This window comes from Bradysia coprophila, assembly GCF_014529535.1.
Source record: "Bradysia coprophila strain Holo2 chromosome X unlocalized genomic scaffold, BU_Bcop_v1 contig_38, whole genome shotgun sequence".
NCBI lineage: Eukaryota > Metazoa > Arthropoda > Insecta > Diptera > Sciaridae > Bradysia > Bradysia coprophila.
This window is the reverse complement of record NW_023503327.1, coordinates 650,910-878,179: the sequence shown is the minus strand read 5'-3', so window position 1 is coordinate 878,179 and position 227,270 is coordinate 650,910. Positions and strand designations below refer to the sequence as shown.

The 227,270-nt window shown below is 35.1% G+C and overlaps 7 protein-coding genes and 2 long non-coding RNA genes across 18 annotated transcripts; 5 read left to right on the top strand and 4 right to left on the bottom strand.

Annotated features, from left to right (window-relative positions):
• Positions 1-29,790: 29,790 nt before the first annotated feature.
• On the top strand, positions 29,791-30,752 carry LOC119069649 (enhancer of rudimentary homolog). The gene is made up of 3 exons (XM_037173772.1): positions 29,791-29,966; positions 30,128-30,319; positions 30,401-30,752. The coding sequence occupies exons 2-3, from the start codon at positions 30,131-30,133 to the stop codon at positions 30,521-30,523; spliced, it is 312 nt and encodes a 103-aa protein (XP_037029667.1). The 5' UTR covers positions 29,791-29,966; positions 30,128-30,130; the 3' UTR covers positions 30,524-30,752.
• Positions 30,753-34,518: 3,766 nt separating this feature from the next.
• On the bottom strand, positions 34,519-41,090 carry LOC119069642 (protein MAK16 homolog A). Its single transcript, XM_037173758.1, has 4 exons — positions 40,927-41,090; positions 40,809-40,855; positions 39,977-40,724; positions 34,519-34,782 (listed from the first exon to the last, which is right to left on the bottom strand). Exons 1-4 carry the CDS (start codon positions 40,939-40,941, stop codon positions 34,642-34,644), a joined length of 951 nt encoding a protein of 316 aa, XP_037029653.1. The 5' UTR covers positions 40,942-41,090; the 3' UTR covers positions 34,519-34,641.
• On the top strand, positions 38,480-40,748 carry LOC119069652. Its single transcript, XR_005086367.1, has 3 exons — positions 38,480-38,606; positions 39,475-39,478; positions 40,735-40,748. It is a non-coding gene; the product is annotated as an uncharacterized LOC119069652 (long non-coding RNA).
• A 4,181-nt stretch (positions 41,091-45,271) lies between the features above and the next one.
• LOC119069639 (protein scalloped) lies at positions 45,272-182,117 on the bottom strand. Of its 8 annotated transcripts, none has more exons than XM_037173752.1 (10): positions 181,923-182,117; positions 82,540-82,815; positions 60,325-60,455; positions 59,608-59,742; positions 53,558-53,598; positions 53,309-53,492; positions 53,157-53,219; positions 52,918-53,084; positions 52,601-52,835; positions 45,272-51,805 (listed from the first exon to the last, which is right to left on the bottom strand). In XM_037173752.1, the coding sequence occupies exons 2-10, from the start codon at positions 82,685-82,687 to the stop codon at positions 51,692-51,694; spliced, it is 1,218 nt and encodes a 405-aa protein (XP_037029647.1). In that variant the 5' UTR covers positions 82,688-82,815; positions 181,923-182,117; the 3' UTR covers positions 45,272-51,691. The 8 variants fall into 8 exon arrangements, with proteins under 8 accessions (XP_037029647.1, XP_037029641.1, XP_037029643.1 ...); XM_037173746.1 differs by lacking the exon at positions 181,923-182,117 and adding an exon at positions 171,126-172,519; XM_037173748.1 differs by lacking the exon at positions 181,923-182,117 and adding an exon at positions 171,126-172,519 and having other exon boundaries at positions 53,309-53,483.
• On the top strand, positions 105,956-110,196 carry LOC119069654. Its single transcript, XR_005086369.1, has 3 exons — positions 105,956-106,097; positions 106,173-106,222; positions 110,099-110,196. It is a non-coding gene; the product is annotated as an uncharacterized LOC119069654 (long non-coding RNA).
• Positions 182,118-191,612: 9,495 nt separating the features above from the next.
• LOC119069644 (post-GPI attachment to proteins factor 2-like) lies at positions 191,613-198,737 on the bottom strand. Of its 2 annotated transcripts, none has more exons than XM_037173767.1 (5): positions 198,693-198,737; positions 195,455-195,557; positions 193,822-193,870; positions 192,606-192,956; positions 191,613-192,135 (listed from the first exon to the last, which is right to left on the bottom strand). In XM_037173767.1, coding segments are annotated over exons 1-5 (858 nt in total). In that variant the 5' UTR covers positions 198,695-198,737; the 3' UTR covers positions 191,613-191,782. The 2 variants fall into 2 exon arrangements, with proteins under 2 accessions (XP_037029662.1, XP_037029660.1); XM_037173765.1 differs by lacking the exon at positions 198,693-198,737 and adding an exon at positions 195,936-196,232.
• Positions 198,738-202,137: 3,400 nt separating this feature from the next.
• LOC119069647 (39S ribosomal protein L22, mitochondrial) lies at positions 202,138-203,244 on the top strand. Its single transcript, XM_037173770.1, has 3 exons — positions 202,138-202,404; positions 202,472-202,685; positions 202,978-203,244. Exons 1-3 carry the CDS (start codon positions 202,207-202,209, stop codon positions 203,193-203,195), a joined length of 630 nt encoding a protein of 209 aa, XP_037029665.1. The 5' UTR covers positions 202,138-202,206; the 3' UTR covers positions 203,196-203,244.
• Positions 203,245-206,800: 3,556 nt separating this feature from the next.
• Positions 206,801-211,835, bottom strand: LOC119069636 (transmembrane protein 181). Its single transcript, XM_037173742.1, has 9 exons — positions 210,767-211,835; positions 209,623-209,776; positions 209,457-209,537; positions 209,289-209,388; positions 209,115-209,219; positions 208,414-208,586; positions 208,225-208,327; positions 207,721-207,945; positions 206,801-207,637 (listed from the first exon to the last, which is right to left on the bottom strand). The coding sequence occupies exons 1-9, from the start codon at positions 211,315-211,317 to the stop codon at positions 207,498-207,500; spliced, it is 1,632 nt and encodes a 543-aa protein (XP_037029637.1). The 5' UTR covers positions 211,318-211,835; the 3' UTR covers positions 206,801-207,497.
• Positions 211,836-214,442: 2,607 nt separating this feature from the next.
• Positions 214,443-224,190, top strand: LOC119069633 (histone-lysine N-methyltransferase Suv4-20). 2 transcript variants are annotated; one of them, XM_037173738.1, is made up of 5 exons: positions 214,443-214,836; positions 219,361-219,771; positions 219,865-220,332; positions 220,436-221,843; positions 221,934-224,190. In XM_037173738.1, the coding sequence occupies exons 2-5, from the start codon at positions 219,445-219,447 to the stop codon at positions 222,143-222,145; spliced, it is 2,415 nt and encodes an 804-aa protein (XP_037029633.1). In that variant the 5' UTR covers positions 214,443-214,836; positions 219,361-219,444; the 3' UTR covers positions 222,146-224,190. The 2 variants fall into 2 exon arrangements, with proteins under 2 accessions (XP_037029633.1, XP_037029632.1); XM_037173737.1 differs by having other exon boundaries at positions 214,444-214,836; positions 220,436-224,190.
• The last annotated feature ends 3,080 nt before the right edge of the window (positions 224,191-227,270 follow it).

The following is a 227,270-nucleotide window of genomic DNA, read 5'->3' as shown; positions in this document are numbered from 1 at the left end:
GTGTTTTCCCTACCCTATGACATGTGCCTGCATTTTACCAATTTACACCAAAAGTACACAATTAATAGCAAAAAGGAAAAGATACGTATTGTCTAGAATTGAAAGACGAATCCAACGCGCTATAGCTCGCCCGGATCGCCGAACCCTTGTTTTCAAATTGGTTCAAGTTTTGGCGATATCACTCTTAAGTGACTTAGTGAATTTTTTCGAATAAAATATAGCGTTGCACAAATTTCAGTAAAAAATTATTTTCTAAATATTATCGATACTTATCGTCAAATAAAATATTTCATTCATGAAGAGATCATTTTAGAATCATGAGTTTTTGCTGTCTGAAAATCCTGAATTTTGCCTGCAAGTTCTTCTCAGTAGAATTTTACTAGAATTTTCTTTTCGACTGGAATGAAATATTAAATAGAATTGTTACGAATTTGTACAATTGCAATTTAAGCTTCACAAAAAACAGGTTTGCTCAATGTGTCAATTGCAGCAAAAGTTCATCAGAACACTTCGTCAGAACAGACTTTTTATTGCGATCATTTCGGAGATATAAGTTACGGCAATTCGGAGGCGATTTCTAAACTATTAATAGTGTGTCACGTAAAAAATCTTTCAAGCTGTGTTGAGTGTAATATTGCATTTACAAAATTAATTGAAAAAGCATTATCTATCTTGGCTTTTTAGAAGGGGCTCTTCATAGCTCAGGGGGGGCTCATCCCACCTTGCACCCCCCCTAGATACGGGCCTGACAAAGTGTACTTTTCATCTTTTTATCTTTTAACCTTTTAATCTCCGGAGGTGAGTCCTGGAATCGAAAACTTCATTATCTCTTCTAAGTTAAAAAAAAAAACAGAAAATAGTTAGAGGTAAGCTATAGATGAGGTCGCAGGCCGTGTGTCATAATACACATCGTGAGCCTAATAAAGTACTTTGCATCGAGTTGCGTACAACTTTTTATGCCACAGAAGCATCAAATGTTTGCAAATTTTGCATATTATGCTGCTGAGTGGCATAAAGAGATTTATTGGCGTTACATGGGGACAGTGCATTGTCTACACGAGATTTGTAAATCAACTACATCACAACCGTACAAATTACCATAGGACGCTTGCAGCATACAGGTATCATGTACTACCAACGGTCACGTTGTACATTGGTATTGTCCCGTTTTTTCTCCGTGAGAGGGTACGTGATGCTATAAGTACGAGTGATATGTTTATATTGTATGCACAACATAAAACGTTGTGCGTATATCGCTGTTGTACAACTGGGACAAGTGTCACTTTTTCGCTGTACGTTTGAAAAGTTCGTGTCTTTTTATTAGTTAATGTCGAAATAACTATTCGATTGAATTCCCTATACTTCAATCGTTCAATCTTCAGCATAATATGTTACCACGTCAGCCTTGTGTTCGTGCGTAGGACGACAGTTAGGTCACTTCGGGTAGCCATTATATTACTACAGGGGAGTTGAGGTAACTTGTTGGCAAAAGACACTGAAATTCCTTAACATTGGGGATTCTCAAATCATTAGTTTTTCGTAGGTGGGTATTGGGAGAGTTGTGCTGGTCTACGAATAATTTAGGAACGCAATTGCGCATCGTTACCCAATTCTACTGCCAACATATTAAGGTGGTGTGTGTATAATGGCATATTGTTGATTGAACCGAAACGTGCAGAAACTTATAAGCATTTTGGTCATTCCAAGGAAGAAAAAAAATATTTCTCGTGTAATCCAAAGTTAAGCCCGAACATATTTTATTTTCCTTAACGATGTTCTAATTCTCTTCCAATTAATGTTGCATTTACAGAATAATAACAACCGAAAGTCATTACGAGCCCTGACCGTGCTATACACAGTCAATTTAAAAGTGCTTAAGGGAATAGAACGTTCAATTCCACGGAGACGAGAAACCCTTATCGAAGTTAATTTTGTAAATGCCTTGGAAAGCCACTTACCCAGCACCAGCATCATCATCATCATCGCTTTCTTCATAGTCTTCCACTTCCACTGTGGGCACTTTCAAAGTTTGATTGTTCTCATCAGCACCCGCACTATTCTGATCATATTCTTCAGTCATTTTTCTTTTTCCGTTTTCTTCGTCTCACGTACTTTGATTTAATTTATTTACAATGCACCGTCAGCACAGATAAATGAATTGTTTGCTTGTCTCAAATTAGAAAACTCAATTTCTCAAATAGTACAACAAATTATCACAAATTAAAATGTTTGTGTCTATAACTTCAAATAAACCGTTAACACTGTCGATGATGCGAACTGTAGCTACTTCAGCGACAATTTTTTTTTTATGTAACAACCGAGCTCAATTCAATTGGAACGGATTGGACTGTTAATCGATTCATCAAACGTAAACATAAGAAGCAAAAGAATTTATTTTTTTCGCAAACGAAAACTTAATATGGAAAATAAACGCGCCCGACACTAGTTGTAAATTGGGGAAACAACTCCACACGTATGCCAGTGAATGAACATTTTTTATTCAACGATACCTCGGTTCTAGGGCGCTCGTATGGCTTCAGGGAAATCTGATTAGCTTTTAACAATGAAAACGGCGAGGGTCAAGTCGCCAGTGTTGCGCTATGTGTGTAACTCGTGTCATTCGCGCGGTATGGCCGTTACAAAAATAGACAATTTTTTATCTGTTTTCGGATGAACTTCGATGAGTATTGTTCAGGGAAAATCAAATTATACGAATATGACGACCTTAATATTATATCAGGTTTGTATTGAACAGGGCGAATTAGCCGTACAAGTACATGGCCTATGCGTTAATTAAATAAGCAGAAAAGAAAATAAAACGTTTTTTTGTACGAACCGAAATTGCGTACAGTAATTCCTGAAAATTTCGACAATTCACCTACCGGATTATAAATTACCATCAATGTCAACGGCCCTGAGAACGACATGTGTGTAAAAATTAGTAATTCATATATTATGCTTTTACGCCAGATTTTAATCAATACATCGTTTATGTTACATATCGCTAATTGGTACATTTTATATGAGCCTACGATCAACCGCTGTAATTTTGTTATAAGACGAAAACCTCATAAGCAACAACAACGCTAATGTAAAAGCACCACAAACAAAAAAAAATTGGTACACAATTTACACCCGCAGAGCATGTTCATCGTCTCAATCGACAGCTGAAGTCGAGTGGGAAAGGAGCGAAATCCAAACCGGAGATAAGTTGAATAGGAAATTCGTCGAAGCATTGTGATAAAAACCGATAATGTGCGGTTAAAACGAACGAAGAAAATCTTTTGTGTTATGAACAACATATGCGGCAACTCTTTAAGTTTTTGAAACATAACTCTGCGACCTGCAAAAACTCGTGTCACTTGTCAATTAGCGAATTCAAACGTACGGCGATGGTGATGGTTAATCAGTTATCAACCAGTGGTTAATCAGTAAGTAACCCAACACGCATTAAAACTGGAATATCAATCAATCCGCATCATCATTTCGTCTTCGAGTTATTTTAACATTCCGTCTGATAATTTAAAATTGTTATTTTCATAGTATGAATCATACATATAGCCTGATATCGTTCGTCGGTCTATGCTTTTCAACTGACTTGGGAACTAACGTAACCGCAAGAGTCAGGTGTTTTTTAAAGCCTTACAGACGAAAGCAGTGGACATTGTTAAGGCTTGCTCATCGAATTTTTGAGCGAGCTAATGAGTGGAACCGCTTATTCGAATGTTTTCGCGCCTAATAAGTTGTAGAAATACTCGTCCTTTTAATCAAAACGTATCACCTATAGGCAAATATTCCAAAAAATAAGTTGAAGATTTTGAGTTTTCCATTACTTAAAAATTTGGATTAATAAGTTGACTTTATGAGGGTTGTAATCCATTTGCGCAATATGTCTACTATCTGACAGCGTAATATAACACGGTGAGCTTGAACAAACTTTTACTAGAAATCATGGGTACACTTGATTTTTCATGCAAAAATTAAAATCGCTGAACTGGGTGTCTTTCAATTTCGTCGATTTTTTTAATTTTTTGATCTTGGTGAACTTCGAGCACTGTTGTAACCTATCGTAACTATTTATTCCAGTGAAGTATCGCCAAAAAAAAAATAATCACCAAAAAAAATCGCCAAAGTGTGAAGAAACGCCAATGATCTGTCTTTTTTTGTTTTGGCGTTTCTTCACACTTTGGCGATTTTTCTTGGCGTTACTTCACACTTTGGCGATTTTTCTTGGCGTTTCTTCACACTTTGGCGATTTTTTATGGCGATTAAAATAATTGTCAAAAACTGAGTAATTGTCAAAAAAATTCACCAAAGCGTGAAGAAACGCCAATGATCTGTCTTTTTTGGTTTTGGCGTTTCTTCATACTTTGGCAATTTTTCTTGGCGTTACTTCACACTTTGGCGATTTTTCTTGGTGTTACTTCACACTTTGGTGATTTTTTATGGCGATTAAAATAATTGTCAAAAACTGAGGAATTGTCAAAAAAATTCACCAAAGTGTGAAGAAACGCCAAGAAAAATCGCCAAAGTGTGAAGAAACGACAAAATGTGAAGAAACGCCAAATTTTTTTTTGGCGATTTGACTTTGGCGATATTTCACGGGAATTAACTATTTTGCAATAAAATTTTATTAGTCATCTACGAAATATACGAAAGTTAATTTTTTCTCAAGAAAAATTAAATATTTATGTGTACGGACTCTTTATAGGTTGATTGCTAGGATGAATTAGATAAGTCAACACTGATCTGATTCAAACATATAACAACCACTAGTTCCGCTAAGAATGACGGAGAATATGTCAGGTATCGTGGAAATCGCATTTATTTCAGCATAAATAGCTCAAATAGCTTCATAATTTAAAGAAACAAAATGTTAAGTATTTTTGACCGGTTTGCACTTATGGGACGCGATTTATGATTATTGTTGTCACAATGTCTACGGAACCAGTCAAAAATACTTTAAAAAACTTAAAATTTGGTTATGACCGACCATCACGAAGCAATTTTGAAAGTATTTTTTCATTAAATTACATGAATTTCGAACGTAAGCTAAGCCGCCATTTTCCGTTGATCTTTTTAACGTTATTGAAGTCATAATGAAGATTTTGAGCACTCGTTCCAAAGTTCACTTGACCCATAAAATGTGTGTAGACACAAAGCTAAGCGACTAAGAAAATTCTATTCCGAAAAAGTTGTGCTGATAGATTATGGCAGTGCCACGACAGAGTAAAGGTTTATTTTACTCTGCCGTGGCAGTGCCCGAAGTTTACCGAGGTCGAAACATCAAAAAAAACGAGCCATCAGAACAGTCGGAGCGTTTGCTGCGACTGAGCCCCGTACAAACCCGTATATCTATTGCGTACGTGACCCTAGTGCGTCTGTCACCCTACTTTGACCGTAAGCCTATTGCGCCGGTTAATGTAGTTAAAGTAAAATTGTTATGTAATGTTTGCATCTTACAAATTGCGCATAGCGCAATTACGAAGCCCCGTACGACGTTCCTTTCAAATGAAACAAAAATTTCAAATCGCCCTAAAATTTTATTTTTTTGAAGGGCCTCAGTCCGAGGACCCAAATTTAAAATTTTTTTCAACTACATTCTATTCGGCCTTTGATTACCTTCCAAATGAAAAAAAAAATTACGAAAAACGGATGAAATTTACTCGAGTTATATGTGAAATACACATAGGGCCCTAGTAGCGGCCTTAGGCCAAGGACCCAAATTTAATTTTTTTCAACAACATTCAATTCGGCCTTCGATTACCTTCCAAATCAAACAAAAATTACGAAAAACGAATGAAATTTACTCGAGTTCTATGTAAAATACACATAGGGCCCTAGTAGCATTTCACTTCTAAGGCCCTAACTCACGGTCCACTCACCCGATTTAAAAAAACTTTTTTTCCTGGATTGGTATTGACAATACGTATCATTTGCCGTGTCATTTACATTTCCATCGCTTATTTTGCCATAAATATCACCAAAAGACCTTAAATCACTTAGGTGGCCCTAACTCACGAAGGGCCGACCCGAATATGCCCATCTTCGAACTTAGCCTCACTATTTCGACTATCTTTCAGGGATTTTTTTTTTTGAAATCGGTTTTGATTTACTCAAGATATCGACGTGACAGACGGACAGATGGACAGACGGACAGACAAAATTTTTATTGCAGATTCGTCATCTTTGAACATAGGCAAACACTTTGCCCTTACCGTCTGCTTCGAATTCCATCAATTAAACACGGCATCGTAATCCTATAAGCCCCTTTGTACTTCGTACGGGGCTAAAAATCAACGAAGTGGAAGTGACCGGTTCGACTCGGTTCGACTACTTTAATTTTTGCATGAAAACACTGCTGAGAGTCCCCCTGACAAGTTTCAAGCTGAAAATCCCGTGATTGCGACTCAAGGTTCTTTCAAGCTCACCGTGATAATCGTGAGACTATCGTTTTGCACTACGAATTGGTCTCCTGTAACATGTACTAAGAGCTAAGCAGGCCTATGACATGCTGCAATGGACAGTATTTGTGTCAATTATTCTTACCAACATATAAACCATTTAAACTGACAGTACCCTACCAGTCCATTTAAAGCATTTTTGAACCTACTGCGCATCAAGTTCAGTGTGTTTCGGCGTAATCTATCGAATTAGTACTTATCCGAAGTTATTTGTTTTGTTCCGAAGAGTACTGATTAACTAGTGATTAACCATGATTAACAATGATTAACCATGATTAACATGACTAACCAGTGATTAACCAGCGGTTAATCAGAGTGAGCAGCCCCTCGTTGATTTCATCTTCAAATTTATGTTCTGATGAACTGCTGAGGGTTATCTAAGCAAGCTGTCATCAACGGTTAATGTGGTCTTATAATAGTCAATTTATGACTAAACAAATGAAGGAAAAGATTTTGTGTTAAATACTACGATATAATTTGAACAAAAGAAGTAAAAGATTTAATGGTTATATTGTGATACTTTTGCCTTATATATTGGATATGCTACTAATTATATGAGTTTACGTTGTTAATAGTTAGTATCGTAAATCCATGAGCTTTTAAATGTGATTAGGGAACCCAATAGCGACTTCGCTACAAGATTCAACATATGAAAGTGATAGAATCCTCGGTCAAACATCCTGTGACTGACTTCGAGTCCCAAGTAAAAATGAGGTTTAAAGAATAAAACTCATCCATAAACTATTTCAATACAACCTAGCTCTCTCCTCTGCGTATCTTAAATAAGAATATCACCGATATTCGATAACAGGCATTTTAGCCTATCAACACTGTAGATTTATTCAACACTATGTTCGACATGGAAACCGAATCACTTTAGAATGATTATATGCACACACCCACTAAAAACTGATTTAAATAATATGCACACACATGACAATGAAAATCACATTATGCGTCTTTTAAAATGGCCGTCTCGGCGACGGGGTGTATAAGCTAAAATATATTTCAGTAGCAATTTATTGAATCAGTGTTCAGTCGAGTGTACAAATTTAAATATTTGGAAGGAACTGAAATTGTGATAAAACTTTTTTTTTTGTGTGCATGTTCAACGGATAACTTTTGGTCGTGTCATAGTCGACACACATTTTTTATAATTTAATTTTACATTTTTGAGCTGAAACAGTTATATGATGCTTGAACGGTCAAAGGATAGATTTTAACTCTGGTTTGTTGGATGGAATTAAGGATTCAGTCCGACGTCTATTCAATTACCGTGGACGAAATTATTTCAACCGAACCCAGTCGATAAATAAGTTTCGATAAATTTCAGTAAAATTTAGGTAAAAGTAAAATTTTCGTTAAATTTGAGTTAAACTTCCGGTAAGTTTCAGTAAACTTTCCGTAAATTTCAGTAAAACTTTCTGTAATATTTACTGAATTTTTGGTAAAACAAAAAAAAAGTCCTGGATGTAAAGATCAGTTTATAATTTCGATCCCTGATGGTTTTTTGTACCTTGGTCCATCTAGAACGATTTTAGACGACAACTATGAAAATGCAATATTTTTTGAAAAAGAAGAAGAAGTTCTGGAAAGTATGGCTCATTACTGATATTTCATGGAAGAACCGTTTTTTTGGAGGAGTCGGAATTAGAGTTCCACCAAAAAGTGCCTTGGAAAATGCATCCAACTTTGAAGCCATTTGCCCTGGCCATTTCCAAGTTATTATTCATAAAAACGATGTCAATCGAAAGCAGGGCCTATTTTTGGCAAATTGAATTTTCCAAATTTCCTAAAATTTGCCAAAAATTTGCTAGAATTTGCTAATATTTTCCAGAATTTGCCAAATTTTCTGATAGCAAATTCTAGCAAATTTCGGCAAATGTTGAAAATTTTTAGCAAATTTTGGCAAATTGGGAAATTCAATTTTAAATATAGGCCCTGATCGAAAGCTACATTCAAGTGCTACATTCAGCCGATCGGCCACAATTTAAATTCAGGAGCCTGAGATATGGCCTAGGAAAGACACACAAAGGGTTTTCTAGATCAATACAAGACACGTAGCTTTAATTTGGGATACTAGTTCCAGTGTTTCTTGCACTTGTTTCTTGATTTATGTGCATGGATTATGGAAAGTACCATATTTGGGATGTTATTGACGATTTTCCCTATGAAAATTATAGTTTACTTTTACGAATGCTTTTTCTTTGGGAAGTTACCATTTTATTGGTTCCGTTTCCCCGATGGAAATATTTTTGTGAATGTTTATGAAGTAACTCACCCAAAATAATGTCGAATCCTGACGTTTCTACTACTTCTTCGTTCTAGACATTTCCCACGGTTTCGGTAATTTTTTCGGCTAACATTTGGACTTTAAAAAAGTTTGAAATCACCAGAGGTCAGTTCATAAAAATAAGTGACGTCTTGATGGTCCATTGTCTTCTCTATCCTAGAACTATAGGACTGCAGTGAATTTCGACGGTTTTTCTAGTTCCTATCTGAATTCTGTTGATGGATAAGAGGTAATAGAAGGCCGGTTCATAAGAAACAACTTGGAACAAACGTGGAACAAAAAAAAATCTTAAGGGCACATAGAGCATTTTTCGACACAAGAACCTGGACTAATTCTTCTTCTTCTTCTTTGGCCTGTTTGTATCCACTGCTGGATGTAGGCCTCCCCTAAATTTTTCCATGTTGTACGATCCATTGCCACTTGTTGCCAGTTCGTGTGTCCATATGTACCTTTGATGTATTTCTTTATTCCGTTTGTCCATCTCTCTGGTGGTCTTCCGACAGGTCTTGTTGTGGGGGGTCTCCAGTCCATGATGGCTTTGGTCCAACGGTCATCTGTCCTTCTTGCAATATGTCCTGCCCAACTCCACTTTAGAGACGCAATTCTTTCCATGACATCAACGACTTTTGTTTGTTGGCGAATCCATTGGTTTGTCATTTTGTCTCTGAGTGTAATTCCAAGCATACTTCGTTCCATGGCTCTTTGTGCCACTCTCAACTTATTTTCAGATGCTTTGGTTAATGTTAACGTTTCTGCTCCATATGTCAACACTGGAAGGACACACCTATCGAAAACTTTCCGTTTTAGACTATTATTCATTTTGCTTTTGAAAATCAGGCTGAGTTTCCCGAAAGCTGCCCATCCAAGACCAATTCTACGCTTGATTTCTGCAGTTTGGTTGTCTAGACCTAATTTCAGTTTGTGACCAAGGTATACATAGCTGTCGACTCTTTCAATAACTGTATCTCCAATTTTTATTTGTCTGTCGTCGTCAATGTTTGTCATGATTTTCGTTTTAGATAAGTTCTACTTGAGACCAACTTTGTTAGCCTCTTCATTTAACTCTTCTAACATGACTTGTGCTTGGTATAGATTTAGTGCGACTAGGACAATGTCATCTGCGAAACGGAGATGACTAAGGAATTCTCCTTTTATGTCAATTCCCTTTTTGCTCCAGTCTAATTTCTTGAAAACACTCTCCAGGACTGATGTGAACAGTTTCGGTGAGATGGTGTCACCCTGTCTTACACCTCGACCTAGCCTGAATTTCGTCGTGTTCTCATGAAGTTTAATACATGACGTAGCATTTTCGTACACATATTGGAGCACCTTGGAGTACCTTGAGTCCACTCTACATTCGTCCAATGAGTCCCATATCGACCATGTTTCAACTGAATCAAAAGCTTTTTCGAAGTCAATGAATATCAAGACTATGCTAATCTTGTATTCGTTGCATTTTTCAATCAACGTTCTCATCACTTGTAAATGATCGTTCGTGCTGAAACCTGATCTAAATCCACCTTGTTCGACTGGTTGGTAGAAGTCGAACTTTTTCGTGTTCCTTTTTGTGATGATTTTCATGAATAGCTTGTACACTGTACAGTGTTGATAAAAGACTTATGGGCCGGTAATTTTCTAGCTTTGTTATGTCCCCTTTTTTGTGCAGTAATGTGATCTCTGCATTTTCCCATGCTTCCGGGATTTTTTCAAATTGGAGGCACCTGGACTAATGACCAAATGTTTCTTGCTTGGCGAAGTAATTCTTACCCGATAAAATCAATACGACGAAATGAAATTTAGTGATTGAAAGCTGGTGTCTATTTCCCGTATGAATAATGTTAATCCGAGTCGAACCCATGGTCAACAATAAAATGCGACTTTTAATTTTTGTCACAGTTTTGATGTTATATGGTGTACGTTAGTCTATGAAAACGAAGTATCGCATGCCATTATGTTGTGAGTATACTTTCTATTATCATCAAAATGCAAAGTTTGTACAGGTCCATTCATGTCTCAAAAGCGGACGTCTTTATTAACGAAGCCTTACAGTTTTTATATGAAAGTTCCGCGATGATTATTATAGTTTTTGAATTGGTTTTCGCTTTTCTTTTTTTTTATGAAAAGCTGGATGGAAGCACCTTAAAACATTTCGCTGAAGTAAATACTTAAACCTACAGTATGTATAACAATGGTTATGGAAAAACTTAGGAAAGTAATTAACGTTGTTTTATGATTTTTAAGTGAAAATTTATCTCCTAACTGCATACAATGAAAGTCAATTGTTTTGTAAGCTTAAGATCTCTTGGAAATTTTATTGCATTTGTTCGCATTAAATTTGCTATAAAAACAATTCCGTCGTTTTATGTTATAGCTGAACATTATGTTTATGTATAGTACAGACGCTACGTCTGTTTATTTAGTTATAACGAGTCGAAAAAAGGCAAACTTTTACTTTGTATGACGTATAAACTGAACATGAGTTTGAATTGAGTTGATGGTTGTAAAATGAATTTATACATTTGCCCCGCCGACGTGTTCCTCTTCTTATATAGCAGCTTTTTTAAAACAATTATTTATTACACTGCAATAAGGATGGACTATAAAATCCGAATGATATAAAATGTTGAATGAGAGTTTCGACTTAAAAAAAAGAAGCATTTTGTGTCGATTTTTTTATTACATTTTTACAGTTTTTACGATATAATATTTGTGTACACGTTCCACCCCATCCATCGTTACAATAGTAAACAATTTATGATCACTACATTCACTACTTTATTTTAGTGTTGCTGCTTCCACGGCCAAATAAATCCTTCAAATGCATCGGTGAGCAAAGCCTCTACTTCAATATTATTCAATTATACATAACTACCATAAGAAATAAGGCCACCATTATCGACATTATATCAATGTGCATTCAAGAGTGTTTAACTTTCGTAAGGTTGACTATTACACTGAGAGGGGTATATTTTCTAGTGAGCGTGCATCTAAAACTTGGATAATTCAGAGAGTGAAACATCCTCTTGGCGATAGAGCTCTCGACTCATAATCGAGAGGTACAGTGTTCAGATCCGCGACAAGTTGATTTTTCCTTTAATCGCTTTCTATGTGACACTTACTCGTAGATATTCTAATAGTCCGTTGCCAATTCGCAACGTTAAAAATATCGAATGTCCTCTTGTGAATAAGATCTCAGCTTGACAAGAAAGTTCAAAACACAGATGTAGCCTCTTTGACCTGTGCTCGCATTCTTCACGTCAAACTAGAATATACAGGAAAGTGCAATCAAATTTCCACTTAAGTTTGCTTCAGCTGTTTTTCAGCTGGTTCACTCATATCAGCAAAACTAGTTACGGATTCAACAGTACAAGCATGCGAGGTAGTTGTAGAACCGTATAAACATAGTCAGTTTTTTTTTGTTGAGTGAATCAGCTGTAGCAAGTTACGTCTGAAATATAATTGCCCTTACCTGTACGAATTGAGCTGAAACAAATGGTATTAGTTTGACAGTGGAAAAGAAAGAGCTGAGTAAAGTCTTTCTAAAACTGTAGAGAGAAATTGTAAATGTTTAAAGTAATTTCTCTGACAAGAATTGAAAGTTGAACCCATTCCCTTCTATACTCCAGTTGAAAATCATTACGTTGTTAATCTTGTCAGCTCATTTTTAGGACCGTTTCTATTAGTAACAAAGTCATAATTTTATGCAATTCAGTGAGGGTGTATATGCAACTTACGCAGCCTGTGTGTAATTTCGTACGAACGCATTTTATCGCACTAGTGCAATAAAGGATTTGCAATGATCTTATCGCAATAGTGCGAAAAAAACCACGTATTACTGACGTACGTCCAACTGCGATTATCTTCGATATTTATTCGATTTTCTTCATTGTATAAAATGTTGTTATGTAAACCGAATCGTACGATGGATTATTATCGCACTAGATGTCAGATTGCCAATATTTAACTAATATTGCCTGCCAAAAAAAGTTGGAAAAAACCCATATCTTCGGAGCTGGAGCTCCCCAAAGTCTCCATACAAATGCCATATAAAAGCCAATTTGTACATATGAGTGTGTGTATATTTTGTTGCATGATATGGATGGTAATGTGGTGAATGGTGTGTGTTGTTTTGGGATGTGTTTCTTATTGGCACTGATTCCTCTGGCACTACCTAACTTCCATCGGATTTTTCGATGGATTTGAGTTATTTTCGACATGAGTGAGGTGTTTCAAGGTTGGTTCCTAAATTTTGGGATGACAGATGATTCCTCTGGCACTTCCTAACTTCCATCGGATTTTTCGATGGATTTGGGTTATTTTCGACATGAGGGAGATGTTTCATGGTCGGTTCCTAAATGTTGGGATGACAGATGATTCCTATGGCACTACCTAACTTCCATCGGATTTTTCCATGGATTTGGGTTATTTTCGACATGAGTGAGGTGTTTCAAGGTTGGTTCCTAAATTTTGGGATGACAGATGATTCCTCTGGCACTTCCTAACTTCCATCGGATTTTTCGATGGATTTGGGTTATTTTCGACATGAGGGAGATGTTTCAAGGTCGGTTCCTAAATGTTGGGATGACAGATGATTCCTCTGGCATTTCCTAACTTCCATCGGATTTTTCGATGGATTTGGGTTATTTTCGACATGAGTGAGGTGTTTCAATGTTGGTTCCTAAATTTTGGGATGACAGATGATTCCTCTAGCACTTCCTAACTTCCATCGGATTTTTCGATGGATTTGGGTTATTTTCGACATGAGGGAGATGTTTCAAGGTCGGTTCCTAAATGTTGGGATGACAGATGATTCCTCTGGCACTACCTAACTTCCATCGGATTTTTTGATGGATTTGGGTTATTTTCGACATGAGTGAGGTGTTTCAAGGTTGGTTCCTAAATTTTGGGATGACAGATGATTCCTCTGGCACTTCCTAACTTCCATCGGATTTTTCGATGGATTTGGGTTATTTTCGACATGAGTGAGGTGTTTCAAGGTTGGTTCCTAAATTTTGGGATGACAGATGATTCCTCTGGCACTTCCTAACTTCCATCGGATTTTTCGATGGATTTGGGTTATTTTCGACATGAGTGAGGTGTTTCAAGGTTGGTTCCTAAATGTTGGGATGACAGATGATTCCTCTGGCACTACCTAACTTCCATCGGATTTTTTGATGGATTTGGGTTATTTTCGACATGAGTGAGGTGTTTCAAGGTTGGTTCCTAAATTTTGGGATGACAGATGATTCCTCTGGCACTTCCTAACTTCCATCGGATTTTTCGATGGATTTGGGTTATTTTCGACATGAGGGAGATGTTTCAAGGTCGGTTCCTAAATGTTGGGATGACAAATGATTCCTCTGGCATTTCCTAACTTCCATCGGATTTTTCGATGGATTTGGGTTATTTTCGACATAAGTGAGGTGTTTCAAGGTCGGTTCCTAAATTTTGGGATGACAGATGATTCCTTCCTAATTTTTAAATTTCTTGTTGTAAAATTTTCTTTCACAATTTTTTTGAGTCAATTTTTTGTTGATAAAACTTTTGCGTACGACGCACAATGCGTCACCCTCAGCGATATCAGTTGTTTTGCAAGTAAGATAAAGGACTTGCGTCACATTTACCCTTTAAGGGTTTTTTACTGATCTACTACAACTTTGACATATCTAATTCTAAGACAATTAACATCGTCTCGTACTGAAAAGAGTTATGGACAGTCTCTGAAAAGATGGTGGTACACACACACATCGCAATTTTAAATTTACAACGCAGCAGTCGGAATCAGGACGTGTTCTCAGCTGCAACTCTTAATTTTATTGTTCAGAAACTGAATATTCCTTCCACGTATATATAGAGAGTCTATTCCATGCTTCAGTTATATATCTGAAATTTCTGTTAATTAAAAATGTAACAAAAATAAAATGACCTACCACCACCCGTCATTCGAAGCTTTTCATGGGATTTTCTATGCGACATTCATCTTACTGCATCTGTACTAACATCATCGTCAAAAAAGTAAATGAACGAAATGTGTAAAGAGGTGGAATTTTTAAATGTGTGTCCCATGTGACGACCTTATTTCTGAACGGGCGATTTTGTGAAAGTCGTCCAATGAACATGACTTTATAAATTTACATTGAATTTAATATGCTGAATAGCGGAATATGGTAGCAATAGTCGCAGTGAATTAGTGGAAACACACAAAAAGAGCTGGTTGAATATAGCAAAACACCTAATCTTCTCATATCTTTGTTGTAAAAACAGACAGTCGTGCAAGCATGTATATTGCATGCACCACATGCACATGAGATCTAAAAATAGTTTTTTTTTCTACAATGAAAAAGCTGAATGCATAGTAGAAACTATAACCCTTGCATGGAAACCTATTTAATTCAGGGTGTACCTTTTTCCACATTCGTATGTATATATGCATTTGTGCGAGTTTTATTTCGCTGAAAATTTTCCAGCTCATTCAGATGGTCGAATATTCTTGCTGAATGCAATAGTCGACAAGAGCTTATATAACGCAAATTAAGCACACCCTTGCCTCTATAAATAGATGGTAAATAAATAAACTGAATAAACGATGTGAAAACTTAATTTGTTTCTTTTTCAGTCTCGGATATTTAAATGAAAATGAATGAATATGAGCTATATATATGAAATAAGGTATACGGTTCACGTGAAACGGTGTGGTAGAAGAAGACGAAAAAAAAGTTCCGCTTTTTTCTACTACGTATACATTGTTTGTTTTTGTTATTCTTTACCCATGGCTTTTCTTCCGTCATTGAAAATGCATCATCTGGAGCAAAGTATATTTGTGAATGGAAATGGATTTAGGAAAATCTTTCCTTTTTTTGCAGATTTCTTAAAGATGTGCTTTTCCTGTCATCGAATTTTCTTGATAAAAGATATCAATAATGTTTACGGATTTTATATTTTTCTTCTATAAATATGGATTCCGGTTGCTCTGACTTTCAATGGAAAAAAAACTACTTCCGATCTGCACGGTAAAATGATAAGTTTTCCAAAAAAAAACAGATTTTTACAAAAGAGAATATGTGTTTTTAAGTTCTATACGAATTCATGCGGGCCTCTTAGATTTGGTAGCAGTTTGTAACATTGATTTGCGACACAAAGTAACGGGACAACTTTTGTACTTGGCTACACAACAGTCTCTAACACAAACTAGTGAGTCGGCAATAGTTATTTGTTTACCGAGTGGAGAAAATAGGAAACTCCAATCTGCGTCCGAATTTCCTATATCTCCCAGAGGTGAACACAACGTTTTTCATGCGTGCATGTTGTCTCCATGAAACAAATACATCGATTCTGCATACCATTTTATAAAACATAAACAAATTGACTTTTCGAATGAGAAAAGTTCTATTTTCTCATCACGGGAGAGAAAGGGCTGCACTTTTCTCAATCAAAAAGTCATTCGATCAGTCGCCAAGAAAACACAATTTACTATGCTGGTGCATGTAATAAGGCTGTTACATGTATAGGCAATAACCTTTACATCACTCGCATAGTAAAACGTCGTACTACACACGGAAAATAAAGTTATATCTCGTATCACGATGAGTAAAAGTACCTCGGGCTGCCGCCCTCGGATACTTTTTCTCATCTGGATACGAGATATCACTTTACTTCCCTTGCATAGTAATGTACTATTTCTGATGGCCTATTGAGCGGAGAAAAGAAGGCAAAACACAACGCGAGCGAGAACGCGAGCATGAAATAGTTATTTGTGTATTTGTTTTTGACTAGGCTAGGCAATTCCTTCCACCTGGGAGAGATCGCCAGCGTACCTCAGGCGGAGCTTTATGGGAGCACATGAAACTCTGCATATAGGGACGCAAGGCGGAGAGGTCCTTATATGTCTTGACAATATAGGAATGATCAAGGCACTCGTATCGCCCGTAGTCACCTCCAAGCTGGTGAAGGAATGTAAGAAATACCTGAACCTTCTTGGTATGAGCAATCGGATCAATTTGGTCTGGGTACCAGGACATTCCGGCGTGGAGGGAAACGAGGAAGCGGATAAGCTGGCCAAAAAAGGCTCGGCGACTCAGGCAAACGGGCCAGAACCGTACCTTCCGATTCCCCAGTCGGAGTGTAAAAGAGCACTGGAAGACTGGGTCAAGCGTAAACACGCAGAATGCTGGGAAGCGTATAATGAAGGCGTTCATTACATCAATATTTACGAACGGCCCATAATAATGAGGACTTCTTGGACTGAATTGTTCGAAAGGTTTTTCTGTTCTATTTGTAAAATTGCAATGTAATGAGTGGCAGATACATCCTTTCAATTATCTTATTCTGAAGCTAAGAAAGCGTAGGGGCTTCGTGTAGCCGCCTGTCTTCATTTTTGTGTGCATACATTTTCCAAAGTTTGAAGTTATTGATCAATCATTTGGAAGAATGGAATATATTCGACGGTATATATAGTAAGAACAGCAACTTCATAAAACCGTTTCAACATACTGCTTGTTTGAAACATAATGCATTCATTATACTTTCATTGATCGATATTGAAGTTTTCTTTTCTCATTTTTTTTTATTTGTGAAAATTTATTCAATTTTACCTTAGAGCTTCGTTTCATTTAAATACAATTTGGATGATGTGCAGTCTTTCACATTTATCTACCTACAATAATACGTACAAAAAAATGTATTTTATTTTCACTGTCATAGTCGATGCTGAGAAGAAATCCAAATGTTACCGATCGTATCCGAAAATCAGAACGGCATTTTCATTAAGCAATTTGTAGTCAACTCAAAACAATATCTCTTGATAGAGAGCCACCCATATTTAAGGACACAAGGGAAAGCTGAAACAAATTCGGGTGTAAATTTCACTGACGTCCCTAATTATTTTATAAGATTGCAGACCGTGGTGCAACACGACAGAGTAATATTTTCAAGGCTTTTCGTAGTGGCATCAATAAAGCACGTCCTCATGATTTTCAACATTATTGTCTTCGTCCGCATTTTTTCAATGCCTGTAATACGGCCTGAACTCCTTCGTCTTATGAATGATTTCATCACTGTCTGAACCAAAAATCTAGTAAGCTTTCGGTCTATTAATTCTTTCGAAAAGCATAAACACTAAGTAATTCAAACAATAAGCTTGTAAATTCCTCTGCTGTGGATAATGGTTGCGGATAACGAGGGTTTGCAGCATTTTAATTCAGCTCAGCATTCCTTTTTTTTTTTTCAAGGGAAAACATTGTTGTGAAACGTCTATGATTTTCCATGCGAACAAACAGTTCAAAATCAGTGAAAGAAAAATTGCACCTATAACAAACAGTGCGCTACCTTCGTTTGGTGCCTCCCCATACCACATGGAAAATAAAATAAATTTTATGGACATGACCGCAGAAAAAAAAGTGTTCCAAACCACTACAAACTATTATATCTGACTGGTGGATATATATTATTTATGGACTGACCTCTTGTGCTCTGCGAAAACTTATAACAAACATAGCTTGCACTGACGACTGTTTCATATTTCACTAAATGCATTTGCTAGATTGTTTTTCTTCTTTCAGTTTTCTCTTTTTTTTAACTGTAGAGATTTTAGAAAAGAACACGAACGATACACTTGGATGCTCTACAAACGGCCACAAATGATCGTTTAATCTCATCGCCACTCCCACTTCATATGATGTGGAAATTTTCTGCATAGCATGGGATTTTTTATTTCAGTTTATACCAAACGATATGCAATAAAATAATGCACAAGCACATAGCTTTAGGTTAATCTCGGAAAATTGCACATCAATAAAAACTAATGCATGCTCGTTCCATTAGTCATTAGAGTACGATTCTCCTCTATTTTCCAAATTAAAACATTCCAAATCGGATTAAATCCTCAAACTAGAAAAAATATGAATAATTTTCGTTTTGTTTGCATTTTTATATTGTTGTTTGATTGGGATGTTGCATATAAAAAGTCATTTTTTGAATGCAGTTCGTGCAGTGAAAGTGCAGTTTTTACTTCCCACACAACAGGGCTAGACAATTCGTCCTATTATGCATGTTTTATGCAAGCTAGGCCCGCCTACCCTTTTACGTTTAAAACTTTTAGAATTTACAATCATTAAGTGGGTAGATTAATGGTTGCAGTTTTAAGACATGACTTCTGGTGTGGTATTATATCGAAATCGGAGTCTTAGCGGAACTGTTTCGAGATACTCCAATAAACGGATTCACTTGAGAAGAAATTGCTACTCATAAATCTTCGACATCGGAAGAGTCTTCGACATCGGTGGCTGTGTATCTGGTGTCGATTAGTCACTCCGCATTCGTACAACATTACAACAATTTAAAATAATTTTTTTTTGAGTTATTGTCGAAAAACTGTTACCCTCTGACATGTGCTCACTTTTGAACCCTTTTCACAGAAAACAATTTTTAGCCCCGTACGAAGTACTGGGGGCTCATAAGATTAATATGCCGTTTGTAACACGTCGAATTGAAAGCAGACAGTAAGGGCAAAGCATTTGGTTATGTTAATAGATGACGAATCCGCAATAAAAAATGTCCGTCCGTCCGTCCGTCCGTCCGTCCGTCTGTGACCCCTCTAGCTTGAGTAAATCACAACCTTTTTTGAAAATTCTTTTTTTTCCCGATTGGTATCGACAAAAGTAAGGTCAAGTTCGAAAATGGGCATGGTAGGGTCGGCCCTTCCAGAGCTAGGGCCCTATAGGTGTTTTTCAGTCTTTCGACGATATCTACCGAAATACGCACGCAATAGCTGGTTATGATATATCAAATGAAAGGTATTGACGAGTAGAACAAAGTTGCTGAACATTGTTTTTGGGTAAGATGCAACGTGGGCTTGTTGGGAGGGCTCAAAGGCCGCTACTCGGCCCTAAGTGTTTTTTGCACATAAATCGAATAAATCTCATCCGATTTTGCTAGAGTTTGTTTCATTTGAGAGATAATTGAATGCCGAATAGAATGATGGCAAAAAAGTTTCAAATTTGGGCCCTTGGACTAAGGCCGCTACTCGGCCCTAAGTGCTTTTTGCACATAAATCGAGTAAATCTCATCCGATTTTGCTAGTTTTTGTTTCATTTGAGAGATAATTGAATACCCAATAGAAAGTTGTCAAAAAATTTTGGGTTTCTAAAATAATGTCGTAAATTGTTGGTTTTATTTGAGAGGTACTTCGTACGGGCTGTCGTAATTGCGCTATGCGCAATTTTAAAAATGAACACTTTCAGTAAATTTGACCATGCCCAACTTGACTTGCATTTTGGTAACAGACGCATTAGAGGGTTGTAGACGTATTAGGGTTCTGGGCGTATTACGGCTACGGACGTATTATGGTTACGGACGAAATAGGATTACGGGTCGTACGGGGCTAAGTCGCAGCAAACGCTCCGACTGTTCTGATGCCTTGTTTTTTTAGAAAAAGTGAAAGAAAGGTGTTTGTTTTTAATTGAAAGACGAATCCAACGACCTATCACTCATTAAAATCGGAGACCGCTTGTTCCCCAATCGCCTGAAGTCAAATCGTCGAATCACATTCATTTAATGGAAAAATTTGAACTCACTCAGTGGCTGGTTTTAGAATGTTAGCCGCTCCACGACATTTCGAGGCAAAAATTCAGTTTGATGTCGTTTTGATTAAAATATCTTTAAGTTTTTGATTTAAGTGTGACACAGCTGGAATATGTATTGGGTGAAAGAGATTTGCTATTAGAAAAACGGGGGATCCAAGGCGAGACTACGGCTTTGCGATTTCCTACTGTTTTTCAATTGAATTGATGTTGAACTGAAACATTGTAAAATAAAACCGTATCGGATCCGCTTACTAATTCTTTGTTCCAATGGAACATCCAAAAATTCTCTTCATATGATAATTTTAACCTTAATGGCAATAACCATCCACTGGGTAGCACAAAAAGATTAAAACTGCATCAGGATGTACAAATCTACATTCAAGTTGAGTGTAATTGCATTACTCTTTCATCCAACTCTGTAGGTCAGTCCAATTGCTTAATCCAATGCAATCAAGTTCGACCAAAGCATACAACAAAATTTCACGGTTCAGATGATTTTAACAAAACTAGCTACGTTGAAGCCCATAAGAAGTTTTGGCTACTTAATGGAAGTCTCAATTTTCAGCCCCGTTCGAAGTATTGGATGGAATTCAAAGCAGATGAAGGACAAAGCATTAGTCGTAGATAACGAATCCACAAAACAAATTTATCTGTTAATTTTGGGTTTAAGGTTGAAGATGCGCATGTTTGACGTCGATTCTTCCTGACAGAGGACCTCCTATTAAGTTTGTTCAGGTTTTTCGAGTATATCTACGGCAAAATAAACGTTAAGTATGTAAATGTGTAAATGAAACGGCAAATGTAAACAATGTCGATAGGACAAAATCTAGTGGATCGTGAGTTGGTGACACCTTCAGAAAGGAAAGGATACTCACTCAGCCCTACGTGATTTTCACATATAAATCGAGCAAATTTTATCCAATTTTCCTAATTTTTGTTTCATTTGAAAGGAATGCCCAACAGAATTTTGTTAAAAATATTTTACCCTTGGGGTCTTTTGTCTGAGGCCACTACTCAGTACTACCTATTTTTTGCACATATATCGCGTAATTTTGGCAAACTTTGCGAATTTTTCCGTTTAGTCCGTTTAGTCCATTTAGTCCGTTGCGAGTTTGTAACGTTAAACATAGCTAACGCCGACCCGTACGAAACACCTATTCGTATCAAAAGCCTTTAATGTGAAACTCTTCATTTCTCTTACTTCATTTTCTTCTCTGCTGAAAAACTATTCTCCCTTTAAAATCACTTACATTATCCACTCTTTGCCTTGTTATCATATACAACTAAATTGCCGGAGGCAATATAGACAGCCCCGTACGAAGACAAATTTCATAAATTCCTATTTAAACAGCTGTATACCGCTATATTTACCTATATTTTCCTATAAATAAACATTTCACAGATAAATATATGCTATTATATAGCTCTATATGCCTGTATATAGCTCAATATAGCTGTATATAGGTATATATAGATGTCCGTATATGGAATCCCTGAAACCCCACACACATAACAAATTTTTTCCATGTTAACAGAAACTCTCTAAGTATCATTTTTCCCAAGATATTTCTATTTTACTAAAATCCAATATGGCCGCCGGCAACCATTTTGTTAGGAGACCGGAAATAGTACCGACGCTTAACATTCGTTAATACCTTTCAAACAAAAAAAAATTCATGAAATTCGGTCAAAATTTACTCGAGATATTGTCAAAATACACCACGTTCACTGTACTTCCGAGTAGCCAGATAAGAGCTCACTCCAAGAGACCTAGCTCACGCTCCGGAGAACATAATTTCATAAATTTTTTTTTCCCTGATTGGTACGGTCAATACCTATCTAATAAAGCTAAAACAGACGAAATATGTTCAAATGTGGCCGACCTACAAGCAAAAACTGCTTGCCGCCCTGTGCCTGTTCCACACCAAGGGGTCTAACTCACGAGTCGGTCATCCGATTTCCATAAACTTTTTTTTTGTCGATCGGTATTGTAAATACCTTTTATTTGACGTATCACTTACAAGTTTAACGTTTAAATGTCCGGAGATATCTTCGAAAAACCGTAAAGCACTTATTGGGCCACAGCTCGGGAGGGGTCGATCCAAAATAACTCATCTTCGAACTTAGCCTGTCTTTTGACATTACCAAACGGGAAAAAAAAGAATTTTCAAAATCGGATGCGTTTTACTCAAGTTATCGTGCAGACAGACGGACAGACGGACAGACGGACAGACGGACATTTTTTTTTTCGCGGATTTGGCATCTCTAGACAACCACAATAGGTTTCCCCTTACTCAGGGAGTCCAATTCGACGTGTTACAAACGTATGCGTAAACCCATAAGACCCCAGTACTTCGTACGGGTCTAAAAATCCAACGCTGATTTAGTTAGCGGTGTCCTGAATGTACTCTAGGGATAACGTTACTTGAAAGACTTATTTACGTCGTCGTTTTATCGCGTATTTGACTGTGACAAAGAATTGACCCTTATTGTCGTCTTCTAAAGTTTATTTTCAGCTGAGTTAATAGTGGGTGAGTTCTACTGTTGCATTTAGGCCGTTGCCAAATTGTAACGTTAAAAAGCCAATCTACATGTGTCAGATTCACGGACACTTGCAAGAAGATATGTCAGCTTTTGTCCCTAATATGGTGTTTCTGTTCATGGTGTATTTTTCGAATTACAGGGATTCCACGGAGAATTTAAAGTGAAAAAGTGGAAAAGTGAGCAAAAATCACGAAAATAGTTGCTAGAAAAAGTTGATTTTCTGATCAAAAAGTTGGTAAAAAAGTGAGTTTTTGGGAACTTTTGTACCCTATTTTTACGCAAAGCCAAAAGTTATACCGCGAGTAAGTTTCTAAAAATTGAAACCCAACTAGAAATGGCTCTAAATTCAGAAAGAATCGAGGCTTCGGCATGTTGTCGTAAACTTATATGTGGAAGATGTTGAGAATTTAATTCAGGCTAAGAAAACAGAAAGAGCTGGAGAAATCCGTTACCTTTTTTTACATTTCCTGTGACTCAGTCGGTAAGACTTCAGAAAAATTTGTAACGTTCAAGAGAAATCGGCAGATAGAATTGACTGAAAAGCCGAACCTCATTTTTGCGCCGATTTCTGTGGACGATATGCACAGAAGATAAACGTTTCTGTTGGAAACTGATACAACAATTACGGCGCTGCAGAACTTTAAAAGAGGTTGCGTCAAACCAACTTTCATCCTCCTTCATCAGCATTTCAATAAACTAACAATTTTAGAGCTTAACATAGTTTTAAACTCTTGTTCCTGTTGTTGCTGTGTCTGCCGTTTTCATTTGATATTTTTTTCATTGAGATCTAAGCCATACCTGATCTGAAACATGGAACGTTTGTATGAAAGTTGCAGGTTACCTGACAGGCTTGAAACTCTGATCAGATCCCTCCATCATAATAAGAGTGCATTCTGTTTAAACGATTCAAGCAATGGTACAAGCTCGTGGTGGGGATCAAAAAGAAGTTGGGAATCGACGCTAAGTTTCTGCGTATACTAACTCTGGAGGTAACATGCTAAACGCTAATGTACAAGACTAGTAAAATGGAAGAGTTTCGAGCGCCGCAGGCGAAATTTCACAAATCTAACATGGTTTCCAACCTGTTTTAAGTGGTTTTGAAAAAAGTGAGTGAAGGCACTGAAAATAGTTGAAAAAAGTGAGAAATCGAGCAAATAGTTGCTCACTTTTTCACATGTTGAAATTAGTTGAAAAAAGTGAGAAAAGTGAGTGCGTGGAATCCCTGGAATTAGACAATTCATTAAATGATACCCGAATAGAATGTTGGATGTTGTGGTAAAGAAGTTTCAAATTTGAGTCCTTGAACTGAGGCCGTTACTCTGTCCTAAATGAGTTTTGCATTTAAATCGAGTAAATTTTGGCCGAATTTGCTAATTTTTGCTTTATTTGCGGACCAAACATTATTTTCAAAATAAAAATTGAACTGGCTCCTCAGACTGACGCCGTTACTATATGACCCTGGGTTTAATTTCATATACTTTTCGCACTCTTCTTTAGAGTCGAGAGTCGAGTCAAATTGTGAAGGAGCGAGGCAGACGTTCTCTATACCAGAATCCTCACTGAATAGGCAATTTTTCTTAAAAAAAAAACAGTTTTACTGTAGATTTCCATCATTACTTCTCATTGTCTGCGTTAATAACTGTTGCTGAATTTAAAGAAAACTTTCTTCAAAAGAAATCACCCATATCCATCAAATGATCGATTTTCTCACCTTCGCTATTGGATCTACAGTTTCGATTCGAATACGCTTTCCGGTAACGAAAGGAATCTGATAAATTTTATCGGTGGACGAATGGACAAAGTGTTCGTTTTATTGTGCACACTTCGTATACACTTTGCCATAATGAAATGAATGACAACGATAACGTTGTATACGTAGCCACCACCAATAGTTTCCCCTTGCTCCCTTGTGTGTCGCAATGATATCACAAACCGCATTTATAATTCTACCATCCATACAAATCCATACACTCTGTAGTTCGCACGAGGTCGAAAAGCTTGCAAAACAACGAAAATCATTCGTTTGACAAAATTGTATGTTTAACTTGACCGTCGAATACAAAATGAAATGGGCATAATATGCCCGGCGCATATATATATGGGCACACTCGTTGACTGTTATTGTAATCAATTAGCATAGCCTCTGACTGGATAACATTTCCATTTCTACCTAAATTCCCTCTATATTGACAATAATAAATGTTTCAAACTCATTTAGCGAATTGCAACACATTACCTGTGGGAGCATTTGCGATATGCTAGAGGTGTAATTGGTACGGCAGCCTCATGACCAGGTACGTAAATTGAATCAGCAACGCGTTCCGTGTCCTGATTACTTCGAAGTGCTGGGGGAATTAGACATCGAAATGGGTGCTCCGTTGGCATCTGTTAAATAGCAAAAAAAAAAATCTTTCAAAACCGTCCAATAGGGGATGAGTGTACTACAACGTTAATCCGTGTAGACAAGCGAATTTCAGATGTAAACGTACCTTCCACCACATACACGATGTGTCAGTTCCTCGGAACTTAATGTGATAATTAAAAAGAAAGGAAAACAAAAACCCGGAGAGAGATCTCGTCTCGTTGAGATTGTCATATACAAAAAAAAATTAATATTCAATCATCAAAACGGCAATACAAAAATTCAACGAAAGTGGAAATTGAAAGACGCGAAATTACAACAACAACAAGATAACACTATATAGCCACACAAGAAAAACGGGAAAAATCGACGCCGACGCGGAAAGCTACAGTTGATTATTATGAAAGTTCGTCTTTATAGTCTCCCGTTTGTAAACAAAACATAAACAAACACAAAAGAAAAGCAAAAAAAAAACCGAACAATCTGAACGACCTGGGTCAATGATATTTAATTATTTTAATAATTATCTTATCGCACGTTCGAATGTTGTGAATGATGTCGTAAATTTATCAATGGGGAAATAGGCATGTATATATAGGATTCGTACTACCGTAACAAAATGAATGAAATTTTAAGATAAGCGGACGTAATAAATTGCTGTGCATTTCGTGTTCAACAACAACAAAACAAAATCAAATTTTTATTTATGAAAAGTGAGGTTATAAGCAAAATGTATAATGAAACCGACGTAAACATCAGCTGATGATCCGTTTATTTATAATGTTTATTTTTAGGTGTGATGAACGCACCAGAAAGTGTGTGTTGTGTGTATTTTTTTTTAAAGCTGATGATGGTTACAAAAAACAGTGCTGACAGTCATCTGCTATTTTATATTTATAAGCAATAATTTACTCTTGATTTGGTAGGTAATGAAATGCCTAATTCGATTTTATTTATCAATAATTAAGTATTATGCAAATATTTAAAACAAAAATATTCATGAGGAAGTGATTTTGATCGGTTTATTTCGTTGTTGTTGGGGTATAGCATAGCACTGCTCCTAGCATTAACCTAGATAATATTTGAAAACGCGAGGCTCTTTGTTTATTTCGCAAAGATAGATCATTTCATTTAAAATAGATCCATAGAGTTACACTCGAGAGGTGGCATAGTGGCGCTGATGCTAATCGGCATCCAAAAAATTACATGGGCACCCAGGCGAGTGTAACTCTATGAATAGCAAGGTTCTGAAAGAACAGGTTAAGACACCCACGAGGGCGGCTGACACACAAATTTTGACAAATAGATGCTATTTATTGAACATACTCATTACAGATTGTTTGAAATGTCAACTTGAAGAAAAAAAATAGTTTTTATCAGGTTGACATTTCAAACATTCTGTATTGAGCATGTTCAATAAATAGCATCTATTTGTCAAAATTTGTGTGTCACTGCCTTCGTGATCAACTCAGATGTGTCTTAACCTGTTCTTTCAGAACCTTGATGAATAGATCTATTCAGTTGGCGAAACTAATGACAGTACCCAGTTCACTTTGACTATTTTGTGTGCTAACTAATAACCAAGGTTCTGAAAGAACAGGTTAAGACACTTTCGAGTTGATCACGAAGGCGGTGTGATCAAAATTTTCCTGTAGCGCTAACTATGTTTGGAAAATTTTATATGACGATTTCAACTTAACAAAAAAAAATTGTTTTCAAGTTGACTTTTCAAACAATATACCTGTCTGAATTGTCAAGATTTGTGTTTCACCCGCCTTCGTAAGTGTCTTAACCTATACTTTCAGAACCTTTCTAATTGCTAATAACAGCCAATCTCACTAAAGCGGAATATTTTTTCAATTTCTGAGAAATTCAACAACAAATTTTAGCATTTTTCGGATCAATTTAGCGATTTTATTTTGCTTAATTTGAAATATAAACGTTTCCCGGTTACTTCAAGTTGTTCAATACACTTTTTAGTAAGAATTTTCAGTTTATTCGTTTTTACTTAAAAAAGAATTCAAAAATTACTCCGTTTCGTGAAGTTTTGAAGTTTGCTGTCAGGTAGTAAGCACACAAAATTTGGCATGCGATCGCAATGCCAATAGGTTTCTTCCAAGGCCGTTCAAAATGTTAATCGTCATCCACAGAGAAGCCAACACAACCTCACTTTGAAGTTTTCACGAACAAATTCGTTGCGGTTATGTTTGCTTCTGTGGATGTGGATGTCAAAATTCGTTTTTACCGTACGATGAAAGAAACCTATAGTCAGAATTTTGGTCTATAATCTCCATTTGAAGTTGTAGCTCTTATCACCAAAGCCGCCAAATTTGACGATTTGTAATTCAGAGTTAATGCTTTAGGATCACATTTATGGGCACCTGAATCGCAAATGCAGATTTAACCTAATGAAGTTTAACAAGTGTACCTACTACACGAGGCTTCCAAAGTATAAACAAAGAGGAGGTAATGCGAATCCTCAGCGGTTCACACACAATATGATTTGACTTGTGTCCAACATTAACATTACATTCTACTGAAAGTGGGTGCCGTGTGCTTTTGCGGATTTGCATTACCTTCTTCATATTTATATACGTTTCATGTATTCAATTCACGCACTTCAATGCATGTGAGATGTTTGTCTTTAGTATAGAGACATCGAAATGTTTCTATAGCGTTATAGCACTCCAGCTCCAAGCATAACGCTCAAATGTTAATATCAAATTTGAAGTCTATAGTATAGGTATGGTCTAATGTCAAAATTTGTATGGAGCGGAGGAAATAGCGATTTCATATAAACAAAGGTGAATTTGAAAATCATTGAAAGGTGAGTTTTTATTATATGAAATTGCTATTTCCTCCGGCTTCTATGGACAGACCATACCTGGTTTGTACTTTTATTGGTTTGCATGTAACTGCTCACACAAAGAAAATATACCTCCGCAGAGTCTACTATTTCTTTGACAAAATAACTTGTAACAAAAGATTATGAAATAGATCCACTTAGAGGACGTTAAGGAATGAATGAACGAAACATTTAACGAAACTTAAGTGAGGCTTATGCCAACAGAGACTACGGGCTTCGAATATTTACAGGGAAAGAAAAGTGAAATTCTTATTGTTATAGGAATGTTATTTATAAATTCATTAAAAATTCTTAAATGCTGAAAACAAACGAGGCATTGAAAACGTGTTTTGGTCCTAGTTTTCATTGACAGGTGCAGCAGTCGCAATTTTGAATGGAAAAAGTTCTAACTTCATTTGACAGTTTCGAAAATTTCGTCATGAAAAACGAGACCAAAACACGTTTTCAATGCCTCGTTTGTTTTGAGCATAATGCTGAAAACAAACGAGACATTGAAAACGTGTTTTGGTCCTAGTTTTCATTGACAACTGCAGCAATCGTAATTTTCTATAGAGAAATTTCTAACTTTATTTGACAGTTGCGACAATTTCGTCATGAAAACAAGGACCAAAACATGTTTTGAATGCCTCGTTTGTATTCAGCATTACAAATTTCGAACAATTTTTGAAAGTTTCTTTTTAATTCTTAGAGGGTTATCAACAAATTTTTTGGAAATCTCATCAGACTTCCTAATGTTTCGTTGGAAAATTGACGGAAAAAAGCTTGACTGAGCCAAAACACATGCACGATTGTCGAACCAAGTAATATGAGTGTGACCGAGCGTATGAACCGTGACTGGCCCGAAATGCGTAGAAAATTGTCGACCCGAGTGTATTGAGCCATTGAGCGTAACCGAGCTAAAATACAAAACTAGAAGGAAGGAACGCTAGAATGTTGGTTATTTTTACCAAGGCTGTATACTTTGGGGAGGTCACGCAGATCGCCATTTTATTAGATACGCGGGAACATACCTTTTCCATACAAACAAATTCACCAAAATTGAATTTGTATGGAGTGGTGAATTTTTTGTATGAAACGTGGTGTGTAACCCGCGTATCTGCATCTGCGTGACCTCCCCAAAGTATACAGCCTTGATTTTTACAGTATGTGTCTTGTGCTTGGTGAAACCTACCACAGATGTTCTTAGCAAAAAAGTCGTTGTGCCATATGACCAAAATGAGAATCAGCGCGATTGATTTTTTTATGACAAAAAAAAGCCTCAGACCTTCGGGCGGGTACAATATCTTACATTAGCCAAAACAACAAATTTCTAAGCAATGAAATACGTAATATATGTACTCATTGCACTCATTTGGAGTAAAAATGACTCGAAATTGGAAAAATGATTTTGTGTTGAAGCAACGCACTTCAAGCGAAAGTGACACCTGCCAAAATTTGTCTAGTACTCTAACTCTATTTAGAGAGCCAATCATGCTTGAAGTGTGTCGGCAAATGGTTTTTTTTTTCGAAATAAATTTGTGTAGAAAGAAACCTCATATAATCCATTTACTGAAAAAACACCACAAATCTCTGAAATATTCCCCCTCAATTTTGAAAACGAACACATGTCAATGTCAATAGAATAAAACGTTTCACTTAAAGATGGCACCAGCAGTCGTAGTATCGAAATTAGCACCAACTTCATAACAGATGTGATTGTACCACAAAATAAGAGGGGCATTCAGTTCATTTGCAATACAATAGCCTTTTTTTATGTTTTGATCCATCGCAGGAGTGTCGAAAAACGTAAATAAAGGCGCACACTGAAGTTACCAAAAGCTGAGGACAGTTTCCACTCACTTCACTGTTAACCAGATCGGTAAGACGGCTGAAAAGACAATTACAACATAGTTCGGTACGCTGTCAAGCGGACAAACAAAATTTGGTATTTCCATTGAACCATTTCCACGAAACATAACCAAACAAAAGGTCTGTTGAAATTGATTTTTATTAATTCGCTCCTTCCACCCCACCGAACAGATCATGTCGCACACAATTCTCCTGGTCCAGCCGAGTGGACGGCCGGAAAGCCGCACATACAGTGACTATGAAAGTGTAAACGAATGTATGGAAGGAGTGTGTAAAATCTACGAGGAACATCTGAAGCGCAGAAATCCAAACACACCGACAATTACGTACGACATCAGCCAGTTGTTTGACTTTGTCGATTCGGTTGGTTGGAAATTTGACACGAACCTACGGAATTGGATCTGATTTTAATTCAAAAATTATTTTTTTCCCTTACTGTTGCAGCTAACCGACCTCAGCTGTCTTGTCTATCAAAAGTCAACGAATACCTACGCTCCGTACAATAAAGAATGGATTAAGGAAAAGATTTATGTTTTGTTGCGACAGGCAGCCGGTAATACCGAATAGACGTCAAGAATCCGTAACGAAAAATGAGATGAATTTTTAAAGTCCAAATGAAGCGATTAATACGCGAACGCGAAATGTTTGCTGAGATTTTTTTTTTTTTTGACCAGACGTTGAATGTGAATTTTGATTTATTTTAAGTTAAGAACAATTGTACGGCAGATTCAGTCACAGCGAGGGTATATCAAATATCCTGTTCAATAAATAAAATGAATTTATAACTACACCTTCATCGCAGAGCGTTTTATTTTCACTGGCACTGGAAACGACACGAAATGCTGCGTCTAGCATTATCATTTATGTGACAGTAGAGCTGAATCAGAACGAATATTTTGACGGCATCAAACTGAGTTGCGGGCAATATTCCGAAGTAGAGAGAAATCATTCGTGGTTGGCCCTGTTTAATTTTGGCTAGACCGTTCTCGGCCACTGTCAGGGCCGCATTGACCAGAAGGCGAAATCGGGCAAGCCCTATTGCGCCTCTCGCTGCCATCTATTGATATTCGTATATTGGTGCCTATCTCACATAATTTTGCACCTTTAGAGTAATTATGTGTGTCCGTAGACTGAACGCCCGATGCTCTCAGTTAGCCAGGGCAGTCCTAGCCACAGGTTCATGAAATTTCGTTCAAAGGTTATGCCTATGCGACAAAAAGTATTAATCTAATCGAATATCTCTACAGCTCAAACTGGCTTCATCGTCTTCTGTAATTTCCGGTGACAACTTGTTGTAGGTATATTCAACTCAACAAGGTCCTCAATAGTTTTGTAGCCAACCTGTTATGGCCTGTTATGGACTGTTCTCAACTCAGCAATGAATGAATAGTAAGATTTTCACAACCCCTTGTTCGGAAAAATGTTGTGTGCAGCCTGTGATAGCGAGAGCCTAAATAAGTATTTATCAATTGGTGGTATCAATAACTATTTGGGCATCAAATGCGGAGCCTATTTCAGGTAAACTTAGAGAAATTAGAGGAATTTAGTGAAATTTAGTCTGTCTAAAAAAGCTCTGATTCAACGCATTTCAAGCAAAAATGATCATAGTCGAGTTGACTACAACTGTAAAACACTAAAAAATCGTTTCATACAAAATAGTACTTTATCTGACGGACTTTTGCTTGTACCACTCATGCTCGAAGTGCATTGGTACCACTCATGCTTGAAGTGCATTGGTACTACTTGAAGTGCGTTTTCTGATCAGATGGTTGCTGATTGTCATTCTGGGTCTTAGACCGAGTGTAACAATATAGATCGTGTGCTAGAATAACGGCAGTGAAATATTTCGCAACGTTACGCTATGCAAGAGAAATAGGAACATTACAGTACTATATTCCGGTTCCAGTCGTCTTGTGAGTGCTAACCTATTCTTTCAGTGCCTCAACATATAGTCATTATTTCGTCATTGAACCCGCAAGAGAACACTTAAAAGACGTTACGATAACAAACCGAAGGTTTGTGGTGTACTTGCGGTCTGAATTTTAATGTGACGAGCGACATTTTTTCAATAGAGGGTTGCCACAACATTCTACAGTCTTTTATGCAAGGTAAACCACAGTTACTCAGTAACAGTAACTCATTAACCATTTGTGATTTGTAAAGAACAACTCGTTCTCCTAAGAGAAAACTACTCAATTTTTTGTCGGAATAAAAACGTAAGAACGAGCAAAGACATCACCACATCAGTTAGAACTGCCTGAATCATAGTCTATCTAGTGCATGAAATAATTGAATCTTGAGATCCAGTTACGGGATCACGAAAACGTTCCAACTGGAAGTATTTCCAAAGCTTTCTTGTATTTTACAACCAGGACCTCAGAGGCATACTCGGGTTAAAGATCTCATCATTACAAAGTGGAGACCACAGAATCTCGATAGTTTTGAAAATTAGTGTCAGGGACGATGTTCGGGACTGGATCCTTCTTTAACTACATCAGTTTGGTTTTATTTGTTAAAAATGTAAGATCCAGGTAGCTAACTGGTGTCAAGGTACCCAGAATTTGATTGACTTGATGTAATGTGATTCTTCCTGCAAATTAGCGTCATTCAAAAAGGACGTCACGCTCATAACGACGGACCCACCTTTCGAAAAACGTGACGTCTTGTGACATGGGACGAACCCACATTCTCTAAAATCGGACGTACTTTTTTGGTACTACATTTAAAAGTTACTTGGTATCAAGACGTTGGTAGTGTTTGATTTACCACACGAAAAAAGCGATGTCAATTTAAATACAGAATCAAATACATGGAAAAGTAAACTCATTTCTTCTGTGTGTGGTACTGTACTGGTACACTATATGATTTATGTTGCATTATCTTCTTGCAACAATTAAAAATGATTCATATTCTGTTATGTGATCCATATAAACGTGTTCGACTACTGAAAAAAGGGAAAAATACAAACTGTATGACAAATGATTAAAATCGTATCGTAAGGCATATCCCCTAAAATCAATAGATAAGTTCCTATTAATTTCTGAGAGGAACACAACGAACAGTACAGAGACGAAGTAACCACAGTCTGGAAGAATATAAAAAATCACAAAAAAATGTTGACGAATTAGTGAGCCAAAAATGTATTGAGTCTAAACACGTCGAATTGAAATCGAAATAACATTTTTTCTCAACGTGGACAAAGCACACAAAGCCATCAAAGTCCTAAGAAGTCGATTCTTCTACGGCAGTCATCGCCCCATGACTTTCGTTGTGTTTTTTTGATTTTAGAATATATTTTTGATGTTTTACTTCAATTTGTTTTTCCCTTATACGGACTTCCGCTTTATGGGATGGACCCCGAAAATCAGAAAGCGGACATGGTGTGACATAGGATGGACCCACCTCATAAAAATCAAAAAAAAAGCGTGACGTCCTTTTTGGACGACGCCCAAATAGAAATATCGAACACACGATGGGCCCGAATAACTTGTTTTTTTCTCTCAGTTCAGACATCAATCAAGTTTCGTTCACTCTGAACTATATTTTAGGGTAGGAGTAGAGGGTAATCGCTCTAAAAAGTCAGTTACTGTCACAGTTTTATCAATCCTAAAACCAAGAAACAAAAGCAAGCATTCTTACCAATTTATCCTGTGGAGATCTAACACGTTCTATTATTTGAAATAGAACTTCAAATGTTTTCGGCCAGACATAATAGTGAAAACAAAGGAATGTTTTGTTATCTACGGCGATAATTAATGAACATAATTTCACCGAATGCAAGCGATCATATATGTCCCATGCGATCGATAGAATGCACCTTGAATTTGCATTCAAAATTTAATTCTTATTTTTTTGTTGCTTGTATTTTGTATTGCATTCATCGCGACATTAAGTTCAAGGCTGAGGTTAAATTTATCTCATTGCATCGCAACGAATATGGCATTTCCATTTTGTTGTAAATTCTATTTATTGTGCATAGTTCACACCTTAATTGACTGGGGAAAACCGAAACAGAGTGTAAATATTAGAAAAGAATTTATTTAGAATCCAAAGCAAACGAGAATTCTCCATCCGAAACCGAAAACCCTAATTACTTTTCATGAAAAATAAAAATGTAAACAGAACATTATTGATGATACGATTCCTTTGCAAGCAGTGGAGACCTTCGACAGAGTTATTATAATTGCACAGTTTCATTGAATTTTATAAAAATTTGTTTTCAAAAATAAAAACTCAAGAAAAACCGGATCTCGAATTGTGTAATGAGACACCGCACCAAGAATTATATATCTGAACAACAGAATTGAAGTCAATGCATTCGCAAAGGTTTTCGGTGCAATTTTATTTTCATTAGGGAGGGAAGGGGTAAATCAATAGTAGAATTGTTCGTACATTTTGGTCAGTTCTCCGAAAATCTTTGATGCAATTCACAGTTCCAATTTCGAATAAGTGAAATTTTGGGAAATTGTCGATAAAAATTCTCAGTAGTGATTTACCCCTCGTATTTCACTAACTATACTGCAGAGATGGAGATGGGAAGAATGGGAGAGTTAGAGGCGCACTTTATTTTAAAATATTGAAATATTTTTCCATTTATTTATCTCTTTTCCTTTTCTTTTCAATTTTAATATAATGCAAAATGTGTTAACAACAAAATGTGTGAAACATCAATAAAAATCGTTACCTCACTGATGTATCCTTTGTCGTGATGTCGGTACAGTTTCCACTTCATATTCGATTTCGACTCGCGGTTTCTTAAGTTTCTTACGTTTGCTGGCAGGTTCTTTTGGTGTTTTAGCTTTAGATGTAGACGGTGCTTGAATGTCCTGGATCGAATTAATTTCGTAAACAATAAGTTTTTGCACACAACTTCAAAATGTTCACTTCGACTTTAGACTACGATTTCATCGGTTTCTTTTTAACATTGAACTATATCAGTTTTTAAAATTCTTTTCGTCACTCAGAAGAACAGTAATCTTCGAAAAACTCATCGTTAAAACGAAATGATCATTTACATGCTACATGCGTCGAAAACCGTACTTTTCATGTTTGAAGCACGTCTTTCGACGTCCTCAGCATGTAAAATCCATTACATAACTCGGGATAAAAATAAAAGTCTCGTTTTCGTGTGTTTATTGACCTCGGCTTCGTCTCGGATCAACAAAATTCACACGAGAACTACTTTTCATCTTTTTATCCCTAGTCATGTAAAATACTGTTTCATGCTTCGGGGTTTAAAACGAGGGTTTTTCCACAGCCTTTTTGATTTTTCGACCTTATTGCATTTTTTTAAAGTGAAAATGGTTATGCAGCAGTCCGTTTCGCAGGATATTTCGGATTACGTGCATTGAAATATTGAATAGCAATTGTTTTTAAAGGTTACGTTGCTCAAAATAAAAATGGTTCTTGTTACGGACGAATCTCGTGATCACACACTTAACCTGTCACATACGGCTATTCATCTGTTATCGATAACGACGACAAAAAAAGACAAGCTCTGGGTAATGTAATAAAATGTTTGAAAAAATTGAAGTACAAGATTTGAAATCAACAGATTGAAACTACTTTGATTGATTGAAGTAACAGACTTAACCTGTCACATACGGCTATTCATCTGTTATCGATAACGACGATAAAAAAGACAAGCTCTGGGTAATGTAATAAAATGTTTAAAAAAATTGAAGTACAAGATTTGAAATCAACAGATTGAAACTACTTTGATTGATTGAAGTAACAGACCCGATAAAAATCCTGGTCATATTCTTGTCGTCTGTAACAGGTTAAATCGCCTTGTCGATTATCATTATTTTATCTTTAAAGATATCGTCTTATTTAGACACACTGAGGAAATAATATCGTCAGGCTATGGGAGGAAGTGTAAATGGAATCAAAATTTGTAGTTCTATTCTTTGCAATATAAGTTTTTGAGGGTTCATTGACACTTATGGCACTTAATGATTGCTGTTTTTGGGAATTTTTTGAATCTTTTTTCAATTTTTTTTTAATTTTTAATTTTTAAAATTTTAAATTTAATTCCCAAAAATAGGCTATGCATGCCTCAGTCGTAAAAATGTTGTAAATCCTTTTTATGTAGCATAAATCTTTGAATCCCTGCACTGACGAAAAAGAGTTCAAAAACTCACCTGTAGCTGGTCACTTTGGCTCCAGGTAATCTACAATAGCTGCAACAGCTGTAGCACCGCATACAAAAAATACAGCTGTCGCAGCTATTATAGATTACCTGAAGCCAAAGTTACCAGCTACAGGTGAGATTTTCAACTCTTTTTCGTCAGTGCAGGGATTCAAAGATTTATGCTACATAAAAAGGATTTACAACATTTTTACGACTGAGCATAGCCTATTTTTGGGAATTAAATTTAAAATTTTAAAAATTAAAAATTAAAAAAAAAATTGAAAAAAGATTCAAAAAATTCCCAAAAAGAGCAATCATTAAGTGCCATACGTGTCAATGAACCCTCAAAAACTTATATTGCAAAGAATAGAACTAAAAATTTTGATTCCATTTACACTTCCTCCCATAACCTGACGATATTATTCAAGTCTTGGCTTGAGCAGGAACGAACCACTATATAACAAGCGGACGAACATCGACGAATTGCCTAAATTCATCTGAGAGATTTCTGATTGCTCGTGTTATACAGAATTAAAAGAAAAATGAGAAACATTTTAACGCTCAAAAACCTTATCAAAAAATGAATTTTTGTTATCGGTATTTGATCTTGTTAACCAGAAGACTAACTAGTATGCGGCACACATTTTCTATCTTTTTTCGGGACATCTTCTGATTCGAACATTTTTCTATCTTTGATACAAGAAGAACCTTTTTTCTTCACATTTCCACGTAGACGTTTCGTATTATGATACATCAATCAAAGAAACAATAATTCACGTTTACTCATTCATCCGCATAATTTGAGCTACGGCATCAAATGAATGAATTAAAAACAACGAAAAAAAAAATCAAAACAAACGTGAAACTAAAGAAACGGAGAGGAAAACAAAATTGCTATGTTGTGATTGTGTCGTTGGGTCGAAATGCGATAAATAAGATAAATAAATTCACGCCTTCGTTTAGCCGATTAGCACCAGTTATAATTCAATTCACAAACAATGATTTAAAACATTTTTTCCACGGAAGACATCACTTTGGTTGATAATTCTTAGTATGTCCAGGAATGACGAAGGACGCCAGAAATGATAAATTGGCCGGTCAACAACAACACTGATCACACATCAAAATGTTTCTTTTTCGTTTTTAATTTTAAAATTCCAGCAATTCGGATATATTTTGTTGATTATATCAACTACGCGCGATGTGTCACGGTTAGAAGCACATGTATAAGCAAATTATACAGCGCGCGATTACGTACTACGATATAATCCGCGCACCTATGGTGTCATTTGTTAACGATAAACTGATCAGTTTACATCCGAATTAAAAATGAATATCCAACAATATGAATAAAATCTGAAACAAAAACGTAACAGAAACCAGAACTACCTACTGCTATAAAATTAGCATTGAGAAATAAGTATAAAATGTTGACGATATATCACAAGCACATTTTAATTCGAAATAATATCTCTCTGGTAGGATCAGCTCTTTTTTATCGTTCGTTCGTTACTACATGAAAAAACAAGCAAATAATCGAAAATTGCAGCATTTACGGAACACCTGTATGACGGTACAGGTACACTAAATTCGTACAGTTGGCTGGTGACATAAAAAAAAACGGCACAGCCTTGAACTCTCCAAAATCAACAGAGATACCACATATTTTTAGACGTACCACGCCGTATCTAAGTTATCTAAATTTAAAATTAAGATACCATGTTGGTTCGGTTAGTATTACTTGAAATTAGTAATTTAGGTCGAATTAGTACGATTCCACAATGGAAGTGATCGGGCTTAAGGGGTTAGGCTTGACGTCTGACCTGAACCTAGAAATTTTTCAGAACAGCTTCAGGTTTCTTCTTCGCAAAACTTTTTTAGAAGCGTGATCGCGTTACTCGAACCTAACTGACGAATTTCAGACTCCAGAATAGTACTAGATCAAAATCGGGACATGGTCTGAATTTAAAGAGGTCAGATCTGATTATTCCGAGAATTCGTCGGGCTAAACTACATCCACTACAACAATTAAGGAAAGAGATCGATTTCGGTACTTTTGGAGATGTTTGTAGATGTTATGGTATACATATCAGTCTCTAAAATAAGTTTTTCCTCTCCTGTCTTAGCTGCTAACTCATACTCTATTCTCGCGCATTAATTGTAAAACCAGAAGGTATAGCCCAGTGATTTTTGGGAATTTTAGTTTTGAAAAATACGAAAATTCCGGAATATTGTGAAAAAGTTCCGGAAAAATTTTCAAATTCTTAATTTTTTTCGGAATTCGCCTAGTCGGTTGGCCTGTAGAGGCGTCACATTTTTTTATAGTACTTCAATCTCACTGAACTATTTTTTTGTGTAACAACTTCACATTGATTCATTTCCATGAAATGTCACAGCAGTGAAGTTTGTTCATGAAAAAGTAATTCAGTGACAGCGGACTTTTGATGAAGAAAAGTACTAAATTGTAATAGATTTTACCCTTAGTTTTCTAAACTACATTCTCCTATAGCTATTAACGTTTGATAGTCGCCAAGGATATCACTAGTTTTATCATCGAATCTATTACTTCACTTGATCTAACCATTTTCATTAGACTATAATTATAAGCACGCAATAGTCGGAGCTTGCCGTTTATTTTTGACTTCGTTTTATCGATAACAGACTGCAGTCGTCCGTAACAGGTTAAATTGGATCCAGAATTAGGAATGTAGAGCAATTTGACCTTCCATTATCACAGTTCTTCTCGATATACGAGTCAATCTTAAGTACAGCAGACATCAGTGTTTAGACATGAATTTGATTCAGCTGTGTTCCAGATGATCGATGCTCGATTCATACAAGCTTACGTCTTTACACAGTTCTACCTCGACCATGCGCGTAGAATGTAAGCTTTCTATATGTCAATAAATCGATTTTAAATTATGAAGAAAAATAACAAGTTTTTCGTCAGTATGAGTGGATCAGCTGAGAAACAGCTGAAACAAATGCATGTCTAAACTTTACGGACCACAACTGTAAATGCGAAAAAAATCTTTCCAAAATCTTTTCTTGGAAAGGTCGAAAAACCTTAGTATTATCCCACCCAATAGTGATAATGTTCTTCAATTGAAGTTATGTGTCCTTTTCCCCCTTTGTCCTCAAACTGAAAATGAAACTTTCTGTTTGGAAGAGCAATTTTGGAAACATTTTCTTTGAGTTTAGTTTGAAGACCATGTTCTAAGGTCATAGTCGGACATACATGATCGACGCAGGTTAGAATTCTCGAATAGTGTAAAAGACAGGCCTAATGATCAAATTTATATGCCTTAACTCATTCCTAAGGGCGATAATTGACAATTTGTCAAATGCAGAAATCAAATTTGACTGGAAAGAGATGCAACTAAAGGCACGTCTGTCAAGTCATTTTGAATTTGCATTAGAAGGCCGACAACAGAAAGGTTTTTTAGCGGCAAAGTTGCAGTTTTACTGAAATTTTTGTCTATTCTGGTGGATCAATTATCTTTAAAAGATGCTTTTGAAATGTTGACTAGCGCTACAGTTACACAGTTACTGCGCTCTTTTATCCACAGATAAATAGGGACAATTTTTCTGAGCCTGATCTGGACTAGTTAAGTCTAGTCAGAAAACGTACAGAGCACCCTATTGGTTAAAAATTTCTTTCGTTGGTCCTACCATTCCTTTGAACTGGAATTTAGTAATTAAGAGACTGCTGGCTCTTTGACAGAGCCGCTCGAAATAATACGACGATAAAGTACTTGTGACCTCAACGGACTAGTCAAGAGTAGCAGTTTAAAGCTAAATTTGAATTTTTTACTGAAATGTTCAATGTTCCGACTAATCGACCAAATCTCGTGATTCCTAACAGAAATGAAAATCGGAAAACTTACCTCAATGTCTGATCCATCATCACTCGATTCGAAGTCACTGTCAACATCAACTTCTTCCCGTTCGCCAGACTCGCTTTCCACATCCGACATATCTTCATCTTCGCTATCATCATCACCTTCAACAAATTCATCGTCCATATCCAATTCCTTTTGTACGTCCGCTTCGTACTCCATTTCCTTTTCCATTTCCTCCTCATCTTCCTGCTCTTCATCATCGACATCCTCTTCCACCTCTTCGCTCTCCAACGCTTTGTTAAAGGCCATTTCCGGGAAATTGTAGATATCTTGGTATGCGCCCTTCTTCAATCGATCCAACAACTGTTTCTCAATGGCTGTGTCCAATTTCGCGGCCACCAATGCCTTTTTCTCTCGTCTCGTTTCTCGTCGTTCGATTTTGCGTTGCACCGGCACCAGCAACTTTTCCCGGCGCAATTTCAATTTTCGCATTTTGATCAGATACTGCGTTATCTTGACGAAACGCTGTTTGCATTTCTGTCGAATGAAATTGTGCCAGAACAGCAAATTCTCGTTGATTTGATGGATGGCCTTTTCGAAGTTACGCGACAGCTTCACCTTCTCCCATTGTCGACCGGGAAAATGAGATCGTTCCGCTGTCTTCATATACAAATACAAGATACCTTTCTCCTCGCGAACGGTAGCATATTGACTGTTGGCTAGTGGACATGATGCACGGGAGCATAGACCAGTTAAATTATACTCATGACGACAGAAATTTTGTGTATCAGTTCTGGAAATAGACAGTGTTTTATGTAATAAAGCCGACCAGTCGTGTGCACCGTTATGTGTCAATCAGAAAACGGACGCTACTTACTTGACTTTGTGAGAACAAAACGATTTGTTGATTATGCTCCAAACAACCTGCACGGAATTATTTTGAGGTTATACTACGGTTTTACGTTGTTAAAACGAAATGAAAGCATGAAACTTACGTCGTCGTGTTGCATTTCGTGCTTGGTGTTTCTTCAATTCTTTCCAACGAAGCGGTAAATTAGTCTGATTCTCCAGTAAATTTATTTTCAGTGTTTTCTGGAAGCTATACACGTTCTGCGTTCCTAAAAATATATCGCGATGACAGTATCTCTCTGACAGTATTGGAAAAATGACAGCTAGAGGTCGCCGTGACGAGTATCATTGACATTGACGTTTCGATTGTCAACGCTGTCATCGTCAATAATAATTGAAATTGAGCGGAAATTTTGAATACACATCCGCTAGGTCCTTCGATGGATTGTCGGGAGCAACATTCTGTTATTGAATCTTTTCATTATTTCATCAATATTTTGCTGAGACATAGGACAATTTTGGTATAACTACTGCGGTTTGCAAGTTATGGCAGATAGATGGTATTTTGAATAATTTAAATGTAGCAAAGATGTTAGGAAATAACAAGTCGGAAGTATACATTGTTTCTGTAAAGGCCTTATTACGCTTCAATCAACTAGGTATGGGCGATAATGAAAATGATTATCGATAATTATCGATTATCGATAATCGATAATTATCGACTTTTTTTATCGAAAATTATCAAAAAAAATATCGATAATCGATAATTATTGATATTTTGATAATTATCAAGATATCGATAATTCGATATTTCGGTCCGAAAATCCGATATTTATCGATATATTCCGATATATCGGTATATTATCATGAATTTTCAGATAAATATCAAAATATCGATATTGATAATTATCGATAATTATTAAATTATCGATAACGATATGATTAATCGATTATCGATAATTTCTTTCGATTGATATTATCGATAATTTTGAACGCCTCCCATCCCTACAATCAACATTTATCCAATTATTTAAAGTCTCTTCAGAAATATTATCTCATTTGATCTGAGTATTTTTAATTAATTTCTTTGACCGTGTGTCTTGCTATACGACCGCACAGGCATTGAGAGAGAGAGAGAGAGAGAGAGAGAGAGAGACCAGAATGCAGGAATTTCCGGGAATTTAAGGATTTTTTGGGAATTTAATTCAACTGAATTTGTAAAACACCTCGACACTTTTCGTTTCTACTCAAAGACTCTAAACCTCAATTGCAATAGTTTTTTGTAGAAATCTGCGCTCTATTTTTTTGTGAACCAACTTCACCGCCTAGTATGACATTTGACCAGAGTGCAGTTCTTTCACCAAAAAATAGAGCTCAAAGTACTGAAGAAAAAGTTGTAGTGTCTTTACATTCCAACGGAGGTTTCCTACCGAAGGATTTATTTGGTATTTCATAGAAATGATGCCAAGTGGCACTGAGGTGACCAGAAAGGTCTTCACGGCAAATAACATTTAACATTCATGAACACATCCATAATGTCAAATGCTGTATTATATTGGTTTCTTCCATCGTACGGTAAAAACGAATTTTGACAGGCCGAAAACAACCGACTGTCATCCACTGAAGCAAACATAACCGCAACTTAAGCAAATTTGTTCGTTAAAATTCAAAGTGAGGTTGTGTTGGCTTCTCTGTGGATGACGATTGACATTTTGAACGGCCTTGGAAGAAACCTATGTGACGCTGAACGGCTGAACGACATTTGACAACATCATTTAACCGTTGAGTCAACTCAACGCTGAGTCAACTCAACCTGTTAACAAGTTATTATTTCTCTGGATTTTGTCGTGGCATAGCACTGCTCCCAGCATTAACCCTTCGTATGTCAGACGTCAAAAAGCATACATACTTGCATAGACTTGCATGTATTTTGTGTCTAAACGAAAGAAATACATAGCCCGTTGGCAATTTATAACAATGAGCGGAAAAATATTCTTACTAAGAAGTACAAATCATACGTGGAAGGCAATGGCATCTGTTTATTGTAAGAAGAACCCATTTTGATCTACCATCAGTCTCCAAAAAATTTCTTTGTTAATGCTATGAGCATTTCTATGGCATAATATTTCTTGTTCTTCTTCTTCTTCTTCTTCTTCTTCTTTTTCAGCCAGTTTCTATCCACTGCTGGACGTAGGCCTCCAAAATTCTCTTTCAATCCGAACGGTTCTTTTGACACTTGTTGTCCAATTTGTGCCTGCCATTCTCTTTATACCATTATTCCATCTCTCTGGTGGTCAGTGTTTTCGGTGGTTTCCCTTTCATGGACCAAAAACAACGTTAGTCCGTCCTTCTTAATATGTCCCGCCCAGCTCCACTTTAAAGATGCTGTTCTTTCCATGACATCAACGACTTTCTTTTGCTGTCGAATTTGTCATTATATCTCTGAGAGTAATTCCAAGCATATAATATTTGCTAAACTCTTAAAACACTAAAAAAATGTCCTCAATTTAACAGATTCTATAAAGGCGATAAGAAATGAATTTGCAAATATTTCATTAATGTTTCTGTCAAAAGCCAGAAAGCCAGAACTTTTGGTGGGAATTACGATTGATTGTCGCATAAATGAAAACAATTTCGATTTTTTTTTAATTTTTGACACTTTTTATTTATATAAATTTTTCAGAGTGATTGTTAATATTAGAGCAGATCCATTCTGCACCGTCTGCACTTATATTTCCTTAAATAAAAAAAAAATTAAGTATTTACATGAGTTTTAGTGATTGCTCAATTCTGTCTCTTCTTGACTCGTGAAATGTTTTTTGTTTGCGAATTTTATATCGTTCCATATAGAAGTCAATATTTTCATTTTCCATAAATTTTTCACTTCATTGAGTCAATGGCCATTTTTCTTTTTAATTCTTGTATTTTTGTTGTTGCAGTTTTGTTATTGTTAGATAAAAACATTTTTTTTTATTTGTTTAAATTGTGCTTTGTCATCACTATCACTCTGTCATCATTTTTTTTATAATAATATCTTCGATCTTTCTATTTCAATAATAAAATCCATCAATCAATAAAATCATTTAAATTTTGTGTTTCATTTTTTCATCATTGTTTTTTCTCTCTGTTTAAGTTTATTCATTTCTTGTAAAATATATTTTTGTTTTTAAATTTTTATTTTTTTTTGTTTGTTTTTTTTCACACACTTTTTTATATATATGAATTATACATTTTTTATCATTTTTTTTTGTTGTTGTTTATTTTCCATTTTTTTTTATACTTGTATTATCATTAAAAATTATATTTAAAATAAAATGAAAATTGCTTTTTTGTTGTTGATTTTTTCTTTATTTGTTTGATGCTAGCTGAATGCAAGAAAAAAAAATTATTTATTTTTATTAAAAATAATATTACAACGCAGTTGCCGTTTCAATTAAAAATACAAAAATAATAATCAATAAAAAATAACTATAAAATAAAAAATATTTTTTCGTTTTCATTTTTAATTGTAAAAAAAAGAGACTGCCGAGAATTCATTTTTAAATAATATACTTCATCCACTTTTTGTATTTTTATTTATCAAAAAATAATAAATTGTAAATTAAATTTAAACAAAAAAATTGTTTCTTTATCCATGTAAAATTATAGAAATCAATTTTTTTCTTTCTCTTCTCTTTCTCTCATTTATGTGCATTTTTATTTAATTCATTTAAAAATTCTTACAAGAACTATCAGAATTTATTTTTATACTTTTTTAGTTCGTTTTTTTCTTCTTAAAAAAAAAAACTTTTTTCTTTTCAATATTTTCTGAAAATGATAGCGAAAAAAAAAACATTTAATAACACAAAATTACGCTCATTTTGACTAATTAAGAGATCAAAATATTTTCTATAAGTATAATCATAAAGTAATAATATTTATTGTAATTGTAATATCAAAATAATTTAAATCAATTTAAAGTTGCACTTATTCAAAAGAAAAAAAAAACTAAATCGTTAAATAGTAAAAACGTTCACATCTTTAAAAGATTATATCTATTTTTAAGCTGTCGCGACTGAAGCAGAATATATATTTAATAATCAAAGAAAAAAAAAATATTTACGAGAAAGAAAACAAAAAAAGTAAGAAAAATTTGTATATTTAGTGCATAATATATTTTGTGTTGATGGTTGTGTGCCGTTTTATATTCTCTGGAAGGATAATGTAGAAAAGTTCAATGAAACCTTTTTTTGTTTGAATTTTCATTTTTATTCAGAAAGAGTTTTATGTGAAAGAAATATGAACCAAAAAAAACGAAAGGAAAATTGAATTTACAAACTTTTTTAAAAGATTTTTTTTTTGTTTTCTGTATTGAAATTGGTATATCTCGGTTCGTTTTCTTTCCTATCGGTTTGGCAGCATAACACAGTTGAGTAGGTGGGCTATTACTAGACAACCCGATCGTTTTTTTGAGTATATATAATCAACTTCATATCTCCCTCCATATTTTACTTTGTTCACAACAAATACACGGAGCTTATACAATTATATGCTATTGCAGAGTGCAGTTTGAAAGGAATTCCGAAGATTTGTCGAATACGCAGTTCTATGATCGTTTCAAAATTTAATCAGATACATGGATATTGTAAGTGAAAAATTAAAAGAAAATCGTTGGGAAAAATCAACAATATTTCGACAGAATAGTCTCTTGAAAGACGGGTCTAGGATTTACTTCTTGAATTATGACTTTTCTGGAAAGACAAATTTAGTGAAAGCGATTAGAGGTACACAATGATGAGCATACATTGGATTCTATTGCATTCATTTGTTAATCAATTGTACAATGTACAATGTACAATGTACATCCTTCTCATTTGGAAGCGATGCTCATTAATAATTATTTGGTGGGTTATTGTCTCCTGAGTAGAGAAAATCATCTGCCTTCTGCCATAATAATGTCTGAGTAAGTTTTTAAGGGAAGGTCTTCCCGTAATTTCGCCCCGAAACGTAGTTCATTTCAATTTATTTAGCGCAGGTACTATAATGCAAACACTTGGCTTGAGTAACTTTTGACGCACACAATAATTATGTCCACTGAGGACATTCAAATGTTCATTCGTTAAACACACTAGTGCTCGAAAATTACTTTCACACACTGGTGCCTAAAAGATACAAAAGCATTGTTATAATTGGCAGAAGAAAAAAAGTTGTGAACACAGGCGAATGGGTCAATTTCTACAAAACATTTGAATGCTTTACGATCTTGTAAAAGGTAGGTACTGTAAGATGTTTCTATTTCTGCGTCAGACGACAAACTGTTGCCAAAGAAATGTGGATAAATGTAACAAAAATCATCGTGACCATACCAAATAAATTCCACTACTCGCCGTTCCTTTCCAAAGATTTTGGTGCTGAAATCAAATATTTTTCATATTTTATCGGAAATCATTTTTTATTTTTTGTTGGCCATCAAATTTATCTAATTTATGCTTTGTGAACATTTTTCGTTTTTTTTAAATCAAGTTCAAGGTACTTGAAAATCAAACACTTTCTATTCAATAGATCGCGTAGGACTCATAAATAATATTAATAATTACGCATGATGAACCGATAACTGAATGCATAACAGCCCATCTCTCATCTCCATGAACAATGAGATTTGTTTTTCTATCGATTCGATTTTAATCGCACAATTTCGCCTTTGATTGACCAGTTTAATTGTTTTACGTAATCAAAATATCGCCTAGACCTTCCACGCCGTGCAGAGGTGTTTGATACAGTGAGAAAAACCATTAAAAACGGCTCGTAACTGTTGCGGTCGACATTGCAATTTTCTGTTAAAACAATTAAATTCGTGAATCAATTGTATTTGATTGATTGAATCGATCGATCGACAAAAAATTAGTGATTACTGGGCTGGGGTTTTTTTTTAGTGAGATTTGACTCCATGTTTAGAACAATATATCGACAAGCCAATGAACTCAATGCTCTTAATTGAGTACGTCCTATTATCTTTTAGGCAGACGTTATGTGGACGTTAAATTCGGTGAGGCATAAATATGACACAAGTGTCTCAGTTTCCATAAATAATGAAGCATCCAATTCATTGCATCGGGCATTTTGCGTAGACAACATGAAGCCAAGGCACCCGAAACGAAATCCCAATCATATTATAGCGTTTGTTACGGAAAAATCGTAAACTAACCAAATGTTAAGTACATGGAACAAAATGGTAATAAAATGTTAAGTTAAAAATTACAGAAAAAATGGAATCTAATGGACGTTACTCTGATGGATGGCCCAGAATTATTCTGAAGAAACACATTTAGATATCGTCGAATCAAATGGGATCTCATTCTCAATTATAATTTTAACTCTAACGGCGGATCTACGATGAGAAAAAATTCCATTGATACTTTATATTCAAATGATGTGGACGTTGCTGCACTAATTTCGATTTAATTGCTACAGTACAACGTTGATTTACATACAACATAGAATGGTCGAAGTGGAATACATTTTTGCTATACACATGTAAGACAGAGTCTATTCGTCGGAATGAGAATCGTTCCAAAAATATCCTTGAAATTGTTAAAAATTTTCGGGGATTGTAATTTCTATGATTTTTATTTTCGATTTCGTAGACCCGGCTCAAAGTTCCGAATCGGACTTTGATAATATTGGAAGTGATTGTGAGAATAGGGACACAGTGATCAACTGGTTAACTAGCAATTAACTGATTCCGAACCGATGAGTCAAAATGAAGCACAAGCAGGAGTGACTGATTTGACCAGTAATTCGTTGGCCTAACCGTTGGCTATGAAATTCAAAAAACTGCCAAAATCTTGCTCTGAAACACTTAGGTATGTAGTTTGACTTTCGGAAAATGAAACACTCTTGCATGCAGGCCATGATTTCTGATACATTGATTTACTGAATTCAGTGAAATTTACCAAAATTTACCGAGAATTACTGAAAATTTACGGATTTACGAATTTCAGCAATTTTCGGTCAATTTCAGTAAATTTCGATTAATTTTGGTAAATTTCGGTAAATGAATTTATCAATCATAAGCCCTGCTTGTCTTTCTCCATGTCGCGTTTAAATTGCTTGTTATGACAGTTGTCAAGTCTAGTTTATTGCTAGTAGCGCGTTGCCTTCGGATAATAATTTTTTATGTAAAGACGTGTAGCAATTTTTGTCGTCGTAATTAATATAAGAATTCTATTGATTTTTGATCAGAAAGCATGAATTAGCCGGATTGTAGCAATTGGTCGTATGAAAAAAAAAACTGTTTCTGCTGAAATGATCGCGAAAATGAATACCCTAAAAAAGTGTTTGTCTGATTCTGATTTGATTTTTGTTTGTTTTTTTTTTATCTTTCCATATTCTTCTTTTAGTAATTATTAAAAACTAATAATACTAAACGCTAGTATTGTGATTTTTAGGCACTATTCAATTTTTTAAAAAAGATTTTTCTTTACTCATGGTTTTCTTTTAGTAGGTAGTTTTAGTATTGTTTTTTTCTTTCTTTAAGAGATGATCGATTTTTTTTTCTTTTCTTTTTTTCTTCTATTTTATTATTCAAGATTTACATTTTATTTCAATCGAATTTTATCACCACAAAATGATTTTTTTTAACTTCACTTTTATTATTTTACACTTCAGTAAATTTAGTTTTTTTTTTGTTTTTTTTTTCTTCTTCTTAATTTTGCTTTTTATTGGATCGATTTAATTAACCTCCGACAATAAAAATATTTTTTCATTCATTACAATTGCTATTCAACACAGAGTATAATAATACGAATAGAAATTAATTTCAAATGGGAAAACTTACTCATTTTAAAAATTAGTTGGACTCTAGTACGAACAATTCTGTTTCTTCTTCTTATCATTTGCTTTTTTTTTCTTTTTTCATGGAGATATATTGTTTGTGGTCAATTAAATTCGATCGGTTTCGGATGAAAAAAAAGGAATTCGTTTTTTTCCGAACATGTGCCTGAACAGAAATTTCGCCCAAAAGTCGTGAAAATTGTCAATCGGAGTCTGTCAACTAGGGGGGTCCAGAATCGTATGGGAAAATAAAAGTTTCGAGAAAGTCGGCGGACCCCGGGGAAAACGAACCTATATGACCCACTGATAAAAAATATATATGGGGCCGATGTGATCCGAGTTGATTTATGGGTCAAGGACGAAATATGTGAAAAACCACGAAAATGAGGGTTAAAGAAAAATTGAACGTAACTAACAGATGCTGAGGTCACTTCTTAAGGTGAGTTGGATTATTTCACTTCAGAATAATCCAAAGAGACCGATTTAATGATTTGTAAGTGCATTCGCAGCTCCCAAGTCAGTCATAGATTCGTAATCTGTTCACTCAGTCTTTGGGTTCTTCCAAAACATTTATGGGATGTGCATCGGATATATTCATGTCTAACGAGAGCTTATGGCATAAGCTTTCATCGCAAAAAGAAATTTTTTCGAAAACAATTTTTTGAAACTATATAGAAATCGATTTTGGTGCAAAAATGTCACGGTCGTGAACTCAGACGATTTTCAAATGACTGTTACGTCAAGACACCAACTTGAAACTTATTGTGTGTGGGCTCGTTAGAAAGCCACTGTCATTACCTTTGCAACGACACCTAACACTTAATTTAAAGAGTGACTTCGCCTGACTTTTTATTACTTGGAAATTATCTGTCGATTTTTGTATATATCAATATTGTAAGGTGTGCCCAGACGATATAAAAATTCCAAAAAACCAACGCATTTTTGTTGCTCTTGCATATAATCTAAGTTGTCTGGACCAAGAAAGTTTAATATTGTCGCTAAAAAAAATTTTCCATAGAAAGTAATGGAAAAAATGTATGGAAAATCACAGCGTTTTTTCACATATTTCGTCCTTGAGCTACCCATAAACCAACCATCGGCATCGGCCCCTTATACAGTTTTTATCAGGAGGCCATAAAGGTTTGTTTTCCTCGGGGTCCGCCAACTTCCTCGACACTTTAATTTTTTGGACCCCCCTAGTCAACACATCGCATGCGTAAAATTTCAGTTCGGGCACAAGTTGGGAACAAGACTTTATGTATAGGGCAGTGGGATCGTCATTTTTCGCAAAACGTCACTTTTACGCACTAGTCAAAATCTGTTTGCAGTGCGTGAACTTTGTTCACACTGCGGTACATTAAGATTTATTTTTTTTGTACTTTGATTTCAGAATGTCAATATCTTGATATCGAAATGAATGTCTTTTTGGCACTAGTGCGATCAATAATTTCCACATTTTTTAAGGCACTAGTGCTTTAAAGTAAAATATGTCAACCTTCCAAACTGTACTGTCTGACTGATTTTTTTTGCATCTAGTCAAACTTCAGACTGTACAATTTCAAAGACAAAAACATTTTTTAGTACACAAAATTCATTGGTTCGACAAAAAGTACAAAGTATCAAAGTACAAAAAAAAAATCTTGTTCGATAGTTGCATCGAAATGGTATTTTACGCAGACGATTTGATGTCAAACTAACCTGTGGCGTTTATCGGCAATCTTACATTTAGTGTGTAAAACAACATTATATCGAAACTATTTAATGAAAGGAAATGTACGCAAGTCTGATATTTGTTTGGGTTTGTTTTGTTTTAAGTAAAAATAGATTTTCTTCTCTTGATTTATTTCGACTAAAAATGAGCACATTTCAATCGTTCCGACAAATATTCCACTCACGTTGCCGCTTCCAATTTTCACAACTTAAATATCGATCAACGAAGAAGTTGGAGGTCAAAATTGGTAATTTTTTTATCTGTGAGTATGTCAGTCCTCTACCAACGCAGACAATATTTTGTTATCAAAAATTTATGGAGGCTGATAAATCTAACTCGTCGCTGAACTGCCAAAGATCGTGGCTCTCAAAATTAGATTTATCAGCGCCGATAAATACTGATGGGAAACGAGCTATTGCTTTGCTATTTAGACGCTGAGAATATCACTTGTTACGGTGAAGAATGACCATTTTTACCAGTACATTGTTGGACCTTTTAAAGACTGAGACTTTAAGCCGAAAAAATTAGTCGATGTCGGTCGAGAGGTTCATTTTCTCACAAGTTTTGAAAAAAATGTCTCGTCTATCCAGACTATGCTCGATTCCGTTGAACTTGTAGTGTATAAACAACACTTTTATTGAAGGTAAAATGCATACTGAATAACATAAATGTTTGGACCTCAGTTCGGTACAAATAAAGCATAGGTGTTTTCAGAGACTGGTGGCCAGTTCAGTCCTGATTTTCCAAAAAAAAAAAGATTTCTCAGACGGTCGAAGTAGCAACACATATTGAGCCCAAACGACTGATACCCGCTTGAACGACGGCTGGATTAGTTACAAATACTGCAAAAAGTCAGACATACTCTAGACGGCGGCTCGCGGTTATGCATTTTGTGCTTCAAATTAGTTTGCATTGGGTATTGAAAGATTTATATCCGCCGAAGTTAGTATGGAACTCATTGCCTGCTTACTCGGAATTAATTATTGACAAGAACAATGGAGTAAATAATGTTTTTGTTCCATTTTTTCTGCCAATAATTATTTCTGGTAACACGTTTGCTGAATACCCCAAGTCTGACTTCAACGGTAATACTGATGGATTAGACTTCCGTTTTTTTGAAAATCGGATGTGAAACGTATTGCCCATTTTTAGTCGACTTCATTGCGAATTTCCTTGGCCGGAAACTGTTTCTCTTCAATTATTTCATCAAACCGATCGCCGAAAACTTTCTTTTTCGTTTTTAGTTCACTTAGACACAGGCTGCTTGTTGCACTCGATTGCTGCATGATTACGTTGTGTTGAAAATTACTTCCGGTGGTATTGTTGGTGGTCGGATTTTGACTGCCGGATGGAGTGAGTTTGTCGTAGAGTTCGATAGTTGTACACTGCTAATCTTTTATCAAACGATAAATGTGATGTTGTGCACCACAATTCGAGGCAGCTACTTCAAATACGTATGCTATGCATAATAGAGTTTCCTGGGTTTCCTTGTTGGATACAACCTTTAATTGAACATGGAGAGAAGAAAAGAGTTTGATCAAACATTTAGGTTTCGAGAAAATGTAAAATTTGACGATTGTCGGAGGACCTGCATAATTCGAGACAAAAATAAGATTTAGCCAACAAATTGAGGACTGTGGGATTAGTTCAAAGTTGCCGCATTTTAGTACGTTTTAGTACAGCGCTGCCGGTCAAATATAGGTTTGTATATACTGGGCTTTTGGCATACAAAATGTCATATGAGTCTGCGTAACTCGGTCTATCGGAAAGACAATGTTAAATATTACTGATCAGTTCGAATGATAGAGCTGGTGCGGTTCAGAGAAATAAGAACCATGAGACATTGAAGGCGACATAACTTAAGAATTCACAAATATGGAAATTGAAAGATACCGGTGCCTATGTCATCTATTACAGACATATATGCCAAAAATTAGCAATGACATCTGGTTAATGCTGTCTTGTATAGCAAAATTCACGTTAAAACTACTTGAACAAAAGAAGTAATAGATTTGATAAATTATGGTAAACTGCGAACGTTAAAGAAGGCTATGTTGACATTGGAGACTGGTGTCGGACCTAGAATTTCAAGTCTACTGTCAACGACCTGTTGATAAACATCAAATCAACACATTAAGTTGTCCACGGAAAGTAGTTTTGGAAGCTAGAGGATGAGTGACATTTGTATGGGAAGACATGGGAATGTCTCGAATCGTGGGTAGCAAGTCGCTGCGATTATTTTCTAACAATGTTTAACTAAAAAAAAAATATCAGCCATGGTGGTAGCCACTGCTTACCTGTAATATTGTAAAATTTTCTAACACACTGTTCATCATGTATCGTTCTGGCAAATGTTTTAGTTTCTGTATGAAATTTATCATATATTCACACATGGGCGATCGATTGATACGATAAACAAAACGTGAGTTTTCCAGTCTAGAATACTCTGTTTCAACCTTTTCCACCACTTGTTTACCAAAGGAACACACTTTCGTTGAACACGTTATAACTACATTGTCATTGCTTTCATACCTATGCGGCGGAGAGAGGGAGAGAGATTAAATTAATTATCAGTTTCAAGCAACATTAAAATTTGTCACAAAATCGAACTCACTGGCTGGTAACACCATAAAAGGCACCCGATTCATCGGGTATATTTGTGTTTAGATCTGCCCAGCATTTGACTAAATAGAATGCATTTTGTGGTCCTCTGTCAAACATATCTTTTAAGCCACCGGATTTCTCTGGAAATTTATCACTGATTTGGCTAATATTAACAGACTGAAATTGGACAAAATTATTCATTCAAATGTTGTGCTTGCTGTGTGTGTTTATAGACATCAATATTATTACCTCTAGAAGGGGATCTGAGTACGTTGGCTTCCCACCTATGTGCACAAACAGATGGTACTGCGACTGAAGAAAAATAAACAAAAATTAGAAACACGTTTCTGACGATACAGAGACAGCGCGTCTCCACCTCCATGCGCTGATTAAAGTCTTACTTCATCTCTTTGAATATCCATGTACGCTGAGAATTCCAGCAACCGAAATTTGTGAGTGGCTATTGCTCGTCCCTCCCATGGAGCTTGAGCGGGCGGATGACCAGCTTCAATGTCTCCCGATACAGCTGTAGCTGGTTTGCCGGCAGGATATGGTGGTTGAGCGAATGGTTTGATGCTGTACAATCAACAGAACAATAATTAAAAATTAATGAAATTGGTCGCCTCGAATCGAATCGGTAAATAACTTACTCTTGTGAGGTACTCGGCTGAAGACCAGGCTGCCAGAATTGCTGCGAAATAGAAAGAAATTATTTAGCTAAATGTCTCAGACACAGAATACGAGAATGTGACCACAAAGCACGATCATTAGTAAGTCTCATACTGTGAGTATTATGGTAAGGCTGGAAGGTGTAGGAGAAGTTAGTACACTGGCTGAATTCAGCCATAATGATTGAAAGCCAAAGAAAATAATGATAAGAAAATAAAGTGAATAGATGAATGGATCGAATCAGATTAAATCTACATTTCCGGGTATAAGAAACTAGCCTATAAAATTGAAACAAAATAAAAACAGCGCCCACTCATTCAGTTAGCCTACATAATATATTATTTTTGCCCAAATTAATTTTAATTGAATAATCGAGTTTAAAACTTTTACGATTTCGCCAATAAAATATTATAATTTAAACGAGAATTCTGACGAATAATGAATAAATCAAACCAAAACGTGTCGATGCAAGGTACATAGCATAAAAGTAGAATATTGAATAAATCTCAAAAGAGCATATTTCTCAGTCTACCGTTGGTTCATTCTAAAAAAAACAACAACACACATTTGACAGTTTTTTAAGAGTTTTAAAAGTCATCGATGTTCCCAGTCAATCAGGTGTTTCCAGTCAATCAGGTGTTTCCAGTCAATCAGGTGTTTCCAGTCAATCAGGTGTTTCCAGTCAATCATGTGTTTCCAGTCAATCAGGTGTTTCCAGTCAATCAGGTGTTTCCAGTCAATCAGGTGTTTCCAGTCAATCAGGTGTTTCCAGTCAATCAGGTGTTTCCAGTCAATCAGGTGTTTCCAGTCAATCAGGTGTTTCCAGTCAATCAGGTGTTTCTAGTCCATGATATTTTGGCGCAAAACTTCATAGACTTGGCACTTAAGTGACTGGGAACAATGACATCTTAAACTTGGATAACTCTAAAATTGTGTTTTCTGAAGACTTCATCTTAAAACAATGTAAAAATGTTAAATTACATGGTACACTGTCGTTTTTTCCTACTCTATTTTATTTTGCTATGGCCTACGCCAATATATTTCTCACAACAACGTGAGTTTTGATGATTAATTCGTATAGTGGCCCCAAAAAGTTTTTTTGTTGGAATATTAAGGAATCTCTTATTCTTAAAATTCAGGACAATTGGCGAATTTGTCTTCCCATGAAAGATCCCTAGTAAGAGCCTTATAGAGTTTATAATATAGACCTAGTTGAGAAAGTAAATGCTAGGTTTGAAAACCGGCTAAGACACATCTGAAATGATCTAACAAACTGTGCTACCCAAAATTTTCTAGTGGTCACACGAACTTAGAACGTACTAACAGCTTATGTCGAAAACATCCACCGAACCGATAATTTTGGGTGCCAGCTGTCTTCTTTAGGTGTACCAGGGCCGTAGCCAGACTTCAAAATCTGAGTGCGCTAGGGGGGGCGCAAGGTCCAAAAAAATTATTTTGTATGGGAAAAATTAAAAAAAAATGAAAAAATGACTTCGCTAGGAGGTGCGCCGCCACCCTGCGCCCCATCTAGATACGGCCCTGAGGTGTACTAACCCAATCATTTAATTGCCATAAGCACACGTGAGACAACTATATTTCGAAGTCGTTAGAGTGAAGATGGTACGTTTCAGGTTTCACCCACAGCACTGCTCCTAGCATGAGCACTGAATTGACGAGTGTAAAATTTGGAGGCTTTAGTAGTAAGAGCTACCGCCTAGTATTCCTTGTTTGTTTTAACTACATTAACTACATTAAACGCAGTGCTGTAATTTCATCAACCTCCAAACATGTTCTATGTGCATGCTAGGAGCAGTGCTGTGACTGGCCCTGTTATTACAAACCTAAAGTTAAATTACAATGGAAGAAATGGTGGAAATGACTTCTAGTGTGATTATTCACCTCGCTTCGACTCGGATCAATAAATTTCACACAACAAGCCCCACTCTTCTTGTAATGAACATTGGGTTACATAAAGAAAAGAGCTTCAGTAACCGAATGCATTGAGCTTGTTTTCGTGAATTGAAAAATATTTCCTCAGGATGATAGTTTACGTACGTCATTATATTATACGAATCGAGCCTATTTTGTATGCAGTACGCATATGATGATCGGTGGTGGGGAAGCATTGAAATATGACAACAACAACAACAAAACTTCGCAGCAAGTATTGAAGCATGTCAATTGATAAATAAATAGTTCATATTTACCATACACGTTACAAGAAAATATAAAAATAAAAATAAAAAAATTCTTTTCCAGTCTGGCATTTATATATCACGAATTCCGATTCATACAATTGGAGATACATACACAAGGAAAACGTGTTTTTTTTCTGTACTTTATTTCGCTTAGCTGAAAAAAAAGTACATTTTCTGCATACATATCTAACATGGTATTACAGATAATGTTACATTTCGTAAAATCCTTCGACTAAACTATTCATATTTGGTGAATTATTTAGGTTTCGTTGAAATATTTCTTTTGAATTTTATGATCTACAACAATTCCATTCATATAACCGTCGGAATGTACACCGAGTGATAATAACACACGTTGCAATATTAATGAATCATTTTAATGATGTTAGCGAAATATTCGTTTTTTTTTATTTTAATTTTAATTTCTTGAGCATGAACATAATCATAATGGCGTAATAGTCTTACAATGGGAGCCGATGTGCCTCAGTGATGTGGAAGCTCGTTAGGGGACGGTCATTAGCGTAAAAAGTAAATAAATCATCCCTGCACATATGGCTGTTTTATCGTAGAGTAAAGAGATTTTCTTTACTTGATGACAAAACCGGATATAAAAGTTTATTTAATCCCTTGACATTTTAAAATCCACAAAGAAATTCCACTTGCTTCAATAGGAACGAGCAAATATAAAAACAATCTCGATTAAAGTTAAAGTAAACCAAATTTACGATGTCTTCAAGAGAAAATTCTATTTAAAAAAAAGAAGAAGAAATGGGTCCGAAACATGCAAAAATTAGGCGTAAGAAGCTCGTCCGTCACTACTATAAATTCAGTAAGAATCTCAATTTTGAAAGTTAATTTTTTCTGAAAGAGATAAATTGTGCGTTCGAGTTCAATCAATGGCATATTTGGGCTCAGTCCTCACTGAGACGCTTAAGTATAGTTTCTATTTAAAAAGAGCACTCCGTTTAACCTCCGTCTACATGACAGTTGTAAAATAGAACGAAAGAACTGTCACGCAAACGGAGTGGAAATTGAATTTATTTCAATTTTTTACTCCGTTTACGGAGTGCTCTTTTTAAGTGGAAACTATACTTTAAGTATTTTAGAGTTTTTTCGCGAGTTTTTCGAGTATGTCTACAGATACAGAGATTCTATTAGTGTATACGAAACGTAACATGGCATTGAGAGACAAGGATGCTTAGGTAACAAGCCACATTAGTGACTTTCGTGTGAGGGATTCTTTTGAAAAACAGCCTACCGAAATCGGACGCATTTTCCAGTGGACTTTTTTATATGTGCCTAGAAAGGACTTCGACCCTAGAACCCAAAACCACTTTCAAAAAAATTCTTCGAAGCTTTTGTGACTGGTGAAAGGTGATCAAAAACCGAAAACTTGTCCTTTTCTTACCAAAATTTCTCCGGGTACACGAGCCGTACGTACATGGTCGTGTGGGGTGTCGTTAGAAAGGTAATCACATGTACTATTGAGCCAAATAGAGACTCATTGGTTTTAAAATTACTCCACACTGAAATATGTGCAGTTGAAGTTTTCAACCGAAAACTTGCACTTTTCTTACCAATATTTCTCCAGTTACACGAGCCGTATTTTGGGCCAAATAGGGTCTTATGGGGTTTGGATGCATATGCGATGAAATATGTACACTTAAACATTTCAACTTCTCATATTTCATCGTAGATGCTTTCAAACCCCCATAAGACCCTATTTGGCCCAAAAGCACATAAAATTACCTTTCAAATGATACCCCACACCACCATGTACGGCTCGTGTAACTGGAGAAATATTGGTAAGAAAAGTGCAAGTTTTCGGTTGAAAACTTCAACTGCACATATTTCAGTGTGGAGTAATTTTAAAACCAATGAGTCTCTATTTGGCTCAATAGTACATGTGATTACCTTTCTAACGACACCCCACACGACCATGTACGGCTCGTGTACCCGGAGAAATTTTGGTAAGAAAAGTGCAAGTTTTCGGTTTTTGATCACCTTTCACCAGTCACAAAAGCTTCGAAGAATTTTTTTGAAAGTGGTTTTGGGTTCTAGAGTCGAAGTCCTTTCTAGGCACTTATAAAAAAGTCCACTGGAAAATGCGTCCGATTTCGGTAGGCTGTTTTTCAAAAGAATCCCTCATTTTTAAAGGATACCGTTTTATCAGAATGATTTTTGAAAAACGTAAAATCGCAATAACGATTACGAATGTGTTTGCTCTTAGTCAAAAATATTCGATATTCGTACGTTAAGGTTAGCTCGCTTAGTATGTGTTTATTACGTAGGTGGAAGCAATGGTTTTAGGAAAGTACATAAACACTGAAGGCACCGGAGACCATCATGGAATAGCAAGAAATACGGATCCCGACTTTGAATATAAAGATTTGCAATGTTGCAACTGTGATGTTTGGCGTAATAATGTTGTCAGAATTGCGTTTTTTCAGTATAAAATTTTCTGTGTTGAGTATTGAACTGTGAATTGAGATGCAACCTGACAAAGTGAATTTTACTCGATTTTCCTTTTGTGTCCAACGTTATGAAAATTATATTCTGCGGTACCTTCAGTGTCTATATACTTTGGGTTTCAGGTGGTATAATGTACCAATGCATGATTGCCAACTTGTAAAAATAAAAAATCAAAACCCACTGCTGACCAGTGGCGACTCGCTTGGCGAACGAATAATGCGAAAACAAATTCGTTACCCTATTGGATTGTTGACGAAAAAAAATTCGGGGATTTTTTAGTTGAATGATGATAAAATCAAATTCAGCTAAACCCAATTGGCTACGATCGCCACTGGTCACTGTTTTCATTTAATTTTCTCAGGAAATCTATTTTCGGTGACATTTTGTTCATTTTTCAGTCATGTGAGACAATTATGCGATACTTTTCGACTATCATTAAATTTCGACTCTTAATTTCAACGAAATAAAAACTGAAAGAAATTCCTTGCCAACATTCCCTATAAAATGGATTCCAATTTTACGAACATTTTTTACGTCTCGCTCAATCAAATTACCTAAACATTAGTTTATTTCGCCATATCTTCAAGCACCACCATTTCCATTTTATTATTTACTATAAAAATTACTCCTACGTTGTCTGAATAACGTTTTTGATTCAACAAGTTGACGATACTTATTTGTATGTACACAGCAAATTTAACATTGCTGTGATTTTGGGGGTATATAGCAGAGCCTCGTATAAATTCACATTTCATGCAGACGATGATTGCAATATATTTGGTGCTGTTCACAGGTCGCGCGCGCACAGTCTGTAGATTGTTAGAAAAAATATGCAACGTTTAGTTGTCTGGTCATAGAATTTTATTGCAATGTCATTGCTTCATTCAACGTTTTATTTTCGAGTCAATTTTTTAGTTTTAACCGGAAGACGAATTCACATTCGAGAAAAATCGCTCGCTAAAACTTTTGATGAATTGCTGGAATGTACACCGAACAAGCTAATGAATGATTAATCCAACGGAATTGGCTTTTTGTACATGAATGTTAGCTCAATGAATGTGGTTAACACGGTTAGTCTCTACACAAAACTCCAACAAAGACAAAATTAAAGAGCAATCAACAGCGGATGTGTAACCGTTACTATAATGTTCTCGGAAACAATGTTCACGAATTCCTTTCATCAATGAGAAATCGAAAATCTTCGATGCAGAGATAGTGTCTCAAGCTGTCAAAAAAGGATTCACTTCAATTCTACAAGCAAAAATAAAATCGAACTATCGGAGACGGCATATTGAGCGAAAATTTCCACACGAAAACTAACAAAAAGCTGATTTTAGGATTTTGTTTTGTTTGTATCTTACAGGCGGGTACGGTAGTGTTGGCGGTGGATGAGTAAATGCAACGATATTCTTCGAAGCCGCAACAGCTGACACTACAAATTGAGCATTTGACATGCTCGACATTGGATGGTATGTTTTATCTTTGTAATTATGATCCTTTGGAATACACAGAATTGTCGTTAATTATAATATTCATTTGGGCGGAAAGAAATAGCGAACATTTAAATACAACAACAAAAAATATATTTTGAATTGACGAAGAAAATGTCGGGAAAGCAATTTCCTTTTCCACCCATACTTATCCACAAAGGTTGTTCACACAGTTTAATGAATTCATTTCATTTAATTTATACGTAATTTAACAATGAGAAACTACGACAAGTATTTTAAGTTGAGTTCAAAAAGTGAAACTTTTTAAATCTCTTCCTCACGCACTATTGCATGACTTGGTATTTAAGTACACACAAAAATTCGCAATAAACAAGTGAAATAAAAATTCTTTTGCTAAAACTTTTTCGAGAAAAAAAAACTATAAATTTTCAATTAGGAATGCCTCGAGTAGAAAGTAGGAACGAGAAATGAAGAAGAAAGAAGTACAGAAAAAAAAAGTAAACGGAAAAAATATAAACTTTTCGTGCTTGATAAAGGGTAACGACTGTATAGAAAAATAAAATAAAACTTCCAGGTATACAACAAAGAAAATAAAATAAAATAAAAAAAAAATCGAAAAATACTTACAACTTTAAGTTTCGCTTGAATTTCTCTTAATTTTCTCCTAGCGAGTACTTGTATGTGAGAGCTAACTTGTTTTCTAGTCCTTGTTTTGCCCGTTCGTAATTTTATATATCGTGCTATGAGTTCATTTCGCCCTGGAAATAGAGTAAAAGAAATTTTTTTCAAAAAAAAGAAATAAACAAAATGAAATGCGACATTCGATGGAAAATGGTTTTTAAAAAAGAAAAATTTTCGTGATTTTTTTTGTTCCCCTTTTTCGTTCTCAGTCTATGTGTGGTAGAGACGTTGTATAGTTTTGTTGTAATTCTTTTTCGTCTTTATTTATTTCAAATATTGTGCTGTTTGAGAAGCTTTGATTGAATAAAAATTTAATTTATTGTTGCAGCAGACAGTGGGACAATATTCCCATTTCGTTTGTAAACGTTTCTGTGTCGTTCTGATGACGTTTTTTTTTACACACACAAAAAGTGGAAACAGTGATGATGCAGGTGAAGTACAGCAAAGCGTATTAAATTGATATTTTTCGACTGTAATTTAAAATTATTATATTTTCTTGTGCACAAATAATTCAGTGCCAATTATGATGCATGTCATTCAATCCTTTCTTTAGGAGGGTCTATTTTTTAGGAAGAGACTATTGGCACCGGGTGCCAATAGCCTCTTTATAATACTGTGGCTAATGGCACCGGGTGCCAATAGTCTCTTTATTATACTGCAGATTGTTCGATCCTGAGGAATTCATCGTTTTACGAAATGTAACGTAAAGGTATCGAACAATCCGCCTTTACGTTACGTATCTCAATAGGATGAATTCCCTAAGATCGAAGAAACTACCTTTACGTTACATTTCGTAAAAGGATGAATTCCTCAGGATTTAACAATCCGTCTTTACGTTAAATTTCGTAAAAGAACGAATTCCCTAAGATCGAACAAACTATCTTTACGTTACATTTCGTAAAAAGATTAATTCCTTAGGATCAAACAATCCGCCATTACGTTAAATTTCGTAAAAGGACAAATTCCCTAACATCGACCAAGCTACCTTTATATTCAATAAACGCTGACATTACAACAATGTTTGCCTTTAGATACAGTATACTGTACAAATTGGAAATCGCTTTCATTAGTTTTAAATTGCGTTAAATTTCGTAAAAGGACGAATTCCCTAAGATCAAACAAACTACCATTACGTTACATTTCGTAAAAAGATCGATTCCCTAGTATTCTGCCGTAATTTGCATAAGAAACACTTTGTTTCTTATACAAATTACGGCAGTATTGTGCATAAAACAAGTTTAATTTTCAAAATATCCAGATTTTTTATTCAAATTTTAATTTTTCCGGGTGTCAATAGTCTCTTTATTATTCTGTGGCTAATGGCACCAGGTGCCAATAGTCTCTTTATAATACTGTGGCTAATGGCACCGGGTGCGATTAGCATTAGTATAATAAAGGCACCTGGTGCCATTAGCCACAGTATTAATACATAGACTATTGGCACCCGGTGCCATTAGCCAAGGTAAAGAGACTTTTTTTTACAAGAAAAATAAAGAGACTATTGGCACCCGGTGCCAATAGCATATTCGTATTTTTTATTGGCAAAATTTGCTACAATTTCCTAGAAATTACCATAACTTTCCAAATTTGGAAAACTTTCAGGAAATTTTCGATTATTTTTAGTAATTTTTTCGGAAAAATGTTAGGAAACTCGGAAAATTCTACCAAACTTAGCCAATTAAAATTCTTAAAAAAGGTCCTATTAATCAGACATGTAATATTCCCACCTGAAATTTTAACAAGACTTTTAGTTCATCTTTCCTCTCATTGTACAAAAAATAGTAGCAACTGGCTGAGAGACTATTTTCAACCGGCTAACAAATTTTTATGTTCTTGACCGGCTATGGTTTAAAGGAGAAAAGTTGTAAGTTATCGGTCGTGCGGTGTGAGAAGTAAAACAATAAGGAAATGTGGACGAGGGATGTGGTCGATGAATGTTTTTGAAATTACAAGTTTGGCATGAGAAACATATCAACAGTCCCGAAGTAACATGAACTTGTAGCATCTTTGTTAAGCATAATTCTATGTGCTTACAATCTGTTTTGATTGTGTTGTTGATGCATGTTTTTGTGATCAATGGTTTCTTTCTTGCTCAAAACTCAAAAGCTCCACATGTTTCGGTTAATTAAACTTGAATACGAAAATCTCAATTCCATTATTTGAGTTATAAATAATCCACTTATGTCCGGTGTTTGATGATTTTGATGACGGTTAGGTTTCCCAAATATAACGCTTTGTATTGATGAACAGAAACTGTTCATCAGAAATTTAGAGTTTCCGCAAGGATAACCAATTAATTGATGTAAATATAGTGCAATCAATGGAAATGTGGACAGATAAAGTATTAAAATCTTCGGTTAACAATTGCATTGTATTGATGAATTCGTTCCTTATAAAGACTTATAAATGTTCTCTCAGCCATGGAGCTATCATTGTAAATTGAAAACGTTTGTCGAGGTGGAAATATTGCAACGACAATCTCATATTTTTGGATTGTAGACGACGCATTTACGTAATTAAATTTCGTGAGATTTAAAAAAAGAAATTGCGAAACCTACAAAGAGCCAACAGAAACTTAGCCACAAAGAACCAACGTTTCAATTCCAAATTTTTGTTCGCAAAATCCGAATCTGGTACAGCCTATGTGTGCGCTCAAAAGAACAATTACACAAAAATAAAAGAACAATGAGTCACTTGAGCCTGTGTAATCTGACAGACCATTTTCTGCTTACAAATGGCCCCCAATTACTCAGCTTGAGAAACGCAATTTTATTCGGTGTATTTCGATAGAAGTTTTTAATTTTCACTCGAAATTGATATAAATGGCCGCATTTTTCCTACCCGAGATATGAAAGCATTTTTTTTCAATGAATCATTTCAGACAGCAATGTATAAAAAGGAAAAGCCACAACCTCGTTCACCACCCCCATCCTAAAAATTCTTATAAGAAATATATAAACGTCCACGAAACCAACCCACAAAAAATGTGATTCCGTGAAATCCATACAAAAAGGTATCTAATTGCAAAGTGGCCGTTATGTCGACTTATGGAGACTCGTACGATTGTTGGGAAAATGGATGGTTTTCCGGTTGCGTATCCTTTGTTTCAATCAAAAATATGTGGAAATGTTGAAACAATATATTCAAAGAAGATTCATAGCCAGAATACAGTTAGGTGTGTATGAATACTGGTACGAAAAGGAAGCATGCAAATTAGCTCACAAACTAATGAGACCATTGAAGGTGTCACAACGTTTAGACAACAACAACAACAAAAATATTCAAAGACCTAACGAAATGTATGACAAAGAAAAATTTCCATCACTTTACTTTCGCACATAATGTCATTACGTTCATATCAAGCGTATAACAACACGTATTACACCAGCACAACTACAATACCTTTTTCTCATTTTCCATTTCCATCGAAAAATTAATTAACGATCATTATAATTATTACAAGTTGTCATACCTTCCACCATAAATTTAATTACCGAAATTTATATTCCTCATGGAAGACGAAAATCAAGGGGAGTTTTGTGGGTGTTGCTATTATATTCATGCTATTCTTTTATGTCAAGAGGAGTTTTATGAAAGAAATTTCGGTGATCAACGTTTATGTTTTCGTCATAAGAATATAATACGTAGAGAGGAGCGATATATTTTGGGACAGTGTGCTTCTTTAAAAAAAAAATCGACAATGGTTTATGGTTGCTATTATTACACGAAGCCAACTAAATTACAATTTCTGGGTAATGTAGCCCGAATATATTACTCGATCATCCATTAAACTTAAATGGGGATTCTGTTTTTTTGTTTTTAATTTATCATTCGAAAAATTAATTCAACAATTTTGGTTTAAACATCGCGATGTCATTTTGGCACTAAGTGCAGCCAATTGTTCAAATCCCCGGGAAATAAGTCATTACTTCACTAATATTACGTAATTGTTTGAAGCTTTGCATTGCCTTGTGTGGTTTCAGACAAGGACATAATCTACTCACTTCCCCCGGAAAAACAGTCATTACTTCATTAAAACTCACTTCCCGGATTCAGAAATAATGCGGTATCCAAGTAACCTGGGTACCGGGAAATGTAGCTAATCAGCGGGAAATATATGGCCATGAAATCAGTTTTCATGTGTCGGGTTACCGGGAAGAAAACATTATGTCCATGCTCGGTTTAGTGAGTAAAATAACGGTTTAGTTAGTAATAGTATATTACTTCCGAGGTTCCAAGTTGTGTATTTGATAAGTGGGGTGTTACAGCCCGACCCGAAGGGGAGGGCTGTATTCCCCACTTGTCAAATACACAACTTGGAACCTCGTAAGTACAAGGCTTTACGTGATTAGGCAATGTAAATGAAAATGAAACATGCCGTAACACGTAAAATAACTTACTTAATTGTTTGGAACTTTGTATTTTACTGTGTGTAATGAGCAATTCGAGCCGAAGGCGACGAATGCAACCACACCGAGCAAAATACAAAGTTCCAAACAATTAGACATATTTACCAGTTACATTGTAATCACAGCAGGAATTCCTCAAAAAAAATGAGAGTTTTACTCAAATCAAAAAGCGTCGGTCAAATTCTTGAATTTAAATCAGACTAACCACAACAATAGCAGCCAAAAACAATTGAATGATTGCGTGAAACACATTAACGCAATGGAAACGATTTAAACGGGGGAAACGATTAAAACCTTTTCGAAACGGCAAGCGTAATTAATTAATGACATCAGGTTCACCGGTGGTGCCAAGTATCGAACAAGTATATAACATCAGACCGGTGATGTCAGGCATTTCCACCATTCGCATAACATAACTGGCTCAACAAATTTCGGTGCAACAGACCAAACAATATCGTTTACAATTCATAGCACTATCAGAAAGTTTCGGGTGGCATTGAAGGACTTAACTATTTGACTTCGCAATCTCTGATTGCTTTTGATGTTTTTTTTTGTATTTCAGTGAATTTTCAAATGTCAGATTTACTTTTGTGTTAGACGAAAATAGTTTTATTCGAGGTAAACGTTTTTACAGTCGGGGACAAATGTTTCGAAGACGTCGAACTGGGGTTTGGCTGTAAAAATCAGAAAGTCAAAGTTGATTTTACTTAGGCTTTTTATAATCAAAAACTTTTCGGTTTCGATCAGAAAAGCTAAAGAAAATTCGAATCGAAATCATTTTTCCCCTGGGACATACGAAAAAGTAACCACTGATTCACCATAAAACACGCATGGGATACTGCACATATATATCTACATTTATCTAAATTAGATCGTTACTCTACATCCTCAATTCCGTTCGAAACGAAACGGCAAAAAGAAATTATAATTTTACTTTTCTTCTCGTTTTATTTCCATTTCCTAAAAGATAATTTATTATACAAATTCTTAACATATTTTATGGGATGAACAGGTCAATTTATTTACCCCTAAGTGGTTGTATGTGCATATTTAGACAGGAAGGTCATAAATCAAATTCTTGGAAAGAATCCCTTTCTACTTGTAACTTGGTTTTTTCATCGTTTAGCTCGGTCGCTACTATAAGAAAATATGTTTTATGCCAAAGATGAATGAGCAGAAAAGGAATTATATACAAAAAAAAACGTTTTTTTTTCTTCTCTTTTCGTGTGTAATATATGTATGTCTATTCTAAGTTTATGTCTATTACACCCTAACGTTTGGTATGGATATAAATAAAGTCAAAAACCGAATTCAATTTTCCTTGCTTGAACGACTTTTTTTTAGATAATTAATTAAGGGCCTATTTCTCTTACTTAATTGTATTTTACAAAGAATATATGTGTTCGGAAATATTTGTCAAACCAACAACGATATGGTAATTAAGTTACTATCCAAAATGTCCATGAAATAAGTTTTAATTTTAATGAAAATAAAGAACTGTACCAGTGGTATTAAGAAAGATGATGCAAATAATGCGTAAAACTTTTTAATAACGGTTTTTCAATGGTCTATCGACAGAGAGCAAATGTTAAAATAAATGAAGTAATAGTACATTTTCTACCTTGGTGTATATTTCGAGAATAACTTCGTATGTACAATTGTATATAACGAGCGCCAGCGAGTGTATATACAATTGTACATAAGAAGTGATTCGAGAAATATACACCAAGGTAGAACAATGTTTTATCTCCTGCAAGCTGATATTTCATACATTAGCGAAATAACCACAAAAATTTGGATTTAAAATTAATTAATTAAGCATGTTGTTTTAAAACGCATTCACAACAAAAAAAAACATCATACAGAGAATCCTTTATTTACTTACTCACACACATATACTATCCACCTCAACATTTCGTTCAAATCACATCATTCCGACTACTCTGATTATTTGATCGATGTAGAAGTGACTAACGAACCACTACCGACACCAATTGCATCGCGTTATGTGATTTGATGGCGTAGTGGTCAGCATGTTTGGTTGATATGCTGCTGGTCCCGTGTTCGCTTCCGCCGTTCGGCGATTTTTTTTTTTTTCAAATATGTATATGGAAAGTAAATTTACCCTAGGTGGGTTATGTGTGAATTATCCAATCGTATAGGCTGTGGTTATGTATGTGTTTGTGTTTATATGCAGAAACGCGTAATGTATGAAATATCAGCTTGCAGGAGATAAAAGATTTTACGTGTTACGGCATGTTTAATTTTCGTTTACATTGCCTAATCACGTAAAGCATTGTACTTACGAGGTTCCAAGTTGTTCCTTCGAGGTTCCTTCGGGTCGGGCTGTAACACCCCACTTATCAAATACACAACTTGGAACCTCGGAAGTAATATACTATTGTATGAAACATTTGAAAATAATTTATTCATTTCAGTGAAGTGTAACAGATTTAACCTTAATGCCACACGATTAATGGGTAAAATTGAAATTACACATCCAGTTTAAAATAATGTAAATTTATTAATTACAGTAGAGTTTGGAGTAGAAGACTATGGAGAACAGACGAATTCTTGTGTCCGATAACCGAAGTTCTACTGTACGTCTGTTAGAAACTGTCTCCATTTTCTGTTTGAACCATCGGTAATAACTCCAACATTTCGAATTCAAAAATAGTTTTTTATGACATCGAGTGCGAAGTACTTTATTACGCTCTAGATGCGTAATTATGACACGAGGCCGCAGGCAATGCTAACTTTGTTTGGATCCAATATACCTCACACTATAGAAAGATATTAAACAAACACTATTGATGACTGACAAAGCCTATACTACGAATGATAAGGTCCGACACCATTCAACTTTTCCTGTCGTGGCTAAATGTGTTTAAAAAAAACGATGTGACAAACCAGAGTTCCTTATCCAAAACATAGAAACGTGATGGAATTTATTGGAAATTTTTACATTTTTTATCTGTTCCGAAACCCTTGATTAAGAGAAATCCGATGTTCGGAACCCGATGCATGAGCCCTGAAATTGAGTTTCAGTCACGAATTTATTCATTTGCAATAAAACAGTGTGTTCGTGTTACAATACAAAGTATCATAAAAACTAAATAATTCGAATGCGTTCGGATGGCGTAGAGTTTCCTCATTCACTCACATTACACCTACATATTCGAAATAATTTGCATGTAATGAACTAATAGTTCTAAAAATGTTGATTCAACAGGTCTATCAAATAAGCGTTCATGTTAAACTATGGAACAGTCGGAAAAAAAGTTTCTTTTTTTTTCGTACAAATTGTGGAAATGATCTCAAACATTTTAATTAGAATTCTTAACGGGGTTATGGATACCTTTTTCCGAATCCAAAAGTTCAGCGAAAAGTTTGAAACGAAAAGAAACTAAAGAAATGGAAATACAAAGCATTCCGGCATAACAAAAGAACGGTATATAAACGCATCCTGCATTATTAAACCCCTTTTGCGCAAAATAATAAAAAAAAAAATTATTCCAACTCCAATAACTCCTGTCAGACCGAAATTCTTTATTTATATATCGTCGAGCCACACCAAAAACACACATAAAACTCTTTAACGAAACAAGAAAATGAAGTGTTTCGCTTTTTGTGTGTGCTTTTCTTTTTCATCGAGTGTTAAAAGTCGTTGACAACATCCTCTTTATTATTAGTCGCGTGTGTTTATATGAGAACACCATAAATTTCCGTGAAGAGAAAACGGTTGGAAAAATGATTTCACTCTACAAGCGAAAAGTTCCATATTATTGAAAAACCTAGTCATAGCCCATTCATGTTCATCGTTTTTAAACACGGGAAGCTTTATACAACCTCTGGGTAGAGTATTCTCATACTTTATTTGTTGTAAATAATAATCGTTTCGTGTCTCTTCTCATTCCCCAGCATTTTTATTTTCCTCCATTTCTCATGTATTTGTAAGTTATTCTTCGGAAAAGCGTTTTCCACACAATCTTCCTTTGTATTTATATACTTTTCAATATAAAACTGGCATTCATACATTCAACACAAAATGCGATGAACATTGAAATACTGAACGTGTACGTATATATATATAGTACAGAGCCATGCTTGCTTTATACACAAAGACGAGAGAGATAGAGAGAGGGAGAGCGACTTCTGAAACGATATAACAACCCTCTTCGTATATCCTAACATACATATAAATAAATGTTCCATACGACTGTGTAGCCTTAAAACACGCTTCGTACGCTCACTAATTGCACATTCTTGGCATAGTTTAGTGCCTCCAACTCCTCGGAAAATCCACCCTTTTCTATTGTGTTTCCTTCGTTCATATGATGTTGATGGCATATAATACTCTCGGGTTATTTTGTATATATATGACGTTTACTTGACTGTAGAAAACGCTCGGCATCGGCATCATAGATATATATACGTGTATACACATAGATTTATATTGTTCAAAAGTGTATAGTAGATCCTAACGTGAAGGATGGCGGTATGGTATATCTGTAGAATTTTAGGGACTCCATGCACATCCTTTTTGTCTACCTATATAAATAAATGTATGCACAGATATGACATGGGATAATTTTGGCTTAGTGATATTATATCCACCAGTATATAAGTATAAGATTTGTACGAAAATTATATTATGGGGCATATTATTTACATACATAAAGCAGACATTTGTTGAAAGAAAAAGACCTCATAGTGGTTGGAGGTTGTTATGCACGCAGCTTGTTTCTATACCACAGAAGAGAAAACCTTCTTCAATCTATCTAATATAATATTAAAGGTTATGTAAACTCAGTTATAATACAATACAGCTCTGGATAGCGCTGTTATATTATACTTAGCCATTACAAGAGTATACCAAAAATATTCTATTTGATGTGATTTTGTTGTTGTTGTTGTATTTCTCGGTTCCTTTCCTTTCTTTCGGTTCATCGTTATTTTCTCTTTCACTAAAAAAAAGGAAAACTCTCCGCTTTATAACATAAAAGAAAACATAAACACCTCAACAGAGTTTAATTATGTGGTTGGGTTAGCCTAATTGTTTTCATTTTATTCCAACTTTTTTTCTGTTATTAGGAAACTGGAAAAAAGTCTTTTGTCATAATTTATGGCCGATGATATATAAAAGAAATGTCGTTTCCATTGGAGAAAATTTTGTAATTTTTTTTCAGCCAGAAAAACAACGGTTTCTATCATCTCGTTGTCTCATGGATAATATGATTTTACTTGGTTGTAGTTATTCAGCGAGTAAACGAAAAAAAAACCCTATCCCATTCACTATTGCTTGCATTTTAATCATAAAACACTAAACACGAAGTCACGATGAACAGAAATTAAAAAACTTTTCCAATTTTTATTAACGTAATTTTATAAATAAAAATAAGTTTTTACCTCAATCGATTGGATAATAATTTATGAATGGTTATATGTCTGCGACCGTTCAGTTATTAATCGAAAGTAAAATGATGTCGTTGTGCGAATTATTGATTTTTATGGAAATTCTTCGGATATTCTTTTTATTCGTTATACAGACAAAGTTTTGTTGGTTGATTTTTTTTCATTCCTTTTATTTATTTTGTTTTTATTTACGATTCATGTACAAATTACTAATATTACCGACAATCAATCATTAAAGTGATTGTGGTCATATTATGTCAATTTAATACCGGTCAGGAATGGCTGATATTTCGTGTCGCCTGAGAAAGATGAACGAGTAACGATACAATATGTACGTAGAGATGGGGAGCCACTTTTTTCTCTCAGTTTTTTTTTTCGAATCTGTGGGCGCAGTGAACTTATTCAAGAAAAAATATATTCTTGGAATCACAAAAGAAATTCCCTCCATCCCTACCATTACCATTTTACGCATTCACTTTGAATGGTTGTCCAAATTTTCATGGTTTTTTTCTAGATTTTTTTTTGGTCGAAGTTTTGATTGTATTGTGGGTTTACCTTCAATTATTCTATGAAAAACGTTAGCGTCTTCAACAAAAGTAAATTCATAATTGAGAGGACCAAATATTGGTGGTTCTTCTTGATCGTGAATGGTAAATTGAATTCATGGAATTTTTCTCAATTTCTCGATTTCTCGATTCATTTGGATCGAGAAATTGAGAAAAATTCCATGAATTAAATTCATAATATTTTTGTCATAGATTCAACTCAATTCACCACATTCACATTGATGGATGGCATTCAGTTCAATGACTGCAACTTATCTAGTCTTCTAGAAACGGCTAAACTGCCACAAAAGTGAGCAATGACCTCTTGTTAATGTGGAATTATATAGAAAAGTTGACGTTAAGAGTGATATCGCCAAAACATCGAACAAAATCAGACATTTTGGGACAAGGGGTCACGGATATTATTGACTTATAGCTCATTCAATTCGTTGAACTGTTGCTAGTAAAACGTAGTACTACGTTTGGTGAACTTTATTTTGTTGTCGACGCTCGAGGTCATGAAGTAAGGGTCTGCCAAAAGGGGCCCAAAATCGTTTTCTCGCGATTAATCGAGTAAAATCATTTTGGGAAAAGGTTTTTTAGCTAGGCTTGCAGGCCTTGAAGAGACGTCTCTTCCCAAAATTTTTCTAGTTTTTTCCCAAAATTGTTATACTCGACTAATCGCGAGGAAACGATTTTGGGCACCTTTTGGCAGACCCTTACTTCATGACCTCGAGCGTCGACAACAAAATAAAGTTCACCAAACGTAGTACTACGTTTTACTAGCAACAGTTCAACGAATTGAATGAGCTATAAGTCAATAATATCCGTGACCCCTTGTCCCAAAGTTGTTCGAAGATTTCGCGATATCACTCTTAAAACGACAAAGTAAAACATTTTGTTTCAATTCTAAGCAAACACTAATGACTAATTTGTTATATCGCTAATGGTTAAAGGGTTTGAAAGGTTCGTTCCCGTAAGAGCCTATTTTTGGAAAATTGTTTTGCTAAATTTGCCTAAATTTTCCAAAAATTTGCTGTAAATTGTCCACAAATCAATTTTCCAAAAGTAGACCCTACGTCGTACATAAGTTTTTTTTTTTCAAACTTGTTCGGTTTTCGCGGAATTTTAGTTTAAGCCTAACAAATGCACCCAGTACTCTGCGATCTCCCGTGTCTCCCGCGATCTCTTGTGTATCTGTGCATGGATTCTTAATATATTTTTTCTTGAGTCATGTCCAATCCTTTTTCAACAAACATTCAACCCATAAATGGAGAAGCCTGACGAATTCAGAGCTTGATGGTTGGATATGATGACTATATTAATGTCTTCATCTTGTGATGGGTGAAAATGTAATTTATACATTAAACTTACGTCTGCAAATCATAAAGAACTTGAATCAACATGTCAGTAAGTTATTACTCAAGCGAAATAATTCCGCAGCTCGATAAACCTGTTTTTATTATATAATTTTTAGTTCTACATATCCGCACATTTATGCACGCTCATTTACTATTATTAATCAAAAAAAAAAAAATTGAAGCAAAAACCACTCACGCATAAAATGCTGATAAAAATTTGTGGTGGATGGATCTTTTATTGAATTTTTTTCTGCCCGTCTTCTCTGCTTCACTAAAAATTGTTTCTTGTTTGTTCATTGATGATTGTTGTTGATGTTATTATGATGAGACGGAACATGTTTTTATAACTATTTGATGGCTTCTTGGAAATGTGAAAATATTTTATTTACTGAAATAGTCGGTGAATCATAATATAAATTTCGGTTGTTGTTGAAATAAATTTTCTTTCCGAAAAATTAAGTAAGATTCATTATTTATGCAGACAATTTCTTTTTTGGCGGAGGATAAAATACGTCGAGAATTGGTTCACTGTTCGTTCATCAATACGACGAAAATATCACATTTTAATGGGTCCGTTAAAGTGTTTTTTTGTATATGAAGTTGAGCAACAATAAAATGTCTTGGTCATAAAATGGATGTCGAAATTTTAAAATAACAAAACAAAAATCATTAAAGATCTACTGGATGCTGATTGTCTGAATCGAGTCTTGAAGTGATCCAGAAAAACACAATAAATTTATTGCACTCATGGTACCAATCAGGTGGTGTTGTTACATGCAACTACAAGAACTCAAAGCTTATTATTTTAGAATATTTATTCGTCATATCAACAGAACAAATCATATCAACAACAATGACATCAGCTAGAGTTCCAAGCATTCTGGAACCACCTGGCTTATCATGCCTCGACGGTAAAACGCTGGATGGTTTGTCCTTGATCCCTTGGAGCAGAGGGAAAGCAATTATTTGGGATTCTACTGTTCGAAATACGTTGGCTGTGTCATACTTGTCTCAATCATCAAAAACTGCTGCCGAAGAAGCGGAAAGGCGTAAACACAATCATTACATGGAAGTCAAAAAGCATTTCACTTGTGGCTTTCTAGACGCTTGGTCCTATGGGTCCCGGCAGAATGATTAAAAAGAAAACTGGCGAGAAACGGTCTTTGGATTTCTTGTTGCAAAAACTTTCGATTTCGATCCAAAGAGGAAATGCAGCGTATATACTGGGCACCTTTGGTAAAAATTGTCGGATGATTTCATTTTATAATAACACAAGTTTCCATGAATAAATAAAAAAAAAAAATTTTTAAGAATTTTGGAAAGAATTTGATTCTTTAAATTTCCTAAAAATTCTTTAAAAAATTCTGAACTCTTAAAATTATTAAAAATCTAGGAAAAAACATTGCGAATAATAACCCCAGCATGAACGTAATATAATTCAGTTTCAGCTGAAAATTTCGTTAGACCAATTCAATTACATGCACCAACCCGATGAAAACAACAACAGCAAAACGTATTGAAACTAAATTTCGTTTCCAATGACAAAAATTCTTCACTTGACGAAAATTGCCATAACTTCACCCGATAGAAGAATTTCAAATATTATCACGTAAAAATTGTAGATTTTCCTTTGAACTGTGCATAGACTCGACGATTTTTCGTAGGAAATGTTTGAGTATGTGATGAATAACTTTATTTTTATCTAAGTATACATGCGATTGTGTAGTAAATGTACTGCAATACGTGTTTACATTGAACTTGAACGGAATGTTTTTTCAGTCGTCGTCGTCGTCTTTTTTTGTGAATGAGGTGACGTGAAACGTTTTTCAATTTTTATTACAACCGTTCGTATAAAACATGACAAAATTGATAATATACACAATGTTTCCATTTGAGATAACAATTTCGATTGTTTTACAGTTTAAATTAGTTACGAAAATAAAAGAAACGTTTTGTGTTAAACGCTAAAGCAAAAAAAAAGGTTGAGTTAAGGACTCTATTCATTCAAATCTAGTACTTCGAGGCCATTACATATTATAATCCGAAAAATTGTCCTAACTCCATTTTGTTGGTTGCAACCGTTGTATTGCAGAATATCCACTAAATGGTGTAAATTAATCGGAGCTGGTTACTGACAAATTTTGATCTCTTTATGACAGGCTCACGGATACATTTCAAGTAAAATATTCGCTGAATGACTAAGGACTGCTGTCGAATATAGATTCCCATTTGTATAAAAGGCGACAGTTACTTTCAGTTCTAAATTTGTTGATTATTTAATATTCTGCCCTGCCTTCCAAATTATAGAAGGAACAATTTTGAAAACAGTTAACGCTAAAAATCAATCAAAGGGAGCGGTATCCGATTCGTTCGTTCCTTGGTATGGCAAGCTCAATTTCGGTAAGCATTTACAAAATTATCGAAACGTTCCCCTTAAAACATACTGTAAAAAAAACCAATTCGAATAATGGAATCGCTAGCGATATCGATAATAAAGCATTTTACGCTAATAGCACCTAGTACGATAACACCCAACTGGCAAAAAAAACATTTTTCGTTGAAATAAAGTTAATGTGATAATAGCTGAGTGTCTTGCGTATTGTTCAATTAATTAACATCTTATCTGACCCGACACATTCGAATCAATCACCTTTCTACCCAGATTAAAAAGCTCGAATCTGATTTCCATCACAATTACAGGGAATTGCCTCGGGAATTAGAATGTGTGAACCGAAACCGCTTTTTATGTTTTCTAATTTTGATTCCATGTTGATGTGAAACCAATTATCATTGAAAATGAAAATAACAGAACCCAATCTTGAAATTCCAAAATTTCCACCGAAAATTAACATTTAAATGTCACAATAAACACATTTAATTTATATTCATCGTCTACTTCTGCACTCTCATCCCAAAAAAAAACCGAATCCCAGAATGTTTATAGTTCAAATAAACAATTAAATTCCCAAAATAAATCCATCACTTTCGAAATACGAGCCCTCCGGTTTAACACATGTGAGAGGATAATTCAACGTAACGCGTGCTAAACGAGTATACAAATAAATTTTTCCGAAAAAAAAGAAGAAAATTGTTTTTCGATAACAGAATGGAATTATATTTACTAGACTTTCGGGTTGTGCTCACACTGAGAAAAATTTTGTTACTTGCCAGATTCGTAACATATGGTAAAAATTGGCGGATGATGTTCTATGCTTTAGACATTAATGTCGTCATCTAGCATGTGTTTTACATTTTTAAGTGAAAGAAAGAAAATTTGTTTTACTCCTGTAATTGAATTTAAATGTAAACCAGATTTGTCGAAAGCTCACAGCAAACTGGAACCTATATTGAGGAGGTAAAGTACCTTAAATTTTCAAATATTCTAAGAATGTAAATCTGGGGTACATTAGTTTAGCCTCCGTGTCAAAAAAGACAATGCTCGAAATATTATAACTGCCACTGACGAGTGTTTCCACTGCACAGAAATGAAACATCAAAGAAGTCAATTAAATTACAGTCGATCGAGTAGGCTCAGAAAGTTGTTTAAATAGAGCTGCTGTACGAACAATTAGATCAGAATAAACTGGAACGTTGAACGGGCAACTGCCCTAAATAAATGTTTATTTCTCGGTCACCAATGTTTGTAGAAGTATCAATACGGTCAACCGGCATTCAAAGAGAAGCAGTAAAATTCTCAACAGACATCAAGAGAAATCTAAACAATCAATACCTAAACCTATGTGTCTTTCGGTTACTTATGTTACTGGCTCAGCATGATCGGTCACTGAATGGTTTTGAGTCATATTCGTATGATTCACTAGAGATGTGTATGAGATTTGACTACTAATTGCCTTAAATCTGATTTCGCTGAAAAATTGTTAGGGAATTTGTGATGATTTTTAGCTGATTTAATCGAATTTTCAGAACAATTTGTTTTTTGTCAGTGTACACAGCAAACTATGTCTAGATTTTTATGTGGTAAAACTGGTAATAAACATTTTTATAACGTTTTTCAGCCACACTCCAGCGTGTAATAAGGCCCATTTACAAATTTTCCTCAAATCATAACAAAATGTGGCGCAGTAAATTTCTGCTGTTTTTTTTTGTGGACTTTTATTATTCCAGTTCACATAACAAAACATTGGTAATATGTTATCGAAACATAATAATGGGCATTAAATAAATCAAAATAAAATATAAAATGAAATAAAATTTATCGTCGTTCAAATCACCACTACAGTTAGTAGTTTTGTGAACTTTTATCGAAAAAAAAAAAAATAAAAAAATAAAAAAATAATTTTTATATGACGATGGCTTGCCGGAGAGGCGTTGCATTAACATATTCGAGTTATTACTCGCTTTCGGCTAGATATATATGGTAATTTTCCAAGGTGTCCTTTACATAATAGGAAATTGAAAAGGAATTTCAAATTGAGTTGCAAATATATTTTATGAAGAGTATGTGGCAAAGTTGCAGTGGTTTCGTTTGGAATTTTTTAGTTTGCAAATAATTACGTTACCTAAAAGGCAACTTTTTCAGTAAAGCACAATTATAAAGTGAACAAAATTTCAACTGCTTTCCCATTATATCAAACTATGATAAAATACATAGCCCAGTGGTTATCTGTGAAATCGCAGCATTATATGTTGTATGTATACGACAAAAGAACTTTTGTGTGTTTGTTTGCAAGTATTAAATATCGATTTCTCCTATAACAGCACAAAAGTCAACTTTATTCTATATATAAATTGCCGGACAAAATCGTTATTTGAAATGGGAAAATAAACTGTGTGTATAAACTGAACCTTTTGACCTTAATAATCAAAACGTTGTCGTCTATGAACTACCACTACCACACCGAATGCGGGACCAGATGATAGTGTTAATTACGATTTTAGTGTTCAGTGTACGACGATGAAGTGGATTTAAATAAAATTTTTAGCTTTAACATAATGTCTTTATGAAAGGTCCTATTTCTGCAATTAAAAACGACCGGAACAGATGGGAAAGTTTGAAAATTGGAATTATTAGAAACAGCAAGCGTATCGCAATATAATCAAATCAAATCTGTTACTTCTTTTGTTTAGTAGTAAATCACTTAGTGGGTTCAAATTCTATTACTTCATTAGTTATAACATAAATTTTGCTACACAACATAATACTAGTCCAAGCCGATCTCTACTATGAGTAACAACAATAAAGTAAAAATCTAATGACCACCAAGAGCTATATTTTTTCGTTATACAGTAGCAATGAAACATTTTAGCTATACTCAATGACATTGTCACTCATAAATTACACAAAGAAATTTCGACAATTAGAGTCTGTGAAACGGAAGCAGTGTTACCCAACTGCAGAATGTTACTGACCATTTAGAGAACGACGTATAGGCGATGTATAGTGTCAAAATTGACATTAGAACAAAAGAATTCTGTCAATTTTGACACTATACGTGCCCATACATCGCTCTCTAAATGGCCAGTTCGCGTTGGATGAAGACAGAAAAATGATACAAAAGTATATTGGATTGGATTGGATTGGATGGGAAGGGGGTTAGCCCAGCACCTAAGCCTCTAGTGGGCCTGTTGTGCTATTGCACAAGTCACTTGATCATATGAATTGTGATTTTTCATCATATCTCTCCGGACTCAGATAGTTCACAAATCGACCGTGTAAACGTCCCATACGTTGTGAATTCTCTAAGCCACGAGTGGTATGCGAAGACCACAACCATCACTAATGACTCATGCATTTTCCCAATGAGCGACTAGTCGATCATAGATGGCGCTTATCCTACAGTCTGTTGTATATTGTGAATTGTGTCATTGACATTATGTCAATATGGCGTGATTGTTGCGAAGAAATTGAATATTGCATTTCTTAGAAATTTGCGACTTTGTTACGGTCGTACAGCCATTAGATAACTAATAGCGAGTGCTTAATCACCAAGTGATTAGAATAAAACCAGGCAAGCAGTTTTGCACCGGGAGTCGAACCCGGGACCTCTTGGGTATGAGTCCTATGCTCTACCGATTGAGCTACCTGGATTTTAAGTATATTAGTCATGCACGATAACGGACAGTGGGACTCGGAGTGCCGGCTTAGCCTGGCCAACTTTTCTTGGCTCATGTTTAAAATTTTGATTTGTTTTACAGAAAGTGGGGTGAGAGGGAAACAATGAAACTTCATCTTCACCAATATGTCAAAGGTGTGGTCCTTAGATGTATTGGTCTAGATATGCTATGTACTGAACTATTCACTAGGAATTGTTGCCCAAATGCTTCCCAAAAGTACAGAGGTAGAATCAACAAACTGTAAAGATCATTAATAGCAGAGCGTCATGTCCATGTGAGTATTATACCAAAATGAACTAAGATCCAGGTAAACGTCTTTCCGCAGACATGAAAAAACATGTCACTTTTAAGCTATAATAAGCTCTATCATCAAATATTATAATGCTCTCCAAAGCATCAGAAGTGAAAGATAGGTAATACTATTACGACAGCACATACGTTAGCAATTAAATGAAACAAGCATTTTCACATTTTCAACACATCAAAGTTATATGTTGAAGATACACCATGCCTAACAAATTGTATTATACATGTATGAATATATGTAAATGGCAGTACTAATAATATAAATTAAGTGTTGTCAGAGTACAATGTATGACATGATATGCAAACTTATCCATTCTCCATATCCTCCATACAAAACAAAATGCAATGACTTGATGGCACATTTAACATTGCTAGAATTGGTGTGTTGCTCTCGTCTCCTAACTAAAACCCATGTAAGTACATATTCAAGTTTTTGGGAGAGATACATATTATACACAATTTTCATTTGATGCATACACCATTTATACACACAGCCTCCTCTCTGCAGTACAATATATTATTTAATTAATGTTCGTGTGCGATTATATCACTTTGTTTTCGGAAAGGGGGGCTTTTTGATAGAGTAGTCCCAATGACTGAATGGTGCAAATTTGTCATCAATCATTTCGGTTTTCAAGTAAGTTGTGTGGTTTGGTAAAAGGAATTTTTCGCATTGTTAATGGACTGCAATTATATGGGGTTTTATCTCAATAAAATAATTTTGTAATAAATTTGCCCAGGGTGGGGTGGCAGTTGAATTGACATTTTGTAAAAAGTTTTACTGGAAAATTGTTGGGAAAGTTTGGCAGAGATAAGTTGTCACGAACGACCAACGACGACAAACAACAAAAATAACTATCCAAGACTTCCATAAACTGCTTACGCTGAATTTCTATCCAAATTCGAATTCTAAATTCGAACAGTTTTTCTTTTACATTTCTTTGCATTCCTGATTTTGTCCAACCCCTACACAATCACTTTCAAAGTAATAAAGATAACAATTACCTTCACCTTTTGTGTTTTTACTTTTTTTTACAGATAACAGAAATAACTAAAAATCAAATAAAAAAAAAACATTTCCGTTACATTTTAGATGTCGAATGTTTTACGACTTTATCGAAAATAAAGAGAGATTGGAATTTGCTTCTTTCCTTTCCATCAAATTTTTGACAATAAAATTTTACTAAACAAATTCAATTTCCTCAAGGCAAAATATTTGGATGTGAGTCACTTTCCGCAAAATATTTCCTCACTTTCTCACATAACAGACCGACCGCTTTCTTTCTCTGTTGGTTATGGAAGGGAAGTTAGTCTCCCGGTCGGACTGAAAGCTGGACAAGTCATACGGTCATGGGTGTATCCAATAATAAATTGAGTAAATTGAGAATGGTTAGTTTTGGCGTTCGGGTGAGTTTGTAGAATGGATATTACTGAGGAGATGATTTGATGTGTGATTGTGATTTAATTCAATGTTCATCAATTCACCCCTCAGTCGATATTCTTTAGTTTCACTCAATCGTTCAACTAAGTACCCAAAGCACTAAGATGATTCGAAAAACAGGTAAATAAGTAAGTCAGTTTTCAAAATTGCAGAAAGAAGACTTGTCAATCTGCGAATTATAAGAAAAATGATATTTCATTGATTTAGCTTCATTCTCAATAGGTTCACGATGTTTTTTCTTCTGAAGTATGAAAAAACTTCTATTAACATCGTCAGACTACTCTTTCTGCATTAAATTCATATATGAATGGACTATGAGACTTAAATATTTTACGAAAGCGATAGTGGATAGTGGGTACCTTGATCCCATTCTGTCTAAGCGACACTTCTGGGTACACATTTTCTGTTTTATTTCTTTCTGCGATTGATGAGTTGTGTTTGAAGGCAATGAATAAAAATAGTGTGGTGTTGGTCGCGTTATACAGAGTCTACTGGGAGCGAGATTTACACTGAGGAAAAAGAGTTGAAAATCTCACCTGTAGCTGGTAATTTTGGCTCCAGGTAATCTACAATAGCTGCCACAGCTGTAGCACCGCATACAATACATACAGCTGTCGAGCCAAAGTTACCAGCTACAGGTGAGATTTTCAACTCTTTTTCCTCAGTGTACGGACAACGTCAAACATTTAACAAAAAACAGGGTTGGACTGGAAATTCAAAAGGCGCATTGGATTATTCACGGCGATTCTGCAGAGTATTTTTAAGAAGTTAAACTGGAGTAAAATGGGAATAAAGATAAATGGAGAGTACCTGAGCAATCTCCGCTTCGCTGATGACATTGTACCGATAGCAGCGAATCTAGGTCAGGCTCAGCTTATGCTACAACAGTTAAGTGAAGAGGCAAGCAAAGTTGGCCTCAAGATGAACTTATCGAAAACAAAAGTCATGACCAACATCGGGGACGATAGAGAAATCAAAATTGGTGACACTGTCATTGAACGAGTCGACAGCTATGTATATCTAGGACATAAACTAAAGTTAGGTCTGGACAACCAGACTGCAGAAATAAGACGTAGGATGGGCAGCGTTCGGAAAACTCCGACTAATTTTCAAAAGCAAAATGAATAATAGTCTGAAACGCAAAGTTTTCGACACTTGTGTCCTTCCAGTGCTCACTTATGGAGCGGAAACGTTAACTTTAACGAAAGCATCCGAAGATAAATTGAGAGTGACACAAAGAGCCATGGAACGGAGTATGCTTGGAATAACACTCAGAGACAGAATGACGAATCAATGGATTCGACAACAAACCAGGGTCGTTGATGTCATGGAAAGAATAGCATCTCTGAAATGGAGCTGGGCGGGACATATTGCAAGAAGGACAGACGAACGTTGGACCAAAAAGATCATGAACTGGCGACCATATAAAAGACGAGCTATAGGTAGACCACCAGAGAGATGGACAAACGGAATTAAGAATATTGCAGGTACAAACCGGCAGCAAATGGCAATGGATCGTACGAAATGGAAAGAAGCTGGAGAGGCCTACATCCAGCAGTGGATAGAAACAGGCTGAAAAAGAAGAAGAAGAAGATTGGATTAGTCAAAAAAGCGTCATCAGAGAACTTTTAACCAACAAATGAAAGGGCGTCATCTGGCCTGACTGATTTCACCATTTTACCAGTTTGACCCTGAGTGAAGAACAAAAATTTAGAACTGTTTTCGACAATCAATCCTCTTTAACAAGGTTTGGAGGACAGTACTTGGGACAGTAACCAATGTCCAAGGTCCAGGCGACCACTAAAAATTCATAACATCCGTTAAATCTATAAAATGTCGGTTAAATATTCGGTCCATTAGCACCATGAAAACCTATGCTCAAAAGCTATCGCCAGAGAAGACAGCTAATTTTAGGGAATCTATTTTCAAACAATAGAACCCAAAGACATAGTTGCGATAACTTCGGAATCAAAAAAATAACGGTTCAATAGACATTACATCTATCGCCCTTCCTACTTATTCAGCAAACAATTATCGCCGAACAACACATTTTTCCACCAAGCGCACTGTCTCCAATATAATGAAATATTTCTTTCGTTTTTTTTTTTCCTCTTTTAATTTTCGTAAAGACAATAGTGGATTATATGTTCTGCTTCTTTTTAAGCATGTGAACATTAATTAATTTCGCTCGAATGTTATAAATACAATCAGATGCACATGCAACTATAAACAGCATTAAAAATGATGAAGAAACAATGAGAGGATTTTCAACATGTTAAAGTCAGATAGAGCTTGTATATTATGGTTCGTCAAGCGTAAGTATTTTAAATTAATTCTTATAACTTCATTTAAAAGTACATGACAGAAAATTATGATCATTTAAGTAGTTGCTAAAATGTGCTAAATATTTTTTGTTCGCGTTTTGTTTTAAAATATGCTATTATTACGTGAAGAATATTATTAAATTATGTGAATTTAATGGTGTTGAATTTAGCGGGAAGGGGAAAGAGTGAAGAGCATTACGCTATCGTATCTGCCATTAAAAACCTTAAATCGAAACGAAATGAATCTGAAAATGAAAATAGATGGAAAATCGCACTGATACTCACCATACATTTTCCCTTCGTCTGATAAAATAATTTTTCGTCTTCCACATGGCGGGTATATGGCTAAAGCTTCCTGAAAGCTTTGTTCGATATCGGGACTCCACACACCCTCGGCATCAGCTGATGACAAATCTTTTTCGTCATCGCTCATATCGCCGACATCCAAATGCTTACTATCTGCTCCCGTTCCATTTGTGTCTGCCGATCCCAACTGACCAGCTGGACCGGCACTGACTGGTGTCCACGGTGACGTTATGGTGCTGGCTCCTACTACGCTATCTGAAATAGAAAAATTAGAACAGTCGGTTAGTCTATTTTGTTTGGCTGTGAAGTTTTGTTGTGGAAAGGATTGGTTGTCTGATGTTGAGAGTTTACTTTGAAATTCAAGTTTTTTTTTTCTTTTCTTCTTTAAGTGCGAAAACATTGTAGAGCTTCGGGACTTTTGTTTTCTTGTTGAAAAACTCAAATCTGACAGTATGTAATTTGATCATCAAAAACAAAAAAAAAATAACTTAAAACGACAATCATAACACCCCATTAGGCTAACGTTACGGGAAATTCGATACTTCGAAGTTTTTTTTTTCTTTTTCTTTTGTATAGTATAAGTCGCATTCACAAATGGAACGGTTGCGTGAACCAAGAATAATTTTCAATTATCACAAGTCATCAATTTTGTACAAAAATGTAGACTTCGTGCGCTTTCATGAAATCAAATTGAACTAAAATAATTTTTGTTTAAGTAATTGGGAGTATGGTATTGGCGTTGTATGGCTAACTGGTTAACGCAATAAATCGTCTCAACATGTATTTTCATTTAATTTTGTTTATTTATACGACTGGCTGGTCACTTTTGCCTCTATGACAGTCAACTGTTGTACATTAATCTCTGGAAAGATATTTTTGAATGTTGGAACACCGAGTGATGGCGATTTTATAAATTTTAGTTGACTCAATTTTATGACAAGATCGTAAAGTGTTTTTAATGAACCATTTAAAATTTCTATTCGGATACATATTATATTATATCTTACACTCTCTTAAAAACAGTGTTGCTGTGCTTTCGTAATCTATTATGAGAATATTTGATTACAAAATTGTTCGTTGATTATTTACACAGTTTTCCATAACAAAAATATTCAACAACAAATTTATGGGATTCACTTCTATTCATGTAAAAAGGAGTTGTGTATATGTGTTTCGGTAATAACATGTACGGCATTTGCACGCTGGTATGGAAGAGTGCTATGAATACTAAAACCCCAAAAACTATATAAATTCATTTCCATATTGTCATACATAATAACTGAAAACCCTTTTGTTATTATATCTACGACAAACAAATTTCGTTCAACATGATTTTGTTTTCATTCACCATTCCGCTCTGGCATAGGAAGCGAGAAGTGAAAATTTATTTGCCATAATATTTTTGGCCTCCCCGCATTTATGATTTAAACCATTTAAATTGTAATTTTATGGGTTGTAAAGTTTTTGGGAGCATTATTAAAATTTATAGAGACGTTGTTTGAATAATTATTATTAAATGCTTTTATTCAGCATTTCGTAAAGTTTTCAGAGTGAAAAAATATTGCGCACACACAAAACAAAAAAAACTGTAAGGAAACAAACTCTGGATATTTATGATCCGAAGCCGTAAAAAACATAATCACAAGAATTGATGCAATTTATCGGTAGGTATACTGCGATGTGTGTGGTATTGGTTGTCGGACAGTACTACGATTCCCTTCAACTTTTGAACTACAAATTCCGAGCCACAAGTCCTTGAAAAAAGTGACAGATCCTCGAAAGAGCTACGAGTCTCCAAATGATTCAGCGTTCATTCAAATAGGTACGGATTGTCGAAAGAGATATGGTACACTCGAAAAAGGGGTACGAATCCTCACAAGAGTAGCGGATCTTCGAAAGAGGTAGAGATAACCGAAAGAGGTAGAGATAACCGAAAGAGGTAGAGATAACCGAAGGAGGCAGAGATAACCGAAAGAGGTAGAGATAACCGAAAGAGGTAGAGATAACCGAAAGAGGTAGAGATAACCGAAAGAGCTACGGATCCTCGAAAAAGTAACGAATCCTTCAGATTTCTACTAGCGGTGACTACTTAATTTTCCGACGAGGGATGGTTCGAAAAGGACGTCCTTTATGTGAGATGATCTGACAATATGTCACACTTCATGTGACAGATGTTGGCAAAATGCAATGTTGTCGAAAGAGATATGGTACACTCGAAAAAGGGGTACGAATCCTTACAAGAGTAACGGATCTTCGAAAGAGGTAGAGATAACCGAAAGAGGTAGAGATAACCGAAAGAGGTAGAGATAACCGAAAGAGGTAGAGATAACCGAAAGAGGTAGAGATAACCGAAAGAGGTAGAGATAACCGAAAGAGCTACGGATCCTCGAAAAAGTAACGAATCCTTCAGATGTCTACTAGCGGTGACTACTTAATTTTCCGACGAGGGATGGTTCGAAAAGGACGTCCTTTATGTGAGATGATCTGACAATATGTCACACTTCATGTGACAGATGTTGGCAAAATGCAATGTTGTCGAAAGAGATATGGTACACTCGAAAAAGGGGTACGAATCCTTACAAGAGAAGCGGATCTTCGAAAGAGGTAGAGATAACCGAAAGAGGTAGAGATAACCGAAAGAGGTAGAGATAACCGAAAGATGTAGAGATAACCGAAAGAGGCAGAGATAACCGAAAGAGGTAGAGATAACCGAAAGAGCTACGGATCCTCGAAAAAGTAACGAATCCTTCAGATGTCTACTAGCGGTGACTACTTAATTTTCCGACGAGGGATGGTTCGAAAAGGACGTCCTTTATGTGAGATGATCTGACAATATGTCACACTTCATGTGACAGATGTTGGCAAAATGCAATGTTGTCGAAAGAGATATGGTACACTCGAAAAAGGGGTACGAATCCTTACAAGAGAAGCGGATCTTCGAAAGAGGTAGAGATAACCGAAAGAGGTAGAGATAACCGAAAGAGGTAGAGATAACCGAAAGATGTAGAGATAACCGAAAGAGGCAGAGATAACCGAAAGAGCTACGGATCCTCGAAAAAGTAACGAATCCTCGAAAAAGTAACGAATCCTTCAGATTTCTACTAGCGGTGACTACTTAATTTAACCAACGAGGGATGGTTCGAAAAGGACGTCCTTTATGTGAAATGATCTGACAATATGTCACACTTCATGTGACAGATGTTGACAAAATGCAGACAATGGAGAATTCAGTGGACGTCTTTCTTAAACGCCTCACATAAAACACGCATTGCTGGTTCTCATAACTTTCTTTTTGTTTTTTGTTTTCTTATTCAAGTTTGCTCAGAGTTGGATCGGTTATCCGAAAAACCGAAAATTTCGGTTCGGATAGAACCGAACCGAGAATTTCGGTTCGGATTGAACCGAACCGAAATTTTCGGTTCGGTTTGAACCGAACCGAATACTTTGGTTTTGTCGTAAAACAATATGAAATGAAGGCAGACTCGTCAAAATTGATTGATTTCATTATGAACTAAACAAAAAGAAGTAAATGGAGCAATTGCATGCGATTTTTGTGAGAAAACGAATTTGACAAGAACTTATGAGATTTTCAATTCTCAATAAAAGTATCATGCAATTGCTCCATTTACTTCTTTTTGGTTAGTTCATAATGAAATCAATCAATTTTGACGAGTCTGCCTTCATTTCATATTGTTTTTCGACAAAACCAAAGTTTTCGGTTCGGTTCAATCCGAACCGAAATTCTCGGTTCGGTTCAATCCGAACCGAAATTCTCGGTTCGGTTCAATCCGAACCGAAATTCTCGGTTCGGTTTAATCCGAACCGAAATTTTCGGTTTTTCGGATAACCGATCCAACTCTGAGTTTGCTTGCCTTCACGTGATTTCTAACTATGACCTGATGGAGATGCAATGGACTCGAGAGACAAGAATAGAAAGCTTCGAATTTTGGGCTACAAATTTACAGGAGCTACTAGACTTGAGTATTTTCGTTAAAACTTCCTTGCTTTATCTTGGTTCAACCATTATTCTACTGAGTTTGTGACTTACTTTCTTATAAAATTGAAAACCAGTGGACTTTCACAGGGATTAAAATGAATCGTTTAAAAATTGCAACTTTCATGTTTGCAAACAAACCAACGGAAAAAAACTTTTTTTTTTTATTTTTATCTCTAAAATCAAAACAAAAACAAAAGTTTTTACTGACGTACAAGCGGGACTGGGTTCAACGAACGTGCAACGTAATAGAAGAGGTGCACTTACACAAGTTTACATAACAATGGAATGACTCGCAGTAAAATGTTTAAAATATTATATTAAATAAATAGATGGACACTTGAACCAAAGAGGGAGAGCGAGAGAGATAGACAGACACTCACCAAAATAACATTATTTACACTGAATTTCTATATTTACCTATATATTCGTAAGATGAAAAGTTTTGAATGCAGACCGATTTTTCAGTTGGAACAACAACAACAACAAAAAATCTTAGAAAATAAAATACAATCACCGATCGCAACTTACAAAGAAGAACGAAAATGAACAACAATAAAAAAAAATGATACAACAAATGATGATGATGCTGACGATATAGAAACAGAATCAACGTCTTTTGTCAATTAACGTTAGGAACGAAAAATATAAAATGTGAACAAAGCAAATCAACGTCTAACATTAACTTTAATAATTAAATGAAGCGACTATTGTTTCCAGCATTCAACGTATTTGAATCAAACAAATAAGAAGAAAGAACTTTAATATTTTTTGTCGATGGTTAGAAATAGAGTAAGTGTACCGAACTGGGCACGTCTGGCAGCGAATTGAATTGAAACGTATTGAAAATTGTTAGCACAATTTGGGCAGGATATAGTTGCAAATGAAACTTTTTCTTGGCATAAAGATCCAGAAACGAAACATTGGACAGAATTTTATAAAATGAGCCTTGACTCAAGAACCCATCCATATTGATGAACTCCCAATAATTTACTACCGGTAAATGTTTACCGAAAAGTTACAATTTACTCTCTGTGCTACACATTCGGTACATTTACTCTACAACGTAATACTTTGAAAGCGAAGCACAGGTGCTTAATGAAAAACGATGCACAATTTCTGTTATTGTTTGTCTTTAGTCTGTTGACTCTTTGTCAGCTCTTTTTTCTAATTGTTTGTTCAATGCATCAATAGAATGATAAAGCATAAGACCAGTGTGTTGCAAGTTTCAATACAAAAAAGAAAATAGACCCTCTGCATGAATACGAACAGCTACGTCTTCTTCTTGAAGCATGTAATTGCTCGACAGAATGAATTGTTCTATTGATGTCAATTTCTATTTTTTTCTTTTTTATTTCTTTTCTTTTGCAGTATTGACTGTCTTCAATTTGAAGACATAAATTTGCATCTGATGGCTATTAAGTCAACAATTACTTGATGTCATGTCATTTGAATATAGTATGTTGTCTATAAAATATATTTGCATCTGAACAAGTTTCATCGTTCGCTCGAATAAATAAATTTGTTGTATGCGATCCGCCCCTTAATATAAATTTAACGAAATAACCCTCAGCATGGATTTAGAATGTATTATACTCTGCCTGCCATCCATTTAAATTTTATAATTTTTTTTTTCTTCTCTGGACGATCCATTTTATACATCCAAATATTGTAAACGAGAGAAGACGAACGAGAAGCAGAAGACACAACAGATACATTTACATTTCAGCGAGTGCTTTCTCCTTTCGAAAAGAAAAGAAGACAAAAACAAAAAAACAAATAAAATAAAAACGGGAACGGAAGAATGGTTATGTTTTGGAAAACATCCGCATCGTATTTATTTTATGTCCATTTCTATCCCGTCTCTCCTACAAGCTTTCCAACTATACAAAATGTCTGGTCATGAGCCATTGCAATCATACAGCGAAAGTTACCAGGCCTTATCCTCACCATTCTACACTGGGGCTATTAAACTGGCTGGGGATGCTAACACTATTTTTTGGTGTATTCTATAAAAATCTCTGTATATGAAAGATATCCAAGATATAACAACAATATCTTGCACACACAATATTGTTATCAAGTATGTTTGTTTGTATTTATTACAATATAAAATATTTCCACTCCATATACCACGGTGCTATAAACTTTTCGGCACAGAGTGTGGCATGGACGCAATAAAACTAAAGACAATAATACGATGAGAGTTTTATTGTATGAGTGGTGGCTTCACTCCAGAAACTGTTATTTTGTATTTATTTATCTCGGGTATTGAAGGAATACGATGAAAATGTCTTTCGCGGTTTTATTAATACGTACAATGTACAATATAACACACAGCGATACCAGTTAAGACTCATCCAAAATTATACTCGTTAAGTGTCATCACCGCATATAGATTCACAGCTGTGTGTGTATGTTTCCATCAGGATTTAGTTTATACTTAATAAATGGGAAATTACCCAAAAAAATCGATGCAAATGCAGAACTTGTTGTTGGTTCTTTTAACGACATTTCAAGCCAGCATCCCAATAGGTTTCTATGAGCCATACGGCAAGGGCAAGCGTCTATATTTTCGGCACAATAATGTAAAACCCACGCCATGGTTTAATTCAAGTGAACGAAAATATGACGGAAGAACATTAACGGTGAATTTACTTAGTATGGGCATCCGTGGCGTCCAAAGCGTCTGGCATTTTCTCACTTTCGCTTTTACCGGTCAGAAGCACGCAATAGTGCATTACTTACCAATGGAACAAATGCTGGAAATGACACTTCTTGTGTGAAATTTACCGATCGTGGCGGAGCCGTGGTCAATAAACACACAACAAGTGCCATTTTACTATTTGTTCCATTGCAAGTAAAACATTTTACTCAAAAACTTTACTCACGTTTTTGAGTAAAGTAATTTTACTCGCGTCGAAAACCGTACTTTTCGTGTTTCAAGCACTGCTTTTGACGCCCGCAGCATGTAATAGTAGATTACATACTTGTGCGGAAAATCGTTGTTTTGAAGAGTGCGGAGTTTGTATGCTGATCCGAAGGCCTCTTACCTCTTAAGTGCGGCGAAAGTGAATTTTTCTTTTTCGGGCCTCCTGCGAAAAATGAATTTTCGCAGCACACAGGAGGTAAAATCAATTACATGTCAATCTTCGTGTGTTTATTTACCTCTGTTACGCCTCGGACAACAAAATTCACACGAAAACTCTATTTTTCATCTTTTTAAACCCAAGTTATGTAAAATACTACTTATTTTGACGAGTGGGAAATCCGTCCTCCCCTGCGGGTCGGAATTAATGTCCATGTTCATCGAAATAAAAATTTGAAACCACTGGCGTAATATACAATAAATATGCGAAATATGACAAAGGAGCTAGTGTTCTCAATGGTATTGACTTTGGTGGAGAACAGCTGATTTACTCACGCAAAAAAATTGGGGAAATGCGTAAAGCTAATGTCGCACTCGGATAAAATAGTATTTTGTGTAAAGCTCAAAAACACAATCAAAAGGCTGTTAAAATCTCGACGATTTGGATGGTATAATCTACAAAATGAAAGTTTTCGCCCTTGTATAAGAATCATATCTGTGAAAAGTTAAGTGTGGCGTTTACAGTTCAAGTTATTACCATAAAATTTCACATAGAAGCCTATCAGGATTAAGAATGACTAGAATGCATGCCTAGTCAATCAATGAAAGCAATTGAAAGTATAATATAGAATTGCCTCGGGAATTGCAACAACACTAGATCAACAGAAAAACCGTTAAAAAATAAACATTTCGCTTCAACTAAAATCATAAATACAGCATTCAATACACTACGGCTTTGCTTCCTGTTCACAATCGCACTAAATGTTCCTCTGCATTATTAAAATAAAATCCCCAACATATCACTCCATTACTTCACATACCAAATTGAATGTACACAAAAATAACCTAAAAATAAATTCATTTGATCGCAAGCACGCAATATAATTCACAACTAAAATTGGGGTGAAAAAAATTTATTTCATAAATTGAAATTGAATGAATGAATGAATGCAGGTGATGGAATATTTTTGTGTATTCGGGAATTTCTTTTTCCCCCTAAATATTTCAGACATTATTACAACATTACATTTTCTGCCGTTCGTGTTTAGGGTGGGTCATTTTAGTCAAGGGTTACATTCTGTGTGTCTGTGCGTTTGTATAAGTTGTGGTGCTCGAGTTGATTCGTACATTCAATAATTATACATATGAACCGATCATGCACTACACGGATTATATTGACATGAAATAAATTCCACATTTATGTGAAATAATGTGAAAACATAGCTTTAGCGCTTGCGAGTAATGTTCAACTATTTTCGCGTTTGTGATATTTTGTTGTGACAACGGGTACACACACACACACACAACAAAAATGTCATCAGACATAATTAAAATATGAAAAATTCGAATTATGTTGTGATTCGTGAACAAAGGTTTCTATTTTCTGATGATTCATAAATGTCTTTCAAATGGCATCTTTGAAGTTGGTAAATTAAATTCCGTTCTGTTGCATAAATTCATATTATTTTTATGAAAAGTGCAGGGCTGTATTTACGTTGGGAGAACTGAATCTAAGATTTTAGTTACTGCCTTCCCAAACTAACAGAAAATATTTTGGTACAATTTAAGTTTCAGGCGAACGTTTGAAAACGGCGTCATCTGTTGTTGACAACACCGTAAAAATTATAAGATGTGCTGTGGCTGGGGTTCATTTCCACAGCTATATGTTAAAAATTGTAAAGTACTAGATTTTTTACTCTGGTCGATACTTTAAACATAAGAAGTAAGAGATTCGACAATTATATATGTCAGCAGTCGCTTCGCGTTTGTAAACGATTTAAAAAATTAGTTTAATTTACTGTTGTGTTTTTCAGTTAGAGGAACCCCGACTCAGTAAGAATTGAATTATTTTATTACAAACAATCGAAAAGTACATCATTTTACATGGGAATTATAAGTTATAAAATTTCGTTAAGATTTTCTTTTTTCGGTTGTGTTCCAAGAATGCTACGCGCATTCCCTAGTTGAATGGCCAAAGAAATTCTTTCGTATAGAAACTTTTTGGCACGTATATCACCCGATTCTTTGATCAACAATTTCCCAACTTCATCAATAAAAGACTTCGTTTCATCACACCATGGACCCAAAGTTTCGAAAGCTAATCCAACAAATAAGAAGTTGGACGCCTTGATTCTTGCATAATTATCGTGTTTTCGTTTACAAGCGAGCACAGCAGCAGCACCGGCTTTTTTCGATGTAAGGTTTTGATAAGAAGGTTCCAAAGTGTCAACACATGTTACGTCCCAAACTAAACGTTTTCCTTTAGACCAAGGGGCTAGAGTACCTCCATCTGGACGTTTGCCATCATCACGAGATAGACCAATTGGTTCGAGATCGCAATTACGTCTGGCTGATGTTAAAGCTCTTTTGAGTGTATGATTCATGTTCACATGTCTGGGGTAGATACCCATTGCGTTGGGGCAACTAAGTCCATCCACAAACGAACCACAATCATTGCATTTGTAATTTTCGAAGCATTTTATTCCTAGACGAAGTGCTACGCATGTTTGAAAGTCTTGATCGTCCATTACAGTACCGATGTTATTCGATGGAATGACTTGAAGCCAACCCCCTGAAGTGAGAAGGATTCGAAGAGCTAAAATCTCTTCAGACAATTTGAACATATCCACCCTGTTATAGTACTGACTGGTTACAGATCTGGAAAAGCTAAATGTTTGCGGTATAATAACTATTTTGTGTACAGAGCTACACTAGACTTGTAAACAATTTAATTTTACAGAAATTTTTGTTTTATTTTGTCTGATATAGGGATGATTGTTTGCGTTCGAATTTTGTTTCAAAGATTTTGAATAGTCTCGAATAATTAACAGATTACTTTACCCAGTAGTTCCGTTGGTACAATTAATATCGGAAAGTATTAAGCTGTCGATCAAAAATTAATTTAAAAAAAATGAGAAAAAATTATTGAAATCAATTTGCGTTCGCAAGATGTAAAACGTTCATGCATACAAGAACCACAAAACTAGTGTTTGTGTTAAAGGATTAATTAAAATAAAATGTGTCAGAGGTTCTTGACCGCACTATTGTTTACAGTTATTGGCTGTGGTTTTCACAAAAGATTTCTTAATGCATTAAATACAGTTTTACACCCAATAAGCCAATAAACGTATTAAAGTGTATACGCTTCTTACGAGAGACGAATCAATATGGTTTACAACGAGCAACATTATACGTACATTCGTATATGCATTTATAAAATCGGCTTTGTTCAATTTTACATTGCGTCTCAATTACCAAAGCTCATAAACTCAAACCCATAACGATACAATACATTTTCTTGCACATCTATTGGAAAAGAAAAGAAAGAAAAAGAAAAAAAAAACCGAGAAAAACATTTTTGTGATTGTGCTTGTCGGTTCATTAACCGAATGTAACATTAAGTAAAAGGTATACAAAGAGCTCGCTGGTGCTTCGAATGAACTAACATACATCGAATTAGTAAAACATTTTTATAATAATTTTTTGATCAACAAATCCAAACTATGCCTCACTCGCTGCTCCCCACCACCAACCCGGCCATCAACCGAATCACTTACATTATTATTCACAAAATATTAATTTGATGATGACTACAAAAAAGGTTGTTTTTGCATACTAATTGACATTGTTTTGTGTTAAAACACTATTCATGTGCTTGAAAATTTTTGAATAATTCAGTGTCAGATTTACCATTCAGTTTTTGTATAATATTATATTCATACCTATAGGTGTATCTATCTCTCTCAAAGTCAAAATTATCGTTATTATTTTGTCGTATCACTTTTATGTCAACACAGCATATTTTGAGAAAATGCTTAGCTGTGTGCTGGGTTGTAGGTAAACGTCATATATTAATGTGTATTATTCAAATAAAGTTTAAATAGGAAATTTCAAGTTTTTGGATCATTAATTCCATCAGCATGCTCAGCACACAGTGTTGACGCCGCGTTTACAAAATGGTTATGATATTGGTTGGTTGGTTGGCTTTTTTTTCATTATTATTATTATACTGTCCAATTGGCAACTAAAAGATTACGATTCGAAAAATAAAGTTCTTTGTTTAGTTCTCTATATCTAATGTACGTATGTGGAACTGTGGACACACTTTATTAATATACTCTCCAAGTGGTTACGTCACTGAAAGTGTTTCCGCGGAGTTTTGAGTTTTTATTACATATTTCATGCCTACATGATAACATATAGATTTATGGGAGATGTAGCCGTAGAAGTCAACTTTTATATTTTAGGTTCCGGTAACCGGTTTCCAGTAAACTTATCATTTTTTGTTTTGTTTTGTTTTAAAGGAACTATTTTGCGGTCAATTAATGGCAGAACTTTTTTTGTGTGAAGATAAAATGGTGGAGCTGGAGGAATTAATAATTAACGTCAGCGGAGAGTTATATGTGTGATAGAAAGCAGTAGTCTGTCTAACAAAGCATACAGAAAAAGGTGTTGTTAGTGAGAAAGAAAATTTTATTTGACTCAGGGACCATTTGTGCGAACACATGTCCCCAAATTATCTTAAAAATTCCCACATTTTTCTGAGTTTTCATAATTTTTTTAAAATTTTCCCAAAAAAATGTTTTTTGGCAAAATTAGGGAAAATATTTGAAAATTCAAGAAAAATTATTTCTGAACATTCGGAGCAATTCCGAATGATTATGAAAAAGTTCCGAAAAAATTCAGAGTTTTGTCGGAATTCTCTCAGAATTATTCGGAGTTTTTTCCGAACTTTTCGAATGTCTTAGGGACCATTCATAAAGTGCGCACGTGGTGTGCGGCTATTTTTTGACCCCCTCCCCCCGTTTCGCACGCGTTTTTCCATATAAAAAGTCCCAATTTTAGACACCCCCTCCCCCCTTAAGTGCGTGCGCACTATTTGAATGGCCCCTTATAATAGTTTCTCAGGTCCCAGAGATTTTTATGGAACTAGTACAGTCAAAGCTATTTTTAAGAAAACAATTTCGCATAAATTCTAAATAATAAGCACTGGAAACTATAAAACAATGATTGACCCATCCCCGATAATTGGTGTGCCAGTTTCTCATTCCTCCTATCAATTGTCATAATCGAATGATCCGGAAACTCCTCGGACAAACGGTGTGTGTTAAGTAACTAATAAGAATAGAAAAAACAACGTTTCATTATTAAAAATGACACATCCAATTGCAAACACTGTACCTATGCCGGTTAGATTAGATAAAAAAATGTAAAAAAAAAAATCTTGAACAGATAAGAAAAATGTTTATTAGTTGGCCCAAAACAATCGAAACGATTTTATAATCAATTTTATAACGATTTTCCCGGCTATTATTACGAATTCATCATCCATATCCATAACTCTTAGTTTTATCAGAAATTTAGAAAAATTACGGTACGGCAAAATTACGAAATTACAACATTTATTGTATAACACACAAAATAATAATAATTTAAATATACATAACACTTAACTCACACGCATCGCTATTTTCAATGTGAAGGTTAATAAAATTGAATAAACTGTTGTTTTTTACTACACACGGAGATAACAATGCATGAGAAATTTATCAATTTTTTGTTGTTGTTGTTGCTGTTGTGCTTTTTAACTTGTATTGTTATTCGAAGAATACGACGTCTAATTGCATTAATCAAGCGTAAGGTATGCTTTACACGAAACTATTATTACAACGAGTAAATTAACGTCAGGGTGTTAGTCTCGTAAATGGAGCTCTTGCTTGTTATTTCTTTGCGTTACATCATTCAGTCAGGTATTAGGAGTCTCTTTTTCTGTAAAGAGATTCTAATAGCTCGAATGGACAAGTCTGAATGAGGATCTCTTTGTAAGGAAGCGCTAATGTTAAGCTTTGCACAATGAATCTGTGTACAGTCCTAACTATGCCATGAAACCATTAATGTCCTATGAAAAAAGGTTTCAGTCAGGCGTCCATAGCTTTGGTCATTGTTCACTTACATAAGAAAATTAACGTTGAAACAACAGAATGTGTACCGAACTTAGAAAGCAGATAGTTTACACAACAGAATTAACAGATTTAAATGTTTATAACGCAGTACATTCGCTGTTGGTGGCAAGAGGGTACTCACATCATTTAAAAATTCATCCAAGTCTTTTTACCAGCTCCGATTGTGAAAGTTTAGCACCGTTAGAATTTTTGTCAGCAATTAGTTTTCTGAGCGAAGCAGAGTGAGTGGTCATAGTAACCATATTCGTTGATCGTTTTATGCAAATTTTACGACTTCTACAAATATACACAACTTGAAGAGACGATTCAGAATTAAGCCGACCAATTTTCAAATATGAAACGTAATTTAGCGCATGATGTAAATCTTGTGTCCACATTTTAGCACTATCGACTATCGTTAAATGTTTCAAAATGAAGCAGCAGCAAACACTTCGATTGTCAAGTATGACCATAAAAACATCGAAATTATTGTATTGATTCAATTGGGAAGTAGTTAATCGCAGAATTAGTTGGTTTCGGGCCAAAATATTTTTGTTTTATTTTCCTTCTTTCGGGAGGAATAGAATTGCTGTGGTCATTCAACAAGGGAAAGCTGTTATCGTGCTTGGAACGCATCCAATCAATAACAATGGAAAAAGAACGACCAACCGAACCAATTTAAAATGATTCGAATCGATATCTTGCTTCTTGAAAGAATAATTTGCATCGAATGTTAGATGTGTCTGGGATTGGTTGCATGCATGATTAAAGATCGATGTGAAACTTGACAATTACACGTCGATTCTGCACACAAATTGTACTGGTAATATAAGATTATGTACCTCTTGTCAAAATTGTTATCTAGACGTGTGGGCATTGCTGGTCGAGCCAAAGGCTTTTTATCTGCCGAGAACATATACCCCGAGATAAACAAAAATGAGAGGGATAAGTGAAGTTTTATGTCAAGTTACCAAATCGTAAAAAAAATTTTGTAATGATGTTCGTTCATTTCAACGATTATGTAGAATAACGAGAATGAAAACAAACTTTGCTAAGATTTTTCAAACTTTTCTATCCACAATTTTCAAAGAGTTTCCAAAATTTTCGAAGACTTTTCAAAATTTTCTTAGATTTTTCAAAATTTTCGAAGATTTTTCAAACTTTGCTAAGATTTTTCAAACTTTTCTATCCACAATTTTCGAAGACTTTTCAAAATTTTCTTAGATTTTTCAAACTTTGCTAAGATTTTTCAAGCTTTTCTATCCACAATTTTCAAAGACTTTCCAAAATTTTCGAAGACTTTTCAAAATTTTCTAAGATTTTTCAAACTTTGCTAAGATTTTTCAAGCTTTTCTTCAACAATTTTCAAAGACTTTGCAAAATTTTCGAAGACTTTTCAAAATTTTCTAAGATTTTTCAAACTTTTCTTTCCAAAATTTTCAAAAACCTTTCAAAATTTTCTCAGATTTTTCAAACTTTGCTACAGTGAACGACATCTCAAATGTCTCAGTGTCATTTTTTTCAGAGAATGTCATTGTGAATTTGCAATGACACAATAAAATTCTCAGAAAATTATACAGTGAGACATTTGAGATGTCGTTCACTGTAAGATTTTTCAAACTTTTCTATCCAACATTTTCTAAGAATTTTCAAACTTTTCTAAGATTTTCAAAATTTTTGAAGATTTTGCAAATATTTCGAGCAAATTTAACAAAAAAAATCCGAAAATAAGCCCTGAGTAATATTTGTTAAAAAATTTATTAACTTTTAACCTCTCAATATTAGATTCTTATTGGATTAGTATTGAAAAACTAGTAAGCAATTTGAACATGACACAACATGACTTCAATAATTGTCGTATACATACACATCCAAACGAATTGGCTTTAAATTCTAATCAATTGATATTAATCCAATCAATTGATTGAAAAATGTTTTAAATAAATTATGTTGTCATCTTTACTACACCATATCGCCCATAATGCTCGCTCTGTTCAGTTTTCTATTTATATACATGCAATTACTGTCTACACCAACAATACGTTTGTTAGGAATTATAATGTGTTCTATCAGCGCGCGGTGCTTACATTTCGTCAAGTAAATATGTAATTATCTCAATTTATTGTATAAAAAAAAACGGAATCGTTATCGTACACCATTATTTACTCTTATTACGTCCGAAATTTACCTATCTTCACACAATTTTTTTTTTATTTCGTTGAAAGAAAAAACCTTATCTCTTGAAATTATTGTTACAGAAAAATTCGTTTAGAAATAATAATTCTTATCAATTAAAGCGCATCGCTTTCATGACAACGTTTACGTTATCAAAATAAAAATATAAATAATAATGGGACTGTAACCAAAAAAAAAAAATAAAAATCACGTTCGCACCAGTCCAAAAATATTTCGAAAATGTTGTTTTGTGTTGCTAACTAATTTCAAATGAATGTTGTATTTCATATCCAATGTAAAATAGGTCAGTTTCTTGAAGGTCGATTCTAACATTTTGTGTAGTATGTTGTATACATACAGCACCACCACCAACAACAACAACAACAATAAATACACAAAAATATATATTATTTTGAGTTTTAGAGTAAAGTAGCGTTAATTAATGACTTTTAATAAATTCATTTCAACGACTCTGTGGACTCTGTGGGCTGTTCTCATTAATGTAATGATTGCATTATAATGATAACCATCGCACACCGGATCACAATCAATGCAGTGCGTTTTTAATTAAATTCAAATAAATGAAAACCAATTGTTTGTGTTAATCGAAAATGAAAAGTCCCTAATTTACAGTAAATAAATACCGAATTGCTCATTATCGCAATTACTTGCATTACATTCAATTTCGTGTTCGGTAGGGTACACAAATATAGACACTATCAACATACAATTTAATATGGGTACATGCGTACAGACAGGCACACAGTATCGAGACGGGTGCGCCGTAATTTAGTAGCAGTGGGCTATATGCCGATTTTGTCCGAAGATTTTGTTGTTGTTTTTTTTATGTGAACATGATGGTAGCCAGAAATAAGGTTTTCTTTTCCCAAATCACATGCTGTAACGGCACCAAAAATATTGTTTTGACCGAAAACCAATGGAGAAATTTTACATATTTTTTTGGAAATTAGTTTAGTATGAGTGGGTGGGGCGAACCCCTGCACCTAAGCCTCCAGTGGGCCTGTTGTGCTTTTGAGACTAACTCGATGAAATAAAATTCGAAAATCTAATTTTTGAACCATTGTGAACCTCTTTCCATCGACCTGACTCACACAACTGCCCTCATCGCCCTGAAAATAATTTTTTCGTGAGACCATCATGGAATAGCTTTCAAATAAGACCAATTTTGAGGTTTTATTCGAGAAAAAAAAAATGAAATTTCGGGAAGGGTTAGAGTGAGGTGATACCAGGAGCCTGAACTGTGGAACGAAAAAAAACATTTTCATTGTTTTTGGTGTCATTTACCGGTTAAAAAAAGTGAAAAAACATGTTTTTGGTTGATCCACATTTTTACTGATTTATGCGATGTTACTGTTAAAAGAAAAACTCTCTAGCCACCCCGTAGCGAACAGGATTTTAGCACCCTATTTGACTTACTGTGAGCTTCGGTGCTAGAAAGACTATTTTTCTATAAAAAAAACCTAAAATTCGATTTTTTTTTGTCCGAAGTGGTCTACAAATCGATTATGTGCCGTCGTAAATCTACACAACGCCCACCATCTATCTGGCCACTATATAAAACATAGAATATACCACAATAATGATATGGTAAGCGGTGGATTGAGCAAACAAACCAAACCGAAAACAACCTGCGTAACAGGAAATTATCGACTACTTCTGCAGTGACACGATATTTCCTAAATATGGAACGTAATTCCCAGCTTGTGTTGAACTTTGTTTAATTTGAATGCTAGCGTTTCGGCACAAAGTTTGTGTTGGCCCGAAGGGGATTAAAATGTTGAGCGACAAGTCGACATACTAGGATTTAATTAAAAAAATCAAATGATCGCAGAACTATGAGGTGTACACGTCGGTTGGGTTATGATAGGACTCAAAACAACATCGGAAATCAATTTAGTTGTAAAATTGCAAAGAATTACAGAAAATCTACTCTGAGTCTAATTTGCCCGCAAAAGTTCATAATTTAAGTTCTGCGATTTAGTCGCTTCGGATCGTGTAACATACAACCAACCAGGTGCAAATCTCTTATTTAACATAAGCGAATTATTGAGCACATAAAATTTATCCTAAAGGTAAATATAAATTTGCAACAGCTTAATACGTCCATGTATAACACACGCTTTCTGAGAATATTGTTATTTATAAAAGTTTCATGGAATGAACATTCGAATATTTTTTTTTCTATTTTTTTTTGCTTTACGTTTATACTTATGTATACATCCACATAACAAATACGTTGATTTATTGTGGCCTTACTTGTGGAATATGTGTGTTATTGAAATGCAGAAGTTAGATGAAAATTAGAATTCAGCAAACAAAGAACTCCTTTGAAAACGAAGCGTATAAGCGACAACAAACAACAACAAAACATTTATATATACTGAAACGGCCACCACTTGATGTGCTTGTGGATGAGTTTTTTGAACTGCCAAAAACGTGTCATTCATTCAAAGAAAGAAAAACGTTTTTTTTTATTTTTCGTCTTTCGAATGACGATTTTATAAAATTAATAAAAATAAAATAAAATCGGAAACGTTATTGGAAGGCAGACTCAACAAGTCTATTTACAAAATGCGCGGTGTCCCCTCTATCACCGATTTTTGTTCTCGCCGCTGCCGGACAAAACCAGCTCAAGTATACCGGGAGAGAGAAAACCAACAGACTCGAAAGCGATTTTCTTGTGTGTTTATTCACTGATACATCAATGTAAACAAAACTGTACGGTGGATAGCTGCTGTATATGGATAGCTGAATCGTTTAGCATTTCAACACATTGAACGTAGCAGCACGTATGCCTGATATCATTAGGCATCCGGAAAACCGCTTACGTCTATCGATTTACTTAAGAAAAAGTGACAACGATTTACGAGGTGGATCTACATAGATGCAATGTAAACAATAAAGTCAAAAGTATATCAAAAGAGTTGCACATCAACAGAAACGAATGTACAGTCGACTCTGTTTTCATTTATAATATTTATATAAAAGAGAATGATACAAAGACTACAGTCTGTACGGTCTGACCGCAAGCACAGATCGATACATGAATCACTATCACGTTTTACAGAGTATTATGAGACGCGACCAGTGCTACTTCAAACTCAACTTCATTAAATAATTCCAAAATTTGAAAAATTATTTACCAAAAAAAAAATTATTTATCCAACACAGCGGAGATAAGATTCTCTCCGCTCGGCGGTTGTTGCTATTGCTCGAAGAAACTAATTATAACCGCAAGATCACTAAAATCACAATCCACCTATCTCTATTGCACACCAGCGTGCTTGCACAATTTTTTTTATTGTCTTGTCTCTTTTCCACTCTTTTCAACACCAATACACACAATCGACCAACACACACATACCAAAAATATGATCAAATGCTAATCAAGATCATTTATAAGTAAATTAATTAAACGAGAAGATGTGTGAATGTGTTCACAATCCACTCTGTTGTACACTTTTATTATTCATTTAATCAATAAGAGAATGAAATAAATATAAAAAAAAAATCCTCACTTAGCACTGACTCACACAGGTGTTTTAATTCAATTTGAAACCACTTTTGTTATATTATTCGTACAGACGTACAATCCAGCACGGATATATATATATATATCAAATTCAGCTGAATTTAACTGGCAAGAGGCACAATATTATCCGTATGAAAAAATTAACCCGACGATGTTTTATTACATTCAAACTTTGGTTTGTTCAACTATTTTATCAATCGAAAAATGTCGATAATTTTTGCATAAGTTTTCGATGTTGCGTTTTGGTTGCAATCAAATGGCACACAAATTATAGAAATATTTTCGTTTACATCCAGCAAAGTGAATATTATATTTCGTGTTAAATAATAACAAACAACACTTTCCCAAAAAACAATATAAATATGACTCAACGACCGAAGCAATACCGACGTAATGATACAATTCTATTATAGCATCATGAACCGAACAACCGTGCTGTATATAGTACAACAAAATGTATAACTTTTTTGTCTTTTTTTTTTAAATATTATTTTTAAAGTGATCAAACGCGTCCGATATGAAAAACCCACTCCGGACAACTTTTTCCTTGATGTTTAACAAACGAACACAGCGTCACTGATTTTGATGTAGTATGGTAAGGTTGTAACTAGCTGACTAGGGATTGCTGTTGTAAAGACGGTGAGAGGAAAATTTACATACATACATACTGAATATAATGTCGGTACGAGTGGTTTATCGTGCACACATAGACACTTTTTGTTATTATAGTTTATTTTTGTACAATATTTATTTGTGCAATGGTTCAGTGTCGAGTCGAGTCATATAGAAAGTAATAAAGTTCACAACCACACGCATGGGTTTTTTTTTATTTATATTTTATCATACGTCTATCATGAATGAAAATGCTCACACATACAATTATCGGAGGGGTAAATAAAAATGATTTGAACAGGTAAATGTTAAAATGAAGTTTTTGGTAGATCTAAATTTTGTTGGTTTTTTTGTTTTTTCGTATTCTATACTCTGAATGGTTTTGTATATGTACGGATGATAATGACTTTAACAATGATTTCTTGTGTGTGGATGATGTTAAGTTGTTCTGTTGTTCAAACAATTTTTTTTTTGATTTTCGTATGAGTTCTGAATTATATCATTTATCGATGACAATATATAACTTCAAAATTATTGTGTTTGGTTTTTGCATTTCATATAGAATAGGTATTTTACATATACAAAAATTGTTTGCGGGATACTTACATTTTCTTGGTTTTACGAATTTTAATGGGGCACAATGTCTAAAATTTGAATTAATTTTTTATCGATCGAGCTGTTAGTCATACACACAATATGAATTAAGTAGAACAGGTTTGCTGTCAAATGAATTAATTGCAATCGTAAATTTTCAGTTTTTCCTTACGTAATCATACACTTTTAGACTCTTTGTCTATTCTTTTGATTCGGTTTGTTTTGAAAATAACAAGAAAAATCGCGCGCGTATTTTTCATCAACAGAATCGTTTACGTTTCAATAAATATTCGATGTTGTCAGAGTCAGACTGATGAAATGCAGTGACATGGTCTCATATAATTTCCATGTTTTCTTTGCTAGGCAGATGAATCTACGGGTAGAAGTCACTTATAAATGTTCAATGACTTTATTTCCCTTCCCTCTTCCACACACCTTCCACATCGTTTCCTCCTTTCATAGAAAATGTTTGAAGTCCTAAAAACGTATATTACGCTAATCCGTCCACGAAGCGAGACATACCTAATAATTGATCACTAAAAAGACAGACGCTACACTAGCACTTCGCCTTAGATTCGTATGTTCTCAGCTACGACGACTAAAGTTTCTAAGGTTACTTAAGGCTTTGTGAAAGTCTAAGAGTCCCGTTTCTAATCTTTGATTTCATACAGAATCGTGGATATCAATACTGACGAATGAGCTTGTAGTGTTTGACGTATATTGGCGTATAAGACGTATAAGTGCTTAGCATGCGATTACACATGTCACGCTTATCAGTTATTTACATAACGTGTGTTTATCGACCTCGGCTCCGCCTCGGATCAACAAAATCCACACGAAAACTCTAATTTTCAATATTTATTTATTGTTATGGAATATTGGCATCACTCGGGGAACGAAATTGGCGTATAAGTGTAAATTCGTATACGGTGTTTAAGTAGAGCGAGATGGAAAATCAACTTGGGGTCTGCTGTTATCGATAATACAAAAGAATCTGACAGCAGACCCCGAGATGGAACAATAGGTTGTCGTTTCGCCATCTATCTCACTTAAACACTCTATACCGAGAGAATTATTTTGCATAAGTGTGTATGTTGCCTCGAGACGAAGTGGTTGAGTGCGATTGAGTGGAATCCCTCCTGTGATGCACAAAATTTTACACGAATTATGATACGAAAGACACGGAATAGTCAGTCCTTGACCTATTTTCAAGTAATATGAACATCGTTTATTTACTCTCCTAAAAAACGATGCTTTCGAAAAACTTTCGGCACGTGATTTCGAGCGTTTTTGTATCATAAAGCGTGTACTTGCTTTTGGAACCTAAAACAATTTTTTTACTTTCCCCAGGTGTGTAATAAGCCACTTTCGACCCTAGGAAAAACAAAGGCATATAAAATCACTAAAGTCACTTTCATGCTTGAATTTCACAATTTTTTCCGTTTTTAGTTCTTTTACCTCATTTTCCAAAATTAATCTACGTATCCAACTCCGATATAATCTATAGCTGCAACTTCATCGAAAGGAATTGTGGATTTATGGATTATCGATTTATTTTTTCTTCAAATAACTCAATAGGCTCTGTAACTCTTTGAAACCGTAAGCAAATCGGGCACTAAATGCAATGGCTGTTAGTATAATGCAACAAATACGATTTACGGCACGAACAGAACGATCCACAATGCATGATGCCTTTTGTATTCACTTTTAGTTTAAAAATATTAATTGCCTGCGGCCTGAAGGTTAAAACATATTAACGGCAAATATTCTAATTATAATAATAACTTGTAATGCATTCGAATACAATACGTGTACCATACTGGACGTACATGACTACCTGCTTTATTCATTATTTAGCCATTACACCGTCCAAAAACCAATTTATATCTACTAATTAAACGAAAAAGTTGTAACCGCAAAACTATTATCAATAAATGCATTTTAAATTGGTAAAATATTTGATAGAATGTTTCGCATGTTTTTCGATTAAATGAATGAGTCAATTCGATTCACATATCATTGTACTACAATGAACCAATCTCTGGGAAGAAGATAATGCAAACTTATAAAAAGAGAAATGATTTGTTAGCATCCCTTCTAAAACAATTGATGTTTTGGCACAAGAACCAAATATAATGCGTGTCCATTTGGCAGTACTAAACCAATCTCTTACAAAATCTGACTGGCCGAAACCACAAATATTACATAGAAGTACCATTATAACTGCTAGTCATTTGTAATTGACGACGACAAAAATAATCAACAAGACTTGGATACTAATGGGTTGTGATGAAAGTTCACGGTTTGACCGTCGAAACTGATCGCCAGCGCCAATGTCAACATTTGAAATTGAGATATAATAAACCAATTTATTCAACGTATACTTCATGCCTGAAACATAAATAGTTGCACAAATTGTGTATTTACCGAGCGTCACAGACGGAGCTGAAACATCATTCTTCTTTTTCTTAAAATGGCGAAAATCACAACCCATTGGACAATCTTTATTTTGAACGTGACATTTTAGCAACGGACCATTAGAGTGTGAATGATGCAATGTAGTGTGATTGTGGCAATGAAATTTGAAATGAAAAATTGTCACACAGTTGGTTCAATTGTAGAATGGAAACTGTTCGATAAAACTAATGAAGTAGTAGATCTGTGGAGATGCTATAAACGTAAGAAGTACCAGAATAATTCCCCCTGCATACCACACGATTACGAATAAGACCATCAAAAAATATTTCTTACTCGAAAGTTATAAAATCTAAATTATACTAGTCGTCTGTCATCGACAATGACGACAAAAATAGGAGACAATTTAAACAAAAGAAGTACTAGAATCAATCCTCGTTCTTTTTTTTTCTTATCGATACCGATCAGTTTTAGTTGTTGAAGCTATCGTGTTTGTAACCAACCATTTCAGCTTCTCATCTCCATGCCACTTTCGGTCAATTATGTCACCGTTATTCGTAATCAAAACTCTTGTTCACGTTCCGTCCGCTGTTCTATTTTGGGCATATAAATATCCAGGCGAGTTTTCATACCTTTAGCATTATGTTAATTTAATAAAATCAACGTTGCATGTATGTGTGTTGTGTATACGAAGGTGAATATATCACTAATCTTTAATCGATTCATCAGTTTTTGTGCATAATACGCATCGATGTTGATTTGACAGAAATTGACACATAAATTGTTAACAGAAATCGTTTCAATAAGTTTTTCCATGAGTCATCCGACTATATACACACCGGGTAACTCATCATTTCTTTATTATTATTTGCGCATAATATTTTTCGGTTGAGGACGTTGTTGTATGGAATACAGAGACCGTTCGTATACATATTTCTGCGAAATAAATACAACAACAAAAAGTGGAACATGATTCCTATAATATTATAAAAATTGTGACACTAAATCACTTCCACAAAAAAGCAGCTTTAGACGCTGAATCCACTAAAAAAAATATTTACACAAAAAAAATCTTCATATTCCTATTGCTGATGGGTTGGTTACAGCATGAGTGCAAGCAGAACAAAAAGTGTATGGTTTCAGTTCAGATAGGAAATCAAAACGGTAAAATGTTAAATGACAAATCGAAACTCGACTCTTCGTTTAAAAACTTTTTTTTTACTTTTCCCGCAAATGAAGTGAGTCAACACCAGCAGCATTATTCAATTCACATCCAAACCATATGCAAGGTATATATATGTTGTTGTATATATGAAACCATATTCTATCGTTATTCTGCCATGAGTTTCTGTTTACTTTTTATATTACTCTGGTGGTGGGTATATATAATAATGTATGATGCTATACTAGTTTTGTACAGTTTGCTACCGATGTACGCGAAGATTCTAAGAAACGATAGCTATCCAAGTGATACACACAATTGACTTTATTCGTATTATGGAGATTATATGGTTCGTACTTGGTGGATGATATATGGGTATTAGTCGAGTGATTGTAATCATGAGAATATCTTGCACCGCAAGGAAACTATTTTTCCAGTGGAAGACTGAAAGTGTCAATCAAGGAGACGACTCTCTACATAAAAAATATTTCACCTAAAATTTGGAAAATAGTTTAAGTTCGTGAAAAGATCCATCGCTCTTTCTACAAGTTTCTAAGTATTTATTTGTCTCAGCAACTTTTCTTTTTGTACTTCTTTCACAGCTGAAAAAATCGGTAAGAGTTTCAGTTTACTTAATTTTTCGAAATCTGTTTCGCCGGTTCACACTTTTATATTGTATTGCTATATGACGATGGCTTATATAAATATAGATCTTCAAACGTAACACACATTTGAAATACCGTCTACGTTCAGCACATCGTTGTCGATTTAGATGACAAATGGACGGATTGTAATAATTTTTCAGGTAATATCATGCAACTACATCATCGAACCCCCGTTCACCGTGTAAACGGTCTTTGATGATGGTTTGCATTGTAACCAAAAAAATTTAATAGCCGGAAATTACAATTTGGCACGAATTCAAAAGGTCTTTTCACATTTCAGCCAAGCCGTAAAAAACATTGATTTAAATTCTGACACGTTTTGCGAAAATAAATTAAAAATTAGCAAGAAATAAATTTTGTGAATCCTGCCTAGTAGGTTACGTGCTAGAAAAACCGTCTAGAATTGCGGTACTAATAAACTATCGGAATATTTTATTATTCAATAAATAGTTAAACGAATAGGGAAAGTAAGGCTCGTGACGGGTCAGGCTTTCTTAAACTAGTCTGCAAAAATTGAGTTTCGATCTAAGGTCAATTCAGGTCAAACCGAACCTGACGTGGACTTGAGAAGAAATCTGATCGAGGTCAAAATGACGATCAGGTAAATCTGATTACGAACTGTCCATTAAGGGCGCTCACCCCTTGGCAAATTTTTAGCCTACATTTGTGCGCAAAAATATTCGTTTTTGGATGATTTCTCTGAACCAAAATCTTTTTTTGAAAAAGTAAAACCATTAAATCATGCAAAACTTTTGCATGCTTTAATGATTTTAATTTTTCAAAAAAAGATCTTGGTTCAGAGAAATCATCAAAAAACGAATATTTTTGCGCACAAATGTAGGCTAAAAATTTGCCAAGGGGTGAGCGCTCTTAAGTATTCGCAGAGTTGGTAAGAAGTATCCAACTGGCAAAACGAAGAATTCTTTTTTCTGGTAACAAGCCAAATTTGATTTTGACATTTTCTTTCAGGACATTGAGAATATCTTCGTATGGTCGCTTAAAGAGATAGACCTGCAAACCCACCGAATCAAACAAAAATTTAGGCGTTATTCATAAACGACTTCCGCCATTTTCTTTAGTTTTTCATTTGATCCTTTTCAGCTGCGGCAGCTATTGTAGGTTGCTTGGAAACAAAGTTACCTGCAACAAGTAAGATTTTCTAAACGTTTTTGTCAGTGTTTATTACATTGGAGTCGCATTTTTGAGGTCGTTCTTTCAATTCCCTAAGAATCGGACGTCCCCTTAATAAAAAAAGTAGACAAAAACTATGGCAATTAACTGGTTAGAACAAAGAGATAATTGAACGCTCCTTTGATTGAACCATTAAGATCCATCTAGGTATCTACAAAATAATCTTCTAAGAAAAGGTCTGCGGATGACGGTCCAGAAAAGAGTAATCCGTCTAGTGGATTGATTTGCCAACCGTACAATGAAGTTAAATGGAAAATCATTTTCGTTAAATATTTTCAATTGTACGGTAATAGTACATTACTTATCAATGGGGTAAATGATGGAAATGGTACTTCTTGCCGATCGAGGCGTAGCCGAAGTACCATTACCATCATTTACCCCATTGCCAAGTAAGGTATTTTATTCAAAAACTTGAGGTAAATTTTTGGTTCCGTGAAGTAAAGTTAACTTTATGAATAAAAGGATTTTTAAACTCCTTCATTGGCATTGTCTGCTGTAACGCGACGTTCAAACCAAGAACACTTTAGAAAGAAAAAACTCAACATGATAATGTTACATTTTGAATACATTTATTTTCTGACTTTTCTGCCTCCTAACAAAACTTTTCGGACCAATTAAGTTTCCGTTTGCCTAACGACGGCGCTCCCAAATATCACTCGTTTCAACAAAGACTGGGTGTACAACGCTTCAGCTCATTTCATCTGAAATTCGATTCAAGTGTTTTCAGTACAAACCTGAAATAATTCTATAAAAGATGTGCAAACAAAAGCTTTAAAGAATACAACTTATTTGAAGTAATAAACGCACGAATAACGCCTAAATAAAAATGTAGTAAAGAAAAACGGAATAAATATTACTCACGATACATAATATAATGTAGAGGAGTCTGTGTGTGCGCGAAGATGAGAGAGAAGAAAAATAATAATAAAAATAAAATCGAAACATGAAATTATAATGGCTTTAAAGGTGAACATTAACTGCTGTTGTTATTATACGAAACTTATTGTGAATGAGAAATTGGTTTTGTATATGTTGGGTGCGAGCTGCCTTTTCGAAGGTGTAGTCTTTTCAAACGTTTTCATACGTACGTGGGATCATTTTTATTAGACTTTATCGATTCTAAATATAAATATTTTGAAAAATTAAATTTTTTAAATTCAAAACGAAATTTAATTTAATTGAAAGGAAAAATTTAATTTATTTAATTGGCTGCAAGAAACTAAATTTTTAAATTGGTTTCGATTCTAAAAAAAAATTATTCTTCGTAGAACTATTGATGGTAGAGAAATTTAATGCACAGATCAGTAATTATATTACAACAGCGGTAACAGTCTCAGGTCCCACCGACCCTTTAGGTATGAATTTCTCGAGATCAGTTTACCAACGTTTTGTATTAAAGGAAAAAAAGGTGGCAATGAAAATCGAAAGGGCACTTCATGAAAAGATTTCTGACCGATTCACTTCGTTGATGGTTCATTGGGATAACACCAATTTCTTCACGATTCAGAGTAGTCTAAATACAACCCGAACCTGAATTAAAATGTCAGGTTCTACCCGATCTTGCCCTGAACCTGAAATTTTTGATTTCGTGTTTATTCCGAACCTGAATTTGTTCGACCTGAATCTGTACAGAAAAATTTCAGGTCGAAATCCGGTTCATTAAATACGATACTGAGAAATTTAGTGGCTTGTTGTTCTGCATATAGTTACGTCAAATTGATCTCTTCAAAAAAATTAGTTGCTTCATTACTAATTTAAAGGAAAGACCGACTTTCGACTTAAAATTTCATATAAACTGGGTCCGTATACATGCATCCGTTCCATGGTGCCTGATATTAGGCCAATCGACGATAGTATGGCAACTGAATCAAAAAATGGTACAAAGTAGGCAATGAATGAAAAAATTATGCTCTCTGTTCAATCCTATATATTTATGCAGATCACATAATAATGTTGGGATCTTTACAAGTAATATTATTGAAGCAACAACTGAGTTAAATTCCACTATGTATTACAATATGCCTTTACGTTCGTTTGCTTAGAACTTGGAAATTAATTTACCCAATAAAAGCTAATATCTCAAGCTACTAATTTGCAGTTATCGAAATTACATGGTAGAAAGCAGCATTAAAATCGATTTCTTTCAGATTCAGACAATATTTTTTATGGGTGAAGTAAAGTCCGACGGACGCAGACGAATAAGAAGAGAAGAAGGAGAAGAAGAAGAAGAAAAAAAATCGAAGAAAATTGTAATTGTTGTTATTGACATGCAACAAATTTTATTTAAAAAAGAAAAATATGGAAAATAACAACCAAAATAACACTCCTTAAATAATAGTTTCGGTTTTTATTTCGTTAAGAACCATGAATAACAAAACCATCAAAGTTAGTCAGACAACGCACACTCTCTAGAACCCGTATATATACTCACGCCGACCATAAAACTTGTGAATCAGGTTTTATTTCTACAAATCATCATTTATAATTCAAAAAAAAAATAAGATGAAGAAGAAGTGAAGAGCACAAAAAACAACTCTCGCAATTTACAACATCGCACACAGAAAAGAGATTGATGATTGTTCTTTTTCTCGAAAGCATACATACAGCACATGAACGAGCGTCTAATTTTATATCTGTAGCTGCTGAGCAAACGTAAGGTTTTTTATTTTTATTTTTTAAATTAAAGTTGACAATTTATTTATCAGGTGGTAAATAATAACGTTCATGTTTAAGGAAATAAAATACTATTAATTAGTCATCTATTTACTTTGTTGCTATCGTCGACTAATTATTTTTAAAACGATTGAAACTGGATCATAGTTCAGTTGGCAATTTATGAGGCTTAGATAAAGAGTACTGAAATGGTTTCAGTCTATTCATATAAAGGGGTCCATTCATTAAGAATGTCCACACGCCTTGGGTCAAAAATCTTGCAAGTGTCCTCTCTGAAAAACTTTCCGCACAAAAAACCTCAAAAAAGCGAAAAACAAACGAAAGAAAGGGATAAAATTTCGTCGACTTGGGGTGGAATTCCGCTAAAGTCGCTCCAACCCTTTGCAGTGAAACTTATCCATGGATGTTTTTACATGTTATGGTACTACATAGGCTAGGCTCTCTCACCATACATACCATGTCTCGGACTTATGTCACTGCAGCCGGTCAGGGACTTGGGAAAATCACCTATTTTTTCACCTAAAATGATTGATACCACCAACAGGTCAACATGGACCTGGTGGTGTGTATACTCAAAATGTGCGTCTCTTGAAGGCTTACAAGGCTAAAAAATTTTTTTTTCCCAAAATTGTTTTACTCGATTTTGGGCACCTTTTGGCAGACCCTTACTTCATGCCCTCGAGCGTCGACAACAAAATAAAGTTCACTAAACGTAGTACTACGTTTTACTCGCAACAGTTTAACGAATCGAATGAGCTATAAGTCAATAATATCCGTGACCCCTTGTCCCAAAGTTGTTCAAAGATTTCGCGATATCACTCTTAATTAGGTACAGAATATTGGGAAGCAAAACGTGAGTGAGACCTTTTCTAGCCGCGATAAGACGGAATCTGTTCGACCTGCCTTTGTTTGAATGTCTTAAAAGCGTGCAAAAACAAATATATGAGCCCGGCGGTCGGTCTCTTACATTCTCCTAAAATATTCAAAACGAGACCACTCGGACAGTCTCGTAAAGTCCAACGAAAAATAATCCAAGAAAGACCACTCGGTCGATCTCTTACATTCTCCTAAAATATTCAAAACGAGACCACTCGGTCAGTCTCGTAAAGTCCAACGAAAAATATTCCAAGAAAGACCACAAGGTCGATCTCTTACATTCTCCTAAAATATTCAAAACGAGACCACTCGGTCAGTCTCGTAAAGTCCAACGAAAAATATTCCAAGAAAGACCACTCGGTCGGTCTCTTGCATTCTCGTAAAATATTCAAAACGAGACCACTCGGCCAGTCTCGTAAAGTCCAACGAAAAATAATCCAAGAAAGACCACTCGGTCGGTCTCTAACATTCTCCTAAAATATTCAAAACGAGACCACTCGGCTAGTCTCGTAAAGTCCAACGAAAAATATTCCAAGAAAGACTACTCGGTCGGTCTCTTACTTTCTCGTAAAATATTCAAAACGAGACCACTCGGCCAGTCTCGTAAAATCCAACAAAAAATAATCCAAGAAAGACCACTCGGTCGGTCTCTTACTTTCTCGTAAAATATTCAAAACGAGACCACTCGGCCAGTCTCGTAAAGTCCAACGAAAAATAATCCAAGAAAGACTACTCGGTCGGTCTCTTACATTCTCGTAAAATATTCAAAACGAGACCACTCGGCCAGTCTCGTAAAGTCCAACGAAAAATATTCCAAGAAAGACCACTCGGTCGGTCTCAAAAGTCTCGTAAAATATTGAAAAAGAGACCACTCGGCCGGTCTCGTTCACTATTTGTTCAACAATCATCAAAGAAAAGAAAAAGTGAGAATGAAATGCGACTGAATACGTAAGGAGACTGAAATGAGACCGTTGATCATGCTCATTTTACAGTCTCACTGAGAACTAAATTTTTACTCGGGTAGCTGCTTGTGATATATCAAATGAAAGGTATTGACGAGTAGAACGAAGTTGCTGAACATTGTTTTTGGGTAAGATGCAACGTGGGCTTGTTGGGAGGGCTCAAAGGTCATTACTCAGCCCTAAGTGTTTTTTGCACATAAATCGAGTAAATCTCATCCGATTTTGCTAGATTTAGTTTTTTATGGAAGATAATTGAATACCGAAAAGAACGTATCGAAAAAAGTTTCAAATTTGGGCCCTTGGACTAAGGCCGCTACTCGGCCCTAAGTGTTTTTTGCACATAAATCGAGTAAATCTCATCCGATTTTGCTAGTTTTTGTTTCATTTGAGAGATAATTGAATGCCGAATAGAATGATGGCGAAAAAAATTTCAAATTTGGGCCCTTAAACTAAGGCCGCTACTCGGCCCTAAGTGTTTTTTGCACATAAATCGAGTAAATCTCATCCGATTTTGCTAGATTTAGTTTTTTATGGAAGGTAATTGAATACCGAAAAGAACGTGGCGAAAAAAGTTTCAAATTTGGGCCCTTGGACTAAGGCCGCTACTCGGCCCTAAGTGTTTTTTGCACATAAATCGAGTAAATCTCATCCGATTTTGCTAGTTTTTGTTTCATTTGAGAGATAATTGAATGCCGAATAGAATGATGGTGAAAAAAATTTCAAATTTGGGCCCTTAAACTAAGGCCGCTACTCGGCCCTAAGTGTTTTTTGCACATAAATCGAGTAAATCTCATCCGATTTTGCTAGATTTAGTTTTTTATGGAAGGTAATTGAATACCGAAAAGAACGTGGCGAAAAAAGTTTCAAATTTGGGCCCTTGGACTAAGGCCGCTACTCGGCCCTAAGTGTTTTTTGCACATAAATCGAGTAAATCTCATCCGATTTTGCTAGATTTAGTTTCGTTTGAGAGATAATTGAATGCCGAATAAAATGATGGCAAAAAAAGTTTCAAATTTGGGCCCTTGGACTAAGGCCGCTACTCGGCCCTAAGTATTTTTTGCACATAAATCAAGTAAATCTCATCCGATTTTGCTAGTTTTTGTTTCATTTGAGAGATAATTGAATGCCGAATAGAATGATGGCGAAAAAAGTTTCAAATTTGGGCCCTTGCACTAAGGCCCTAAGTCCTTTTTCACATAAATCGAGTAAATCTCAACCGATTTTGCTAGTTTTTGTTTCATTTGAGAGGTAATTGAATACCTAATGGAAAGTTGGCAAAAAATTTTGGGTTTCTAAAATAATGTCGTAAATTGTTGGTTTTATTTGAAAGGTACTTCGTACGGGCGTTCGTAATTGCGCTATGCGCAATTTTAAAAATGAACATTTTCAGTAAATTTGACAATGCCTAACTTGACTTGCATTTTGGTAACAGACGCATTAGAGGGTTGTAGACGTATTAGGGTTCCGGGCTTATTAGGGCTACGGACGTATTATGGTTGCGGACGAAATAGGATTACGGGCTGTACGGGGCTAAGTCGCAGCAAACGCTCCGACTGTTCTGATGCCTTGTTTTGATGGGTCGGCTTACTTTTTCTTAAAAGTTAAATTTAGCCCAAAATAGACTCCAACAAAGGTTGTGTTATCAACCAATGACGCGACACCCCGATCGTATGTGCTTTTGTTTTGAATCATTTAATCCTCAGATGAGGTTCGAAATTTTCGATGAATATTTGAAAGGAAATAGACCGCGATGACAGCAAAACGTTCAATCCCACATCCTCAAACGATGATGGTAAAATCAATTAAGGCCAAATAAAATTATTAACGCAAGGAGTGTGCATTTCGTAAACAGAAGATGAATGAAACAATATATTATAAAGCCCCTGGTTTACCATCCATAAATACTAAAGTTATCGTAATAAACTCCGGCATCATTATCGTTATTCGCACAGCTTCCATATTCGGATTATATAATTTTTATTGTTGCTTACATCCAATCAAATAAATAAATATTAATTTTAAATGATTCGATGAAAGAACCATCAGTATCTTTTAACAAAACGAAAATGGTTTCAAAAACTTTATAAATATTTTCTGGATTACCAATGGGTAGGATATGCACGGAACATATTTTTATGCGTACACTTGTTGAACGAAGAGAAAGAAAGACGAACGAGAAATAAAAAAAAACTCGGTATAATATTTAGGTACATAAATCGATTGCCTGTTATTTTCTTCATCTAAAGATAAATATATACTCTCCATCTATATACTACTTATTACACGTATTATTTTTCCTTTGTCGAGCAAAACCAACCTCATTCAACGCTAAATTACCTATAATATCCGAATGAAATCAAATAAAACGATAAAATAAAGAAGCCCAAAAGCGAACGTTCAATTTGATTTCTGACGGTGATTTTCTCTCGATTTTTTTTTCTTCATTTTCAATTTTTTATTATATTTTTTTAAATGACATGTACATATCTATATATGTACAGACGTACATACGTTGGTATACCACACAGATCACATATATACAAATAAATTTATATCAGTCAAAAAAACCCTGAGGGTAAAAGTGACGCAAGTCCTTGTGTCTACAAAATAACTGATATCGCTGAGGGTGACGCATTCTGTGTCTGTACGCAAAAACTTTATCAACAAAAAATTGACACAAAAAATTTAAGAAAGAAAATTGACCCAAAAAATTAGGAAAGAAAACTTTACAAAAAAAATTGCGTCACAAGTGGCAGATGTTGAGGAAACTGCTGTAAGGAAAATAGTTAAAATAGGGAAAAATATGTCCTAAATCATCTGCCACTTTTTGTCACTATTTTTTTTTTTTGGAAAATTTTGTAGTAGAGGACTTGTGTCACGCTCGCTTACTAACGTGCGGGCATGATGTACGATTATGTGTTCGAAACAAACGTAACTTAAAGAAATGTATTATACCATCACCCTGTGTGTGACGTATATGTTAAACGTGATCTTCTTTTTTAACTTAAGATAATACCGGTTTTCATACTTTTTTTTCTCTTCATCTTTCTTTTTCTTTAATTCGGTAAAATAAAGCGAGTATAGTAACCTGGTTAGTAGTACATTATATTGGTATAGTCAGTTATAATATTGATTTGAAAATCTTATATTCTTCTTTCGCTTCATGACTTGATTTTATGCGTGCTATTGACATGCTCAGTAAGAACGTTATATTATTAAAGAAAATTAAATCAAATTTAGAACACACCTGTTAACAGGCTCCGATGCTCTCGGTAAGTTTATATTGATTAACCTTTTGTATGATGCTATACATACGGTATAGACCGTCAGTAATGATATGAAAAACAATGATAAATGGTAAACGAGCATCGGTGCTTGTGCACAAAATGTTTGGTGATACAATCAATTTTATTTAGCCCTAGGATATAATGGAAAGAATGTCGCTAATAACGAGAGATTGGCTGTCAATATGTGGGTGCTTGTGATTGCTATATTTATAGATTAATTTAAGCAGATGCTGCTCAGTTGCGCTAGACGCTTTAAACAATTCAAATAATGCGAATTTTAGAAAAAAAGAGACAGTCACAAGATCTTCGTATTTATTCTGATCGTTTGAACGATTATTATTTCTTGTGAGTACGATCATCTATTGTCTATGGCATAGATGTGTACCAGTCTCACAGGGCCTATTTTAGGGAAATAAATTCCGTGAAATTCCTGGAGTCTGGTTTCTGTTAGGTCTTGTAAAGTACCATCCATCAGCTCCATTCAGCTCAAATACGAAAAACTGAAATGGCCGTAAGAACAACAAAGGACCTTCGGTTTGTCGTTTTTTTAGGATTTTTTTTCTGTAAAATGTAAAATAGGTCCTGCAGGCCTAAAACATCATAAAACATTTAATTTTGGAATATCCCATTTGAGTTTTAAAAAGGAACTCTAAGGAGAATGGCTCCGTTTCTTGGATATGGGTGAGCTCAACAAGCAAATGTCGAAACGCTGACGCCGGTAGGCTTAGAATGGTGGCGGGACATTTCCACACCGTCAATATCGTCAGGAACGATATTATCGTTTTTTTGGACGATACTATCGTCTAAAAAACGATAATATCGTTTTTAGACGATAGTATTGTCTCAAAAACGATATTATCGTTTTTTAGACGATACTATCGTCCAAAAAAACGATATTATCGTTTTTTAGACGATACTATCGTCCAAAAAAACGATATTATCGTCCAAAAAAACGATATTATCGTCCGAAAAAACGATATTATCGTCCAAAAAATTTTCATCCAGGACGATAATATCGTCTAAATTGAAAAATTCTAAAATATTGTCTGGACGATAGTATCGTTTTATTGTCGATATTATCGTTGAAAAAACGATATTATCGTTTTCTGGACGATATTACCGTTCTAGAAAATCTAATGGATATTTTCGTTTTATGTACGATAATATCGTCCAAAACGATAATATCGTCCTGGGCGATATTATCGTTTTTTTTAAACGATAATATCGTCAAGAAAACGATAATATCGTCCTGAAAATATTTTAAAATTTATAATTTTAGCCGATATTATCGTCCTGGATGACATTTTTTTGAACGATAATATCGTTTTTTAGACGATACTATCGTCCAAAAAACGATACTATCGTTTTTTAGACGATACTATCGTCTAAAAAACGATAATATCGTTCCTGACGATATTGACCGTGTAGTTATGTCGCCTCATCGCTTAGAATAACGAGGGCTTGGAAATAGATGTTTTAAGCAGAAAATGCAAAACTATCACCATCAACTTCAATGGCCCAGTTCGCTGAAACCGATAAACCGGCCCTGTTTCAACGCTACTTGTGGACTGTCGAGTCGAGATATTATTCAGAATCATTCTCTTGTTTTATCGATCTGTGCACTCATGGGTGTCGTCACAAAATCGAAACAAGAAGAAAAATCCCATTCGGAAATCTTACAATAATAACGTTTATACTTTCAGGGAGTAGGTAGGGGGTACCAGTTATACTCACCTAAAACATATCACAATTGATGAGAAAAAATAGCGACAAATACAAATACGGAATTTGAATACCTTTTCGATTCAATGCAAATTGCCTTTTTGTTTCTCCAATGTGCATCAATTTTGATGCTATAGAAGAAGGATCGGGGTCGCTAACTGAATGAATCTGTGTGTGATTCATATCATGATTTTAGTACGTGTGAGCGAGTGACGAAACAAAATATTTTAAAAATTTTACACACACGTGCCGTATCCCGAAAGTACAATAGCTGAACTCGAGACACAATTTTGCAAATTACAACCCTAAAACTATTTTTTGGTTGTGTCCCTAAGTCCAATAACCTTTTCTAAACACACACCAGAGAAATCCCTAATATTAACATGAAACGGTATAGGTATACCATTTAAACATTACACATCTGTATAAAACATCGCGTTACTACACATAAATTGTTCATTGTAGAAAATTATATGGCAAACCAGTTATGCACATTAAGTATTCCATCAAATACTTTCCCGCTTTTCTAATGGAAATGAAATTAGGAATAAAAAAAAAATTCTTCAACTAAGTTTTTAGTCCCTCGTCGTGTTCACTGTTCAGCATATTATGCATCTAACATACAGTAATGTTATCCATTGTGCCCACATGCCTATATGAAAACGAGAAATATGAAATTGTTTAAATTTCATCCACACAATGTAATATATGTGGAATCGATTGTACCGTACATACCATGGAGGAATATCATATCAACTCACCCCGTGCCATATGCATGTGTATACTTTCGATGATTGAATTTAATGTTTTTGTATTTTATTTTTTTTTCTTTCTTTCTTTTTCTCCCTACCGGAGGGGACACACACGTTTATTACTACTTTGTTTCGAGGTTTTGCATAAGTGAGTCGAGTTCATATATATATATATATATGCAACGATTATGGTTTGGTTGTTTACGTAATGTAGGAAACAGGAAAAAAAAATCTATTTCAAAAACATCTGCTTTTTTCCGTCAACATTCCGGAGATTATATTCACAAAAGGGGTGGTTTGATATGCGGACGCATAGGGCAATTGTATTATACATTTTTTTTTCTCTCGATATTTTATTATGAAGTGGATTTTGAATAGTATGCGATGCAGTCGAGGCAAGTATACTAACCTTGTTTTTGCTAAATTATTGATTTTTCGCTTGGAAATGTGCATGGAAATCAGGGGCTTTGGAATGGTTGCATCAAAGCACAATAATGATATGCATTTATTTCCGACCACTTTCAATGATCACTTTACCTGAATTGTATGCGCACAAAGTGAAGCGTCCAGTTTACGTAGCACTACATAATAAGAAACATTTATTGATGGCATTGGTATGATACATTAGACTATAAGAAAAATGGACGAATTAAGAGTCATATCGCCAAGACTTCAGGTGATTGGGGAACAAGCCGACTCCGATTTTAATGAGTGATAGCTCGTTGGATTCGTCTTTCAATTCTAGGAAACACGTATCTTTCACTTTTTCTAAAAAAAATTTGTTTTCTGTGAAAAGTGTTCAAAAGTGATCACATGTCAGAGAGTACCGAAAACAGTTTTTCGGCAATAACTCAAGAAAAAATTATTTTAAATTGTTGTAATGTTGTACGATTGTCGGCCTTGGAAAGACCTACAGATAGAGTATACGCACTGCTTGGTGCTAGTTGATCCACGAGAGCTATGACTTAAAATATAGTGAATGTTCGGAGAGTACTGCTTCTCTGCAGCTTCGTTGTTCCACGGAACTAAGTATGGGGTGTTGTAGCTGGCCTCACCCACTATCGTTCCACACATAAATGAGCCCAGTACTCTTGTGCTGCAAGCCCACAGAAGTGTTAGAAAAAAAGTTGGTGCCAAAATGCAGATTTTTTTCTTCTTTCTGAGGGCTCTACAGCTGGAACAGCATCTGGAACGGTACTATGGCAGTCATTCTTTATCGTCTACTATTCTTTTACCTTATCAATAGAAAAACGCTTCGATATGTCACGAATATATCAGATCCAATGTTAGTAATATCAAGAGAAAAATTATCAAATTTTTCTCGGAGGATTTTAGTCAAATAAAGTGTTAGCGTATAGCAAATGACCTCAGGACTCCGGAACAGTAGTTAGTTTTTCAATTGGACCAATATTTGCTACGTGACAGGAGTTTGGCAAACCGTTTGCTCCCACTTGATCATATCGTTTTTCCAAACTCCTGTCACGTAGCAAATATTGGTCCAATTGAAAAACTAACTACTGTTCCGGAGTCGAGTCCTGAGGTCATTTGCTATACGCTAACACTTTATTTGACTAAAATCCTCCGAGAAAAATTTGATAATTTTTCTCTTGATATTACTAACCTTGGATCTGATATATTCGTGTCATATCGAAGCGTTTTTCTATTGATAAGGTAAAAGAATAGTAGACGATAAAGAATGACTGCCATAGTACCGTTCCAGATGCTGTTCCAGCTGTAGAGCCCTCAGAAAGAAGAAAAAAATCTGCATTTTGGCACCAACTTTTTTTCTAACACTTCTGTGGGCTTGCAGCACAAAAGTACTGGGCTCATTTATGTGTGGAACGATAGTGGGTGAGGCCAGCTACAACACCCCATACTTAGTTCCGTGGAACAACGAAGCTGCAGAGAAGCAGTACTCTCCGAACATTCACTATATTTTAAGTCATAGCTCTCGTGGATCAACTAGCACCAAGCAGTGCGTATACTCTATCTGTAGGTCTTTCCAAGGCCGACAATCGTACAACATTACAACAATTTAAAATAATTTTTTCTTGAGTTATTGCCGAAAAACTGTTTTCGGTACTCTCTGACATGTGATCACTTTTGAACACTTTTCACAGAAAACATTTTTTTTTTAGAAAAAGTGAAAGATACGTGTTTCCTAGAATTGAAAGACGAATCCAACGAGCTATCACTCATTAAAATCGGAGTCGGCTTGTTCCCCAATCACCTGAAGTCTTGGCGATATGACTCTTAAGTGCGCAAAAGCTCTAAGATAAGGCCCTCAGTTGTATTGAAATAAGCCGAACACATTATGGTAAAATTAGGCTTCCGAAAATTTACAAACAAATTTTGTTTTTCTTTTTTCGTACATTTCGCGTAGTCTTTTTTCGACCGGCTGACGAAGGACTTTAGGTTTCTGTGGCAAGACTTATTATTCAGAATTTTTAAGAAGTTTTAAGTAGAGGCAAAACTTTCATTCACAAAGTAAATATATCAACAAAAGACACAACCGCTCCAAAATATATCTTAGAAATTCGGTTAAATATTGTCAATGACTCGGTCTAAAGACAGTAGGAAATATCCACTGTAATTCGCATAAAAAACTTCTCCGAAACAATTGGATTGATGATAATATAGGACAATTTCTGGATAGAAACTATGACTTGATATAAAACCACAGAGAATTGTAAAACACACGCCGATGACATCGACAACAGTGAATAAGGTAATAGATTAATCAGGGTTGGACGAGCAATAACACTTATACAAACAAAACTACTGTAACGTTTTTATACGGTGTTACCACTACATACAAGAATTACTATTTATAAAACAAGTACAAGCACTTTTGTGTGTATGAGTGGATCAGCTGAAAAATAGTTGAAACAAAATGTCTAAATTTCATCGTCGTCGCCTGTAAAAGAAATCTATTTTACATGCCAACGTGCGGCAAAGAGCACTTTACATCACACTGTTTGTGACTGTGAAAAATTGATTACCTTGACACATTAGCATGTGAAATGAATTGGTAATTGTCCATAGTCGATTTATCGAATTAAAATTGCAGATCGATGCATCATATAACTGATGGATTGTTATTCTGAACCCGAAAAAATTTTAAAAAAAATTCCAAACGAAATTCCTGGAACTGGGGAAATAGCTACCAGCGATCTATAATTACTACAACGAAACAGTTAAACATTCTCCTGCACTACTCGAAGGCTATATATCTACATCTAATAAATCGCGCACATAATATCGTCTTACCTTTTCTGTAATTTGATAAAAATATCGATTACTATTTCATCAACAAAAATTATTCACATTCTACAGGTAAAACGATTTTAATGTTCGATGTTGTATTCGCAATACCCGACGTTCCATGAGAACCATTAGATTCAATTATTATATTACAACCGACTCATCGAAACGAAAATGCATTTCAGAACATTTTAAAACATGTTCGAGTGTATAAAAGGTTGTTTTATAAGATCACCTCAGCGAAGGAAGTTCGTCGAAGAAAATTAGTTCGTTTTCTAAACGGACTTTCGACACAACTATAACACATTTAAGGGCTATACACATGGTTGCAAGCGAAACACTATGGGAATTGAAGTAAAATTTGAGTGAAACACACAGAGTTCCCATATAAACAGACACTGTGATTATTGTAGATTCAAAGTAAAATAAAATAAAAAAGAATTGTAAACCCAAACAAATTCCGAAATAAACATGAATTTAATTCGAAATTTCGTAACAAACAAATGACACAGGTAGTTTAATTTCAATTGTGTGGCGGAAAAAAAGTTCCTTCCCGAAAGCAGTAATAACCATATTACGACAATAATGTTATGTACCCATCGAGTGCATGCAAGTACCATACTTTATTGGTAGGTTTGTGAATGAAAAATAATATAGAATGGAGAGAAGAGAAGTAGGAAAAAAAATATTTAGTTTTTCCATTCCATTTAAACATTTCAAGTAAGTTGAATTTATTGTATATCCATAAATGGTAGATTATTTAAATTTTACAAAACATATGCGTAGACATGTACGAAAAAGTTAAAAAAATTTGTGGATTAGATGTACCGTGTTTTACGATGGGAAAGTGAATCTGTTGAAATTGTGTGTGATAACATTTTATTACAATATTTGAAAAATTCGCACGGTATACAAAACAGACATGCATTGACAGGAGGGACTAGCAAACATTACTTTTTAAGATTTTGTTCGATTTCTTTAAAATGTAGTATACGGGATGCAACATGCAACACTAAGAGTTCATACAAGAAATGATGTTATAAAGGAAAGCGATTTGTTTGCGTCAGTGATGTACGTGTGACGTATGAGAACATTGTTCAATATCTCAGTTGTTTTTTTTTTTAGACCTGCTAAGGCAGATAGAGCGTTTCTTGAGACCTAATAACGCCGATAAGCTGTTAAACAGCAGTGACTAATCATTTACGATTAGAAACGAGCCATCAGAACAGTCGGAGCGTTTGCTGCAACTGAGCCCCGTACGAACCCGTATATCTATTGCGTACGTGACCCTAGTGCGTCTGTCACCCTACTTTGACCGTAGACCTATTGCACCCGTAAACGTAGTTGAAGTCAAATTATTATGAAATGTGTACATCTTAGAAATTGCGCATAGCGCAATTACGAAGCCCCGTACGACGTTCCTTTCAAATGTAACACAAATTTCAAGTTGACCTAAAATTTTAATTTATTGAGAGGCCTAAGGCCAAGTTACGGCCTTAGTCCAACGACCCAAATTTATTTTTTTTTCAACAGTATTCTATTCGGCCTTCGATTACCTTCCAAATGAAACAAAAATTAGGAAAATCGGATGAAATTTACTCGAGTTATATGCAAAATACACTTAGGGCCGAGTAGCGGGCTTAGTCCAACGACCCAAATTTTGATTTTTTTCAACAACATTCTATTCGGTGTTCAACTACCTTTTAAATGAAAAAAAAATTAGGAAAATCGGATGAAATTTACTCGAGTTATATGCAAAATACACTTAGGGCCGAGTAGCGGCCTTAGTCCCAGGACCCAAATTTATTTATTTTTTCAACAACATTCTATTCGGTGTTCGATTACCTTTCAAATGAAAAATAAATTAGGAAAATCGGATCAAATTTACTCGAGTTATATGCAAAACACACTTAGGGCCGTGGAGCGGCCTTAGTCCAAGGACCCAAATTTTAAATTTTTTTCCACAACATTCTATTCTGTGTTCAATTACATTTTAAATGAAACAAAAATTAGGAAAAAGGGATGAAATTTACTTGAGTTATATGCAAAATACACTTAGGGCCGAGTAGCGGCCTTAATCCAAGGACCCAATTTTTTTTTTTCAACAACATTCTATTCGGTGTTCGATTACCTTTCAAATGAAACAAAATTTAGGAAAATCGGATCAAATTTACTCGAGTTATATGCAAAATACACTTAGGGCCGAGGAGCGGCCTCAGTCCAAGGATCCAAATTTCAAACATTTTTCTCACCACATTCTATTCGGTATTCAATTACCTTTCATATAAGACAAAAACTAGCAAAATTGGATGATATTTACTCGATCTATACGCAAAATACACTTAGGGCCGAGGAGCGGCCTCAGTCCAAGGACCCAAATTTAAAACGTTTTTCGCCACATTATATTCGGCCTTCGATTACCTTCCAAATGAAACAAAAATTACGAAAAAAGGATGAAATTTACTCGAGTTGTATGTAAAATACGCATAGGGCCCTAGTAGTGGCCTTAGTCCAAGGACCCAAATTTAATTTTTTTTCAACAACTTTCTATACGGCGTTCAATTACCTTCCAAATGAAACAAAAATTACGAAAAACGTATTAAATTTACTTGAGTTCTATGTAAAATACACATAGGGCCCTAGTAGCTTTTCACTTCTAGGGCCCTAACTCACGGTCCACTCACCCGATTTTAAAAAACTTTTTTTTCCTGGATCGGTATTGACAATACCTATCATTTGCCGTTTCATTTGCATTTCCATCGTTTTTTTTGCCGTAAATATCCCCAAAAGACCTTAAAGCACTCAGGCGGCCCTAACTCACGAAGGGCCGACCCAAATATGCCCATCTTCGAACTTAGCCTCACTATTTCGACTATCTTTCAGGGAAAAAAAAATTTTGAAATCGGATTTGATTTACTCAAGACATCGACGTGACGGACAGACAGACGGACAGACGGACAGACAAAATTTTTATTGCGGTATGAACATAGGCAAACACTTTACCCTTACCGTCTGCTTCGAATTCCATCAATTACACACGGCATCGTAATCCTATAAGCCCCTTTGTACTTCGTACGGGGCTAAAAACCATTTCAACAATGTTTCTGACGCGAGTCGAACCCGAGCCGCATAGCGTATGAGTCCATCGCTCTACCGATTGAGCTACGTAGCCCTCTACATTGATAGAATTAGATTAGATTTCAAAATTACTATTCTTACAGGTCTTATGTAAACATCAAAAAACAGTGAGTTTGTTCATTCTGCGAAGCATAGTTTTATTGGGGCGACTCGTCTCTAGCATACTTATCCAGAACCCTTGGATAAAATTGTATAAGTTGTTCGATCCAATGACCCGTCGTTGTTTCTGTGCTAAATTGTTAAAAATTTAATTTTCTATAGATGCTCTGGCTCTGGCTTGATAGTCTAGACACGCTACTGACTATAGTGGGAATGACTTCGCACGTATATAACCACTTAACATTTCGATTCCTCCAAGAAAATACTGTCGTTAGACCTAGACCACGAAAAATCTGTTCTTGAATAGAACGATTCAAACGTAAATTCACTTCAACGTTGTGTAACACAGATTTTTGTTTCTATTAGTATCTGTTGGGAACTGATCTACACTGCTCATTTTAATGTCTAAGGGATGTAGCTACAACGGATTCATAAAAAATGTTTACTTCAAGCCCCTAGTAAAAACATAGCTAACGCCGACCCGTACGAAACACCTATTCGTATCAAAAGCCTTTAATGTGAAACTCTTCATTTCTCTTACTTCATTTTCTTCTCTGCTGAAAAACTATTCTTCCTTTTAAATCACTTACATTATCCACTCTTTGCCTTGTTATCATATACAATTAAATTGCCGGAGGCAATATAGACAGCCCCGTACGAAGTCAACTTTCATAAATTCCTATTTAAACAGCTATATACCGCTATATTTACCTATATTTTCCTATAAATAAACATTTCACAGATGAATATGCTATTATATAGCTCTATATGCCTGTATATAGCTCAATATAGCTGTATATAGGTATATATAGATGTCCATATATGGAATCCCTGAAACCCCTCACACTTAACACATTATTTCCATGTTAACATAAACTCTCTAAGTACCATTTTCCCCAAGATACTTCAATTTTACTAAAATCCAATATGGCCGCCGGCAGCCATTTTGTTAGGAGACCGGAAATAGTACCGACGCTTTACATTCGTTAAAACCTTTCAAACAAAAAAAAATTCATGAAATTCGGTCAAAATTTACTCGAGATATTGTCAAAATACACCACGTTCACTGTACTTCCGAGTAGCCAGATAAGAGCTCACTCCAAGAGACCTAGCTCACGCTCCGGAGAACATAATTTCCCTGATTGGTACGGTCAATACCTATCTAATAAAGCTAAAACAGACGAAATATGTTCAAATGTGGCCGACCTACAAGCAAAAACTGCTTGCCGCCCTGTGCCTGTTCCACACCAAGGGGTCTAACTCACGAGTCGGTCTTCCGATTTCCATAAACTTTTTTTTTGTCGATCGGTATTGTAAATACCTTTTATTTGACGTATCACTTACAAGTTTAACGTTTAAATGTCCGGAGATATCTTCGAAAAACCGTAAAGCACTTATTGGGCCACAGCTCGGGATGGGTCGATCCAAAATCACTCATCTTCGAACTCAGCCTGTCTTTTGACATTACCAAACGGGAAAAAAAAGAATTTTCAAAATCGGATGCGTTTTACTCAAGTTATCGTGCAGACAGACAGGCGGACAGACGGACAGACAGACGGACTTTTTTTTCGCGGATTTGGCATCTCTAGACAACCACAATAGGTTTCCCCTTACTCAGGGAGTCCAATTCGACGTGTTACAAACGTATGCGTAAACCTATAAGACCCCAGTACTTCGTACGGGTCTAAAAACGTAGAAAATAGTCTTGAGTAAGTCCTCCTTTGTCAGCGCTGTCGATAGAAGGTGCATGTACGAAAAAAAAGCTTTTTCCACGGTGTAAACTATTCTCTACAATCGGTAGTAGAACCATTTTGTTTGAGTGGAAAGGATACTTACCGTTTGGTTTTTAATTTTCTCTTCCGTCAATTGTAGGTAGCATGATCTCTACAACTTTATCGGTGTAGTCAAAATCCAGTTAGATTGAAAATTTTTCAAGATTTTCACTTCAAATAAAACGTTTTCATCGCAGATAACTTTTCGTCTAAATTTGTTTATTTTCCGAGGTATTTGGAGAGGGGCTTCTCACTCTATAAATTGGCGTTGCAGCATTGAAAATCATTTACCAGAAATTGTTGAGGAATTGGCTAATTGCCTAACTGAGATTTTGATTCAATTCGTGGAAACTTATTTAAGATCAAAGGTTCCAATTGTTAACAATTATTTTTTGCTTCAAACAAAAATTTCTTATTCATCAAGCAAACAACAAAAAATGTAAAATGGCCAAATGCATTTCGAATACACCTTCGAAACATAGGTAAGTCCACAATACTTCCCATTGTTACACATATTGTAGACAGACAATTTCTGTTGCCCGTAAAGTTCTATTTAGTTTCCACTCTCGGAAAATGTGCATATATTTTTCAACTGAACGAAACATGTGCAATGAAATGTATGAATAAGTTTTTAAATTGTTTTTCCTGCAGTATATTTATAAGATAAAAATGCTTAACATTTTCCAAAGTTATTTTTATTAAATAACGTTATACTATACTTAAAATTGTACGCAACGACAAAGCATACGAAAATGCGCTAGTTTTTTTTTTCGCCAGCAACACAATATGTTATCCCGTGCATACTTTACCAGAGGTATATTTGATCTGAATGTTAAATAAAACAGTCTGAGCATATTGTTTAGGTTTCGAAACAAAGTTTTATATTGAAAAATATCATAAAACAATGTGAAGAATGATTTGTGTACGAAATGAGTTGTCTACGGTAGGCATGGTAAGTATATACAATTTTGAAGCCAGAAGTTACTACTAAAAATCTAGAATCATAAAGAAAACTTCGTTTGAGTTTGCATAATATTTTCTCATTTATACTTGGAAGTTTTAAGGGAAAATGGAAAGTTGTGCATGCTGGACATTGCCAATTGAATTTTTTCTACTTCTTTACACGGCCTTTGGCAATTTTATTTACTGGAACTACTGAAAAATACCGAAATTTACCAAAAATTTAATGAATTTATCGAAAAACTACTTCGGTAAATTTACAATGAAATTTTGGTAGATTTTCGGTAAACTTTCAGTCAATTTTCGGTAAATTTTCAGTCTGTAAATTAAAGTTAATAAAATTTCTAAAATTTCCGTGCTATGCGGTGTGTTTAACTACATCTTAAAGATTTTCGCAAAAAGTATCTAGCATCCTAGTCAAAATACACATAGGAAAAACCTGTTTGATTTACCCAAATTCCAATTCTCAGTGTGAGTACAATACTGGAATATGTAAAGTTCTCTGATTCGAGCTTGAAAACAATGCCTTGCTACCTCGCTTGCTACGCATTCTAATATAGGTAGACATTTTTGAAGTATCTTGTGGGAAAAGTCACTTCAATGCTGTCAATATAATTGTTGGCATAGTCATTAAAATCATCTCGATACAATGCAACAATTGGAAATTTTATGAAGTTATGTCGCATATGACGTAGATTGAATATACCGTTAATTAATATCAAAATTCTGTATATTCAACTATAATCGACTTTAAGCTAAGAGAGACCTTATTGTCATTTAAGTTTTATTCGAGGGGGAAACCACTCGGGTAATTGATTACACACCCTGCTCGGAATTGACGGAGAATCCGGTAATTAAACTGAATTGACAGGAATTAATGGGAATTGAAAGAAATTGAAGGAATTGAACGGAAAGAATTGATCCGGTAATTGAGGTAATTAAATGGAATTGACAGGAATTAAAAGGAATTGACAGGAATTAATGGGAATTGTAAGAAATTGACAGTTAGTATCTATAGAAATTGAAAGGGAATGGTGGATTGAAGTTTTGACCGATTCGACGCAGAACGTTATTCTAAGCAAAAAATTGTTCTACCGTATGCCTCTAAAATGCACAGATTTTTTTATAAAATTAATTTTGTTTACAAAGTGCGACCCTAAATCGACCCAATTTTGTCAGCCGCCTAAAATGTGCCGGAGGCCGTTTCCAGTCTCGATGCAGCAAGAACGTTTCGAAGTTTAGACGAACTTATAAAAAGTTCAGTGCATTTTAGAGACATACCGTTGAAAAATTTCTTGTTTAGAATAATGTTTTACGTCGATTAAAAATAACTTGTCAAAACGTCAATCACCCATTGAAAGAAATTGAAATGAATTGAGAGGAAGTAGAGTGAATCCGGCAATTAGATGAATTGATCCGGTAATTGAGGTAATTAAATGGAATTGACAGAAATTGAAAGAAATTGAACGGAATTGAAAGGAAATAGGGCGAATCCGGCAATTAGACGAGTTGCTCCGGTAATTGAGGTAATTAAACGGAATTGAAAGGAATTAGAAATTGATTTGACACTTTTTTGGCCAGTGGATTACCCCTCGGTTTTATTACCACAACGGTAATGTTATACGTGGGGTAGGACGAGTCGAGAATGTGCTGGTGTATTGAAATTTTAGATATTCAAGCATTTTTTTCCTCATATCTTCTAATACAGACGTATACTATTCCGGCATACGGTTATGGACAAGTAGAGAATTAATGTCAATAATTTATTTAAAATACAGGGTAAACCGAAGAAATGACTTAGTTTCTAGCCACTTGCTCACTGTAGAGCAAATTCTTATCTATTTGTTTACAGAACATTTTGACATTCCTGCATTTCACGTACAAATTTCCGAGTACGAGTGCAGGGATTCGAAAAAAAAACTAATGAAAATTCATCCACAACTGATTTCCACGACAGAATTTCGTAGGAACAATTACAACCGTCACAGAATCAAAAATTCATCACTCTGTTAGAGTATCGTTCGCTTTCACATTCAAATGGTATGAAAATAACTTAATAATGTCTGTCCGATGCTTCCATCACAATAAACATATCCACGTCTATGCATAGATGTTAATGAAACATAAATTGTGTAGCACAATATTAATTATGAAATAATTCGAATCGTAATGTTCTATTAAATTCTCTGAATTTTGAACGGTAAATATTATTAAAAACAAGAAAACATGGGCACACAACATTTATATATAATGTACATGTGCATAAAACGACGGTATAAGTCGACAGCATCCCTCACAGCCTATGCATATTTTAGGTAGAAACATTATTGCCTTGACCATATAATTCAGAGTTATTTAGCAATATAAACCGCATTCGCACGGGACATAGTTTTGTGCATTTCGTTGGCTATGCATGCATGATACAAAATAATCAAAAAAAAATGTATTCAATTCTCCGTGCTGTTTTAAAATTGCGATGTTTTGTCATTGCAAACTCTGTCTCATAAGCATGTTTTAGGAGCGAGGGTAAGTCTTTAATCAAAATAAATCCACGAAGTTTTGTCCTGCACCTAATATTAGACATTTCATCAAATTTTACTAACAACGCAAAAACGGACAACTCGACTAAGTTGATTTTTTTATTCAACGCAAAAACGGACATCCACCGATTGAGTAACCTCAAATTTAATAAAATGATTCTCAATAGTCTCTCCACATCTTAACTTCTTCGATTCAAAACATTTTGAATAATTTACAAAAGCTTAAAAACATCGTAAATCTGCAGCAATCAGAGTCATTAAAGGATGAAATTTAAGGATGGTTGGATGTTGTATCCGCTCATTTGACCCCTCGTAATCCCCAAAGTTAAATCAGTCAGAGGGATTCTTCTAAAAAACAGAACACCGAAATCGGACGCATTTTCTATTGGACTTTTTTATATGTGCCCAGTAAGGTATTCGACCCCAGATGCCAAAACCACTTTCAAAAAAATTCCTCGAAGCTTGTGTGGCTAATGTGAGGTGATCAAAAGCCGAAAACATGCACTTTTCTTACAAAAATTTCTCGAGGTACACAAAACGTACAGGGTCGTGTGGGGTGTCATTAGAAAGGTAATTACATGTACTTCCAGGGCAAATAGGGTCTTATTGGGTTTAAAATTCATCCACACTGAGATATGCACAGTTGAAGTTTTCAACCAAAAAAAGACTGAAAACTTACACTTTTCTAACAGACATTTCTCGAGGTACACAAAACGTACATGGTCGTGTGGGGTGTCATTCGAATGGTAATTGCATGTACTTTCAGAGCAATAAGATTTATTGGGGCTTAGAAGCGTCTACGACGAACTATGAGAAGTTGAAATGCTTAAGTGCTTATATTGAATCGTAGATGCTGTCAAACTTCCGTAAGCTCTACTTTCCCTCAAAGTATATGCAATTACCTTTCTAATGACACACCACACGACCCTGTACGTTTTGTGTACCTCGAGAAATTTCTGTAAGAAAAGTGTGAGTTTTCAGTCTTTTTTTGGTTGAAAACTTCAACTGTGGCATATCTCAGTGTGGATGAATTTTATACCCAAAATAAGACCCTATTTGCCCCGGAAGTACATGCAATTACCTTTCTGATGACACCACACACGACCCTGTCCGGCTCGTGTAACTGGAGAAATTTTTGTTAAAAAATACATATTTTCGGTTTGTGATCACCTCACACTAGCCACACAAGCTTCGAAGAATTTTTTTGAAAGTGGTCTTGGCTTCTGGGGTCGAATACCTTACTGGGCACATATAAAAAATTCCAATAGAAAATGCGTCCGATTTCGGTCTTCTGTTTTTCAGAAGAATCCCTCTCAGTAATAAGTGTCCATTACGTCTCATGTCAGTCCAAAACTCACAACGAATCAGTACAATGAATATTAATCGCTTTCACTCTGTCTACGTCCAATGTTAAATGACGTTTTCACACAAAAGTTACCGAAAGCTAGTGATTGTAACAATGTGCACTATAGAGACGAGACGAAAAATTGTTCAACTGTAAAATATTGTCACCTAATAGAAGTTGCACATTTCATTTCTTTTCATTTTACCAAAAAAAAAACTTTTTTTTAGGTCAATGATAGTTCAAATCCACTTTCATTTACAACCAAAATCCGTTCAGTTCACTTTCCGTGTAATTATAGAAAGGTTTGCTGAAATTATGTTGATGTAACAAAATTTGATAGAAGCTTCACAATCCATAAACAAAGTTTCAAAATCTTCTAAACCGATCGGTGTGCACTTATAGCAGAAGTGTTGAGCAATTTCTTCTTTTTTTTCGTAAATAAACCTTGGATTATACCAAGAAAGAATATTTCTAAATGACTGAATATATCTGGTGAGTGTGTTTGCTTTCTGGTAGAGTGTTTTCATCCAATAATCTTGCAAATGTTTATGTTTATTTAGCTTGGAAATATTGCAACGTCTCACAAATATTAATTACCGTCGAAAAGATTTCATTAAAATTGATGGAATCTAAAATGAAATGAAAAGCCGGAATGGAAGTTTCAATTGACCATATTTTCGCGAGTGTTCCCTTTGCAACTGTCGTTTTGAACGAAAAAAAAATCCTTTGAATAATAAAATAGAAAACTAACAAACGCAACAGAATAAACAAAATAATAATTTCCTTGTTGCAACGCACCCGAAAATTATGTGAAATTTATTTATATATAAAAAGCAACAGCAACAACAACATTGCAACGGAATTTCAACCAAAATTGTTAATTAACATGCAGCCGGAATGGATTTGAAATAAATGAAATTTTTAGAGTCGACTTTTCATTATTAATATTACAGAGTTATGCTCGTTGATGTGATGCTTAACATGCACTTGGTGGAAGTTTTGGTGAACTGTAGAATTGCTGTCCTGCGAAATGGTTTTGCGTGTTTAGTAACACCATAGTTTCAGTCCGTATTTTTGTGAGTTTGTTTAACTTATGACGGAGAATCAACTCACATTGATCTTCGAAAAAGAACTGTGATTGAGAACTTGGGTAATAAAATAAATTCAAACTGAATATGAGCCAATCACTTTACCGGTTACACTCGTGACATAAAATAAAATAAATTCGTGCGACTGTGAATGATAATTCCAATCAAGCATTATCATGAGTAACAACAAAGATGAAAAAGTCATCGGTCCTATGTCAGTACACTTAAATCTCATAATCCTTTAAGAACGAACAGTCAACAGTTGAAGATAACGACAACGCAACTAAGTGATGAGCTCTGGCTTGAGTAAATTGGTATTTTATATGTATGAATTGGCTGCATATTGCAACAATTGAAGTACAAGATTTAGTCAAATTTAGTTTTTTCACCTCTTGACAATGTAACGATATGAAAGTTTACTTTCATTTTCGTTAATGATTCGCTAAATGGGTACATGGGAAGCTGGTCATCACTTTACCACTGGCCTGATGAGATCGCATTTTAAAAACTTTTTTTTAGTCTATGAGATTAAAACAGTTGCAGAAACCATTCGCTTTTATAATATTGTTGAAGCAACGAAGCAGGGCTTACTTTAGAGAATTAAAATTCTGAAAATTCCGAAAATTCTGAAAAAGTTCCGAAAAATTCTGAAAGAATTCCTAAACGAGCCATCAGAACAGTCGGAGCGTTTGCTGCGACTGAGCCCCGTACAAACCCGTATATCTATTGCGTACGTGACCCTAGTGCGTCTGTCACCCTACTTTGACCGTAAGCCTATTGCGCCGGTTAATGTAGTTAAAGTAAAATTATTATGTAATGTGTACATCTTACAAATTGCGCATAGCGCAATTACGAAGCCCCGTACGACGTTCCTTTCAAATGAAACAAAAATTTCAAATCGCCCTAAAATTTTATTTTTTTTGAAGGGCCTAGTATCGGCTTCAGTCCGAGGACCCAAATTTAAAATTTTTTTCAACTACATTCTATTCGGCCTTTGATTACCTCCCAAATGAAACAAAAATTACGAAAAACGGATGAAATTTGCTCGAGTTATATGTAAAATACACATAGGGCCCTAGTAGTGGCCTTAGTCCAAGGACCCAAATTTAATTTTTTTTCAACAACATTCTATTCGGCCTTTGATTACCTTCCAAATTAAACAAAAATTACGAAAAAAGGATGAAATTTGCTCGAGTTATATGTAAAATACACATAGGGCCCTAGTATCGGCCTCAGTCCGAGGACCCAAATTTAAAATTTTTTTTTCAACTACATTCTATTCGGCCTTTGATTACCTCCCAAATGAAACAAAAATTACGAAAAACGGATGAAATTTACTCGAGTTATATGTAAAATACACATAGGGCCCTAGTAGTGGCCTTAGTCCAAGGACCCAAATTTAATTTTTTTTTCAACAACATTCTATTCGGCCTTTGATTACCTTCCAAATGAAACAAAAATTACGAAAAACGGATGAAATTTGCTCGAGTTATATGTAAAATACACATAGGGCCCTAGTAGCGGCCTTAGGCCAAGGACCCAAATTTAATTTTTTTTCAACAACATTCTATTCGGCATTCGATTACCTTCCAAATCAAACAAAAATTACGAAAAACGAATGAAATTTACTCGAGTTCTATGTAAAATACACATAGGGCCCTAGTAGCATTTCACTTCTAAGGCCCTAACTCACGGTCCACAAACCCCAATTTAAAAAAACTTTTTTTTCCTGGATTGGTATTGACAATACCTATCATTTGCCGTGTCATTTACATTTCCATCGTTTATTTTGCCATAAATATCACCAAAAGACCTTAAATCACTTAGGTGGCCCTAAATCACGAAGGGCCGACCCGAATATGCCCATCTTCGTACTTAGCCTCACTATTTCGACTATCTTTCAGGGAAAAAAATTTTTGAAATCGGATTTGATTTACTCAAGATATCGACGTGACAGACGGACAGACGGACAGACAAAATTTTTATTGCAGATTCGTCATCTATGAACATAGGCAAACACTTTGCCCTTACCGTCTGCTTCGAATTCCATCAATTACACACGGCATCGTAATCCTATAAGCCCCTTTGTACTTCGTACGGGGCTAAAAATATTTCGGAATTGTTAGGAATTTTTTCAGAATTTTACGGAACTTTTTCAGAATTTTAATTCTCTAAAGTAAGCCCTGCAACGAAGTAACAGATCTCATTAGAATATCGTGATACGTTTGTGCCTTGTCAAAGATTAAAATTACGTTAATTCCAAGCTTGTTTAGTTGCTGAAAATCCGAGGAAACCGATTCTCGTTTCGCTGTTATTAGTATCGTTTCCACATTTATCATATGAAATTATTCGCATCGTAGAATTGGAAAGCCTCCAATAAATTATTTTACAACAACAACCCTCATACCATCGCCTAATCAATGATACTATCCCAAAAAAACAAAAACAAAGGCAAATTAAGGTTTGCCTATAATCCAACCCATTTCCAAACGGAATAATTAATTAATATTTACCAGTTCATGAGAGAGCGAGAATTGAAAACAAAAATTTATTTGACTAATTAAAATCGCAACTGGTTGTATCGAGTGAATTATGTGGACAGTTAAAACATATCTACTTATAAAGAACCATATAACTTGAAATATACAAAGTGCGCAATTGCATTACTTTATTATTATTTCGTATATATCTATCTATAGACAAGAGGCCCCTGTGAGTGTGTGCATGGATGTAAAACTCGTATCTCAACTTCAATCCATTTTAGATGGATAACATGTTGTGCCATAGCAATAGAAACATAAAATAACGTTTTTTGCCGAGCGTAAGCATGTTTGTTGTTGGTTTCACATGTCCAAGCTGATTTAAAATTATATTTTGCACAAATGATCGAATTCGAAAAAAAAAGGAAAAGGAAAAAAAATGAGCTGATGTGTTATATAAGAATATTAAGATTAAAGTCAAATGTGTTATATAATACAAAATACATGCAGATTATTGCACAACAATTTGCGCAAATTATTTGTTACAGTTTCAGGTAAATATTTCTGCAGCGAAAGCTATATTCAATTCAAGCCAATTACAGAGTACTGATTTGTTTCCTATGATGGCTCATAAACATTTAGGTGACACTAAGAGGGATACTATATTGGGTTGTGTGAAAAGGTCAGACGTAAAATGTCAGTTTTATCACAAATGTTACATCTGAGAATTGTAAATCACAGGATTCTATGTTCGGCTTTTAGCTTTTTATGAGATGATTTGTATCGTACGGGATATCGTAATTGCGGTATTGCATGAAGCATATATCTTTTGTAAAGAATATCCTGCAGTAAGTGCCTATACCTGTCTACCACTTGATCACACGTTGGCAGCACTGACAAAAAATTCGCCTAATTTACCTCAGTGCTGCCAGCACGGTCCCATTCTCGAAATAGATCGGATTTTACCAGACCTGAACCTGAACATCGAAAACTTGCCCTGATTTAAATTTGACCTGTTTCAGATTCAACCTGATTCATTTGCATATTTCTTGTTAGTTTTCGTTGCCGTGGACTTCTAAAATCCATTTTTTTCGGCTATCAGATCAGGTTCAGGTCCTATCAGGTTTCAGGTTGATCTGACCTAATTAGAGGTGTGCGCCGAGCGAAAATTTTCGGCGGCGGCTAGTCGACTGTAGTGGTTCCGGCGGCGGCCAGCCATAACAGGTTTTTATCGGCGGCTCGGCTCAGCCGCAGCGCGCCGATCCATTTTATAGGAAATTTAAATTTTCTTTTTTTTACTGATTACTGATACTGACTACGAGTGAATTATGTACTTTTTCCATTTTCTGTTTTTTTGTAGAACCTGAATATCCTCCCATCAGTTACTTATAAAGACTCACATTCGCAATCGCAAAACGCATTGAGAGTAATTTTTCTGAAAGTCCGTGTGCCGAAATCGGAAGTATTTTATCGCAGTTATATGGATCGATAGATCTTGGTCCCTAGATAAACTTTTCTTACAAAAATTCTCCAGTTACACGAGCGTACAGTGTCATGTGGGGTGTCATTAGAAAGGTAATCACATGTACTATTGAGCCGAATAGAGACTTATTGGGTTTAAATTCATCCACATTGCAATATGTACAGCTGAAGTTTTCAACCGAAAATGACTGAGAACTTACATTGTTCTTACAGAAGTTTCTCGAGGTTTCTAATGACATCCCGCACGACCCTGTACAGCTCGTGTGACTGGAGAAATTTTTGTGAGAAAAGTGCAAGTTTTCGTTTTTTTTTTTTTTTTGATGATCTCCCGCTAGCCACACAAACTTCGAAGAATTTTTTTGAAAGTGGTTTTGGTTTCTAGGGTCGAAGTCCTTTCTAGGTACATATGCAAAATTCCACTAGAAAATGCGTACGATTTCGGTACCCTGTTTTTCAAAAGAATCGCTCTGCCTTCCGTAGTCAAAAATTGTTTTTAGAAAGACCATCGCACAGTAGCTCTATAAGTGAGAGCCCTTTCGGAACAAAGTATACTCTATGAATTTCATAGTATGAAACCTCCGATAGGTATACGTAAAAAACAGTCTCTTATTAAGAAAATCAGAAATATCTTGAGAGTGATAGCTTTTTAAATCATTAAAATCTATTCATCGATTGTGCAGCTGATAATTCTAACATTTAATAAAATTTAAAATTCAAATTTTGCAAGCCGACGAAAAGCATCGGCGGCGGTCGGCGGCTGGCTGAAATTTTTGTATCAGCGGCGGCGTCTCCATTTACTCGGCTCAGCCGCGCCGCCGGCTAAAAACTCGGCGGCGCACACCTCTAGACCTAATCCTAGCCTTTTGCCTTTCAAGTGATAAGACACGAATTACGTACGTTTTTTTCAGTGCTGTCATCAGTTTTAAATCACTAATGGCTCGACAAGTGTGCAAGTGTTTGAGTGCTCGACAGCTGTGCTAGTGTCAACAATGTGTTCTAACCATTCCTCCCGTTTAGAGGCTGTGTACTTTATCGGTATAATTTTGAGTATTCAACTTTTCTAACATTTAATTAATTCCTCTGAAGAACCCATCTTAACGCTTCCTGACATTTAATTCGTTTCACTAAAAATTGACGACAACAATTTATGGTGTGGCCTTATTGCATTTGGGACTTTTGAATTGGAAATTCGAAATAAAATTAAACGATTTGTATATTCCGAAAATAGCACAGCGATAAAAGCCACTGTATCTATTCGGATAATGAAAGCTTTTCCTTTAGCAAAAGTTGTAACTTCGTTTTTCCTCCTTTTATTTCTATAAAATGTTGCACGTTACACCATCGAAAATTTACAACTAAATTCACAACTTGAAAGGGCTTTTTATGGAATAGGTATTACTCTGGCATTCTCTTTACATCACTTTTATTTCGTAGCATAAGCAAATTTTACTTCACGGAAAATTAAATGTGAAAATTTATTTCACAGTTGAACTTTTCGCAATGGCAATTAAACGGGTGATTTGAATTTCTATTTCATTTATTTACGATGTGGCTGACTTTTTACATGTTATTTCTGGTTACTTTGTATACTTACAGCACAATTGTAACGCTTTCGTCACAATGATAGGGTTGAAAATAGTCACGATTTTGGAAACGACTTGTGTAAACACTTACCTGAAATAGAAAGAAAAAAGAGTTTTTCGTTAGTAAAATTAAAAAAAATTGATTTCACGTTAAAGAGCAGTATACATGATTTGGATTTTCTTCGTGACGGTGACAGGATTGACGGAACATAATGAAACAGTAGTGGATTAACATTGTTTTCATTTACGAAGCCTCTATTTGCATACGTTCGAAATTATAAATATAAGTAACTGTTGGACTTGTACAATTAACATAACTCATTGACGAATCACTGGGTGAATACACATAGTAGACATAGATTTAGGGTATAAATGCGATGCTTTGTTCATAGAATAAGTCACTCTCTAATAAACGTTCAAAGTGTGAACATCTAAGTTTTATTAGAAGTCCGATTGGAATCCGTGAAATTTCAACAGTAACAACAAACTGTTAATTAGTGTGTTCGGAAGCTGATCCACTCATTCAATCAAAACTGTTTATACGTCTTTTTACGGTTTTACCACTACCACCGAATGCGTGCAGCAACTTCAGCCGTATAAACAAGTATAGACAGTTTTGATGTATGTGTGGATCAGCTGAAATTGTTTCCAAATTAACGAATTACGTTGCAGCATCCAATATATTCTGGTTTATTGCCAGAGTTGGCTTTCACAAAGAAAATTACTTAAAATAAATCAAAAAAAAAATCTTCATATAATCGCTTATTTTCGCATGGGTCGAACTGTTGTGTAATGGTCGACTTTCGCATGGGACAGGCAATAACAATATTAACCGAACCTACGAAACTCTTTCCCAGTTTAGGATCAAACGTATTGTGTAGGATTGTACGAAAACAAAAACATAATCTTAATGCACATTATAGGCAAGCAATTCCAAGGCTAGTATATCACAGAGCCCATCACTTCATGTCAGTCCTACTAAGTAATGAAAATTTCGGGAACACCACGTCTCCCTAAAACCGAGTTTTTTCGAAGAACTTCTTCTATCTAACTAGCCAGCAACACTTCTCAACGCGTTCTCTTTTAAAATATCATTTTGACGTGTGAAAAATGTTTAGCTGTAACATAAGGAAATAAAAGTGGGAGTAGTAGATACGCAATTCAGTAACAGTAAGTTAGTTAGTTAGTTTCGTTTATTGGCTCATTATTTGAAAATACAACATACTATTCAATGAATTCCATAGTTTGCAAATTAATGAATACAATTAGAACTCTCGGTTGGTTCTCTTTTGTGTGCCATTTACTATGTTGTGTCTTAATCGATTTGTAGCAGTGCATTTGCTTCCTTCATAAAGTTAAAGATGTCCTTGATTTTTGACCATTGGATTTGTCCTTGATCCATGAACTCGTAGCCAAGGTTTCTTCTTCTGCAGTTGATAAGGGCTGGGCTGGAGGTCAGAAGGTGGATTGGTGTTTCATCCTCTTCATCGCAGATCCTACATGTTTTAGTCTGTGATAGTCCTAGCCTGTACATGTGCTTATTTAGGTCACAATGTCCAGTGATGTTGCCTATTAAGAGCCGTATATCCTTCTTGGATTTGTTCAAAATGAATTGTGTGTTATGGTGGTTTTGGCCATTTATCATGGTTTTGGTGTGCATGCAATACTCGAGATTTCTCAATTGTTGAGCATGTTTTTCCTTAAAGAAATTTCTGATAATGCTTCTTTGTGTATTGTAAGTTAGACCGATTGTTGGACCGGGTCCTGTGTAGGAATTATTACTTCCTAATCTAGCTAGAAGATCAGCTTTTTCATTGCCTTCAATGTTGCTATGGCCTGGTACCCAGATTAGAGTAACAGTAAAATGTGAAACAATAAATTGAAATCATCGAACCTCGCGTTATCAGGTCGTAGGTTGTAGGTTGACATTCAACATTGGAAGCTAAATACACTGTTGTCACTATCACGGACATAATGATAATATTTCGAACTGTGAGATATAAAGTCATTAGCAGTTTACGATGCTTTCCATTTAATACTGCTGTTCAAAAAATACAACATATCAGGCCATGACGACAGTGGCAAAGAGATGACTAATTCTGTGAAGTAGTTCATACATTTTTGCATGTACAAGTCTAGTGAATCATTAATGAAATGAAAGTTAACTTTTATATAATTTCATCAACCATATAAGGCTTGATTTCCACTTACCAAAAAAGTACTCCGTGTGAGAGAAAAAATTGGATTTTTTCAATTTTTGCTTTGTTTACTTAACAGTTCGCTCTCTCACAGCTCTCACACGGAGTACTTTTTGTTGAGTGGAAACCATACCTAATTTTTGAGGGCAATTCATTTCATGGCTGTATTCTCGTTGATAAACATCTGAATTGATACAAACGAAACAAAGATTCGCCACCCAAAACACAATTAAAATGGTCACCACTTAAATTGATTTTTCACAGGGTAATCACGACCTAACAATATGAAAGATATTCAGTTGATTTCACCTGTGATACTAGATATTTCAAATAAAATTCTAATTGTTATATTGTTCGCATGTAAATGTAAATGGATATGAATTTGAAAAGAATAAAATTAAACAAAACAAAAAAAAAATTGGAAAGAACAGCATTCTAATTCCGATACAAAATGCGTCATTGTATAGTTAATACACACATTGTATACATTTCGACGCGAAACCGCTAACAGTAAAGCGCATATATTCTTAACACTATTGCTATTGTTTCGTCACAACTCAAGCAAGAAAAACCATTGCATACGATTAAAATTCATCAAATTCTCATTGAACAATTTAGCAATTTTCTTGTTCCAATGACTAGTTTCGACAATGCACATTTGGATTTAAGCACACACACAAAAAAAAAACAACAACAAAACAAATCACTAGTTTTTGTTGTTGTTGTTGTTGTTTATTCTGAGAACTTGACCTCACAGATTGGAAGCGATAAATTGCAAATACTTAAAATTGTTTGTAAAACAAAACATACTTGTAAAACTGAGGTGTAGGCTTAGGAGTTCTGTGTATACAATATGTGTACGCACATTTTTTTTTCCTCTCTCGTTTTGCTTTCAAATATAAATAACAATTATTATATTCCCTCAGGTAATAAATGAATTTTCCACACAGAGCAACAATAATGCTATTGTAAAATGTGCAAATATTATAATGGCCGGAAACTTCAAAAAAATAAACAATCTCTCATGGGGGAAAACAAATAATTTTTTTTTTTAAATTTCCAATGTACAAGAATATGTTTGTGTTTCCTTCGTGTTATTCAACTTTAATTCCTCATAAAAAAAAAGTCTCGCACCACTACCCAAACACCGAGTCAAGCACACCCTTTTTTTTGGGATGTCGTGGTTTAATTTATGCATTCACAATATTGAAATCCCAAAAAATTAAAATTCAAAGAGTTTGATTTTCATAATCAATTCCACTTTAAAAACTCAGAGAGCGTTTAGAGAGATTGTGCAAATGCGTTGATCTTTCACATTCGATTTTGAAATTGTAAGTGTAAATGGTGCTCCGTGCTCCCCCTAAATAACTCAATAAATCTGAAAGCCAAAAGTTTTCTTTTTAACTTGAAACTTTTAACTTACGAAATAATGATACTTCAATACTTCAATTGTTTGAAAAGTTTGTTTTCTTTACGTAACAAGACCTATTAAAGGGTAAGATGATGTTAGCATTATAAGCCATTTATTTCTGAAAAAGTTCCCAAAAAATCCTGAAATTCGTTTCGGATTTTTTTCAGAATTTTTTAGGTTTTCAGAATTTTTAGAATGTTTCTGAGTTCTTAGAATTTTCAACAATTAAAATTCCCAGAAATAAGCCATGAATTTTGTTGGTTTTAGCAGATTACCAGGAATAATAATGAATCCGGAGTGATACAAATGTACAGAAAATTTTATTAGAAACGTTCAAACTGAATAATTACTAAAAACTGAATGATCAAAGACATCTATTCGTAGCACACTAAATTGATATATAGGCTTCTAGATTATTCTGATTACTCATAATCCAACACTCCTCCTTAATCAGAATAATCCTCTACTCCTCCTTAATCAAGATAATTTAATTTGAAATTCGAATGACCAATAATCGCAATTTGTCCTTCGTGCATCCAAAATTCGTTCACGGAAACCGAATGATTCTTTCGACCATATTTCTTTTGCCGTAGGCGGACTATGACATAACAATATCACTCCCAACACCACCAACACCATAACCGATTCTAAAACTGTTCACGTTTCTCATTGAGTTATTTAATTCTGCCATAGTCGCTTCCACCATTCCGCGACTAATTCTAAATTCTCCCATGATCACTTCCAGATTGCAGTTTCTATCATCAATTCACATTCCATGACGACCACCACGCCCCGTGACCAATTCTATCAGTCATGACCACTTGGTCATTCCATGGTCAATTCTACAATTAAATCTCAAAATTCAAAACACTTTGAATCCTCTCCAATTCGTTCAAATCTTCCGTGAAATTATTTCGCGTTCCGATTATTTCTGTGCTGCTCCGAAGCTTTGACGATTTCCGCAACGACTTCACTTCAAAATTATTCCTTTTTTGCTTTTTTCCCGCGTCTTCTGGGCCCATAACCTGTTGGTTTCAGCAGTTTACCAGGAATAATAATGAATCCGGAGTGATACAAATGTACAGAAAATTTTATTAGAAACATTCAAACTGAATGATCAAAAATATCTATTCGTAGCACACTAAATTGATATATAGGCTTCTAGATTATTCTGATTACTCATAATCCAACAAATTTCGTCCTGCATAGAAAGTGGACAAACTTTAACTTTGCTGCTTAGAATAACTTTTTAAAAGATTTCCCATAAAAAAGGGTCCAGCTACCTTCTTTTCTCTCACTGTCGCTGACATTTAATGTCCTGTCATTCAACCCTTCGACAAGGCTACCAAGATCTTACATTAGTCATATCGTCAACAAAATAATTTCCCTATGAATGAATAATTGAAAGAAGATTCGCCATGACTGAACGCACGACAGTTTCCTAATTCCTAGGTGTTTTTGTCCTAATTTAATGCTTTAATGCTAAGTGTCAAGTAAAATCTCTATTCTCCAACACTGTATCGCTGTCTTACAATACGTCATCTACGCAATATTCCTAAAACTATTGGCTTCAAATGTTGTAAAATATTAGAAATAATAAATAATTCAGATAATTTCGTTACAGTTGTTTATGCTTACATGCTTTTTATTTCAACAATAAAATGTAGGTATCGTGTGCAATTCACCTACATAAGTGGTGTGCACCGTCGCATCATTATAAAGCATAAAAAACTATATTTCAAGTATCAGTAAAAATGAAATTTAAAAAAAATTAAATAAAAGAAAAATCAATAGCATCCGGTTATACGTATACCCATAATATACACCCGATATATAACAATTTATTTTCTTAATTGAGATGTGAGTCGATTTTATTATGATTATTAAATTCACATGAAAATCAATTTCATTTCATTTTACATAATGCCATCAGTAACACCATTATAATGGCACTACTGTACACTGCACACATTTTAAAGACGAGCAAAATCATTTATACTAATTTCTGACAATATTTTCATATAACACACAGAAAAAAAAAATTGTTCGACAAACGTAATACCCACACCAAGACACGTATTCTTCAAATAGATTCGTAGTCGCGACACGCACAGTCAGTCGTCTTGCAACACAGGATTAGTGCCAGTCTTCGGTTTAGGTTTATTTTTTTCTGTATTTTGTATAAGGGAAGATCGTTTCTTTTTTTCAATAATAGAAGACTTGTTTTTCTTTCTTTTTATTTATTGAAACAGATTCGATTGTATTTGGATTACCGATTATGTTGTTAAAGTCATATGATTCTTTTCTCATCGTTTAAATTACATGGGTACCAGGGCTACATTCACAGAGCTATTTATATCGCATGGAAGAAACACGGTAACGATGAAATTGATAAACGGAAATTGAGAAAATATTGAGGATTTGGCGGACTAACAGCGATCGGACTGGTAAGCTTTTAATTGATATAAATATCTCGTTTGGAAGAAACGTCTGTATTGCGCATTTTTAAGAACAATCCCCGTTAAAGGGAACTGAAATAATATTCAACGTACGTGTATCTTCAGCACGTAGAGCGCTGATTGAAATTAACTCGGCTGATTATTTGAAAATTTAGAGACTTCGTAGTCTTAGTCGGTGGTCATTAGGCCGAAAAAAATGACGGAGCATAAAAAAGGGGCATAACAATTCCATAATCAACCGGTAAAGATTATTCAAACGTTCGTCACGCCAGTCCCTATAAAAGTCATAGTTCAACTAACACCCTTACTTAAAAGTTAATCCTTCTTCAGTTTGATGACTCGCCAAGAGTTTTGAATGCTCAAGTATTATGAGTGACTTACCGATACCTTAGATACCTTCCTTGGAGACGGAAACTCAGATCTATGATACTTTGTTTCTTACTCCCAAGCCCGACTCTTTCTGTCAATAGAACCTCCCGGTTATTAAGAAGAAGTCGTTAAGGCTTTTTCCATCTAAAGATCGCAAACTGAGGTCGGCGTAAAGAGGACAATCCTTAAGGATGTGTGAAAGACCACAAGAACATATAGGATATTGACCTATATGGTACCCAGACCACAATCATGTGAATCCCGATTCCTTGTTATGAACTCAAACACCAATTAAGTGTGACGCTTCTTTTCTTATTAATGATTGTTTCGAGCCCAAAGCTCATAAAATCGTTTTCGTTGGGTTGGTGTGACGCACCGAATTGCTTTACCAACAATACCGAAAATGAGATCAAAGTCTCTCTCTGCAATGTCATATTGCAATATTGCAGTTCGGCAAAACATTGATGGAATTCGATTTATTAGCCCCGTACGAAGTACGAAGGGGCTTATAGGATTACGATGCCGTGTGTAATTGATGGAATTCGAAGCAGACGGTAAGGGCAAAGTGTTTGCCTATGTTCATAGATAACGAATCCACAATAAAAATTTTGTCCGTCCGTCCGTCTGTCCGTCCGTCTGTCACGTCGATATCTTGAGTAAATCAAATCCGATTTCAAAAATTTTTTTTTCCCTGAAAGATAGTCAAAATAGTGAGGCTAAGTTCGAAGATGGGCGATTTTGGGTCGACCCTTCCGGAGCTGGGGCCCAATAAGTGCCTAACTGTTTTTCGACGATATCTCCAGACATTTAAGCACTACACTTGTAAGTGATACGTCAAATGAAAGGTATAAAAAAAAGTTTATGAAAGTTGGATGACCGACTCGTGAGTTAGACCCCTTGGTGTGAACTAGGTACAGGGCGGTAAGCCGTTTTTGCTTGTAGGTTGGCCAAATTTGAACGTATTTAGATGGATTTTGCTTTATTAGATAGGTATTGACCGTACCAATCAGGGAAAAAAAAAGTTTATGAAATTCGATTCACCGGAGCGTGAGCTAGGTCTCTTGGAGTGAGCTTATATGTGGCTACTCGGCCGTACAGTGAAGGTGGTGTTTTTTGTTAATATCTCGAGTAAACTTTGACCGAATTTCAATTTTTTTTTGTTTGAAAGGTAAAAAAGAATGTAAAGCAGCCGTACTACTTTCCACCTCCTAACAAAATGGCCGTCGGCCGCCATTTTGGATTTTTGTAAAATCAATATAAATCGGTGAAAATGATACTTACTTAATATTAGGTCAATTCGAAATTTGTGTTACATTTGAAAGGAACGTCGTACGGGGCTTCGTAATTGCGCTATGCGCAATTTTTAAGACGTACACATTTCATAAGAATTTTACTTTACCGACGTTTACGGGCGCAGTAGGCTTACGGTAAGAGTAGGGCGACGGACGAACTAGGGTCACGTACGCAATAGATGTACGGGTTTGTACGGGGCTCAGTCGCAGCAAACGCTCCGACTGTTCTGACGGCTCGTTAGAATATCATACCAAGTGACGATCAGCATTCAATATTATGTCCTGGAATATGACGCAATTTTGAATAAATGGACAAATATACATACATAAGTCTGCTCATGTCAAATTGTCACCGTAACACTCTGTTTTTTTTTTGCTGTACACATTTTTGCCAGATAAAACGTTTACATTCGAGAGACATAACAAAACGTTTTGGCAAATGGTCAAATAGATGTAATAATTTAAATAAATAAAAACTTAATTAAGAAAAAAGTTTGAGATACAGTTGTCAATTTTTCAGTTGGAAATAAACAAATTCGCCAACACCTCAAGTGACAAAATATACAAAGAGGAATTTCCCATGAAAATCATTTTTTCTTTTTAATTTAATTTATTTTTTCTGTATCATTCTGGCAAAACTTACGTATGAATCCAATACACTTATGTATCAGGGTCAGTGACATTCGGTTGCGGTTATTTAATCCTCTGACGGTATGATATTTTTAGCCAATTTGATATTTTTTTGATTAAATTTAATCAGATATTTTCCTCTAATAAAAATAAATCAACTCCGAATTTGTCTGATAAACATCCGATCAACTCTATAGCGTTTCAACGCGGCACAAAAAAAAACCCGACCTAGACCTTAAAAATTTGTGTAGTTTTGTAGAGAGCTGCATTATATTGCATTATATATATATGTTGAAGGTGAGTCATAATCAATAAATTTCCCATTATGTCAAATTGAGTTTTTTTTAAAAATAATAATAAAATCAAACGAAACAAGAAAAATCGACACACACAAAACAATTGGATTAAGAACATTCTATATATGGACCATCCACATAAGGAGGACCATTGCCTGTGTGAGCGTATAAGTCGTATTTGTATTCACAACACAGGCTATCAATTAATTGGTAAGACATAAGAAAAAAAATGTTCTCATAATTCAATCCAGCCAAATTATATATTCTTACAACAAAAAAAAAGTATAATCGAAATGTCCCACAAAGACCGTGACACATTTTTTTTTCTTCGTAGTTCTATGTTATTCTCATTCTTATTTTAATGTCATTTCTTGGATATATATTTTGGAAAAATGTTGGAAAAATGAAAATGAAGAAGAATTTTTTAAACAATTCTGGTGATAGTTTTTGAGGTACTATTCTAACGAAATATGACTTTTTGTAGTCTTTGGCCTTTTATAAGCATTCACTTCGATGTAGGATGTAGGGAATTTATTTTAATTATGAAGGAATCGCTATTTGACTTTGGTTTCAGTTGTGTCTTTCAAATTTATTTGGCCTAATAGCTCTTCTCAATATTGATGTAATATGACTTTGATTAGATCTGAAATCAAGGACACAGCGTCAATCCAAAATGGTATATTTAAAAGTATGAAATGAATTAGTACAAGATCAAAGGATGCGACTAGAGAGACGAATACCAATCGAAAATATTCCAATAAAATCACTGTAGGATACTCATAATGGCCTGTAGAGGCGTCACAGTTTTTTTTTCAGTACTTCATACTTTGCTCTGGATTTTATAGTGAAATAACTTCACTCTAGTAAAATCCATGGAATGGCATAGTAGTGAAGTTGGTTCATAAAAGAACAGAGCGCTGATATTCTGTAATTTTTGACGAAATGTAATAGAATTACATTATATTGCATTTTCTTTTACAGTTGGTTCAATCTAAAAAAAACATTTTATTATGATATTTTGGCGCAAATTTTGAATGCGAATTCAAATTTTGCGCCAAAATATTATAGAGTTGGAAGCGCTTAATTGAGTGTGAACATCGATGACTTCCAAAACTGGTTTTAAAAAAATCTAAAATTGTGTTTTCTAAAGATTTTCTTTTGCTGGGGTAGTTTTAGTTGATAAACTTATAAGAATTAGAATCATAAAATTATAATTGTACAATCAACGAAAATTTACACCGATATTTTCTCCAGCAGTTGCACCAGCTGGTCCACATATACATTTAAACGGCATCAATATACATGAAGTAGTTTAAGATAAAACATTAATCTCTTACAAACAGCAACCGTATCACGATGTTATCAGCGCATATGTTTAGACCCGTACGAAGTACTGGGGTCTTATAGGTTTACGCATACGTTTGTAACACGTCGAATTGGACTCCCTGAGTAAGGGGAAACCTATTGTGGTTGTCTAGAGATGCCAAATCCGCGAAAAAAAAATGTCCGTCTGTCCGTCTGTCCGTCTGTCTGTCTGCACGACAACTTGAGTAAAACGCATCCGATTTTGAAAATTCTTTTTTTTCCCGTTTGGTAATGTCAAAAGACAGGCTAAGTTCGAAGATGAGTGATTTTGGATCGACCCCTCCCGAGCTGTGGCCCAATAAGTGCTTCACGGTTTTTCGAAGATATCTCCGGACATTTAAACGTTAAACTTGTAAGTGATACGTCAAATAAAAGGTATTTACAATACCGATTGACAAAAAAAAAGTTTATGGAAATCGGATGACCGACTCGTGAGTTAGACCCCTTGGTGTGGAACAGGCACAGGGCGGCAAGCAGTTTTTGCTTGTAGGTCGGCCACATTTGAACATATTTCGTCTGTTTTAGCTTTATTAGATAGGTATTGACCGTACCAATCAGGGAAAAAAAAGTTTATGAAATTATGTTCTCCGGAGCGTGAGCTAGGTCTCTTGGAGTGAGCTCTTATCTGGCTACTCGGAAGTACTGTGAACGTGGTGTATTTTGTCAATATCTCGAGTAAATTTTGACCGAATTTCATGAATTTTTTTTTGTTTGAAAGGTATTAACGAATGTAAAGCGTCCGTACTATTTCCGGTCTCCTAACAAAATGGCTGCCGGCGGCCATATTGGATTTTAGTAAAACGATATAAAGTGGGAAAAATGGTACTTAGAGAGTTTTTGTTAACAGAGAAGTAATTGCTTAGGTGTGGGGGGTTTTAGGAATCCCATATGTGGACTTCTATATATATCTATATACAGCTATATTGAGCAATATACAGGCATGTAGAGCTATATAATAGCAAATTCATTTGTGGAATGTTTATTTATAGGAAAATATAGGTAAATATAGCTGTTTAAATAGGAATTTATGAAATTTGACTTCGTACGGGGCTGTCTATATTGCCTCCGGCAATTTATTTGCAAGGCAAAGAGTGGATAATTCAAGTGATTTTAAAGCGCGAATAGCTTTTCAGCAGAGAAGAAAATGAAGTAAGAGAAATGAAGAGTTTCACAATAAAGGCTTTTGATACGAATAGGTGTTTCGTACGGGTCGGCGTTAGCTATGTTTTAGTATTATAAAAGAGCAGATGATGAACTTGAAACTAGAAATTGAGCAACTGTGTACTGCTGGTTGGACCACTGCCCTATGAACAATTTGTTTAATGAAAACACGTAATTGTAACCTTCTCCCATCATCAAATTATTTGTTCCTCTGATCGTGGCCATCCCTTGTGTTTAGATTAGACTTTGTTTGGTACAACCAACGATTAAGAGTTAATTGACCAGAAGGTAATTGTGTACAGTAAGCGTTAAGGTACCAAATAATTAGGATTTGAAAAACGATTTGAAAATAAAAAGAAAGAAATAAAGATCGTACGAATATAAACTTGAAAGGCAACTTTTGCTGTCGCGGCATCAGGGAAAGAAAGACAAAAAAAAATACAACAACGTTGCATCAATATGTGTGCGCAGATATTTATGTAAAATTCGTGTATGTAGGCCTTTAAGATTTATAAAAAAGATAGATGAGAACACAAAATTGTATTACTATATTTATATATACATTTGATAAACATACCCAAAATCAACTACCAGCAGCAAAAGAAACGGTTAAAAAAATAATACAAATACTTAAAAGCAGAAATTTAAAGATTCAATTTTGTGATTCGAACGAGGAAAAAAAATTTTTGAACGGAATATTCTAAATGCCTGAAATCTTGTGGTATTTTTGGTCGGTTTATAAGACAAGACACAAAATGTATAAAGGAGTTGATGGTTTTTTTTTTCGTTCAACATTTCTCTATTTTATCCGACTTTTATATGAGAATAATGAACATTGAGCATATTGTTTCATGTTTTTGTTTTAAAATGTTTTTCAACGAAATTTTTGACTGTATTTTTAGATAGTCTTAGACAGCGTCTTTGTGGATTCTCTTGCGTAATTTAATTACAATCATGTTGATTTAGAGTGTTCGGGTATACATTATTATTCTTCTAAAAATATTCTATCACTTCCAAATCGATAAACAAAATGGAGTAATTTAAAAATGGATTTAACCCAGCTAAACGATTTTCCCTCCCCGTAAATACAACATCCAGAGGCAACCGTTTGAAATGCAATATCGTTCTGAAATATTTTTCATTTCATTGCATATTATGCATTGTCCAACCAAGTATAACCATTCGAAATGGATTCCTTAACGCAATATAAAGTAATATTCATAGAAAATAAAATTCAAAAGAAATCATTCGTATTGTCGACAAACTTCATTCATACCAAATGGTCTGGACATGCATGTTTTGCGGAAAGAAATTTTTGCGAAAAACGAATTTCAATATGACGATTATACTCATGCTGCTCATGCTCACATTACAAGATTTTTCGACCAAAAGGTTTACTCGTGTCAAGGATATCAATTGAAAACGAATTTTGTCCGCCGACAAGGTACAATCGTCTCTATGGACAGAATTAGCATTGAGCTGGAACGCATCGAATCACATTAAAGAACTTTTTAGAAATTTTCATCTCGGTCAATTTAGGTTCAATCACTGCTCTAAGATTGTTTGAGGTTGAATAGGAAAAGATGGTTTTGGGAAACTGACATTGGTACTGGTACAATTTACAATTCAAATACTTAAAGCTAAATTGAAAAAGCAATTGAACTGGTACAATGCTCTTTCAACACTATACCATTTTGCACACAAACATTTTTAGCGAATCATAGTTTAAATGAAGTTCCCACTTATCAACAAATCTGCTAAAGATGACGGTGCCGAGCCGAGATTAACAACTTTTAGACTGAACGGTTTATGAATAAATTCACTCTGTCAAAACAAATCTGTTCGTTTTTCCAGGTCCTTCCTCAACTCTCATCCAAGGACATTCTGTTGAAATGTTCCTAAAACCACAAAAGAAAACGAGACCGATTTTTGAAATTGACTGAGTAGAATCGTTTGTTACAGACGACGTTCGCTATCCGAAACATTTTATTATTTCGAGGGATTATACCACTGATATAAATATAAGTTGAGTCTTTATATCCGATTCGCTCATTGCTGAAAACGAAGCCATTTACATTGCCATGGCATTGAAATTTTCTAAATTAAACAGATCGCGACTAAAGGAATTTTATTCTGAAATACTTTTTTGAAAAGATATGCACGCCGGCATATTACAAAAGAGGTTCGGTTTCGCTTAAACGACGTGCTACAAGGATGTCGGTTGATTGAAAATAATTGCCTCGCATACAGACAATTTTTCCAATGGATGTAAATAACAACAACAAAAAAATCTGTCGGTAAACGCGGCAAAATATTTGAAATTTTTTTTTTTTTATGTAACTTGTATCAGCATCCAACATTGATAATTATCACTCATTGCAAAATGGCCATTTTGTTTCCATTCCGATTAAGCATTGAAACGAAATTAATATTTTTTTTATAAATTATTAATCAAACACCATACAAATGTAACCACAACTTACGCAATTAGAAAGACAAAACAGAACATTAGATTCTGTGCGTAACGAAAAATTTGTTATTCAGAGACATCAGAATGCTCAATAATAACGAAACTCTTCATCATAATTCTCTTTTTTTTATGTTCATAACATAATTATACGAGACTAAAACTGAATATATACACAAAATGTTAGATCTTGATTGATGGAACGTATCTGATATACAAGATAAATGACGCATTACCGAACCTAATGGCAGATACATTGATCAATTTAATCGAAATTTATTTTACAATCATGTCAATCATGCTAGCATCAAATTATAAATCAAAAATTTCCTATTAAGTTATATTAATTTTCGTGATCTCAGATAAATAATCTACTTAGAAGATGATAAAATTCAGCTGTGTAACGTTTATGTTAAAATTTATAAAAGTGTATAGACCATTTGGATGTGATTGTCTTTTGTAAAACAAAATCCAACCGGCAGTTAACGCAATTCATTTTTTCAATTGAACGTAATTAATAGGAAAAACGATAGATTAATGTGGTAATTGAAGTTTGTCGACTCATGCAAAAAAAAACGAAAGTAAAAAATAAAAGGCACAAGTCTGAATCAGAAGACCTTCGTGACCCAGTAGCAATAGAAACGTAAAATCAAACCACCTAGCATAGTAGTAGAATATTATGTCAAATAGAGTACACTGTAAAAATTACATGCGACACTGTCGTAATTTATTGCTCTATTTAACACAAGCAATATTCTTCTTATATACCAGATGCTTTGATAATAGGCATGTGGTAAATATATATGGGGGAAAAATCACTTTTAGTCGGAAACTGAAAGAGGACATTTGTAAGAATTTTTTCTCTAGTTGCGTAAAGTGCTGCTACATAATTTTAGTGACCGAATTCGATACTTACACCGCCTGTGTGCAATGTCGTTTGAACCAGTTTTATTACATGCAAAAATGAGTGCGAAAAAAAAACTATCGCACCCAAGAACCATCAACAGTTGGAAGAAAAACAAGTTATATCTGGTTCAAATTTAGATGATTTTTCAACGAAAAGTTTGATTTTTGTATATATCCGCGTTAAATTTGCTCACTGAATTGCATAATAGTGTAGTCGATAACGCAAATTCTGTTAAGGAACGTTTACCGAGCGAGTTCCGACAAACGAGTGATTGGAGGTTGTTGGGTACATCGAAGAAATAATTTTCTGAAGAAGAGACAAAAAATTCCTCCTCGTCCTTCCCCTCCCCACCCCTTCAAAGTTTAAATGCAGAGGTGTCTTTGTCGAATTATTGACAGGGCTGTGAGAAACGGACAGAAACGTGTGATAGCTCATTTTAAAGGTAAAACCACTCCTACATCCTTGTGATGGAGTACACAACTCCAAAATGATTTACTAGCTAAAGGAGAAAGCTAAGAAAGGTGTTTTGGTATTTCATGCTCCATCACAAGCATGTTAGGGTGGTTCAAATTTTCCTGAAGGCGAGGAAATCGAAAAATGTTATTTAAAAATTGACAAAAATGACGTTTTAAAAATGTTTAAAAACGTAAATTTTTTGTTTCTATGTATTTCTTATGATTTCGAAGCAATCTAAACAAGAAAATAAAAAAAAATAAAAAATTACCAAAAAACCGGTCTAAAAATCCTATGCGAAACCATGGAATTTTTTCATGAAAAATTAATATGGCGCCTACATTTTGTAAAATACAATTTTGCTTTCTTCGGCAAAATTGTAGCAAATGATATACAGAACAATATTACCAAAAAAAAAATTTTACTTCGGAACATATTTAAGAAATTATTTAACTTTAACCTTAAATTTAAAATATCAATTTGAAGAAAAGTCGGAAAAGTCTTAAACGATTTGGAAAATTCGGAAAATCTAACTGCGCCAAAAAAAACTTTGAACCTTTACATTTAAAATGAGCTATCACACGTATCTCTCCGTTTCACACAGCCCTGTCAATAATTCGACAAAGCCACCTCTGCATTTAAACTTTGAAGGGGTGGGGAGAGGAAGGACGAGGAGGAATTTTTTGTCTCTTCTTCAGAAAATTATTTCTTCGATGTACCCAACAACCTCCAATCACTCGTTTGTCGAAACTCGCTCGGTAAACGTTCATTGCGTTATTGACTACACTATAAATAGTTGTATAAAACACAAATCATATGCTGTTATTTTATCGAATTAGATGTCGATTATCAACTCAAACTCAAGGCGAAGCCTTCATACGGTTCTTGTTTCATACATAACTATTTCAGGATCGTGCCATAAAGCAGACACATTGCTAATTTAGCTTTCATTTCGCTTATGATTCGCTAGACTTGTACATGCAACAGGGTATGATAAGCCACTTGTGGTTTGTTGTTTCCTTGCCACTGTCACAAATAATTCTGTGGAGCTTTTGAGGAGTTATGAAAATGCATTGTACTGACTCTCAGATTGAAACAGTGGCAGAAACCATTTTCGTTACTAAAACTTATCGAAATGCTTTTTCGCTTCATTTCAAATAGGTAATAGGTATGAGATAGACATTTTATTTAATTGAAATGGACTTCAGCTCGTATAACACGGCATCGTATCAAACATATATATATAACAAAATTGTCGAAAATGGTCATTATGTCCCATAATCGTATAAATATGTACTCAACGCAATGTTTCCCTAGTGAGATAAATAGGACATTATTTCATGATGTCCTACGGGATTATGATGGATTTACACGGGTGAATGTTTCCCTCGTATCCACTTTCTGTCATTTCTCTTATAGATAAACAACTATTAACATCACAAATCATGTTATGTTTCTGCAAAATAACGGAAATTGACAGGAATGTTGCAACTTAAATGGTTCGTATGTGGTTTGTACACTTTGTTGCCATTTTGAATGGAATCTGGACAGTTCTAAGTCATAATTGAATTACAAAAAAAAATTGCTTTTCGCCGAATTAAAGCGCATTAAACGATGTTGTCTGATTTATGTGCGGAATACATACAACACATTATTCTGAGAATAAAAATAAATATTCGTCAACTTGTCAACCCAATAAATTCTACTTTATTCAGCAATTAATCAAATCTAATTGAACCAAACGCTAGATAACGAATATTAGCGAAAAAGAAGAACGTTTCAAAGTTTATTAAGAGTAACATAACGAAGTGGTTTACTTTACAAAAAGCCATAACAACGATAATATTATGTTATGGTGTGTTGTACCAGATATATATAATAATGTCTCACAACGCACAGCTCAGACAATTTGAATTTTTAATTTTGTTTATAAATGGCTGAACATGGTGTGGGTGTTATAGTTTACCTTTGTGCCTACGTACTGCGTTTGTACATTCGTATCATATTTATGTTTATATGGAGAATAGCCAGAAATTGGTTTGTAGAAAAATTAATTACATTTCGAACTTGCATGGTTTATTATTGTAGAAAAATGATTGTATTGCGTCATTACACTTTCCAGCGTAATAAATTGGTGTAATCAATAATAAATGCTCAACTGCAAGAACAACCGACCAAACAACTGTAATACGAGTGGAAGGTTTGGTCAATTAGATTCAATCTCTCGCAATCCAACAATTTCATTGCCTCGTTACTCATTGCCAGGAATGTTTTAGTTCTCACGAATCCGAGAGAATAGTTTACTTAATGCTCGGCTTCGCCTCGTTAGGACAAGTATACGAGAGGTCCAAAGGAAAATCCTATTTTCATCACTTTTAGTACAAAATATACTATAAACTGCTAGATGTTGTTTTGCTTGTCTTGTTGACCATAATGTGTTTATCGCTGTTTCCAGTCTATTAAAAAGTGCTTTCCACTTCCCAGTCTATTATATTTTGGAGCGAAATTTGAATTCACTAAGGCGTATTCAAATTTTGCGCCAAAATATCATTGACGGGAAACACTTAATTCGGGAACATCAAATATGTTTTTCAAGAGTGAACCAACCGAACAGATTGTACTTTGCCCTTTGCTTTCTTCCTTCTTGCTATACAATAAAATCACAACTAAACAATGTTTCCTCAAAACAATAGAAGGCCAGTCCTTCTTTATATGCAATAGAGGAAGGAGTTTTTTCTCTCATTATTCGTTCGTCAAGCAAGTCGCCACCAGTCAGCAGTTGGTTTTAATTTTTTATTTTTTAAAGTTTGTACACGAGCATTGGTACATTATACACCCTGAAAACGGGTGCTTCCACCTATGTAATAAACACAAACTTAAGGAGCTAACCTTAATCTATTATTGATTAACCAATCCGATATTAAATTAGAAGAAAAGTGTCGATTTATCGGTGATTTTAGATTCATATAGTAAGAGCATAGCACTTCTTCTAGCATTCTTTAAATCGACATTTAACGGTGAAGATGGTGGTCCATTTTTGGCCACACGAAACGAACCATTATGGTTACACGGTAAAACTGAAATGTCATGTCGAGCAAAATGTCACTAAGTTTTACGACTCTTTGAAGGCTTCTTGACTTTCGAAAGAAGAGTGCTTATACTAGGAGCAGTGCCATGGCAAGAGTAAAAGAAGTGGTAAGTATGAAACTTAATGAGTTTGGAATTTCAGATAGTTTCAATGGATTCTGCTATCAGCCATAGTGCGTCTCGCTTGTCAAATTAATAGGAAACGGATTGACCAACACAAACGGAAACACAAACGATTTTTTTTTGGGACAATGTAGCTTTGCCAAAGAAAAATCGTTTGTGTTTCCATCTGTGTTGGACATTCCGTTTCTGTTCGAACAATCTGACGTTCCCTAATACATTTCGGTGTTCATCAATTTTACCACTGTAGCTAACATTTAGAGTAGTATTTTTGATCTCTATAGAGAAACGCTAGTCGCTATCTATTTCGTCCCCCAGATTCGAATTGGCTGTGCATATAATGTGTTTATCTACTAGAAAACGCAATTAAAAACGCTGTGAATTCGTACTTAGTTTTCGCTTGAACAGTACACAATCACAATTAAATTAAACGGAACGTACCTACGAGTGCTGCAACCTAAGATTAAATGAGCATTTAAAGGTTAAATCCTTTGGTTTTTCGTAGACGTTCCAAACCAAATCGCGCTTACCAAAATGAAGTGCTGAAAGCTGAATTCTTTTACCGAAAAAATTCGTCGGAATTGAATAAAAAAATAAATTAATAAAAACAAGTTTCAATTGACGGAGCGAAAATTCCTAAACTATCTTCTAAATTGGAAGAAAAACAGATATTATTTTAAAAACAATTGTTAACATTGAATTAAAATAAATAACATGATATATATAATGAGAAGTACAGAGTGTAGGTGGATGATTGAATATTTAAAATTCAATTTACGTTTTTTTTTGCTTCTGCCAGCAGAACACATGTATTCCACGAATATTTTTCGTGTACTTTGCGTTAAATGGATGTGCGCGCAGTGGCGTAACCTTCACGAACATTGTTTAAGGAAAATGTGTTGTTGTGATGTTGAAGAAATGATATAGAGTCGGTAGACTCTGATATAAAGTTAATTTCTATCTTCACTTTCGCGATATTTTTTAATGACAAATTATTAACTTGTCACAGACGGCAAGCATATTTACAGTTTTATTTTCTGATCTTTTACTTCATTTAATCGAAGATTTTCAAAGATTGATTTCAGAAATCTAGTACTTCATTTGTTTTGAGTACGCTTTTTGCTATATAAGACTTCATTTGTCAAAGCTTGTCTTTTATTATTGCTGTCGTTGTCGATAGCAGATGATAGCCGTCTGTAACAGGTTAACGCTTTGCTATGAGTTTAACTGCATTATGCTTCACAGCAAAAGCTGGTACTGGAAGAACATATAACATATGACGGGATATATCAACAAATTTCATTCAAACTATTGAAAGTACTTAGATCAACACAAGTTTAAACATCGATATTTACACCGAGTGTTAAGCTTACTGTGCTAAAGTGAAGATGAAGACTTCAATTCAACCGGAAATGTTTGCTCAACGATTGAATGTACAATTTATTGATGCTGTTCGTTCTGTGTGTTTGAGAATCCACTGGAGAATAACTCCACAATTAAAACATATTCTCCATATTAGTAATGCGGTCTGGTCGAGCAAATACTGAGACAGGTACTATTTGCTATTGGTGATCAATAGAAGGAAATATTACGCCAATAGATCTGCCAATGAAAGTAGGTTGGATAGAGTTTGCTCGCATGGTTTCCCCCTCGGGTCTGGTCTCAACTTTGTGGTAACTTTGCAACTTTACTAAAGTCGACGACCAAGAAAATTCGGTCAAAATGTATTTTACCCGAAATCATATAAAAATCGTATGATAAGTAATCGAAATAAGAAGATTAAACGGAACTTTGACATTGTACCCTAGGCAGAAGAGTGTCTCTTATTCAGATTGTCATATTTAGCCGTCTTTACTTTGGAAGACATGAATTAATGAAAGGAACTAGCAGACAATATGCTCTCATTGTCTTAATTCTACACATGAACCACTTATCATCAAGTCATTTGTTTTCGTTGATGCGCCGCTGAATGGATTTTCATTCATAACAGAGATTTAAGCTCAACTGATTTGTGTAAATAATCGAAATTTTATTTCCAGTAAAGTTTATATAGTTCTATGTGTTACTGTTGAATTAGAAACTTGTTAATCAATGATTTATGGTAGAAAATTTTGGCAATAAAAAAAAGTTTATGCCGCAAATATTAATACGATCAATAACTGATACAGGAAGAGAGAAAAGTGTAATTTTGGGAGTTGTTGTGGTTTGTCAAAGATTTGTAAACTGAATGAAAATTTAGATTTTTTACTTTAGTATTTCAGTCTTGTTGCGAACGCGTGCCTATTGCCTAACCTAAATTCAGAAAATGAAAATCTAGATGTTCATTTGTTCAGCGAAATTTCGTCATGTTTTCTGATTTAGGATTTTTTGTGGTTTATTATTTATGTAACCATCTTCGTTTAGCCTTGGAAAACCTCGATTCCATCGGGAACAAATCGACCATCAGGAACTAACCAAAGTCAAGTTTTTCCATTTTATTATGATAGCGTGGACTGTGTAGATTTGAAATAACAACGAGCCATCAGAACAGTCGGAGCGTTTGCTGCGACTGAGCCCCGTACAAACCCGTATATCTATTGCGTACGTGACCCTAGTGCGTCTGTCACCCTACTTTGACCGTAAGCCTATGCGCCGGTTAAAGTAGTTAAAGTAAAATTATTATGTAATGTGTACATCTTAGAAATTGCGCATAGCGCAATTACGAAGCCCCGTACGACGTTCCTTTCAAATAAAACAAAAATTTCAAATAGCCCTAAAATTTTAATTTATTGAGTATAAATACACATAGGGCCTAGTATCGGCCTCAGTCCGAGGATCCAATTTTTTTTTTTTCAACTACATTCTATTCGGCCTTTGATTACCTTCCAAATGAAACAAAAAATACGGAAAACGGATGAAATTTGCTCGAGTTATATGTAAAATACACATAGGGCCCTAGTAGCGGCCTTAGTCCGAGGACCCAAATTTAATTTTTTTTTCAACAACATTCTATTCGGCCTTTGATTACCTTCCAAATGAAACAAAAATTACGAAAAACGGATGAAATTTGCTCGAGTTATATGTAAAATACACATAGGGCCCTAGTAGCGGCCTTAGTCCAAGGACCCAAATTTTTTTTTTTCAACAACATTCTATTCGGTGTTTGATTATCTTTCAAATGGAACAAAAATTACGAAAAACGGATAAAATTTACTCGAGTTGTATGTAAAATACGCATAGGGCCCTAGTAGCGGCCTTAGTCCGAGGACCCAAATTTAATTTTTTTTCAACAACATTCTATTCGGCCTTTGATTACCTTCCAAATGGAACAAAAATTACGAAAAATGGATGAAATTTACCAGAGTTCTATGAAAAATACACATAGGGCCCTAGTAGATTTTCACTTCTAAGGCCCTAACTCACGGTCCACACACCCGATTTAAAAAAACTTTTTTTTCCTGGATTGATATTGACAATACCTATCATTTGCCGTGTCATTTACATTTCCATCGTTTATTTTGCCATAAATATCACCAAAAGACCTTAAATCACTTAGATGGCCCTAACTCTTTCAGGGAAAAAAAAAAAATTTGAAATCGGATTTGATTTACTCAAGATATCGACGTGACGGACAGACGGACAGACGGCCCAAATTTTTATTGCGGATTCGTCATCTATGAACATAGGCAAACACTTTGCCCTTACCGTCTGCTTCGAATTCCATCAATTACACACGGCATCGTAATCCTATAAGCCCCTTCGTACTTCGTACGGGGCTAAAAACGGGACGAAAATATCCTAGAGCTTTTTACATTCACAATTTCTCAAATTTTCGTCGAGTTTCTCCTCGAACTTTTGTTGGAAGAAAACTATCAAAACAATTTCTAAACAATTTCTGTCTCAATCTGTACCAATCGATTGAGCCGACGGGCGTGCAGATCATCTGTAAATATTTTTGAAAGCAAATTTATGGACATACAAACTATTGAAGAAAAAAAACATAGACAATCGCTTGTGAGTGCTTACCCAGTACGTAAACTAAAAAGTTCTATGTACGATTCGGTTGATGAAAAATTTACCGATAAAAAAAATCTAATTTCAGTGACATAAATCTATTTTTACCGTCGACTTCAGTTTGTCTATATCGACGAATAAATTCACGGAATCGGTAAATGATTTCTCATTTTGATTGTTTTCGACTTCTCTCTCCTAAGTTGCCAAACTAATTAGCTTACTTTCGGTGAAATCCTATATCAATTCGACGACCAAAAATAGAACATTTCACTGTTTTATTTCGTACATTTAAAAACGATAAAACTACTCAAGTTGGAATATAAAGCATATAACATGTACGAGTTTATATCAAGCACAGAACAGAAACTGAGCGTTAATATGCGTCACCAAATCAACTAGAACCAAAATAGCACAATTTTTTGGCAAACATCCCGGTAAAATTATAACACAACAAGACAGAAATCAACGTAAGTTCTGCAAAAGCCAAAGCACAAATTTGAAATAAAATAAATACAAGAAGAAGAGAAAAAAAAATATTTGTAACATTTGATTTATAACAACGACCTAACGACCAACATATCGATAAAAAAAAATCCATTTTTCTTGAAGTTAAAAATTTAAACAGAAACTTTTTTATGAATGGACGAACAGAAAAAAAAAACCCCGACGTTGGAAAGAGTAAATCACTGGGAGTGACACTCTTATAAATAAAAATTAAGATTATTTCTATATTAAAAGGAAAATTTGTCGTTGCATTTGTCGCACATGTTAATAATGTGTACATTCAGTGTGGATAATAAATGTACTTTAATTCGCACTTAGGCTCATTTCTTTTAAAGACACATGTAAAGAAATCATTTTTCTTATATGTCGCCGAAAACGGTAGGTAGACGTTTGATTACTATTTATAACCAATTTTTGTTTTCGTCGTCGATTGAAATTATTGAAGTTCAATAAAAATGTATAGAACCGCGCGATGTATTTGGCATGCCTGCCAGAAATGAATTTGATGAGAGCTGTGTATTCGATAGTAAAAAAAGGGAACAAAATAGATTCACGTATGGAAATAGACTTTTCGGTTTATATTGAATTAATCAATCCAGAAATTGTTTATCAGCCAGACCGTGGAGAAGTGCAAAAAAGTTCACATAATGCATCGCGGTGTCCCTATATTGATACATTGTCCTTCGAAAAAAAAAAAAAAACCGTGGCTGCTGCACACAAAAACAGACACATTAAGCTACCAAAATCATAGGACAGAGGTTTCTAACAACCTCATCATAGTCAGTAGGCAGTTATAGATGGACTGGACCAAAAGGTTACACTTGAGCCAATAATTTTTAGAAAATTGCGTCTGATTGATTGTAATACCACCGTCGTTCCAAAAATGGTTTAAGAGTGATATCGCCAAATCTTCAAGTGATTGGGGAACAAGCGGTCTCCGATTTTAATGAGTGATAGCTCGTTGGATTCGTCTTTCAATTCTAGGAAACACGTATCTTTCACTTTTTCTAAAAAAAAATTGTTTTCTGTGAAAAGCGTTCAAAAGTAAATTCAAAAGATAATTTTTCTCTTGATATTACTAACACTGGATCTGATATATTCGTGGCATAGCGACGAGTTTTTGTATTGATAACGTAAAAGAATAGTTGACGATAAAAAATGACTGTCATAGTACCGTTCCAGATGCTGTTCCAGCTGTAGAGCCCCCGGAGAGAAGGAAAAAATCCGCATTTTGGCATCAACTTTTTTTCCAACACTTCTGTCGGCTTGCAGCACGAAAGTACTGGGTTCATTTATATGTGGAACGATAGTGGGTGAGGCCAGCTACAACACCCCATACTCAGTTTCGTGGAACATCGAAGCTCCAGAGAAGGCGGACTCTCCGAACATTCACTACATTTTTAGTCGTAACTCTCGTGGATCTACTCGCACCAAGCGGTACGTATACTCTACCTGTAGGTCTTTCCAAGGCCGACATTCGTACAACATTATAACAATTTAAAATAATTTTTTTTTGTGTTATTGTCGAAAAACGGTTTTCGGTACCCTCTGACACGTCTTCACTTTTGAACGCTTTTCACAGAAAACAATTTTTTTTTAGAAAAAGTGAAAGATACGTGTTTCTTAGAATTGAAAGACGAATCCAAGGAGCTATCACTCTTTAAAATCGGAGACCGCTTGTTTCCAAAGTTAAAAAAAATCACCTGAAGATTTGGCGATATCACTCTTAAGAGGTGAGTCGACGAAAGTGAAAAATAATTGCAAGCACGCGGGAAATTTTGTTATAAAGCGGGAAATTTTGTTATAAAGCGGGAAATTTTTATGAATATTTTGCTCGCAGGAAGAAAATGGACCCTGGCACCAGTGTCGATAGGTGCTGAATTCGGTTTTAAGTAATTAAGAACAAAATGAAATACTAGACAAACATTCTTTGCGATGGTTAGACTGTCGAATAAATAACACTCTCGAGATGTGTTGCAAGTGATTCGACAATGTCAAACGCTCTGCATTTTTTTAAATTTAGCATCAGAGATGAAGCAACCTAACAGGAGTCCACTGTAACCCTAATGGTACAGAACAGTCGATCAACTACTTCGTTCAGCGACCGTACTTTCTTAATTGTAAGCTCATATCGATTTTCTTCATATTCGTTATGTTATACATTCGTTTGAATATTGTTCTTTCCCGATCGATTTAACATCAATATTTCAAAGTCATATCATCGAAAGAAGCTTCAATATTATTAATAAACGGTTGATAGAGTCAATAATGCAATTGTTAAATTTGCTTCTTATGTTTTGGCAAAAAATCAAATTGTGTGTAAAGGAACAGCGCATTCAAGATTATGAACATTTAGAGTAAATTCAATTGCTTTGCTTGCTTGCAAGCAAGCCGCAGCCAGCAGAACGGATTTTTGTTCTTCGTGCAAAACGCGCATCCATTCATCATGAATGGTATACTTTCCAGAAAATGAAAAATTATATTTTCTCCACGCAAAAGATTTCGTTTGTTTTTATTTTATTTACGACATTTAAGTCAGTTGAATGAAAAATGGTTATTTCGTTACCAAAAAAAATATGGCAAAGCAAATATTACGCGGAAGATGAGACAACTATGAAAATGGAATTAACATTTTCTGTTCAGCGAAAAGTCACATTTTAATTCAATAAATTTCATTTAATCGCCCCAATTAAAATAATAAAAATAATCATAAATAGTACATGCTGAGCATTGTTTGTAGACACTGTTCGCCCCCGGAGTTGACTTGTCGAAGCATTACTGTGTAGTAAATGTTTTCATGCCAAGGAAGGAACAGCTCATTGTGGGATCGTACAAGATATCTACAGCAAAGTAAATAATGTCACTTTCAATCAGCTGTTTTCAATAATTGCAATTTGTAGTTATTGCGGGAGTTATTGTGTACATTAGGGTGGGTCGTATTTTCACTTTCATCTCAGAATTGACCAAGGAATCCGAAACAGCAAAAAAAAAATCATTTTTCCCTTGCCTCTAGGCTGATTTTTGATTTTTGGGGTAGTAGCATGAAATTGCTCACAATGTTGACAGATATCTCGGGCAGTTGGGAACAGAAGACATTGCTGCTAACTCTAGTGAATAGCTGAGGAGCCCAGATATGAAATACCATAAGAACGTTGCTGTTCTTCGCCTTCACTCGGGCAGGGTAACTCTGTCAGTGTCCCAACTAAGACTTTTCAACCAAAAAATTCAACTGTATTTGCAAACAAAATCGGCGAATGACGACATAATGCATCGTGTGAGGTATGTCTGAGCAGGTAATCTCATAGAGAATCCATTGCAGAGAAGTTTTATGATTACAAGTTGAAAAAACTCACAGGAGCTTTGTTTTTGAAGCCCAAAGTTGGCAATTTTTTGTTAGAATGAAAAAGTTAAATGAACAAAAATCGACGAATTTACGTTTATTTGCTCAGAAAATTGTTATTTAGGGTGAATAGGTATAAAACTATCAATTTCACCAGATTAGAACCTTTTTTGGTAATTTAACTTTTTCATTCTAACAAAAAATTGCCAACTTTGGGCTTCAAAAACAAAGCTCCTGTGAGTTTTTTCAACTTGTTTTCAAAAAACGTCTCTGCGATGGATTCTCTATGAGATTACCTGTTCAGACATACCTCACACGATGTATTATGTCGTGATTTGCCGATTTTGTTTGCAAATAAAGTTGAAATTTTTGGTTGAAAAGTCTTAGTTGGGAACACTGACAGAGTTACCCTGCCCGAGTGAAGGCGAAGAACAACAAGGTTCTTATGGTATTTCATAGCTGGACTCCTCAGCTATTAACTACAGTTAGCAGCAATGTCTTCTGTTCCCAACTCCCCGAGATATCTGTCAACATTGTGTGCAATTTCATGCTACTACCCCAAAAATCAAAAATCAGCTTAGAGGCAAGGGAAAAATAAATTTTAATTTTTTTTTTTGCTGTTTCGGATTCCTTGGTCAATTTTGAGTACAGGCCTTTTAAAATAAAAACAAAATGAAAATACGACCCACCCTAAGTGTACATATGTACAAACCAGTCTTTGCAGTATATTGTTTGAAGCCGAGATCTGCAAAATGCAAACCGAACCCTGAATTTAGTTGAACTAGTCGTACCAAACCCTAATATTGAGAAATGTTTCGCTTAATTCCTCACAAAAATTTCTCAATTTTAGACCCTGAGTTCACGGTGCGGTTGAGTGTAGTTTAACTGATCATTGGGATACTCTTTTGATATTTTCAAATATTATCGATCAGCTCGGAGTCCTGAACTAGGAAAAAAAATCGTCCGTACAAACGGTGTTGTTGTGTATGACATATAGTCCAAAGAGAGAGGTGGTGGAAAACTGGTTGGGGCTGCAATCGGAAGTGGTTGAAATTCTAATACCAATGGTAAGAAAATTCGGTTTAATAAGGCCATGGAGGCGTGGATACATGACGGATAAATACTTGTAACAGTAGGGACATAATAGCTCTACTAATATCCAAAAAGTTATTCTTGTGAACAGTCTACGTAGAGGCCGACAGTAGCTCAAAGTTTTTCTCTTATATTTGGTCCAATTCACAAATTTCAGCGTCAAAGTCAACACACTTTTCATAAGTTTTCCTATAATGAAAATGGTTAATTCTCAGAAGTCTTAGCTTTCCATCAACACCAAATTTGCTACGAGTCACATCAACAGTGTTGATCTAACCTAAAGAAAAAAGGTGGAAATTTCCTATGCTTTTCGCAATATACTCAATTTGTCACCACAAAGGCCGCATCGCATCGAAAGTTTCACGTGAGGTGAGAAAACTACTATTTCGTCACCTGCGTTGTAAAAATTACTATTACACCTGTGTTGTGAAAAGTAAATTTTCACCTGTTAAACTTCATAATGTCATGACATGATTTAAGGAGAGAGGTACGACTTCTCTGCTATTTTAGCAAGATACTTTGACTAAAATTTGTGGACCATAAAAACATCAGTGTAGTGAGAACTAGCATTTGTTGATAAATCCTACTTCACCTGTACAATAATAGGAAATGTGTAATCACTGCCCGAATGAATGTGCATATTTGGTTGTTAGCGTGATAGTTCCTCTGCATGATAAGAAATTGCATTTCACAATAACACTCGGAGTGTCAACTCGCCCCTGCTTTCGAATCCCACAATAATACCCCCAATGCCGAAGCCGACCAGTCATATTGGAAGAAATTTAATTAAAAGACGCTATAAGTATATAAATAGGTATACACCGACCCGACACATTATAATAACCATGTAAATATAACAAACACACAAATAGTGTTCTACAACAGTCAACTCTGATCGCATACATAATAAATTCAAACAGATTTTAATAGGAGAAACATTACTCTTAAACCCAATTGCTTTCATATCATTATTTTAATGCAACATAATATTTAATATATTAATGGCTTTAAATGCATTTCATGCAATTTCTGCCATTGTTGCATATCGGTACCCAAACATAAAATATTGTCTAATGCCTTAATAACTGTTACCTCACATTTGTACAAAGTGTTCATAAATGTCTAAAGCGAATGCAATGTAACACAATTGTTATATATATCTAAATGGATATATGAATTGTACATAATGTTAATTTATGAGCATAAAGCTGCTATTATTTAAGTATTAGATTACGAAATTGTTAACTAAATACCAAATATACACTTTATTTACTTAAGACATTAAATTACACACATGCTATATACTTAATAAGTTAATTCAATTACAAATTTCTGAAAATTAAATTTTGCACTTTATGCACTTTTTTTTGCGCTGTGCTGTGCTGCTGTTGTTGTTTAATCTCACTGTTCAAAATGCATCTGTGGCTGGTTTTCGAATATTTCGTTGAATTTGATTTTAATAACAATATTTGCAAAATTATTATTATTTCAGTAATTGCTTCTATTACCCATATATATACCCATATATACCGTAATTTGATCCAGATTTTTTGTTGTTGTGTTGCCTCGCTCAAAAGTTTCTACTTAAACATTTCGAAAAGATAAATGTTTTGACTTTAAGGGAACTTGATCCGATTGACTTTGTTTTTTCAAAATATTTTTTTTTTCATCTTCATTTTCCCTCCCGCATGTCAAACAACGTTCATGACGAGGGGCAGACCATTCGATTTGCAACTACTCTTTTTGCATGCAACTCTTTTTTCAACGTGCAGCAACTCTTGCATCTCGTTTTCTGTGCAATACTTTCGCAAAACATTCGATTTGCAACTCTTCTGCTGAAACGAAAAACAGATAAGTAATGTCGCCATTACCGATCTGTCTTTAGGGAGGTGATAGTATATTCAATAGTATATCACTTCCGAGGTTCCAAGTTGTGTATTTGATAAGTGGGGTGTCCCCACTTGTCAAATACACAACTTGGAACCTTGTAAGTACAATGCTTTACGTGATTATGCAATGTAAATGAAAATGAAACATGCCGTAACACGTAAAGTGGGTTTTCGCACATGCAGATAAAATATTGTGCCTAACTGCGTCCAAATTGTTTTTAGCCCCGTAGGAAGTACGAAGGGGCTTATAGGATTACGATGCCGTGTGTAATTGATGGAATTCGAAGCAGACGGTAAGGGCAAAGTGTTTGCCTATGTTCATAGATAACGAATCCGCAATAAAAATTTTGTCCGTCCGTCCGTCCGTCTGTCACGTCGATACCTTGAGTAAATCAAATCCGATTTCAAAAATTTTTTTTTCCTTGAAAGATAGTCAAAATAGTGAGGCTAAGATGGGCGATTTTGGGTCGACCCTTCCGGAGCTGGGGCCCAATAAGTGCCTAACTGTTTTTCGACGATATCTCCAGACATTTAAGCACTACACTTGTAAGTGATACGTCAAATGAAAGGTATTTACAATACCGATCGACAAAAAAAACGTTTATGAAAATTGGATGACCGACTCGTGAGTTAGACCCCTTGGTGTGAACTAGGTGCAGGGCGTGGGCGGCAAGCCGTTTGTGCTTGTAGGTTGGCCAAATTTGAACGTATTTAGATGGATTTTGCTTTATTAGATAGGTATTGACCGTACCAATCAGGGAAAGTTTATGAAATTCGATTCACCGGAGCGTGAGCTAGGTCTCTTGGAGTGAGCTTATATGTGGCTACTCGGCCGTACAGTGAAGGTGGTGTTTTTTTGTTAATATCTCGAGTAAATTTTGACCGAATTTCAATTTTTTTTTTGTTTGAAAGGTACTAACGAATGTAAAGCAGCCGTACTACTTTCCACCTCCTAACAAAATGGCCGTCGGCCGCCATTTTGGATTTTTGTAAAATCAATATAAATCGGTGAAAATGATACTTACTTAATTTTAGGTCAATTCGAAATTTGTGTTACATTTGAAAGGAACGTCGTACGGGGCTTCGTAATTGCGCTATGCGCAATTTTTAAGACGTACACATTTCATAAGAATTTTACTTTACCGACGTTTACGGGCGCAGTAGGCTTACGGTAAGAGTAGGGCGACGGACGAACTAGGGTCAGGTACGCAATAGATGTACGGGTTTGTACGGGGCTCAGTCGCAGCAAACGCTCCGACTGTTCTGACGGCTCGTTTTTTTTTGGCACGTGGGATTATAGCCCGAGGCGAATGCACTGACCAAAATAAAAATTTGGAAGCAGGTAGTTAATGTACTATTTCAACTGTTTTTGTATAACTCATTTTCTTACAAAAAAAATGAAAAGAAAGTCAACAAATCTGTCGATACAGATATTCCAGAGTACCGATAAGCATGGTACCGATCAGCTTTCTACCGATAAAGTGGTTGCATTTACAACGATTTCGGTAAATCTCATTGATTTCAAAGATGTGGATTGAAGCATGAATAGTTCTGTACGTTTGTACGCAAGTTTATCATTAAAATTCCTTTGTTTTCCAATGTCAAACTTACGAAAGCTACGCAATTTTTATGATTGAAATGAATCAATCGACCAAGAGCTCGTACAGTAATTCCTGATTCACTGGTCACTATTTGAGAAACATTGGAATTTATTTCATCTCCGTGCAACTCTTTTTTTTATTCTCGAATGCAACTCTTTTTTAGTTAGGAACTTTTTTTTTCAACATGCAAGTCCGATGCAACTATTTCTAATTCCATATGCAACTCTTTGCCACTCTTTTCAGTGGTTTGCCCCTCGGTTCATGCATGATATTCATTATGAATTTAATAAATCGGTGTACACATTAATGGTAAATCGCATCAGCAAACAGTGTTTTCGAAATGGCATCAGGAAAATTCGATAATACATTATTCCACCTGATGGTGTAGGTGTATGCAACTGCAACTATTATCTGCATGAAGTGGTATAAGAAAATTATTTCCATTATTAAGTGTGACAATATTTGGTCGAGGAAATTCCTTAAAACTTTGAAACAACAGCAGCTGATTGATGGAGAAAACAGATCTGAATGGAATCTCAACACATTGTTTGGAAATCAAACGGAGCTCTGGAGTGCTCTAATCGAACGGTATAATCCTAGTCGGATAAATAGTGTCAACGTGTATGAAAATCTTTTGTGTAAATACCGATAAAGTGACGGTAAATAGATGGATAAATGCAGCTACAACAGAACATTGACAGGGTGGGCAAATTCGATTACTTTCACACGTTTATTGGCACTTCGATATCATTTGTGATTAATCTGATCGAGATTAGAAAGCCATCAGGGCCGTAGCTATGGGGGCATGGATGTAAATGTGAACGTTGTATTTTGTAAATTTTGAGACGAATTTCATGACCGGAATGGAAAGGAATTTTTACATTTTTCATGCATAGAATGTGACGCTTCGGTCGTTTCGGATGCAGCAGAACCACTAGAAGTTCACTGAAATTGTCAAATTTTGACCCATTCTTTTAACTCTTCCCATACTGATTAGCTTACCGATTAGTTTCAAAGCTCGAACCTTTCTCAGGACAACCGGGACAACCCCATATGAAATTTTACGTTTCATGTGTCTGGAGAAATTGCCATAAGAAAAGTGCAAGTTTTCGGTTTTTGCTCACCTCCCACACAAGGCTCGAGCATTTTTTTTTTTTTTTTTGAAAACGGTTTTGGCCTATGAAAAAGTCTGCTGGAAAATGCATTCGATTTCCGTTGGCTATTTTTCCAAAGTATCCAAAGACACTGCACATGAAAAATACATTTTCTTATTCTTATCACCAGTAGTACATCGACAAGAATAAATTCAGCTCTTACCAGTTTAATTGATCAAAAGTTTTTTTAAATTTAATAAAAAATATTCAAAGAAAAATGAGTCACTGATCGGAAATCAGAATAAAAACTTCAAAAGAATTTGTTGCTTAACAATGTGCAACCGAAAAAAAGAGAGGAATTGCTCTGCTAAGCTTTCTTTGAACAATGTTTAATGGACTTCCGCTATAAACGAAATGAAAAACTTCATCCATCCGTTTAATTAATCAAAGTTGGAACTATTTTTCTCAGGCCAGAATATTGTCTACTTAAACGTTTATTATTCACCAACTTTTAGCAAGTTGAAGCTGATCAATCGTTCAGTTGGTGTTCGTTTAAAATGTTTGCGAAAAGTTTTCGGAAGAGTACAGACAGCTTGTTGAATAGGAACTTCGAAGTGTAATAAAACGCACTATGGATTATGTTAAATAATTGATACGATTCGCAGATGAAGGAAAAAAAACAAAACCAACGGCACTTAGGAGACAAATATGCTTTTGTTGAGTTATATTTTGAAAATTACCATCAATAGGCTTCAGTTTTGTCATGACATGAATGAAGATCGAGTGATGAATAAAATATCAAGTCAATGAAAATTATGAAAACACCGCAACAGCACATCCAATCAATCGATATAATTTTAATACATTCAAGTAAGAAAATCCAACCATCAGTGAATGATATAATTTGAAAAACAAAAACATTTTTTTTTTGGTTAGACAACCAACACACAACAGGTATGTTCATACCTATTCCATTAATACGAATTAGCTAAGAAGGCCCGACGGAAATGTTGTTATTGAATGTAAAAAGTTATTTCGGTGTTTCGAAAAATTATTATTAATTTTGAGGTAAAAACTATGATACATATACTATTGGGTGTGTGTTTCGGTTGACTGTGTACTGGAAGTCTAATATGTTTTAATTTTTAAGAAACCGTAGCGCAACATGGATTTTTAAAAAGTTAAACACACTTTAAAATCCATTTGAAGGTCGTTCATTTATATACTTATATCTATAAAATTCTATCTAGTACCTATTCCGACGATGTACGTTCGCAAAGTAATTAAACAATTACGGGAAATGTATGTACATTATGTTTACGTGTAGGTAGATAGTTACCGATGATAGATAGCAATGGTTTTTAAGTATACAGACTACACAGAAAAAAAGAATAAGAAAATGCAATAAGCAGTCCAAACTCACGTTTTGCGTAGAAAAGTTTTGAGTAATCACAATCCATTAGCTTTGCGTTGTGATGATGCATATCGCTTCACTATCTAATACCTTTGATTTTTGATGTTTTTTTTTTGTTTTGTTTTGTTTATTTACGACACGAAATTAATATTTTAATTATAAAAACTGATTTATACACTCGATATATTTAGGATTCCCATTTATTTTATGTTTTTCTTCATCATTCAACATTTATCTTCGTTAATAAATTGGTTAGAGTAATAAAAATAAAAAAAATAAAATTTTTTTGACGATTGAACACAACAAATCAGAAGAACGACGAAAAAATGGATTGGAAATGAAAATGAAATTATCGTCTAACAACATTCATTTCTAGCAATGATCGTCTTGTCGGGATATGAACATTTAACACTTTATATGATTTAAGCACCACCGTATGGTGGCTAATAAAATATTTATTTATTTTTTTTATTTCTGTTGAGTGTCACTCGTTTTAATGGTTTTAATTTGATTTATTTTCTGAATTACGGTGCACTATGTCAATTAAATTTATATTTAATTCGGTATTAATAAAACGGTCTAGAAACGTTTTTATTTTGTTTTTCTTCGGTAGAGTTTTCTCTTTCTTGTGTGTTATGTGTGCAAATTAATTCTGCTTCTTTTACCACTTGTAATTAATAATATATCTCAATGTATGTTCACAAACAGCATTTATAAAATGATTTTCGATGAACAGCAAACAAACAAACAAACCAACAAAAAAAACCTGCATACGAAAAAAAAAATGTTTCAATCGAATTCTCTAAATGACCTGATTTTTGTTAAAATAATTTTTTGTTTTGTTTTCGGTTTTTAATTTATTGTCCGAATTTTTTTTGTTTTTCAATTCTTTTTCGAATAAAATTATTTCGCTTTTAATTCACAAATCATACACACAGATTTCGAACACAAATCCCCGAGAAAAATGACCGAAATTATAAAATTTTAAAACAAATAACAAAAACACCGAAAAACTTTTTATTTTAATTTTTTTTTAAATTCAAACCGCTAAAGATCTTCGCACGTCTTAAATAAATAAAAAAAAATCATTTTTCTCTTCAACAGCACATTATACAATACATCATAGGAAAGTGTGCTCCATATAATCATCACGTCCGATTCACATATTTATTTATACATATATCTCTCTATCTCTCTGCATATGTATATATATATACGGACATATATATCAATATATGTTATCCATGGGTGTAAAAGTGTTGATATACATTAGTATTGTATACGATTCCAAAAAGCAGCTCAAAAGCAAGCACAACCGAAATGAAAAATGAAGAAAAAAAGAAAAACTTAAATCCAATATTTGAGTTGCTTATACAATTCACAACACGACGACGGCATAAACATGACTGAGACTACTCAAGTCTGCTTACTACATTTGCTTTCGTTTCGCATATTATGTACTCCCCGGTACACTACATAGTGTGTTGATGGTTTTTCATGTTGAAAATATTGTGTGCAGTCTGTTTTCGCTCCTACATAACCGTTTTATATATATATATGTCCGTATATATATACAGATATATTGAAACGAGAAAAACATTTGATGGTTATGTTTATACCCCATACTGTAGTTCGGCATTGTTATACATATAAAGATAAAACCATTTCCCCAATATTCCAATTCAAAAACGAAATTCTCTACACCGAAAATTTTCCCTAATGAAAATCGAGAGAAAGAGAGAATGGGAGGGTATGGGGGGATATTTGAATTGGAGGAAAATTTTCGGTGAGTACCATGTATACATATTTTGAATTTTGGTATTATTGTTCATGTTGAGTATTCATGAATTCGAATGTTGTATCATTCTAGGCGGATGGAGGAACAAAAAAAAATCAGAGAAAAAAAACAACAACTTTTCGGCCGAAAGGATATATATATGTACGGATGGGGGTACTTGTGATAGGTGTTTTGTGTACATTTTCAACTGCCACACTCGAGGAATAAACTTCCGCAGATACACGAACCACGTTTTCAGCATGAAGAGTATATTAAATTTGGTATAAAATAAGCGGAAAACTAGTGGCAAATCGGCAATGAATTTTTAGATATAAAAATTTATTGCTCACTCAAATAAATATTCAACCGAATGGATGATTCTTTTTTTATTATTAGGGTGTGTGCCGAGAATTCAAAATTATTTAATGGAGATTTTCGGTGCAATTTTTTGTTGTGTGTGTGGGTAAATGGTATGTCTATATAAATAACAAAATTGTTTTTTTTTTTGATAATTAAAATAAATTGAGTTGTACTTAATAATGAAGTGCATTTAACATACCACAATATATATGTAAATGAACAGGCCATGGATATAATGAATCCGTGTTAATCCGTTCATTTACCACTGATTTGTCCAGTCATTTTACCGTTCATCAAACCACTTGATTTAAATAATGGCCGATGAAATTTCAAACGTTCAACTTTTCGATAACAATTTTGCAAAATTATTTAAAAATATTCAAATTTGCAAATTAAAATCGAGTGTAAGAGCAATGGTACAGTCTGGTTTTGTGTTACATTATTATTAGGTAGGTGCGAAACTGTAACTGAATATAGTTGCACTGAAGTATAAGCTTCGTTGTTTTAATAATTTATCATTATTTTATCGACAATCAGATCAGACCCCGAAAATCCGCTCTAATTCTAGGTAAAACTGTGCAGGACCTGAAGAATGTCGAGAGAGAAAATTGATCAATATTTTACATTTCGGATTAACAGATCTGTCGATCTTCTAAAATGTGGTAGTCACCTGTTAACACCGACGGTGAAATTAAATGATGCTTTGGTTAGTCTTCTGTTTTATAGCGAAACGTATGTTATTACAGTAGAAGATTTTGTATTGAACAATAGTGAATGATACTTTGAACAAAAGAAGTAGCCGATTTAATGATTAAATGACGTGTACGTCTGTGATTTGTAAAGTTATGTTTAGAGTCTAAAATACAATAGATCGGTTTGTGTGGCGCCGTGTCAATGGTCTTAATGTATTCTGAGAGATCTTTTGCTTTAAAACGAATAAGAGTTTTCCAGCACTTGCTAAGAAAGTAACCAGTAATAGCGATCATTCATAAGCCAAAATAAAGTTTAAAAAACCTCGAGAAATACGCTCTCTGAATGAGGAGACAGAACATAGTTTCAACTTCACATGGCGTGAATTTAAGAATTCAGAACTTGACAGTTGTCACCTCATTGATTGCCATAAGTGGTCTATACGATTCGTAACTTTTACTGTGACAACTGTCAAGTTATGAATTCTTAACACGTAGCGGATAATGCTCGAGCAGGCACTTTAGGCACGCCGGAAAGTGCTAATGGAGTCTAGGAATACCTCCAAATAAATTTCTAAAAATAAAAGGTCACGCGAATCGGCCCTAGAGCGAATTATTTAGGATTTAATTTTGATGATAGCACTGAGCGTTTTCTCGTGTGTCGGAAATGACCAACGAGGTCACGATGTTTCCTCACTAGATTAAAAAAATGTTTTCCTATTGCTCGACTGTGGACAAATTTTAATTCATTTTGAGGGACAGTGGGCACTACGTGGCCTTTTTTTTAGCCCCGTACGAAGTACAAAGGGGCTTATAGGATTACGATGCCGTGTGTAATTGATGGAATTCGAAGCAGACGGTAAGGGCAAAGTGTTTGCCTATGTTCATAGATGACGAATCTGCAATAAAAATTTTGTCTGTCCGTCTGTCCGTCTGTCACGTCGATATCTTGAGTAAATCAAATCACATTTCAAATTTTTTTTTTTCCATGAAAGATAGTCGAAATAGTGAGGCTAAGTTCGAAGATGGGCATATTCGGGTCGGCCCTTCGTGAGTTAGGGCCACCTAAGTGATTTAAGGTCTTTTGGTGATATTTATGGCAAAATAAATGATGGAAATGTAAATGACACGGCAAATGGTAGGTATTGTCAATACCAATCCAGGGAAAAAAGTTTTTTTAAATCGGGTGAGTGGACCGTGAGTTAGGGCCTTAGAAGTGAAATGCTACTAGGGCCCTATGTGTATTTTACATAGAACTCGAGTAAATTTCATTCGTTTTTCGTAATTTTTGTTTCATTTGGAAGGTAATCAAAGGCCGAATAGAATGTTGTTGAAAAAAAATTAAATTTGGGTCCTTGGCCTAAGGCCGCTACTAGGGCCCTATGTGTATTTTACATATAACTCGAGCAAATTTCATCCGTTTTTAGCCCCGTACGAAGTACGAAGGGGCTTATAGGATTACGATGCCGTGTGTAATTGATGGAATTCGAAGCAGACGGTAAGGGCAAAGTGTTTGCCTATGTTCATAGATGACGAATCCGCAATAAAAATTTGGGCCGTCTGTCCGTCTGTCCGTCTGTCCGTCTGTCCGTCTGTCCGTCTGTCCGTCTGTCCGTCTGTCCGTCTGTCCGTCTGTCCGTCTGTCCGTCTGTCCGTCTGTCCGTCACGTCGATATCTTGAGTAAATCAAATCCGATTTCAAAAATTTTTTTTTTCCCTGAAAGATAGTCAAAATAGTGAGGCTAAGTTCGAAGATGGGCATATTCGGGTCGGCCCTTCGTGAGTTAGGGCCACCTAAGTGATTTAAGGTCTTTTGGTGATATTTATGGCAAAATAAACGATGGAAATGTAAATGACACGGCAAATGATAGGTATTGTCAATACCAATCCAGGAAAAAAAAGTTTTTTAAAATCGGGGTGAGTGGACCGTGAGTCCGGGCCTTAGAAGTGAAAAGCTACTAGGGCCCTATGTGTATTTTACATAGAACTCAAGTAAATTTCATTCGTTTTTCGTAATTTTTGTGTCATTTGGAAGGTAATCAAAAGCCGAATAGAATGTTGTTGAAAAAAAAAAAAAAATTTGGGTCCTCGGACTAAGGCCGCTACTAGGGCCCTATGTGTATTTTACATTGAACTCGAGTAAATTTCATTCGTTTTTCGTAATTTTTGTGTCATTTGGAAGGTAATCAAAGGCCGAATAGAATGTTGTTGAAAAAAAATTAAATTTGGGTCCTCGTACTAAGGCCGCTACTAGGGCCCTATGTGTATTTTAGATTGAACTCAAGTAAATTTCATTCGTTTTTCGTAATTTTTGTGTCATTTGGAAGGTAATCAAAAGCCGAATAGAATGTTGTTGAAAAAAAAAATTAAATTTGGGTCCTTGGACTAAGGCCACTACTAGGGCCCTATGTGTATTTTACATTGAACTCGAGTAAATTTCATTCGTTTTTCGTAATTTTTGTGTCATTTGGAAGGTAATCAAAGGCCGAATAGAATGTTGTTGAAAAAAAAAAAATTTGGGTCCTCGGACTAAGGCCGCTACTAGGGCCCTATGCGTATTTTACATATAACTCGAGCAAATTTCATCCATTTTTCGTAATTTTTGTTTCATTTGGAAGGTAATCAAAGGCCGAATAGAATGTAGTTGAAAAAAAATAAATTTGGGTCCTCGGACTAAGGCCGCTACTAGGGCCCTATGTGTATTTTACATAGAACTCGAGCAAATTTCATCCGTTTTCCGTATTTTTTGTTTCATTTGGAGGGTAATCAAAGGCCGAATAGAATGTAGTTGAAAAAAAATTAAATTTGAGTCCTCGGACTAAGGCTGGTAGTAGGGCCCTATGTGTATTTTACATACAACTCGCGTAAATTTCATCCGTTTGTCGTAATTTTTGTTTAATTTAGAAGGTAATCGAAGGCCGAATAGAATGTAGTTGAAAAAAAAATTGGGTCCTCGGACTAAGGCCGGTACTAGGGCCCTATGTGTATTTATACTCAATAAATTAACATTTTAGGGCTATTTGAAATTTTTGTTTCATTTGAAAGGAACGTCGTACGGGGCTTCGTAATTGCGCTATGCGCAATTTCTAAGATGTACACATTCCATAATAATTTTACTTTAACTACATTAACCGGCGCAATAGGCTTACGGTCAAAGTAGGGTGACAGACGCACTAGGGTCACGTACGCAATAGATATACGGGTTTGTACGGGGCTCAGTCGCAGCAAACGCTCCGACTGTTCTGATGGCTCGTTTATTTCATTTGGGAGGTAATCAAAGGCCGAATAGAATGTAGTTGAAAAAAAATTTAACTTTGGGTCCTCGGACTGAGGCCGATACTAGGCCCTTCAAAAAAATAAAATTTTAGGGCGATTTGAAATTTTTGTTTCATTTGAAAGGAACGTCGTACGGGGCTTCGTAATTGCGCTTTGCGCAATTTGTAAGATGTACACATTACATAATAATTTTACTTTAACTACATTAACCGGCGCAATAGGCTTACGGTCAAAGTAGGGTGACAGACGCACTAGGGTCACGTACGCAATAGATATACGGGTTTGTACGGGGCTCAGTCGCAGCAAACGCTCCGACTGTTCTGATGGCTCGTTTAATTTTGTTAGCGGTTTTTTCAATGTTAAGGCGTTTTGTGTCTTTGTTGCTAGTGGTTCGTTTTATTAGTTCTTTTTGACAACTTTTTACCGGTTTGTTAGTTCGAAAATAATCGCATTGTAGTCAGAAGTGAAATCGATGGTTATGTTCAATCTAGACAACAACTTAGTCCCACCGGTTTCACCATTTACGTATAACCAGAGGGCCCTACCGCCATGTTTCGTAATGGTAATTCACAAACAGTCCCAGCGTTTTTAAAATCGTTTTTTTTTACATTTCTCAGAATATTGACTAGGTAAGAGGCGCAGGATTTAATCAAAATAGACGCAAATCTAGGAATTTGAACTAAAAATGAAAGCTGTAATCGGGTCAGATTTCACCATATTGTCAGTCCGCCACCAAGCATATGTTAAATCTGAATCAATTTATTTTAAGAGTTCATAGTTTCCGAATAAATCCGCATTGTCATTTCGATGCGGAAAGTAAAGGATGAAACGATCATTCCGTTTTATGTTGTCAGTCTAAATAGCAGTCAAACTTTCAATAAAAAATGGGCATTTTATGAGTCAGGAAATCCACCACAATTGTTGTATACATATCGTCTGTGAAAAGCACCAGTTTCGGATTTTATTCCGAATAGACAGAATCACAGCGAAGTGCTATTGTGACAGAATGAATACCAAAATAAGAGCAATGTTTATTTATTGGATGAGCTAATCGGATTCGTTTAGATACTATGCATATAGAAGAAGAAAAAAAATATGATGCGACAGACACTGCCATCATAAATACGTATAATAGCTTCATTGTGAATCGGATGTTTCGGATTAGAAGCTATCTAAATATTTAGCCAAATCCTTCCTTCAGTCAAAACAATCTGAAATATTTTATAATTAGCAAATCAAAATGCAGAGAATTTATTAGATTATATTTGCGTAATAAAATTCAATAATAACCTGTCCGAAATCCAATTAAATTGAAATTTAAGCTATTTCTATTCTGTCAAAATTGGTCTAAATAAACGTTCCAATTTGCATAACACAATTTCAATGAACAATTCGTTCATGTTATTATGTGAATTAAAATTTTGTCAACGTTGTCGGAAAATATTGCAATATACTGTCGAATGGAGACAGTAAAATATGAACAAATATGCCGGACAGTTTCATTCAAGGTTTATATTTATCCTATGTGCAGTCATAATTTCATCTGCTACCCCCAATTATCCTGTAATAATAACCGCGTAAATTTGTGTCAACTAAAAACGATAATCAAATAACTCACATCTCATACCAGCGCGTTTACTCTTTTAAACAACAATTATTCACTCGACCCATTTCATGTCGTTTCGTTTAAAAAAAAAATAAGGCAACGTTACTACCCAGCCGATTTCTCCAAGTCTAGTAACTCGACTTATGTTTAAATCACGATTTAGACTTTAATTTAAGCCTTCAGTAGCATATTTTGGATGTCGCGGATCTTTTAGACATTTGAAAGATTGCTGTTAGTGTAACATCCACCATTACCATTGCTCGTTCTTTGATCTATTTCTGTTTAAAAATTGTAAAGATCAACGCAACAAAAATTGGTTCTTGAATGTTACAACCGAAAAGGATATTGAACACAGCTTTGAAATCTTTGAACGAACACCTCCTTTGTTTCATTGGTCTTATCAAATGGTAATGCCAACATGGACATAAAACCTTGTATGAATCTCGGTGTAAAGTAGTTTATTAGGATCACGATGTGTATTACGACACACGGCCTGCGGCCTCGTGTCATAATTATACATAGTGAGCCTAATAAAATACTTCGCACTCGATGTCATAAATAACTATTGTCTACCAACTGCTCGAATATTCTTTGCGCAATTTGATACAGGGCCTATTTTTGGAAAGATTTTTTTTGGAATTTTTTCTCCAAAATTTCCAAAAAATTGCCAAAAGTTTCCACAAACTGCGAACGTCCAAACACCGAATTTTTCCATAATTTCGAACTGTTTTGGCAACTTCGGAGCTCAGCCTTATGTTTTAGCCGGCTCTCAATGATTTATGTTTGATTTTTGATTATTGACGCTCTCATCCTTCAAATTAATCATGCTCGTCTTCATTTGAAACCTGATAGTGTCAAGAAATAATCGAGAGTCAGCTGAAAAATTTGGTTTTTGGAAATTTTTGGCAAATTTTTGGAAATTTTGGAAAAAAAAATAAAAAAAAAATCCAAAAATAGGCCCTGAGTTTGATAAATGTTTATTATTTTTCCTTTTAATTAAGCACGGCACTATTGCACTTTATCATACTTATTTAATTAAACTTTACTATCGAATACAATTTATCTTGCGTGGACTGGGCCCATAACCTGTGAGATATATGAATTTGCCGCTAAGTATCTTATGCAAGTTACGGGAGCAGAGAAATGATATGCGCGGCCACTCATGGCTGGGATAGAACACGCTTGTGGCATATTTTTTTCAACAATTTTCTCTCTCATTTCGTCTCTCAATTTCACATATATTTTTGACGTATTGGTTGGATTGGAGATCTGTCATCATCAGGCGTGTTCTATCCAGCCATGAGTGGCCGCGCTTACCATTTCTCTGTACGGGAGTGAATGGGTACAGTGAAATCTAAGGGGCATTTCAATTTTTAGCTTTTCTGAGAGAGCTTTCTGGTATGTCAAAACACCAAAAATCAAATCAAATGGCCGTATCAATTTTTTTAATCGAATCGTATAATCGATTTTGCAGAATGAAAAAATTCACTGAAAAATATGAAGACCAACGTCGAACACCAGCGCACTATAAAATCGATTCGCAAATCTGTCTCAAATCGTGTAAGACACAAGACAAAAACATTAAACACACACATTTTGGCATGCATGACTCGTCTGACTTGCAAATTGATCCAAGTCCCTCAATATTAAATTGATTTAAGAGAATTAAAAAAAAAAATTTTTTTTTAAATACAGTTTTCGCTTGATAAATTTGCACGGTAGGGTCTGCTTACTCATACCTTCATTGAAAAATCCGAATTGCCAGACATCAGAAACAGAAAACGTTACTGTTAAAAATTGAATTTCCTGAAAAGTTTAATTTGATAGACATTCGAAAGGGGCACAGAAAAAATGTGAATAATCCAGCCCATAAAAGTCATTGGTATCTTCAAACCAATCTGCATCTTTAACTCCTTCGACTTAAACTTCATTTAATGCTTGAATTTGATGCTTAAAATTATTGAAAGTTCTGCCCGAAGTCAGACAGGAACTCCTCAATGCTATCATTTTTACCGAGGAAAATCTATTTTCGGTCATCGTTGACTTTGCAAACAAAAAATAAATCGTGAAAATCAATTTATTTAATTTAATTTAATTTAAAAAAAAACATTTAGGGACGAGCTGCAACCTTAGTCCCACCCTGAACACTGAACCAATTTTCACAAAAAAAAATCCGGTATACCGTCAAATAAAATAAAAAATTTGTGAAAATCGGTAAAAATTTACTTCTTACGAGTCGAAAAATGCTCTAAATTGCCATACAGTAAAAACGGTCGAAGAGTGACACCCCCTTGTTGCTTACAATAGTTGCAATGCAAGATCAATGATACGTTATATTCAACAAATATAACCAAGCGGAATCAAATCAATTGGGAAGAAAACGTTTCTGTGGCAAATTTGGCTATGCACAACCAATAGCAAAAGTAAAATGAAAAATAATTATTCATTCCAAATTCAGTGACGAGTTTTTTCTCAAACATCGACTGTTGCACAAATTCATATTTATATATTTGTACGAAATAAATGTAAAACGATGCACACCGCGAATCTGCATTTAATATTAAATAGAAATATAATAATCATTGGGACATAAGCTCCGATCGCTCCGATTGAATGAGGATGAACAAAGGACTGATTTTTTATCATTTTTCAATGGACTATTGATTGTGATATCTCTATTAGGTTAATCCATGATTAAGAAATAAAAAAGATTCAATTTTCCATTAACCGAAATGCACCGCCGAATAAACGTATCCTCGACTTTTAGGTTTATTCGGTGTTGCTGTATTTCCATTCAATGGAAAATGATGTGCATCAACAACACAATTCTCAACTGATTTATAAAAGTCACCCATACAATCAAACACGCTAAAAACCACACCAATATAATTGATGACGAATATAAAAATCCACATTTTATCCGTTTCGTATTTACGCCATCTTTTCCACAAAAATTTCAACTAACACAACTATCCGACATTCCTGACATTCTACCGCGAATTTTCCTGGATTATAAAATACAAAGTAAGAAGATAAAAATAATTGCCACAGCGGCCAATCAATGATGATTCTTTACTTTTTTATCGCCAAACAACTTACCCAGTTTGAAAATGATATTATTGGTCAGAAACCGTAAAATTATTGCACAATAAATTGTTGGACAATATATAACACAAAGAATGACACTGGCACTTTATCTTTTATACACAATAATAAATAAAAAAAAATTTCTCGTAAGATAATACAAATATAAAATGACGTGAACCATACACATATAAAGTAAAACACAACATTCAGTTTTTGGAATGCTTGGTATCTCCGACAACGCAGCGGTACATTCATTCTGCGCATATTTTTAAATTAAATTTTCCTTGTATGCGTTTCCATTTATGATGGCTGGTTTTCGTTGTATGGTTGTCCATGATTGTGTTGAGTACCGTCGGCCATTTTTGTTATGATACCCGCATGGGTCCACAGAAAAACGTGGCAATTTGATAAGTTTGTGCTTGCAATAGGTCTGTTCCATCGTACTGTACAAAACGATTTTTGTCCAGCCGAAAACGAACGAGAGCATCCACAGAGCCAGAACCTCAACGCTTTTGCGAACATTTTGTGAAAAATATTTTTTTTTGGCTATGGCTCTATAGATGACTTTTTGACAGCTCAAATAACCTTGGAACAGACCTATTATTTATGCTAAAAATAAGATTTTTATCGTTTGTGAGTTACTGTTCGTTTCATGTGGAGTAAGACTGTAAGTAAATCTAACTTGGAAAAAACCAAGTGTCCCCATAGTTGGTTGCTAGGAGTCTCGCGCCGCGTCATTCACAATAATTCACATTTTGACACATTTTGTATAAGGAAGATGTAACTTTGTGAATTATTGTGAATGGCGCGAGATTCCTTAACAACCCATAGTTCACAGATACAATGATCTATTGGCGATTTGCAGCAAAGGGTGTGAAGCGTTGCGGAGAAAATGGTGTCTGTAAAAGGTTCAAATTGAACATTGAAAGTAACAGTCAGCCGTGAAATGAATTTTGACAGATATTATCCTGTCACGGTCCATGAAGAGTAAGTATCAACTACTCGAGTCAACGTATAAAGTCTGATTTATTAGGAAGTATTAAAATCATATAGATAGTAAAGCATTGATATCCGTTGATCGTGAAAATCACCAATAATTTCAAAATTATTTTTTTTACACATTTTCCATATTCTTGCTCTTTGAGAAAATCAGGGAAATTCAAGTTTACGCAGATCACCGGAGTAGTAGATACTTACTGATACGCCTGTATTTGAACTGATCGATGAATCTCGAAATACATCTTTTGAATGTACTTACCTACTATAACCTGGATGACCTCGTGTAATATCTAAGATACATAACGATGTCACCAACGATTCATTCCAGGAGAAGCCTGAGTTAGATAATTTTACCTATAATGGTAGGGTAAAACATATTCTTTCGCCCTTCATAAATAGCAACATGAACATGTTTACCGAGATATATCGTTATTAAAACCAAACTGTCAAAATTTTACATACAAATGTAAAAAAGTTTGACAGTTCAACTGTTCTATGAAAAAAGCAGTCAGGCGTGTTCTATCCCATCCGTGAGGGGCCGCGCTTTATCGAATTATCTACATTTATCGAATTTATTTGAGAGACAGAATTCTAGACTATTAGTGTTTAGTATGGTTTCCACTCAACATTTTTTTTGTTCTCGGTGAGAGAGCGAGCTGTGAAGTAAACAAAGCAAAAATTGAAAAAATACAATTTTGTCACTCGCACGGAATACTTTTTTGGTAAGTGGAAATCAAGCTTTAGGCGCTTACATGATTTCACTAAAAATCGTCCTTCCGCCTTAAAGAAAAAAGAAGCTTCTTTCGTACAATTACTTGAAGTTGGAGTCACAAGAAGCAATAAATTTCATTTATAGAACGAAACCGAACAACTGGAAGAAAATCACACGTTCGATATCGTATGGGTACCGTTTCGTTAGCTAGGTTGATTTCAATTCATGCTAACTATGCATATTATTCGTCTAGTACATTAAAAATTTGAATTTTAACGGAATCCAAAACTTTAACCTTTTAACAATCATCAAAAATGTTTCTTTTGTTTTGCTTAAAAAATTGTATTATGTTTTCCAAATACGAAAACTTTTACTGATGCATTACTGTTGCCTCTATAAGAGAACACCAACCAAAGTCTATCGCTTATTATGTAGCGGTACGGTAGCTACTTTATCGCAACAGTGATGCTTTGTCGTCTGTTTGTATTAATTATAATGCACGTTTCGACTTATCAGGAATTGCAACCTAAGTGTCGAATTGATTTCCAACGAGGACTCCGGGTGAACAAAAATTACCAGCAAATTATGGTTTGCCGGAAATTGCTCGAGAGCAGATTATTAAGAGTCAATTCGCCTATTCGTCAGCCAAATTTTCAATTTCTGAAACAAGCCATCGCCGATATTATTGAATTATAGCTCATTCGATTCGTCGTTCAATTCTAGCGAGGGGGTGCCATTTTTTCTCAAAAAAATCCAGTTTGGGTGTAATGTGTCTACATGTGATGTGATGTCAGAGGGTGGTCAGAACACTTTTTTAGCAATAACTTGAGGAAGGAGTAGGACAAAAAGTTGTGTTTTACTCTTTTATTCCAGCCGTAAAGGTCAACTTTTTTTCAAATGGTCCGCAAATCCTGCAACACAAAACTTCTGTGGTAGATTTGATATGTGATAGAGTCTGAAGCCAGCTACCATAATGTGTAGTTCAAACATCAGAACAATGATGTTGCAGAGGTACAGTACTATTTGAAAGTTGACCATACTTTGACTGATGGCTGGCCATGGATGGCGCGTGCGGAAGTCAGAGTGTGCTCAAACGGTCGGCCGCGGATAGGCCAACAATCCTAAAAAGTTTCAACTTTTTGTGTTACTCCTTCCTCAAGTTATTGCTAAAAAAGTGTTCTGACCACCCTCTGACATCACATCACATGTAGACACATTACACCCAAACTGGATTTTTTTGAAAAAAAATGGCAGACACTTCTCGCTAGAATTGAATGACGAATCGAATGAGCTATAACTCAATAATATCGGAGCGAGCTTGTTTTCCAAGTGGCTGAGAAATTGGCGAATTGACTCAATCAGACTCTCTCACAATATCAATTTGGGACACTTCAGACTACCGTTGTCAGTAACACTTGACTGGCTGGTATATAAAGGTTAAACTCTGGTATATAAAGGTTCTGGATGAACAATGAGATGACATTCTACGGTCAATATGCTAGTTTCTAATGGAATTGGTAGGGTAACGACACTGTATACGAGCTTCGCTTATATCAGTTATGAGCAGACCAATGTGTCTTGTTTGTGGGCTCTTTTCTTACGTTAGTAAAACGTCATCATCAAAAACGGTTCGTACTCAGAGGAAGCTCGTAACCGGTGTTGTTACCCTAGACTGAATTAAAATTTCTCAAAGTTTGCACATTGTCGAATAGCTTTTCGGATAACTTTTTCTTTGACTAGCATCTGGCTGCCATGTTTATATCCTGAGCATATAAAATCATCATTTCGGTGAAATTATTATCCAACTTAATTGACGGGACAGAAACGGGACAGGGAAAAGTTTAATCTTATTGATTTGGCTCCTTTTAAAATTAACTGACGATTTCAATCGACGTTTCTTTGATACTTTAAACCAAGAATATTCGAAACGGAGGTAAATGAATGAAATTCATTTTTTCTTGTAATTCACTATATTTCTGCATTGGACTCTTCCTTATGTTAACACACACACGCATATACACACATACACCGTTTTGTAGATATTTTAAATACTTTATTCAATTTCAATTAAAATACATAATTTCGATAGTTACAAAAAGTATAATTATTACAAATATAGATTCTTTTTACTCACATAATGTAGGAATTAAAAGGGACACAACAAATAATGGGTTTGTCGATAAATCACATCCGCTTTAAAGTAAGGAGTGTCCACTGGAAAATATTAACATTTGTATGTAAGGTAACGGTGAGGACTCTGGGTGCAAAGGAAGAAGAACCAGCGGAAGGATTTCGAAAACAACCGCTTAAGTATGTAAGTCCAATGCTCACCTTTTTTATACAATGCGCACGAGACCATTTTTTGTTTGTTTGTTTGCTTTTTTTTTAAAATATCGTTCCACAACCCATTTTAAATTTAATTTAACAAATCATGAAACCATGATCTTCAAAACTCTTCTCATGGTATTTTTCATCGATAGGATAGTAAATTCTCAGCAAAATATAATTTTTAATACGAAATATATGATGCGATAACTCCATGCGTAGAGCTGGTTAGTGCCAAGGGCGTAGGTAAATACATGTTCACTGTTTTTAAAAAATTGGAATTTCAGTCTCATTTGATTTACAACAGGCTTGGACTGGCCAAATGGGCATTTCGTATTTTTATTTTTTTTAATATTGACACCGATTTTGATTAAAATTTGTCTGATTTACTTAAAATTGGCGCCTTCTAAGCGAAACGCCCGATGAGCGTTTTTGTTAGCAAGTCCAGGCCTTATGTTTACATTTTGTAGAAGATGGATGCGCATAGTATCACTTTCGCTACAAATGGTTGATGAACAACCTGTGCACCTCAAAAATGTCTGACGAAAATGTGTTGTGTTCTTACACAGAACGATGTAGCTAATACATTTTGTTCGTGCCACTCAAATGAAGTTATTCACTGCCTGATGACATTTGCGGTTATTTTCATTCCAACGGGGCGTCGCGAGTAAAGTTAGATTACATTGGATGCTGCGAAAGTAATTCATTAATTCGGAAACAATACTCACTCGTGCGTCGAAAAAACAGCAGTCGCTCGAATGACTTTGAAAATATCTCGGAAGTTATTTCCGAATTATTGAACTACTTTCACAGCATCCAATGTATTCTGCCTTATTGCCTGACCATGCGAGAGTTGACTGTCACGTAAAATTCAAGTAAAATGAGCCTAAAATAGTCTTCACTTCATGTAGGGGAAAAACTGGCATATAATGGTCAACATTTGCAGGGGACAGGCAATAAAGAGACTTACGTAATTGCCTACAAATTTTCCACTCGGAAAAATAAAAAACGTTCAAACAAGGACGCAATTGTTTCAATTCAACGTCGTGCTACATATCTTAAATTTCGACACCTGTGGCTGTGAATGTAAAATGCAAAAAAATGGACAGCTGTATGTTTTACGTTAATTTAGAAGGCGTCTAACTGTAGAGATGAATATTATTCGAAAATTGTACCAGTGATTTTCGGTTGACATTTTTTTTATAGTTTTCGTTGCATAAATTCTATTAGCATAATAGCAAAAGGGGCAGTAAAGGGGGCAGCCATGGTTAGACGGGTTAAATAACAGTTTTTGGTCGAACATTTTGATCCGCCCGGAACTTCTGTGTGGAGGTTTTAAGAAATTATCTCCAGTAATTAACAAATTACGCGAGAAATTACATGCGGAATTTCGTATACAAAATGATTTCAGATACAAATTGAACTGTCGATATTTAAAAATTTCAATCCTTATCAACACCTGGTCGGCCCTTGTCGCATATTACATAACAATCAAGAAAAATTACTAAAGTTTTCTATTCCAATCGATTAAAAATACCTCAAACGAAAATTGTTAGTTTAAAAAAAAGATTTTTTTATCAGACGCTTTGATGAGAGTAAAATAAAAGAAAATATTCTTGCAGAAAATAGAATTTTTATTTTGTTTTTTAAGGATCACAGAACCAAATGTATTTCGTTTCGATATCTTTTGATGTTCACCGTTTTAAATTATTAAAAGCCAAATAGGATTGACTTAACCACTAAATCCCTGTGCAAAAATCGCAGTTTGAAAAGCTGACTTTATACAGATAAGTGATGGGCGTATGATGGTCTATGTAAGTTTTAGGACGTCCACACGAAGGAAAGGAAAAAAATAAGATGACACGCCGGATGATAGGGATTGAATGTCGTAATGCCATAGTGAAAAGATGAAAATGGTTAGAGACTTTTGAATAATGCACGAACCTATAACCTTGAAATTGCACCAAGACTTAGGGGCCGTTCCGTTCAAATTATCATTTAGTTGACAAAAAAAAAATGTTGCTTTGCTTTCCATATAAAAACCAAACTAGTGACGTCAGAACCTTTTTGGGCTTAAGGCAATTTTTTATTGAAATAAGGTGATTCAAAAAACGATTTTGGGACAAGTGCACTTGCCCTTACGGTCCTTATGGAAAAGGATGCAATGATAAATGTCAAAATTTGACTCCTTTCAAAGATTATGTAATTTAAGAGTAATATAGTTAACAATGTAGCTCTCTAAATTTCGAGGGAAGTCAGCAACGTTACGTTAGCGATTAACGTGCCCAATTTCTAATGGCTTCGATACTGGTCTTTGCGACAATTTTCACTGTACTATGGGCACTATATTCGTTCCAATGAAAAACGAAAATGTAAAAAAATTTTGAAGCTGATTTAAACTCGGTTATTCGAAAACAAACGAATTGTTATCGTGTTCCTAGCCTTGTTGCTATTAAAAGCAATCATTCGGATTCTCAACTAAATGCTGGAACTAACTATAATTATTAGATTTTTGGAACATTCCGAACAACTTTAAAATAGCTCCTTTGAATTGTTAGTCAACATACTGGAGCTATGCGGTTCTATGTTTTAGATTGGATTTTTTGTTAATAAAGTAGTGAAATAATAGAAAAAAAATTCTTTTCCTCTTTTGTGAACATTATTCCACCACCAACACACCGGTGGTATATCAATACTTTGTCTCCTCGACTTACTATAAGGTCTGTTCATGCAGTGCCGGACTGGCTCAAAAAAAGCCCTTCGGGCGTTGTTTGCAGAAAATGTCAAAAGGCCCTTCGTTGCCATTTCTTTATACAAAAATCAAAAGGCCCCTCGGGAATCGCCCGGTCCAGCACTGTGTTCATGGTTTTTTTTTAATTCGAATTTTCATCTAAATAATATTAATTTGTGATTAGCCGAAGCAGTTTTCTAATTCTGCAGAATTATCTGCTCGCAAATACATATTTTGAAAAGGCTAAATAGAAATCTAAATCTAAATCAATAAAACTAAAAACTAGCCGCAGTAAGCAATTTTTATCTCGTTTCGCATCTGTGTTTTAACAAAAATAATCCGTTTGATTCATAAGTGCCTCAAAGAGTTTTGTGTATTCGTTCTGATTGACGCAAAAAATTCGACATTTCCGATGTGCATTGTAGACGTAAGCATTGTACGTGTGAAACAAATATTTTACTTTGTGCGTCTAAAACGTAGAATTTTACGTGTAACATGTACAATTTGAGGATAAATGAACCGTTTGTATCACACATCAGCAAATTGTACATGTTATACGTGTACGTGAAATTTGTGAAATTTATTGAATTATTTCTCAATGTTATAGTCTGGTTTCAACAGTTTTTTAATGAAATATAGCACAGTGAACGAGTTGAAACGAAAGCAAATGATGCGAAACGAGGTAAAAATTCGTCACTATGTAGAAACAACCCAATTTTTCTTTTAAATTAAAAATTCGTTATAAGTATGACTGTTTGAGATAAATATTATTCTACTGAAATATATTTTCAGTTTTTCGAGTATTTTAATCAACGAATCAGATCAAGATTTTAATAAATAAATAAATAAATAAAAATAAATTAAAAAAACTAACAAAAATGACTAGAATTAATTGCTAGCAATAATTTTGTACGAACAGATCTTTAGGGATGTTATCTTCAATTAAGTAATTTCTTCATTTTTTTCTCTAAAATTTATGTTAAACACGACGTTAACACTTTACTAATAATTAGTTTCACTAAATTTGTAACGTTTGACAGTATCTGTGCGCATAAAAACTAAAAAAATTCTAATAACATTAAATAAATATTTTTGTCGAGTCATTTTTTCTTGAAAGACATTCAGAATTTTGTATTGATTGCCATAAAGTAACTAAAATTGAACGGTGTCGATTCGAAACAAAAAGACGAGAGAGAAAATAAAACTTTACCAAAGAAAAAAAAAAGTTTCTATTTTAGTATGCTGGTGGCGGAAGGATGAGTATACATTCATTTATTATATATTCTTAAGGGCACTTATGAAAAATGCCTGATAACGGAACGAAAACTTTGTTCAGAGGAAAAAAACGTATAAATATGGAACCCGGGTAGCGTGGACGGGAGCGGTTGGATACTTTCACCTTTGTATTATTGTTCAATTAGACGAGAACCCAATATTCTTTCAGTATTGACGTTAGTTTCTAGATTGGACGAATTCACTAATTTCATTGTTTACATTCCAACGCAGCTTAATTTTGCGTTCTTTGGCGTATTTAATTCATCTGTGGGAACCAAGCTACCACTTCTAAAAATAGTTTTTCTTTAATTTCTGTTTTGGACAACCGTGTTCTCAATAAAATTATCGATTTTTCGGAATCAACACAGCACTGTTTCTATAATGAAAAAAATCTTAAGCTGTAGCTCTTATCACTTAAGCCTCCAAATTTGACACTTGTCAACTCAGTGTTCATGCTGGGAGCAGTACTGTGGAAGCAACCGGTTGAAAGCACATAACGTTTTGTTATATTTACCAACTCATTTCAAACTCAATATAACTCTAGGCCAGCTTCAGTCACGTGTCAATTTGTCTAGGGATCTAGAATGGTCGCTGGTAGAAATCGTAAAGTAGTATACATTTAGGCGACAAAAGTCAAAAGTCAATTCAAACACCGTAACACTAAAAGTAATCTCCTTAGACGACAATACAGCGGTATAAAGTATTAAGTGTCCATTCCACTCAACAAAAAGTACTCCGTGAGAGAGCCGTGAGAGAGCTAGCTGTCAAATAAACAAAGGAAAAATTGAAAAAAATTCAATTTTGTCTCTCACACTGAGTACTTTTTTGGTAAGAGGAAACTAAGCATTACACAAGAACATATCTTTTGCTAGTGTTAAATTTGGTATTTAGAAGAAATTCACGCCATAAATGCACTAAAAAATGCCAAGTAGAAAGTTTAACGCGGCGTCTCTCAGTGTTGAGAACGAAACGTTGAAAATTTTGTTTTCGATTAATTTTTTTACTCAAGAAATGCAATTTGATAATTAAATGAGCGACACAAGTTAACGTCAGTGAATGAAATAGAATTCTTGTACTTCGAAAAATAGATGTCGATTTTTCATGATATCCAACAAAAAGGTACGTCTCTGTTAACATGATTTCTCTCACGACTATAAAACAATTTCATTGAAAATATAAAACTGCGATTTAAAGCAACAAAACAATTGTTGTCGAACAGAAATTCCAAAGATCAATATCCGCTCCTATCGTTCTACTACTATTCAAAAGATGAAAGTTTCCCAACACTACTCGTCGTTCAATCAAGAAATTAAGAAAATTATCGAAGAATGAAGAAGAATCTTAGCTTAAACTTAAAAGATAAAAAATAAATTAAAATAAAAAAAAATCTTTGGCCTGGTTTTCATTCGTAAAATCAAAAAGGTAATCTTAATAAGTGCTCTCTATATACTTAGGACTAGCTTCTTTCTTTCATTTTTTTTTCTTTTGTTTTAAATCTAAATATAATTTTCGCTATAATATCAAATGTGTGTTGCCTTGTACGAATGATATTTTTCTTGTTCGATAAATGTTTTGTTGTTTTAATATTCAATTTTGCTTCACTTTCTGTGTGTACATACTATTCAAAGTGGGAAGATTTTTTGGTTTTCTTTCTTTCTTTTTGCTCTTGATTACTGACTGGAGGGGAAGGAACTTTTCACAATGTCATGTGAAACAACAACCAAAACACATTGGTCGCTGCTCAAATCACAAACAAGATGAGGGGGAATTGAGGAGAACGAAAAAATGGGGGTGGAGGAGAAATCTTGGGAGAAATATAAAATCAAAAGCCTAATCACTTTTCAACTTGTTTAATCCCCTGCCAATGAAAAAGTGCTCATTGGGAAAATCCAGTGTGGTCGTATAGTGAAATGCCATATTCGAACAGGCGATAAAGTACTCACTTAGAGCGAACCAACTGAATGCCATGTCATGACAATAGAACCGATGTTTGAAAAAGAATATTAACAAACCGATGGTGCTGAGGATCGATGAGGCGAACAGACGTTTCTTCCATTTGATTGACACTTGATCTTCTGGCGTTTGTTGGTCGATGGGTTTGATTAAATTAAACAGCTTTATTGTTGCTAACATGTGGCACAGCGAGCAGGTCATAAATGTGATGAAAATTTTTTCGTGAAGAGCTGCAAGGGAAAAATTAATCAGGACTTATGATCGGGTAGCAAATTTAAATCGGGAAATGTCATCTCGGGGCAAACTGACGCGACGGTAGGTATGCGTACGGGAAAATGTACGAAGCATACGTTTTTGTTAAACATTCCCTTTTCCCAGGCTCGGACTGGAGATTCCCGACGGACCTTTTAAATTTTAGTCTGTTTCACCCGAACATACACTGAATAATTCTTGTGTATGTTCGGAGGAAAGCGAGGTCAGTAAACTCCCAACCAGAAGCACATTTTATCGCATGCCACGAATAAATGCGAGGTAGCGAAACTAGACCTCTAATTTAAGCGAAGAGGTTGCTCTTAAATGTCGTGAGTAGTTCATCTGACCGACAGTTTAACTGTTGGAGGTATAGATAGTGCGTAAGAGGAGTAAACCGACCCTAAGCCCGAGACAATCCCAACAATAAAGCAAACAAACGAGAACTTACGGTAATTTTCACGATTCGATACGTAAGTGACGCCACATAAAGCCGACAATTCAATGGTGTGCGACCAAAACACAAGCGTTGCCAATAATCGAGCTCTCTTTTTGATTATTTCGTCCTGAATTTTATCCAATATGCAATTGTAATGGCTTCGGTAGCAAGCAATTAGTCCGAATCGAGGTCCTATATGTATCGCGACGCTGATACGCCAAAAATACCTCTGTGGACTTATGCCAGTTATGGCACTTATCGATGGAATGATGTTGAACACACGGCAATGTGTTTCATGGACATCTTCGAATTGGAAGACAATGGCGTAAATTAGACAAAGAAATAGGGTAACCAGAGGTATAGCTGAAATTAGAGTAAAAATCGTTTTTCATCTGTTCTATGTCGATGGTAAAGGTAAAGCTTATATGGACGATGGATATAGAGCACAACAACAATTTGTTTTATAAGTTAGCTTAAGTTTCCTGCCATTTCATCAGTGCCGCCTTTTCCGCATGGGCCAAATGGGCAAATGCCCGTGGCGCCCGAAGTGGAGCAGGAGAACATGGTGCCAGAGGTCCTTAAAAAAATTTAGCTTTACTAAATTGGCGGCTATTTTTCCAATTGCCCGATGACGCCCAAAAGCTAAAAGCGGCACTGCATTTCATGCCTAACTGCAGTGATTGTACATTCACCTCAGCAGTTCAATTACATTCAATCAAGTAGGTGAATATGATTGGTTACAAATCTCATTGCAGCATAAATTTAAACCAACAGACCGAGAGCCTGTGTACGTACATATCAGTCTGGGACGATAAATTTTCGTTCAGGCATCTATGAACTGCAGCGCTAGAAGCGCACAAACAAAGATAGGCTTAGTGTAGGCCAATCGAAGAATAAAATTTTAAAATTAAATTTTTACTGTCCTGCATACCAACTTGGTATAATCAAGTTAAAAATTTGAAAATTTAAAAATTTGGAATTTCGTTTTGATATCAATTTGGCTTCTCTCATAGCCGCTGACAAAAACCTGTCGTAATTAGGTAGTGTAACAAAATGACATAGCCTGAATTGTAGCCGTGTGCAAACTGCGCGCAGCCTTTCACTCATAAGTCACATTCGGTGACCATTCGGTGTGATGGACATAAACCGTTTACGTAACAGTTACGTGTCCTGTCCATTATGTTATTGTGCTCTGTATCTCTAGTCCTTATGCTGTAACTGTACATACCCGCAACAATTACACATATCTGTCGTAGACTGACCATAAAATGTATGACCTGAAAATAAATTGAAAAGCAGACCATTCAGTCCATTTTCTCTACAATGTGTGCATAATACAGCCTTTGCGTTTATATTATTTGCGTTGCTATGTAATTTCAACTGGCTCTCGAACTCATGAATAACTTAGGACATCAAGTGACTTCTTTTTACAAAACATTATTTCAATAAAATGATGAATCGTACATCGGTTCGTCAAGAATGAAAAGCTGCATGGTCACATTAGTTATGTTAACATACACGTTGCTTATTTTGCATGGAACACGTATGCAGTTTTGAGTTTCCAAACAAAAACGACGACACTCAATTGTAAATCAATAAGGTATGTGTCTAAGTTTGTGGTTCATTCATTTAATAATTGATAAGTTTGGTCATATGGTTGTGTGTTTGGAAGACAGTTCGTCGATACTATGCTGTAACCTATATTCAATTATATGCACGGTACAATGTTGTGCACAGGTGTTATGTCACCAATGACACCAATGCGCCTCTATATAGGATAATTTAAAATCGACTTTTCAATTAGTTTTCATCGTACTCGTGAGAAAATGTCATATGCGACGTGACACCTTCGGATATTCCTTTAGTCTCACTTAAATCTGTTGCAGTGCCGTGTCGACATGGAGGCCATGTCAACGATGGTCCAGGGCGCTGGAAGAAAAAAGGGCGCTCGAAATTCATGAAAAAAATGTTTTCACGCAGCCAGAAAATTAAAAATCTTTGGCGCCATTTTTGTAAGTCCCGACTAACGGTAGTCCAGGGCGCTCAGAAAGTTAGACACGGCACTGATCCGTTGTGTTATATTATACCAACTGATGAAAAATCATTTTCTGAGCAACTATGCACAACCACCTTTTCCACATTTTCATCTACGTGAAACTTAATATGAAGCAACAGATTACCGCACTGATTACACTGCGAAATAAACGTGTATACATAAATAGATGTTCAGGTGATTATATCTCACTATAGTTAGGTCGATTGGTCGATTGCAACAAATAACCATTAATGGTTGTATGGACATTGAAAGCGCCGTTTCAGGGCGTAATATTAAGAAATGATTCACTAAAATTCACCAAATTTCTTTCAAAAATTCACCAAATTTAATGACTTTTGATTGAAATGTGGTGAAATTTCAAATTTAGTGAAATAATTCTCAATATTATTTATGTCCTGGGCGTCGATTCTCGTGAGATTAAGAATTCGTAACTTTACAGTGTTGTCACCTTAAAGCTAAGAGTGACAACTGTCAAGTTATGAATTCTTAAATGCACGAGAATCGCCGCTCTGCCCCGTTTCATGAAGACAAATCACTCTTTCAAATTTTAACCGCAGAATCATCAACTGATAAAGTCAGAATCGAAATACTTCTCGGAAGTCTAGCGACCGATCATCCAGAAAGGCGAAGAGGTGTTGTATGGACAGTACGGATTTTTAGTTATAATTTACTTGTGATATATTGATGAAAATTGGGTATTATTAGACCCAGCTGCTCATAATACCTTCGGAATCGGACCTTTGATATATTCTCAACTGAAGTCGATCCAGTAGGTTCACATTATTAATTTTGACTTGGTACTTACTGTGTCAGGTGTCTGTTTGAACGCATGTTCCTTGTCATTTTCACTATTAACAGATCGGTCACCGGTTACCATAACATTATTATCTTCAGCAATTTTGGAAGGCCTAAAATTGTGAGTTGTTAATTGACATATATTAATAGACGTAGGAAATTAATTTCAAATAATAATAGCATCGTCAAATGTGCACACATACGCTCAAGGAGCGAACCATCCACACATATAATTTATAATCCACAAATTTGCCTATTTTTAAAAACTATTCGGCATCTTTTTTTTGTGGTTATTTTCACGCAATCCACACATATCACCAGCTACTAAATTTAATTTTTATCGATTTCGATAAATATTCCGTTTAATTCGGCAATCGATTTTGTAAATTGAGTTAATTTACGAAAAAGAAAATTATATTTATCGTTGGACGAAAGGTTTATTTATCAATTTGTGAAAGGTTATTCCACTTAGATTATTTCCAAACACTTACATTATCAATAAAATATCGCCAAATAAAAAAACACACACACACTGGTGTTGCGATGATCGTAATCAAATTTTTAATATGATTACATATCCATTGTTGTTCTTGGCATCGAATTGTGCCCCGCGATACAACTTATTAATTTTATTTGACAACAAAAACTTGATCGAAAGATTTGATTTAGTGGTTGGAATTTTATAAATTTATCGCTGACATGATTTTTTGTGTTTTTATTTCGATATTTTTCCAAGATTTTTTTTTTGCACAAATCCTGTCAAATACTCAAACATATTTTTAGAGTATTGTCGTGTAGCACCATGAGCACCACACAGAGTACGTGTCAGAGAAATTGAATTTTTTTTTGGCGGTAAATTCAAAGCGCCCGCATGAAAATATGAAATCCTCAACAATTTTTTAAGAGGCTTGGATACCTTGCTGAAAAACATACGTCTGAACGTGTTTAAATATTTTATTTCAGATTATTTTCAATGATATCTTTTCACCAGAATCCCTTTTGAAACATAGCTAACGCCGACCCGTACGAAACACCTATTCGTATCAAAAGCCTTTAATGTGAAACTCTTCATTTCTCTTACTTCATTTTCTTCTCTGCTGAAAAACTATTCTCCCTTTAAAATCACTTACATTATCCACTCTTTGCCTTGTTATCATATACAACTAAATTGCCGGAGGCAATATAGACAGCCCCGTACGAAGACAAATTTCATAAATTCCTATTTAAACAGCTATATACCGCTATATTTAACTATATTTCACTATAAATAAACATTTCACAGATAAATATATGCTATTATATAGCTCTATATGCCTGTATATAGCTCAATATAGCTGTATATAGGTATATATAGATGTCCGTATATGGAATCCCTGAAACCCCACACACATAACAAATTATTTCCATGTTAACAGAAACTCTCTAAGTATCATTTTCCCCAAGATATTTCTATTTTACTAAAATCCAATATGGCCGCCGGCAGCCATTTTGTTAGGAGACCGGAAATAGTACGGACGCTTTACATTCGTTAATACCTTTCAAACAAAAAAAAATTCATGAAATTCGGTCAAAATTTACTCGAGATATTGTCAAAATACACCACGTTCACTGTACTTCCGAGTAGCCAGATAAGAGCTCACTCCAAGAGACCTAGCTCACGCTCCGGAGAACATAATTTCATTAAAAAAAAATTTCCCTGATTGGTACGGTCAATATTTATCTAATAAAGCTAAAACAGACGAAATATGTTCAAATGTGGCCGACCTACAAGCAAAAACTGCTTGCCGCCCTGTGCCTGTTCCACACCAAGGGGTCTAACTCACGAGTCGGTCATCCGATTTCCATAAACTTTTTTTTTTGTCGATCGGTATTGTAAATACCTTTTATTTGACGTATCACTTACAAGTTTAAAGTTTAAATGTCCGGAGATATCTTCGAAAAACCGTAAAGCACTTATTGGGCCACAGCTCGGGAGGGGTCGATCCAAAATCACTCATCTTCGAACTTAGCCTGTCTTTTGACATTACCAAACGGGAAAAAAAAGAATTTTCAAAATCGGATGCGTTTTACTCAAGTTATCGTGCAGACGGACAGACGGACAGACGGACAGACGGACTTTTTTTTCGCGGATTTGGCTTCTCTAGACAACCACAATAGGTTTCCCCTTACTCAGGGAGTCCAATTCGACGTGTTACAAACGTATGCGTAAACCTATAAGACCCCAGTACTTCGTACGGGTCTAAAAATGTACAACCGCAATAACGACCTCGAATATTTAAGCTTTCAAAAATAGATTTGTTTGTCTGGCAGTCTGACCAGTTCTGAGGAAATTAAGCAATTTATGAAAATTTCGGTTAACTGCTGACTTTTCTCAGAGCTGCTTCAAACAAATATATTTTTATTAAAGGCTAACACTCTTGTGATCGTTATTGCAGTACATTTTTCAAAAAGGGTTTCCGGTGAAAAGATATTATCGAAAATAAAACACGAAACGCACAAATGTAGGCTCCATGGCCCTCTTAAATGCTATTTTCTTTTGCGGTGTAACACTTTTCATTTCAACAAATTAAGCATTTTGACTCGGGAGTTCCACCATATACATTTTCGTAACTATGCTCTGAAAGGACAGGTCAGGACCAACACACTCTTGGCTGGTAAAAATTCAGTGGACTTTTTCGACTTTAAATTTTTTAGGACATAAAGAACATCCTCTTCTCAGTCAGTGGAGGAAGTTGCTAAGATTCTAAAAAGTTTTGCTGCCACTGAATTCGTGATCAACTCAAAGATGCCAAAACATCTGTTATGTCATATCCTAGAATCCGATGAGTTAATTACGTATAGTGCAGTATCCAGGACGGTATACGATACTTTGCATTTATCTCTTCTCTGTATAATTCACGCCGTAAGTGCGGCCGAAATTCAAAATGCAAAGTGCGGAGGTCTTTCTAACGTAGCGTCATTTTCATATAATGAAGCGTTGAAATGTACTTTTCGGTTCACTTTTTCATCAAATCGTTCACTTAAACGTCAAATTTTAGGCACACTTATGCTCAAAACAAACGAGGCATTGAAAACGTGTTTTGGTCCTAGTTTTCATTGACAGATGCAGCAATCGCGATTTTGAATAGAAAAAGTTCTAACTGCATTTGACAGTTTCGAAAATTTCGTCATGAAAAATAGGACCAAAACACGTTTTCAATGCCTCGTTTGTTTTGAGCATTACGGCGTGAATTCATAGTGCTACTTACATAATCTCGCTGAAATGTAGGCTACATTTGAGTGTTGAAATAAATGATTGGAGAAACCTTTATTTGCTGTGATGATGTCTTCCTACAAACATAAAAAAGTAAAGTTAACTTTTGACCTTTCTTTTAAAATAGTTAACTACATTCATAAAGTATGTCCCTCACTTACATCTACCACACAATATATGCCCCATTGGACATTGCCTAATTCCGCGTGGCAAATGTTTTGGAACGTATTCTGAGTCCGGCAAGCAGTTTAACAAAACGTGCACTCAAAGAAAAAAATGATCGTTGTTACACTAGGTTCTTAATGTATAGAATAAGCATCGAATGAAGGTATTTTGTAACACTAGACGTCAATCCGAGGCGAAGCCGAGTTTTTTTTTTAGTTCATCAAATGACATTGCTCATGTAAAATCATTACAATTAGACTACAAACTTCTACAGTTCTATAGTCTTCAGAATCAGCATCGCCACTCAAAAAGGAAACGTGGCATCGATTTTGGGCACAATTCCACCATCAAAAGATTTGAGGGAGGTGACATTGTAAAAGATAAAATAAAATACAATAAAAATGTTACAAATCGAGTTCAAAATAAAAATTGAAAAAAAAGTCCTTGATTGGCAAATGTGAATTAATTCTTAAAGTTCATGGGTTTGTGCACAACACATGTTGCGACAAACATAATGAAACGGACAAAACACGTAAATAAAACTTTAAAAATCTACAAGCTTAATTTTACCCTTTAATGAGTAGAGCCGCTAATATTATCTAAAGTTTACAGCCTTGCCAACAACTTCACAAAAAAAAATTCAGTTAGTTTCTGGTCAACATTAACCGTTACACCAATATTACAATGTTATACTAATTTTTTGCACCTTACTAGTAAATGAACCTCACCGTTCACCTGTTGTTTTAATACTAATTTTCATGACGGTAGCTATATATAAACCTTACTGCTATAATACAGGATGATTAGGGGTTAACCGTTAGTTAAACCGGTTAAAGTGATCTACCAGATGCAGGCATAACTATTTGTCGGAATTTACATGAGCCCGACGATCATTTCATTAATAAATAGATTAGTATAGTGAGTAATGGTTACTTTCGAGAATTTTTTCCGATCATTTGATGGGTATGTCCTTTATCGACGATAAATTAAAACTTTTAGATCCGACTCTTTTATGCACCGCACAAAGAACTTTAAAAATTTTAGTTGTGTATATCGTTTTAAAATCTCTGTTGAATTTTTTTCACAAGAATAATACCAATGCCCTCGATGATCACCCCTATGTTGCGTAAAAGCCACTCATTTTTAAGTACAACATCGATAAGTACCAAATGAAAGTATACTTAAGCTCCAGTTTCATTGAAATGTCGTTCGCGACATTTCTTGAGTATGTATTACGTTTAAGACAGTTACCAAGTAAATACCTTTGTGGTATCCGAAATGTTTTTAACCGGTAGCGGAAGGTTACTATGTACATATGTCATACGTAAAACCGCATATGGATCTAGCTTTCATGGGAAATCAATTAAAATCTGACTATTTTTGTAACGAGTCCGTTGGGATCAAAAATAGGTCTATTACATCTGTCAAAGTGACGTTTTAAACATCAAACATAAGAAGTAGTCAGTAATTTCGTTGATTTTTCTTAAATTCTTTTTCACTAACTGGATTTAAAAAAAAAATAAGGAAGAATTAACGAAATTACCGACCGTTTTACAGAGTTTCTAATGTTTGACGTTTAAAACGTCACTTTGACAGATGAAATAGACCTACTTTTGATCCTAACGGACTCAATAGGTTTGTTCCAAGGCAGGGCCTATTATTTGGGAATTAATTCCCAAAATTTCTTAATATTCCCAAATATTCACAAAAATTTAAGACCAGGTAGACGTAGACTTAAATAAAATTTGAACGATTCAGTGGATATCATGCTTATAAAATTTTTGATACATAATAAAGTGTTTTAAGCCAGCGGCGTTGGAGGTACCCCAAAAAATGTATGTGTTACGGCACAGCCCTGCTACTAGCATGAACACTGAATTGACAAGTGTCAAATTTGGAGGCTTTAGTGATACGAGCTACCGCTTAGGATTATGTTTTAACTCATACAACAAAAACAAGTCATCTTTCTGTATAACAGAAACGCAGTGCCTACTGTAATCTCATCAGCATCATGGTTTGGGAATCAATATTGTTAATATTGGTGAATATTTGTGAATTTTGGGAATATTTGGGAATATTGGTGAATTTTGGGAATATTTGGGAATATTTGGGAATATTTGTGAATATTTGAAAATATTTGGGAATATTTGTGAATATTTGTGAATTTTGGGAATATTTGGGAATATTTGTGAATATTTGAAAATATTTGGGAATATTTGTGAATATTTGTGAATATTTGTGAATTTTGGGAATATTTGGGAAGTAGACGAGGTGTAAAAGTTTTAACGATAGAAAATACCTGCTGTAATGCCACTGGTTATTTCTAAGTCATTTGTGAACATCGAAAATAAACTTCTGATGGATGAGATTAAATGTCAATGGTATTTAAACACGATTTATAAAGCTTTATTGATAACAATAAAAAATAGAAACCAAACATTTTGGGATAATATATTCAAAAGGAGTAATTATTTGGGAATTAATCCCCAAATATTCACAAAAATTCTCAAATATTCCCAAAATTCCCAAATATTCCCAGAATTCACAAATATTCCCAAAATTCCCAAATATTCCCAAAATTCCCAAATATTCCCAAAATCGATTCCCAAATAATAGGCCCTGCCAAGGCCATCCGAATTGTCAAATTTCATCCACAGAACCATAACCTCAATAATATTTCTGTGTAAATCGCGTAGGCGACGTTGCTCGATTTGTATGAAATATCACATAAGCGACGTTGCTGTGGATGAAATTGTCGTTGTTCGGGTTGTCAACATATTGTACTGATCGGAAATTCTGAGTACCTACCGAAAGCGCAGTAAAATGTCCCAATGAACATTTTCAATGCAAAGCTCTTTTTTTTGGAATTTAATTGGAAATTTTTGTTAGAGCACCCTCAACGCTGTTATTTGTTAACTCATAACTGATTTCATATAAACAAACTCACCTCTCAATGACTTTGATTGAAAGGTGAATTTGTTTATGTGAAATCGCTGAATTCTCCACTCTATACAAATTTTGACATTAGACCATACCTTGGTAAGTTAAGTGGTGCAGACATGAAAATTGACTTGACAAAACCAAAAACTGACATTCATTGTTTTTTCTTACATTGTGTCATACCACCGGGCTATTCCTGAAGGTTTGACACTTTGACTTTTGACCGAAAAACAAATCGGATTTCGGTTTTGTCAAGTTGACTTTCGGTGTTATTGGTATTACCGGTATTACACAGTTTGTATTGGAAATCCAACCTAACAGAAAAAAAAATTACTTGTCGTTACCACATTTGCTTTCGAAGGATTCGAAGTGTCAGTCACTTAGGTTATATCCCGAACAGAACCATGAATCTACTGGGTAATTTATCTCGATTAATAACATTCAATGCGAGGCCGATTGCGTTAACCCAGGTTCACAAATCTCACATCCATTTGAGTTCCACATTATTTGCTTACGAGAAGCAACAAGGTTCGAATAAATGGGTGGAACACAACAAGACAATATTTCCACCACAAACGCCGGATGAAACACCGAGACCGGCGGTAAATGTTTTGATTCAATTTTTCCCTTTTGTGATTCCGAATTCATTCGACTGTTTTGGCTTTCCAGTATGTGTGCCATGTGAATAAGTACTTTAAATACAGTCCCGAAAAGATGTGGTACATTGCCATTTTAGTCCGCGGAATGAGTGTGGACGAGGCAGTTCGCCAATTGTCTTTTGTCGACAAGAAAGGTTCAGATTTTGCCAAGGAAACGATTTTGGAAGCTCAGAAAATGGCTGTGGAACGGCATAACGTTGAATACAAAACCAATTTGTGGGTCGGTAAGTGAAACCATTTAACGAAAATTGAAAATGTTTTACGTCTGTGTTGTGGGCGCAATTTCACGAACTGTAGCCCGAACGAAGTGATACGTTTGTTGCAAGGCATGACAATGACTAAATCAATATTCCAACTCGTGCCATATTTGAAGACAAAGTTTCGTCGAATCTTCAAAAACAAAACGGGTCAGATCATCATCGAATTGAATTTGTTTTGATTAAATTTTCGACAAACTTTCACACCCACTCAATGTGTACAGTTCATAATCTCGGTTCTCTTTTTTTTCGTGTTCAGCTGAATCATTTGTTGGTAAAGGCAAAGCCATCAAAGGCGTACGCAGACATGCAAGGAGACGGTTTGGCGAAGTTGAATACAAGTATTGCCATTATTATGTCAGACTTGAAGAGGGAACACCACCAGTTGACTACTACAACAAAAGTGTGACACCCAGCCAACAGCTCGAGAAATATATGAAACAAATGCGATGTAGAAAAGTTCCGAACACATTGTAGAGACACTGTCGAGGGAAACGTTAATTAAAATTAGTTTGTATACAAGAGAGCTGAGAGTGTAATTGTTGTGCCCGAGTAGGAATCAGATACAGTGGAAAAAGTTCGCCCAACACACAGCAAGTTGGTAAGTTATGCGGAAACATAAAATGTGTTCGTGGTGAATATAGAGTTTGCCCGTGATGGTGGGTACATTTCCATCACACCATTGAAAACTCTATTGAGGAATTCTTTTGAATTTCGACTGACCGAAATCGGCGCTATTTATTCCGGGACTTTTTTTATATATGCCTAGTTAGGCCTTGGTGCCTAGGCCCCAAAACCAGTCTCACATATTTTTGATCTTCCATACCTGGCTGGTTGTAGGTGGACAAAAGTCGAAAAATGGGGTTTCGTAGTCCGGATTTCATTTCCGTAAGGTGGTGAGGACACGGGCGTGTATGGGTTCGTTGGAAAGCTGAGGTCGAGCACTTCTGGGGAAAATATTACCTTCATAAAATTTGGTGATAAACGGCAGAAAATATGACTTCCGGGAAATTTCTCAAAATCGATGGAACCTCGGTGAACTTTGATGAGTGCTGTGACCTCACTAACGCAATTATTTGATAAAATTATTACTTGTTATGAATGTGGAGGACCTCAGCTTTACAGTGATACGCATATTTAGTAGTTTGGCGGAGTGAAACACACAGTTTTCATCTGTTACGTAGTCACGTGCCAAACTACTAAATATAGGAATCGGTGTAAAGCTTAGGTCCTTCACATTCATAATAAGTAATAATTTAACCAAATAATTGCATTAGTGAGGTCACAGCACTCATCAAAGTTAACCGAGGTCACATCGATTTTGAGAGATTTTCCGGAAGTCATATTTCCGGCCGTTTATCATCAAATTTTATGAAGTTAATATTTGTCCCGGTAGTACTCGGCACCAGCTTTCCAACGAACCCATACACGCCCGTCTCCTCGCCACCTTACGGAAACGAAATCCGGGCTGTTAAACCCCATTTTTCGACTTTTGGCCACTTAAGGCCAACACGCACTAGCATTTAGTGTCAGTTGGTAATATGATATTTCTATTGTTAAAACCGGTTTTAACCGATTTTAGCTGATTTAAACAATAGAAATATCGTATTCCCGATGACACTAGATGATAATGTGTATTGACCGTTACAACCAGCCAGGCATGGAAGATCAAAAATATGTGAGACTGGTTTTGGGGCCTAGGCAAGAAGGCCTAACTAGGAATATATAAAAAAAGTCCCGGAAAAAATAGCGCCGATTTCGGTCAGTCGAAATACAAAAGAATCCCTCAATACAATTTTGGAAATATCAACATAAGGAAATTGGAGGATTTCGAGGGTGGTAAGTTACTTCGTTCTGTGGAAATTTTATTCAGTTTTTTTTAATACTGGTAATGAGGAAAATACCTTACGTTTCTGAGCAATGGATTTGTTTCGGGAGACTGCAAGCTCGTAGACATGCAAATGTTCTATAATCGCGGTTCAATTGGCATTTTGGTGACTTATTTAAGATCGACGTAAAGCAAAAAATGGCTAGTAGTAATTTCACGCCGTATGGGCGCGAAATTACACTATTAAAGTAGGAATCTCGCGCCACGCGAAATTCCTACTTTATTAGTGTAATTTCGCGCCCATAAGGAATTTCTTGCTGGTAGGAATCTCGCAACATCTCAGTTGCGATGCAGGCATCCTAACATTTTGTAAAAGGAAAATCCACTTTATCTGAGTAAGGATACCGGTATACTTGATGCAAAATATGTGTATCTCAGTTGGGATACCGGTATCCTAACGTTTTGTAAAAGGAAAATCCACACATTCTATGTCGTGATACCGGTATCCTTGATGCAAAATATGTGTATCTCAGTTGGGATACCGGTATCCTAACGTTTTGTAAAAGGAAAATCCACACATTCTATGTCGGTATACCGGTATCTTTAATACATAATACGTGTATCTCGGGATACCGGTATCCTAACGTTTTGTAAAAGGAAAATCCACACTTTCTATGTCGGGATACCGGTATCCTTGATACAAAATACGTGTATCTCAGTTGGGATACCGGTATCCTAACGTTTTGTAAAAGGAAAATCCACACATTCTATGTCGTGATACCGGTATCCTTGATGCAAAATATGTGTATCTCAGTTGGGATACCGGTATCCTAACGTTTTGTAAAAGGAAAATCCACACTTTCTATGTCGTGAGACCGGTATCCTTGATACAAAATATGTGTATCTCAGTTGGGATACCGGTATCCTAACGTTTTGTAAAAGGAAAATCCACACATTCTATGTCGGTATACCGGTATCTTTAATACATAATACGTGTATCTCAGTTGGGATACCGGTATCCTAACATTTTGTAAAAGGAAAATCCACACTTTCTATGTCGGGATACCGGTATCCTTGATACAAAATACGTGTATCTCAGTTGGGATACCGGTATCCTAACGTTTTGTAAAAGGAAAATCCACACTTTCTAAGTATACCGGTATCCCTGATACATAGCTCTAGGGTGTTAGAATAAAATTCGTATCTCCAAAATTTATGTGCCTGATACTCAACTGAATCTACCGCCAATTTATCGCCAGGTCTGGTCAGCTTGGATGGCCGAAACGTAACAGGAAAACCCGACGTGCTTTTCCCTTACTGTTCTAAGAGAGCCTGACTGGGACCAGGGCCTGGTCCCCAGCTCAAGATGTGAAGTCTGAGTCTGAGTCTGGAAAATACTCGTAAAAATTCTCTAAATCAAGTTAGCCATTGAAAAATGTATGGGCGCGAAATTCCACTATAATATGTGTAATCTCGCGCGGCGCGAAATTACTCGTTACCCAAAAAATGTAGATTTGTTGTATATTTGCTTCGAGACGTGGGGGTAGGTATTTAAATGTTTTACAAGGGAAATTCGTTCAAGCTGAAACTCAAACAAGATGCTTTCAGATCCTACAAAAAAAATGAAAATTTTGTGGGCCACCTACTAATCTTAGAGACTAGAGTTTTTCAAGTTTATACACCTTTATCAATTCAGAAAATTCTAGAGAAACAATTTCTAGCCATGAACGTCAGACCAAAATTTTAACTTCCAATGTAGGATCGCAACTAGAAAAGGCTTAGCCGACTAACAAAAAATGAAAACTAACTGAAATACTGAAAAAATAGGCTTCTGCAAAATGATAGACCCCAAAAACTCAAATTAGAAAGTGGGGCCCATAACCTGCCGACATTCGAAGAGCGACAAATTGATAAGAATAAACCGTGTTCGATTCGGATGTTTACGGACTTTGACTAACCGCCGATTACTTTAAGTCCTCGTTAATCAAAGCCTCCTGGGCTATGGCTTATGCACTGCTGGTATTATGTGGATAAAATGTGGTTGAGCAACACAAGTGTGTTGGATTGTGTGAAAAACGTTCAGCTAACGAAACGGTCGAATCCATTCAAATTCAATAATTTTAATTCTTTTGTTTTATTTAATTACATTCATCAAACTTATTTGATTACATGGGACATACGTTACGACTCATTAATTCATTTAATTAGTATTTACCATCTCACCAATAACATCCTAAAAATATTAATTATTTTGTTGTCTTTATGTACAATTTACTTTTGGTTTATACTTTTAACCTTTTGTTCTCCTACCTAAAAAGCGCACATTATTAAGCTGTGCCAGTTCAATAAGTAATTGAATCAAATTTTTTTTTTTTTCATAAAATATTCCTCTTCTCACAACATTCGAACGATAAAATGAATAGTTCAAAATCGTTCACAAATCTCATCTCATTTTTGGGCAGGGTTGTTCCATTTCTTCCAAAATTGCCCACTTCGAAGTAAAAATCTACAAACCACTTGCCTAATCTACTATCGAGCTTGTTATACATGATACACAACAATGTTTCAACATCCAAGCCTTCGAAGCAAATCTCAACGTTTCCTCTAATTTTGTCGAAATTTCCTCCAAATTGGAATGGTGGAAGCAATGTTCCTGTCCATGTCCATGTGTTACACAGCCTACTCATTTTAGGAACAAAGATTCGCATTATACTCTTGCCTAAGCCTGGCTTCACAACTACATCGTCGAATCGCCTACCTCTAAATGGGAAGGTGATTTGTGAACGATCTTTTATGGCCAGACACGAATTATTTAAGTTTAAAATTTACATAAATTGGAAATTCTGTTAATTTTCAATGGTTAGGCGCCGAAACAGTTGCGAAAAAAAAACGTACAAATTTTAGGTCTAGGCTCACCGTTCCCTCCCGCCAACTAACAAAATATTTTACTTCTAATCACTGTCGTAATCGTTGCCCTTATTGGCTGACGAATTCAGTGGTCGACGACTCTCATCGTCTGATCCATAGATCACATCCTCATCCGAATCGTTTATCATTGAGAACGCTGGATTATCTTTTGTAATCGTCGGTTCTGCGTGAGCACAAAGATTGTGCACAAAAAGAAATTGATGTTACCGATGCTGTTTGATTAAATGTGTTAAAATCTCAACTTACCATGTACGGGACGTCCACTCGGCGAATAAACGTATGCCATTGTGTAGAGATAGAAGTTTAGAAGGCCATAGAAGCACATGAATTGTGCCGAACTGTTGTAGGTGGTTGTTAGTTTTGCTACAAAATTATCTTCTAATATTCCGAAGCCGAAACGGTAATATGTAACGGTCAACGACATTGCCATAACGAACATCATCAGTAGCGTTAAGAATTTCAGTCGCATGTCTAACGTTGGCATACACAGATAAAAAGAAATTTTGTAAAAATTTTTGGAATCAAGTTTTTGTCAGAGAAATGCTGTTACGGTATCTTAACCCTTCGCGAGCTGTCAACTTCTAGGACGCTTGGCATTTCTACAAGAAAATCTAACTTGACAAAAATACATAGTTTTCGTCAAGTTGGACTTTCTCGTCAATAAACCAAGCACTAGAAGTACTATTTAGTTGCGCAAAGTGCTATAATTGGCACCGCTCATCACTTCTCTGATTTTCGTAAAATACACACCAAAGTACGGCATCGCTCTAAGTTCGCTGTACGCTTTCAAAATTAACAATGATAAATATAACAAGTACATTGCTCCAGCTATGTAAAAGAACGTTTTAAAACTCTGAAACGAAATTGTGATTTTGAGTTTAAATGTGAAGGAGGAGTTATCGATGGAATGCATAAAAATGTGGAATTTTCCGTCCCTACATTATAATTGTCCGTGTCGACAAAATGGCTGTATGTTGGATCTTTCAGTTCATTGCATTTTTCCCATGTAGCTAAAACAACGGCGAGCAACCAAATCGGCAATATGACGATGAACTTTGGTAGATAAAAGATGTAACATTTTCGATCATTTTGTCGAAGCCCATGATAAATGCCTAGGTGAAAATTGTGTTTTTAGTTTGGGATCTTGGATCGGTGTTAAGGAATCTCGCGCCGCGTCATTCACAATAATCCACAAAGTGACATCTTCCTTATACAAAATGTGTCAAAATCACAATTATTTTGAATGACGCGGCGCTAGATTCCTAGCAATCCTTGGATCATTTTTAAGTACGTGTGGGATGTTAAAATATTCAAACAGATATTTGTGTACATAACCTAAAACAGCTGCTTAATATCAAATTTAGGTTATATACGCTCTACCGTTTTAAACCCCAACACTCTATCGCATTTGGGTATTTGCTTTTAAGGAGCTTTCGAGAGCTTTAAGCTTCTTTTGTGTTCTACTAAGATGTTACACATTTAGCACAATCGAATCCAAAAACAAGCTCGAAGCTTTTGAAAGCTCTCCAAACGGCAGTACTAGATGTGGAAAGAACAAATTGAGGCAAAAATCTTACTAGACACCCGATTGAATAAATTACAATTTTTTTTTGCAAAATCATTAAAATCAAGACACATACACAACCAGAACATGAGTAGGGCACATAAAAACGTGGCCTGAAGTAATGCGTCCAGCATTCCCGGAAACCATGAGTTCATCAGGAATATTAACGGGAAAAATGGATCTGTAAAATAACGAAAAAATTTGTCAACCGCAATTGTCTTTGTTAACACACCTGAGGTCCGATTCATACTATCGTAAAACACAAGCAGTGGCAGAAGAACAGACATCCACTTCTGTTCAATGGACCAATCGTAAATGGGATACTTTCTGAGTGTGTGAGCGTACCAACACTGCGGGAGAGTTCGATCGTTTTTTTTTAGAAAGAGAACAATAGACTGATCTATCCAATAAAAATTACCGTCACGACGAATGTGAATATCAAAAATATAAATCGGAACCAAATTTCGATCTGCGTGAATCCTGGATTGTACGTTTTGAACTGATGGCCAAAACAGAGGGATAAAACCAAGGGTTCAGTTAACATTTCAATTCTGCGTGTCCGAGTTATTATTTTGTTTACTCACGAAAAATGTCAGCTCCTTGATTTTGTATCGTTGATGAAATTCTTCGAGATCGAAAAATCTCACCGTAATGATGTAATGGGCATAGTCCAGGAAACCGAGATGCAGCACTGTAAACTCATCGCAATTATTCCTTTCGCATATTAGATGCCGTGTTCTGAAATTGTATCGAAATCATGCTCTTAAATTTGCATAAATAGTCAGCACGTAATGTACTTTTATTGACTGCCCGATGCGAAAGTTGACCATAACCTAGCAGTTTGCGTACTGCGAAAATAATCCATTACACAAAGAATATTTTCGGTTAATTTTACGGGAATTCCTTTGTGGTAATTAACGTTCGCATGGGACAGACAATGAACGAGAATACATTGGATGCTGCTACGTAGTTCATTTATTTGGAGACAGTGTTGTGTTACTCGCAAAATCACTCGTATGTTTTTGAGCAACTTGCTTCAATAACTGTTCTTCGACAAGTGTAGTTGTAGAGCTTGCCATTGGCTAGGAATATACAAGCTCTGGGCTTGTTCGGAAAAACACACAATGGTTACCTCATGTAATGATTTCCTCTCGCAGCATCCAATGTAATCTACTATTACCCCCCTACTGTCACCCATAATAAGCTTAACATACCGACCGCCTACGTGAAATTTGTTATCTTGGGATTATTGACCTTGCGAGTAAAACTTTTGTTCAAGCTGGTCGTTTGAGTTGTATGTTGCTGAAATAACCCATTCTTCAGCCATGACGCAATTAATTAAAGTAGGTGTGTTACAAAAATGTTATAATTGCTGTTGGCTGAACACCTAACACGCCTAATTAGACCAAAACACATAACAGTTATGGAACAGAATTGCTACACGACACCCCCTACCAATCAATAAAAATGTGCAGAAAATATGAGACGAAAAGGGTTATTCAAGCAACAAGAAGAATGTTATCGCACTGGATGAATCCCAAGATTGACGGGACATTGGCCACAAATATTATATCCGACGGGTGAAAAGACGTCTTTCACGAAACGGTAATTCCGTGAATTTTTTTGGCCTTAGTGTATACAGAAGTGGACTTTACATTTTACGGCCATATTTCGGCACAGAAGAAAAGATCGACTTAGAAAAGTTCTAGAAGTAAGGTTGTCACTCACCGATTCTTCACATTGTTTCGATGTAAAACCGTAACCGGTTTATGATCTTCAGTCAGTCCATCGATCGCAACGTTTACCTGAAATGTCTTATCGTACCGTTCATTATCACTGTTGTGCGTATCCAGTTTCGCAATTAGCCACAACTGTTGTGAGTACGTCGTCATCAACGGACTGCGCATAATGAACGGGCCCGTCGACATAATATGCTTATCATTCGCGGCCGACGTATTTGACAACAGAGCCGATGCATTCACTTCAGTTGTGGACGTAATTGGTGGTCCAGCCAAACCGATAAATATGCCCAGGCCGAAACATGCAAAAAATCCCAGAAATACCATCACAAATTCCCGTTTGTGCATCGAATACAGTCGCATGTGTACGGACCGTTCGCATCGGTCATGATGGACGGCCGGAGCAATATATTTATTAAATTCACTGAACAAATCGCTGAATTGGGATAGAGAATTTCGTATACGCATAAGCAATCCACCTGTTGGAAGGTGATACGAATATCCGAGACCAGATGTATCTGTAGGTGTTTTCGCAGACATTGTGTTCGTTTCAAATGTTACTTTCGTTCTTTTCCTTCTTTTACTTTTGTCCTAAAATTTGTTAGTCTTTAAGCGCAATTTCCCGAACGGTAAAGCTAAACCCGTTTTTTTTTACATTGCTACACTACCCATATTTCAACAGCATGAAAATATTGATTTTTGCATTATTTTTGTTTACACCAACTTTACAGATTTACATGGCAAAAGCTTTGGATTGTCTTGTCTTTTCAACTAAGAATTATTGAGTCCAATGGATTGATACAATTTTCATTACGGTGATAAAGTCCCTCACGTTCAAATATACACAAAACATATGCGACACTTTGATAATTCATGGACGATAAAATGCACAACAAAACCAATTTTAGCACTTCCTAAAGCTCTTTACTTCCCTATAATATAAACCAAATATTTTAACAGTCTTCTACATTTAACATTAAATAAATCTAGGAATTCACCATTTTTTTATTGATAAAATGTACACTTAGTTCAGGTTGATTAGTTTACACACAAAAAAATAATGTAAAATTAATTGAACAAAACACTACGTTCTATCACCTTTTCCAGTAACATAAAAGTGGTTTTTTTTTGTCAATGAGGAAAATCGATAAATGTGTAATCAAAATAATAACGGGCATATGACACCTCAGCTCGGTATTGTATACCGAACGATGGAAATTTTGTTTTGTCAAGTTGGTTTTTCTTTGTGAACATGTAAAAAACGTTGTAAAACAGAGTGCAGCGCAATGCAAAGTTACCGCTAATTGGTATAACGGTGAAGAAATCGTATAATTGATAAGAATTTGTTAAAATCAAAACGGTTGGAATTCAAAACGGTTCAAGTATAACTTATCATAATGCTTAATTTCCTCTTACTCCGTTTACGCTCCGTTTTTTATTGTTTAAACAACGCACTGTCTAGCACCGAAGCTGACTTTGCCGTCACTCAAATAGAGGACTGAACCGATCAAAGTTGGCTATTCTTTTTCATACAACGGCTATCAAAAAATTTTATAAAATAGTCAACAGGTGTGTTTTTGGCCTTCTAATTGAGTTATGTCAAAGTCAGCTTCGGTGCTTGACAGTGCTTTGGTTTAAAACGTAAACGGAGCGTATCCGGCGTAAGAGGAAATCAAGCATAAGATCTCGAATTTTGAAGAATAATGCTGATTCGAAAATATCAGACAATACTCTCGCCATTTATAAATGCCCTTGCACCCTTGCCTTCCCTTTCTGATTGAAGTGGCACCAGAGTTATATCGGTGTTTTAACTCATTATTTAAAAATAAAAACAAGTTTTTTTTGGTTTTCTACCTTTTCTTTGGATATTGCTGGGCTGTGCATGGTAATATCTACCAAATTTTAGCTAAAAATGTTGTAGACATTTTATTCGTATTCATTCTATTTGCAATCTGGTATACGTATAATCATGTCCGGAGCGATAGCGGAGGACTTCACGCAGTCTAACCCCCAAAAAAAAGAACGAAGAAATTTTTTTGAGACGCGTCAACTATGTATAGTCATGTCCGGAGCGATAGCGGAGGACTTGACGCAGTCTAACCCCCAAAAAAAGAACCAGAAAACCTATTTTATCATATTCTGAGTGTGGTTTTTGAAGGTCGGGAACGCGTTTTCGGCTGTATCTCAACTGTATTGAAACCTACAGGGACGTGTGACGCGTGTGACCCATCAAATGAAAGATATTGGCAGATAAATTTTCTCGTAGCTAAACGCTTATTTTTTTGGTAAAATTTTTGATGTTTTAAGTCAAATATTTTTTTGGTAAAAATTATTTGGCAGATGATGAGGAAAACTAAGCCAGCTCGTTTGAACTAATTGGGTGTAAAATTCAATTTTTGCGTAACGAAGCTGAAAGCGTCAACTCTGGCGATTTTAGAAATTGTATTTCAAAGACTGCGTCACACTTTTCTCGTAGAGATTTTTGTTGGGATTGTATATACGCGAGAAACCAAATCCTGCTGATCGAATTTTAAAAATTTTGAAAACCAGTACAACTATAAAGTGTTTTAGTTATAACACTAACACAAGTGTGTCGAAAATATATTGTGCCACACAGAACAACTGTACTAGTTTGACATTAAACAATAGTGTTACATACCAAAGCTAAAACTGTTTTAAATGTCCGAAATGAAACACCCTACAGATCATTGTCAATGTCGTTTGGAATGTGAAGTAATTTTCGTAAATCAAACCTCAATGTTTATAATATTTATATGAAATTTTCATTTTTTTAGGTTGCACAAAGTTGCAATAGAGTGTTATGATGAAAGAGAAAGAAATATTTTGACAAGTACCCCAAGACAACTTATAATAGACTGGTCCTCTCGCTCTCAACGTAACATGTTGAAAGAGAAAGCAATATTTTGACAACTACCCCATGGCAAGTTATAATTAACTGGTCTTCGGAACATTCTCTCTGATCATAACAGTATATGATGAGAAAGAATGAAATATAATTTGGACCAGTTATTTTAAGTTGCCTTTAAGTTGCCTTGGGGGATATGTCAAAAATGTATATGAAAATATACAATGACAAGTATTCCAAGGCAGGTTATAATTAACTGGTCTTCGGAACTCTCGCTCTGATCATAACACTTGATTTCCACTTACCAAAAAAGTACTCCGTGTGTGAGACCATCTGGAATTTTTTCAATTTTTGGTTTATTTACTTGACAGATCGTTCACTCGCTCTCTCACGGAGTACTTTTTGTTGAGTGGAAACCATACTTTACAGTCTATGGACAACTTATTTGAAAAAATAAGTCATTACTTCATTGAAAATTCATTTCCCGTACGTTTTGTGAATAAAACAGTCAATTTAATTAAACCCAATTTAATTTAAATCCACAATCAAGAAACGTTTAAATTTCCAAACAAGAAAACACATTCGATGCATAACTTTATTTTACCTGGAAAAACATACCAAAATCAAAACGGTTGGAATAAAATCAAAGCGGTAAAACGACCGAGTGCATTGTCCATTTTATGAAAATGTATCGGAAACCCGCGATGTTTATCGAAAATTAGTTGTCCTACATTTTGTTAGATGGCACAACGTGCAAAAATCCCAACCGAAATATGTTCACAATTGCCTTTATGTAGAAATGAATCTGTCAATGTTTTTGTCGCAAATATCGCATTCTTCTGTTCAGATTTTTTTTACGATTTAACTTCTCTGCTTTTATAAAAGTGTACTCGGGAATCGGGACAATTACAATCAATTACGCCGAAGAATATTCATTGAAATTAATTAAATGTTTATGTGAATGCTGCAAATTTATTTGCTGCCCGTACAGTTCAATTATACGATAAGATTTTTGTATCCAAAATGGAAGAAGTTTTACGCCATGTTTGATTTTTTTACAAATTTTATTATTTTATAAATAATTACAAATTAATTAGAGAAACACAAACGAAATTTTGAATTCTGAAAAGCGTTGCAATGGATAATAGTCTAATTATTTATTATCTCGTCGACGTTTTGTGATGGATCGAAAGGTGAGTCTAATTTTACAATAAATTGTGTTGTGTCAATTCCATTCTGCAAAATGTATACGGCCGTACGGTTACCCCACTATCCCGTATCCCGTTCAGACAATGGAAATTACATCGATTTGGAAGAACAAAAAGTTAACAAATTTGTGACGTCTCCTTCAAACGGAGACTCTGTGGTGGGATAATATTTTGTGTTTTGATTCTGAATTCTGAATCTATTTTTTTTGAAATGAGTGAATCGGAATAATGCTGAAAAATCGATACTTGACTGTGCAAAAACCAGCGGCTGGCTGTGGTTTCTCAGCGAAGAACAAAAAAATTCTCGCATTTCTTTTTCGATGAATCTTTTCGATTAATTTTTTTTTTTCGAAATACAACCGCCATCGATTTTTTTTACTCAAATTATAATGAACCAATCGACTGTACAGTGTTTAACAATGTCTCTCGGCGGATAAAAAAAAAATTCGTCGAGTTATTTGTGCAAATCAAATGATTAATTAACCTATTAGATGTATCATGAGTAATTATTGCTTGCCTGCAAAATAACGACAAATCCATTTTCCATCGAATGTACATCAGCGCCGAATAAATTGACCCTTGAAGGTAGGTTTATTCGGCGGTCCAATTCGATCGCACCCGGGGCTAATTGTCCAATTGTTCAGTTGGAATTCATTGAGCTTACAAAACAAAATCCTCGACTCCACAATTTCAGTTGAATATACGTATATTTGAGAGCTCCTCAGTGGAGAGTTATATTATGCATGAACCAATAGTCACACTTTGCCAAAAGTGTAACAATTTCTTATATCGAACGGAGTGACCACAACGAGCTATATTGTAAAACAAAACAAATCAACAACAAAAAAACCTTCAAAATAACATCAAATCTGATGCGCTAGGATCCATTGACAATAATTGTTACATACCATCCCGTCGAATATTTTACATCGAATCGATTTAAGTAGGAGTGCCCTTGGTTTAAAGAAATGGAAATGTGTGTGAATGTACTGTGTGTGTGCCGAACATATGATTTCATTGATTTGTATTAGTGCATTCATTTATACAGTACAACACTTCGATAATGAAATGGACGATGATTTGGTTATTATGGCTAGCCGATACGACGATCGTTTACACACATTTCTAAACCAGTTTAAACATTTTATTTTCTTCGTTTAAACGATCAATAAAAAAAAAGTTTAAAGGGCTGTGAAAAACAATGACCCAAACGAACCATAAATTGTTTGCTGACCACTTTCCAAACGCTTTAATTTTATTCCAACCGTTTTGGTTGATAAAAACACCGGTGTGTTATCTGTAATGTCTAATGATCATCTGATTTTCGAATTACGAAATTTCATTTTTCTCGACCAACGAAAAGATTCGGATACACAAAATGGTACATTCAATATACATATGTTTATGTACATTAACACACAGTCACAGCGCTCGCATCATGTATATACACAGACAAAGAATAGAACATAATCACGATTTTCACTCGACGATATAATATATGTTTACAAAACCACGTTTTTTTCTGTATGCCAATGCCCATAGATTTCTGATTACTAAACGCTTAACTGTAAACTTACTTTTTTACTGTCTCTAAATTGAAATGTCAAACTATCGGCATCCATCCAGTTTTGCGAATTTACTCAATTTCTTTTATTTCCATTCATTAAAATGTCGATCTACCTGAGAATATTTTTTGTTTGTTTGTTTCGAAATCAATTCGCTTTTATTCAAATCCACCTATACCGACTCTCCTTCATCGACTTCGCAGGTCAACAATTTTGTTATTCTATCAATTTTACAGTGACTCTGTCAAACGTCGATGTTGATATTAAGTTTTTTTTTTGGTTGCTAGTGGGTGGTGATAGGTGCTTTACATTTCGTTCCGATAATAGTAGATTACATTCTGCATTGCACGAAAAATGGTTCGAAAGTCATTCATTTCATGAGATCCGAACTTGTGATGAAAGCAAAACTCCAAAGTGTATTTTTTGCACAACATACTTCGAACACTTTTTCGAAAAGTGTAGTGTAGACTTCGTATATTCGAGACATTGGCGAGGTATTCAATTAAACTTGTCGAGAAACAGGTTTACTGAAGCAAGTAGCATCCAATGTGTTCTGGTTTATTGCCTGCCCCAGCCCCATGCGAAAGTTAATTATCACAAGGGTATTCACGAACCGAAAAAATTCTCCATGTAATGGATCATTTCCGAGAGGGTAAACTGCAATGTAATGGTCAACTTTCGCATGGGTCAGGCAATAAAATAAAGTACATGGTCGTTCCAAGTTGTCATTTTCATTACTTGTATTGCGACCCTCTCATTTCGACAAGTTGGAATCAAATATTAGAGTGAGGTAATGTTGACGTTTTAGTCAATTTAGTGTTTTCGATAGTGAAATTGTTTACTAGTCAGCACAGTTCTTCTAGAGAACTATGATTCAGAGTTTTAAAAGTCATCGATATTCCCAGTCAATTAAAGGCTTCCCAGTCTATAATATTTTGGCGAATATTCGCTCAGACATATTCAAATTTTGGCCCAAAATTTTATTGACTGGAAACACTTTATTGGCTGAGAACATCGATGAGTTTTAATACTCTTAAAAAACTGTCAAATTTGTTTTTTTTATAGAAGTAATAGTCAGTCCCAATAGTCAGTTCCAATAGTCAGTACTAATAGTCAGTACTAATAGTCAGTACTAATAGTCAGTACTAATAGTCAGTACTAATAGTCAGTACTAATAGTCAGTACTAATAGTCAGTACTAATAGTCAGTACTAATAGTCAGTACTAATAGTCAGTACTAATTATCAGTACTAATTATCAGTACTAATTATCAGTACTAATTATCAGTACTAATTATCAGTACTAATTATCAGTACTAATTGTCAGTACTAATTGCCAGTACTAATTGTCAGTACTAATTGTCAGTACTAATTATCAGTACTAATTATAAGTACTAATTGTCAGTACTAATTGTCAGTACTAATTGTCAGTACTAATAGTCAGTACTAATAGTCAATACTAATTGTCAGTACTAATTGTCAGTACTAATTGTGAGTACTAATTGTGAGTACTAATTGTGAGTACTAATTGCCAGTACTAATTATCAGTACTAATTATCAGTACTAATTATCAGTACTAATTGTCAGTACTAATTGTCAGTACTAATAGTCAGTACTAATTGTCAGTACTAATAGTCAGTACTAATTGTCAGTACTAATTGTCAGTACTAATTATCAGTACTAATTATCAGTACTAATTATCAGTACTAATTGTCAGTACTAATTGTCAGTACTAATAGTCAGTACTAATTGTCAGTACTAATAGTCAGTACTAATTGTCAGTACTAATAGTCCGTACTAATTGTCAGTATTAATAGTCCTCATTTCTATGAACCTTACAATTTATTTAAAAAAAAAATTAACAAGATGGCGGAACCAAAGTGCAAACGTACTTAGTCTTTAACAAATTGACCTGGGGCGAAACTTTATGAACTTTGTCAATTTTGTACGAATAGTATTCAACAGTTCCACATTGTCAACGATTACAATCCAACTGATGTTATTCATTCCACATACACGTTAATACGAAATACATACGAAAATGTCATTTAAAATAGCTTAACATTGGCAATGCATGTCAAATGAATAAAGAGAATTGAATTGTAATTGTGACTTATTATTTTTCTCCACCTTGTAGAGTAGTTTTCGAGCGGTGTGTTAAAATTGCAAATCAACTGTAAACATTTGTAAAAATTATGTTTGGCTGTCTACTTTTCTTGTGTGTACGAATTTTACTTTAAATGTTTATTGGGGATTAGCCCATCCAGTTCCACAATTTAATTTCAATTTTAATGGAACGATTACCATAATCACACTTTTGATTCAATCGGAGAATTTGCCTATTTTTTATTGCTGAAATTTTAGGATTATACACTGAAAATGAAATATCCAGTTAATTGTGAGGTGCTGGAGCTGCCACATATAAGTTATACGTTGAGTCCCTCACAAGGCCACTGTTCAAACCTAAGCCAAATTATTACATTACCAGATACGAAAAACATTTTTGCCTTTGAGCCATTGAACGTCTTTGACAAGAGTATAGTCCCGGTTCATACAGTCTTGGCACATTGTATACAAGTGTCTGTCAGGTCAAAAATTTGGAAAATTGATTTGTCAAGGTCAGGCCAGACCTGCCAACGAAATTTTTGTTTTTTCAATTGCGTTCGTTTTGACACTAATTCGGACTTTCTACGATGTGAAGTGTAGTCAAGTACTCGGGATGAATGTTTACATTTGTCTCGTTGTGCAGACATTCTTAATCTCTTGCAGGTAGCGACCTTGCGACCTTTATTTATTGAAAGGATTTTTTTTTTGGTATTGTCTGGTCGTTGTAAGAGGTTGTTGATTGCACCACGAACTGATTCCAAATTGTATCATAATAGAGACTGATTCATTAGGCCCAACTATACGAAAAATCTAAATACGTCTCGTTTCCATTTTTTCCAGTGTGCATCAATCATCCAATAGCAACAGTACCATCATTAGTTACGTAACGTTTTTATTTTGAAAAAAAAAAAAAACCGGAACAAAATGGTTGTTGATTCGGGTCATCGTAGTGGCAGCGGCCATCACACCCACAAACTTCAACCGACTGGTATGACACCGAAGGAACTATCGGAAAATGATGATTTGGCCACTTCATTGGTACTCGATCCATATCTGGGATTCACCACACACAAAATGAACGTCAAATATCGGCCGTTGAAAGCGAACCGCGATGAATTGAAAAGCATCGTCGCTGAATATGTTCAAACGCAGAATGGCGAACGGGCGTACAAGCAAATCATAAAAGGTGAATGGATACCGAAACATGTGTTGAACAAGAGTAAATTGGCACAGAAACGACTGCAGGAACACGTAAGTGTCACCACCGAATTCTGCCTACCTCAAAACATAGTCGGAACATTTCGTAATCGTTTCACTCATTTCTTCCCTCCCCAATTCTCACAGATCTATCGGTATCTAAGGGTTTTCGGACAAGATTCTGGTTTCATGATCGAGGCGTGTTACCGCTACTCGTTAGAGGATCAGAAAGGAGCTAAAATATCAGCTACGCGTCGATGGCTGAAAAATGATAAAATTGAGTGTTTGGTCGGTTGCATTGCCGAGTTATCGGAGGCGGAGGAAACGATGCTGTTGCAACCGGGTAAAAATGATTTCTCGGTAATGTACAGTTGTCGAAAGAATTGCGCACAATTGTGGCTGGGACCAGCAGCATACATCAATCACGATTGTCGGGCAAACTGTAAATTTGTGGCAACTGGCAGGGACACGGCTTGCGTTAAGGTATTACGGGACATAGAGATCGGCGAGGAAATTACGTGTTTCTATGGGGAAGACTTTTTCGGCGACAGTAACAGCTACTGTGAATGTGAAACGTGTGAACGACGAGGCACTGGAGCTTATGCTAAAGAGCAGGTAAGTTCGGATTATCATTTTTTCATTTATTTCTTGGTTAACCCAGTCCGTAATCCTTCGCCAACGTTTCGTTTTAATTCAAAATGGTTTATCTTCCAATCAGACAAGCGAAGAACAAAGTTCCGGTGTTGGTTATCGCCTGCGGGAGACGGACAACCGAATCAATCGAATCAAAACTAAAAGTGAGGCTACCAGAAATACAATGGACCGTGAAGAGCTTCGTCACGACAGCAATAAGGTGATGACACCGCTGACCATGAAACAACTGCGTGATAAAGGAATGACCAAATACGATGCCGAAATGATCATTGCTCAACAGCATCGTCCAAATGCATTTAGTCAATTTTCTCCTACCCAAAGCAGCGACGGCAGCACCACTGACCATGGTCCGTCGTTGAACCGCAACAAAATGACACCGAATCGAATCGAGTCGGCGGCAACGCGACGAAGTACCCGTTTGTGCAGCATTTCAGATAGGCCATTTCTTAAGACACAAAAATCGGAGTCGCCGGCAGACGATTCGGTGACGGATGCAGCAATCGTAACTAAATCACCGGTCGTGTCGTTGCGAACGCGACGTTTTCAAAAGCGTGAGGCTTCAAAAAACTTAAACGATCAATTATCAAAGCCAAATACAAATACCACAAGAAATGTCTCTGTGACGCTTGTTGATGATGCCTCGTCCTGTTCGGGTAGTACAATAAGTGATCAGGAGACAGCCGTCAGCGATGGCATAACGCCATCGCTGTTCAACGAACGCCAAGAAGGCGCTCTGCAACATTCGATCGACCGTAACGGCCATTCTGTGGTGGCAATTCATGACAACTTTCACGGCATTGATAATGTTAACGGTAATCTGATTAAGGAATTGCCAACGACACCGCTGAAGCCGTCACCAGTGCGAGCGACCAAATTCGATGTGTCTCAATTTTCCAATCATCGTCCCATTCTACCCACAACCGATTTTTTCGGCTTAAACGACGTGCTGAATGGCGGAGTCGATCGACAGAATCATCGCCGGGCCAGAAAAAGTATGCCACGCAAATTGGACCTGAACGAACTGGCCAGCTACGCATCCACCGATAAAAACTTTGAGGCGGACGACGCTGACAGTCAAAGCTTGCGACCGCGTACGATTTCGAAAAGTATCAGCGAATCGGAGAGCACATCGTCGTGGGAAAATAAGGCACCGATGAGTGTGGAAAAGCAAGAACAATTACTGAAAACGCCCGAACGAAGACTGAAGCTTACGTTACGGATGAAACGCAGTCCAATTCTAGATGAAATTATTGAATCCGGTACAAGTCTGAGTGACGGCGGCGGCAGCAGCAGTTACTACGAGCCCGAGTACGAGGTGTTTCGGTTGGAAGGCATTGCCGATCATAGCGACTATTCGGAAGACTGTTCGCCTCGTAGCAATTCGTCGAAAAAGCGGAAAAAGCGTCACAAATCCAAGGATCATCGTCGCCGCAAACAGCGTCATCATAACCATGAACATCACAATCATTTAGGTAACAATACATTTTACAATCACCGAATAGATCCACAACCACAAATGAAGAGATTACGCTTAATAATTGGCAATGAAACGCACACTATAGACATTCCATCAACCACATCATCATCATCGTCGTCGACATCGTCATTGAGTACATTGTCGGGTAGTAATTGTAATAGTAGTAATAACTGTGGCATATCGCCGCCTTTGCCATCTGTCATCCAATTGGAACATAAGTCAAATGTTAGTGGAGCGAATAATTTGCCAATAAAACGTTTACCACCACTAGCTGCCAATGGCGATGGTTACAATTGATTGTGGACGACTTAAAATATGAAAAACAAAAAATTTTCACTTTTCATATTTTCGTTGTTGTTGTTGTTCGGTCAAGTGTGTCCGGTATGTGAGTTCAGACGAATTAAATTTTTTTTTTTTAAATTTATTCATTAAGTGGAACCATGCTTCGTATTGCCTCTATTGTGTATCGAATCGATGCAGTGTGTGAGCTAAAGAATTTTGATTTTTTTTTATTATTTTCTATTCCGTTCTTTCGTCGAACGAGCAATTTTTGCGTAGCGTTCGTGAAGTGTGATACAAACAACATTTTATATATTATAAGCTGAACTCGTAGCATGCAAACGGTTCATATAGAAAACGATAGAGAGAAGGTCGCTTTGGTTTGGAAAATTAAGGTCAAAAGGTCGCCCCCTTTTACCGCTTTCAAGTTCGTTAATCCAATTGGCACGGATTGATTTTTCGTTTTGTTTGGTAAAGGGGGAAGCGTTATTTATGAATCAATGCGACGACAATTGTCCTTGTTTCTAGTGGAAACCAAACAGCGGCTCGTAGATTTCATTTTAAGATCCAAAGTAGCTAAAAGTCCTGTGGTTTAAGTGTAACATAGAGAAGAGAAAAGTATGCAAACAAAAATATTGATTTTGCCTGCTATGAATCGGTCTTTCGTTGTAAATTAGCATCTAAGTTTTTGTTTGTTTTACCCAGAAACGATGAGTCCTTTCACTGAACGAATATTAATTTTTTTTTTAATCCAAAAATCATTTCCTGATGGTTCGTTATACCAAACACCAACAGTGTATACCTCTTGATGATGTCTGAAAGCAATTGGTAACACAAAAACATTCGTAAGGAGAGACCAACATAATGATTCCGTTAAATAGAACACCCGAAAGTCACTCCGGGACACTCAATGTAAAGAAGAAAAAAATGTTTTTTTTGTAAGATAAAATAGATTCGGCGATTGGGGGAGATGTCAGCGAAAAAGTGGATATAGAAATCGTTTACTAAGCAAAAAATGTTCCCACCAAATTTGCACTCTGCGGAGTCAAAGAAGTAAAAATCAACAACAACCAGAAAGAAATGACGAAGACGAGAAAAAAAAAGAGAAACCAAAAGATCGGCTTTTGTAAAACGATTTTTTTTTATTTATTCAAATTTCCTGTGCCCACTGGGCATGATAAATTATTCTACTATAGTTTACAACCTCACAGCTGATGTAACTTACCGAAACGGCTGCCGAAAACATTTGCTCTCTGCTTGGGATATTTTTGATCCTCTGCCAGTTTTACGTAAAATAATTGCGGCAAAAGAATGAGCGAATCCCGAAGAAACGAAACTTCTGTCTGAATACCAGAAATTGTTTGACATTCTCTTAAAACAAGCAAATTTCGTTGCCTACACACATTTCCGTTGTTTCGGTTACATCGCCAGTGTGGGCCGCCTAGGGTACCTTCAATCCGCAATTTTTCACACATAAAACATTCTTGTGTTTAGCTCGTTACAAAATGTTGTTGCTGTGAATGAAGCCCTGGAGAATGGTTTTCTCATGCTACATGCGTCGAAAACCGTACTTTCTATGTTTCAAGCACTGCTTTTGACGCCCTCAGCGTGTAACATCCATTACATAGCTCGGGATAAAAATGAAAAGTCTCGGCTTCGCCTCCGACCAACAAAATGCACACGAAAACTCCAATTTTCATCTTTTTATCCCTATGCCATGTAATAGTATTTTACACATTATAGAGCTAGCTGACCACAAGTAAATTTTACGTCTAAAAATTGCGAGAAGTGAACACCGCTAGTGTGGCCGAAGATTTATCGGTAAAATTCACAATACTGAACGCCATCTGAACGTTTCGGTGATTGTCCATCGAATTACTGCTGATTAGTTTTATTTCACATTTTAACGGGACGTGATTGGATGATAGTAAACTAATAAGGAGAAACGGTTAAAAATGCGTCGAATTGACCGTTTTAGTTTAGGTAAATGTGGTACGCGGTAATTTATTGTAATGTCAGACGGAAATGTTTGTTGTTAGTTTACTTGAGAGGTGATTTCATTTGTAAAAATGTAATTGCTTAACACGGGACACACTGTAGGGCGTGTCTTAGTGGCGCGCTTTGTGGGATGACATAGGCAAAGGAATGATTGTGAAAAAGGAATGATTTGGCACTTAAAATGAATGAAATTTAAAAGAGATCTTTCTTAGCCAAAATGTTAGTCAAATTTAAACTTTATTTGTAAAATTTTATTCAATTGGAACTTTTTTGTTTGTTTTGTTTTGTAAAGACTGAGAGAGAAAATTCAAATTGGAAAAACGAGATATGTAAATCGTTCAAGATGTTGCTTTATGTAAACCAGAAAATAATTGTTTTTTTGTTCAAATAAAAATAGATTTTTTCCTTGTACTGAAATCAAATTTACTTCAGCCACTCATTGACACAAATTTCTTAATTTTTCATTTTTATTTTTAAACTCGATGTTAATTTACATTCTAAATTCCCTCAATCCATTTTTCCCACCGATCGAACAATTTGATCGACATTTCAATTTAGGCTTATCGTTCCACGGTTTCCAAATCTGTGTTCATCGATCCTTTTTTCATGCAAATTAAAATTTTATCAGACCTTTCCCAGCCCAATATTCCTCGCAACTTTGTGGGTAGCGTTCTTGAAGCCCAAAACGGGAGATTTTTTTGACTCGATTTTCGGATTTCGATAACCAACAAATGAACGGGAGAACTGATACTGTAGACAATCTAATCTGTCTTGCAAACCTGCATTGAAAGAATTTTTTTTTTTGTTAATAGTCAACGAAAAATGTGTTCATTGTTCATAAGGTACTAAATGTTGTACTGACGTCGATTAGGACATTTACTGTGAGCGCTGTACGTTGTTTCATTACGTATGATGTTTGACAATAAGTCAACATAAGAAATGAATAAAAATGTCTTTTCTGAATGGAAAGATGAGAACCTGTAAAACGATCGAAAGCTCATTAATTTTAAAACTTTCACAGCGGGCTCAATGGAGGGTTTTTTTTCACAAATTTTGTGATTCGGTGAAATATTCGAGAGAGAAATCTAAGCCGATTTGAGCAAACAATTAATTCTTGATGGAAAAAAGCATGTCCCGGTGATATTTTTAGGTCAGGCTTCCCAGTGAAATTATCTTCAAAGTTTTCTTTTTTCAAACTGACAGATCAAAGGATTTTTAGAATTCCTAGAGCAAGATGCTTAATCGTGTCGGCTTATTTAACTTTTGTTTTCTTAGATGATAGGTTCCGTAAGCTTTTTAATTTTTTATTTGTGTCACTTAAAGATAATAGCAGACTTCAGTCCTTGTTTTTTTTTAATTTAAAGTTTTTTTTTTCATTTTTAAATATTTTTTTTATAATTTTGTTTTGTTACGTTTCGTTTGAACAGTAATTTGTGACAGCAATAAAATTATTTATTTACATATAACCATCCAATCAATACATAAGAGCTCGTATCTGAAGTTAGTAAATGAGGTAAATGACGAAAACAAGAAACAAAAACTTTTTTTTAAAAGAATAAAGTAAACGTGACAGAGATTGAGATAGAAACTATGAAAGTATGTAAAAAGAAAAATTTATTCTTTGTCGTCGTCTTTAAGATATACTCTATTTTAATTTATTGAAATTCCTATTTTCATCGAATATATTTAATCCACAAAAGAATAGAAATGGTGTTTTAGGTTCATAAAGCACCGTCCAAATTTATGTTTCTAATTTAATTAAAAATTTAAGTAAAAAAAAAAGAATTAGTGAAATGAAAAAGGGGGAAAACCATTAGCGAACTGCCAATAAAAATCTTAACATAAAATCAAGAATTATTTTCCTATTTTATTTGTACTCAACTTCAATAAAAATGAATACATTTAACGTTAAAGAAAATAAATTTAAAAGAAAAAAAAACAAAATGAATACTTGACACAAAAATATTTAAAAAATAAAAAAAAATTACCCAAAAACGTTCATTCATTATTACAACATAAAACAAATTATTAATAAAAAAATCAACAAAAACACAAAAAAAAATAATTTAAAAAAAAACAAAAAATTTCTTTTATCATTTTCGCTATCGTACATAAAATTAAGTATTAAATACATAACTATAACGTCGTAATATTTAATAAAATGCAGGAAAAGATTAAGTAAAAAAAACACATTTGAATAAAATGCGTAGTTGTGTAACAATAAAACAAAAAAAAAAACTAATGATTAATATTAATGATTAATTAATTAAAATTAAAAACAAAAAAAAATAATTAAAAATATTGTTCAAAATTATTTTTAAACGATATAATTTGTGATAAAAATATATTGCAATTTAGAAATATAAAACCAAATTTGTTTCGTTGTTCCTACCATCATCAGGCCAAAAAAAATATTATGACCAGGGTTGCTGTGGCAAGGTAACGTCAACCGACATTAATTGTGTCGGGTCATAGCACTGAACCAAGCACAGGAACAAATTCTTTTCATAAAATTGCGCAGCTGTATTATACCAACCTTACTTACAAACCTAATTTATCTGAGAAATTTTGACTACTGCGTCGAGGAGGCGCGGGCGTCTCTTGAACATTCTTTTCTCGTGCTTGGTTCAATGCTATAGTCGGGTCCCTTGACTAATTTTAATTTTATTAACCCACTTTTTATAGTCTTTCGTAATTTTGAAGTCGTAAAATATGTGTAAAAAATTCGAAGTGACTGTTCTCAGTTATCTGCAAATAGTCAATACTGTTGCTATTTGCAGTTATAAATTTAAAAAATTCTAAATAACTAAAATTATCTTCTAAAATAAAAGTTGAACAGGCTGGGAAGATTGTTGGTTTGTTACTTATAAAATTAGAATTATTCGATAATTTGTAAAGTACGAGAGTCTTTATATATTTAAAAAAATACAAAGTTTTTTCCCCTGTAACAAACGGTAACATTTTAGAGTGTAGATTCTTTTTACAAAATGTGACATTACAGAGTGTTCCTCCCAGAGTGGAGAGCCGAAAAAAAAACGCCGGCGGCGTCTAGCCGTCCAAAAAAGTGGTGGCGGCGGCGGCTAAGTACGGTTTAGCCGTTAAAAAAGTTCAGGCGGCGACTGGGCCTAGCCGCCGACCAAAAAGG

Coding starts and splice junctions, on each gene's coding strand:
- LOC119069649 (XM_037173772.1), top strand. CDS start 30,131: ATGTCGCACACAATTCTCCTGGTCCAGCCGAGTGGACGGCCGGAAAGC. Junction 30,320..30,400: donor TGTTTGACTTTGTCGATTCG/GTTGGTTGGAAA, acceptor TTACTGTTGCAG/CTAACCGACCTCAGCTGTCT.
- LOC119069642 (XM_037173758.1), bottom strand. Junction 40,725..40,808: donor TTTTGTTCTCACAAAGTCAA/GTAAGTAGCGTC, acceptor GTCTATTTCCAG/AACTGATACACAAAATTTCT. Junction 34,783..39,976: donor ATGATGGATCAGACATTGAG/GTAAGTTTTCCG, acceptor AATTCGATCCAG/GACATTCAAGCACCGTCTAC.
- LOC119069639 (XM_037173746.1), bottom strand. CDS start 171,186: ATGCATCATCACAACGCAAAGCTAATGGATTGTGATTACTCAAAACTT. Junction 60,456..82,539: donor AGACGAAGGGAAAATGTATG/GTGAGTATCAGT, acceptor CTCTATTTCCAG/GGCGAAATGAACTCATAGCA. Junction 53,493..53,557: donor CAGCCGAGTACCTCACAAGA/GTAAGTTATTTA, acceptor ATTGTTCTGTTG/ATTGTACAGCATCAAACCAT.
- LOC119069644 (XM_037173767.1), bottom strand. Junction 193,871..195,454: donor TCAAACAGACACCTGACACA/GTAAGTACCAAG, acceptor ATTTATTTTCAG/GTCATACATTTTATGGTCAG. Junction 192,136..192,605: donor ATCGAATCGTGAAAATTACC/GTAAGTTCTCGT, acceptor TTTCCCTTGCAG/CTCTTCACGAAAAAATTTTC.
- LOC119069647 (XM_037173770.1), top strand. CDS start 202,207: ATGAATCTACTGGGTAATTTATCTCGATTAATAACATTCAATGCGAGG. Junction 202,405..202,471: donor ATGAAACACCGAGACCGGCG/GTAAATGTTTTG, acceptor TTGGCTTTCCAG/TATGTGTGCCATGTGAATAA. Junction 202,686..202,977: donor CAAAACCAATTTGTGGGTCG/GTAAGTGAAACC, acceptor TTTCGTGTTCAG/CTGAATCATTTGTTGGTAAA.
- LOC119069636 (XM_037173742.1), bottom strand. CDS start 211,317: ATGTCTGCGAAAACACCTACAGATACATCTGGTCTCGGATATTCGTAT. Junction 209,389..209,456: donor TATTCACATTCGTCGTGACG/GTAATTTTTATT, acceptor ACTCTCCCGCAG/TGTTGGTACGCTCACACACT. Junction 209,220..209,288: donor ACTGCTTGTGTTTTACGATA/GTATGAATCGGA, acceptor GTTATTTTACAG/ATCCATTTTTCCCGTTAATA.
- LOC119069633 (XM_037173737.1), top strand. CDS start 219,445: ATGGTTGTTGATTCGGGTCATCGTAGTGGCAGCGGCCATCACACCCAC. Junction 219,772..219,864: donor AGAAACGACTGCAGGAACAC/GTAAGTGTCACC, acceptor CAATTCTCACAG/ATCTATCGGTATCTAAGGGT. Junction 220,333..220,435: donor GAGCTTATGCTAAAGAGCAG/GTAAGTTCGGAT, acceptor TCTTCCAATCAG/ACAAGCGAAGAACAAAGTTC.